General features: G+C 37.4%; 1 protein-coding gene and 1 pseudogene across 2 annotated transcripts; one reads left to right on the top strand and one right to left on the bottom strand.

The window, feature by feature from the left end:
• The first annotated feature begins 15,007 nt into the window (after window positions 1-15,007).
• On the top strand, window positions 15,008-17,177 carry LOC122905433 (annotated as a pseudogene).
• A 56,175-nt stretch (window positions 17,178-73,352) lies between these two features.
• CFTR (CF transmembrane conductance regulator) lies at window positions 73,353-243,981 on the bottom strand. 2 transcript variants are annotated; one of them, XM_044246438.1, is made up of 27 exons: window positions 243,817-243,981; window positions 212,460-212,570; window positions 208,029-208,137; window positions 194,850-195,065; window positions 192,256-192,345; window positions 191,231-191,394; window positions 190,319-190,444; window positions 186,517-186,763; window positions 184,522-184,614; window positions 177,448-177,630; window positions 170,093-170,284; window positions 148,897-148,991; window positions 146,459-146,545; window positions 144,021-144,750; window positions 141,916-142,044; window positions 134,175-134,212; window positions 133,459-133,709; window positions 131,900-131,979; window positions 125,913-126,063; window positions 124,792-125,019; window positions 121,471-121,571; window positions 108,379-108,633; window positions 93,844-93,999; window positions 84,815-84,904; window positions 76,391-76,563; window positions 75,457-75,562; window positions 73,353-74,037 (listed from the first exon to the last, which is right to left on the bottom strand). In XM_044246438.1, the coding sequence occupies exons 1-27, from the start codon at window positions 243,867-243,869 to the stop codon at window positions 73,837-73,839; spliced, it is 4,455 nt and encodes a 1,484-aa protein (XP_044102373.1). In that variant the 5' UTR covers window positions 243,870-243,981; the 3' UTR covers window positions 73,353-73,836. The 2 variants fall into 2 exon arrangements, with proteins under 2 accessions (XP_044102373.1, XP_044102374.1); XM_044246439.1 differs by lacking the exon at window positions 243,817-243,981 and adding an exon at window positions 218,016-218,029.
• Between the last annotated feature and the right edge of the window lie 28,575 nt (window positions 243,982-272,556).

The raw sequence follows: 272,556 nt of genomic DNA, 5'->3' as shown, positions 1-272,556 counted from the left end.
GACTAAAGGCAGCCCCAGCTGTACTGCTCCCATGGCCACCATCCTTTCATTAATTGCTCGTAAGTCATGTAACAATCGCCATTTCCCCGACTTCTTCTTAATCACAAAAATAGGCATATTCCATGGTGATGTGGAGGGCCGAATATGCCTGGCGGCAAGTTGCTCTTTTACCAACGTGTGGGCAGCTTCACATTTTTCTTTAGGCAGGGGCCACTGAGAAACCCACATGGGTTTACTGTTTTTCCATTGAATTTTTAGGGGTTCAGTGGCCCCTAAGAAAAACCCAGCCCCGGCCCACCTATTCTTTGAGAGAAGTAATTAGTCAAGGGAATAGGTTCAGGGGTGCCCTGCAGCTGTTTCCTTAGGCCTCCCGTTCCAGGATAACCAGACTTAGTCACTAAGTCTTGAGCTTCCTCACTATAGAATAATTCTGTAGTCAACTTCAGGTTCATTTGGGCCAAGACATCCTGTCCCCACAATGAAATGGGAATCTTAAGGACATATGGCTGCACAAGTCCATGGTGGCCTTCATCATCCTTCCATGGCAGTGTAGCTGCACTGCACATGGGGCTATGAGCAATCCCTAATCCTCGAAGTGTTTGATCGGCCTTTTGCACAGGCCAATCCTTAGGCCAATCAGCTTCATTGATGATACTGCAATCCGCTCCAGTGTCCAATAAGCCCATGAATTTCTTGCCTCTTATCCAAAGAGAGTAAAGGGGTCTATTTTCCATGCCTAGCATGACGCATGCTAGAGGAGCTCCAGATGAACCGAACCCCTTTTGTTCCCATGTAACCTCATGGCTTCCAAAAAGCTTGTGACAACTAGGCAATACCAGGATTTGAGCTATCTTATCACCTGGACTAATAGCTGTAATTCCACGTGGGGAAGATACCAGGATTTTCACCGTTCCTTTATAATCAGCATCTATAACTCCGGGGTGAACAATGAGTCCTGATAACGCCGTGGAGCTCCGTCCTAGCAAGAGGCCCACGGTGTCCTCAGGTAATGGACCCTTAAAATCTGATTCGACTACCTGGGTCCCCATCTCTGGAGTCAATATGAGTCTGGTGGTGGCATGGATGTCCAATCCTGCACTCCCTGTTGTGGCTCGCCTTGGCTCGTCGGCGGATAATGCAAGCGAGCCAGCTGTTGGAGCACCCCATACATTTGAGGGCCCTGGGGTGTGGGGCCCCCCTTCCCGTTTTTTGACCCTCTTGGAAGCAGAGAGTTTCCTCGTATATCCCTTATTGAGTGACATTCATTTGCCCAGTGGGCACCTCTCCCACATCTTGGGCAGATACCTGGTTTTTTAGGCTCTTGATAAGACACCTTTATCTCTGGGCACTCATGCTTAAGGTATCCTGGCTCCTTGCAGTAATAACAAACTCCAGGAGTACCCCTATGTTTATATTGTTGAGCTCCCTGTAATCCTTGTAAACCTTGAGTGATAGCTGCAGCCATAACCTGCCCTTGAATAACACTGTCATTGATACCCCTGCAAACTTTAATATATGTACTCAAGTCTTTGCTTTTCCAAGGTCTGATGGCTTCTTTACACCACTTATTAGCTTGCTCATAAGCCAGCTGTTTTATCAATGGCATGGCTGCCTCTACCTCCCCAAATATTCGACCAGCTGTTTGCATCAGCCTCGCTACAAAATCAGCATATGCTTCATTTGGTCTTTGTATTACCTTAGACAGCTGACCCTGTAAATCCCCACTGCCTTGAATTGTTTTCCATGCTTTAGTGGCTGCCGCGGCTATTTGCAGATACACCGCAGGGCTGTATTGTATTTGGGCCTGCTTTCCCATGTATGGTCCCATTCCCATTAACATTTCTAGGTCCCACTGAGGATTTCCAGCTGCTGCGTTATGGTGGGCAGTGTCCTGTGAGTATTCTTGCCAGGCTGTTTTCCATACTAGATATTGCCCTCCCGACAAGGTTGCGCAGGCTAGATTACCCCAGTCTTCAGGGACTAAGTTCATTCCCGCTATGGCCTCCAACAAAGATACCGTAAAGGCTGCCTGAGGGCCATACTGCATGACTGCTTCCTTTAATTGCTTAACTAGTTTAAAATCAAGAGGCTGATGATACCGCTGGTTGTTTTGGTCCTCTAAAACCGGAAAGGCAGAGGCCAGGTCATGATCTCTCCAGCTCGAAACCCTGCCACTACCACATGTGGTGCAGCAGCTGCAAGCTCCTTGGCACGCCATAGGAATATGGTGGAGGGGCACTAGGCGTCGCTGGAGTCGACAGTTTCAACTGTTCAAACTTGGAGTGCATTTTACGGTCTAACTTCTCCCCTGACATTTCTTCTTCCTCTTCACTAGAACTACCCACCTCTGAGGCACGAGAAGACCGCTCCTCTTTCACTTCCTCCAATGCCTCTGCTCCCTCTTGTAGAGCTGATTCACATTTGGGTTTAGACCCCACCAGGCATCCCCGGACTAAGGTCCATATTGCCAGGGTCCCGGGTGGCAAATCCTCCCCTAAGTGGTCCCATTGAGGTATGTTTAGCAAGCTTCATCTAGGAACCATGGAGCCACCTTTTCCACTGTATTCAAAAAGGCCCGAGCAGTTTTTGCTTTTAGTGGAGTTCCATTGGCTTTCAGCAGGTCTTTTAAAGACCCTTCCAACCGCACTTTAGATACTTCAGATCCCATTATGAACACACAGACAACAGACACGGAGGTTAAAGACACTAACTAACACATTAACTTTTTACGCGCATATACTTCAGTCGACCTTTACTCCCCGCTTTACCGCGGAAGAAAATCCCGGCTCTATGGCCGCCCCGCTTCTTGTTGCGGTCTTGTACAAGATTGCCACCACTTTGATCGTGGTCCCTTCCCCCCTTACCTGCGGTTTTTCTCCTTGCAAGGTTTACTTACTCGTTAACGATTCCCGGGTCTCCACACCATTTGTCGCCCTCGGCCCGCAAGAACGACAACCAGCCTGGTATGGTGTTAATGCTTCATCTCTTTATTTCAACAACTTCCTTAGCTTATATGTGGCAGGGTGACCAATAAGGGGCCAAACAATGGGGAGAGCCAGTGAGAGTCCTGTTACTATGCTGATTAAATCTGAAACAGCCAATGACTATGTCCTCCTTTAGGCGGGCTTCACCAGAACGTTCATTGTTCACTTGCAGCGTATTTTGCTGGCAGTGAGCCAAACACCATCTTATAATGGCGAGGACTTTCCCGGCTGGAGGTGGTCCCTGACAGGATCTTACATCTCCTTGTGACATTCCAACATCTTTTCAAAGTATAATCAGTTCACAAATACTGAGGGTTTAAAATCTGATGCTCATAATAGAACTGCAAATGTATGAAATAAGTGAGAGATATGTAATTGGAAATTATTAACTATAAAATACACTGGCAATTTCCATTTTCCTTTTATGTGAACTTGAAGGTGTCTCCAAAATAGACTACCTTATTTTGCAGTTGCTTACACAAAAGAAAACAAGGAGAGACTTCACAAAAGCTGATTAAGTAGCCGATTTTGAGAGACACAAGGTTGAATTTTTAAAAATGCAAACTTTTTTTCTTTGTAGTTAATACCTAATAACTGAAAATCAAGTTCAGTTGGCTAGCCCTTGCCTTCACCTGACTTAGTCACCGGTTATGAACAATTATGACCCATTATAGCAAAGTCAGTCTCTGAAGCTATGGGATACTTTCTGAATTCTATGCTGCCCCTTTTACAAGATCCATTTTTCTCAGGGAACATCCCACAAATATTAAAAGAGTAAATAAAAAAAAGTGAGTAAATAAAAACAAAGTGAACTTTGTTTGGTTTGGACTATAAACAAATATGTTTAGTTTCAGAATAAGATGTCTGTTGAATGTTAATTAAAGGGGACTATGGAAATACATTGAGAACAGATATGCAGTTAATGGTGAAGGTAACACTGGAATATCAGGAGCCATGTCCTCAAATTCTGGCCACAAAGCTAAGATGACACTTTCTGTCTCTAGGTTTCAGTATCCTCAGTGGGAAAAAAAAAAATTAGAGCTTTTTCTTATTCCCCAGAAGAAAAGCACAACAGAAAATCAGAAACCCTGTTAGTTGTTCCCATACATTTTGATACCTTAAAAGAGTATTAGCTATCTATACTCTGAACTTCGTTTAGGTTATATTTTAAGGAAATCAAGAATATATTTCTCCTTAGCTAATTCAAAAGTAAGTTTGTTCAGAGTGGCTTCAGATCTTCATTCATTAGAGTAATACTAAGTGCTTGGGACCTGGGATAAAGTGTTAGGATGTGCTAACCCTAACCCTAACCCTAACCCAAGGCACAGCATGGAGAGCAGAGTGAAACATACCAAGCCTTTCTGAGAAGTCTACTTGCTAGTCCTAGAGCTTTGGCCTTAAGGGAAGGTTTCAAGATTGGCACACACCTGGAGACTACACAGGTACTCTCCAGGTGTGTAGATCAGGGGAGAAAGCTACTGGGAACTATTAAAAATTAAATAGGCTGGTTGTACAACCACAAAGTTCTGAGAGTCAACCAAGAGCTAGGGCAGACAGTTGAACAATAAGGTTTATCTTCTACATAAGGCCAACTCTTCCAGACTGGGAGATGTGACTGTTTCATCTAACACATAGAAACCAATACAGGTAATAAGGCAAAATAAAGAAACAGAAACGTGTTTCAAAAAAAAGAATAAGATGGTGAAGGAGTCCAGCACCATTACACCAGGCTTACAAGAAATGTTAAAGGTTGTCTTTAAACTGAAGCAAAAGGATGTTAATTAACAACAGGAAAACACAGAATAAATCTCACTGGCAAAGGAAAATATATGTTAGAGGCAATACATTAATCACTCATAAAACTAGTTTGAGGTTTAAAGATATAAAGTAATCAAAAGAACTGTAAATATAATAATTAGTTTGGGATACACAAGACACAAAGGTATAAAATGTAACATCAAAAACAAAATCTGAGTGAAAAAGTAAAAAGTAAAAATATAGAGCATTAGAATGTGTTCAAACTTAAGCTTTATCAACTTAAAATAGACTGTCATAGAAATAAGTTATATAAGTTTCATGGTAATAACCAAGCAAAAACCTGTGGCATATGTGCAAAAGTTAATAAGAAATGAATCTAAGCCTATCACCAAAGATAGTCATTAAGTCGCAGAGGAAAATAACAGAAGAAGAAAATAGAAACGGGGATCTATAGAATAGCTAGAAAACAAAATGGCAACAGGTACATACCTAACAATAATTACTTTAAATATAAATGGACTAAATTCACCACTCAAAAGACACAGAATGAATGGATTTTTTTTTAAAAAGACCCAATTATATTCTGCCACAAGAAATTCAATTTAGACATAAGGCCACACATAGACTGAAAGGGAAGGAATGGAAAATGATATTCTATGAAAATGGAAGCCAAAAGAAAGCTGAGATAGCTATATTTATATCAGGCAAAATATTTTAAAACAAACACCAACAATAAAGAAGGGCATCACATTGATAAATGGGTCAACCCAACAAGGGCATACAACATTTGTAGGTATTTATGCACCCAACATAGGAACGCCTAAATATATAAAGCAAATATTAACAGACCTAAAGAGAGAAATTGAAGAGCAATGCAATGATAATAGGGGACTTTAATGTACTACTCACATTCCTAGATAGATCATCCAGATAGAAAATAAGGAAACACTGGCTTTAAACAAACTTTAAACCAGACGAACTTAACAAATACATGAAGAACATTCTACCCCAAAACACCAGAACACATATTCTTTTTTTAAAAGATTATTTATTTAATTTATTTCTTTGAGAGAGAAAATGAGAGAAAAAGCATGAGAAAGGAGAGGTCAGAAGGAGAAGCAGACTCCCCACTGAGCAGGGAGCCCAGTGCAGGACTCAAACATGGCATGCCAGGATCATGACCTGAGCCAAAGGCAGTCGCTTGACCAACTGAGCCACCAACTGGCACGCCAAGAACACCTATTCTTCTAAAATGCACATGGACAGTCTCAAGGGTAGATCATGTATTAGGTCACAAAATAAGTCATAACATATTTAAGAAGACGGAAATCATATCAAGCATCTTTTCTGACCATAAGGATATGAAACTAGAAATCAATTACTAGGAGAAAACTGAAAAAACTCACTAATATGTGGAGAGTGAACAACATGGGTTGTTCAGACTAAACATGGGTCAATGAAGAAATCAAAAGCAACAACAAAAGGTATAGTGGTGAGCATAGCTGCCTTCCAAAAGCAACAACAACAAAAAATACCTTGAGGGGAGGAGTCAAGATGGCAGAGAAGTAGCAGGCTGAGATGACATCAGGTAGCAGGAGATCAGCTAGATAGCTTATCAAACCATTCCAGATACCTACAAATCCAACAGGAGATTGAAGAGAAGAAGAGCAGCAATTATAGAAACAGAAAACTGACCACTTTCTGAAAGGTAGGACCAGCAAAGAAGTGACTCCAAAGTGATAAGAAGATAGACCGTGGGGGGAGGGGCTGGCTCCCTGCAAGTGGCAGAGCAACGGAGCACAAAATCAGAACTTTTAAAAGCCTGCTCCACTGAGGAGCATTGCTCCAGAGGCTAAGCTGGGGTGAAGCCCACGTGGGGACAGCATGGTCTCAGGTTCCACAGGGCCACAGAAGGATCAGGGGTGTCTGAGTGTTGCAGAGCTCACAGGTATTAGAGCAGGGAAGCTGGCTAAAGAGATGGAGCCAAGGAGTGAGCTCTCAACTCAGGGTTACCTTGAATTGTGATCCGTGGCACAGGTCACTGCTCTGTGAGCAGGGACACCACATGATCTGGGGAGAACCCCCCCACCCCGAAGACTGCAGGATCTGTGGGGTTCGGAGACTCCAGGCAGAGCTGTGTGCCAGAGACAGAGACGCTTGGTCACAGGCTGGGTGAGGTCGGAGCGCAGGCAGAGGCCAGGGAGATGGGAGTGATTGAGACCTTTTCTCTGAGCATGCACTGAGGACTGAAACCCCAAGCTCTCAGCTCCTCTGGGCCAGAGATGGGGAGTCTGCCATTTTCATTCCTGTCCTCTGAAACTCTACAGAAAGTGTTCAGGGAACAAAAGCTCCCAAAAGCGAACACAAGCAGGTTATTTAGCCTGGTCCCTGTTAAGGATAGAGCAATTCCACCTTGAGCAAAGACACTTGAGAATCACTACAGCAGGGCCCTCCCCCAGAAGATCAACAAGAAATCCAGTCAAGACCAAGTTCACTTACCCAGGAGAACAGCTGAATTCCAGAGGAGGAGAAAGCAAAGCATGGAATTCATGGCTTTCTCCCCATGATTCTTTAGTCTTGAAAAGTTAATTTATTTTATCTTATTTTTTTCTTATGCTAAATATTTTTTTGACTTTTACTCTTTCCTCTTCTAACATTTTTTAACTAGTTTATCGTAATAATATCTTTCATTAAAAAAATCTTTTCTGGGGCACCTGGGTGGCTCAGTGGGTTAAAGCCTCTGCTTTCGGCTCAGGTCATGATCCCAGAGTCTTGGGATCGAGCCCCATATCGGGCTCTCTGCTCAGCAGGGAGCCTGCTTCCCCCTCTCTCTCTGCCTGCCTCTCTGCCTACTTGTGATCTCTCTCTCTGTTAAATAAATAAATAAAATCTTTAAAAAATAAAAAAATAAAAAACCTAGTCACCCTTAAGTGATAATAAAAGGTGATAGCTTAAAAAAAATCTTTTTTGAACTTTCATTAGTATAGTCATATTTTATCCTTCATTATATCGAACTTTATTTTTTGTATACACATGGGTTTTTTTCTTCTAAAAAAATTTGGGATAAAACTTCTTCTAAGAGATCAAAATGTACCCAAATCTAGCACAGGGCTTTATTCTAGTCTCCAGCCTGAGCAAATACTCTCCACTTTCTGTTGAGGGCGGATGCTCCAGGGGCCGGAGATCCGTCAACCGCAGAGCTTTGTAAAATGGCGCCAGGCGATTTGCCAGAAGGTGTGTCTAGAGTGACTGATTGTAAACAGGAAGTACTATCTATTGGCTATTGAACTATTGTTATGCTGTGGGTACTTGGTAACAAGCTTAAGATTGGTGGATGCGTATCGCTGTCTATGCTGATTGGCTTAGCTTCCCCTATATAAGCGATGGCCATAGGAAATAAAGGGCTGTTTGTTGAAACCCAACCCGGCGGAGGGTCGTTATTATCGCTGCTGGACGGCGATAACTTTCTTTTTCTTTATTCTCCCACCCAACTTATCTAATCGACTCCTGTTTTAGAAATTAAAAAAAATTTTTTTTTCATCTTTATAGTCATATTCCATCCCTTCATCGTGTTTGCCCTTATATATATTTTTCATTCTTTAAAATTTTGGGAGGTAGTTTCTTCTAAGAGACCAAAATATTCCCAAAATTAAGTGGGTGACCCTGTTCTAGTCACCAATCTAATATATATATATATATTTTTTTTTTTTTCTCTTTTATATTTTTTCTCTTTTTAATTTTTTTCCTCCTAAACTACTTTTTGCCCCCTTTCTCCCCACCACGATTTGGGGTCTATTCTGATTTGGTTAAAGCACATTTTCCTGGGGTCTTTGACACTCTTTTAGTATTTTATTCTCTCCTTCATATATTCTTATCTGGATAAAATGACAAGGCGGAAATACTCATCACAAAAAAAAAAAAAAAGAACAAGAGGCAGTACCAAAGGCTAGGAACCTAATCAATACAGACATTGGTAATATGTCCAATCTAGAGTTCAGAATGATGAGTCTCAAGGTGCTGGTCGGGCTCGAAAAAGGTGTGGAAGATATTAGAGAAACCCTGTCCAGAGAAATAAAAGCCCTTTCTAAAGAAATAAAAGAACTAAAATCTAACCAAGTTGAAATAAAAAAAAGCTATTAATGAGGTGCAATCAAAAATGGAGGCTTTTACTGCTAGGATAAATGAGGCAGAAGAGAGAATGATATAGAACACCAAATGACAGAGAATAAAGAAGCTGAGCAAAAGAGAGATGAACAACTACTGGACCACGAGGGGAGAATTCAAGTGATAAGTGATACCATAAGACGAAACAACATCAGAATAATTGGGATTCCAGAAGAAGAAAGAGAGAGGGGAGCAGAAGTTATATTTAAGAGAATTATTGTAGAGAATTTCCCTAATATGGCAAAGGGAACCAGCATCAAAATCCAGGGGGTGCAGAGAACCCCCCTCAAAATCAATAAGAATAGGTCCACATCTAATAGTAAAATTTACAAGTCTTAGAGACAAAGAGAAAATCCTGAAAGCAGCCCAGAACAAGAAGTCTGTAACATACAATGGTAAAAATATTATATTGGCAGCAGACTTATCCACAGAGACCTGGCAGGCCAGAAAGAACTGGCATGATATATTCAGAGCACTAATGAGAAAAACATGCAGCCAAGAATACTATATCCAGCTAGGCAAGCATTGAAAATAGAAGGAGAGAGAAAAGCTTCCAGGACAAATAAAAACTGAAAGAATTTGCAAACACCAGATGAGCTCTACAAGAAATATTGAAAGGGGTCCTCTGAACAAAGAGAAAGCGTAAAAGTAGTAGATCAGAAAGGAACAGAGACAATATGCAGTAATAGTCACCTTACAGGCAATAAAATGGCACTAAACTCATAACTTTCAATAGTTACCCTTAATGTAAATGGGCTAAATGCCCCAATCAAAAGACACAGGGTATCAGAATGGAAAAAAAAAAAATCTATATGCTATCTATAGGAAACTCATTTAAGACCCAAAGACACCTCCAGATTTAAAGTGAGGGGTGGAATACAATTTACCATGCTAATGGACATCAAAAGAAACCTGGGGTGGCAATCCTTATATCAGATCAATTAAATTTTAAGACAAAGACTATAAAAAGAGATGAGGAAGGACACTATATCATACTCAAAGGGTCTGTCCGACAAGAAGATCTAACAATTTAAAATATCTATGCCCCTAAATGGGATCAACCAACTATATAAACCAATTAATAACTAAATCAAAGAAACACATTGACAATAATACAATAACGGTAGGGGACCTTAACACTCCCCTCACTGAAATGGACAGATCATCCAAGCAAAAGATCGACAAGGAAATAAAGGCTTTAAATGACACACTGGACCAGATGGACATCAAAGATATATTCGGAACATTTCATCCCAAAGCAATAGAATACACATTCTTCTCTAGTGCACATGGAACATTCTCCAGAATAGATCACATCCTGGGTCATAAATCAGGTCTCAACTGATATCAAAGAGTGGGATCATTCCCTGTATATTTTCAGACCACAATACTCTGAAGCTAGAACTCAATCACAAGAGAAAATTTGGAAAGAACCCAAATACACGGAGACTAAAGAGTATCCTTCCAAAGAATGGATAAGTCAAACGAGAAATTAAAGAAGAACTGAAAAAATTCATGGAAACAAATGATAATGAAAATACAATCGTTCAAAATCTATGGGACACAGCAAAGGCAGTCCTGAGAGGAAAATATATAGCGATACAAGCCTTTTTCAAGAAATAAGAAAGGTCTCAAATACACAACGTAACCCTACACTTAAAGGAGCTGGAGAAAGAACAACAAAGAAAGCCTAAACCCAACAGGAGAAGAGAAACCATAAAGATCAGAGCAGAAATCAATGAAATAGAAACAAAACAACAACAACAAAAAATAGAACAAATCAACAAAACTAGGAGCTGGTTCTTTGAAAGAATTAATAAGATTGATAAACCTCTGGCCAGACTTATCAAAAAGAAAAGAGAAAGGGCCCAAGTTAATAAAATCATGAATGAAAGAGGGGAGATCACAACCAACACCAAAGAAATACAAATAATTATAAGAACATATTAGGAGCGACTATATACCAGCAAATTTGACAACCTGGAAGAAATGGATGCATTCCTAGGGAAATATAAACTACCACAACTGAACCAGGAAGAAATAGAAAACCTGAACAGACCCGTAACTAGTAAGGAGATTGAAGCAATCATCAAAAATCTCCCTACAAACAAAAGCCCAGGGCCAGATGGCTTCCTAGGGGAATTCTACCAAACATATAAAGAAGAATCAATAACCATTCTCCTGAAACTGTTCAAAAAAAAAAAAATAGAAATGGAAGGAAAACTTCCAAACTCATTTTACAAGGCCAGTATTACCTTGATCCCCAAACCAGACTAGGATCCCATCAAAAAAGAGAATGACAGGGATGCCTGGATGGCTCAGTTGGTTAAGCAGCTGCCTTCGGCTCAGGTCATGATCCCAGCGTCCTGGGATGGAGTCCCACATCGGGCTCCTTGCTCGGCAGGGAGCCTGCTTCTCCCTCTGCCTCTGTCTGCCTGTGCTCTCTCTCTCTCTGACAAATAAATAAAATCTTTAAAAAAAAAAAAAAAGAGAATGACAGACCAATATCCTTGATGAACACAGATGTGAAAATTCTCACCAAAATACTAGCCAATAGGACCCAACAATACATTAAAATGATTATTCACCACGACTAAGTGGGATTTATCCCAGGGCTGCAAGATTGTTTCAACATCTGCAAATCAATCAATGTAATAAATAAAAGAAAGGACAAGAACCATATGATACTCTCAGTAGATGCTGAAAAAGCATTTGACAGAGTACAGCATCCTTTCCTGATCAAAAGTCTTCAAAGTGTAGGGATAGAGGGTATATACCTCAGTATCATCAAAGCTGTCTATGAAAAGCCCACCACGAATATCGTTCTCAATGGAGAAAAACAGAGCTTTTCCGCTAAGGTCAGGAACATGGCAGGGATGTCCAATATCACTACTGCTACTCAACATAGTACTAGAAGTCCTACCCTCAGCAATCAGACAACAAAAAGAAATTAAAGGCATCCGAATTGGCAAAGAAGTCAAACTATCACTCTCTGCGGGTGATATGATACTATACATGGAAAACCCAAAAGACTCGACTCCAAATCTGCTAGAACTTGTATAGGAATTCAGTAAAGTGTCAGGATATAAAATCAATGCACAGAAATCAGTTGCATTTCTTTACACCAACAACAAAACAGAAAAAAGAGAAATTAAGGAGTCGATCCCATTTACAATTGCACCAAAAACCATAAGATACTGAGGAATAAACCTAACCAAAGAGGCAAAGAATCTATACTCAGAAAACTATAAAGTACTCATGAAAGAAATTGAGGAAGACACAAAGAAATGGAAAAATGCCCCATGCTCATGGATTGGAAGAACAAATATTGTGAAAATGTCTATGCTACCTAAAGCAATCTACACATTTAATGCAATCCCTATCAAAATCCCATCCATTTTTTTCAAAGAAATGGAACAAATAATCCTAAAATTTATATGGAGCCAGAAAAGACCTCGAATAGCGAGGAATATTGAAAAAGAAAGTCAAAGTTGGTGGCATCACAATTCTGGACTTCAAACTCTATTACAAAGCTGTCATCATCAAGACAGTATTGTACTGGCACAGAAACAGACACATAGATCAATGGAACAGAATAGAGAGCCCAGAAATAGATCCTGAACTCTATGGTCAACTAATCTTCGACAAAGCAGGAAAGAATGTCCAAAGGAAAAAAGACAGTCTCTTCAACAAATTGTGTTGGAAAAATTGGACAGTCACATGCAGAAAAATGAAACTGAACTATTCCCTTACACCACACATGAAAATAGACTCAAAATGGATGAAGGACCTCATCCTTGAGAGGAATCCATCAAAATCCTTGAGAAGAACATGGGCAACAATCTCTTCAACCTCAGCTGCAGCAACTTCTTCCTACGAACATCACCAAAGGCAAGGAAAGTAAGGGCAAAAATGAACATTGTGACTTCATCAAGATCAAAAGCTTTTGCACAGCAAAGGAAACAGTTAACAAAACCAAAAGACAACTGACAAAATGGGAGATGATATTTGCAAACAACATATCAGATAAAGGGCTAGTATCCAAAATCTCTAAAGAACTTTTCAAACTCAACACCCAAAGAACAAATAATCCAATCAAGAAATGGGCAGAGGACATGAACAGACATTTCTGCAAGGACATCCAGATGGCCAACAGACACATGAAAAAGTGCTCCACGTCACTCGGCATCAGGTAAATACAAATCAAAACCACAATGAGATACCACCTCATACCAGTCAGAATGGCTAAAATTAACAGGTCAGGAAATGACAGATGCTGGCGAGGATGTGAAGAAAGGGGAACCTTCCTACACTGTTGATGGGAATGCAAGCTGGTGCAGACACTCTAGAAAACAGCATGAAGGTTCCTCAAAAAGTTGAAAATAGAGTTACCCTATGACCCAGCAATTGCATTTTTTAAAGATACAAATGTAGTGATCCAAAGGGGCACGTGTACCTGAATGTTTATAGCAGCAGTGTCCACAATAGCCAAACTATGGAAGGAACCTAGATGTCCATCAAGATGAATGGATAAAGAAGAGGTGATAAATATATATATATATATGCAATGGAATACTATGTAGCCATCAAAAGAAATGAAATCTTGCCATTTGCGATGACATGGATGGAACTAGAGGGTATCATGCTTAGCAAAATAAGTCAATTGGAGAAAGACAATTATCATATGATTTCCCTGCTATGAGGAAGTGGAGATGCAACGTGGAGGGTTTGGGAGATAGGAAAAGAATAAATGAGACAAGATGGGATTGGGAGGGAGACAAACCATAAGAGACTCTTAATCTCACAAAACAAACTGAGGGTTTCTGGGGGGAGAGGGGTAGGGAGAGGGTGGTGGGGATATGGACATTGGGGAGGGTGCTATGTTGAGTGCTGTGAAGTGTGTAAACCTGGCGATTCACAGACCTGTACCCTGGGGCTAATAATACATTATATGTTAATTAAAAAATTAAAAAAAAATACCTTGAGGCAAATGAGAAGAGAAATACAGCACACCAAAATGTATAGGATGCAGCAAAAGCAGTTCTAAGAGGGAAGTTCAAAGAAATAAATGCCTACCTCAAGAAACTAGAAAAAGAAGAACAAAGCCCAAAATTTGTTGGAGGAAGGAAATAACAAAGACAAGAGCAGAAGAAAATGCAAAAAAGAATAAAAATACAATAAAAAAATAACAAGAGCTGCTTCATTGAGAAGATAAAATTGACAAAACTTCAGCTAGATTCAGACTAAGGGAAAAAATGGGGGAAGTCTCAAATAAAATTAAAAATGAAACAGCAGACATTATAGCTGATACCACAGAAATAAAAGGATCATAAGAAATGACTATGAACAATTATAAGCCAACAAATTGAACAAAAAAGATATGATTAAATTCCTAGAATCATACCTTTTAAGACTGAATCATAAAGAAAATAGAAAATCTAAACAGATCGGTTACTGCTAAAGAGATTGAATCAACTATTTTAAAACTCCCTACTTAGCAAAGTCTAGAACCAGACAGCCTCACTGGTAAATTCTACCAAACATTCAAAAAAGAATACCAATCCTTCTCAAATTTTTCCAACAAACAGAAAAACAGCAAACACTTCCAAACTCATTTTGCATAGTCAGCATTACCCCGATACCACAACCAGACAAGGATACCACAAGGAAAGAAAGTACAGGCCGCTATCTCTGATGGACATGATGCAAAAATCCTCAACAAAATATCAGCAAGCCAAATTGAACAATACACTAAAAATATCACATACCATGATCATGCAAAATTTATTCCAGAGATGCAAGGAGGGTTCAACATCTGCAAATCAATAAATGTGATAGACCACACTGACAAAATCCAGGACAAAAATACTATAATCATCTCAGTAGGTACAGAAAAGCATTTGACAAAATTCAACATCCATGTATGATTAAAATCTCTCGCTAATCTGGGTATAGAGGGAACATACTTCAACATAATAAAGGCCATCAATGACAAATCCAGAGGCAATGTCATCCTCAATGGTAAAAAAAAAAAAAAAAAAAAATTTCCTCTAAGATCAGAAACAAAACAAAGATGCCCACTTTCTCCATTTTTAGTCAACATGCTGTCAGAAATCATAGCCAGAGCAATCAGGCAAGAAAAAGAAATATAAAAAGTATCCAAACTGGAAAACAAATAAAATTGTCACTGCTTAGATGATGATACTATATAAAAGACCCTGAAGACTCTACCAAAAACCTGTTAGAACTAATCAGCAAATTCTGTAAAATTGAAGAATACAAAATAAATATATAAGTATCCATTGTGTTTCTACATACAGATAGCAAACTATCTGAAAGAGCAATTATGAAACCAATCTAATTTATAATTGCATCAGAAAGACTAAAATCCCTAGGAATAAATTTAATCAAGGAGGTGAAAAACATGTACATGGAGTTATAGTTATATATAGCTGCATGTAGTTATCAGACAGTGATGAAAGAAGTGACACAGATGAATGGAAAGACATTCTATGCTCATGAATTAGAGGAACTGATATTGTTAAAATGCCCATACTATCCAAAGGAATCCAGATTCAAAGTAATTCCTTTCAAAATTTCTGTGGCTTTTTTTTTTTTTTTTAATAGAAATAGAACTAACAACCCTAAAGTTTGTATGGAGCCACAGAAGGTATTGAATAGCCAAAGCAATCTTGAGAAAGAAGAACAAAGCTGGAGGCATCATGTTCACTGATTTCAAACTGTCTTATAAAGCTACAGTAATCTAAATAGTACAGTATTATCATAGAAACAGACACATAAAACAATGGAACAGAATGGAGCCCAGAAATAATCAAAGGAGCCGAGACTCCACAATGGGGAAAGGATAGACTTCAGTAAATGGTGTGGAAAAACTGGACAACCACATGCAAAGAATGAAACCAGGCCACTATCTTATACCTTATAAAAAACAATTAACTCAAATGGATGAAGCACTTAAATGTAAGACATGAAACCATAAAACTCCTAGAAGAAAACAGTTGGTAAGCTCTTTGGCATTGGTCTTGATGATTTTTAGGATTTGACACCAAAAGCGAAAAAGGCAAAAAATGAACAGTAGGGGACATGTGGGTGACTCAAATGTTGGGTATCCAACTCTTGACTTCGGCTGAAGTCATGACCTCAGGTTGTGGGTCAAGACCTACATCAGTCTCTGTTCTCAGTGGGGAGTCTGCTCCTCTCTCTCCCTCTCCTTTCCCCCCTGTTTGTGCATGAATGTATAGCCTCTTTCTAAAATAAATAAATCTTTATATAAACAGGTGGAACTGCATCAAACTAAAAAGCTTCTGCACAGCAAAGGTAACCATCAATGAAATGAAAAGACAATATGTTGAATGGGAAAATATATTTACAAAATATATGATAAAGGGATTAAGATTTTAAGAAAAGGATTCATAGGACTTATTAAAACAAACAATTTGATTAAAAGATAGGTGGAAAATCTGAATAAGCATTTCTCTAAAGAAGACATAAAGATGGTCAAAAGGTACATGAAAAGTAACTCAACATCATTAACCAGCAAGGAAATGCAAATTAAAACCAAAGTGATATATCATCTTAGACCAGTTAGAATGGCTATTATCATAAAGACAAGAAATAACAAGCATTGGCAAAGATGTAGAGAAAAGAGAACCCTTGTGTACTATTGTTGAGAATGTAAACTGGTCCAGACACTAGAGAAAACAGTATGGAGGTTCCTTGAAAAATATTCAAAATAGAATAACCATAGAACCCCGCAATCCCACTTCTGGTGATTTATATAAAGAAAATAAAATACTAACTCAAAAAGATATCTGTACCTCCATAAGGGAGGGAGCAGCAATATTTACAATAGCTAGGATATGGATCCACTGCCTCCACCGTCTGCTCCATACTAGCTGTGGGCACCAGGGTCCCAAGATCCATTCTTCGGAGGCCCCTGTGGTGCGGGAGGCTGTGACATCAGGCACCAGTGGGGACTTGTGCATGCCCGTGGAGGCAGACAAAGAAAGGGAGAACGTCGGCTGCAGGGAAGCAGAATAGACTGCCATCATCTCCATATTAAACCAGATCAGCTCCTGTCTAGACAACCTGGAGGAGAATGATCACATCCACAACCACCTGCAGGACCTGCTTGAGTACAACAAATAGACATATCTCATGTTCTAACAGCAGCTCAGGGAGGCCCCTGGTCATGCCAATCCCTGGACTCTGGAAGCCCCCAACCCACCCAATCCTGCCTCCCTGGGCTAGGCTCTGACCTGAGTACTCACCACCTGGCTTAGCTCCCTTCACAAGGGCTGGCCTACAGGTCACCTTGTGGGTCTTCCTGCCTGGGCCACCTTTCTGCTACTCCCCTTGGCTTGCCTGGGTCAGCTCCAACCACCTGGTCTCCCCTCCTGGGGTCAGGGTGGGCCTGTGACCCACCTACCTTGCCCACCTGTCCAGTCGTGGAGCACTTCCCATTCTACCCAGGATGCTTCAGGCATCCACATTAAATGAGGCTCCAACAATAAAACAACAACAACAAAACAAATAATAACTAAGATATGGAGACAAGTTGTGTTCATCAGTGGATGAATGGATAAAGAAAATGTGGTATATATGTACAATGGATTTACCAAGTTACAAAAAAGAAGGAAATACTGCTATCTGGGTTAAGATGGATTAAACTTAAGGGCATTATGCTAAGTGAGTAAGTCAGACAGGGAAAGAAAGACTATGTGATCTCATGTATATGTGGAATCTAAAAAACAAATGAACAAACAAACAAACAAAACAAAACTCATGCACAGAGCAGATTTTTGGTTGCCAGAAGCAGGAGTTGGGGTCTGGGGGAAATGGGTGAAGATGGTTAAAAGATACAAACTTCCAGTAAGATACATAAGTTCTGGGCATGTAATGCATAGCATGGGGACTACAGTTAAGAATACTAACTTTGTATACTTCAAAGTTTCTGAGAGTATATATTAAAAGTTCTTATTGCAAACACAAATTGTAATGATATGAGGTGATGGATGTGTTATTTAAACTCACTGTTGTGATCACTTTGTGATGCATGTATACTAAATCATGATGTTATATGCCTTAAACTTATACAATATTATATGTCAATTACATATCAATAAAGCTAGGGAAAAAACAATCAATACAATTCAGCATATTTACCACATATAGAAGGAAATCATAGGATCATCTCAACATATGCAGAAAAGTTAGTGATAAAATGCAATACTCATTTGTGACAAATACTCCCAGCAAATGAGGAATAGAGGAGAACTACCTCAACCTGATAAAGGACATCTAGGAAAAACCTGTAAGCAACATGATATTTAATGCGGAAAGACTTATGCATTCCCCTATGATCAGGAGAAGTCAAGGACACATGCTCTCACCATTTTTTTTTTAATGTCTATACACTGGGATAGAAAAAGTTAAACTGTTATTATTTGCAGGTGACAGATCATATACACAGAAAATCCTAAGGAATCTACAAATGAGTTACTACAACTAATAAGTGAATTTAGTAAGGTCCAGGATTTGAGATCAGTTTACAAAAATCAATTGCATTTTTCACCCAGAGATTTGGGATTTTTTTTTTCCCTTTAGGAGGAGAAAACAGACTAATTCAATTCACTTGATTTCTGGGTCCCTGTGTCTTCAAGGTGCCTAAATAATTCATGTTCTACTTCCTTCCTGACAAATCCTTCAAAGGGTATTTAAGTCCAAATATAATAATATTTCCACTAAAATATTTTCTTAAAGCAAAAGCAGCACAGGTTGGTTTGGTCAAGCCAGTTTGTTGTTCACACATTTCTGACAATTTACCCTGGAATTTTCAAGACTGCCCTTGTTAGTTATGAAATAGGAACTAGTGAAATATGTTGCACCTGGGTGGGGTAATTTGAGAGGGGAGAAAGGATGTTCCTGCTCCTTTCTTCCTTGTTTCTGAACTGTCTTACTAAACGTGCTATATTGTGGTATTTTGTGCTACGGTAAATAGAGCACAGAAACTGAAATCAAACTCCCTGTTCTGCCCTTGAGGGACCTGTGTCATTGGCCTTATGAAACATAACTTTTCTAGGCCTAGATTTTTTATTTGAAATTAAAGCACCTCTTCAGAAATCTTTGCTTCTGTAATTATCAGGTAACTCAAATTATCTCAGAATAGTTTTTAAAGATTTTTATTTATTTATTTGACAGATAGAGATCACAAGTAGGCAGAGAGGCAGGCAGAGAGAGAGGAGGAAGCAGGCTCCCTGCTGAGCAGAGAGCCGGATGTGGGGCTCGATCCCAGGACCCTGGGATCATGACCTGAGCCGAAGGCAGAGGCTTTAACCCACTAGGCCATCCAGGCACCCCTCAGAATAGTTTTTTATATTATTATCTCCAGCTAAACACTGAGGGATGAATCAGAATTCCCTGCTCAGCCAGCAGCCTGTTTCTCCCTCTGCCTGCCGTTCCCCTGCTTGTGCACATGCATTCTTGTTCTCTGTCTCATTCTGACAAATAAATAAAATCTTTAAAAAGAAAAAAACAAAAACCCAACTACTACAATGCCCTTGTAGTAGCTGTTAAAGTCAAGGAAAGACAGAGACCAGTGTTAAAGTTTCCTTGAGAAGACAAAACTAGTTTAGTCATGTAGGCAAAGCTTAATTTAGCTTATTTTGCAAGACAACTGACAGAATGGGAGATGATATTTGAAAATGACCTATCAGGGGCGCCTGGGTGGCTCAGTGGGTTAAGCCGCTGCCTTCGGCTCAGGTCATGATCTCAGGGTCCTGGGATCGAGGCCCGCATCGGGCTCTCTGCTCAGCAGGGAGCCTGCTTCCTCCTCTCTCTCTGCCTGCCTCTCTGCCTGCTTGTGATCTCTCTCTGTCAAATAAATAAATAAAATCTTTAAAAAAAAAAAAAAGAAAATGACCTATCAGATAAAGGGATAGTATCCAAAATCTCTAAAGAACTTTTCAAACTCAACACCCAAAGAACAAATAATTCAATCAGGAAATAGGCAGAGGACATGAACAGACAGTTCTGCAGAGAAGATGTCTGAATGGCCAACAGACACATGAAGAACTGCTCCACATCCCTCGGCATCAGGGAAATACAAATCAAAACCACAATGAGATACCACCTCACTGCAGTTAGAATGGCTAAAATTAACAAGTCAGGAAAGGACAGATCTTGGCAAGGATGTGGACAAAGGGGAACCCTCCTACACTGTTGGTGGGAATGCAAGCTGGTGTAGCCACTCTGGAAAATAGTATGGAGGTTCCTCAAAAGTTGAAAATACCTTATGACCCAGCACTCGCACTACTGGGTATTTACCCCAAAGATACAAATGTAGTGACCTGAACGGGTATGTGCACCTGATGTTCATAGCAGCAATGCCCACAATAGTCAAACCATGGAAAGAATCTATATGTCCATCAACAGATGAATGGATAAGGAAGATATGGATACACACACACACACACACACAATGCAATACTATGGAGCCATCAAAAGAAATGAAATCTTGCCATTTGCAATGATATGGATGTAACTAGAGGGTAGTACGCTAAGTGAAATAAGCCAGAGAGAGAGAATTATCATATGATCTCTCTGATATAAGGAATTTAAAAGGCAGCATGGAGAGTCATGGGGGATAGGAAGGGAAAAAATGACGCAAGATGAGATTGGGAGGAAAACAAACAGTAAGAGACTCCTAATCTCAGGAAACAAACTGAGTGTTGCTAGGGGGTGGGGTGGGGAGGGATAGAGTAGCTGAGTTATAGACATTTGGGAGGTTATGTGCAATGGTGAGTGCTGTGAACTGTGTAAGGCTGATGATTCACAGACTTGTACCCCTGAAGCAAATAATACATTATGTGTTAATAAAAACAAACAAATTAAAAAACTATATTAACAAGTACTGATGACGATGTGGAGAAATTGAAACTCTTACACACTGCTGCTAAGAATGCAAAATGGTACTGCTGCTTTGGGAAATATTATGGCAGTTCTTTAACATGTTAAACATAGAGTTTGTTAACATAACATATATTAATTAACTTAGTTAACTTAATTAACTAATTATGTTAATTAACATATGTTAATATAACAGTTATTTGATCTGTCAATTCTACTCCCAGATCCATATCTAAGAGAAATGAAAACATATATGTTTAACAAAAACTGGTATACGAATATTCTTAACAGCATTGTTCATAGTAGCCAAAAAGTGGATTCAACTCAAATGTCTATCAACTGAATGGGTAGATAAAATGTGGTTTATCCATACAATGAAGTACTACTTTGCAATAAAAAGTGATGAACAGTTGTTATGCTACATGGATGATTCTTGAAATCAGTTAGAAAAGCCAGACAGAAAAGTCTGCATATTATGCAGTTTTATTTATATAAAATGTCTAGAACACGCAAATCTATAGAAGGAAAGTAAATTAGTTGGGTAGACCTGGGATAAGAGTGGAGAGACAAGGAAGGATAGCTAATGGATATGGAGTTTTTTGGGGGGTGATGTTCCTAAATTGGATTGTAGTGATAATTACACAATCCTGTGCATATTATAAAAACCACTGAACTAGCACAGTTAACATGCATGAGTTTTAAGGTATGTAAATTTTATCTCAGTACAGCTGTTTTTAAAGATTTTATTTATTTATTTATTTGTCAGAGAGAGAGAGAATGAGAGTGAGAGAGAGCAGGCACACACCAGCAGGCAGAGAGGCAGGCAGAGGCAGTGACAGAAGCAGGCTCCCTGCCGAGCAAGGAGCCCAATGCAGGACTCGATCCCAGGACCCTGGGATTATGACCTGAGCTGAAGGCAGAGGCTTAACCAGCTGAGTCACCCAGGCGTCCCTCAATATAGCTGTTTAAAAACAAAAAACATACCAACTGTTTTACAGAGACGCTGTGCAGTTTTACATTCCTACTAGCTATGTATGCATCCATTCCACTGAGTGTTGTCAGTATTTTTTATGTAAGCCAAAATTACAGACTACATAGTGTAATAGTGTAATAGTGGAGTGAAACCTCTCCGTGGCTGTAATTAGCTCATAATGCTGGGGAGTGCTTGGGTGGCTCAGTCTGTTAAGTGTCTGCCTTCGGCTCAGTTCTTGATGTCAGGGACCTGGGATGGCCTCTGCACTCAGCAGGGAGCTTGCTTCTCCTTCACCCTCTGCGCCTCCCCTCCGCTTGTGCTCTTGGTCTCTCTCTCAAATAAATAAATAAAATCTTAAAAAAAAAAAAGATAGAAGGAGAATAGCAAAGATCAGAGAGGAAAGTCCTGAAATATACAGAAAGACTAAAAAAAGAATAGAAAAGATCAACAGAACTGAGATGGTTTTTTGAAAAGATAAACAAAAGACACACTTAGCTAGACTCACCAAAAAGAGTAGAGGACTCTAATAAATACAGTCAGAAATGGAAAAGGAGACATTACAACTGATACCACAAAAATACAAGAAATCATGATACTACTATGAACAATTATGCACTAATGAGTAAGAAAATTTAGAAGAAATAAATTTTAGAAACATAAACTGAGACTGATTCATTCAAGAGAAGAAGATCTAAGCAGATTGATTACTAGTAAGGAAACTGAATCAGTAACTAAAAACCTCTCAACACAAAGTCTATCACCAGACAGCTTCATTGGGGGAATTCTATCACATTTTTATGGAATACCAATCATTCTCAAATGCTTCCAAAAAATAGAAAAGAAAGGAATACCTCCAAACTCATTTTATAAGGCCAGCATGACTCTAATAGCAAAAATAGACAAAGACACTAGAAGAAAAATAGGCCAATATTCCTCATAAACACAGATGCAAAATCCTCAACCAAATATTAGCAAATCAAATTCAACAATGCATTAAAGGATCACGTACCATGATAAAGTGGGATTAATTCCAGTGATTCCAGGATGACCCAAAATGTGCTAAATTGATGTAATATACTACATTAACAAAGTAAAGGAAAAAGGTATAATCTTCTAGTTATGAGATAAATAAGTAGTAAGGATGTAATGTAGAACATGTTGAGTACAGCAGGACTTGCTGTATGACATATAAGAAAGGTTTCAAGAGAATAAGTCTGGGGGCACCTAGGTCACTCATTTGGTTAAACAATGGCCTTCAGCTCAGGTCATGATCCTGGAGTCCCAGGATCGAGTCCCATGTTGGGCTACCTGCTCAGTGGGAAGTGTGCATCTCACTTCTGTCTCACGCTCTCTCTCTCTCATTCTCTCCTTTTCAAATAAACAAATAAATAAAATCTTAAAGAGAGAGGGATCTTAAAGAGAAAGTCTGGAGAGTTCTCATCACAAAAATTTTTTTTTCACTTTTTTCTATCTTTTCTATTTCTTGTATCTATATGAGAAAAGAGAGGAGCTGAACCTATTGTTGCAGTCATTTCACAATACACATAAAGCAAACCCAGGTTGTGTGCTTCAGGGGGAGGAGTCAAGATGGTAGAGAAGTAGCAGACTGAGATGACATCAGGTAGCAGGAGATCAACTAGATAGCTTATCAAACCATTGCAGACACCTACAAATCCAACAGGAGATCGAACAGAAGAGCAATAATTTTAGAAACAGAAAATCGACCACTTTCTGAAAAGTAGGACCGGTGAAGAAATGAATCCAAAGTGATGGGAAGATAGACCGTGGTGGGAGGGGCCAGCTCCCGGCAAGCGACGGAGCAATGGAGCACAAAATCAGAACTTTTCAGTCTACTCCACTGAGGGACATCACTCCAGAGGCTAAACCAGGGTGAAGCCCAGGCGGGGACAGTGTGGCCTCAGGTCCCACAGGGTCACAGAAGGATCGGGGGTTTCTGAATGTCACAGAGCTCGCAGCTATTAGAGCAGGGAAGCCAGCTAGAGACGGAGCCAAGGAGTGAGCTCTCAACTTGAGGTTACCTTGAACCATAATCCATGGCACAGGCCACTGCTCTGTAAGTGGGTACCCCACAAGATCCAGGGAGACACCTCTGGAAGAGCTCAGGGATCTGTAGGGTTCGGAGACTCCAGGGAGAGCTGTGTGCCAGAGACAGAGATGCTTGGGCACAGGCTGGGTGAGCTCCGAGTGCAGGCAGAGGCCAGGGAGACAGGAGTGATTGAGCGCTTTTCTCCGAGTGCATCTGGAGGCCATGGAGACGGGAGCGATTGGGCGCTTTTCTCTGAGGGAGCACTGAGGGGTGAAGCTCCAATCTCTAGGCTCCTCCAGGCTGGAGATTGAGAGGCCGCCATTTTCATTCCTGTCCTCCGGAACCCTACGGAAAGTGTTCAGGGAACAAAAGCTCCCAAAAGCGAACACAAGCGGATTATTTGGCCTGGTCCCTGTTAAGGATGGGGCAATTCCACCTTGGGCAAAGACACTTGAGAATCACTACAACAGGGCCCTGCCCCAGAAGATCAACAAGAAATCCAGTCAAGACCAAGTTCACTTACCAAGGAGAACAGCTGAATTCCAGAGGAGGAGAAAGCAAAGCATTCAATTCATGGCTTTCTCCCCATGATTCTTTAGTCTTGCAAAGTTAATTTATTTTATTTTATTTTTTTCTTATGCTAAAATATTTTAACTTTTACTCTTTCCTCTTCTAACATTTTTTAACTAGTTTATCTTAATAATATCTTTCATTAAAAAAAATCTTTTTTGAACTTTCATTAGTATAGTCGTATTTTATCCTTCATTATATCTAAATTTATTTTTTGTATACACATAGGTTTTTTCTTCTAAAAAAATTTGGGTACAACTTTTTCTAAGAGATCAAAATATACCCAAATCTAGCACAGGGCTTTGTTCTAGTCTCCAGCCTGAGCAAATACTCTCCACTTTCTTTTTCTTTATTCTCCCATCCAACTTATCTTATCGACTCTTGTTTTAGAAATTTAAAAAAAAATTTTCTTTCATCTTTATAGTCATATTCCATCTCTTCATCATGTTTACCCTTATATATTTTTTTCATTCTTTAAAATTTTGGGAGGTACTTTCTTCTAAGAGACCAAAATACTCCCCAAATTAAGTGGGTGACCCTGTTCTAGTCACCAGTCTAATATATATATGTTTTCTCTTTTTAAATTTTTTCCCCCTAAACTACTTTTTGCCCCCTTTCTCCCCCCCGACCCCATGATTTGGGTTCTCTTCTGATTTGGTTAAGGCACACTTTCCTGGGGCCTTTGCCACTCTTTCAGTATTTTATTTGCTCCTTCATATATTCTTATCTGGATAAAATGACAAGGCGGAAAAACTCATCACAAGAAAAAAGAACAAGAGGCAGTACCAAAGGCTAGGAACCTAATCAATACAAACATTGGTAATATGTCAGATCTAGAGTTCAGAATGACGAGTCTCAAGGTGCTAGCTGGGCTCGAAAAAGGCATGGAAGATATTAGAGAAACCCTGTCTGGAGAAATAAAAGCACTTCTAGAGAAATAAAAGAACTAAAATCTAACTAGGTTGAAATAAAAAATGTTATTAATGAGGTGCAATCAAAAATGGAATCTCTTACTGCTAGGATAAATGAGGCAGAAGAGAGAATTAGTGATATAGAACACCAAATGACAGAGAATAAAGAAGCTGAGCAAAAGAGAGACGAACAGCTACTGGACCACAAGGGGAGAATTCAAGAGATAAGTGATACCATAAGACGAAACAACATCAGAATAATTGGGATTCCAGAAGAAGAGAGAGGGGAGCAGAAGTTATATTGAAGAGAATTCTTGTAGAGAATTCTCCCTAATATGGCAAAGGGAACCAGCATCAAAATCCAGGAGGTGCAGAGAACCCCCCTCAAAATCAATAAGAATAGGTCATCTAATAGTAAAATTTATAAGTCTTAGAGACAAAGAGAAAATCCTGAAAGCAGCCCAGAACAAGAAGTATGTAACATACAATGGTAAAAATATTAGATTGGCAGCAGACTTATCCACAGAGACCTGGCAGTCCAGAAAGAACTGGCATGATATATTCAGAGTACTAATGAGAAAAACATGCAGCCAAGAATACTATATCCAGCTAGGCTAGCATTGAAAATAGAAGGAGAGAAAAAGCTTCCAGGACAAACAAAAACTGAAAGAATTTGCAAACACCAGATGAGCTCTACAAGAAATATTGAAAGGGGTCCTCTAAGCAAAGAGAGACCCTAAAAGTAGTAGATCAGAAAGGAACAGAGATAATATACAGTCACCTTACAGGCAATACAATGGCACTAAATTCATATCTCTCAATAGTTACCCTGTATGTAAATGGGCTAAATGCCCCAATCAAAAGACACAGGGTATCAGAATGGTTAAAAAAAAAACCAAAACCCATCAATATGCTGTCTACAAGAAACTCATTTTAGACCCAAAGACACCACCAGATTTAAAGTGATGGGGTGGAAAACAATTTACCATACTAATGGATATCAAAAGAAACCTGGGGTGGCAGTCCTTATATCAGATCAATTAGATTTTAAGCCAAAGACTATAATAAGAGATGAGGAAGCATATTGTATCATACTCAAAGTGTGTGTCCAGCACACTCTTGTGCTTCAAACATGTACAGTGATGTACAATTATTTCTCAGTAAAACTGGAAAAATCCTATGATGATCTCAGTACACCAGAAAAAGCATTTGATAAAACTTAACATTCCTTCATGCAAAAAAACCTCACAACAATCAGCATATAGAGGGAACATACCTCAATATTAATAAAAGCCGTAAGTGACAAGTCCACAACCAACTGAAAGCTTTTCATCTAAGATAAAATATAAGGCAAAGAAGTCCACTTTCTCCACTTTTATTCAACATAGTATCAGACATCCCAGCCAGGGCAATTAGGCAAGAAAAAGAAATAAAAAGCATCCAAATTGTAAAGGAAGAAGTAAAATTGTCACTAGTTACATGACATGATACTATATGAAAAACCCACTAGGACTCCACCAAAAAACTGTTAAAACAGCAAATTCAGTAAAGCTGAAGGATGCAAAATAAATATAAAAAAATCAGGTGTTTCTATACACAAATAACAAACTATCAGAAGGAGCAACTAAAAAACCAATCTCATTTATATTTGCATCAAAAAGAATAAAATACCTAGGAATAAATTTACCAAGGAGGTCAAAGACTTGGTATACTTGGCACACTGAAAACTGTAAGACACCGGGGCATCTGGGTGGCTCAGTGGGTTAAAGCCTCTGCCTTCGGCTCAGGTCATGATCCCAGGGTCCTGGGATCGAGCCCTGCATCGGGCTCTCTGCTCAGCAGGGAGCCTGCTTCCTCCTCTCTCTGACTGCCTCTCTGCCTACTTGTAATCTCTGTCTGTCAAATAAATAAGTAAAATTTTTTTTAAAAATTTTAAAAACTGTAAGACACTGATGAAAGAAATTAAAGATGGCAAAAATAAATGGAAAGATATTCTGTGCTCATTGTGTTCATGGATTGGAAGAACTTACATTGTCAAAAATGTCCCTATTACTCAAAGCAATACAGATTCAATGCAATCCTTATCAAATTTCTAGTGGAATTTTTTTTCTTTTACAGAAATACAATGAACAACACTCCTGTTTGTATGAAGCCACAAAAGACCCCAAATAGCCGGCAATCCTGAGGACAAAAAAAAACAAATGAACAAACAAAACCACACAAAGCCAGAGACATAATTTTCCCTGACTTCAAACTATATTATAAAGCCATACTAATAAAAAAGCATGGTACTGACATAGAAACAGACCCATGTATCAATAGAACAGAACAGTGTCCAGAAATAAACCTGTACATAGATGGTCAATTAATTTATGACAAACAGTCAAGAAGGTTCAATGGGAAAGGATGGTCACTTCAATAGACGATGCTGGGAAAACTGAACAGCCACATGCAAAAGAATGAAACTGGACCACTATCCATACCACTCACAAAAATCAACTCCAATGTATTAAAGACCTAAAGGTAAGACCTGAAACCACAAAACTCCTAGAAGAAAATATAGGGGGTAAGCTTCTTGATATAGAATTTGGCAGTGACTTTTTTGGATTTGACACTAAAGGCAACAAAAGTAAGGAAAAAAAAGTGGGACTATATCAGGCTAAAAAGCTTTTGTGCAGCAAACGTAACCAACAGCAAAATGAAAAGACAACCTAGGGAATGGAGAAAATATTTGCAAATCATCTTTTTAATAAGGGGTTAATATCTAAAATATATGAAGAACTCGTGCAGAAAACAATCTCATTTTAAAAATGAGCAGAGAATGTGAATAGAGCTTTTCCCAAAGACCTATAGGAACATGAAAAGTATGCTCAACATCACTACACATCAGGGAAATGCAAATAAATAACCAACAGAATGGCTATTATAAAAAAATAAGAAATAATGAGTTTTGAGAAGGATGTGGAGAAACAAAATCCTCAAGTACTGTTGGTAGGAATATGAACTGATGGCAGCACTATGGAAAAAATTACGGAGTTTCCTAAAAAAAATTCAAGATAGAATTTTATGATCCAGCAATCCCACTTCTGGGTATTTATCCAAAGGAAAAGGAATCACAATCTCAAAAAGATATAAAGAGATCTGTATCCCTATGTTCACTGCAGCATTATTTACAATAACCAAGACATTGAAATAACTTAAGAGTTCATTAATGGGTAAATGGATGAAGGAAATGTGGTATATACAAATAAGGGAATATAAGAATTAGTCTTCTTCTCCTCAAAATAACCCATAGATTCAGAGCAAGATCAGCAAAATTTCTGCAGTTTTTTTTTTTAAGAAGTTGACAAACTGAAATCTAAACTTGTATGGAAATATAAAGGACATGAAACAGCCAAGCTAATTTTGAAAAGAATAGTAAAGTTGTAGGATTTGCACTAACAGAATTCAAGACTTACTACAAAGTTACAGTAATTGAGAATAAGTAGTACTGGTATAAGGTTGGATATACAGATCCTGGAAATAGCGAGTCTGGAATAGACCTACCCACAATGAGGAAATGGGGAAGGGAATCTTTACAACAAATGGCATGAAACAATCATACTCTCAGATGTAAGAGGATAAAGAAAAACTTCAACTTTTACATTATATGTAAAAATCAACCCAAATTAATTAAAGACCTAAATGTAAGAGCTATAAGTATATAACTACTAAAAGAAATCATGGATTAGGGGGAATTTACCTTAGATTAGGCAAAGTTTTCTTAGGATATAAAAAGTACTAATTATTAAAATTGACTACTGGCAGCTTTTGACCCGCATAACTTCCTTTTCCCCTTATTTACATCTGGACAAGCTATTAAGAAACCTTGGATGCTCTCTCTTTTCTCATGGCTGAGAAGTTTCAGTCACACAAGTCCCACATACACAAAGGAACCCTCACCCCAGCCCTACTATCTAACCACCATGAAATCCCAAATCCTCCATACTTCCAATCCACCTTTGGACTCGCTTTGGCACCTGGCTTGCTTTCCCCAGAAAACCTTATTATAGGAGTAATAAACTTTTTCATACCCTCTTGGGTGTGTGTGTGTCCACACAAAATATTCAGTTTTGATATCTGAACCAAATTTCAGGTGAAGGGTTATAGTTTCTTCTATGGAATAATGACATCATCATCTTCTTTTTCTTCTTTTGAAGTGTTAAATACTAACTTATACTTCACTTAATTTTGTGAACATTACACATTAAGTACCTTTACCTTTAAACCTAATATTTACCCCAATGTACTTTATTTTTTTTGAAGATTTTATTTATTTATTTGACAGAGAGAGAGAGATCACAAGTAGGCAGAGAGGCAGGCAGAAGCAGGCTCCCTGCTGAGCAGAGAGCCCGATTCGGGGCTCGATCCCAGTACCCTGAGATCATGATCTGAGCCAAAGACAGAGGCTTTAACCCACTGAACCACCCAGGTGCCCCATACCCCAGTGTACTTTAAAGAAGACAACCATACCAATTAACATTTTAAAGAGTGTCCACTACTGTGCAGTTATGTCAGTCATGGAAATCTTGTTTATATGTATTCTAATTCAAGCCTATACCCTGTTAAGCTCCCATCTCTCTTATTCATTAGAGCATTTGCATTACCAAGATGGATTATTATTTTGTTCTTTCTCATGCCTTCCTTGACAAATCTATTTCATAACCACTTCAGACTTTTCAAAGATGAGGTCCAGATTCATGGAAGCATATGGTACTTTGGGGTAGACCTGAGACAGAATGCCTGTTTTTTTTTTTTTTTTTTTTTTATTTCAAATCAAGACTCGTTCCCCATTGTGAAGGCAACCTCTATATTATAGAGTCTAACCAGTACCTGTCTTTAAAGAGATAGAGACTTGTGCTTCAGAAGACATTGTTTATACTGAATTTCATGTGAATGGTACCTTTGGATTCTTAAAAATGTCCACCTACCATAGTACCTGTCATTCTTGTCCAAGCAGATAAAGAACCTACAGTAAATTAAAAAGGTATTGCTTTGAAACTCCAGATGAGTGATTCATCTATACCAACGTCAGAAGCCAATATGTACATTGCCAGTATCACAGACCAATGAGGCATACAAGTTTTGATGGAACTTCTAAAACACTAAAAACCTATCTTTTCAGTCTTGATTTTTAATTTAAGTCTCAATCATCTGTGGGCCTCTCACATATTTGCATTTAGATAAAAAAAACTTGTAAGAATAAAAGGCTTTTAACATCCCAAGCAAGAATCTCTAGCTGAGATAATTCCTGTGCCATACTCAAACATTAGGAGTTTTTCCCTTCCTCACTGAGGTCTTTCCCAGCGTCTCTTAATCATGGCATGAGCTAGGCCAGCTGTCTGCACTGAGTGCTAGTCATGGCACCAATCAAATATCTAAGACTTTTCTTTTGGATTTACTCTTTTCTCCAGCTCAATTCTGTAGTTCCTACCTTATAATGATAACCATTTCCCCCTTTATTAAGTAGTATATTATAAGGGTTGATTATGCTCACAACCTGATTCTATCTCATTTTTTTTTCTAATTGATCCCTGCTACTTCAAGACTTCATTGGTGCTCTAAGTAAACCCCAAGAGTATATATAAAAATAAAGAAGGTATAAAAGATAGAAAAATAATATCCAGCATGACTGCTTCTAAAAGATAAGGGTTTGACCTTCTCTAGTCAGACTGGAGAGTTAAAAAATGAGTTAGAAACCTTGCACACTACAGTCAGCACACATTTTCAAAGACAGCACACGACATCACAACTCTAGACAGAACTACATTCACTATAAGGTATATGACTATACAACATCACACCAGTCAGAATGGCTAAAATACCAAGTCAGAAAATAACAAGTGTTGTTGTGGATACAGAGAAAGGCGAACCCTCTTACACTATTGGTGGGAACCCAGGCTGGTGCACCCACTCTGGAAAACAGTATGGAGGTTCCTCAAAAAGTTGAAAATAGAGTTACTCTATGACTCAGCAACCGCACTACTAGGTATTTATGCCAAAGATACAAATGTAATGGGCAGAAGGGGCACCTGCACCCCAATGTTTACAGCAGCAATGTCTACAATAGCCAAACTGTGGATAAAGACGAGATGTCCATCAACAGATGGATGGATAAGGAAGATGTGGTTCATATATACAATGGAACACTACTCAGCCATCAGAAAGGATGAATGCTTACTGTTTACACTGACCTGGATGGATCTGGAGGGTATTATGCTGAACAAAATAACTCAATCAGAGAAAGGCAATTATCATAAGGTTTTACTCATATGTGGAGTATAAGAAACAATGCAGAGGATCATATGGGAAGGGCAGAAAAACTAAATGGGAAGAAATCAGAGAGGGATACAAAACATGAGAGATTCTCATACATAGGAAATAAACTGAGGGTTGCTGGAGAGATGGAGTAATTGTAGGATAGGTATTAAGAAGGGCACATGAGGTGATGTGTACTGGGTGTCATAGGCAACTGATGAATTATTGAACTGTACATCTGAAACGAATGATGTACTATATGTTGGCTAATGGGATTTAAAATTTAAAATATAAATATTTATTGGTATCCCATGAAAGTCATTGTATTGATTTTATGAAAGAAAATCAGGTTAGTCATGTTTTTAATACCAAAATATCTAGCAAATTCATCAATGAGTTAGAACTTTACATGAACAGAGAACTGTGGGGACTTTTTTATGTAAGTCTGTGATTTTACAGAACTGGGAACTTAGACCTACAGAGTTAATGACTGTTCAAGGTAATAAAAGTACTTAGTAGCCAATCAGACTATAGTCTGGATTTTATGACTCATGCTGCAGCATTCTTTAATCAAGATCCTTTATTTTTACCTTCTCCAAATCCATCATCATAATCCCTTCTTCTGGTAATGCACCCTGATTTTTCTTGGGAAACAAGTCTTTTTCTTTTCAGACACTGGACCAGGCAGAGCTGACTCCCTCCCCAGTTTCAAGAGCTGGCCTATGATTTAGTTTGGGCAATCAGGGCCAGACATTCTCGATTCTAGGACTATGTTTCAGGTTCCAGTAGTCATTCATTCCACTACCAACGCTGTTGAGAGAATAGACTGTAAGCCTGGAGTTGCTGCAGCTAGCTTACCATGTTAAGGAGCAAGCCACGCTGAGCTCACATGAGTAAATCAATTCCCCTTTTGGCTTAAACCAGAGTAAGTCAAATTTCTGTCTCTCATGATTGGAAATCCCCACTAATACACTTTCTATTATACAGTGCCATGAATGATCAAATTTTGTGAAAAGGAAAGAAAGCCCATCTAAAACCTGCAAAGACATTCTCTAATATAATGCAGTTATCTTTTCCTTTTCCACTGTATGCTTTGATATATTGATATAAAGTATTAAAAAATTGTACTTTGTTCTGCCTTAATTTTGAAGGAATCGGTGTGATTAGTTATAGGTACTAGGCCAATTCGAGTGCAGAGAACAGGACCCCAGTGTCTGTTTATCCTCACCAAGGAACTGAAACAGGAGGAAAACTGAGCCAGAAAATAGTTTAAGAAACCTTCACAAATCTCTTCAGAGAACATTCTAGATTATAAGAAAGCTAACAAAAAGCTGCAATCCAAGGATTGTACTATCTTCACAGACTGCACACAATTATTTTCCTTTTTATAGGACAATGATATTATGAAATTTTTACAGAAAAAATAGACAATTCAGTTTTGAATCTATCAAAGCCACTCAAAACTCACTCCAATTATTGACAGTATGGACAAGAATTTTTTTTTTTTTTTTTAGCTCTATTGGTAATGCTATGGTGCTATTTCTGGCTGTGGGCAAGATGGACCAGATAGCTATGTAGGCTAAGTCATAACGGTCTGGATTGGAGAGAAAAGCAGTGACTCATTCAGGTTCTTCTCCCTGGGGCAAAAGAGAGGATTTGATGCTGACTGAGGTCTACCAGGATCAAATTCTAGAGTCAAAGAGGTAGGACTGGTCCAGGACCATCAAGGTTTCAAGTGAAGTGCCCTGTATTTCTAATATGCTTCACTACTATCTTATCCTGCAACCTCTGAGAATGTATGGAGGTTTGGAAAGGGTTGATACATGATACAGTCCATGAACTGAAGCTTCATTAGCTTTATGTGATTTCCTTTGACAGATTCCTAAGCCTAGGCTTGAGAACTGGCCATTTATCTAAATTGTGAGTCTCTGAGTAAGTCAGAAAGGAAGGGGAGAGGAAGAAGATTATAAGGAAGGTAAGGGCTGAATATGGACATGAGGCAGCCAATATATTTCAGTGGTCTACACACAAGTCATTTTGAGACACTGAACAAGTAATTCTATCACATTTTATAGGTGAGGACAAGAAAGCCTAAAGGTAGGCTGTCAGCTCAATGTCACAGGTGACCTAGCAGTCAAAAAAGCAAACTTGAGAGGTGGCTGAATATTACGCAAACTTACAACCGTGGGTCAATGAATTCTTCATGTCTTAGAGGTTTTCTTGCCAAGGCAGCATGAAAAGTGTTTGGCCAGGTTTATCCACCTGGCACTTACCTAATGAAAATGATGGTTGTAAGCACCATGTAAAAAACAGATCTTGAGAAGGATTGCCAAATTCTGGTTCTAGAGGATTATTGGATCAGAGATGCTATCATTTCTTGAAATGGAGCTCTGAATGGCCTCTGTGTGCAGACCAGACAGTGAGTTATACATGCAAAATGTGAGAACCTTAAATCAAAGGAGAGGTAGCTTACCTCCCCAACTCTCAGAGAATAAAATAAAGTGCAAAGGAAAAACTTCAAGTTAGATACATGGAGAATTGAAAAAAAGATTTTCAGGGCACCTGGGTGGCTCAGTGGGTTAAGCCACTGCCTTCTGCTTAGGTCATGATCTCAGGGTCCTGGGATCAAGTCCCACATCGGGCTCTCTGCTCGGTGGGGAGTCTGCTTCCCCATCTCTCTCTGCCTGCCTCTCTGACTACTTGTGATCTCTGTCATATAAATAAAGAAAATCTTTAAAATAAATAAAGATTTTCATATGGGTTAGAGAATGATCTCACATGGAAGTTTCTACCACACCTGAGAGAGAATAAACCTCCCTCATTCACTGGGGAGCCAATTCTTTATCTGCCCTGAGGTACTAACCACTTACATTTTCCTTTCCTTTATGATATTAAGTTTTCAGCCTCTTCTCTGACGCTAACACAACACCAAACCACAACACCACCCCCCCCCCCGCTTTGTTTCCCAAGGGGCAACAACCCAACTTGCTGTCTGGAGGAAAAATATAACTCAATAATCCTAAAAGTAAATACTGTTGATACAAAAGGATTATTAAATAAAATCCACTCTGTGTTCTGTTGACCTTGACAAAGTTTCCTAAAAGAGGTCTTTTCCTCTGAAGAAAAGAAACTTTGACAGACCAATGGTAGCAATATAATAGGCAGAAATTGGAGCTGAAGTCTTTGTTTTCAGTGTTTACCTTTAAATGGAGAATAAAATGTCAACCTTTAGAAAGTATGTAAAATCATTAATTATGAAACATCAAAGCATTGGTTATGTGAGTAAACATCTGAAAAGTCTCTTGGGGGGGCTTACCATGTTGGATTTCTGTGATTTTTATTCATTCATGACTATTTATTGATACCTCTGAGTGAGTGCAGGGTCTTAAAGGAGATCTCTTGACTGGAGTCTACTGTTCAACATTAACAATGAAGATAATGAGTCTAGGTATGGCTACTTGAAGTACTGTATTAAGCTTCATCTGAATAACTTAGCAATAGTACTGAATAACCTCCAGACTGTACAGTAAGTACATTTCCCAGAAAGAGTGGCCATTTTTACATCATTAGATGGAGACCCTAGCCGACAATGTTACTCTTACTATATTTCTAGTAGTTCTTACTCCAAGTTGTTTAAAAGGCAAAAGAGAAACTCATTATAGTTTTATCACAGAGAGGTGGAAACTTTATTCAGATAATTCCATATATTATGAACAGTGGGAATCTCTACCTATTGGAAACCATTAAAACGATCCAAGTGAAGAAATGCCATAGAATGAATGTTAGTGTCTCCCTAAAATTCACTTTTTTTTAAGTATATGTGCTGCCAAAGTGAGCACCTCCCTAAAATTCATATGTTGAAACATAATTCCCACTACAGTGATATTAAGGAGGGAGATGATTAGGTCAGGTGGATAGAGCCCTCATAAATGGGCTTAGTGCCCTTATAAGAGACCTCAGAGTACTCCTTTGCCCCTTCTGCCATGGGAAGACACAGGAAAACATAGTTGTCAATGACCCAGGAAGCAGGCACCACCAGACACTGATCTTGCTGGTGCCTTGATCTTCTTGAACTTCCCAGCTTCCAGAACTGTAAGAAATACTTTTCTGTTGTTTATAAACCACCCAGACTATAGTATTTCGGTATAGCATCCTGAACTAACTAAGCTAAAAATCAACATTGAGAATAAGCTTGTTTACTGGATAAGGTAAATTAGATAACATAGCGGGACTACCTCCCTTCCTAACCAAAGCCAGACCTTGACTATGATTTACAGACTCAATGGCAGGTGAGAAAGCTAAGACCTTATACCAACAATACTAGGTACCAAACATGTGTCATTTCCTGCCCACAGATTACCACAGTCTTGTAGAAGGACACACTCTAGTGCAGTAAGACATTGTGCAAATGTGCAAAACTTGCAAATGTACAAAAAAGTGCAAAATGCAGTAGCATCCATTATACCTGAGAAATAGGAGAGAGGTCTCCAAAAACTTCTGGAGTATATGAACAACATAACTTATCCAGTTGTGTTTGAAACCGAGCATATGAGACAGTAGATTTAAAGAGGGACTCTGCGGCTGATTAGCAACCTAAGCATGAGGTGGTCACTATCCAGCCCAATTCAAGGCCCTAAGTAGGAAGACTAAGAACAGGGGAGAAAAAGGGTTGGTGCCCAATACTGTCTTAGCACTGAAAATGACAAACTTGTCACAGTGATACTCACTCCACAAGTCCCAACCTAAAGCCACTTATACAAAGCCACCTCCAACCTCCTATCCCTTCATCCACTCAGGTGCTCTTCTGAAGTCCCACAGGCTTTACTTGTGCCTCTCTTATACCTCTTATTATCATCTGCCTTGTGTCTGCGTTATTGCTGTTACTAAGTTACACACTCCTTGAGGGCAGAAACCCATATTTATATCTCCCTCTGTACTTTATACATAGTAAGTGCTCAATAAATCCATATGTATTTTGCATTTAATTAAATGAGGATTAACTTAAGAATTACAAAACTGAGGCAGCCCTGGAAGCAGGGGTGCCTTAAGAGGAAAGGGAACAGTTGTACAATCTATTTTATTTATTCTCACTATATCCCTTGCCTTGGTAGTGCCACTCCCATCCATCACAGTCCAGTCCAGTCAGTGTCTAGGCTCAAAGAGATCTTGAGGGGTACAAAATCTTTTTATTTCATTTTCTGTTCTTCAAAAACTTCATCATGCAAGTACCTTCCCCAATACTGTTACCTCCTTTTCTCTCTTTCTAGCCAGACTAAAGCATTATGCTTCCTATTCCAAAGATAAATGAGGCCACTGTGGGAACGCAAGCTGGTACAGCTACTCTGGAAAAGAGTATGGAGGTTCCTCAAAAAGTTGAAAATAGAGCTACCATACGACCCAGCAATTGCACTACTTTTATTTACTCCAAAAATACAAATGTTGTGATCCAAAGGGGCACCTGCACCTCATTGTTTATAGCAGCAATGTATACAATAGCCAAACTATGGAAAGAGTCTAGATGTCCACCGACAGATGAATGGATAAAGAAGATGTGGTATATATATATATATACATATATATATATATATATATATATATATATACACACACACACACACACACAGGAATATTATGTAGCCATCAAAAAATGAAATCTTGTCATTTGCAATGACATGGATGCTAGAGGGTATTATGCTAAGTGAAATAAGTCACTCAGAGAAAGACAATTATCATATGATCTCACTGGTATGTGGAATTTGAGAAACAAGGCAGAGGATCATAGGGGAAGAAAGGAAGAAATGAAACAAGATGAAACCAGAGAGGGAGATAAATCATAAGAGACTCAATCTCAGGAAACAAACTTGGGGTTGCTGGAGTGGAAGAGGTGGGAGGGATAGGTGGCTGGGTGATGGACTTTGGGGAGAGTATGTTACTGTGAGCACTATGAATTGTGTAAGACTGATGAGTCACAGACCTGTACCCCTGAAACAAATAATACATTATCTGTTAATAAAAAATAGATAAGTAAATAAATAAATAAATAACAAATGAAGCTACCAGCTAGGAATTCCCTTATCCTCCTATTCTTATTTCTTGACATACAAATAGCCAAAGCATTACAACAAAGCTTTCCCATGAAAAGGCACCATCCAGATTTCCTGATGTGCAGGTGTAAATGTTGATGACTCTAGCTGCTGACCCTCGGGGTCTCCTGCTGCATTTGTTTTGAGGCCAGGCTTTCCCTCATGATACCCCCAGCATGAATGAACATGGAAGGGATACTGACAGGCCCAGCCCCTGAGACATGGGACTTTTTCAGTTGTAGACCTTGGCATTCCATGGGCCTAGCCAGAACTTCCTTGGGACGGAGTTATACCTGAGACGCTTCCCGCCTAACCTCCTGGTGTCCCTTTCCTTCATAGTTGTAGACCTCCATGGTTAGAAGGATCTCCCCAATTTCTCTTGCTCCCTCTTCTTGATCTTTCCCCAATAAATGTCTTACACACCTAAACACATCTTGGTGTCTTCCCAGAGAACCGTAACTAAGATACTTCTATCACGAATGAAGTTTTCTCTCTCACCTGTATGATTATCCCAGGACCTAGCTCATTCAGACCTATTGGGTACCTTTTATTTTCCCTCACTGTAGTGCTTTCCCTGAAGCCTGCATGTGAGCTCAAAAAGCCCCCATTAAAAAAATAAAAAGGATCACCTTCTAGCGAATGACATCTCTTTCCATGTCTTCTCATCCAGCCCTTTCCATTGCTCCTTTATTCTTTAATCAACTAAAATGTGCTCAGATAGTGAAACTGCTATTCCTTAAATCACCAATGACTTTCTAATTCCCAGAACCAATAGACAGTTTTTAGGCTTGAAATTAATATATTTCTGTGTTGCATGTGTCACCATTGACCATGCTTCCCTCGCCATGAATACTTTCTCCTCCCATGGTCCCCAGGTCATCAAGCTTAGTCTTCTTTCTACTCCCCAGTGGCAGCCTCTCAGCCTCCTTCACTGACTCCTCGAGCTGTTCACCTCCAAAGTCCCCACACCACAGCTTTTGCACTTGTTCTTCTGCTCAGTGCATTTTTCCTCAGAGAATCTCAGTTACTTCGATGATTTTAACAACATATATGCTGAGGTTTACCAAAAGACGTGTCTGTATGGCGGGTTGGACATACCTAGACCTAGATGACTGTGAAATAGACGTCAGATAATTGCCTCTGATTTGACATGTCCACATCACAACCTATCCCTTTACCTTTCTCTTCAGGAGCTCATATCCTTAGTTTCTTATCTTGGTTGTCAGAAGCATAAAGACAAAACCTGCCCATCACCCTTATTTCTTCTCTCCAGGTGGAAACTTCATGGATGGTGGTTTCAACCATAAAACACAGAGCTTAGGTCTCTACAGCTTAATTTTGCATGATAGCTTGGAGTGTCTCTGATAGACAAGAAAACCAGAAAGAAGAGGACAAAAGGCAAACAGAAAAATAAAGTAGGGCATAATAAGATTTAAAAATAAAAAGAACGGTTTAGTTATCTGCCTTTAGACATAAATGGAAATAGTGTTCTTATCCCCAATATACAGATGCATAGTTTCAACCCAGATTGATTAACTCAAGGCCAGTTAGCAAGTCTGCTGCAAAAGGGAAACCAAGACCCAGGATTCTGGTTTATTAGTGCAGAGCACCTCATGCTACATGACGATGACTCAATGGTGGCAAAGTAAATATAAGGGAGGCCAGGTGTTTTAGCAAGCGCTGTCCCACCATAATGGGACACAGAGACATCTTTCAGAGAAAGCCCCCTCCCCTCACTCCATGCATCTCTGACCATTGGGCTTAATCTCAAATACCATCTGTGCAGACAGTGCAACATCTATAAAGAGAGCAGAAGGCAACTTACTCTCCTCTGCTTGTCACCTGAAAGGAATAAATCCTTCCTGGATGACAGCCCACCCTGCTACCACCAAGTCTGAGAAGCCATCTGGGGCAGTCATTCTCCTAAAATCCATGAACATCAGTGGACATCACTTCATCAGAGCAATATCACTGGTTGCAAGGAAATTCTTGTGCTGGGAGGGAGCTCTGGGTACCCTAAACCTGACACCACATATCTCAGAGAATTATATTCTATCTGGCCAAACATGATAATGATTTCACTGAGGTATTGGAGAGCATGCTGAAGTTATTACAAACTCAGTTTTTATAAGTCTGTCAGATCACATTGTAGAGTGGGCTCTTAGCAGAATCTAGAATTAGGACTTTTTAAAGAATAACATTTTGGTCAGCCATAAAGAAAAACAGACTAAGTTTACTGATCCTTAGCAAAAGAACTTTCCAAACTTTTCTTTTCTTTTTTAAGATTTCATTTTGAGAGAGAATGAGAGAATAAGGGAGTATAAGCAGGGTCCTCAATCCCAGGACCCAGGAATCATGTCCTGAGCCAAAGGCCAATGCTTAACTGACTGAGCCACTGAGGTGTCTTCTAACCTATTCTTTACACAGTAGATAATATCATGTTCTGACTTTCTACAACATCAAAGGCCCTGTGACCATTTCATCTGACTTAATAAACACCATAATCCTAGTGGGTACTACATTTTTGCATTTGAGGAAAATGAAGATCATGTAGATTAAATTAGTTGCCAAACCCACAGAGAGCTTAATATACCAGGAAGAGGCAAGGCTGGAATTACAATCCAGGTATTACTAATCTCAAAGTTCTGCTCTTTCACCATGTTCCAAAATAGGCTGTGAAAGGTGTCTGGCTGGCTTTTTCAGTAAAGCATATGACTCTTGATTTCAGGGTCATTCACTGAAGCCCCACATTGGGTGTGGAGCCTACTTTAAAAAAAAAAAATTATGAATTCTAACACTTTGAGGAGGGCCAACCTTGAATGAAAGAAAATTATCTTAGAAAGTGGTCACTCCCTCTTAATTGAAGAATACTATACCTTACAATGCAGTGGGAGCCCACATACCACAAATAGTGACTCTGTGGGCATGGGTAGAGTTTTTGGCTCCTTGTAGGCAGCCATAGAGCTTCTGTTCCTTCTGGTGTTCTGAGGAAGTGCAGAAAGACCAAGACCAGGGCCCACAGAGGCTCACCTGAAGCTGCCCTGCCTGCCTCTTTTCCCTCGTTCCCTGTGGCTATCTTCTGACTTTCTAAGCTGAAATCTTCTAGGTTCCAGCTCTCCTTTCTTTCCTCCGACATATCAAATTTAGGGCTTTCCAATTTCTCTTCCCTCCACCTTCCCCCGGATCTTACAAGGCTGACCACTTCTGTTCATTTGTGTTTGAGCTAAAGTGACACCTTCTCGGGGATGCCTTCTCTAGCTCCTGGCTATCCAAATAATTACCTTCCTTCCCATGCCTCCTCTCCATTATGCTCTGTTTGCCTCACAGCACTTTTACTATCTGACTGTGCTACAGTCAGATAACCACTGGCTGTGCTACAAAATCGCATCCTACCCTACTTGGAAATAAGGTTTTTGCAGACGTAATCACATTACATTGAAGATGAAAGTGGGCCCTAAGCCAGTGACTGGTGTCTTTCTAAGAGGAAATAACACAGAGAGACACAAAAGAGAATGCCACGTGATGACAGAGGCAAAGATTGGAGTGATGCATATACAAGCCAGGGAATGCCATGGATTGTTGGCACCTACCAAAACTAGGAAGAAGTCAGGAGGATCCTCCCCTAGAGCCTTCAGAGAGAGCACAGCCTTATCAACAGCATGCTTTTAGATTTCTAGAACTTTTAGTACTGTGAGAGAGGAACTTTCTGCTGTTTTAACATACTCATTTTGTGATATGTTGTTACAGTGTCCTGAGTAAACATAACATACCACTTCTCTCTTTTAAAAAAAAATTAATCAAAATCGACATGATGGTGTCAAAATTAAAAATATGATGAAAAGAATTCAAAAGTGATCTCTGAAATTTTGTCTATTTTAAATACTGGAAATTCTATAAGCAAAAAGATTGTTTAAGGAGAGAAACTAACCATGATCTGGTCTGGCCTGTTAGACATTTGCTTGAAGAAATTAGAAGTCCTATTCCCATGCCAGAGAATAAGTGCTCAGTTTACAGCAGGTGAAGTGAACAAGCATACATACTATTACCTTTACTGACAGAAAGCCAAGAACATAGAATTAGTTGATTCATATGAATATATCCTGAGACAGCCTCTAGGAAAGCCAAAATTTACATATGCATAACATGTAACACACCTAGACAGGTAAAATACTCTTTAAACCACAGCATTAGGTAAGGAATGGTATTTATTTGGCCTATACTTTTTGGATAACACAATCCTAACTGAAATGATCAGTTGAGGTTGTGTGTGTATATATATACACAAACAAACACATTATATATATATATATATATATATCCAAATAGTACATATACATATAAGTATATGTATAAACATACATATATATGTATATACATACATACATATATATATTTTATACATATATGTATAAAATCTCACTAACAATACCTAAAGGAATTCCTTAACCCAAGAAATTCGGAAATAAAAAGAATTGAGAATAACTAAACCTACCCTATGGGAAAACAATTTTATACACGAAGAGAAAAACACTCCCTCCCCTACCCACATCTTCCCTCTGCCCCAGTAAACATGTGAGGCTTAATTACTTGGGATGGAGAAGGCTGGGTCTCAGGAAAGAACAGGCATAATGTTGAGGTTTCATGGGACACTCCAAGATATTTTGTGATACTGCAGAAGGATGAGAGAAAAGGAAACAATTTCTTGTGCATTCTAGAGGCAGAACAAGTGGCCTTACTGGGGATTTCTACTCAAGCATGGGAAGGAGAAAAAAATGAAATAGGCCACACACAATCTACTTTATGGAAGGAGCTGCTGATCCTAATGCTTCATGAGTGAAAGTACTTATTTTGTTAGGCAAAAATGGTCAATATCAGCAATTTTAGAAGGTTCAACTTCATGCATTCTGCCTGGACTTTTTAGGCAGAGGACTATCTTCTTTGCTCCTTTTGGTGAGAGGAATAACATTCACATTGAGTCTAAAGGGAAGATTTTTCCACTGTCTATAACATTATTAAATAAATTCCCTGATGCAGAGTGGGTGGGGTTTAACCTTTTACCATTCCATGACAAATTAGCAAAGCTCAATGATCCTTAATTTTATAAATGAAAATGTTTAAATCAAATCTAACTTACAATTGCACCAAAAAGAATAAAATATATAGGAATAAACTTAGCCAAGGAAGTGAAAGACCTGTACTCTGAAAACTGTAAAATACTGATGAAAGAAACTAAACTGTGAAACACTGATGAAAGAAACTGAAGATGGCACAAATAAATGGAAAGGTATTCTATGCACCTGGATTGGAATAATTAATACTGCTGAAATTTCTATACAATCAACACATTCCAAAATAATCAACACATTCAATGCAATCCAATCTCTATCAAAATACCAATAGCATTTTTCACAGAACTGGAACAAATATACTAAAATGTCCATGGAACCACAAAAGACCCTGAATAGCCAAGGTATCTTGAGAAAAAAGAACAAAGCTCAAGGTAACAGAATCCCAGATTTCAAGATATACTGTAAAGCTGTAGTAATCAAAATAGTATGGTCCTGCCACAAAAACAGACACATTGATCAATGGAAGTGAGAGCCCAGAAACGAACCCATGCTTGTTTGGTGAGTTAGATTAATTTGGTCAAAGGGAGCAAGAATATACATGAGGAAAAGACAGTCTCTTCATAAATAGTGCTGGAAAAACTGGACAGCTACATGTAAAAGAATGAAACTGGACCACTTCCTTACAACATACACAAAAATAAACTCAAGATGGATTAAGTACCTAAATAGGAGACCTGAAACCATAAAAGTCTTAGAAGAAAAGAAAGGCAGTAATTTCTTTGATATTAGCCTTGGCAACATATTTCTGGGTATGTCTCCTCAGGCAAGGGAAACAAAAGCAAAATTAAACTACTGGGACTACACCAAAATGAAAAACTTTTGTTCAGCGAATGAAACCATCATCAAAACAAAAAGGGAATCCACTAAATGGGAAAAGATATTTGCAAATGATATATCTGATAAGGGGTTAATATCCAAAGTATCTAAAAAACTCATACAACATGACACCAACAAAAGAATCCCATTTAAAATGGGCAGACCACCCAAATAGACATTTCTCTAAGATACAGAGATGACCAGGGGACATTGGAAATGACACTCAGCATCACTAATAATCACAGAAATGCAAATCAAAACTATAATGAAATTATCACCTCACAGCTGTCTGATTGGCTAGACTCTGAATGACAAAAAATAAAAGTGTTGGTAAAGATGTGGATAAAAAGGAATCTTTGTGCACTGTTGGTGTGAATATAAACTGGTAAAGCCAGTATGGAAAACAGTATGGAGATTCCACAAAAAATTAAAAATACAAATACCATATGATCTAGTAATCCCATCACCGGGTATTTATCCAAAGAAACCAAAAACACTAATTTCAAAAGATAATTGCCCCTCTGTATTTATTGTACCATTGTTTACAGTAGTCAAGACATAGAGTAAAGAGGCAACTAAGTGTCTATTGATAGATGAATGAATAAAAATATGTGGGGTGTGTGTGTATTATGTGTGTGCATGTGTGTTTATGAATATGTGTGTGTATATATATGTATATATATACACAATATGTATGTACATATATATGTATGAATAACCACTTAAATACAAATATATATACATTATAAAGGTATATAGGTTAGGTTTCTGCAAAACCTGACTCTGGCATATGTCCATAACTCAACCCTACAGAGAGGTCTCCACTGTGCTAGCAGATAAGACCCACCAAGTTCCTGGGCCCTAATACTAACCCCAGATTTGTTTCTGGCACTACTGAAGCTCTAAGCACTGGTCTGACAATGAAGGGATTTTGGACACCTGACCAACAACAAAAGACTCAGGCAGCAACACAGGAAATCTTGCCATTTGGAAGACCAAAATGGGGCTAGTGCAGGAAGAATCTGAATGAAAACCTACACCAACATACATATTCACGCCCCCTGGACACAAACCTTCAAGCCTGACCTTCACCCTAACCCTAGTCTTCAAATCAGGCCCCCATGGAGGTCTCCATATTGTCAGCAGATAGGACCCTCCAAGCTCCTGCCCTAACCTTAGAATTGGTTCTGGCAGGGCGCCTGGGTGGCTCAGTGGGTTAAGCCGCTGCCTTCAGCTCAGGTCATGATCTCAGGGTCCTGGGATCGAGTCCCGCATCAGGCTCTCTGCTCAGCAGGGAGCCTGCTTCCTCCTCTCTCTCTCTGCCTGCCTCTCTGCCTACTTGTGATCTCTCTCTGTCAAATAAATAAATAAAATCTTAAAAAAAAAAAAAAAGAATTGGTTCTGGCACTACCATGGCCCAAAACGTCTGTTTGAAAACCAAGGGACTTCAGACACTTGAACGACATCAGAAGACGCAGCCAGCAACACTGCAGGAAATGAAGCCATTTTGAAGACCAGAAAGGAGCTAGCACAGGAGAAATCTGAATGAAAAAAATAAGTCTATTTATACATTGAGGGCCTACCTGAACACAAAACCCTAAGCCTGACCCTCACCCTCAAATCAGTCCAAAGGGGAAGACTGCAGGCAGATAACACCCTCCAAGCTCCTAAGCCTTACTTCTAACCCTAGACTTGGTTCTGCCACCATCAAGGCCAAATACTTGATCTAGAAACCAAGGGATCTGGGACACTGACCAACTCCAAAAGACTCACCCAGTAACACAGAAGGAAATCATGCCACTTAGAAGACCTGAATCAGGCTAGTACAGGAGAAATCTGAAAGAAAATCTAAGCCAACTCACATATTCAGAGTCCCCTGAACACAATTCCTAAGCTGAACCATAGCATATCCCTCACCCTGCACTCAGGCCTCTGGGGAGGTCTCCAAACTTCGGGCAGATAGGACCCTTCAAGATCCAGGATTGTAGTCTTAAGCCTAGTCACGGCTCTAGCCACCCAGGCCTAAAGCCTACTTCTGAAAAACAAGGGATTTGGCACACCTGACCAACATCAGAAAATTCAACCAGCAGCATAGAAGGAAATCTTGTCATTTGGAAGATCAGAATTGGGTTATATCAGAAGTAATCTGAATGAAAACCTAAACCAATTTGCACATTTAGTGCCTCCCTGAATACAAGCCCTAAACTGAACCTCACCCTAACCCTAACCCTTGTCCTCAACTCAGCCCTGAATGGAAGTCTCACACTGGGGGCAGATAAGACCCTCCAGTCCCTGGGCCCTAACACTAACCCTAATCTTGGCTCTGGCACTACCCCACCCTAAAGGCTGTATTCAAAAAACAGCGAATTTGGGACACCTGAATAGGACTGTTTTTCAACCATAAAAAAGAATGTCATCTTGTCATTTGAGACAACATGGATGTGCCTATAGGTAATTAAGCTAAGTGAAATATGTCAGAGAAAAACAAATACCATATGATTTCACTAATATGTGGAATTTAAGAAACAAAACCAATGAACAAACTGAAAGAAGAAATAGACCCGTAAACACAGAGAACTAGGATTGTTAGAGGAAAGGGAACCGGCACAATGGGTGGAGGGAGTGGCAGATACAGGCTTTCAATTGTGGAATGAATAAGTCATGGGTAGAAAACGTACCACTTAGAGAATATAGCCAATGGTATTGTACCACCTTAAGCAAAGCATGGTGTATGGAGTTGTTGAAATACTATGTTGTACCTCTGAATCTAATGTAACAATGTAATAATTATGTTACCTTATAGTGGGTCAACTATACTTCAACAAAAAAATAAATCACTCAAACCTAGATGATATTTCTTTATATTTTTAAAATCTAACTTGCATATCACTTTGTTTTAAATATAAATTGTCTGCTTACTGTATTGATTAAAATCACCCTTTGGTTTTAAAAGCACAAGGAAATAGATTATTTTCTTTCAACTCTTTTCCAACCTAAGGCAAGCCTGAAGAAGTCTCACAGCCCACAGAGGCTGCATTCCAAAGATAGCATCTTGCCTAGGGAGAGTGGATCGTTTCAGACGTGCTGTCAACTATGCTAACCTAAGGCAGTCCCATGGGCCATAACTGCTCATGAGGGGAGAGAAAACTGGTCACCAAAGTAAGATACGGTTGGCGTAGATGTTTATATTGTTTTTGTCTTCATAGCAAAAATCCTGAAATCAGTAACTCATTTGTTTTTGAGGGAGAAAGGAGGCAACTTTTTGGACTCTGGGAGAATGTACGCAACAGCACTAGATGGAAATCAACCAAGAAATACCTACAAGAGAGTTGTTTATTTCACATAGTAGTAGTAACACACGCCCAACCCCTCACCTTGGTATCAGTCAGTGCCTGAGTCTCCACTGCTTTCCATGGCTAATCTCAACAAAAATCCCTTCCATTAGGAGAGATTTTATGCAGGCCGACCTACCTTCTCTCCCCTACTGTTCCGGAGTCAAAGATCTCACAGGATCTGCAGCAATAATGTTTCCAGAAGATCCAACACACATTCCTTTGGGGCCTCTTGTGTTTGCCATGGGTTTTTATAACCTAGACAGCAAGAGCTATGAAAAGAAAGTTTGGTGGGAGCTGACGAGATAATTTAATGGAACTTCTTCCAACAAACAGGATGTCTGTTCAAATGAAATGAAAAGAACTAAGCCCTCTGAAAACCAAATGAACCACAGTGTAAAAGGCAAGGTTAGAAGATAGCCAAAAACATTTTTAAAAAAATGCTGAGAGGATAAACATAACGCCAGCCAGTTGTGTTAATCTGTCTTCTTTCATAAGGGTATTGTCTCTACTTGTTCCAATTTAAATGTTGTTCCAGCCCCTTCCAATTCTAAAGAGCAAAGTAAAATGTAACCAGCATGCTTTATATGCCTTTCCTGGAGACTATTACATATTTATATGGGAACAGTATTCAAGATTTGTATAGAGCATGTTAATGAAATACTGGCCTTTTTTCACCCTAAAGGATAGAATATTGTAAAGACTTGATATTTATAAATAATCCTCCAAAAACAAATGTGGAAAATACAAATGAAAGCCCTAAATGCTCTTTTGATTGAAATGAGTTCGCATCCCCCCCCCTTTTTTTTTTAAGATTTTATTTATTTGAGAGACAATGAGAGAGAGCATGAGAGGGGAGAAGGTCAGAGGGAGAAGCAGACTCCCCATGGAGCTGGGAGCCCCATGTGAAACTTAATCCTGAGACTCCAGGATCATGACCTAAACCGAAGGCAGTAGCTTAACCAACTGAGCCACCCAGGCGCCCCCTCATTCCCTTTTTTAAAAAGAGTTTAGCTTTTCCAAAGGATAAATGTATTTCTTATAAATTACATTGATCTTCACCATGAGAAAGCTTCTACAAAAATTAGAAATAACCCTTGATGCCAATGGAGTTTAATAGAATAGTTACCATGTCTGTTTTCAACAGAGTTGTCTTTAAAAATTATAAGATGTTTGTCATATATTCACATTATCATATTTCTAAACCATTTCACTGTCAGTAAACTGAAAACTCTGTTGAGATAAATTTTACTTCCTAGCATTGATTAATGCTACTAGCTAAGTCACTTACAGAGTTAATGATATCAGGTTGAATTTCAACCATATGTTGCATTGCTCCAAAGCCCAAGAGTATTCAAGGTCCTTCCCATTTTCTCTAACTCTTCAGTCTAAAGCCGGGGCAGACCTACAATCATGAAAGGGGTGAATTATATTAAGAGGGAAGTGAATTTGACTTAGAATGACTAAAAAAAACCAACACAAATTCATGTCACCCATTCCACCTTTGTGATTGAAGAACACCATTTAGACTTTCTTCTGAGACTTGCTGTTTGTTTTTTGTTTATTTTAATTGCTGTTATTGATCAGGTCTGAGTCAACCCTCCTAATACTGAAAACCCTGTTGGAGTTAGTTAAAAATTTACCTCTGCACAAAGGCATGAACCAAAAGAACCTTTGGGGTTGCCTGGAATTCTTTTATATATGCAGTTGTAGAATCTTTGCTACTGGAGTGTGGGAGATGTTTAAACTGATGTTTAAACCATCTATATTCTAATAAGTGAAAATCCTGGAATACCTTTCACTTACTCAACTTCAATCACTTAGGAGATAAACAGAACCAGGCAGAACTCTGGCACCTGGCATTAAGGTCATAAAGCAGAGTCTACTTGAACAGCTTGAATGGGATTGATTTAACCTTAGAACCACATAGGAAAAACTACCTGCATTCTGTCTCTAGGTCAGGGGGCTGTATAAGAACACTTGCAGACAGATGGGGAAATCTCTGTGACTCATGGAAGGACCAGAAGGAGGTATATGAAATCAATTTGAGGAATTGAGAAAACTGCCTCATATAATACATTACTATGTGACCAGCTATAGAGGAGCCTCTGAAGCCTCCAGTTCCTGCCAGAACAGGAATCCCCTTTGAGGGTAGTGATTTGGACAAACTCATGCCAGCCTACTCTGTCATGGGCCATGATTAACATGCAAATCTGGTATATTAGTCCCAGTCAACTGAAGGATTAAGGCCTCTTTGGAAATGGGACTGAATCCTCTTCCAAGAAAATGACATATGGACAGACCCACATTCAGTCATATAATTCTAGGGGTTGGGGAGGTTCATGGATACACAATGCCACAGATTAAAAATCTCTGATGCTGGAGAAGCTGACCACCAACAAGGTGAATTATTGGGACCCAATTATAGTTGGGTAGCCCCACAGTCAGCAGCCAAAAGCTGATTCAATCACTCCGTTGTGTGAAGCGAACAAACAGAAAACACATTACTTCCCTCCCCTTTGATTATAGGTTAGAAATATGTTATGCATCATCATCATCATCATCATCTCAGCTCTGAAACCTTGAGACCAAGAGGAATTGTAAAGCTGTTGAGAAATTTCCCATCCTATCCCATGTTCTCACATAGATGGACAATAAAATCCCATCACTAAGGTGATGTGTACAGAACTTCTTGTGACCTTCAAGAGCCAAACTAATACAACTGCCAAGATATGAGCTGGGATGTCCCTTTGGGTTACTCAACTGCCTCCTGGAAAGCTGGTTTCTCTCCTCCCCTCTTCCCTGTAAGATCACAACAAAGATGGGACCACCCCACATGCCAGCCCTTATCCTAGCTACTGATTGACTTTATTGCAAACATCTGTTGTTTGTCTCTTATTGTGGGCATGGAAGTGGGAAGTTTCTGGGTACTTGAACTCTGAAATGAGTAATCTGGTAACTTGGAAAACAACTGCTCATAAAGGTTGCCTAATAAAAGGTTGTGAGGGTAGGGGATTGAATCTCAATTAGAACTTGGACAGATTCCTAGGATTTTCTAACTGTCCTTCAGTACACAGTGTTTTTGAAGAGAGCCCTAGCCAAAATGAGTCACAACAAAAGTTCCACAGGCTACAGGAAATAGAAGCACCACAGAGATTCATAAAGATCTGGTCTAAAGAGCATTCAGGACACCACCACTTCCACTCCAACAACCACACACATGTACTCATATATACCCTCACTTCTGCAGCAAAGGCTCATATCCGGATATGTAAGATTAAGATGGAACCAGGGTTAAGATTTAGATCAATGCTCAAATCAAAGGGGACTCAAAGAGTCCTTAAAGAGAAAATCTTGAAGAAAATGGATAATCACTTTTCTAGAATGAATTATTTGAAGGCAGAGGATTGGACAAGATTCTCTTGCTCATTTTTCATTTCTGGACTTGATAATCTTAAGGAAAATTTCAAGAAAGTGTTAAGGAAAGGCAAAGCAGTTTTCTCAGCTAGATTATGAAAAAGATTTTCTGTTTTTTGGTTTTTTTTTTTAAAGTTTCTCTGAAAAGTGATGTTACTGTATAGATGCACAGGTAGAAAAATGAACTACCTGGAATTATTGTTCACCCGTAACCATAAAAGCAGCAGTAACAGTAGCAAGAAACCCCCCACCTCATCACCTGAGTTCTCATCCCCTGGACTCCACATACCAACCCCCCATTCGATCCCATTTCTCTGATCTCCCAAACTGCCTCAAATTCTCCCATTGTTACCCTTTGGAATCACAGCCCTCACATCTGGCCAACTATTTCTTTCATCACATTGTTTTAATGAAAACCTGGCTCCTTCCGAGCACACTATTTTTTTCTGGGGCCCATGCAAGTGGAATGTTCTCTTTTTCACACATCTTGTACCACCAAATCTGGAGGTAGAGGATTTCCTCTTTGACCCTCACTGTCCCATCCACACATTGTACCTCCCTCATCCGCAAATGCCTTCCCTGAAGTTCTGACAACCAACTCTACCACCACATTACACCAGTTCTTTCTATAGTAGCTATGTCTTTAGGGTTACTCTCCCTCATTTGTTGAAGGTTTTTATCGCCAGGTTTACTGTTACCCTTATCTGGTATCATTTTTGGTGATTTTAATATTAAGGTAAATTATTCCTGATACCCTGGCATCTCTCTTTGGCAACCTCTTCCTCTACCCTACTTCAACTACATACTCCCGTACAGTACCTTGGCTTTATCATTACCAGTCTCTACATCTCACCATATTTCAAGCATTCTATTCTCCAACCAACTCCTTCTCTATGGTATCCCAACTACAAAAACATTGAGACCCCACAAAATTCACAGTCCTTTGAACCACCTACCTTTTCAATATACCACACTCATTCTGTGTCCTAATTTCTCTCCTCACTTAGTTTCCATTACCGGATTCCAAAATGTCGTTTTCCCTTTGTATTCTTCTCAACTCCCTCACCCTTTTCCTCTTCCCAATGTACTGCTTGACATAAGCCCAAACCTAGTTAAATCTAGGTCTTTACCTATTGCACAACTACATACGTATAGCTGAAAATGGTTAAAAAAACTCAGTCATCTTTACCAGTATCCCTTAAGATTCATGAAATCCACTGTAAATGGATCCTTTTGTGATACCTGGCTATCTTTTTTCTATCTTTTTTCTTTTCTCTAGTCCATTCACTCCCACAGCTTACTCCAAAGCCATGTACCAAACAGAACCAGGATATTAGAAGGTAATACCTTCTTTAGCCATCTGGGCATCTAGGCAGGACCTGTGGCCGCCAGAACCTCTGAGCTAGGGTGTCCCCCACCCCAATGAACTTGCCCAGGGCTCCAAATGTCCTGATTATCCAAATGTGATACCCTCCCTCCATATTATCTCAGTCTCCATCTCTTTTCCATGGCCTCCAAAGTTAGTCTCAGGCTCTCATCTTCTTTTCTATATTAATTCAGACCTTAGGTCATCTAATCTGAAAGCATCCTTAAACTTTAAAGTGCCTACAGAGCACCTGGGGATCATGATGAAGTGCCAACTGTTCTATAGTCCTGGGACAGGGTCTGAGAATCTGCATTTCTAACAGGCTCTTAGATGATGTTAGTGCTACAAGTAGCAACAATCTAGTTCACTCTCAAGGTGTGAAACACAACTGATATGGTAGAGATTTCTATTTCTGTCTCTACTCTGGACCACTCTCCTGAACTTCAGACGCATATATTCGACTGCTCATTTGACATTCCACTGGAATGTCTCAAACTTAACATCTTTAAAATATGTCCTTGGCCTGTCCCATCCCTCAACCAGCTTCTCCTTCAGATTTCTTTTTTTTTTTTTTAAGATTTTATTTATTTATTTGACAGAGATCACAAGTAGGCAGAGAGGCAGGCAGAGAGAGAGAGAGAGAGAGGAGGAAGCAGGCTCCCTGCTGAGCAGAGAGCTCGATGTGGGACTCGATCCCAGGACCCTGAGATCATGACCCAAGCCGAAGGCAGCGGCTTAACCTACTGAGCCACCCAGGCGCCCCTCCTTCAGATTTCTTAATCTCAGTAAATACCAATTTCATCCTTAAAGCTTCTCAGACCAAAAACCTTAGCACCATCCTTGAGTCTTCTCATCCTGTATCTAGTTTATCATCCAAATTTGTTGCTTCTGTCTCAAGATACACATGTGCAAAATCCAACCGCCTCTCAGCTACACCACAGTTTCCACCTTGGTCTGAGTGGCTGGTCTCTCACTAAGATTATTGCAAGATATTCCTAACTGGTCTCTGCATTTACCCTCTATGTCTTTCAGCCTAGTCTCAACATAGTTGCAGAGTGACCCTGTAAAATATAACTCCAATCACCTTATTTCTCACTCAAAACATTCCAATTTTTTCCCTTATCACTTGGAGCAAAAACCAGTGTTCCTGTAGAAGCCCATATCATCTGCCCCCAACCCTCCACCTTTCTTCATTCTTGATTCTATTTTCCCTTATAATCTGGACACAGTGCCTCTCACAGTGCCTGTACCTCCAAAGTATGGACGGTGATTTTTCCTTGGTTTTGTTCTTCCATCTGTAGCAGATACTTTTCTCCACCATACCAACATAGATTACTTCTTCACTTCTTTCAGGTCTCTGCTTAACTGTCATCTTACTGGGCCCCCTAGGTGGCTCAGTCATTAAGTGCTGACTTTGGCTCAGGTCATGATTCCAGGATCCTGGAATCCAGCCCTTCACTGGTCTCCCTACTCTGCGGGGAACCTGCTTCTCCCTCTGCCACACTCCCTGCTTGTGCACATGCTCTGTCAAATAAATAAATAATCTTTAAAATATTGCCACTTTACTAATGAGGGCTTTTCTGACTATGGAATATAAAATTATCCCTCTAAATTTCTTATTTTTCTCCTTACCATCTGCTATATTACAAAGTTTAACCACGTATTTTCTGTGTCTGCTCACTGGAATATAAATTCCACAAGACTGAAAACTGCCTTTTTGTTTGCTGCTGTATCGCTAGCACCTAGAACACATGAAATAGCCTTCAATCTGTTGAGTATCTGATTAAGAATTTTTACTGGATGTCACCACCAAATTTTTTAATAAATGCCTCTGACGTACCCTCAGGTGGGGTACATGTGTGGTTCAGTCAGTTAAGCATCTGACTCTTGATTTTGGCTCAGGTCATGATCTCAGGGTCATGAGATCAAGCCCCACATTGGGCTCCATGCTGGACATGGAGCCTGCTTAAGAAGGAATCTACCTCTGCCCTTCCCACCCAGGCCTTTCTCTTAGGAAAAAAAAAAAAAAAGAAAGAAAGAAGGAAAAGAGAGAAAAAAATTTTTTTCAATTTATTTATTTTCAGAAAGACAGTATTCATTATTTTTTCACCACACCCAGTGCTCCATGCAATCCGTGCCCTCTATAATACCCACCACCTGGTACCCCAACCTCCCTCCCCCCCGCCACTTCAAACCTCTCAGATTGTTTTTCAGAGTCCATAGTCTCTCGTGGTTCACCTCCCCTTCCAATTTCCCCCAACTCCCTTCTCCTAACACCACTTGTCCTCCATGCTATTTGTTATGCTCCACAAATAAGTGAAACCATATGATAATTGACTCTCTCTGCTTGACTTATTTCACTCAGCATAATCTCTTCCAGTCCCGTCCATGTTGCTACAAAAGTTGGGTATTCATCCTTTCTGATGGAGGCATAATACTCCATAGTGTATATGGACCACATCTTCCTTATCCATTCATCCGTTGAAGGACATCTTGGTTCTTTCCATAGTTTGGCGACCGTGGCCATTGCTGCTATAAACATTGGGGTACAGATGGCCCTTCTTTTCACGGCATCTGTATCTTTGGGGTAAATACCCAGGAGTGCAATTGCAGGGTCATAGGGAAGCTCTATTTTTAATTTCTTGAGGAATCTCCACACTGTTCTCCAAAGAGGCTGCACCAACTTGCATTCCCACCAACAGTGTAAGAGGGTTCCCCTTTCTCCACATCCTCTCCAACTCATGTTGTTTCCTGTTTTGTTAATTTTGGCCATTCTAACTGGTATAAGGTGATATCTCAATGTGGTTTTAATTTGAATCTCCCTGAGCGCTAATGATGATGAACATTTTTCATGTGTCTGATAGCCATTTGTATGTCTTGATTGGAGAAGTGTCTGTTCATATCTTCTGCCCATTTTTTGATATGTTTGCCTGTTTCGTGTGTGTTGAGTTTGAGGAGTTCATTATAGATCCTGGATATCAACCTTTTGTCTGTACTGTCATTTGCAAATATCTTCTCCCATTCCGTGGGTTGCCTCTTTGTTTTCTTGACTGTTTGCTGTGCAGGAGCTTTTGATTTTGATGAAGTCCCAAAAGTTTATTTTCGCTTTTGTTTCCTTTGCCTTTGGAGACGTACCTTGAAAGAAGTTGCTGTGGCTGATATCGAAGAGATTACTGCCTATGTTCTCCTCTAGGATTCTGATGGATTCCTGTTTCACGTTGAGGTCTTTTATCCATTTTGAGTTTATCTTTGTGTATGGTGTAAGAGAATGGTCGAGCTTCATTCTTCTACATATAGCTGTCCAGTTTTCCTAGCACCATTTATTGAAGAGACTGTCTTTTTTCCACTGTATATTTTTTCCTGTTTTGTCGAAGATTAATTGACCATAGAGTTGAGGGTCCATATCTGGGCTCTCTACTCTGTTCCACTGGTCTATGTGTCTGTTTTTATGCCGGTACCATGCTGTCTTGGTGATCACAGCTTTGTAATAAAGCTTGAAATCAGGTAACGTGATGCTGCCAGCTTTATTTTTGTTTTTCAACATTTCCTTAGCAATTCGGGGTCTCTTCTGATTCCATACAATTTTTAGGATTATTTGCTCCAGCTCTTTGAAGAATGCCGGTGGAATTTTGATCGGAATGGCATTAAAAGTATGGATTGCTCTAGGCAGTACAGACATTTTAACAATGTTTATTCTTCCGATCCAAGAGCATGGAATGGTCTTCCATCTTTTTGTGTCTTCTTCAATTTCTTTCGTGAGTGTTCTGTAGTTCCTCGAGTACAGATCCTTTACCTCTTTGGTTAGGTTTATTCCCAGGTATCTTATGGTTCTTGGTGCTATAGTAAATGGAATCGATTCTCTAATTTCCCTTTCTGTATTTTCACTGTTAGTGTATAAGAAAGCCACTGATTTCTGGACATTGACTTTAGGTATCCTGCCTTGTTGCTGAATTGCTGTATGAGTTCTAGTAGTTTGGGGGTGGAGTCTTTTGGGTTTTCCATATAAAGAATCATGTCATCTGTGAAGAGAGAGAGTTTGACTTCTTCATTACCAATTTGGATACCTTTTATTTCTCTTTGTTGTCTGATTGCTGTTGCTAGGACTTCTAATACTATGTTGAACAAGAGTGGTGAAAGTGAGCATCCTTGTCTTATTCCTGATCTCAACAGGAAGGCTGCAAGCTTTTTCCCATTGAGGATGATATTTGCTGTGGGTCTTTCATAGATAGATTTTATGAGGTTCAGGAATGTTCCCTCTATCCCTATACTTTGAAGCGTTTTAATCAGGAACGGATGCTGGATTTTGTCAAATGCTTTTTCTGCATCAATTGAGAGAACCATGTGGCATATAAAAAAAAAAAAAAAAAAAAAAAAGGTACCAGGGCACCTGGGTGGCTCAGTGGGTTAAGCCGCTGCCTTCGGCTCAGGTCATGATCTCAGGGTCCTGGGATCGAGTCCCGCATCGGGCTGTCTGCTCAGCAGGGAGCCTGCTTCCTCCTCTCTCTCTCTCTGCCTGCCTCTCTGCCTATTTGTGATCTCTCTCTGTCAAATAAATAATAAAATCTTTAAAAAAAAAAAAAGGTACCAAGTACCAGTCTACTGTACTTATCCCTGGTTGACAAGCCTCAGTCTCTCTGGTCAAACTGCTGCTGGGGTCCACTGGTTTCCTGAGCATCAGGACTCCATAAACCCACTTTGAAAGCCCACTCTACATGGTCAAAGATTCTTAGCTGGATGCACATTAGAATTACCTGGAGAGCATTTTAAACATCAATAACCTAACCTTATGCTCCTAAGATTTACCTTTAATTGGTTTGACCTGGCGCCCTGTCTCCTGTCTTCTCAAGTTCTGGAGGTTTTCACAAGGACTGCTCTAATGATTATCTCAATCTTAGCTCAGTCTGCATAACAAAATACCACTGACTGGGGGGCCTAAACAACAGAATTATTTCTCACATTTCTGGAGGTTGGAAGTCTGAGGTCAAGGTGCGGGCAAATCTGGTGTCTGGCGAGAGAGAGCTGGCTTCCTGCTTCCCACCAACCTTCATCTTGGTGCATCCTCGAGGAAAAAGGGCCAGAGAGCATTCTGGGATCTCTCATAAGGGCATGAATTTCATTGTGAAGGCTCCACCTTCATCACCTAATTTCCTCTTAAAGGCTCCACCTCCTGATAGCATTGGCTTGGTATTAGGGCTTTAACATATGAATTTGGGGTGGGAAAACAAATGTTCAGTCCACAGGAAGCACTTTGACTTCAAAAGGGTAGTCTAGATCAATGGCTTTTTAAAACTTGAATGTGAATAATAATCACCTGCAGGGTTTGTTGAAACAGTTTCCTGGGCAAATCCCAGTGACTCTAATTCAATAGGTTGGGGGAGGGTTTCTATGAGTTTCTAAGCTCATAGGGAATGTTAAGATGCTACAGGCCCCAGAATCACTCTCTCAGAACCACTAGTCTAGTTCTTTCAGGTTGATTAATATTTCTGTGGAGTAACTTCAGTATCTTCCCAGGGACTGAGTTTAGGAATTCTTAGAGGGACAGCATTTCCTGCACCTGCTCCTAGAGATCCCACAGCTGAGGCTCTTTCACTCACCCTTTCCTCAAAATAAGTCTCCTCCCAAGTAGTGAGGACACAGCTAATTTTCCTTTTTTAGAAAGCTTGACTCTGAATTATGTTGATTTAGTATTTATATGAATATTTATTTATACATTCATTTATTTATTTATCTTTTAAAGATTTTATTTATTTATTTGACAGAGAGAGATCACAAGTAGGCAGAGAGGCAGGCAGAGAGAGAGAGAGGAGGAAGCAGGCTCCCTGCTGAGCAGAGAGCCCCACGCGGGACTCGATCCCAGGACCCCGAGACCATGACCTGAGCTGAAGGCAGCGGCTTAACCCACTGAGCCACCCAGGTGCCCCTATATGAATATTTATTAAACTCCTATGATTCACAAGGCACCAGGCTGGGCACTGGAGAATACAAGTGTGTTGCCATAGCAAGATTAACCACCTGTTCCAATGTGTTTTTCTGAATTCCTTCCAAAAACTGGCATTTAGTCTATGGGATTATTCCAGAGTTCTCCAGGTGGGAATGCAGATTAGGCTTCTGTGGGAAACTGGGTGTGCCCTCACAACCCTAGCAGCTACTAGCAGTTTGTCCAAGAACTCTACCTTTAAGAAACAAAAATCAGGTACTATCTTCCCTAAACCCACCCTAAAGGATAACAGATGGAAACACTGTTGATAAGCAATTATTTTACAGCCAGTGGTAAGGATTTCCCATGTCCTTTCCTTGCCGAATAAATGTTATAGGCCAACCTTCCCCAAAACACAGGTCAAGTAGAACATGGAAAAAGGGTTGCATGCTCAAATATACTAGGAAACATTGCATATGATATTATACTCTTATAAAAGTCAAAAATGAACCTCTGCATATTATAGGCTCTGAGGTTACTATAACTGGTAACCTAAAACATCCCACTAAACAGACTGAGAAACTACTGATACAGGTTAATTCAAACCCTTTGTTTTTACAACTTTATAGACTTTGGAATATGTTAAAAAGAAGCACTCAGACATTAGCAAAGACTATTAAAAATAGATGACAGAGCCATAATGCCGAATCTTGGTAATGCTTGAAAACATGAGCTTGATCCTGCTGTGAGCCTTCTGTTTTTCTGAGATTTTCTGTAGTTTAAGACTGTGGGAGGGTAGAAAAGGGCAAATAGGCTCTCTAAAGATGAAAGCATAACTAGGAAATGATTCTCTGACTCTCCGTGTGGCAAACTCAGACGACTTTCCTCTGATTAGAAATGAGTCTAAATTTTCCAGTGGCTCAAAATTCAGGAGTGAGATGTGATTTCTGGAAAGACCTGCAACCTCTCTGAGCCTCAGAATGAAAGAACCTCCTTAGATTATGTAAGAAACAAAATGAGAATTTTTTTTCACCCCAATTTATTTATTTTCAGAAAAACGAGAATTATATATAAAATGCAACAGGCACATAGTTGGTTTTGTGTGTGTGTGTGTGTTTGTTTGTTTGTTTGTTTAAAGAGCTGGTTCAAGGGGTTACCCAGGAGGTGAAAGATCAGAAAAAATTGAAAACCACAGGAATTAGTATTAAGCTGGAGGACAACTTCCCAAACATCAAAATGAGGAGCTCTGTAGACATGCTCCCCAGTGAAAAAAGAAACCATTACTGGTAGAAATTCACAAAAAACTATTTAAACTCTCTGGAAATTGTCCTAATGGCACATAGCAAATGAAGAAGCACTTATGCAAGAAAATATGTAACTGTTAGCAGAAGTCTTTTGCACTTTAGCCACAATTTATTCCCTCTTGCCTCCCCTAACTGCGACAGAAGCTCTACTCTACCTGCCATGGCCAAGACAGCTGCGGGCTTCCCTCTCCCCAAAGGTTATAGTCGGACCATAGTGTCTCCCTAGGGATGCAGGTCAACAACAGTTCTCATTACTCTATCCCACAGCTCTGTGTTGCAAAGGCTAACTCCAGATGAGTGCAACGGGGAGGTCATGGGCTTCCTTCCTCCACCAAGTCCCCTTTGTAGGATAGAGGATCATCTCAGATATGGCAGGCCAAAAATACTACCATCACTCCAGCTCATTAATAACTGAAAGTTCTATACCAGGAGATACAAGCTTGGAAGACCAGAATCTACCACCCCCTACCCAAAACTTTGCTATAAAGAGAAACAGAAATTATATTTGCCTCCAGCTCTGAAGCAGAAAATCTGACTCCCAGATTTTGTCTAGGTGGAAAGCCATACCATGAGGACCGAGAACTCTCGCCCCCAAAACTGACTTTATTTGGGAGTAAGGGAAGCTCAAGCCTGAAAACACTCTCGGAAACAATGGAGATTAGGTGGTAAGTAATTGAGAGTTGGCTGGTAACAACATCAGAAGAACAAGCACAACAAGCTAAACCACTGGGTCAGTTAATTTATCAGAGAGCATCGGGGGGAAGAGCTAAAAAATAATAATAATAAATCTAACTATGTCTCCAGTTGTAGTTTAATCACATAGAGGGATTCTGCCAAGTGATTTTAAATCATAGTAATATTCCTGCATCTCTCTGGTGGAATATACCCTAAAGATGAAAACAACTTGAGGGAAAATAAGAAAAAGGAAACTAAATATTCTTCAGTAATCACATTGTTGATGTTGTGTTGTACTGTTATTTTGAAACTGGAATGGGATTTGACAAGTGGAAAATTATATAGTATCCTAATTCTTATCATTGTGGGTGTTGTTGAGACCCAAGACTCTTGGCATGGAAGAAAGAAAATACATATAGATGATAGAAGAGGGTAAGCAAAAACCCTGAAGTACAGAATTTGAATTGGAAGTAATAGCATAAACTTATGATGTATTTTCAGGATAGTAAATATAAAAATAGGTAAAGATATAAAAATAAAAATAGAAATATATGGAGATATATTTCTTGGCTCACTTCAAGTCTGTTATATTTTTTGTTTATTTCTTAGGTCAATCCATTGGAAAGACTAATTCAAGGACCAATCCAATTTAGCAACTCTAGTGACCAAATTTTGGTCTTCAAACACCCTTTCCCACTGAAAGGAACAACAGCTCCTTGAAGGAATGATTAATTCCATGTTTGCAAGTAAGCTGAGTCAGCTTAGAATATCTTCATATGCCAAAATGCAAGGAGACTATCAAAACCTATTAGGGTATATCAAAAAAGATTTAGAAGCCAAGAAAAGCTTCTGGATCTAACTTCCAATTTATAGGAAGGAGGATAGTAACTTGTTAAACAAGACTATGGAGATAAAAATAGCAAACCCCAGACTGGAAAACTGCAAAGGATAAACAATCCCGTTTTTCAACCAGTAAGTTGCATGGGGGAAAAAAAAGAGAGAGAGAGAGAAGAAAATGTAGGGACACTCTATAAAGGGCTTAAGAGATATATGAATCAATCACAACAGGTAAACCTTAACTGGATCTTGATTCAAACAAACTATAGGCAGTCTATGTTTTGTACTGTTGGTTCAAATTTCAGTTACCACAGTATTATCAACAGTGAATTACCACATAAAGTGTAAACGTCACTACTAGCTTTTCAGTCCACAAATCACTACCTAAATAACAGATCTGCACCATGCTCAGTGACCAATCATATCATTTTTTTTCATAGTCTGTGGGTGATCGGTCACTGTGCAATTGTTACTCAGCACACTAACAAACAACAAGGTGTGTGGAGTGTGTGGTTATGTGGCCTCCTTGTCTCACAGTGATAAACCTAAATGATACTTTACAAAAATGGAGAATCAAAAGAGACAACTGGCCAAAAAAGATGAAAATGCAGCAGAGGTAAAAAGCAATAATGACAGAAATGAGATTCAATCGAGTTACAGAAGAAAGAGCAGACCGAGGACATGCTGATACTGCGGCCATTCAAGAGATGGTAGATACACAGCCAGAAGAACTTAGTGAAGGCAAATGTAGGGACATAAATGAGGGACGTGTTTGTGACAAAAAGACAAAGATGTCCCAGAGAAAGTGACATCTTGGAGATATTTCATAACTTTGGAGGCCCAAAGGATAAAATGTTGGAAGGCAATCCAAACTTAGGAAGCAGTTGCCAAGACATAGAAAAGATTCTGTCTTCATACTGTAAATCTCTCGACCACAAGACAAGTACTGCTCAAACTCTTCTTGGTAAGTATTTTACCAAGAAATAAAACACTTTAATTCTCAATGTTCATAATGTTTTAAATTACAGTGTAGTAAATAAATATTAGTAACACTAGATTTTTCATTTTCTTCCATCTGTATAAGCAACAGTAAGGGAGTTTTAAATGTTTAATTGTTTAATATTTTTAAAGGTCATGGAACAATTATAATTTTTCTCTTCAATTATTTGTTTTATCTTTGCATGGTCACTTTTATAGTTCTATACTACTATGCAAAACAAAGACCATCTATATTTGAAAAAATGAGACAAAGACACTTGTATATTGAGTGGATATTAAGGACTTTTTTTGGTTGTGGCAATGGCACTGTGGAAATGTTACAAAAAGGGGGGACAGAATAAGAGAAAAAGTCCTTGTGTTTTAAAGATGTATGCAGCTGAAGTTATAAAATTTCTGGGATTATATTTGAGCCCTTGGTAACCACTATTCTGCCTTGTGTATTAATCTTTCTTTTTTAAAGAAAACAGGAAAACTTATTTTTATATTAAAATTTTTGTTAAATTATAACTTTCATTTCATAGGAGTTAAATGCAAGGTACCTTTCTGTATTTTTTAAGCATTTGTGCCAATACTTGCCAATCAGAATACAATTCAGTTTTAGTTCCATTTATCAGCATATCTGTCACTCCTGATAATTAAAGATCATTGCTATTATTCCATCAAAGTCCAGGTGAGCTAAAGAGTTGTTTATACAGCAAAACTTTTTTTTTTTTAAAGATTTTATTTATTTATTTGACAGAGAGAAATCACAAGCAGACGGAGAGGCAGGCAGAGAGAGAGAGAGAGAGAGAAGCAGGCTCCCTGCTGAGCAGAGAGCCCTATGCGGGACTCAATCCCAGGACCCTGAGATCATGACCTGAGCCGAAGGCAGCGGCTTAACCCACTGAGCCACCCAGGCTCCCTATACAGCAAAACTTTTACCTTAATTTCTAATATTCACAATGGTTTAAGGAGAAAATGTCTTGGTGGTTTATTTAAGTTGGTGTGTGACTCTCTGTGCTCAATTTAGTAGTTGGCAGATGTGTTTTTTTGGAAAACCAATTATACTAAAAATAGAACCAAATATCCACAAGGGGGCAGTTCTTAAAGGTCATTCTGTAATTTGATTTTTGGCTGTTCTGAAGATTCCAAATTTTTGGAAGATTCCATACTTTGAAGAATGGAAGATATAAATTGTGTCTTTTTATCCAAGTTACTATTCAGCATTATTGTTGCATTAATTCATTTTGCTATTTGAAATTAAAGCCAGCATTAGCATATTCACTTAAACAAAAATTTTTGACCACCTTTTCCAATACACTGTATCATTCTACAACTAGAGAAAACTGAGTTATTAAAAAATAAGTGAGCATTCTTACCATAATGAATTAAGGCTAAACCTTAAAATTCTGCCAAGAATTCTCACTTCTCTGAGAAAGTACATAGAGACTAATTCCCCCAATTCCCTTTCAAATGACAAATAATGACTTGGGTCTCTTTTGGTCTACACATTGGAGACAGCTTATAATTCCCAACCTAGTGTTTTGGACTTCTCATGCCCTAATGTATTTGTCTTGAATTTATAAAGATTTAAAGGGGTTTTTTAATACGGAATTGATAGTCCACACCTGTTTTAACAGGCCAAGCAGGTTTTTATATTAAGCTCTTTAAACCTCATTCTAAATTGTCTTCCACATAGTATTTGAGGTTCTTTATTTAGCAAGCTACTAAAATATTTACATTGGGGGTTTTACTAACCTTTCACTCTAATATGTAACAATTTCCCAGCTCCAGAAGATCCCTGGTTACTGGAAGGAAATGTATTTGTTTTAACTTCGTTTTTGTTTTTGTTTTTGTTTTCTCATAAAGAGGATGAACAAAGTAAAAGGGCTAAGAAATAAATGAAACAGTGTGTGTCAGATGGAATTAGGCATAGACTGAGAAATGGGAAACCCAACTCACAACTTGAATATAGAAACAATTATTTAAAAGTAGGAAGCTGTCACCAAAATACGTTATTTTTTTTAAACATTAAAGGGAAGGGGAAAAATTTCTGCTATAAAGAAGGGCCAACTGATAGTTCGAGCAATGGAGCTTGGGTGACCAATATTGACTTTCCATCTTGTTTCAATACTTTTCTTCTTAAAGTAGCGATTCTTTTGTCACATATTGTTTGCATTTGACTCCTTCTACCTGGAAAGCTCTATTTTTTTTTTTAACTCAAAATGAACTACAAAGACTCCTGCTTTTAGTCATGACTCCAATCAACCTGACAACAAGTAAAAAGTTGAGCAAACTGAAAAAAACAGTAACTCTTCTTAGATATGTCAGAGAAGTAAGGTCACAGGGCAAACAGTTGACCCCACAGGTGGAGAAACAAGAGAGTTGGATACAGACACTTACCTGAGTAGAAACCACCAAGCAGAAAGCTATGGAACCAGTACTGGGTTAGGAAAACTTAAACTATAACCACTGACTTGTTAGAGGCTCAGTGTGGACAAGCCTGAGAGATGAAAATTCTAAGGAGACCCAGCCTTCAGAGGAGAAGGACATACACATCCATGTTTTACCTCCAGGATCTCAAACAAACAAACTCACACCCTCACATCTGTTGCTTCTAGCAGAGTGAGGTTAAAACTAACTATTGTAACACACACATACACACACACACACACACACACACACAAACTATTGGAACTCACACACACACACACACACACACACACACAGCATTCTGTTTTTCTTACCAAGATCTACCCTCAGGAGAAACTATTTTCTCAGAGTCTAACCTACCTAGGTAAAAGAAATATCCAATTCCAGTCTATTCTAACCATCCTACTCCACTTAAAAGAGGAGAAAAAGCTAAGAAACACTAGTGAAATTCACAGTCTAAAGACAGGCTTACCAAAAGACTAGGACCTAATTAGAGGACTGCAGAATGGTTGCCTTCTCCCAGACATTATTACTATACAATTAAAGATCTTTTTACCAAAGCTCCTTTCCCCTATAATATCATGTATGACTTCGAAGAAATATTACAAGGCATACTCAAAGGCAAAAAACACAGTTTAAAGAGATCAAATAAGCATCAAGACTAGAGGAAGACATTACAGAAATGTTGAAATTATCAGATGAGAAATGCATAAAAACTACGATTAATATCGTAAGGGCTCTAATAAAAAAGTAGACAAGATAGGAGAACAGATAGATAATGCAAGCAGAGAGATGGAAATTTTGATGGAATCAAAAAGAAATGCTGAAGATCAAAAACACTGTAACAGAAATGAAGAATGTCTTTGATGGAGACTCATGTGTAGGTGGAACATGGTGGAATCTCTGAGTTTGAAGACATAAAAATAGAAATCTCCAAACTGAAAAGCACAGAAAAAAACAGACTGGAAAAATATAACCCAGAATATCCAAGAACTGTGAATAACTAGAAAAAGTATCATACACCTGTAACTGTAATACAGAAGAAAAAAGAGAGAAAGAAACAAAATAAATATCTGAGACAATAATGACTGAGAGCTTCCCAAATTAATGTTTATAGCAGCAATGGCCATGGTCGCCAGACTGTGGAAAGAACCAAGATGCCCTTCAACGGATGAATGGATAAGGAATATGTTGTCCATATACACTATGGAGTATTATGCCTCCATCAGAAAGGACGAGTACCCAACTTTTGTAGCAACATGGACGGGACTGGAAGAGATTATGCTGAGTGAAATAAGTCAAGCAGAGAGAGTCAATTATCATATGGTTTCACTTATTTGTGGAGCATAACAAATAGCAGGGAGGACACGGGGAGAAAATCAATTAAAAAAAAAAAAACAACTTGAAAGAAGCCAGAGAAAAAAAATACTTATATACTTTATCTATGAGGAGAAAAAATAAAAATTACATATGATTATTCCTCAAAAACCATGCAGGCAAGAAGAGTGGAGTGGAATATTTAAAGCACTGGGGGGGGGGAAGCCCCACCAACCTAGAATTCTGTACTCTGCAAAAATTATCCTACACAAGTAAAGGAGAAATAAAGACAGTCACAAACAAACAAAAATTGGGAGAATTTGTAGCCAGTAAATGTAACTTAAATGTTAAAAGAAGTTCTTTAGAGAGAAGGAAAATTATTTAGGTCAGAAACTCAGATCTATATTCAAAAAGGAAGAATATTAGAGAATGAAAAAGTGAAGGTAAAAAAAAACTTTTTTCTTTTCTCATTTTTTTTTTCCTAAATGAAAGGTCTCACATATTTATTACTGAACCAACCTAACTGGTACAGAAACAAAGTAACAGAAAAATCATTTTCCCTGATAAAACACATCTATTGTTCAAGTATAGTGATATCTACAGAGTGATATGATACAAACAAGTGACCTTCATGCAGTATAAATACTTATACCATCTCATGTGTGATTTCTTATAGACCCAGGTTCTTGGTTCTTCTCTAATGTCTCTTGTTGGAGTCGTACTTGATTTTAGTACCAGTTTTCATCCAAATCCACTGGGGAATGGGACAATTCTGCTCTTGTTTCTTGCCCAGGAATCGCTTGATCTTGAAAATCCTGGGAGAAGACATGGTGAGGAATAGTCAACTGTAAAAGCTGCAATGGTAGAGAAAAGGAGAGCTTTTTTTTCTTGTTCTTAATTGATCAAAAAATTACAGTCTGGGGGCAACTGGGTGGCTCAGTCAGTTACATCTGATTTGATTTCAGCTTGGGTCATGATCTCATGGTCCTGAGATTGAGCCTTATGTCAGGCTCCAGGCTGGTCATGGAGCCTGCTTGGGATTCTCTGGGATTCTCTTTCTTCCTCTCTCTCTGCCCCTCCACCTGCTCACACTCTTGCTCTCTCTCTCAAAAAAAAAAAAAAAAGAAAAGAAAAGAAAAAAAAATCATAGGCTGTTCAGTAAGTAGTAACAACAATGTATTTGATCACATACACTATATATATAAATATGATTATGTTTAAATAAAATGTAATTAATGATAGCAATGATACAGGGAACAAGAGAGAGGAATTAGGAATATTTTGTGATTCTGAGCTGCCTATACTACCAATGCAGTGGTATAGTGTTACTAAAAGAGACCTAGATAATTGTAAACAAATATTGCAAATTTTAGGGTGACCACTAAAAGAACCCAGAAAAAGTACAACTGCTATGCTAAAAAAGGAGAGAAAAAGGAATCCTATAAAATCCTCAAAGCCATAAAGGGGAGAAAAAGTGAGAATGTCAAAAATACCCAATAGAAAATAGTAAAAAATACAGTAGCTATTAATTGAACTGTATCAATAATCATTATACATTTCAATAGTCTAGAAACACTGATTAAAAGATAGAAGTTGTCAGAGGGAATCAAAAAATAAGACCCAGTTATATGTTATCTACAAGAAACCTATTTTTAATACTAAGAAGCATAGATTAAAAATAAAAGCATGAAGAAAGTTATAGCAGGGTAACATGATACTCATTAATGCACATGTCCCTAATAGCAGCAGCACATAAAAATACATGAAGCAAAAACTGATGGAACTTAAGGAGAAACTGAAATAGATTACAGTTGGAGACATTACTACCACTCCAAAGTAAATAACAGATTCAGCAGACAGAAAATCAGTATGGACATAGTAGAACTTAATAGTACCATTAATCAACTGGATGCAATTGACATCCATAGACTACTTCATCCAACAATAACAAAATACAAACTCTTCTCAACCTCACATGGAACATTCACTAAGCTAGATCACATTCTGGGCCATAAAATACCTTAACAACTTTAAAAGAAAAGAAATTAATTGTTGTCAGACTACAATGGAATTAAACTAGAAATCAACCCAAAAAACTGGAAAATTCCAGAATGCTTGGAGATAAAGCATTACATTTCTAAATAACATGTGAGTCAAAGAAGAAATCTCAACATAGATGAAAAATATCTTGAACTCCATAAACATAAAAAATAACTTCTCAAAACTTGTGGCATGAAGCAAAAGTAGTGCTTAGGTGAAAATTTACTACATTGAATGAATATATTAGAGAAGAAGAAAGATCTAAACTTATTTATCTAAGCTCTCACTTAGAAAATTAAAAAAGGAAAGCATATTAAATGTAAATTAGGTAGAAGAAAAAAATTAAAATTAAAACTGATTAATGAAATTGAAAATAGGAGAAAAATAAAGTAAACCAATAAAACAAAAAAAATGGTTCTTTGTAAAGATCAATTAAATAGATGAGCCACTAACCTGGCTAACTAAGAAAATAACAGAGAGGACATAAATCAATAATATCAGAAATGGAAGAGAGGAAATCATTACTGAACATTAAAAGGATAAGAAAATAATATTATGGAAAACTCTATGCCCATACATTTGATAACCTAGATGAAATGGAGCAATTCCTTGAAAGATATAATCTGCTAAAACACAAGAAGAAGAGTCAATCTGAATAAGTAAATTAAAGAAATTAAAACAATAGCAACTTTTCTTTTATTAAGATTTATGTATTTATTTATTTTAGAGAGTAAGAGAGGGTGTTGGAATGGGGAGAGAGGTGGAGGGACAGAGAAATAATCCTCAAGCAGACTGCACTGCGTGACACAGAGCTTGATCCCAGGACCCTGAGACCATGACCTGAGCTGAAATCAAGAGTCAGATGCTCAGCCAACGGAGACACCCGGTGCCCCAGTAATTACTTACTTTCTCAAACAAAAAGCACCAGACCTAGATGAGTTCACTGATGAATTTCACCAAACATTTAAGGATGAAATTCTATCAATTCTCTACAATTTCTTTCAGGAGATAGAAGCAGAGGTGATACTTTCTAAGTAATTCCTTGAAACCAGCATTACCCTAATACTTCAAAGAACAAAGAAAAGAGATCATTATCTCTCATAAACATAGATGCAAAAGGCTCAATAAAATATCAGTAAGTCTAATCCAATAATGTATAAAAAGAATTATACACCATGATCAAATGGGATTTATCCTAGGTATGCAAGGCTGGTTCAGCATTTGACAATCAATTAATGTAATCAGGTACCTGGGTGGCTTAGTTAACTAGGCATCCAACTCTTGCTTTCAGCTCAGGTTGTGATCTTGGGGTCATGAGACTGAGCTCCTTTTTGGGCTCCATGCTCAGTGAGGAGTCTGCTTGTGACTGCCTCTCCCTTTCCTTCTGCCCCTCCCCACTCCCTGTACTCTTTCTCTAAAATAAATAAATATATACTTTTTGTTCTAAAGAAAATAAATGTAATCTACCATAGTTACAGACTAAATAAGAAAAAATCATGATTATATCCAGAGATACAAAAAACACATTGACAAAATCCAATACCAATTACAGATAAAAATCCTCAGGAATGTAAGAATAGAGGGGAATGTCTCAACTTGATAACGAACATCTACAAAAACCCTACAACCAACATACTTAATGGTGAGAAACTTAGCTCTTTTGCTGCAAGATAAAAACAAGTCAAAGATGTCCCCTCTCACCATTGCTTTCAGCATCCTACTGGAAGTCCTAGCTATGGAAGAAGACCAAAAAAAAGGAAATAAAAAGTATACAGATTGGGATGCCTGAGTGGCTCAGTTGGTTAAGTGTCCAACTCTTGATTTTAGCTCAGGTCATGATCTCAGAGTTGTGAGATTGAGCTCCACATCAGGCTCTATACTTGGTGGGGAGTCTGCCTGAGATTCTCTCTCTCCTTCTGCCCCTCCCCAATCCAAGCTGGCTCACATTCTCTCTCAAATACGAAATCTAAAAAAAAAAAAAAAAAGGTTAAAAAATTAAAGAAGATACGCTGATTGGAAAGAAAGAAATTAAACTGTCCTTCCTCACAGATAACATGATCATGTATGTAGAAAATTCAAAAGAATTGAAAAAAAAAACCCTCTTGAAACTAATAAGTGATTATAGCAAGGATGCAGGATACAAGGTTAATATCAAAATTCAATCACTTTCCTATTTCTAGCAATAAGCAAGTGGAATTAGAAATTAAAAACACATCACCAGTTACATTAGTATTTCAAAAATGAAATAATTACAAATCTACCAAAATATATAGAAAATCAATATATGAAGAAGATTATAATAAACTTTGATAAAAACTTTAATGAACAAAATCTAAAAAGAATTAATTAGGGAGAGATCGATGTTCATGGGTAGGAAGAGTCCATATTGTCAAGATGTTCTTCTTCCCAACTTGATTTATAGTTTCAACATAATCCCAGTCAAAATCCCAGCAAGTTATTTTGTGGATATGAGCACACTGATTCTAAAGTTTATACAGAAAAAATAAAGACAGAGAATACCTAACTCAATAATGAAGAAGAATAAAGTCCAAGAACTGATACTACCCAATTTCAAGATACTCTATAAAGCTACAGTATGAAGAGTATAGTATTGGCAAAAGAATAAACAAGTAGTTCTGTGGAACAGAGGAGAGAGCCCGAAACTAGATCCACATAAATATAATCAACTTACCTGTGACTATGAGGAAAGGCAATACAATAGAGAAAAGATAAGATTTTTTTCAACAAATGGTGCTGGAACACCTGGACATCTTAATGCTAAAAAAAATAAATCTAGACACAGACATTATATTCTTTACAAAAATTAACTCAAAATGGATCACAGATTTAAATGTAAAACACAGAACTGTAAATTGTAGAAGATAACATAGTAAAAAACCTAGATGGCCTCCGGTATGATGTCTGATGTTGACTTTTTAGATAACACCACCAAAGGTACAATCAGTGAAAGAAAAACTGATAAAGTGGACTGCATTTAAATTTAAAACTTCTGCTCTGCAAAAGAAAATGTCAAGAGAATAAAAAGACAAGTCACAAACTAGGAGAAAATATTTGCAAAACAAGACATATCTGAAAAAGGACTAGTATCCAAAATACACAAAGAACTCTTCAAAGTCACAAGAACCCATAAGAAAACAAACAGCCTAATTAGAAGATGCACAGAAGACCTGAACAGACACCCCACCAAAGAAAATAGACAAATGGAAAATTAGTATATGGAAAGACATTTAATAGCATGTATCGTCAGGGAAATGCATATTAAAGCAATAATGAGACACCACTAAACATCTATACTAGAATGGTCAAATTCCCAAACACTGACAATGCAAAGTGCCTGGAAGCTTGCAGAGAAACAGGAACTCTCCTTCACTATGGTGGAAATGCAAAAAAGACAGCTACTCTGTAAGACAGCTTGATGGTTTCTTGTAAAACTAAACATACTCGCATAAGATCTCTTGTATTTACCAAAAAAAACTGCACAAGGATGTTTATAGCAGCCTCATTCATAATTGCCAAAGCGTGGAGACAGTCAAGTCCAGTAGGTATATCCAGATAATGGAATATTATTCAGCCCTAAAATGAAATGAAATATCAAGCCATGAAAATACATGGCTCCATGTCTTTAAAAGAAAATTTAAATGCATATTACTAAGTAAGAACAGCCAATCTGAAAAGATTACATACTCTATGATTCTAACAATGTGGCATTTAGAAAAGGCAAAACTACGGAAACAGTAAAAAGGTCAGTTGTTGCCTGGGAGTAGGAAGAAGGAGCAGATGACTAAGGGTTCGCCAAAGGTGAAACTTCATGTAAATCATGGAGTTTGGGTGATAATGATATGCTGATTATAAAAAAGGTACTACTCTGGTGTGGAAAGTTGACAGTGGGGGGAGGCTATGTGTATGGGAGTGCAAGGAGTTTATTGGGACTGTACCTTCTGCTCAATTTTATTGTGAGCTAAAAACTGCCCTAAAATATAAGGTACATTAGTTTAAAAAAAAAAATTAGAGTAGCACATGCTCTGAGACTGACCTTTTGGGGTCATGTGTGAAAACAAACCTCTCAAATAAGGAAAGACGTGGTTGGAGGACTTAGTAGGGGTCTACTTTCTATCTACCACACCATGGCCCTGCAAGTTACTGTAGAAACTCTGCAAGGAAGAAAGGGAGACCGAAGAACCCTCACCTATTAAACATAAGGATTTAAACAAAGAAAAACCACTCAGCTTCTAGAAATACTATTTCCCTTGATGAGATTTGCTCATCGAGACCTATCAGATAGCTACCACTATTTGAAAAGGCTTTCAAATAAATAAATGGACACTCACAGAATATACAACTTTTTTTTTTCGATTAGCCTCACCTTTAAAACACAAATACCCTCAAAAGCATCCTAAGTCATGAAGTGGGGAACACAACAAGATATTTGTACAACCCTGTTCATAAAAGCGTTATTCAACATAGTCAAAGGTGGAAGCAACCAAAGTGGACAAATGAATAAATGCAATGTGATATGTCCATATAATGCAATACTGAGCTTTAGAAAGTAAGGAAACTCTGACATATACTGCAAGATGATGAACTATGAAGACACAGTAAGTGAAATAAGCCAGTTGCAAAAGAACAAATACTCTATGATTTCACTCACAAGGTACTTAGAGTTGTCACATTCATAGAAACAAAGGTTGCTTGGGACTGGGAGGAGGGAAGAATAGAAGTTTTTGTTGAATGGCTTCATAGTTTCAGTTTTGCAAGATGGAAAATGTCCTGTGGAGGGATGGTGATGATGACCGCGTCATAATGGGATGTATAAGGCCACTGAATGGTAAACTCAAAAATGGTAAATGTTAAGTTATGTGTATTTTACCACAATTTTAAAAAATAAATCATTTTTAAGAGCATCTTAAATTTATGTGGGATTCTCAAGAAGCTGTATTTAAAGAAATGATTCATGTTTTGTGTTCCATGATCCTTAGAGACTGAAGTAAGAGATCAATGAGACATGAGTAATGAACACATCTGAAGACAGCTAAGTTTCACACAAATATAGGGATTTTATTGGCACATGATATTTTCTTACAGTAATAAATAGAATGTAATATTAACAGTTAGTTTGGAGTTGGAAAGGCGTGTGTCCTTGATAGGAGAGGTCAGATTTCATGGTACCATTTGCTGTGTGCTGGCAGGGAATCGTACAGAGGTGCAAATCTTTGTGAGCCCCCATGCTTCTCTCGACACCATCAAGGTAATTTGTAACTTCTGGTCAATAGCCTCCCCTCCCCCCGTTTTTTTTTCCTTCAGTTTTACCATATCATAAAAAGAGCTAGTGCCATAAAAAACCAACATTTCACATATAAAATTCTTTTAATACAAATATAAGTCATAATAGAATCATCATAAAATACAGCCATTTATAAGTTTGAATTATTAAAATAAATATTTCCTAGAGAAAATTTTACTTGCATGACAAACTTATAAAACAGAAGCATATAAAACGAATTGATTGACTCTTCCCTGTGTCTCCCATCATCTGTCCCACTCAGTCTACACTAGGAGGAAAGGCCTACAGTTAGCCTGAAACTGTATTGACATTACCGTATACATACCCTACATCTTTGGATTTCATGTACATCTACCTGCAGTGCCCACAGCCTATATGCTTATATATTCTTCCCAGAGTTTCTAGGGGCAAGAAGGATTTCCTGTGCCAATTTTCATTAAAGCATTTTTTCCTAGCTATCCTTCTGTTCAAAGGTCTTAGGAGCCTGTTACTTTCTGGAAACTGGGGAAAGTCATGTCAACTTCTGCATCAAGGCAATTATCCTGTCCCCCACATGGGACTGTAACAGCCCTCTTCCTGGGTAAGGGATGTATACTAATTGCCTGAATTATCTGGATTTTTGGTAAAGCAGTGAGTGGTATTAACATGGATTTTCCAGATCAGGATGTTCTCTCTCCTGATACTTAGATGTTACACGGTGTATATTGTGATGAGCTGACTTGTGACTTTTGCAGTACTCTAATACTTGCTTTGAAATAGAACAGTCCAAATATGTAAGGGACAACAAAGTTGTATTTTTAAGTATCTGGGGAGAGTAGAGGCAAAGTGATATAAACGTACATAAACCACTAAAGTTCCCAATCATCTTTACTTAATCATATCTTGAAGTAGTATGATTACAGTTCTCCTCCAATAATACAAATTAGCAAGTCTCACTAAACAGTACGTTGAACAATTACACTGGCTGACATGGATAGCTACCCTTCCAATTACTACCAAGAGGAAAAAGTTTTCAGGAAGATCTGACTTGCAAACACAAGTGGTAAATCTTCAAGGCTTTGAAGTACCTTTCACACAATTTGACCACTGCCAGGAAGCCACTTATCCAGACCCATCTGAGCGTCCTTAATTCCTCTTCTCAAAATTTTTCCTTTTAAAAATAAACATTACTCATCCTTGTGGCAGAAAGAAGGGGCAGAAACTGGGTTCTCCTCCAATTTCATGAGCGGCCAGCCCATGCCAGTATCCGGAGTGTTCTCTAAAGCCTTGTTTCTTGCACCTCTTCTTCCGTCTCCTCCTTCAGAGCAGCAATTTGAGAGCGAGACTTGTGCTTGCTCGAGTTCCGGTGCGGGAAGAACCTCAGCCGGTCCGAGGGGCTGATGGCCTGCCGGAAGAGGCTCTTCTCGCTCAGCAGCTTCTGGAGGGAATCATACTGCCGCACCTTGTTTTCCTCTATGACCTAGGGAAGTGGCCATTAGTGAGGTCTTGGGCAGAAGGCGGGGTGGACCCGAGGAAGGACAGAAAGTGGAAGAGGCTCAAAGGAAGATAAAAGCCAAAAAGCAAACAAGGTGTCCACAGGCTGGCAGGCTGGATAGTCAGAGATCTCATTTCCCTGGGGAGTCCTCTTGCTTCTGGAGCTTCTCCATTTGTGAAATTAGCTATAATTGTCTACTTAGCAGCTGGAGGAGTTTTGTTTGGTTGCTTTTTAACTGGTATAGGACTGAGCAATGTGCTTCTTCAGAGAACTTTAAAGGAACTAACATTGCTTGGTAAGCCAGAACAATCTCTGACAGATCCTCATTTATGACCTTAAAAATGAATGTAAATCCGCAGCATGAGAAAGAGTTGAGCCTCTCCAACAGGGGGCTTGAAGCTTAGCAATCCCAAATGGGTCATGATGTGCCTGAGTTTAACAGGCCTCCCTGACACGTTCAAGTTGGGGAAACCCAAGGCCAGATGATGGAGGGGCTTCACCCAATCTCTTGAACCTGGCAACAGCCAGGCAAGAGGCTATGGGCTGGCCCCCTGATTTGTCACTTGATGCTTATTGGTAATAACAATCCTTCAGTAGGAAAAGCATTTACCTCCAGGAGCCTCAGAAGCCTTAATAGAAAGGACGAGCTATAACATCCCCAGAACTTCCTTGTGACTAAACCTGAGGGAATATGTAAACATCACATTGAAGAGTCTGTGACAGTTTTGAAAGCGTGGTAAGAAGGTGGATGGGAGAGGCATAACCTGAGCTCCAAACAATGAGCAGAAGAATGAAATGAGTCTTTCAAACTATTGCATTAAAACCACACATCGGATTGCAAGACAATGCAGGCCTGTGCTGGACCCCATCCAAGGGAGACTTAGTTATTAAAAAGCATCAGGACTTAGACTTCATCATGACTTGATCCCCAAATAAAGGATTCAAATGTATAGATGTTTCAATTTATTAATGTAACTTAATAATGTGCTGCTATTTTAGATTTACTGGATTCCAACCTCACCTCAGAGCTCAAACTTGTGCAGCTCTTTTGAGCAAAGCTGGGTGGCTGTGTGATACTTATTATTTTTTTTTAAGATTTTATTTATTTATTTGACAGAGAGAGATCACAAGTAGGCAGAGAGGCAGGCAGAGAGAGAGAAAGGAGGAAGCAGGCTCCCTGCCGAGCAGAGAGCCCGATGCGGGACTCGATCCCAGGACCCTGAGATCATGACCTGAGCCGAAGGCAGCGGCTTAACCCACTGAGCCACCCAAGCGCCCTGTGTGATACTTATTTTAAGGAACAACCCATACATTGTTGTGTTGTGATTTGCAGGAACTCCTATGTAAGATATGGTTAACAAGAATTAAAGGAGAAATGAGATCTTAAGCAAATTATAAACTCACCAAAAATCGCTGACATTCCAACATAGCTTCTATCCTGTGTTCAGAGAGGATTACTGTGCAATCTGCAAATGCTTGTTTTAGGGTTCTTCGAATGATTTGATATGTTCTAGAAAAGAAAGAAAATACCACAGTAACATCATAGATTCTCAATAATCTGCCCTTACCTTTGATGACATACTTATTTTCCTATTGATTTGGTTCTTTAAATTACTTCTCTTTCTTAAATAATTCTATTAACATAGTCCTGATATAGAGTCTGCCACAATCAGCTTTTCAACAATGGGGTAGATCCTAAGTTTCCATAAACAAACAGGACAGATACTTTGAAGAAAATTTCACAAGTCAATACATTTTATTATCATGTGGAATCATGAGTGGTTCTTTTTGTGCTATAAAAATTCCTTATTGTATAAATAGCACAGAAAGGAAAATCCTAAGAATCAGACTTGCCTATGTAACTAAATATTTCCTCATGCGTTGACAAGGGGGTAAATTTGTATGAAATTCCAAAAATTACACACAGAAGAGAACACAGGGTTCTTATACCAGGAAATAAGCACTTGTGCTCATGTCAAATAGTGACTTTTCTACTGGGCAATCATTTCATATCCTGGGGGGGAAGGGTGGCCTCCCCTTGCAGACATGACCGCCTAATGAGAATTTGTATCAATATGAGGTAAGCATCAAAGATTCTGCTCCCAGGGGCAACTGGGTGGCTCAGTTGGTTAAGCAACTGCCTTTGGCTCAGGTCATGATCCTGGAGTACCAGGAACAAGTCCCGCATCTGGCTCCCAGCTCCATGGGGAGTCTGCTTCTCCTCTCTCATGCTCTCTCTTTCACTCTCTCTCAAATAAACAAATAAAATCTTAAAAAAAAAAAAAAAAAAGATTCTGCTCCCATCCTGGTATTCAATAGCAGGAATTCTGAAACTCACATTGGATCCAAATGAGCACTGGGTTCATCAAGCAGCAAGATCTTTGCCTTACTGAGAACAGATCTGGCCAAGCACATCAACTGCTTGTGGCCATGGCTTAGGACGCAACCTCCATCCACCAGGACAAAATCAAGCTTCCCAGGAAACTGCTCTATCACAGATCTGAGTCCAACCTGCAGAAAAGAAAGAGGGAAAACACTGTGCTTAGAAGGACAACTTAGATACTAGAAGGTTAAAGACACTTGAGAGGTCAAAAGTTTCGATTTCACATCAACGACCCACCACTCTTGCTCTTTGGGTTTGACTGAACCAAAATCTACATATAATCATGGCAGCTCTAAAGGATAAACCTATGACTGGGTTCAGATCCATATTTCATTCAGGAATTTTTAAGTGAGTGCTTATTCTGTGCCAGGTGCTCCAAGTAGGGATCAAAAAAATGATAAATGGCACATGGCCCCTGCAAGGCTCAGGATTTATAAAGACATACACAAATAATTATAATTGAATATGCTAGAAAAGATAATCTGTATATAATGCAGTTATTTGTATATTACAACAGATTCTTTTGTTCTACCTTCCATTCCCTACTCTGTCATAACAGAGCATTAAAGGTATGAGAAAAGAATTGGGGAGCTTCCTCAATTCATAAAAACTTTTTTTTTTTTTAAAGAAACTGATGAAACTATGAAGTAAAAAAAAAAAGAAGTTAACATAGTGGTATATAACTAGGAGATTTAAAGGTACTTAGATCTTGAGGTGGAATATGCGAGTTGTGTTAGGGTCAACAGCTTATTTTTTCAAGCTAGATGGGAAATAATAAGGTGAAAATGTGAACAAGATATAGAAATAAATTCTTTCAAGATAAGACAACAATGATTAAATCTTTGTCTTTTATCACTTATTCAGATAAGTATGCATTAATACTTTTTTTTCATCAAATATTCTTGAGTGTTTGAGGGCCAAAGAGATATATGGATGATTGTTCCTACCCTTGGGGAATCTGGGATTTAGTATTGGGAAGGAAGATATAATACTAATTGTAATACAGGCAGAATGGGATTATGGTTTTAGGACAGAGCCCCAGGTTCAGTGATGAATTCACTGATGGCCCATATCATCATGTCTGATCAGCAAACACTGTGTGTCCATGACAGGTATTGCAGGTGATACTTCTTTCCTTGACTGGGCTCTCATTAATGCAATCTCACTTTGTGAGAATTCAATAATTTTGAAAAGAGTTTCTGAGATGGTAGGGAAGGTAAACATATTAATTAGACAAGGTAGATTAGGCTGATGTATCTTAGAAGACTCAAATGTAAAACTGCTTTCAGATCCAAGGATCTGAGAATGTGAATAGAGACACTGGGGAGGAGTCAGAGGACCTGTGTTCTTTTTTCTCATCTTCATCTTTTTGCTTTTTCTTGGATTCAGTCTGTGAACTTGCTATGGTCTCTCCCATCATGTACCTCCAGGTTGTACTTTAACTACTATTCCATATCTACCCTCTTTGTAGGAATCTCAAAAAAAAAAAAAAAAATTAGGATGCGCCTGTTGTCACCACTGCCTCACAACAGAGAACATTTTTCCTTCTTTGAACATATATTCCTTGGCTTATGATAAGCCACATACTCTATGACCACTTAGTATCATGTGTGGGAACGTCTCCCTCTTCCTGTCTCTTGAATATCAGTCTTCCTCATCCCTAACAGTCCAAATTCTCCTTCTGAGAACTCATTCATTTTTAGGGTATCAATAACCACTGATAAGCTAATGATTTTCCAAATCTTTATCTTTAGTCCCGGCCATATTCCGAATACTTCTTAAATCCTTCACCTGGCTAGCCCCATTTTGGTGCCATCATTATCCCTAAGCTTCACACGGTAAATCCCAAGGGGTCAATCTGTCAATTGACCACACAAACACCCCAGGGATCCTTCTAAAATACACAGTTGACCACCTCATTTCTCTGTTTGAAACCTCTTCCTGACAGAATAAAAACCAAGCTCTCTCACGTGACATAAATGGCATCCAGAATCAAGTCCCCTCCACCCTTGCTTCCAGCAGCAGCAAACAGCTTGTAGTTCCCTATACACTGTGACATACCCTTCTAAATATCCCTGATCATCCTCTAGGGCAGTCAGGCACGAAGCCATGGCAGTATCTGTGTAAGTTTTCCCTGTTAGACTGCTTCCCGAGGGTAAAAACTTATGTTCTTTAGCTCTATGTCCCTCATGCCAATACTGGGTGTACTGCCAACCTCAATATTTGTTTACTTGTTCAACAATTATGTACTGAGACCCTAGACTGATGGCCCAAAAAAAGGTCGAAACATGGTTTTGATGATCATAAAAATGAATCCAAACTTAGGAATGATACCTGCTAAGTGAACAAGGCCTGATTTTGTTCTGCCAATATAGAATGCAGTCTAAGACAAGCCACTCCTCCTGTGTGCTCTCTTTTTCTCATTTTTTTAAAAAAGATTTTATTTATTTATTTGACAGATGGAGGTCACAAGGAGGCAGAGAAGCAGGCAGAGAGAGGAGGAAGCAGGCTCCCTGCTGAGCAGAGAGCCCGACGTGGGGCTCCATCCAAAAACCCCAAGACCATGACCTGAGCTGAAGGCAGAAGCCTTAACCCACTGAGCCACCCAGGCACCCCTCTTTATCTCATCTTTGAAACTCTATAAAATCTCTTGAAAATAGAAGTATAAAATTAGAAGTTCCTTAACACTAGTAAGAATTTTTTATATAATTTTTAAGTCAAATTAACTATCAGGAAAAGTACAGATTAGATGGATGTTAACAAGAGTTATCATGGTGGTATTTTCACGCTATACAATTATCAAATGATTATATTGTACACTTGAAACTAATACAGTGTTATACATCAATTATTCTTCAGTTAGAAAATAAGAGTACTGGTTAAAGACTGCAGTTCCGAAGTCTAACAGAAGTGGCTTTGCATCTGCACTTCACTCATTTGCTGATGGTATCAGGTGTGTTACTGTAAGTCTCATTTACCTCCCTTGGAAAAAATGGGGAAAATACTAGTATGGACTTCAAAGGACTATAGCATAGATTAAGTGAGATAATTTCTGGAAAGAGATTGCCACACAGTGCTGAACATGGTAAGTACCTAATCCATCCTAACTACTAGTACAACTTGGGAAATCCCAAGGGCAGGGGCCTGGTCCTGAAACACTACCCCGGTAAGACAAGATTTGCAAGATTTTGCCTTCATAAGTTGCCTTGGGAGGTGCGCTAGCAGGAAGTACTGCAACATTATTAATTTATATTATACCTCTAGTAACGACGTTGAGGTATTGGTGAAAATGTGGTTGCATATACAGTATTCTCCCACAAGATCCATACCAATCTTAGAGTCTTTTCCCAAGCCCTCTTACTATCTTATATTTTGTGTGTGTATTTTCCCAAATGAAACTATTTCTTAGGCAAATAATTAAATACTTAAATATTTATCACTGTCAATATTTGGAGAACAAAATTATAAAAATAAATGAGAGAGAGACATAACAATCTAGGGTCAATTCTGCAACATTCCTATCTCACTGTTTTACTATCAAGTAGAGTAAAAAAAATTTTTTGAATCACATTCACTAGAGAAAGATCAACATGAGTTAGTAAAACTTTAAGTTTTGAAGAAAGTGCACATTTGACAAATTTATCAATTACCTATTTTACACCAGATATTGTGGTAGGTTTTAGAGAGAAAATTGGGAGGAAGACAGACTAATAATTGTTTTTGAAAAGATACAAAGTTATACTCTAGGTGTAACCAACTTTATGTGCTGGTAAGAATGGCTTAAATTAGCCTAAAGATTATTTGAATGTAAATGACTATTGAGTCATGCATTCTTTAATAGGCTCTTAATGAGGGTTTATTAAATTCTAGGTACAATGGCAGACCCGGGGATTCAAAGATGAATAACACTAGGTCCTTCCTTGAAGAAATTCACGGTCCAGATAGGGAGAAAATTAATATGTGAGAAATTACTGTAAAAATGCTGTGAGGGAAAAAAAAAAAAGTATTGAAAAGGTAATTGCCATAGAGATAATCTAATTTAGTAGCAGAATTCTTTATATGTTAACATGTACATAATATATCCATCATATTCCTGATATAATGTCATTGATATATATCACAAATTATTTTTCAGTAGGTTTAAAATAAATATAAATTTTCACTTACCTCTGTCTAAGCAAAGGTAAATTAAAATTTACTAGAATCTAAACATTTCTAATTAATTTTATCCTAACTTGGCCTGGAAAGTAAATAAAAGCATCAACAGTTTTTGGAAATAAAAACTTTATAAGAAAAGAATTTGCCAGCTTAACCCAGTTGAGCTGATAAATCCTGTATTTACAAGGAAAAAATTTTGTTTTGTGACATATCAAACTAAAAAAAAATGTACTACGGTCTATAAAGGACCAGATATTTTCTTCAAAATGTTGACTCTGCTATTGCCACACTCTGGAATGTTATTATGGAGCAAGAGTTTGCTCTTGTGACAAGAAAACATGGGGAAAGAAAACAAAAAGGTGAATTGTGGTTGGACTGAACAGTCCATTAACAGGCAGCTATAAAAATAGACACTCTCAACACCTTTAGGCACTCCTTTTGTTGCTCTGCAGGTTTCCCAAGGCAGATTTTCAAGTTAAAAGGCCACTGTGTCTCCTACTTAGCTTGCTCCTTAAAATAACTTACCTGACTATCCATGTGTTAGGAAGAGAACTACGTTAAAGGTATTGAGAAAGCAAACAATTACCAAAAAAAGCTTTCATTCTAAAACTAACAGATGTGCTGCTCCAACCATGGACTAAGAAAGCTCACTTCAGTAAGAGCCTGTGAACCTGAAGTCCAAGCAGGCAGAGAGAGCTGTTCCTGCATCCACCAAGCCCCTCAAACTTCTCAAGGCTCAGAAGGCTCATTACTAATGGCAACATCTGCCGTATACCAGTCGTAAGGTTGTCTTTGTGACTGATCACAAGTGAATCAGTTGTGAATAAACAAATGAATCAAATCATTCATTTAAAAAATGAATTAAGCCATTTATGTATTTGTTCAATCACCCAATATTTACTGACCTCCATCCACAGTCCAACACTACTGTAGGTACTGGAAATACTGCAGTGAATGGGACAGAAATCCCTGTCCTCAAGGGACTTACAATCCAACGGGGAACATGGACAAGTTAAAAGGTGAGTCTATCCCACGCAAGGAATGTTATGAAAGAGCTGAGGGTACAGGGCACAGTGAGGAGGGGCTCCTCCTCAGGACTGCAGAGTGTTGGAAGAAGGAATATGTAAAAAGAGACCTGAGTGATGAGGAGAAGCAGGTGTGAAGGGCTGGCAGGGTTTCCCAGGTGCAGAGAACAGCATGAGAAAAAGCGTCCGGAGGTGAGAGAGCACATGGTACTTTAGAGAAACTGGATCATGGTAAGCAGGGGGAGGCTGGGGCATGAGTTTAGAGAGGCAAGCAAAGATCAAATCATGAAGGACCTTGGAAGCCACCTCACGCAGGGTGGACTTCATTTAAAGGACGATAAAGAACCCTAGGAAGGGGAGAAACAAGCAATCAGATAGGGTTAAGAAAGATCACCAGAGCTACAAAGAGCAGACTGAATTGTAGGAAGCCAATGAGAGGGAAACCAGTTAGGAGGCCATTTCAAACATCCATTTGAGAGTTAGTAGTGTTATCACATGGGAATGGAAACATTCTAGATATTTGCAGGAGATGGCATTAATAGGACTTGATAGGTGGAGAGAGGTGAAGAAATTGGGAGTTAAGAATAAGTCCCAGGTCTTGGCTTTGGGCACCTGGGAGGTGCTGATGCTATTTGCTAGAATTAGTAAGACAGGATGGCTGTGTGCACTGGGGCTGAAAAAGTTACTATGGAAACAAGGTGCTTGACCACTCTGAGATGTCAGGTAGGGAGCTGATAGGCAGATTTGGGAGTCACAGCATCGTGGTATTAGAGCCAAGAGCTGTATGAAATGTTCCAGGAAGAAGGAGTAAAATAGGACTTACTATATGGGCAAACACCAACCTTTAAGGGATGGCTAGGTGAAAATAGGATCAGATAGCTAACAGTCAGCTAACACCTATTATTCACCAGGCACTGTTCTTGCCCATTATATGTGTAAGTCAGAAAAGTTACAGCAACATTATCAATTATGTTAGGGGTCTATTTTTTTTTTTTTTTTCCTCTTAGGATTCAGTCTCTTGAAATTCTCTTTGGTCTACACAGCTGATAAAGTCAGTGCCCCTGGGGAGAAGCTATCTGGCTCGGAGGCATTCGGGGATGGGAAAATTAGACCATCTCAGTGTGAGGTCTCAGACAGAAACCCTTTTGCCCTCCTTTGCACTTGCTTTAAATTCATCCAAGAACGATGAGTCTCAGTGTGCCAGGACGAAGGTGTGGGCCTAGGGCACAAAGAGTAAGGAAGCTATTTATGCCAGCTTTGCTTCTAAGCCTTAGAACTAGTAACTAGGCATGATCCTCATGGCTTCACAAAATCTCATCCAGATCAGCAAGAATAAAGTTTCACACTGGAGTATGTGGCCAAATGCAAGGTAGGAATAAAGTGTTTCTTGGCCTGGTGTTGTCATCATGTGCACTTGTGATTTTCATTTGGTGGAAAACTGAATCATGAAGGAGGTGCTGTTGAGATAAGATTCAGGTGTTTGGCTAACCTGTTAACTCAGTTCATTTTCCTGTATTGAAACAAGTCACAACAAGGTCACAGCGAGGACTAGATGAGATGCCATGTGTCCTGGTTTGCCCCAGACAGTACTGGTTTATGCTTTTTGTCCCAGTATCCTGTCCAGTTTAGAAACTGACACACCCCAAAATGTTCCTGTTTGGATAAATTATATGATCAACCACGTGGACAAAAGCCCAGGACTTGTAACTTTTAAACCAATGATTTTCTGCTTCTCAGTTCCTCTGAACCCTTGCTTATTTGTATGCTATGTTTGGGCCTCCTCAATAGAAAGTAATCATTAGTATTCAAAGCACATGACATGAATGTAAGGACAGCATCATCTTGGTTTATGAGTAGCAAAGTATTTTTTTTTTTTAAATCAGTAAAAAAGACTTAAATAAGGGTTGATCAAATGTAAATACAGACAGGTAAAATTTACACACTACAGCGATGTTAAAATTTTAACTATGTTTTCTAAAATTTTAGATTATTTTTATGATCCTGATTCCTGTAAGTTTTATTCTGACTTGGCAACAGTTGCAGATTTTATAAAGCCTAATGTCTTCTTCCGCAGTTTCTGTCCCACCACACCGTGTTCCTATAGCTCATTCTCTCAAGTCACATCAAAAGATCTTCAAATGAGCCACTTGCAATTTAGTTAATGTTTTCTTTAAAATCCCTGTTTGTTGGGTAATAAGGAAACTTTGATAATAAAAATAGTTAATCTAACTGTATTTTATGAGGGTCACATTAAGGTTGGGCACTCAGTGGGTAAGTGTTTAACACTCACAAGGATGTCAAAGCTCCTGGCAAGACCCAGTCCAAAGGGAAGCACGAAAGGGAAGAACAATTGGGATAAACAGAATTGGGCTATAATAAAGACCAAAACTATGGGAAATAGTGAAATAAAGTTGTTCTCTAAGAAGACCTTTGAATCTCAGTGTTCTTGAGGCTTATAATTACAGTCTGTTACCAACCAGGGCTTTGGATATAAGCCTCAAGCTTAATAGAACAGTTTATTATGTTTATAACCGCCTATTGGGTAAATACAGGGGATTTATTATTTAGGAATTTCAATTCCATTTTAATCTATATATTCCTAATATGGCCCTACTGACCTTAAGGGATGATGTACGCCACAACTAGGTCATGTGACTTTTTGCCTAGAAAGACTCATAGCCACATCCCCTTAAAGCAACTGACTCCTGGTGACTTCCAGAAAAAGCTGCGGCCATTTGCAGGTGCTCTAGAAGGATCATCATTTCTGAACTCATGCTTCCTAGAGAAGTACATCATGTTAGGCTAAGGCCTCTTCTCGTGCTAGGAAAGCTTCAGAACCAGAAGAGGGTGGATGAGAAGATGTGGAGAGATGATACTTAGAATCCCAAATAATTCTGGTGCCCCGTAGGGTGCCTGGGTCTCTCCCAGTCTATCGTTTCACTGACGTACACTGGTAGGGAAGCAGGCCAATACAGTGCTACCTCTGGGGTCTGAGAGTGGGGGACTCACCACAGAGGAAGAGAGAGGCCTAGTGCAAAGTACTGGGGGCTCCAGGTATATTCGTGTTCTCCACTCGAAAGTTATACACATACCTACAAGCCTAAAGGTTAGCATGTAAAACTATCTTAGCTATGACAACCACTCCTGCGTGTGTACGAGCTACCTCTTTCAAAATTATTTTAGTAGGCATCCTTACCTCATCTGCAACCTTCCATATTTCTTGATCATTCCACTGTCCATAGGGATCCAAGTTTTTTCTAAATGTTCCAGAGAATATAAATACTTTCTAGAGCAATAAAGAAACAAAAGAGAAAAGTATAAATAACATAAACATCTTTGTATGTTTCCACTATTTTATTGCAAAATACTTGAAGCAGAAAAAAATACTTTAAAATCAAGTGTTCATATACTTACCATCTAGTTTTCTTAAATTTTATTTTTAAGATTTACGTATTTACTTGAAAGAGAGAGAGAGCATGCAGAGAGGAGGGGCAGAGGGAGAGAGTCCAAAGCAGACTCCATGCTGAGCACAGAGCCCAACATGGGGTTCGATTTCAGGACCCTGAGATCATGACCTGAGCCAAACCAGGAGTCAGACGCTTAAGTGACTATACCACCTAGGCACTCCTGGTTTTCTTAAATTTTAAAATTTTATCATAGTTGCTTTGTGTCTTCTTTAAAGAAATAAAACATTATAGCTACATTAGAAGCCCCTAACGAACACTTATCTCATCCCAATGTCCTTAGGGTAAGGAAACAGATAGTTGTAAGCTGTGGGAAATTAAAATTTTATTTTATTCCTAGCACTTTTCCCTATTAAGAGCAAATATAATAGAAAATTGAGCAGTCAAAAAATTATGTTTATGAGTTATAATTAATATGTTAGAACAATTTACTATCTTGTTCACATATGTTCCTTGGATTCCTTTGATAAATCTAGCTTCCTAAGGGATTTTGAGATTGTTTGAATGTACAGACAGTTTCTTTAAGCACACATGTTCATCTGGTCTGTAAACCAAGGCACACCTTGACTTGTACAGCCAAGAGAAAGCCACAACTTAGGAATCAGTGCAAAAATGGAAGTCGAGTCTTCACGAGCCAGATGTGGTGGAACCCGCTGAGTGGACAAAATGACCATCTAATGTCCTGCCAGGAGAAATGCACAATTACCCCCCTGAGTCACTCTCCTTGACATATCACTGTCTACTCAGGGCTGCCTGGGGGCTAAAGAAAATGTTTTAAAAGAAAATCACTGTCTCACTGAGAAGTGCTGATGTCACAATACTAATATTTAGTCCTCTTTTTGTGCATACGGGTGAACTGAAAAATACTTTTGATGTTAACACTCAGAATAATATTTTCTTTGCTTTTTTTCTTTTGCCTTTGATTAATATCCAGTAGAGAATTAAGAACTACACTTTTTAAGTCTTGTTTTCACAAGCTGCCATATACTGAGAGAGAAAGCTCAGCGTCCATTTCATCTAAAAGGAACTGCACAAGACAGGTGGGTATCTGCACCTCTTGGATAGAACAAGAGTATCCTCACCATGGCAGTCAAGTTCAAAGAGGGTCACATTAAAGACCTCATTCTCCAGTGCACAGTTTAAGGCTTAAAGAACAACATTGTACCAAATATCTCAGGAACCATCTGGAGAAGGAAGAAGAAGATTGTTGCTGGTATTTCTTAACCTGCATCAAAATCATCTTCCTGGGGCACCTGGGTGGCTCAGTTGGTTAAGTGTCTGACTCTTGGTTTTGGCTCAGGTCATGAACTCAGGGTCATGAGCAGGGAGCCTCTTAAGATTCTCTCTCCTTCTCCCTACCCCCCCACCCCCATTCCACTACCCACTTGTGCTCCTGCATTTGCTCTCTCTTAAAAAAAAAAAAATCTTCCTTTGGGGGCACTTATACTGCTTTACAGAAGTGGATATAAGTGGATATAACTCATAAGACAATGGATCTATTCATGTGTCTTCCTCCTAGCTTCCCAGGAAGTGAAAGTAATGTCCAAATAAGCTAAGGAGAGCAGACAGACAAAGAGCATTATCAGGGAATTCTGATAAATGAAGAATAAAATAAGAAGTGGCTCTGAAAACTCGAGTCAATTCATTATTTAAGCAATGGGGTTTATTTAGTACCTAAAGTTCAAAGGCTTACCAAGGGAATTTTGCTTTTTATTGTTTTTTACATTTTCTTAAATATTATAGTTCTTTATATAAAAGGTTTCTTGCATTACTGAGAAAGACAGGAAATAGCCATTGTGAGGTTTACCAAATATCAGACAATGCATGACACGCTTTGGAGAAGCCATCTCCATTGGGAACCAAGCAGACAGAATACAGAGCTTCTGTATTCTTTTTTTTATGATAGATTTTTTTTTTTTTTATGATAGATTTGCCATAGGCTAGGTAAGGTTCTTAACATGCATTATCTCTTCTCATCTTCCAATCGGCCTAACAAAATAAACCCTTTATGGCCCACAAAGAAATTGAAGCTGGGAGACTTAATAAGAGACTTTTCCGACATCACTTAGCTAGTAGATCATAGAGTTAGAATTCAAACCCAAGGGTATTTGTTTCCAAATATGTGCTCCTTATTACCACAATGAAATGTCTCAAGTCCTACGCAGATCAGTTTTTATTCCTGATCTGGGACTCGGGAATGATTAAAGGTTGGGCAGAAGCAGCCCAATGGGTCCATAAAGAGCCGATCATTGCTCAGCAGCATAGCCTTGTGTCAGTATCACTAGCCATTCCCTGGCAACAGGCTTAGTTCCTGCAACTTGAAGGAAGAGGCTTGCTTCCTCTACCTAGGCAGAACCAGAGATGAAGGGTTTTTATACAGGTTACAATGTCTTTGTAACCTTCAAGGATATTTACACATCCAGTGGAACAGAACACTAGGAGATTTTAATTTGGCCAAATGGAATAATGTCATTATTCTGGAGGGCCGTGGGTGGAGGCCAAAGGTATCACAACAACAAAGCCGCCACAGAAGTGATTAAAGGTAATGTGACTTGCAAAGATGCTGTAACAATGCAACTCTACAAACAGGAGCCCACGCTCTTTGAGCCTCTGTGTTCTCACTGTCAAATGGGAGAAATGGCACCTTTCTTCTCAAACCTACTCTACCTATAGGCTTTCCCATTTTGTTAAGTGTATGGCAACTTCACTTCCTCAATCCAGAAACTTTGGGGTCATCCGTGACTTCTTTCTCCCTGGTCCTCCCAAATGGAATCAGTCATCAGTACTGTGCATTTTCCCCTCAAATATATCTCAAATCCAGTTATTTCTCCATCCCTACTGCCACTAAAGAGTTCAAAACACTGATATTGTGCTCTGGAACACTGCAAGAACCTTCTAATTGAATTCTTCCTTTTCTCTCTTGCTTCCCTTCCAGTCTATTTTTATTTAGCAACCAAAGCAATTGCTACATATCTAAACTGGATTATCATTAACCTTTGGTTTTCCATTACACTCGAGGCAAAATATAAAATCCTTCAGATGGCCTGCAGACACTACATGATTTAGCCCCTTCTACTACTTCTGGCTCATTCAGCATCCTGCTCTGTCCTCTCCCCTTTTCACCCCAGCCACATGGCTTTCTTTCACTTCTTCAGTTTCTTTATGCATTCCTTCATCCCGCTTACGAATCTCAGCCTGTACATTCTTCCCATGGCCAGTCTTTAAAAGAATAATAGTAACTACCCATTAAAACTTTGATTTTTCTGTCATTGTTGGAAATGGTATACCTAACTTTATCTCGTGACAGCTTAATCATTTATACAAAAGACTTACCAAGTGGTTGTCAGTATGTTATACACTCATTTTATTTAAAATAGATACACATTCAAAATTGTGAAGGAAGACAGATGTGGAAACTGGACATCCAAAAGTTTTAGATGTAGTGGATTTGAGACTACCCAGAAATTCTGTAGGTCTTTTGTTTATAGTTTATTGTCTAGCATTAAAGTAATGCTTTCATTTTATTTTTTTAAAAATGAACTGAATGGACTGGTTCAGTTAGAATTAAATTTCATACAATTAACTACACATTTCATTCCTGTCTTATAAATAGCATCTCTTCCTTTTGGAGGTGCCAGCCAATGTCTTGGTTCTGTTTTCTAAACTGTATGAGGTTTCCACAAAGGCATCTCTAAAGCCAAGAGGTCCTTGCAGGTGACCTACGGCCTTTCCCCAGGTTTATAAATGAAACAGCCAAGGCCCTGAGAAGTTATGTGGCTTGGCCAAGGTGACACAGTCAGATGGATTAGACAGCAAAAAAATACAGCTGAAATGAAAAATCACAATGATCCTCTCTTTTAAGAAGCTACTCACCAATAGGAAAATGAGGATGTGCAAATATTTGATATTTATTTAATGTCATGGATGTATAGCACAAAGAGCAATTCTTGGGACTCCAGGAAGAATGAAGAGAGCACCATTGTTCACTGGCTGACTAATCTCTTTCCTGGAGCTGATTCCTCCACTCCTCAACTCCGTGGAGCCCGCCGGGCCTACCTGGGGTGCTCACATACCTCAAAGGGGCTCATATTCCACCACAGCAGGCAGTAGGCTTTAGCCTTGGATGTCAAATGAAACAAAAAGCAATTTGGCTAAATTGGAAGGGGAGGTGAACCATGAGAGACTATGGACTCTGAAAAACAATCTGAGGGGTTTGAAGTGGCGGGGGGGGTGGGAGGTAGGGGTACCAGGTGGTGGGTATTATAGAGGGCACGGCTTGCATGGAGCACTGGGTGTGGTGAAAAAATAATGAATAATGTTTTTCTGAAAATAAATAAATTGGAAAAAAAAAAGCAATTTGGCTTCCATGGTGATTGAATACAGCATCAATTAAATTAGTGGAAGAAATATTTTGCTTTGGCGAGAAGGGAAATATATATATGCATATATCATGTAAAGCTCTATTAAAATGTGGCCCCAATGCTTATAAGCAGCAGAGTGGCTATGGGCTTACCTTCTTGCAATGTCTGCAAAATTTTATTGTAAGTTGAATCTATACAACAAAAATCTATTCAATTTGAACAAATCAAGATTCTAAGATTGCATTATAGAATGTCTAAAAATAAGTTGTTTGGCTTTTAAGAATACCTATTAATGAGAACAAGGTGAATAATATTAGAAATGTTTCAGATTTGGGTAGAGACTAATTTTATAATGTTAAGGTATTATTTACTTATATGTAAATGACTGCATGTTGGATGTTCAAATATTTGGTTCCTGTAAAGTCATTTAATGTGTCACAACCTTTTATTCTACAACTTTCCAGTATACACTTATTAGAGATAGCATTTTAAAAAATGATTTCCAGATCTGACCAAATTGCTAAAATTTTCAAGTTTTTCAGCTCAGAAATAAAGTTGTGTCATACTACTATCTATACTAGTTATTTTTCTCTTCTCCCTTTTTTCCTAAGCAAACTCCACCTGCAATATGGGGCTCAAAGTCACCACTCTGAGATAAAGAACCCCCACTGCACTACCCATTGAGCCAACCAAACACTACTTCTCTTTTCATTTGAATTTGGCACCCCCCTCCCCACCATGGTCTTTCCTATAGTCCAAGATCTCACCACATCACAGCTGGAGAGTTTCTCAGCCCATCACCTGCCTCTCAAGCTCCTTCTCAGGAGCCGGTCCTCTACACAATGCTGTCAGCAGCAGGCACTTCCGCCACCCCTTCACCCTGCTCTTCCTGGCTCAGGAAGAGTCCATTCCTTTCTCACAGGCCCATGTCAGTACTTACCAAGTCTTTCCCTCTCCCCTAACACTCCCTAACAAGTGGCCTCCCCTGCCTTTTGTATCCCAACTCTTTCTAATCCCCTTCTCTGTACTTGTTCATAATATCCCTGTCTGTCTGGGATCCTGGAATATCCTTTCCACCACACCCTGCCCCCAACTTTCTAAAACCTGCAAACGTTATTGCCCATTATGACCCACCTTAACTACCACCTTCTCTGTGAAACTGCCTGTATCTAATTTGTTCCTAGCAGTGGGAGGAGAAAATAAGGAAGGATACAGTGAAAGTGAGCTGGGGGAAGCAGCAACAATAGGGCTTCCGGCTGTCCTCAGCCTCAGAAGTACCCACAGCACCCCTTGAACAGGTGCCCTCTTTGACTCATAACTATATCTAATTAACTATCTTTGGTTTATCACTTTGGTTTCTTCTTTCCGTCTCTGACTTCAATTTTGAACTTCTCATTGGAGACTCATAGGTAGGATTCGGACCTCAATATCTTTCACATAACTATAGAATCTATAGCATATAGAATTATAGTATGCTATAATTTTAAGCTTATAGGAGTTTTACAACTAATTATTTAATTATTAATTGTTATTATGCTGAATGGGTACTGCTGCACTCCCAATTCCATTTCTCAAATCTAGAGATACAGGTTTTGGCCCTATTTGATACCCTTCACAGTAAAAGACGTTCTAACTCTGGCAGACAGTCGTATGTGGGAATGGATTATTTTCAGGTCATAAGGTCTCATTGCAGGTATAACTGATCATTTACTTGAAACAGCTTGCAGCCTTTCAAAGTCCTAATTGAAGTTTTACAAGTACGTTTAAAAATCATTTTCTTGTCTTTCAAGAATAAAGTACTCTACAAAGTTCAAGGCTAATAAACAATTTCAAGTCTTGATATTCAAATTGCCTAAGGCAATGGGGCTCTGACTGGAGAGCACACTGTCTCCCCTTCATGCCATCAGACAGAGCTCACAAGTGAAGTGAGCCAAATTAAAGAAGGCCCCACCTTGAAACATATACAGTTCCCTTTTCTCTAGGTTGGTGAGTTCTCCAACATTGCTTTTTAGCTCTAGTGCGCACACACACACACACACACACACACACAAAGCAAGAATTTGCCAAAACTAATAACATCTTGTGATTCCACAGCTGATTTCTCAGAATCACTATGATGGAGAGAAAAAGTTTTTTGTCTAACGTTTGTTCCTGTTTAATATGTCTCAAAACAAGTGACTATTTGACCCAGAGGTATCTGATGTTTCCAAGTCAGAGATGCCCTTGCAAGGTCAGCAAGATGGAAGGAAGCAAGATAGAAAAGCAAACAATAACAGTTCTTCTTGGATTTTTTTTTTTTACCCTTTCTTCCTTTTCTTCTTCTTCTTCTTCTTTTTTTTTTTTTTTTAAAGATCAAACTCCAGGCAAAGAAGAAAAAAAAATCACTTAATTTGAACTTCTAAAGGTAAGTTAGGAAAATAAAAGCATCTCCTAGTCAGGATATTAAAAAGACATGAGGAGTTTGCCCTCTATCTTTCTCAGTCATTCACTTAATGTTCTCAAGCCCACTGTAGAAAAAGTAGGACATTCTGTCTTCAGATATCCCTGTGATACTAGAAGACAGTCCCAGAGGCCTGGGTCATAAAAATGTAGAATGAGATGCACCAGTTTTAGCTTGATCACACATTTTTGAAGGCGTATCGCAAAGTATTTCTTGTTTAGTTTGTATAATTTTATAAAGCTTGAAGCCACAGAGAGGGAAAATGAAATAAAAGCAAGTTTGGAAGATTCACTTCAGCAGAAAGAGAAGATAAAGAATTTTCATAACTGGTTCATTCAGTTTTCCTTTAGGTCTTGTATACTTAGATTTCTTAAATAAAACACATAATTTTAAAAAAATCTATCACACGGCAGATAAACTAAAGGATCCCCAGTAAAATTTAATATTTTTTAGAGTAGTATTTATACTAATACATAGATCTCTGTGAATAACAAGAACAACAAAATAACAACAACAAAACTGAAAGCTTCACTACTGCTGTTAAAAATGGGACCGGGAGACTTAGAGTCAAATGAATAGCAACGCGTCTTGTACAACGGGACAGCCAGATTCTATTCTGTGTTCTTCAACATTGTTATCTTGCCTAAGGCTATCTCCTCGGGATACTTGTATTCCCAGTGTTTCTTTATCTTTAGACCCTCTTACAATCCTTTTTTTCTTTCTGAAAAACAATACTGTTTTTCAAAAGTTCGACCAGGATTAAGCTTCTGGCAATATGGCAAAGTCTAGACAAAAAAATTAAAAGCATCAATCTAGCAGCTACAAATATTTAGTGCCTCATTAGGTGAAAAAAAGCAAATGCTCCACTAAGGTAATCTGTCAAGAAATACAAGCTTTTTTCTCAGGCTAGATTTATAGTCCATCTATCTGGAGATGTTCCTGGCATTTGAATTTTGTGTTAAATGTAGAGAATTGTTAGAAAGTGCTGGTGGAATGAACTTGGCCCATCAGTACAAAGGGAGCAATGTAGTTACTAAAGCAGTGTCTATGCCCACAGAGAAGCAAGCAAATGTCAGTAGGAATCCAACACGTGCCTTTCAGATTTGGCTCTAGGAACGACATTCCTTGGTTTCCACTGAGATCATTTTAAACTGAAACTGCTATTTCTCTCATATATAAGAAATCCTCCTCTGCAATGACACAGAGAGAATGCTACTAAGCCAGGGAAGCTAGTGATCCTTTGTGACCGGAATCAAAGAGTGACATTAAAAAAAAAAAAAAAAAAAAAAAAGCTACAGATTAATCTGACATGCTTCATTTTATCCAAAGAACAAAAAACAATCATTATACTTTCTATTTCCAATTCCACTACTTCGTGCTTCCAAGTGTTTCTTATTTCAGCAGCATCATTTACATCTTGCAAAGCATTTCTCAACCTGCTGGGATTGCTAAGTTGGAGCTCAGACCACTGAAGGAGGGGAGAAAACACTGATTAAAAACAAAAGTGCCAGGGTGCCTGGGTGGCTCAGTGGGTTAAAGCCACTGCCTTCGGCTCAGGTCATGATCTCAGGGTCCTGGGATCTAGCCCGATGGCTCTCTGCTCAGCAGGGAGCCTGCTTTCCTTCCTCTCGCTGGCTCTGCCTGCCTCTCTGCCTACTTGTGATCTCTGTCTGTCAAATAAATTAAAAAAGAAAAACAAAACAAAACAAAAAAAATGTGCCATGCTTCCATGTGGATTGTGTCTTCTGGGAAAGGCTGTCAAAACTATTAATAGTTCAATCACTGTATGGCAGAGAGTTCCAAACTTTTAGAGATAGTTTCCTTTTTCCCTACAAAAACACTGCATTGCAGAATAAAAGCAATAAATAACAAAGATTTTTTTTTCTTAAATGTCAAATAATGGTAAAAAATATACAGTCTTCTTCTTCTTCTTCTTTTTAACTAAGTCTTTCTGATTTACCTGTGGGATCACTCCAAAGGCTTTCCTCCACTCTTGCAAAGTTATCGAATCCCAAGACACACCATCTATTTGGATTTCTCCCTCAGTGTTCAGCAGTCTCAAAAAAGCAGATAACAAAGTACTTTTCCCTGATCCAGTTCTTCCCAAGAGGCCCACCTAGAAAATAAGAGTGACAGAATTACTCCTGTGACATACAGATACCATGCAAGAAATGTAATCTGATATTATAATTCACTAAAAAAACATTGGAACTGTGTTTTTGTTTTTAATGTCACCAGGAGAAGATTTCAACTTATTCATTCAAACCTTTCTGTAACACTCCCAATTCTGTCCAGTAGTGACCTGGGACAAAGCAACCCTGGAGAGGAATACAGAAAGTGGCCATGAGGAACTGGACTCATAACCCTGGAGCCTTCATTTATCACTGACCTTTACTAATGGCATATAGGTTAAAAATACCCATTCTGCATCAAGGAAAACAAAGATACAGTGTCTCAATAGATATCATTTCTAAGGACAGCCTTAAACCAAAAGCAGAAACCTATATAGCTTGATCTTGTTCCTAACATGAATATGAGCTTGAAAATTAATGAATATGAAAGAGTTCTAACATTCAGATACTGTCCATAATAAATTAAGTACCAGTTTAGGCCTGACAATAAACAAGAAAATCTTCAGTAAGCTCTGTGTTCCCATAGAAGGCAGGCCAAGCCTTGCCATTTTGTGGATAAGTACTTGGACAGTTGTCAAATCAAATTCTTACATCTACCCTGCCTGGAAGGAAGAGAACTTGGAGAAACAAAAGAGATATTAAGGAAAAGAAGAAGAAAAAAAATCTGTTCTTGTTTCCAAAAGACTGTTAAGAACACAGAATGGATGGGACATGCCATGTGTTGCAAGGAGAGAGCAGGTGCTACAGGGAGCCCACAGGGGCCCCACCTCTGTATTCCATGTGGGTTCACATCCAGCACTTGGACAAAGATGCTTTGAGTGGGCAGAACATTTTAGCAGTCATTAACTGAACACTGAAATATGGCCCAACATTTAGTAGCACTGCATAAATGTTTACTTCCTTCCCCTTACATGACTTCTGTTTCTCTTTTATCATTTAGATTTTTTTTACAGAACAGCTGAGCCAGTGGTCTTTTAGAGTAATGCTTTTTACACTATCTGTGGCAAAGGACATTTTCATTTTGATTTGGTTATTTTTAGTTTCTGATCCACTGCATATCAGTACTTTAAAATAAAAGATAATAAAAATGAATTTCAACATGCTTACTCTCAGTTCTTATAATTATCAGAGACCACTAACAGGTTATAAACCAGAACAAGTTCACGGACCACAGTGAAAGCTTTAGAGCTTCCAACAACCCATGATAATAATAGCTTATTGAATACTTGTTAGGAATCTGGTAATAAACTAGGCCTTTGGAATAAGTTGGCAAATAATAATGGTACCATGTCTTGTTCATAAGAGCTCTGTAATGAGACTTTTACAAATGCTTATTCTCTGAGACAACTGAGAAAATCAGATAAGCCAAAAGTTATACACAACACCCTTTTGATGTTCCTCACACAACTACTCAGAAGCAGTGATTACTGTATTTACTTTTTCTTGATTATTACTCGTGTTAGCCCTAAGGATTTAAGCTCAATAAGGAGAGGGTAGTCTACATGTTTCCCACTGAATTCTCAGCATCTGCCATTGTGGGTGCACATGAAGTACTCAATAAATGGTTGTTTGGATTGACTGAGGGTCAGGTAGACGGAAGGATGAATGAATGGACAAATAGGATATGGATTAGATGGATGGGTGGGTGGGAGAAGGAATGGGTGGAAAGAAGGAAGAAAGAGAGGAAAAGGGAGAGAGAGAAGGCAGATGAATGAATAAACCTATTTAGTTGATCTAACAAACAAATGAATTTAGTTAATTTTGGTCAAATACCAAATCAAGTTTTATTTAAAAATCTTGTGAAATTTAATATGCATCCCTCCATTTTTGAATCAGTCCATGCTATACAAATATATTCATCATATGCCATGATTTTTCAATCACGACAGTAAAGCTTCTATAAGTAATCTGAATATGCCTTGTGTAGGTGAGGTATGGGAGATGGAAAGTTCAATAAGAGGAAGTGATTTTGCTTTAAAGTCATATCACAAATTTAATCAGACAACAAAAAGAAGTAAAAGGCATCCAGATTAGTAAGGAAGCAGTAAAACTTCCAATATTTGCAGATGACATAATACTCTAAATAGAAAACCTGCAAGACTATTTGCTAAATTTCTAGAACTGAAACACGAATTCAGTTCAGCTACAGGATATAAAACAAATGTACAAAAATCTGCTGCATTTCTATATACCAAAAATGAAACAGCAGGAAGAGAAATTAAAGATTCAATACCATTTACAACTATACCAAAAATAATAAGATACCTGGGAATAAATCTAACCAAAGCAGTGAAAAACCTCTACTCTAAAAACTACATAATACTGAAGAAAGAAAGAGAAGATGACACAAAGAAAGTGAAAGACATCCCATGCTCATGGATTGGAAGAAAAAAATACCATTAAAATGTCTATACTACCTAGAGAATACTACACTTTTAACACAATCCTTATCAAAATACCAATAGCATTTTTTATAGAGTTAGAATAAACAATCCTAAAACTTGTATGGAACCACAAAAACCCTTAATAGCTAAAGCAACCTTGAAAAAGAAAAGCAAAGCTAGAGGCACCACAATTCCAGACTTCAAGCTCTATTACAAAGTTGTAATCATCAAGACAGTACAGTACTGGCACAGAAACGGACACATAGATCAATGGAACAGAATAGAAAACTCAGAAATGGACCCACAACTATGTGGTTAGTTAATCTTCAACAAAGTAGGAAAGAATAGCCAATGGTAAAAACAAAACAAAACAAAACAAAACAAAAACCTAAAAACCAGACTGTTCAACAAATGGTGCTGGGAAAGGTAGAAAGCAACATGCAGAAGAACGAAACAGAATCACTTTCTTACACCATACACAAAAGTAAATTCAAAATGGATTAAAGACCTTAATGTGAGATCTGAAACCATAAAAATCCTAGAAGAGAACATAGGCAGTAAATTCTTTGACATCAGCTGTAGCAACTTATTTCTAGATATGACTCCTGAGACAAGGGAAACAAAAGCAAAAATAAACTATTTGGACTCCATCAAAATAAAAATCAATAAAATTAAAAAGGCAACTGACAGAATGGGAGAAGATATTTGTAAAGGATGTATCTGATAAAGAGTTAGTATCTAAAATCTATAAAGAACTTACAAAACTCAATACCCCCAAATGAATAATCAATTAAAAAATGGGCAGAAAACAAGAATAGACATTTCTCCAAAGAAGACATCCAGATGGCCAACAGACACATGAAAAGATGCTCAATATCATTGATCAGCAGGAAAACACAAATCAAAGCTACAATGTCACCTCACACCTGTCAGAGTGGCTAAAATCAACAACACAAAAAACAAAACGTATTGGCAAGGATGTGGAGAAAAAAGAAACCACCTGCACTGTTGGTGGTTGTGTAAACTGGGTGCTCGCTTTTGCAGCACATATACTAAAACTAGGGATGCAAACTGGTGCACCCTGGAAAACAGTATGGTGGTTTCCCAAAAAGTTAAAAATAGAACTACCCTATAATCTAGCAATTGCACTACTAGGTATTTACCAAGAATACAAAAATACTAATTCAAAGGGATACATGCACCCCAATGTTATAGCAGCATTATCTACAGTAGCCAAATTATGGAAACAGCCTAAGTGTCCATCGACTGATGAATGGATAAAGATGTGGTATGTACATACAGTGGACTACTACACAGCCATAAAAAGAAACCTTGCTGTTTTCATCAACATGAATGGAGCTAGAGAGTATTTAATTTTTTTTCTCTCTCTCTCTCTCTTTTTTTTTTTTTAGAGAGAGAGAAAGAGAGAGCACGAGCAGGGGAGGAGCAGAGGGAAAGGGTAAGAGAGAGAATCTCACTGAGTGTGGAGCCCAATACAGGGCTTGATCTGACAATCCTGAGATCATGACCTGAGCCAAAACCAGTGTCAGAGTCTTAACTGCCTGAGCCATTCAGGTGCCCCTGGAGCTAGACTGTAATATGCTAAGTGAAATAAGTTAGTCGGACAAGCATAAATAGCACATGCTTTCATTCATATGTGGAGTTTAAGAAACAAAACAAATGAGCAAAGGAGGAAAAAAAGAGAGGGGCAAACCAAGAAACAGACTCTTAACTATAAAGAACAAACTGATGGTTACCAGAGAAGAGGTGGATGGGAAATGGGTAAAATTAAGGTGATGGGATTAAGGAGGGCACTTGTGATGAGCACTGGGTATTGTGCGGAAGTACAGAATCACTGTATGTGCACCTGAAACTAATACCACACTGTATGCGAACTAACTGGAATTTAAACAAAAACTTTTAAAAATAGATAAAAAAATAATAAAGTCATGTCACAAATTTTTTACAAAAAGTACCCTGAGGTCCAGACCTCCATATCATTAGCCAGGGTTCTAATAACTAGGATAAATGACCAGGTTCCCTTTCAAGAAGCAAATATAGAATGTTTTAGAGAACTCAGTTTTTATGTTGGTATAAGACTAAATTGAAAAAAAAAAAAAGACTAAATTGAGAGGCAATTTGTAAATCTTTTGTTTAGCTTTAAAGTTTTGTAGCTATTCTCTGGTTCTTCTATATTATTAAACTGCTGATATTGCATTGTGTCTGACAATTTTTAACAGCAAGGAATCTTACTTGTTCATACCTAACAAAGTCTTCTTGTTTATATAATTGGCACATGATTCTCTTCCGGGATTTGTTTTTCCAGGCTTCTCAGTGATCTGTTGAATAAGGCCAGAGTACTTCCCACAAATGAGCTTTTAAGGTATATCCTAATTCCAAGTCAGTGATTTCTAGTAACTTCAGTGAACTTCCTTTCTGAGAATTTTGGATCAAGATAAATCAAAATATTATGTGGACAGCTAAACAGTGTTGAATTTGGTGCTGGCTGTAATTGCATTGTACCATGAATAGAACAGTCTCAGTATAGGGGCGCCTGGGTGGCTCAGTGGGTTAAAGCCTTTGCCTTCAGTTTGAGTCGTGATCCCTGGGTCCTGAGATCAAGCCCTGCATTGGGCTCTCTGCTCAGCGGGAAGCCTGCCTCCCCTCCTCTCTCTCTGCCTGCCTCTCTGCCTGCTTGTGATCTCTGCCTGTCAAATAAGTAAATAAAATCTTTAAAAAAAAAAAAAAAAGAACAGTCTCAGTACATTCTTTTCAGAGCACTTGATTCATGATTTTAGTATTGCAACAGACTAAAACCTACTACATTTTTCATCTTCTATGGTCTCCAGAAATCAAGATACCTAATAAAATGAAATTTAGATCTCCAGTGATAATAGCTTTACCTTTATATATTTATTATTAATGAATCATAATTTTTAAAAGATTTTATTCATTTGATAGAGATCACAAGTAGGCATAGAAGCGGGGAGAGAGAGAGAGAAAGAGAGAGATAAAGGAGGAAACAGGCTCCCTGCAGAGCAGAGATCCCAATGTGGGGCTCGATCCCAGAACCCAGGGATCACAACCTGAGCCAAAGGCAGAGGCTTTAACCCACTGAGCCACCCAGGTGCCCCAATGAATCATAATTCTAACAAGTTCTTGAGAATATGCTCCTCATAACTCCAAGATAAATTACTGAATAAGATCTAGCTACTAAATAATGATTTTTATCAAGATAGGATGCTATGTGTATTTAACAAATCAAACAGACATGTAAGTGTATATGCTGCTATGATCTGAACCCTTGATTTTGAAGAGACTACAAATAAAGAAGGCAGGTAAACTCACCCAAAAAAATAAACCTTGAAGTACTATTAAATATCTATTTAATCAGAGGACTGTCCAGGACTGTGACAGACACAACTTATCACCTAAGGCATTTTGATAAGTTCACATTTATCATGAAAGACATGGCTCCAAATTAGAATTCCAGTCTGCGCTTTGAGAGGAAAAAAAAATGAAGAGATATTCTGTTGGGGAAAGGTAATGTGGATATTAAACTTCAGACAAAAAAAATCAAAAAGCTTTTGATCAAATCAAAGCTTTTAAGAAAACAGCTATTTGAAGTTACAAAGAAAAAAAACAGGTTTTTTAAAAAGTAAAAGTTGTGAAAATCTTGCTCTATTTCTCATGCACTGAAAATAAAATTTAAAATACAGATTCTAGGAAGTAAAGGCCTAAATTAAGAGCAAAGAAGATAATGAGACACCACTTCCCTAAAATAATTGTTATGGACAAACTGTTTTCATATAAAGACTGAATAACCATTCTGCATAAAATATAGATTTTTAAAATCTTTCACTATGTTATGAGTTGAATATTTGTGTCTCCCCCAAATTCATATGTTGGCCTTTGGGAGGTGAAGAGGTCATAAGGATGGAACCCTCATGAATGACATTAAGGCCCTTATAAAGAAACTCCAGAAAGCTCCCTCACCTCTTTCACTATGTGAAGATACAATGACAAGACAAACATCTATGAGGAAGTGGGTTCTTACCAGACAATGAATCTGCTGGCACCATGATCTCAGACTTAGACTCCAGAATTGTGAGAAATAAATTTCTGTTGTTTATAAGCCTACCCCTGGTCTATGATATCTTATTACAGCAGCCCAGATGGACTCAGGCATACCATCTAGCCTAGAATGCTGAAATCCATTAAAAAATCAAACAAGAAATATCCCCTTGCATCCTTTTTAATTTTTTTTTTTCAAATGAATTAGACCACAGCTGATCTTGCAGGATTTTGGATAATCAAAATAATGAAATTATTAAAAAAAATAAAAACACCGAAATTGAGTCTTCTTCTTAATTTAGCATACAAGAAGTATGTTTGGGGCATTTTGTTATAGATGCTGTTATAGGTTCCAAGGGCGAGGCAGTAGAAATAACAATCTTAAGAAAGCTGCTCAGAATAATATTTTGACAATCAATTCCTACACTAAACAACCCTATGACCTAGAAGTAGGTCTAAGTTATTCACTCATTCTTATTTAACATATAGTAAGCTAGGCAATGTGCTATGAAAAGAGATGAAAAGATGAAAAACAGGATTTCTGGTTTCTAGTCCAAAATATGAGGAACTTGAATATTATTACTCTGTCCTAACAAGTAAAAAGTTGAGCAAACTGAAAATCAAAAGTCTTCTAACATTGTTAGAAAGTGAAGATCCAGAACCACAACCACTATAAATGAAGAGACAGATAGACAGATATAGAGAATCACAAATTACTAGAGAAGAAACCATGACCAGAAACCCCTGCAGAAAACAGAATCAGGGTAAAAAAAATCCTAAACTGTAACTGACAAATTTTGGAGGCTCAGTGTGGACAAGTCTGAGAGGAAAACAGTCCGGGGGAGGCCATTTGCAGAGGGATCCCCAGACTTTTGTAAGTATTACCTCCAGTAGCCCCAAAGTGAAAAACAGAAAAATCCCTTGGTGCATCCAGCAGGAGGAGGGAGAAGGCAACAATTTTGCAATACTCCAGAGCATTAAAGAATTCTGCTCTTCACAAGGCTTCCCTCAAGAAAAATTATTTTATAAGACCATAACCTACTGGGGTTTTTATTAGAACCCCAACTGATATAGGGAATGAAAATACCCAACTCCTGCTCACTCTAACCATCCTGTGGTATGCAGAGAAAGTGGTACAGGGGGAAATTTATAGTATTAAATGCATGTATTAGAAAAGAAAACATATCTAAAATTAATAGTCTAAGTTTCTACCATAGGAAACTAGAAAAAGAGTAAACTAAATTGAAAGGACGCAGAAGAGAAATAATAAAAATTAGAGCATAATTGAAAACAGGAACTCAGTGGAGAAAATCATTGAAGGCTGATTCTTAGAAAAGATCCATAAAATAAAAAGCTTCTAGCCAGGCTAAGAAAATAAGAGGTGACACAAATAACTAATATTAGAATTGCAAGAAGGGACATCACTACATATCTCATTGTAAGAGAATAATAAAGGAAGACCATAAATAACTATATGCCCACCAATTTGATAATCTAGATGAAATGAACCAATTCCTCAAAAGATACAATCTTTCAAAGATCATCCAAGAAGAAATGAATGATCTAAAGCAGACATATATCCTTTAAAGAAACTGTGTCAATAATTAACAACCTTCCAATTCAGAATTTTCCTGGTCCAGACAGATTTGCTGGTGAATTCTACCAAATATTTAAAGTAGAAATTCTACCAATCCTCTACTTCTTCCAGGAGATAGAAGCAGAGGGAATACTTCCTAACTATTCTTTGAGGACAACATTAATAGAGTACCAAAACCAGGCAAAGTCATTAGAGACCAAGTTTCTCATGAACATAGAATCAAAAATCTTCAACAAAATATTGGCAAATCAAGTCCAACAATGTATAAAGAGATTATATATACCATAACCAAGTCGGATTATTTCCAGATACACAAAGTTCGTTCAAAATTTATAAGTGAGCTGGGACGCCTGGGTGGCTCAGTTGGTTAAGCAGCGGCCTTCGGCTCAGGTCATGATCCCAGCGTCCTGGGATCGAGTCCCACATCGGGCTCCTTGCTCAGCAGGGAGCCTGCTTCTCCCTCTGCCTCTGCCTGCCATTCTGTCTGCCTGTGCTCGCTCTCTCCCCCTCTCTCTCTCTGATAAATAAATAAAAATCTTTAAAAAAAAATTTATAAGAGATTTAATATAATCCATTCTATCAGTGGGCTAAACTAAGAAAAAAGCACATGATTGTAACAACAGATACAGAATTCATTTGACAAGATCCAGTGCAGATTCCTGAAAAAAACTCTCGGCAAACTAGGAACAGAGGGAAATTTCCTTACCTTGTTAAAGACATCTATAATAACCCTATAGTAAACGTTGTTTGTTGAGAAACTCAAAGACTTCCTGCTAAGGTCAGGAACAAGACAAGTATGTCCTTTCCCATAATTCATTTTCCATATTATATTGGAAATTTGTTAATGCATTAAAACCAGAAAAGGAATAAAAAGCCTCCAGATTGGGAAGAAAGAACTAAAACTGTCTTTGTTCACAGATGATATTATTAGATATGTAGAAAATCTAGAAGAATCCAGAACAAAACTCCTGTAACTAATAAGTGATTATTTATAGCAAGGTTATAGGATACACAGTTAATATAGAAAAGCCAATTGCTTTCCTAAATATCAGTAATGAACAAGTGGATTTTGAAATTAAAAACACATTATCAGGCACCTGGTGGCTCAGTGGGTTAAAGCCTCTGCCTTCGGCTCAGGTCATGATCCCAGGATCCTGGGATGAATGGAGCCCCACATCAGGCTCTCTGCTCAGCAGGGAGCCTGCTTCCTCATCTCTCTCTGCCTGCCTTTCTGCCTACCTGTGCTCTCTGTCTGTCAAATAAATAAATAAAATCTTTTAAAAAAATAATAAAATAAAAAAATAAAGATACATTATCATTTACATTAGCATTCCCAAAACAAAATACTTGGATATAAATATAAAAAAATATATACAAGGTCTAGATGAGGAAAACCACAAAACTCTGATGAATGAAATCAGAGAAAAATTAAGTAAATGGAGAGATGGTCCATGTGCATGAAAAGGAAGATTCAATATTATCAAGATATAAGTTCCTCCCTCCTTGATCAATAGATTCAATGCAATCCCAGTCAAAATCTCAGCAAGTTATTTTGTGGGTGTGACAAACTGATTCCAAAGTTTATATGGGATGCAAAAGACCCTGAATACAACCAACACATTACAACACATTACTGAAGGAGAACAAAGTTACAGGACTGACACTATTCGATGCCCATGACTTTAACTTATAATTGACTTAAAAAATCAAGGCTGTATAATATGAACTCCTTCAGCTTCCCAACTCTTTACTCATCCTTATCTTTAACTCCAGTTATCTGCTTTCCTTCTGTCTCAAAAAAATAAATAAAATAAAAATAAAAAATAAAAAAATAAAACAACAACAACAAAGTACAAAGGCAAAATCCCTCCATGTAGCCATCCTCTTAGGCAGGAGTTCTTGCTATTTCTTTCCCACCACCAACGTTGGTGTTCTATATAACTCCTCATTTCTTACCTAACCCTTTGCAGTTGGACTTGTACTCTCATTTCTCTACACCTAATGATGATCTCATTCTTGGAAGAGCATGTATCAGTGATACAGATCACTGGCCTTACACCTAGAGTTTTTGTGCAATAGGGTTGAGTGGGACTCAAGAATTTACATTTCTCACACGTTCTCCAGTGATGTAGATGATCCTGTCCAGAGAACAACATTCTGAGAACCACTGCTCTCTTGAAAATGACCAAAAACCACTTAGTAGCTAAACTGGGTAGAATTTTTAGAGTCTTCAACTTCCTTTATTACTTCAACTCTCAAGACTCATAATTTCCATCGTCTTGCTTCAATCTTGTCTTCTATTTTATCCTTTATGAATCTCCCAATGTGCTCAAACCAGTCACTGTTTTCTGCATGTGCCCCATGGCCTGTATTATTCCTTCTGCCTATAGCACCCTTTTCCACTCACCTTTGCCTGTTCAAATACACAGTTCAAGTCTCAAAGTCTCCCTCTAAATGCCACTTCCTATAGAAAACTTTCCATGAATAGTCCAACTCCATGAATATTCAACTCCATGAATAGCCAACTGATACTAATTACTTCCTCCTTACCTTAGAATTTTACCTATATATTTTTATTCAAGGAGATATCAAAGCTTTTGGAATCTGAAGCTTATACAATATGGAAGAGGAATTCTTTCCAAGAATAAAGATTTTCAAAATTATAAATAAAAAATTAAGTACAGGGCCTTGAAGGGGCTCAGGCAAATAAACTTCTCTGAAATTTAAGCTTTGCTAAATTGCTAACTTCACAGTGGCCTGCCTCAGTTCTTACTGGATCTTGCATTTCCCCTCTTAGATGGCCATCCTCTGGGACAGATACTTCTTTTCTCTCTCTTTCTCCCTCTCTCCTTTGGCTCCTTCTTTTTCTACTTTTAAGGGAAGCGGTGAAAAAGAACTTTAAAGTCAGACAGATTGGGTTTAAGATCCCTGCTAACTCACTCACTCAAGTGAAATTCAGTTTCTTACACTGTACAAAAGGGGTAATAATGCCTACCTTTGGAATTAAAGTAAGATCAAATTTGATAGCAAATGAATGTCTTTAAACAGTGCCTAGGACATGATAAGCACTTGATAAACTTTAGTTTCCCTCTTTGGATGGCAAGATCTGTAGCCTTATGTAAGTAATCTTCAATTCCTCCAAAAGAACCTACCATTCCTTGCAAAGAATAGTTACTGAACACACATGGCCTATTTTCTATATAAAGGTTCAGAGAACGTGAAGTGCCTAAGCATACTGCTTCTTCCTCATTTTACAGTAGCTCTCATTATTACTTTTACATCAAGAAAACTACCTATAGAAATGAGGACTCTGCAAATTCTGTCACTCCATTAGGACCTGGTTGAATTTAATTTAGTGGGCAACTAAGCATCACCAGCACAAAGGGTTGGGAGGGTGTCAGGAGGAGGGAAAGGAAATAATTTACCAGGGCTTTTCACTCTGGTTTATATCAACCTATTTGCTGCTATTGTTTGTAACTTGACATCACTTTTGGAATCTATCATGGTGGTCTCAAGGACATTCTCAGCTTCCTGTGGCATTCACTTATGTGCAAAGCAAAAGAGAATACTTAATTCATTGTTTTCTCAATGCAAGGGAGGAACAAAGGCAAATAATTAATTTTACATAGTTCTAAAGCATGATTTGAACAATGCAAACAACCTCATTCTAGTATAAGGGATAAATTTAATCTAAATCCAATCTTGCCATTTATCCTGATTTAAAACTGTTTTCTCTCTAAAATCACAAATGAGAGAAGAGAAAAAACAACCAACACCACAGAAATACAGATAATGCACTGTTTCTCACTGTTGGTGGGAATGTCAACTGATAGAGCCGCTGTGGAAAACAGTACGGAGATTCCTCAAAAAGTTAAAAAATAGAACTACTCTACAACCTGGCAATCACATTACCAGGTATTTACCCAAAGAACACAAAAGCACTAATTCAAAGGGATACATGTATGCTTATATTTATGGCAGCAGTATCTATAATAGCCAAGATATGGAAGCAGACCAAGTGTCCACTGATTGACGAATGGGTAAAGAAGATGTAATCTATCTATCCATGTAATGGAATATTTTTTATTTTTTATTAACATAGAATGTATTATTTGTTTCAGGGGTACAGGTTTGTGACTAATCAAGTCTTACACAATTAAAAGCACTCACCATAGCACATACCCTCCCCAATATCCATCACCCAGCCACCTCATCCCTCCCACCCTCTCCCCTCCAACAACCCTCAGTTTGTTTCCTGAGATTAAGAGTCTCTTACGGTTTGTCTCCCTCTCTGGTTTCATCTTCTTTCATTTTTCCCTCCCTTTCCATATGATCCTCTGTCTTATTTCTCCAGTTCCTCATATCATTGAGATCATATAATTGTTTTTCCCTGATTGACTTATTTCGCTTAGCATAATACCCTCTAGTTCCATCCACATCATTACAAACGGCAAGATTTCAGGTTTTTTGATGGCTGCATAATATTCCATTGTGTGTGTGTGTGTGTGTGTGTGTGTGTGTGTGTGTGTGTATACATACCACATCTTCTTTATCCACTCATCTGTTGATAGACACCTAGTCTCTTTCCATAGTTTGGCTGCTGTGGACATTGGTTCTATAACCATTGGGGTGCGCCCCTTTGGAACACTACATTTGTATCTTTAGGGTAAATACCCAGTAGCACAATGGAATGGAATATTTTTTTAACCATGAAAAAGAATGAAATCTTATTATTTTCAATGACATAGATGGAGCTAGAGAGTATTACACTAAACAAAGTAAGTCATAGAAAGACAAATACCATATTATTTCACGCATACATGGAATTTAAGAAACAAAAGACATGAGCAAAGAGTAAAAAAGAGAGAGAGAGAGAGAGAAATTAAGAAACATTTCTTAATTATAGAGAACAAAGTGATGGTTACCAAAGAGGTGGGCTGGGGGATGGGTTAAACAGGTGATGGAGATTAAGGAGGGCACTTGTGATGAACACCAGGTGTTGTGTGGAACTCTTGCATCACTATATTACACATCTGAAACTAATATAACACTGTATGTTAAACAACTGGCATAAAAATAAAACCTTAAAAAAACCCTATTTTCTCTCAAAAAAAGGAAAAAAAATCCCATTCTTGATGAGCAAAAATATAATAAAGAGGTAATTTTAGTAGTATGTGAATTTATTTACCCTAACAATATTAAAAAGAAGAGCCAGAATTTCTGCTGTACCATTTCAAGCCATTTAGCATGGTATACAGAAACATTCTTCCTCACCCTGTATTTTCTTTAATAGAATTTTTTCCAGTGCATCAAATTATGAAATATCCCTAAACCAATGGATCAAAGTAAGTGATAATAATCTGTGTTGGTGACAGTGATGGTGGCCTAATGAAGCTTACTGACCATTATTTCAATGGTAAAAAAATCTCTATTTGAAATTAAACCACCAAGAGAGAAAGTTTTAAAATTCAGTTTTCATAAAAAGTGGCTCTATTGTATTCTATCTCAATTTTTAAAAATAATCAAATTAGATTTATGGAGCAGCCCAAAATAAGAGATTTGAAATATAAACTATAATTTGAAATAATTTAAAATATAAAATACAACACCACATTTCTAGAACATGAAATATGAGAATAACTGCCCCTTTCTCCAAGAATCAGTTCCAGAATTGGTATATCTGAATACCATCCATGTACTCAGACCAGGGCTGAGATCTATGAGGACTTCTTCAAAATAATACATGGTTATTTTTGCTTATTAAACAATAAAATTGTTGCTTTGTAAATAGCTCTTGCTTGGTAAATTACTGGGAAAAAAAATCTAAATAATCCCTACCTTGATTAGAATTCCAAATAAACAAACTGAACAAAACTAAGAAGAAAAGTACCACTTTTTTGAGAGTGTCAATTAGGTAAAATTCATGAAGAAATTAGATAGCATCAACAACAAAATATTTCTCTTACCTGAAATGGAAAACAGTTTCAAGATGCAAAATTTAGAACATGTGATAATTTTGACTTCTTCAACAGCTTCTTTTAGTTAATAAGCTAGCAATCGATTAGATATTCTACAAGTAGAACCACATTTAAAATGAACCAACTATATCATTTCTGGCCTTGGCAAACTAAATAGCATATGAAAAAATAATGGCTTCATAATTAATAACCTGAAATATGTATATTCAGTATTGGCCTTAGTCTACAATAATAAGGTTACCCATGGATTTTAGCAACACATAGCTTGAGGCTCCTGACATTTACTTACTAAGCACAGGTCAAACAAAGCAAGGAATATTTAAATCTCACCCTCTGGCCAGGACTTATTGAGAAGGAAATGTTCTCTAATATGGCATTCCCACCATCTATATACTTTGCTGTGAGGTCTTTGACAGTCATTTGGCCCCCTGAGGGCCAGATGTCATCTTCTCTCACATGATGATTCTCAGTAATCAAAACTTTTGAGAGCTGGACATCCTTGGATGGTTTGAATGACTTGGTGGGTGGTTTACTTTCTTCTGCTGGCATGTCAATAAACTTGAAGACTCTGCTTACAGATCGCATCTGAAATGAAATAACAGCATTTTATGTTTGTCTGTTTAATAACTGTAGGCAATGTCATAATTACTGTGATGATTCCTTAAAAAATAACATGTAAGACGTGACGCTGCTCATCGTCACCTGGTTATTTATCAGGAGGTTTTTCAATGAACTAACAGGAAATAGTTGGATATAATTAAAAGCTTAACCAAAGAGAATTAACAAAGATTTATATAAATGGGCTCTGTATAGACCTGTTTATTTTTGTGATCATTTAATTCAGTTATGCAAGCCACACATAAATGGCCAAATTATACTCAAAGGGATAGATGATGTCAGGGGGAAATTTTTTCTTCAACTATGAGCAACACTGCACACTGTTGTACAAGTGGTATATTATAATAAAATGTCCCATGCCTCAAAACCACTACTGAAGATTCTCACCTTTCTCTCAAACTGCCTGAGAAACGGTCTATAATTCTGTATGTCAGCTGGGTGGCAAGTGATGCTTAGTAAATTTTGAATGACTTCACGATAATCATTAAACAAATTTAAGTCATTGTCCTATATCTGTGGTTAAATAATTACATTTTTTATATAAACTACTTACAGATCAATTTCCATTGCTGACACTGTAAAATGTCACTGCATATAAAAGTCGTATTTGAAATTAAATACATGGTTGCTCTATAAATCTATTCATGTAACATTAACAAAGTATATCTTGAATGTCTACAGAAATAAAAGAGCTCAACTATTTCTCAAAGGTGCTTAAATTCTTTAACAAGAACATGTTCCTTTGGCTAGTTATAATTTATTGGAATTTTGAATATAATTTTTAAAATAGACTTACAAATAATAGGTACCTTAATAAATATTTGAAAAATCCATAAAAGAATAAACAAATGAATATGTAAATGATTACATATATATGAATCAGTAAATGAACAATAAGAAAGAGTTGAAGACTTTGAATTCACTCAATTCCTATTTTTAATAGCTATAATCCTTGATGGCTCAGCCCTGCCCAGGAATTACTAACTTACTGGAAGGAAATTCACTGCTTTTTTTTTTTTTTTTTTTTTTTTTGGTCTTTAAAGTAATTACTGATTCTGGCTTTCCTTGGTCAAGAATTCAACCCTCTTGGGTTGAACCCTGGGTGGCTCAGTCAATTAAAGCGTCTGCCTTCAGCTCTGGTCATGACCCCAGGGATTAAGCCCATTAAGCCCTCATTGGGCTCCTTGCCCAGTGGGGAGCCTGTTTCTCCCTGTCCCTCTGCCTGCCACTCCTCCCTGCCAGTGCTCTCTCTCCTTCTCTCTGTCAAATAAATAAATATAATCTAAAAAAATGCATTTAAAATATTTTATTGTATTTATCCTGCATAAGAATAATATTACACTCTTGAAATGATTGAGAGAAATGCAAAAATGAAGCTTAATTTTATGAAATAAAGTAAGTCTGTTGACATTTCTGCATGTCAATGTTGTGAAGAATTCTAAACTAGTCTTTGTTAAATGCTTTAGCACATCAGAAAAGAAACCATATTTTAAAAACTTTATATTTTAATACTTCCAAACAGTAAGCAAAACACTTAAATATTGCTATCTAAACTACTCAAAATTTTATGTAGTACTATTAGAAAATGACATTTAAAACCATTATTTTGGCAGCACTGAAATGTATACAATTTTTTTTTTTTGCATAAGGAGTTGTAAAGAGTATAGCAAATTATGTACTCCATTAGTGAGGCTTATCACTGAGAGTGAACCTAGAACTTAAAATGTCAAATTAATAAATGGAATGTACCTATCAAATTTAGAAAATGGGGCACTTGGGTGGCTCAGTTGGTTAAGTGATTGCCTTTGGCTCAGGTTGTGATCCTGGAGTCCCGGGATCAAATCCCACATCAGGCTCCCTGCTTGGCGGGGAGTCTGCTTCTCCCTCTGACCCTCCCTCTTCTCAAGTTCTCTATCTCTCTCTCTCTATCTCTCAAAAAAAAAAAAAAAAATCTTTTTAAAAAAATTTACAAAATGAAATTTTCAACTCATCATCTTCCATATAGTCTAGTTGCTTAAAGTGACCCCAAGACAGACTGTTCTAGTTACCCACAGCATAGTCAAATATCCCTGACCAAGAACAAGTTCGTCTTAACAGTGGGCACTGATCCATAGCATGTAAGCAGACACCCGTTCAGTTCAGCGGGTTAGGACATTTTCTGATGAGACAGAAAGGTGGCTAGTGCAGACACCTGCATTATGGCAAGTTTTGCAACCACTGAAATGCTGTTACTGAATAGATGATGTGGCCAGATAATATTATAAGTTACTAATTCCTTGTCCCTCACAGGTTCTCTAACTGGCACATTCTACTTCCACTGCTTTTTAAAGGAGAAGCCACAACAGAACCAGAGTGGAAAAAATGAATTTTGGTCCTTCAAGTTTCAAAAATTGGCTTTTGGAACCAGTGATGGATAGTTTGAAAAATTTGAGCCACCTGAATATTGGCTATTAAGTTTCAAAAATCAAAGCATGAAAGACTCAAAGCAGTGTTTATGCAAAAACAGTAGCCATAGATGAATTTATGATGGATGAGAAACAGCTCCTCTCTTCACCCCACAATCTGACTCATGAATGGGGCAACAAGAGGACTTAGGTACCAATTCCTTTAAAAAGGAGTCCTGACTTGCAACCAAACTCTAGTTCTATCCTTGAGTAGATTTGGGGAATTTTTGGACACAAGAGGCCTATGCCTTAATATCAAGGTGAAGCCCAGGAATGAGGCATGCCTTAGAGAAACTTCCAGTATGTGGAATAGCATGGAAGCAGTAGAGTGGACATGGGTGCTTGGCATGTCTAGATCCAGACAGCTTTAGACTTCCCTTTATTTCCAGAGTGGTGCTAGATGAAAACCAAATTCCCATCCTTTGGCCCCTCAGGGTCTTCCATGCCTTGGTCATGGGAGAAGTTGAGAGAGAACTCATCAAAGTAAGGCTCATAATCAGGATCAGAAAAACAAAGATGCAGTCTCCATGGACTATACACCTCTAGGTCAAAGAGCAAAGTCAGTGCCTCAGAGACAGCACAGACAAGGGAAACCTAGGGCCAGATGCTCCCTCCCCCAGTGCATTGGCATTCTGTAAACTCCATTCAGAATTTAGATTTACTTCCAGCAGAATTTCTGAACATGCTGAGATTGCTTCTTGTACTCCGCAGCACATGTATTCAAGCAGAAAATAAATTCAACTACAGCAAAAGGAGAGTCATACATCTTACACACTTGATTTCATAGCCAAAGTTTCATGGCTGACCAGGGATGGACCCCAGTTTGGTGGAAACTAAAGCTTAAATAATTCTTCTTATGTGAAAGCAGCAAAATTATGCATTTATAATTAAGTATGAGGCCTCAGAAGGTGTCCATGCAAGAGAGAGGATCTGAAGCTGATCCTCCACAGGCTTCTGGTTGAGGCCACACTGCCTATTACAGTCACCTTATTCAAAGCATTCCTTGTTGTATCCTCCCCATCTAGGGCTTAGCATCAAGCTGTCCCTTAATAAATCTTTGTTAAGGATGAGTGACCCCATTGTTCTACCTCATCTGCAGAAAGCAATATCTGGGCTGGGTGAATGACAGTGCTGAGTCCCTCAGTAGGCAATGGAGGCAGCCATTGTACCTTTCAGCTTCTCAGTCTGAAAATAGACATTGCTATTTGGATTTGAAGGAAATGGCAGCATACCAAACTATTTTTAGTCTCATCTAGTTGTTTTTAGTTGAGCTTTTTATTTTAACTTAATCCTTTTTCTTTTTTTTTATTTCTTTTTTTTCCAATTTATTTATTTTCAGAAAAACATTGTTCATTATTTTTTCACCACACCCAGTGCTCCATGCAAGCCATGCCCTCTATAATACCCACCACCTGGTACCCCAACCTCCCACCCCCCCGTCACTTCAAACCCCTCAGATTGTTTTTCAGGGTCCATAGTCTCTCATGGTTCACCTCCCCTTCCAATTTACCCTAATTTAGAATCTATTAACACTGTCAGGTGATATGTAAAAACCACTGTGCCACTGGACGGAAATTCAGATTTGGTAATTCTCAGAGTGCCTGTAGACTATGGACGAGCTGCCTCTTCCTGGGCAGTGAAGGGTGTTCCTGAGGAGGAATGAGGAACAGTTCTGCCTGGCCCTCTGATAGGAAAAGTCTCAAAGTAGCCATTACCAGCTTAGGTGAGAGCATTTGTCTTAGATTTTCAGAAACTAAAGATGAAGACAAAATGAGACTCAGACGCTGAGATGTTCAACCTGTTCTTCATGTGAAGAGGAAAACCTGAGATCATCTGTACAGACTTCTATAAAATTAAAGTTTAGCCAAAATGAGGTGGGATTTTTACTTGAGAAATGGCTGCTTTAAATTTCTGGTTTTGCTAAAAATAATAATAAACTAGTTAATTAATCTCTGGCTTTGTTATTTAAATTTATTATGCTCCAAAACTTCTCCCAAATCAATCTTTAACACCGAATCTCATTATCTTTATAATAACGTCTCAAGTTTCTAATCTAAGCATCAGAAGAACAAAGTCTTTAGGCAATGTGATGGTTAATGAAAAGAAAGCCCCACAGCCTTATGACAACCTTATTTTATAAGTGATGTGTACAGTGTGTGTGGGGGGAGTGATTCTTGACTTTCCTTTTCCCTCTCTGTTGATGGTGAGTGAAGAAAATTCTTAAAAACCTTTTTTAGAATAATTTAGAAAGCCAGACTCCCCTCCTCCACAAAAATATTTGCTCTATTTTCTTTTATCCTTTGGTTTGTGTAAAAAACAGCGCATTAAAATTATGCATGGACATCAAAACTATATGCTTAACACCAGAAGAGTCATGATAATAAAAAATATATTTCCTAAGCCCGACGTCTAGTGGGCAACACTTACAGAGATTTCACAACTGGTTTTTATAGGAGAATCACAAGAAATAAATGTGAGAAGAATCATTGGGAAAACTGATACAAGGTGAAGAACTTCACACATTGTATTTTCGAACAATGAAGTATACAAAAGGGAGGTTTTACATCGTAGATCTTTCCTGCTAGGTCCAAACGAAATGTTTTTCAGGACTCACTAATACAACCTGTGACCCAAAGCCACATTACAGTCATTAGCATAATCTTTAGGTCATGCACACAGACTTATGAGATAATGGTTATCATGTAAATATTTTCTCTGCCTAAAACATATTCCTGAAACTTTAGTCTATCCTTCTGTGTCTATCACTTATGCTCCTAGAGCATTCAAAAAGTCAGTCAAGGACTGCATTGTTATAAATTATTAACAGCATAAGTGAGCTACTTATAGTGTACTATACACTCTAAGTCTTTGTAAATTATTATAGCCTGCTAGCTACACAAACTGTTTACTGCAAACCTGTGGTAAATCACATAGCAAATAGATATTACCTTTTCTGACCGCAAGAAGTAATAGAAATGGTGTTCTTTAAATAAGAGAAGGAAAGTCCATCACAGCTAATGACAAAAGGAATAACCTAAGAAACACAGAGGTATCAAATATTTTGGTGTCTATTTTCGGTAATTAACAATGTCAGTAATCATGGTTATACAAAGTGTGCCAAAAGGCAGGAAAAACTCTTAAATTTTAATTTGAAAAATATCATATCACTTACTGAATCTACTACTCACACTTGAACTTTACACTCTGTCTGGTATTACTATTTTTTAAAAGCAATGACAAGCCATCAGCAAGTACTTAATGAATAAAATTGAGTCCATGTGGTATCCATTACAAGTATTTCAAAGAAAATCTCAGGAAGAGGGGTCTAAAGTATCATATCAAAATATTTTTTCAAGGACAGAAAAACAAAGAAAGATATGATATTATACAATTTTAATGAGATTTTCTCTAAACATCTTAATTTTGAAATATTTTGGCTTCCCCAAAGTATTATTACTAAGCATCATCCTTTTATATCCTATTACAGATATATTAGTTAATATATAAGGCAAAAATGATTTGCTGGTGGTCCATCAATTCCAAACTAAATTCTATTCCATAGACCAGAGCTCTATGGACCAATGGTCAAATCCAGCTACATCCAACTGTTTATATTAGTTTTGCCCTACAAAGGTTATAGCTCAGAAAGCTGAAAATAGTAACTATCCAACCCTTTATAGAAATTGTTTGCTGACCTCCTCCTATGACACACACAAAAAGTCAGAGCTAAAATGAATGTTAGAGAGTATCTACTCCAGTGATTCACAAGTCTAGATACACATTGGAATCACCTGGAACACTTTAAAAAATATAGACATCATCTCCAGTCACCCTGCCCCTGACCAGGAGAAATGATTTAATTGATCTTACAGGACCCCCGGTAATCTATATTGTTGTAAACTTTCCTCATGTGTTGTTGAGGTTGAGAACTTCTGATCTAATCCTTTCATTCTTGGTACAAATGAAAAAACCTAAACTCAGGAAGCTAAAGTGACAGTCGCAAAACTCAACAAATTTTCTCAACTTTCCAACACTCCAGCAGTCCTTTATGGCTCTCATAAGCCTCCCCTACAAATTCAAGACTCTAGAGCATCTCAATGGCACTTTCTCTGTTGGCTCTAATAACACACTGGTTCAGTTCTTTGTTCTGCTCCAACAACTGCAGTGGTAAATTACTTAATCAGTGGAGTTTAGGGGTGAAGGACAGTGGCAGGTAAGTCTGATTCCTGTGGACATCTACATCTATGCCAATCAAGACTTGAAATCTTTCATGTGAAAGATTAGATTCAGAACAGAATGTCAGAGCTAACATGGACCTTAAAAAATTTTTGTAACCAAACTGTTTCCTTTTACAGAGAGAAATGTGAAGCCCTCAGTGGGGGTGATGACTTGCCTAAGACAACACATCTTGGTGATAAAACAAGAGTGGAATGCAGAGTAGAAGACCCACTCTGTAGGACAGAAAGGACATGTTTGGAGGAAAAGAAGTCTTGGGACAGATGTCATGAATGGAAAACATGCTACAAAGCCTCATGAGGACAGAAAAACAAAGAAAGATATGATCAACGGACCACTGAAGAAAGGGGGAAAGAGGAGAACTGAATTCTCCCCTCAAATTCTCAAATTCTTGGAGCAAAACTGGATTCAATACTAGAGAACTGGGCATCAGATGCAACAAAGAGAAGCCAGGTTCCCCTTTTTTGTTCTCTTGTTGGTTACTGTACCATCAGTCACTTGATCTTTACTGGAATCCAAAACAAAAACAAAAAACAAAAAACAACAGAGGTAATAAAAGGATAAAGGAGAAACAGAGGGAGTCTCTATTGACACAAAACTCTTCTCAGATTGCATCACTCTTGCAAGAACTTTCTGGAGCCTCATTAACTGGAATCTAAATGTTAGCCCTGCAGATACACTGTTTTCCCTCTCATCCTGGTGGTTTCCTTCCCCTTGTCTTGTTAGGAACACATAGTACAATAGGCATGTCTTATCTGCTGCTGTAGTTAGAGAATTAAGGAAGCAGGATACTATTCACATGCTCAGATCTTTTAGTTGTGCTCACTAAGTGGTAGACATTCCTGAAAAATACATGAACTGTCAACTGCCTCATTCAAACCGACTTTGAGTGTGGGTAATCCACCAGTCACCAGATAGCTTGATATTGCTATGTCTGAAACATCACCTCTGCACCCATTCTAACTCTTATTTATTTAATTATCATTCATTCATGGATTCAGAAATATAGGTATACGCATTGCCTGTTTAAGATATGTAATTGCTTACATAGCTAAAAATAGGACAAAAAGACACCTAAGGGTACTAAAAATGGCAGGTATCTTGTGAGTCCAAAGAAAATAAATTAGTACACAGATTCGTTAAGAATATAAAAAACTGGGTCTCGGAGTGGCTCAGTCAGTTAAGTGTCTGCCTTTAGATCAGGTCATGATCTCGGAGTCCTCGGATGGAGCCCCACATTGGGCTCCCTGCCCTGAGGGGAGTCTGCTTCTTCCTCTAACTCCACCCCTCCCCTGGCTTGTTCTCTTTCTCTGTCTCTTATTCACTCTCTCTCAAATGAATAAATAAAATCTGCTTTAAAAAAATACAAAAATTTAAAACAGTGGCTTTAGCAATAACAAATGTAATTCATTTAGTACTTGAGGTATGGAGTTAAAAGGAATTAATACTTCTTTTTCACCCCATCTACAGAATGGTATAAAATACACAAATCAAATAAATAAACAGACATATACACATATACACATTTATATACATAAATGAAGAGTGAATTTGAAATAACAGTATTTAAAATATCATGATATCAACTGAAATAACTGGAAATTCCCTATAACGGGGGTTTTCAGTGGGAATTATTAAATTTGACTTTCTGGCAATTTTACTATTTTTTTTTAATTTCTGGGTGACTCACAGCCTACTAATCTGTATCATTCATAAGGTGACAATGTTCAGATGATTTTTCTTTCCAAACTAATATATAAAGCCAGACAAATTAGTAGGTAGAACATAAGTTTTATTCCCTTTTAATGGTCTCATGATACCACATGTTGTATTTTGAGGAGATTCTAGATAAGAACTTAGGCCCCAAAATGTCAAGTTTACTGAAAGACATTCTTATCACTGTGCTTTCTAAACACAGAGAGGCATCAAGTTGTAGTGTATCTTCAGAGAGTCTGGTTTAGACTAGAGATATGAATGAGTGATTGAGAGATGGTTTCTATAGCACAGCGTTAGATGGCAGCAGCTAGAGAGAAGACAGAAGAGGGCTGGAATATAGCTAATGGTCAGAGTCCTGTAAGAAGAGGAGGGGCCAGCAAAGAGAAGTAAGGAGGAGGAACCCAAGAGGTAGCAGAGACTGGCAGGAGGATCATCATGGTGTGAGAGAAGAAAGTATCCAGAAGAAGGATTCGTCTATGGCATAAGTACTGCTGAGAGGGTAAGGGAGACAAGGACATTGGATCTGGCAAAATATTTGCCATGAGTCATGGGGCTGATGCAAACAAAGAGAAGTAGGCTCTGGCAAGAATGGGAAGGAGGAAATGGAGACAGGCCCTCTTTCAAGAAGTTGGGCTATAAATAGATCAAAGAAAAGAGGTGCAAGTTATACATCAAGGGAAGGGAGTTTTATGATGGGGACAGAGGTCCCACAAAGAGCAGTTAATTGCGTGTTACTCGCCTTTAAATAGGAATAAAGACATAGAGGGAAGGTAGGGCATATGAGTAGAGGTGAACAGGCTGGTGCAACTGGTAGAGAGAAATAAGGAAATTCTTGTTGGTTGCATCTGGTTTTTTCTATGATGTAGCAAGGTCATTGGCTGAGAGTGCAGGAGGTAGAATCACCAGAGCTCCCAAGAAAAGATAAGAAGTAAGGAGGGGAAAGAACTATCTTAGGGAATATAATGAAGAATTTATTAGGAATATGTAATCAAAGGGTTTTTGGTCAGCTTTGAGTGCTGATAACTGAGATGTGCAGTCAGTTACAAAGTGACATGAAGTAACAATGAGGAGGTGTTATCATCCAAATATTACCCTTACTGGCTGAAAGCTAATAAAATCCAGGCACCTGGGTGTAAGCAAATGATGCGCAGTAAAAGAAAAGTCATTCTGCCGTTTTATAACTTCATAGTTCTGTTTATGTTTGATTCTGTGCCCGTATCTAAACTAGGCTAAAGAGGTAAATGAAATACTCTTTCTAAGTCTAGTTTTGTTTTTTGTTTTTTTTTTTCAGAGTAGCCCTGCACTGGAAAACTGGAAGTCCATATCATACAAAACACCCTCTTCACTGCATTTAAACTCAGATCTAAATTCAGTTAAGACATTCAGTAATGTAACATGAGAACACAGTGAATTTCTCCTTCAGAGGTCACAAGGACCTTCTGTGTTAATACCACATAGATGTAGAATTTGAGGGCACAGCTATCTCCCCTCCTACCCACAACATATGCCAGGTGAGAACAACAAGATTACTGTACAACTTTAGTAGGGGTAGAGGTAAAAAAGGGAATTAATATTAATAACTAGATGAATGTCCACAGGGGCCCAGGAAAGACCGCTTGTATATTTGGCAGGGAAATGAAAACTAACATGATCACTTTGATATTTAAACAAAAGAACATGACTTTTTAAAATGAGATCAAATGCAAATATTGATACTTTTCATAGGCTGTATTAAAATATAATAGTTCTTTGCAAAATTCTTTCATGCCATAAGATCAAAGACACAATGTCAAAGCACAGGGTTACAAAGCTCAGGAATGCCCATGAGAAAAACTTAGAGAAGTCAACATACCTTAAACAAACTATTTTTTTTTTACACTAAACTTTAATGGAGATTGGACAAACAGAATAGAAATGTACCAGACAAAGGTTTCAGCATCAAATATATACAGGTTGTTTCATAAACCAAGAAAATTAATATAGCAAAGGAACTGTGCATATACTAGGTGAAGAGATATTTTTAGATAAAGAAGTAAAGTACACGAGGATTTTAATTGTAAAGTCAAAGTTGTAGAAAATTTGAACAAAAAAATAAATGCAAGCACAATACTGATTTATTCCTCTCCTGTTATTTTCCAACAGAAATATTTCTTTTTTTTTTAAATTTTATTTACTCTCACTTTTATTTATACTCACTCTCTCAGAGAGAATGAACACAAGTGGTGAGAATGGCAGGCAAAGGGAGAGGGGAGAAACAGACTCCCTGCTGTGCAGGGAACCCAATGTTCCCTGCTCCATCGCAAGACCCAGGGATCATGACCAGAGCCAAAGGGAGATGCTTAATGACTGAGTCCCTCAAAAGCCCCTCAACAGAAATATTTCTAAGAATATGGGACCCAACTTTAAAAGTGTTAAGAGTTAAGTGAGGAAATAAATGGAGTCACAGAAAAAGCTAGCCAACCCCCCAAAAAATAACATTCAAGGAAAAGAGAGAAACCTTACTATAAATCATCTTAGGGTTAAATTACATTTCAATAAATTAATAAAATGCTTTGCTTAAATAAAATATTAGATACATGGGCAGGCATAAGGCATGAAAAGTTGTTTTTTTCCCCAAAGATATTGTTTTATAATGATATTTGTTCTTTTTTTTTAAAAAAGATTTTTATTTATTTATTTGAGAGAAAGAATGAGAGCATGAGAACAGTAGGAGGGGCAGGGAGAGTGACAAGCAGACTCCTCGCTGAGGGCAGAGCCCAATTCTGGGCTCTATCTCTTGACCCTGAGATCATGACCTGAGTCAAAATCAAGAGTCCGCCACTTAACCGACTGAGCCACTCAGGTATGCCATGATGATATTTCTTCTGATAGGAATTGGTTATAAAATTTTCACAGCTGAATGAACATGTGCATTCTGGGAACATGGGACCTATTAGGAGACTGGAGAAGGAATCTAGGCAAAAAGTGTAATGATGATGTTATATGTATGGTCATTTTCAACTTGGCTGTCTAGCCCCTCTGCAAACGCAGAAATGGATGACTGATTTTTAAGTACACTATTCCCGGCAGACTAATCAAAGTTGACAATGCAGCTATTCTTGAAAATCGTGTATTTTTTTAACTAACAGTGGGAAATCTGTCCTTCCTTTTACCTCTCATTCTTGCTGCCATGGGATCTGTGCCCCTGACACAGTTTTCACTCAGTTATATACTACAGCAGGCTCTGCATTCTGGAGACCCAAGACAAGAAAAACAATGAAACCAAAACATGGTCTTTGTACCCACTAATAAAGTATATAAGTGTGTGGGGATATTGGCCCAAAGAGAGAGAGAAAAAGCAAAAAGAAACACTCTAGGGGTGCCTGGGTGGCTCAGTGGGTTAAGCCTCTGCCTTCGGCTCAAGTCATGATCTCAGGGTCCTGGGATGAAGCCCCAAATCGGGCTCTCCGCTTGGAGGGGGACCTGCCTCCCCCTCTCTCTCTGCTGGCCTCCCTGTCTGCTTGTGATCTCTCTCTCTCTCTCTGTGTCAAATAAATAAATAAATAAATAAAATCTTAAAAGAAAAAAAAAAAAGAAACACTCTAGGAATGAGAAAGGAAATATCACTAACACTGGAAATTTAAAAACTAAGAAATAAAAAAAGAATACTATGAAAAAGATAATGCTGATGAACTGGAAAACCCAAGACAGGGAAGGGTTTCTTAAACAAGATACCAAAAGATAAAGGGTAAGATTAATGAAATTAACTTCGTTAAACTTAGTAGCTTCTTTTCATCAAAAGATACTATAAGCTAAGCCACTGACTAGAGGACCATGTTTAAAATATACAAAATCGACAACCCAGAATTCATAAACTTTCATGAATCAATTAAGAAAAAATTCAGCCTACTACAAAAATGGGCAATTGACAGAAACAAATAATTAACAGAAGAGGAAGCCCATAAGCCAATAAATATGTGTTAAGCAGTCCTATCTCTTTAGTAGTCACTTCACATCCATCCGATTGCCAAAACTAAAAGGTCTGACAACCTGCTGAAACTGTGGACCGATGAGAATTCTTAAACTCTCTTGATGGGAGTATAAATTTATACAAGATATCTGAGAATAATTGGGGACCATCTGGTAAAGCTGAATGTGGGTGAATTCTATAACCCAGTATAGCCATTCCTGTGTATCCATCCCTTGACAAGGGTTTTTCACTGCAGCATAAGATCTTGACTGTGGCTGTCTATGTGGAGAAAGGAAGAGATACAGGTCTAAACTGAGATACATAGTAGTCTTTGATTCTTCTGTGATGTTTTATTCCTTAAGCTGGGTGTTGGATATGTAGTCCTCTCTTATGTCATTATCTATGCTTTTTGGTTTGTCCAAATTTTTTCATAAAAGTTAAAAAATAATAATTACTTACCAAGCTATCCACATCTATGCTGGAGTTTACAGCCCATTGCAATGTACCCATGATATTCATGGCTAACGTTAGAATAATACCAACTGCTCCTACTCCTTCACCTATAGGTGGGGAAAAATTATAAACAGGCTTTATGTTATTCTCTCTGCTGTGAACCTCTTTATGCTTCTCCTAGGGCATGCATCATATCATAGTTACATTCCAATTTTGTGCTAATTTTAACCATCTTTCATCTCAGTTCACCACAGCATCTACCACTAGTAATAATATCTTGCATATAGTTAAGTAATAAACCAATGTTTTAAGTTAAAGAGTGACTGGGACCCCCTGGGTGGCTCAATTGGTTGAGCAACTGCCTTCAGCTCAGGTCATGATCCTGGAGTCCGGGGATTGAGTCCCACATCGGGCTCCCTGCTCGGCACGGAGTCTGCTCTCCCTCTGACCTCTCCCCTCTCACTCTCTCTCTCTCTCAAATAAATAAATATTAAAAAAAAAAATAAATTAAAGAGTGACTATTAGGAAAGAGTTGCCCTTTAAAAAAAATGTGTCAGGTATTGAAGGGGCTGCTGGTGTCAGGTAAATACCACAGTCATCTCTTCTACTACTCCTCTGTTGGTAATAATACCTTCAAAGTCTACAATGGGCAATGACAAAAAACTTCTATGTCTGGATGAGGTCCTCCACAAAGAAGTCAAAAGCACGAGGACACCTGGGTGGCTCAGCTGGTTAAGTGACTGCCTTCAGCTCAGGTCATGATCCTGGAGTCCCAGGATTGAGTCCCGCATTGGGCTCCCTGCTCAGTGGGGAGTCTGCTTCTCCCTCTGACCTTCCCCCCCACCATCTCTCTCTCTCTTTCTCTCTCTCCCAAAAAAATAAAGTCTTTTAAAAAAAGTCAAAATCAGGAGAAAGGTTTGAGCAGCATCCATTTGATGATTAGATATGTCTCCTGCCTTGGTGAGGAGAACTTTCTCTACTAAGCAGACACTTTGGGGTACAAAGTGGACTTAGGGTTTCATGAGGAAGTCAAAACTCATGGGTCTGCCATTGAGAAAGGGAGAAAACTGCCTTTTATATTAAAAAAAAAAACAAACGACCAGTTTGCCCAGGATGAATAATACTTAAGTGTTTAATTAGAATACATAGCTTCTATGTATGGGGCTGGAGAGAACCACTAATTTATGACTATAAAAATTTTCTAACAGAAACGTTTTTAAAACTTTAGGTTATCAAGTCTCCATTGAGAGTCAGACCTGGAAAGTGTACTATAGGATAAGATCATTACTGGGTTCTAAACTTGTAATTTGTAATTTGGCGTTTGTAATTTGTCCTATTATTAATTGAAATTTTTTCTTCCACATTTCCTCTGACAGAAGACAAACCATACACAGTAGGCATGTGCTTTTAATACTAAATCATTTATTCCAAATAGGTAAGATTTATCAGAACCCCAGTATATTACTCATTCTGAAGATTAAGATGAGAGTAAGATAAAATTTTAATATGAACAAGAATAAATAATATAATATTTATGGGTATTTAATAGGAACCAGCACTATACCAAATGTTTTACACAAATTATCTCATTTAATAGTCACCCAAACTATATGATAGATAGGTACTGTTATCCTGTGTATTTACAATATGAGGAAAATGAGGGCCTTAGAGAAGCTAACTAGTATGTACAAGTTATCACAGCTGAAGACTAGAAGAAGCAGGATTGCTATTCATCAGGTGGCTAACATTCACTCTGGCTTAGAATCAGGTTTGACTTACTGGTCCTGAACTAAAGTGATCTGTCAATGTTTTGACTACCGCCCTACTATATCAGGACTTAATCAGATCCTTAACCACGATTTTACAGCACATGACACACTGTTAACAAATCTTCATCCATTCAGCCCTCTTTGATCTTGTTTCAAATAACTTAAAGGAAAAATTTTAAAATTCTGAGCCTAAGAAGAAAATTGACTATAGTATTAAGGATTTTAGTTCATTTGCCTGCTCACTTATATTCATCACAGAGAGTCATTTCCCACTGCGAGTTGAGAAAAAGATGGATGTGGGGAACCCACTCCTCTCACAGCAGTCAAGGTGAGCCTGTTTTCTGTTCTTTCCAGTACTCTGTACCTGGTCAAAGGAACGCTGCTGTTAACTTAAGGGGCCATAGGCAGTCACTGTGGCACAGCTCTGGTTCCCCCAGAAAACCAGTCATCAGAGAGAGAGATAGAATACAGGAAGCAGCCACAGAGGACTACACTCAGGCAGCATCCAGCCACAAGAGATGAGGATGTCTCCTCTGTTACCTCTGGAGACCCAGCATGTTCCTGCCCTGGGCTTCACAGGACCCTCCTGGGATTCCAGCCTGTGCTTCCTTCTGTTAGAGAAGGATTCTATTTCTAACAACTGAACGATCCCTCAGATTTGGAAGGTGCTCTGAATCTGTCCACTGTGGCATGTATAAGCTATTTCAACACTTTTAGCTCAGTTAATTCAGCTTCTTAACTTAGAAGAACTCATTTGTTCATACAGAGTTTCATTGTACTTATGGTGAAAAGTTCTGTGTATTTCACCCAAAGATCTTAAAATTCAAGATCTTAAAATTCAAGACATTATTTTTTTAAGAATATGGTACTTCTGGGCATCTGGGTGGCTCAGTTGTTAAGCATCTGCCTTCAGCAGAGTCATGATCCCACCCTCCTGGGATCAAGCCGTGCATCAGGCTCCCTGCTCGGTGGGGAGCTCACTTCTCCCTCTCCAGCTCCCCCATGCTTTTCTCTCTGTCATAAATAAATAAAAATCTTAACAAAAGCAAACAAAAAAAAAAGAATATAGTACTTCTATCTAAGTTATTCACTCCTGTGGTAGTTTTTCATCATGTAAAATTCACATTAGGATAGTGAATTGCACAACTGGTAGTAAAAAGAAACAAATTTACTAGGGTGGGGGCATTTTGTGTGCACATGTGTATAAACAGGGATGTTTCTTTCCCCCATTCAGAAAGAACTTGAATAAATGAAATCTATAATTTTTGATACCAGGATTCTTTACCAATATGAGAGTCAAAAGATGATTTTTTTTCTTTCAATCACAGATTTGTATCTGACCCTCTCTGTGTCTTTTTCAAACTGTAAAGCTAAAATAATAGAGCTCTCATTCAAAGAAATTATTTGTCCCACAATAAATGAACTTTCAGATTAATAAACTCCCTCCAAAATCTATTTAAAGGTATCTAAAATGTTCAACCAATGAGAATGTAGCATTTTAGGGTTGACAAAGTTTTAAATTAAATGGCCAATTCAATAGTTAACAAGTTCATATTACCTGTTGTTAAAATGGAAATGAAGGTAATAGCAATGAAGAATATGACAAAAATAATTTCCATTCTCATTTGGAACCAGCGTAGTGTGGATAGGTACAAGAACCAGTTGGCAGTATGTAAGTTCAGAGCCTTGTGAAATAGAGTTTCGAAGTAAGGCTGACGTCCAAAGGCCCGAAGTGTCCATAGTCCTTTCAAGCTTGTGACAAGATGAGTGAAAATTGGACTCCTGCCTGCGAAACAGTCCATAGAAAACAATGCAAATGATGTAGCGACATAATGCAAATTCTTACTACCAGGTACCTGAAACAGATTAGCTTAAGGAAGAGTAATCATTCACCAAAATCATTGATTAGATGTTTTTCATACTGGTGCCATACTTTGAATAGTTGTCTTTTTTTTTAATCTTAAATGAATTAGTCTCCTTTGTTACTTGGCCACCATGGATGGGAGCTTATTATAAAATCAATACCATGTTTTATTTATATTTCTTGGCTACCCTAGCTAATCCTAAATTTTAACAATTAATTTATTAATTTATTCTAAATTAATCACTGCTGAGAGAAAATGTCCTTTTTTTTAAAGACAATTTATTTACGTTTATATGAGTTCAATTAGATAATAATCTCAGAAGAAACACACTGGGTATTTAACTCTGAAAATGCACCAGCAGCAATGCTATTACTGAAAAATGTGCTTCCCAAACAGCTCGAACAGTGCTCAGGGGCACACAAAAAGGTAGCCCCCAGGGGAAAAGAAAGGGTATCTGAAAAATTTTATCCAGTGTTGTTTGGGAACCCAGACAAAACTTTAGTAACAGTAGCACTATCATTTTAAAATTTAATTTATACAATTATGTATATTATATATAAACATCTTACACGCCAGCCCTCATAAGACCACACACTTGTTTTAAAACCAAAATGAAGTCCCATGGTCATTAACAAACACAATCTATGTGTGCTTTGTAATTTACTGTGTCCTTTTGCATACATCTTCTTATTGTGACATAATGTAAGAGTTTAAAAGCAGGGGGAGAAGTGAGAAAAGTAGGTGAATGGTCGAGAATCACAAATAGCCTTTGAAGTCATTTTCCATGGCGAGCATCGTACATGCAGCTTCATACCTTCAGATTCCAGTTGCTTGAGTTGCTGTGAGGTGTGGAGGAAGTAGGCCCTCAGCATAATGAAAGCTGCTATGACGGGCACTGTTGCTAGGAAGATGTAGGGTTGCAAAGCCGAAACTACTGTCACAGCTCCAATCACAATTAGTAACAACTGCAGGATCAGAGAAAGCACTTGGGTGAGTAAATGTTTTCATGTTGCAAAGCACACAAGAGTATGCCAGAGATGTCTTTGTAAAGACCCTTTTCACAATCTGTTCCATTCTTTTTTTTTTTTTTTTAAGATTTTATTTATTTATTTGATAGAGAGAGAGAAAGCAAGAGAGGGAACACCAGCAAGTGAAGTGGGAGAGGAAGAAGCAGGCTTCCCAGTGGAGCTGGGAGCCCTGGATGGGGCTCAATCCCAGGGCTCAATCCCAAGACCCTGGGATCATGACCGGAGCCAAAGGCAGCCTCTTAAAGACTGAGCCATCAGGTGCCCCACTCTGTTCCATTCTTAACAAGAGGCAGCTAACTTCTAGTAGGAAAACACCCATGTGAACATAGTGTTTTTCATAAGCTCTATCAAAATCAAAATATTTGTCAGGTTGCTTAGAATAACATTCTGAAGTTTTGAAAACATAGTGTTCTTGGATATCAGGATATTCTCATTTCCCATATGCCTTAAAATGCTGTATGATAAATAATCATAGATGAGTATGATATTTTTTTCCCTAGCCTGGTCTTCTTTCAAAATAATGTTTTTTAATTTTGAAATAGTTTTGGCATAAATATGAAATTTTAGGATTAATTTATTCAGACAATTTCTGAAAATCAGGCATTCAATCAGGCAATCTGGGAGCTCTTTGAGTCAGAAAGATCTGGTTTAAGTGAAGGCTTTGTCATTTAGACAAGCTACTTAGTTTTTCCAAACACAGTTGACTCATGCTTAAGGTTTTTAAAAATTATATTTAATACAGTTTACTCCCCTCCCCAACACTTCTATTCCCACTCCTCAAAATAATTAGAAATGACCTAAAGACTCAAAAAAAGATTTTCGGGATATGGCTGATTTACTTTTATATGCTGTCAAAATGAACTTAGAGCTTTAGTCAGACCCATCAGAGATATCTCTTTACATTATCCACCAAAACACTGGAGCCCATGGCAGTCTCAGAAACACGCTAACCATTTTGGTGTTCTTCCGAATCAAGTGAAAAGTTTATATTCTCGTATTTCTACATGACACTAAGTCCATACACTTTTTTTTTTAAAAATCCATACACTTTAAAAAGAAAAAAAAGTCTGTTAACATTTGCTCCATAATAACCCACGTGAATAAAATACAAATAAAGTAATGTCACAACAAATGTTAAAAAAATAAACTTAGGGGCGCTTGGGTGGCTCAGTGGGTTAAAGCCTCTGCCTTCGGCTCAGGTCATGATCCCAGGGTCCTGGGATCGAGTCCCACATCTGGCTCTCTGCTCAGCAGGGAGCCTGCTTCGTCCTCTCTCTCTGCCTGCTTTTCTGCCTACTTATGATCTCTGTCTGTCAAATAAAGAAATGAAATCTTTAAAAAAATAAAAATAATTTAAAAAATAAACTTATTAGAACATCCATATGATAATCAATGAGCCAATTCTCTACCAATTTCTATGGGTGACACATGCATATTTCTAAATGATGCAGTGAAATGCAGAACATTTTGGAAGACGTCATTGGGGATAAGGGTATAGCTAACAGCTACATAAATCTTCTTTGAGTGGGTTGTTATTTTCATCTAAAACTTCAGATGATGATCTCTCAATGATACCTTTCTAGGGAAAATGCCTCTATGTCTCTAATCAATTCTGCCATACCAGCCCCTCACTCATCAACAAATACTCAGATAAATCTTTACTGTGCGAGTCACTGGCCCAAGTACACATGATGACTCAGTAACCTAAGGACAGTCTTCCCTATTCTATTCTTGCCCTACGAATGCCACCAATACAATAAAAAGGCCCCAAAGACCCTACTTACTTACTTGTCTTACTGACAAGACTTCCTCAGTGACAAACCACAGTTTTTTAACCAAAGACATTTATTTTCCAGAAATAGGATCTTTGCAGGGTGGGGAGAAAAATTAAGTTCGAAGCACAATTAACTAGGGAATATGATTTAATTAAAATGGCCCATCACATTAAGTACCAGTATGTCTAAAAGACAAAAGCTCTTGCACTGGCGTAATAGAAACATTCAAGGACTCCATTAGGATCGGGATTCCTTCACTTGCTGTTAACAGTTGTGAACAGCACTGTGTTTGTTTGGCTTGTGCTATTTTTACCATATAATTCCAATTTGGTACTGTTGGATTATAATATTAGTTAGAGAAAGTGATGGTTCTGTTTTCATGATTGTTGATATGCTAGAGATTCTTAGGACTGAAAATGCAACTATGTTACAATAGAATAGGTAGAACTGGGTAGACCCAAGATGTCATAGAGAAAAACGAGAAAGGTGGGTACAAGTGGAAATTATGAAACACTCACAATATAAGTTTCCAACAATTAGAATCATCCTGAACATAGCTCAAACTGAGACATAAGAGAAAAAGAAGTCTAAACATTGAGAAAAACAATTCTATTCCCTCTCTAAGAGGCCATCCTTAGGAACTGAGGTCAGAAGCTAATAATTTAGCACTGGGGCTTAACTAAAGGCACTGGTGTAATATATTTGATATTCTCATTACAAAAGATACCTTAAATTCTGTTCTAGTTTTTAATTCACAGTGGATAAGAACCCAATCATTTTAGACCAGGTGTATTCATGAGACAACAACAAAATAAATAGAAGGAATTCAAGACAAGATGAAAATATGAACAAAGAATTCTAATTCCTAATCACCCTTACCCAAATCCTAAACTTCTTCAGGAAAAACATTTTTTTCAATAGACAGTAAAGCCTGCAAGGCACCATCCATTCACGGTCCCAGGAATTAGGAAGCACATTCTCACCCCCTGAAGCCAGCTCAGAAGCATTCCTGTCACTGAAGAGCACCTACCACTGCCTGGGAAACTAGAGTGGACAAGAGTGAAGGATCACTCTGAAATCTACAGTAAGTTAATGAATGAATAGAGATAGATATATAAATAAATACCTATTTAAAACAAGGAGATGAATACCAGGTTTGAAATTTAATCCATAAATGAATAAGGTATTAATGGGATTAATAGAATGAGTGATGGGGGGAAGATGTGAAAGACACAGAAGAAATCAATGTAGCAGGACTCTGTGGAATCATATATTGGGATAAGAGAGAAGAAATCTAAAGACCTAAATGTTTTAAGGCTGAAAAGAGAAGATTTTGGTATTTTATAATACATCAGCTTCAATTTAATAAAAAAAAAAATCATTCACCCAAACATGGAGATAAGTAGGATGTTAAGACATGGCTTTTCTCTGTCTCACAAATATACCTGGTCTAAAATGAATTGTTTCTTACCCACTCTGAATTCAAAACTAGGACAAGATTTAAGGTTTCTTTGTGTAACAAGAATATCAACTATATTAAACCAGTGCCTTTAGTTTTGCACACACTGCTAAAATTATTAGCTTCTGACCTCAGCACCTAAGGATGGCCTGGCACATGCGTCAGTATGGGCCATTTCCAGTATGCTAACATGAGGCGAAGAAGTTGAGTACTGAAAGTGACCATCATCAGATTTATCTACCTTATTTTATGGGTTAGAAATAGAATCCAGACCTTCCATTTCCACTATACAATGTTCCAATCCAGAAAGCAAATTTACTAGAACTTATTAAATGTTGGAAAATAGAGTAAACAGAAACTAATTTTTTAAAGGTATGCCTTATTCTGGGCAAAAATCTCTTCCTGGAATGTTCTGAATTGAATAAATTTCTTTAATATGAACATTATTAATATAACCAGAGAAGCTCACAATCTAGACAAGTTTTTTATAATAAAACTGTGATGAATGACTGATTTTTTTTTTAAGATTTTATTTACTTATTTGACAGAGAGTGAGCAAGCACACAGGGAGTAGCAGAGGGAGGGGGAGAAGCTGCCTCCCCACTAAGCAAGGAACTTGATGTAGCGACTTGATCCAAGGACTCCAGGATCATGACCTGAGCTGAAGGCAGACACTTAACCGATTGAGCCACCCAGGTACCCCGAATGACTGATTTTTTTAAAAAAAGATTTTATTTATTTATTGGACAGAGAGAGATCACAAGTAGGCAGAGAAGCAGGCAGAGAGAGAGAAAGGGAAGTAGGCTCCCTGCTGAGCAGAGAGCCCGATGCGGGACACGATCCTAGGACCCTGAGATCATAACCTGAGCCGAAGGCAGTGGCTTAACCCACTGAGCCACCCAGGCGCCCCCGAATGACTGATTTTTAAATAAAATCAAAACTAAGCAGATTTTCCTGCCATTTGGTTATTATATGTTATGTTTCATGTAAAGCCCTCTTCTAAATAAAATAGGGAAATTAAATAAATAAAAGAGCCCTTCCAAAATTACTTGTGAAACCACAACAGATGAATCGAAAAAACATTAGAAGTTGAAGAAAAACTATTCACATTGCTTTAAACAGAAAGGGTTTCAGGCCCATTGCCAGGTTTCTAAAAAGTGTTAATTTATAAAATAGAGACTAAAAAATTTTTTTGTCCCACAGGATTTCTGAAGCAAGCTTCACACTGATTCAGAAAATAGTAAACTAACTAGAATAATAAAAAAAAATTATCAAGGGCCAATTTCTGAATCCTTTTGCAATCATGTCAAGATGTCCATGCTCCAGTTTGTACCTAATTTAATAATACTATATTTGGGACCAGTCCATTACGCTCCTAGAATGAGGAACAGATCAACTGCATTTAAAGACATGGGACATGCTCCTTCAAATGTATGGCACCAAAGCATCAATAAAAGAATTCCAGCAGCAATTACTGAGTTATATCTTTAAACAGAGAAACTGAAGGAAATCCAAAATGCTCATGTGGAACAGTTAATATGTTTAATTGTGCCAATCATTGCAGATGAGGCAAACTGACAATCTCGTTTTTCTGCACCTGCCAATGTCAGTTGTGTATACACACAAATGTGGTAGCCCTTATTTTGTTTTACAGGTCTTCTCTATAAAGTATTATTATGGGGGAGGGGGAAGAGAGAATGACTCATCATAAGATGGGCTGCAATGTTCCAGCTGTCTCTCCAAGAATATCATGGAGACTGTATTTGCTTGACCTAAGCTACAAAGGAAGCTGTTTTCAAACCTGGTCCAATAGCCAAGGTCATTAACTCACACATTCCTTAAGTCCTGCCACTCATAGAGTCCTAATACACATCCCCTAGGTCATCTTCATCTCCATGTTTTCCTTTTTTTCTCATTCTCACTTTCAGTCAATCATCACACCCCAGGGATACACGCTCAGAGCCAGCGGCCTCTTCAAATCTGTTGCCCAGGGACAGTCCTCACTAGGGCTCTTTCCCCTCTCATCTGCTTTGAAATGTATCCGTTCTTCTGTCCTGTATTATGGTCCTTACTGTGAGGATGCTGGCTAGCCAGTCTGGGCTATTATCCATTATTATTGGATAAGATTGGTTGAAACTGTAGCCCATCAAGGAATAGCTTTTTATTTTTAACATGGGCCCCTTGGAGACAGGTGACTTCCATGAAACAGTAATGCCGATTCAAGAATGTCATACTTTGTAGACAGTGATTTGGGGAAAGATGGTCTATTATATCTTTCAAATCATTCCCAAGCACATGGCTATTATATCTAAATGTGGAATTGCCTTAGGTTTGGGTCCGGTAAACAATTCCGACTTATCACTGAATTTACTAAATTTATGCCTATTTTGAAGACTTTTGATATTGACAGAATTAACACAATAGATAGGATTTCAACTCTCAAAAGAAAAATAAGCAAAACTTAATTTACCTCTTTTTCTAATTGTTTTTAAAAGTATGACAAATGTAAAGACACTTAGTAATTCTTATTTTTACAAACCTGGATGAAGTCAAATATGGTAAGGGGCAGAAGATCATCCAAAATTGCTATGTCTTTGGAGAATCTATTAAGAATCCCACCTATAATATAAAGGAAGATAAATTCCACAAAAAAAACCAGTAATCTTGAAAAGACAAATCAAAAGTAATCTTGAAAAGATCAATCTGGATCACAGCAGAAGCATTCAGAACTCAAATAAGGATTAGCATGTAATAAGATAAATAAGAAATCAGAAAAGTTTAGTGTTGTACAAAGCAACTGTGCTCCACTTATGGTCTCCTACTTTTTAAAACTTCATAAAATGCAGACTGAGGTAAGATTCATCCTACTACTACCATCTCACACTTGCAAGCCTGAATTTAATGATAATTTACTAGATATGCTAACACGATTCCCGTACATCTCTATCCCATAATGTGTGGCTCTCCCTCTCCTCTGACTTCTACACCTTTCTGACATACCTAAGCAGAACCCATGGTTACTCTTAATTTCTGCCTGCCTCTTATGTGGACCTTCTTTGTCATGTTCTCTCTTTCCACCCTCTTTACTGGCAATCTAAGCTTTAGCCTGTCTTCTGAATTCCAGACTCATGTTTATAAATCTGATAATTTTTCCTTTCAATGAACAAAAAATATATATGTAGTGTATACTATGTGCCAGGCATAATTCTAGGCACTGAGATAACAGGTGAATAAGCCATGCTCCTTGCCCTTAAGGAATTCATTGTCCAGGTGCAGTTGAAGACACAATTAGATAAAACATCATACAGTACAAAGAAAGTGATATTGAATCTTATCATCCAACCCCCTCATTAACTGCATGATAAAGTCCAAAATTCTTAGTTTAATATTTAATGCCACCCAAAGTAAGTTCCCCATAATCTCTCATATTTACCTTTTTTTTACTCTCTTAGTAAATTTCAGTGATATTACATAGTGTTTTCAATTATCGTCAACATATTATAGATTAGCTTCTCAGACCTTATTTATCTTACAGGGCAAGTTTTTGCCCTTTTACCAACCTCTATAATGGTGTCAAAAAGTACTTTAAAAATATGTTCTGGATTTATTCTTCCACTTCCACCAAAAGAAAGAAAGAAATAAAAAAAAAAAAAGAAAAGAAAACCTTAGAGCAAATTTATTTGATCATCTTTTAACAGTTACATGAAACTAGATTATTCTATCTCATCAAAAGACTTCATTAGTAAAAGAATTTTATATTTTCCTTGGTCACTTCAATTCTTTTCTTTTAAATAATACTATACATTGACAATAAGATACCTGAAAATGGGGTTAGAACAATTATCTGAATTGAGAAGGACACTAATGCAGAAGGCCTGTTTCTGTTGCTACACTCCCATCAGCAACATGTTTGCTAGCTAAGACAGAAAAACAAGGAGCAGCAGTGTCTGATAGACTACATCATCTAAGAAGTATGCGTGCCAGTCACAAGGAAGATGCTTCCATCAAAAGTCAACGTTGCTGCTAAAAAAACCAATGAAATCATAGGACCTTTTGATTGTGGATCAGCAGTATCATTTTGTATACCTAGTCAAATACCTGCTTTCAACGCGTTGAGGGTTGACATAGGTGCTTGAAGAACAGCATGTAACATTTTGTGGTGTAAAATTTTCGACACTGTGATTAGAGTATGCACCAGTGGTAAACCTCTGAAGAATCCCAGGGCAAGCAAAGTGTCTGCTACTCCCACATAAATGTAAAAAACATAGTATGTGCTGGTACTGGTGAAGATCACTGTGTAACTGCTATTTATGCTCTGAGTACTATTCCCTTTGTCTTGAGAAGCTGTTCTGCAAAGCAAAAAGAAATCATTACTTGGCATCCAAACTCACCCACTGAATTTCCAATACATGTAGATAAAACTGAACTTGAGTCTGAAGAAACACACATATTTCATTAGCATGCGTTATGCCTTTGATCGCAAGGACTTACTATTGCAATGAAGTAGAGTACATTTTTTCACCACTGAAACATAAAATTGACCGTTACTAATCAGTCTGAGAAAATACTAAATGTAAAATGCCCCTTTCAAAATCTGTATTGCATTTTATGAAAGCTAAACATAGCTAAATCCTTTGGGAACTGGCAAACAGCTGCCGAAACTGCATTTGCTTACAATTTAAACAAAAGAACTTAATTTTCCATTTTTATAATACTATGGGGAAATGAAGTACCATGGATATTACAATATTTAATAAGACCCATATAATCAATAGAACCAAAATATAATCTGCAATGGGACATGGAATACTCACTTTTTAAGTAGCCACAACACAACCAAAGAAATAGCCACCTGGAATAAAACAATACACATTTGATTTTCTTTCAACATCTCTATCTATTCCTCCCGTAATCACCTCTAATGCTACCACCACCAAAAGCAAAATACACACAATCTCATTTTCCTTTGCTTTGCTTTCCTGGATCTAGCAGCTGCAATAATTGTTCTAGAAATTATTATCTGTGGTGATAACATGTTAAGTTAATAGAATTCAAATTTTACTGTTTTAAATACTTTGCCTTTTTTCTCCACCATTCAATAGGCACTATTCATGGAATCTCACAGAGGAGCTAAGATTATAGTTAAATTATTTAAATAATAAACTTTGTTCCTTATAAAGAGACTAATAACATACTGGCAGATCACTTATTTAGTTAGTTGTCATAAATAATTTCATTTATTGCAATGGATGAGAGACTAATTCTTATGAAACCAATTAATTATTGGAAAATATATAAATATTTATGAAAAGTAATTAAAAGTCTCAAGAGTGCATCCAAAATATTTGAAGAACTTATAAAACTCAACATCCCCAGAACAAAAAATCCCATTTAAAAATCGTCAGAAGATATGAATGGACATCCAGGTGGCCAACAGACACATGAAAAGATGTTCATCATCACTTATCATCAGGGAAATGTAAATCAAAACCACAATGAGATATTACCTCACACCCATCAGAATGGCTAAAATCAATAACACAAGAAATAATAGGTGTTGGAGAGGATGTGGAGAAAAAGGAAGCCTCGTGAACTGTTGGTGGGAATGTAAACTGGGAATGCAAACAGCCACTGTGGGAAACAGTATAGAGGTTCCTGAAAAAGTTAAAAATAGAACTACCTTACGATCCATCGATTGCCCTACTGGATATTTATCCGAAGAATACAAAAAACCCTGATTCAAAGGGATACATGCACCCATATGATTATAGCAGTGTTATAGATAATGGCCAAGACATGGAAGCCGCTCAAGTGTCCACTGACTGATGAATGGATAAAGAGGATGTGGTGTACACACACACACACACTCATATACACACTCAGAAGGAATATTATTTAGTCATAAAAAAGAATGAAATCTTGCCATTTGCAATGACATGGAAGGAATCAGAGAGTATAATGCTAAGTGAAGTTAGTCAGAGAAAGACATACCATAGGATTTCACTCATTTGTGGAATTTAAGAAACAAAACAAATGAGCAAAGGGGAAAAAAGGAGAGAAACAAACCAAGAAATAGACTCTTAACTACAGAGAACAAACCAACAGTTATCAGAGGGGAGGTGGACGGGGGGATGGATGAAATAGGTGATGAGGATTAAGGAATGCACTTGTGATGAACACTGGATGATTACGATAAAAACTTAAAAACAAAGAAATTAAAATTAGAAAAAGATTATTCACCCAAAAAAAAAAGGTCTCAACGGTATGAAAATTCAGTTTATTATAAATTCAGTTTGTTATAAAGACAAAACATCCACTTTAGGTGAAAATATACACTAACTAGTACTACTCAGACTTTCCCAAGGTGGAAGTTTTTGTCTAAGGAATAAATATTCTACACCATAACTGAAAAATAAAATTTTTTAAACAACTGTGATGTTTTTAGTTCCTTCAATATTTAAGAGATCTTCACTCAGTTCTATTTCAATTTGCTATTCTATTCTCCCAAAACCTCTGGACAATCTTCTGCTAATGCCATCACAATTGTGATACTACAAATGACTATGATTATACAATTCTCCTAAAACTAACTTTACCAAAGACCTAATAGCAAAAAACCAAGAAACTGTGAGTAAAATTATCTGAAAATTAATCCTACATAAAAATTAAGAGAGAAGAAACAAATATACTTGGTATAAGAAGTCTCAAGTGTTCTTTCATACTCAAAGTATCTAACAGTACTATATAAAAATGTATAGAGAACATTTGGGATTAACTAAGAAATTATGCTATAAAGTTCTGTATTTTAAAGAGGTGTACAGGGTGCCTGGGTGGCACAGTCAGTTAAGTATCTGCCTTTGGCTCGGATCATGACCCCAGGGTCCTGGGATCCAGCCCCCACATCGGGCTCCCTCTCTCTCTCCTCCCAACTCATGCTCTCTCTCTCATTATCTCTGTCACTACCTCTATCTCCCCCTCAAATAAATAAATAAAATAAAAAAAAAAAAGAGGTGTGTAAGTTGTAGTTTAATTCACATTATCAGGAGTATAATAATGAAAAATCTAATGTTACCATTCTTACTTTCTTACTTTTTTCATTGTACACATAGCCTCCATGCACTGCATTAGTAAAGAAGAGAAAAAATAATTTGTTTCCTTGAAATTTAAGAAAATTCAAATTGACAAGAAAAAAGGCAATAATCTGGCTATTTCAAAAGTCTGTGTTCCAGTACAAATGCTTTCCTATTTTCTAAGACTAATAAAATCACTCAAGAACCTAGGTAAGGGTATACTTCTGAGTCACTCTTTGGTTATTATAGCCCCTCTTTGTTCCAATTAAAGAAATATTGACACTCCAATTAAAGGAGTGTCAATATTTCTGGCATTGCCAACATTCTTGGGATAAGAATAATTCCCAGAAACAAATATTTTATAATATTTAGTGATGAACAATAAACAAAGCAGTTTTCCAAAGAACTGGTCTAGTCAACATAATATAAAGTTATTTCCTGGCTGTTGTAAATAGAGACCACTAGTAGATAGAGACACAGAACTTCCACCGCAAACTACTTTTGTTGACTGAAACAAAAACCCTTCCAAGGACTTGACATAATGATATAAGTACAAATATTTGGGGGCATAATAGAAACAATTGATTAAGCAAGTTCTATCATTTCATTTCAAAATGTTTCAAAGTTCATACAGCTTATTATAGAGAGACAGTCCTGGGTCAATAAAAAGCAAAATGCCTTTATTATTTTTTTTTAGGGATTTAAACTTCAATCCGTATCACCTAGGAAACAGTATAGTCTAAATCAGCAATGCCCAAAAGAAATTTCTACAATGATTTCTACTATATCTGCATTGTTCAATTTTGTTGCCACTTATCACATGGGACACTTGATCACTGGAAATGTGGCTAGTATATGTGACCGAGAAACTGAATTTTAAATTTCATTTTATTTTACTTAATTTCACTTAAAATTTATATATTGCTAGTGGCTACTTCACTTGACAATGCATGTATAGATTATAATAATTATAGGGCTGTAGACAGTATTTATTACATATCCATGTAATAATCCAGTGACGGCATCTCTGCACTCAAAATCTGATGATGGCATCTCTGAGGACCACTCCATGGATTATCAAGATGATGATTCATGAACTGTGCCAATGACCCCAAGATGAAAAAGAAGTAGCCAGTATTGGGGCCCCTGGGTGGCTCAGCTTGTTGAGCATCTAACTAGTCATGATCTCAGGGTTGTGGGACTGAGTCTGCCTCAGGCTCTGTGCTCCGTGGGGAGTCTGCTTGAGATTCCCTCTCTCCTTCTCCCTCTACCCCCAACAATGCTCTTTCTCTCTCTCTCTGAAATAAATAAATGAATCTTTAAAAAAAAAACCACACATTTGAAAAAGCAGATTACATGTCATGTAATGTGGGGTAAAGTTAAAGAATCCAAACCAATTTATTCTACAAGTTTTTAGATACACAGGATTCAGATCTACTCCTAAATCACACAATGAGATCTGTACGTGAACGAATACCTATTAAAGTACAACTGTTATTCTGAGTTGTTACCAAAGGAGCACAGCATTATAAGTGTTCAGCTAACATAATGCACATCAGTACATTAGTGCATTCCACCCATGAGCTCTATTTTGTTCACTATCCACACAGAACACACTATAAACACAGAATTGTTTAACACATTGAAAGAAATATGTGTTGAAGGAGTAAATAGCTGCATGAATGGCAGGCAGTAGTAGCAAAGTGACCCATTTTCAAATCATGCCCCAAAACATAGATCCATGCTAAGGAAAGCTGCATTAAAATGATTATTATTAATCAGTTATAGCAGAAGTACTATGGGAATATATTACATGTCTATTTTACTAGTAATATAAGTCTACTCAGGGCTTCCTTCTTAACAAAGAGATGATAAATCACAAAAGAATAGGATACAGCAGTAATCTGGCACATTTCTTAAAAATTACAGAATGAAGGGGCACCTGGGTGGCTCAGTGCGTTAAAGCCTCTGCCTTCAGCTCAGGTCATGATCCCTGTGTCCTGGGATCGAACCCCGCACTGGGCTCTCTGCTCAGCAGAGAGCCTACTTCCTCCTCCTCTCTCTTTCTGCCTGCCTCTCTGTCTACTTGTGATCTCTGTCAAATAAATAAATAAAATCTTAAAAGAAAAAAAAATTACAGAATGAAAATACTAAGCTTAGGATCTTAAGATACTCCAGTCAACAATACCCTCTGGTTATTATAAAAGGAAACTGTTTCTTACTCTTTGTATTTCTCTACCTAGTCAGTGAGTACTGTCAAGCAGGAGCACTAGAAAGCCCAACATGATAGAAATCTTATAGCCTGGGGTACCTGGGTGGCTCAGTTAGTTAAGCCTACCACCCAGGTCACGATCCCAAGGTCCAGGGATTCAGCCCCATGTCGGGCTCCTTGCTCATCGGGCAGTCTGTTTCTCCCTCTCTCTCTCTCCCACTGCCCTCCCCCCATTCATCCCCCTCTCTGCCTCTTTGTCTCTCAAGTAAATAAATAAAATCTTTAAAAAAGAAAGAAATTTTATAGCCTATGCCCTTGGTGCTAATATCAAAGAATTTATAGAAAATATTGCTTTGCAGTAGAAAAAAATCATATAAAAATATAAAGGTAGACTGACTCCCTTATCAAAATAACACATTAATGATATGTGATAACAAACTGCATAAATCAAACTAATATTTTCAGTTTCATGCTTTGAAGATATAAGAAAGGGAAACATTTGGAACCAACTGATAAAATCATAAAATCTAAATTGAAGTATGGTATCTATGAAAACTAAAAATGGATAAATTACTGTCATCAAGGAAGAAATGTATCTTAACCTTTCTTCAGGTTGATCATGATGAGTATAAGGCTCTAAACAAAGGTTTAAAAGAACTAAGCTATCTTCTGGGGTTAGTACCTGCACCATGATGCATACTCAAGAGATATGTCAATGGTAATGAGAAAGGGGCACACTGGTATTAAGAGAGAAGTTTAATGTAAAAGAAGAACCATGTAAATATGGTGACATAAAGAAAGTGACATAATTGTGAACATCAGTGTTTAGCAATATAGCGTGCACATCATTAAAATAATTGTTGTTTGTCTACTGTCACACCAAGGTTTGTTAATCAAAATTTTGATAACCACTTTATTGGCAATGCCCCCAGGATATTAGCCAAAAAACCTCACCATAGTATATCATTTCTTGCCTAGAAAATGGCATTATCAATGTCTTTTGTCCATTAAAAAGACATTTTTTTCTGGCATAACCGGGAGGGCTCCACTAATCATTTACATTCTCTCTTGTAATTTAGTTTCTAACTTAAAGACAAAGGGTCACTGACTTCATGATTAAATGAGCTAGTAATATTGTATGCAAGAACAGCAGCACAATGCTCAATCACTAATTAGTTAATTAATTATACACCATTTTGAAAGGAGCATAAGTTAAACTCTACAGAGCTGGATAGGACAAAGATCCTGTAAATTAACATAAATCATCACCATATTCAGAGAGGACCATTTTTTCCTATGTAACTCTATAAATTGGAGACAATCAAGAAATGTGACCTTCCAGTGCAGCGATTTAAATCATTAACAGTTACTAAGGGCTGGTTTGAGATTAAATGTAACACAAGACTAGGCTTCATTCACATTAGTGCTGGTCATTTGGCATGACTAGCAGAGATTAATGAGGTAAATTTAAAATACATTTCAAAGCAATTTTTGACTCATGCGAGAGTGTCAAATTACCCAACCCCATATTTTTATTAAAGTATAAAAGGGATTATTGAAACTTTCATTATATCTCAGTTATGGACTTGCCCACCTCAGACTATCTTGAGCTTTATAATAACGTATGACATTAAGGATGTCAATGAGAGCAGCAACCAGCATTGCTCACCATGTGCCAAGCCCTATATTAAGTGCTTTACAGCCATGATGTGTCTTAACTCGCAAACATGACCTAGGAAGTTCGTACTATTACAATCTCCATTTTGTAGATGAGGATATTGAGGCTCAGAGTGATTAACTACCTTACTCCATTTCATAGTGTTAACAAGACAGACTGAGGTTACGGCCAAGTGCATGCAATACCAGAGTCAGCAGAGTACTACACAACTCACAGCAAACCTCCACCTGGTGTCTTAATTTACAAAAGAAGAGATATCACCAGAACTCAAAGAATAAATGGAAACTGATGGTTTATCAGTAAAAAAAAAGTATCTACAACTTTTTGCTATATATATATACCTTTTGATATTTAGTTGATCAGGGAGAAGTGTTGATATTCTATGTGAACCACATTACTGAGGTTAGAAACATCCCAACAATAGGAAAACACCTATAGCTATAAGATTGGTTTTCGGTTACATATACATTTACACTGTCTCAGGAGAGGCAGTTCTTCACCTCGGTCATTTCTTCCCTGAAGGCAGTATGGGACTTCATAGATTTAGCTTGTATATTAGGGCGCATCCAGCAGTGTCACCTGGGAAAAGTATCTAGGGCAACTAGTCATTCACAGGCTGAATCCAACCCACACGTGTGTTTGTTGAACTCACTTAGTGCTCATTTGCTTGTTTTTATTTAATCAGCTATCTACATTTTAAAAATGGGAAGAATTCACAGAAAAAAATCTGGATTTCTATCTTATCTCAATAAACAAAAAGATTTAGCAAAACTGATCCCAACTTCCCTTACAGCAAGTCCTTGGCTAGTGCCACGTTTCCCTTGGCCCCCTCAGACAACTGGAGGGCAAATGCTCTCCATTCAGCCTCCAAGCCACTTCACCCACAGACATTCTCTGCCAGGCTCTTTCTGGCATATTGATGGCTTCTCCTCATCTAGAGAGAAGCCTCAGCCACCATCCAGCTTCAAGAATGTCTTACATGGTTGTGTACTGCACTTGTAGTCCCTACTATGTTCTTGGCACTTCCCTCCCTTGTTGTTTTAATCTGGTGATGCAACAGACAGCAAAGGTGTAACAAAGAGACCAAGATGGTGGCACCAAAGACAGACAAATTCTATAAGCAAGGAGATGATGTGGATCTCTGAAAGGATTACTTAAAATGGTTACCAAACCATAAATACATATTTATTTCAATTTGTGAAGATAGTCATTTAAAGATGGTGATTCATTACCTGCATATTCAATAATGCACTATGTATAGTCAAGTGAACTTAAAACTGAGTAAAGAATAATTTTCACTGTTTAATCTCAATCCATATAAAGGCATTCTACTTAGAGGTTTTGAACCTTTCTACTAAAAGCTCTTCAACTAGATGATTTAAATATATTTTATATGTTATATATGAAACAGCAAAATAGCACAGAACTATATGAAACTATAAATTTCATTATATAATGTAAAACTATAAATATATCCATATATTTATATCTATGTGTAGATAAGTACACATTATATATGCATATATATATATCTCCTTCCAATCTCTTAATATAACTTTAAATCACAATAATATTTTACAACAGAAAATTCTTACCTCAGCCAGAAAAATAACTAAGCACCAAATTAGCACAAAAACTAAGCTCTTGTGGATAGTAACATATCGAAGGTATGTGTTCCATGTCGTCACTGGTGGTATGCTTTCAACATCGTCAATAAAGCACTCCTAACAAAGAGAATCATGGTTATTACAGGGAGAAAACAGAGTTTCACACCATCACTGTGGTTTTATTTGGAATGAATGTGTGGAAATAAAGGAACACTGGTATTTGAAGCTAATGAGTTTCATTAAATATGAACCATCACGAATGACCTGTGTGATGTCACTCTATAGCCACTATAATGTCCACTAGAAGAACACAACTTTTTGAAAAATGAGAAATGCTGGAATTTTTCAAAATTCTGGAAATAAGTCACTGATAATACAACTGTATTGATTTTGGACAATTTTTACCATTTTAATGTTTAACAGCAACATCACACCTTTTATCAAATAAATAGTACCATCAAGCTGAAGTTGCTAGAACTCTCCTTCATTTAACCCATTTCTTCAGGGCTCTGTGGACAAATATAGTTTGGAATTTTGCTGGCTACAGAAGTCTGCCTAGAGAAGTGAAGGCCAGTTGATATCTGTATCAACTGAAGGCCAGTTGATATCCTCAGAAACTGGGATTATCTCTCTTTCCAGATATGACTTAAATTATATAATTCTAATCTTCAGCATATTTCCCTGAAGTTTTTATCTGTCCTTTGGTAGATGCGTTTCCAAAATCTGAAAAAGAGCAAGCCCAGATATTCCCAAGGGAAAAGATACTTTTGTTTTCTTAAGAAGTCAACAAAATTCATAAAAGCAGCCTCAGAAACTCAGAGAGGTTCTGTGAAATTGGAATACAGCACACCGATTCGAAGTAAAAATTTCTAGAAGTGAACAAGCCTGGATTTGAATTTGAACTCCACCACTGACTTCCTAGGAGCTGCCTAAATTTGGGCAGCTGGACTTCTCCAAACTTTAGTTATTTTGTCTGTAAACGAGGATAAGGATGCATACCTCCTGGGATAGGAGTGAGGACTAAATCTGGGACTAAATCAGGACTACACTGCCTGGCTCAGAAGCAATCAGTAAATACTAACTGTTATCAGTTAAAGAGATCATTCTTTACAATGAAATTCATAGTTCTGGTTTGAGAGATCTCATTCGGATTGAAATTAAAACCATACAGATAAATCATCCCTTAGGAACCCTTTGTAAAATTGTAGAAATACTGAAATCATGCATTTTAGAAATCATCTGTTCTGTTCTCTCATTTTACAGAGCAGGAAATTTGGGTCCCAAGATGTTAAATGACTTGTGCCTTGCCAAAGGTCATACTACTCTTAAATGATCTTCACTATGAAAACAGGTCAATTCATTACAATGCTGCCCAATTCATGCAAGGCGCTTGAGGAACTTTTCTAGCAACAACAAAAACAAAACAAACAATCAAAAAAAACAAAAACCACAATAAACAAAAACCCTCCCCTTTTATGTTGCCTCCTATTTGAAGAAAAAAAGCATTTTGTTCTTCAAAACTTAATATAGAAGACTTTCTATCTGAAGGTTGGCACTAACATGCATTGAGTTTCATATAACTTCTTTAAGAAACACCTGTCCAGAGAGCCACCTTATAAAGCAAATTTAAAAGATAAAAAGAAGCCCACACAAATGTATAACTGAGAGACTAGATGCTTATATACCTTACACAGGTTACCTCCATACCAAATACCCCTTGGCCTCTAAATAACTGAAGCTGCTATTTGTTTATATATTTATTTATACTCCACTTTTTTCCACAGAGGTTTTAAGGTGGTAACAAAGAAGATTTATAATAGTTTATAATTTACTAAATTTATAATAATTATCACCCAACACTAGCCCTTTCGATACATTTTACGGGAAGAGATACATTCTTTGCCAAAGGAAATAGTTTATTCTTGTACATTTTGAAGTTGCTTATAGAATTCGTGGACTCCAGACTTTCTGACACTTAAAATAATCCTCATCTTCAGCCCACAATTTGAGTAAGTTTTATATCATATTATATACTGTATTTCACTCAGTTGCACTCAGTGACAAACACAAAACCACTGATCATTTACACATACCTTTAAATCTTCTTCGTTAATTTCCTCACTGATTTCCAAGCCACTATCTTGAGATAGCCGTCTTGAATATATATCTATTTCAGTTAAGTTTGCCTGAGGAGCCAGCGACATTTTACGTGTGGATGAGGCTGTCCTTCCATGAAAGCTTTGACCTTGGTTCCCTGGGGAGCATGTCATCAGATTCAGAACAGACTGCCTTCGTTGTCTCTGCAACGTGGGGCCGGTGTTGATCATGTTGCTTCGAGGCAGGATGGCCTCTCCTTGCTCAGCACCATCAGGAACCAAGGACAGCCTTCTCTCTAAAGGCTCATCGGAATCTTCTTCAATGCCATTCATTTGTAATGGAGTCTTCTGTACAACTGAAAATTTTCTGATAGAATTCATTGGGTTAAGAATAGAGTTCTTCCTTTTTTCACCAAACTCTCCAGTCTGTTTAAAAGATTGCTTTTTTGTTTCATTCCAGGAGACAGGCGCATCTCCTTCTAATGAAAAACGCCGTAAAGTCTCAGTTATGATTGAATTTCTTCTTTCTGCACTAAACTGGTCAAAAGAATCATATCCCATGAGCTTTGAGCTGAAGTCGGGCCGTAGATTTTGTAATTCAGAAAATGTCCCATAAAAATAGCAGCTACCTTCATGTAAAATTAATATTTTGTCAGCTTTCTTTAAATGTTCCATTTTAGAAGTGACCAAAATCCTAGTTTTGTTAGCCATCAATTTACAGACACAGCTTTAAGAATATAAAAAGATATAAATAAGATATCAATTATATAAATATTTTATTACAAGTCTTTGTATTATATTCTAACATTTTATTAATGTATTCTTGTGTAAAACGGCTATCATAACAAAGTCATTATTATACTTAAAATAATTCTAAAAGTAAATGATAGCAATTAATTTGGTACCTCTTCAATTAGTATAGCATGAACTATATTATTACTGAACTATTACAGTATACTATACCCTAAAGTTGAGTGTTTAACAGATCTAGAGTGAAATTAAAATCTGATATAGATAAATGTTGGATTTGAGCAAATTGGTTATCCTCTGGGTCTTGGTTTGTTCATCTAAAAAATGAGAGAACTGTTAGATAACCTTTAAAGATCCCTGGGGGTTTATATTTTTGTGTCCTTTAAGATGTCAGAGCTTTCACATTCTTTACATTTTCTATTAATTTCCTTTTACATTTTAAGTTGGCTACAAATTTAGTTCTCAAGAGATAATATCACAACTAATCTGATTTATTAAAAAAAATAATAAACCTGAGAATTGAATAATAAATTTGACCCTCCTCTACAAAATTTCCTTTTAGTTTAAAAGTAAATCCTGACTAGAACCATCTAGAACCACTAGACCAGTTTCTTTTTGTTTTGACATTAAGACATCATATATTGTATAGAAAGAGGCATCATTCTAGAGGCACCTCAGTCACTCAGTCAGACTTGATCTGCCTTCAGATCAGGTAACGATCCCAGGGTCCTGGGATCTAGCCTTGTTTTGGGCTCCCTGCTCAGTGGGGAATCTGCTACTTCTCCTCTTCCTGTCCCTCTCCCCCATGCTCATCCCAGCTTCTCTAAAATAAAATAATTAACAAAATAAATAAAATCTTGAAAGAAAGAAGTTATACGAGATTGTACTTTAATACTAATATAGCTAACAAAGTTTATATTAGTAAGAAATTACTTATCACACTCATAAGATTGTAAAATCCTAGGTATTAAATTTAAATTCCAGGAAAGGTATTCTAGGGGTAATCAAACCATTTTATACATACACATACCTCTATATCCTTATTGCTTAAAATACTTATTTCAGAAGAGTATTGTAATAATTCTCCTAATAAACTACTTTAGAGTTCATGAAATCATTTTGAAGCTGAAATCAAGTCATATAACAAACTGCTCCTCTTAGGAATTTTATATATGTTGAACCCCAGTGGGAGCTCCCATGAAATTTAAGTCCCTAGTTTCATGTGACTAAGGAAGAAATTCTGTAGGAGGTATCAAGGTAGATGAAGAGTCTGAGCAGTCACCTGCATTAAAACATTCAGCTTGTTTAGTTTCTTAAGAAATATCCTGTTTAAGGAGAAGATAAACTAAAACACTAACACAGAAAAGTAAAAACGTCAAGTATAATAACCAATTAAAATAACAGATGCCATAAGGTGATAATAATGCAAAAACTACATAGATAATGATTGTTGTAACAATAGCAATGGAAGAAATTGGTTTACCATGAGGTGGTCAGAAAAGGTTATTGATCTTGAATTTTGACTATAAAGAGAAGATCGGATTTAAGTAAGTACTATGAGTCTTTCTGCCACAATGAGTCACAATGGTGGCCATGATTCTCAAGAGTGAAATGCAGTCTCTGATGGTATAGTTGTTCTTTCTTGTCTTTTAGCATGAGCATTATAAGTTATTTGAAGAACATACCTTTCAAATATTTCTTTTTCTGTTAAAACATCCAGGTATCCAAAAGGAGAGTCTAATAGGTATAAATCAGCATCTTTATATACTGCTCTAAAAAGAAAATTGATATGAAATTAGATTACTAAAATATTTCCTGTCATTTAGTACAGACAGTTCTAAATCAAAATCAAAAAGGTAATTCACAAATGATTTTTGTGTTTTTTTACAATATTCCAAGAATGACTGAAGTGGCTTTGCTAAATTAAGTGGCATAAACCAGCAGAAGTTAAACTGAATCTCATCATACCACACAATTTAAAACATTACCTTAAAAAAAGAATATTTTTAATAATAGTATCTGTTTAGAGCTAAGCACCATGCTATGTGCTGGGAATATGATGGTAAAAATTACATAGTCCCTGCCCTCAAAGATCCTGCATGGTGGTGGGAAAGCAAAGAAGAAGATACACTATTTTGATGCTATAAAATGTCAGAGACCACAACGAAATAGCAGCACCGAAGTAGAGGTAAATTTGACCCCTACCAAAAAATTCTTGCAGCTATAATATTACTATCATATGTTGTTCCATAGAATTTCAATCTCTGTACCATATTTGTAAGAATTCCAAACAAGTGAAGGATAAATAATACACAACAAAAATGTACACCCATATCAGTTTTACTTTTCAAGTTAAAAAAAAATTACAAGTAAGTATAATCTTCATCAAATTGATCTTAGAACAATAATAAAATGAAGGTATAGTCCCATATTAACAGAAATAAGACTAAATCTTCATAACATTTAACTTTTTCAGGTGTGGGTTGTTAGTGACATTACCCCTATCCCACCCATGGGATTCAGTGTTTACATATAATTCTTGGTACTTTCTATAAAAATTGTATTCGGTCAGCTTGTAACTAAGAGAAGTAAATTTCAACAATCAGAAATGGCAAAAAGGCAGTGAAATCTAAAAGAATTCTTCAGTGTAAATTATTTTTGAAGATAACATGCAAGAGCTAGATAAAAGACCCCTATCAAAATGTACCCTCAAGGTCTTTCCTCTCCACTACTCAGTTTTTCTCTCTCCCCTTCATACTTATGACCACAGTTTCTCAAGAAATGGAAATAATGCATTCACCATCTAAAACTGAACAACATATGACACATTCCAATCAGAATAATAATAAATAATTACTTTCAATAGTACCTCAAATTGTGTGTATCTTACAATAAAACCAAATTTTAAACTTTTATTGATACAAACTCAATTCTGTGTTAAATGCCAAGAAGCCATATAACATATCTTAAATTTGAAATGGAATGCTTAATGTAAGTTTTCCTTTGGCTCCCAGATTAATCAGTTTCTAACTATTTAGAAGCTATTATATTGTCTGTGAATTATCCATATCTAGTGATTTATGACTTCATAAGTAATCCCAAAATCAAGTCATGGTTTAACGTCAAGAGTCAAGAGGATCTGGTTCAAACTGTGACTCTACGATTTCCTGATATAGTTTTTGGCAAGTGAAGCTCTAATTTCCTCAGTTATCTGATGATCTCTTTCACAGAGTGGGGAGAACAATTCTTTCTTTGCAGGGAAATATGAGGGTTAAGTAAAATTACACATACATACATACACACACACAGTCCACCTAGAATAATACCAGGCAATTGCAGGTGCTCAGTGGGTTTACTGTTCCAGCCTTTGAAAGCAGGAGAAAGTAGGAGAAAGGAGCCAACATATCAATAAGTCAATGTGATTTCTTGTTAACAACCTTGCAACACAGTGAGAAGAATTCTATTCAAATAAAACTGGAGGAATATTTGACTTCTCATATTACCAATAATTTTTTAAACTGAAAGTTACAGTTTAACCACAAAGCCTTCTCCTTGACACAAATTAACTTTATGTGCTTTTCTTTGACAGCTCAAAATGCAGAGACTAAGACTGTCTCTACCAAGGGACTTCACTGTCCCCCACAATGTTAGACGTGCTTACCCTATTTATTTTCCCTTAAAGATTACAGACTTGAAGCCAAGTGACATCATTTGCCAAAAAAAATGTATGTTTAAATAAACTAAGAAGTAGAAGCAGAAGCTTAAAACAGGTGAATGCCTTGTGGGGTGGGGGTAAATGAGGAGTCCTGTGACAGACTTAACAAAAGCATACTTTTCCCCTTGTGCTATGCAGAAACTCATACTTGTACTAAATCATGCCATAAGGCAAATAAATGTAGAGATGCCAAAGAGCATGCCATTTGAAAAAGCCATCATCTTTATCAAATATGAATACTAAACCATTATCTGTAGTTCCTAAAGGTGATTCTTCACCTGCTAATCATAAAACCCGAGGCCTTTTTCAGTTTCAGAAACAAAATATAAAAAACAGAGAAATGTCTATAATTTTTACATGCATGATATTTACAACAAATGCTTGCTGAACCAATAATGGGATATTCACCTTGCTAAGGAAATTCTTGCTCGCTGCCCTCCACTCAATGTGATTCCACCTTCTCCAAGGACGATATTGTCCTTCTCTGCAAACTTGGAGATGTCCTATTATCAAAAACAGAAGGTTAGAGAGGAACTGTTCATGTGTTTCCGAACTTGAAAGGTACATTTTCCTTCAAGTGCAGTCATATATCAGACTATCGCTCTAACCATAGCCGAAACTTAAAACACCACTTTAATTGGGCAGAATGTGCCTGAAATTTTAGAAATAAATTTTTCTTCAGTTTTTAGAATGTCCTTCATGACCGTGAAATAAGATTTGGAAAAACCAAAAGGCAAACTAAATGTACATGTATGGGTATGTAAATGTGTGTATATAATCCACAAGTCTATTACACAAATTCAAATACTGCTAACGTGCTAAAATGCTATTACCTTCCAAATTAAACTCACTCTTTTAAAAGGAAATCTCCAAACATGAATAAACCTCCTAACAAGAAAAACTAAAAATACTATTCATATCCCCTATGGTACCTAAGCATACTGAGGGGTGGCCAAGGATACTGGTAATTCCTTTCCATACATCTCTTGCCCACCTACCAGTCTTCTTCCCCACCATCCTTAGCACCTCAATCCAAAGTCTCCTGTCATCAACTCTGCCTCTCTTGTCACCAATGTCCACATGGGTCATAACATCCTTACTCCCAGTTAGTGAACTTCTCCATGCAATATCCATGCCAGGCATTGTAAAAGAAGTTTAGCATTTATAAAAAAAAAATAGTCCTTGATTCCCACTCATTGTTAAGTCTAAACTGGAAGACAAGCCATAGTCCTGGAGAATGCTAAATAACATCTCAATGACTTAATTAATTCTTTTAAGATAAGTTACAAAACAGTACACGACTAATTGGCAAATTAATTGTATCCTGTAACAGAAGTATCCTATAATAGAAAATCCAAGAAGGCTTTCTGGAAGAGATGAGGTTCTCCTGAGACATGAAGAAGGAGGTAGGTAGAACTCTCACTTTAGTTAAAAAAAAAGTTGCTCTCCCTGTGCTCTACTCATCCCCAAACATCTACTCCTCTCTTTTGTTACCACCTTCTTCTCTAAAAAAAAAACAAAAACAAAAACAAACTTTCTCCTTTTTCTTTCACAGTCCAGAAGCAATCCATCATATCTCCTTGACCTACCACCACCATTATCAATATTTAAATTGTCAAAATGGTTACTTCTATAATTCATTGGTTTCTATTGTCTACCTTATGAAAATTAAATAGAACTTACTAAACAAAACTCTAAACTCATAAAGCAGGTAAATGAACAAATATTCATTTATATTAAAAACTATGTGGCAGCTCTGGGAGGCTATAATCATGGTAGCCATTGCCCCTAACGCACTGTTAAAGTCAATACTCCTGACATAGGGGGACCAGAGGCCAGAGATAAAAAAACATGCTGACATATTGGAGGAGACACAGTAGGACTCAGCAGAGCTGATCACACAGGCTTTGAAGAATGATCACAAAAAGACGTCACCGAAAGCCAGCACCCCTGCAGGTGAGGAAGACCTTGGTGGTTGAGATGTATCAAACCAAGTGCCTCATTTCCTTCTACTGAACTGAATGATTTTTTTTTTCAACTCATGAGCCAAAGCACATATGCAGGAATCTATCCAAATACAAGGTCTACATTTGAATTCCACACCCCAGAGTCTAAAATCTGTAACCTCACTGAAGAAGCACCTCCAAGAACACCTCAGTCCTTAGGTTTTTACTGAGCTGTTGGTTGAACCACACCCTCTGTACTTGGTTGAGAGCAAATAACAAGAAAGCTCGCATGTGTATTTTTCTCCTATACCACATTTACTTCCCCAAATCCCATTCTCTTTTTAAAAATAAATCTTTTACAGTGAAAAAGATAAAGAAGAGGTTGCCTTAGGTGACTATATTGAGTGAAGGCTTTTATAAAGGAGGCAAATTTTCTAACACACTGTTAAAAAGCCAGACAGTGCTGGAATTACTGGAGTTTTCATTTCCCAAGATTTGAGTTCAATACTACACTAGTTAAAAGCTTTTAATATTTTTAAAATTTAGAAATACCAGTAGTCATGTTGATAATATGATCATGATATAGTTACACTTAGGGAATAGATTGTGAATTTAGAGGATACAAAATCCTAGCCCAGTACAAACATTTAATAATGATTTGTGGAATGTAAGAAGAGAGAAAGAGAGAATGAAGGAAGGGTGGGTAACTAAACATGAAGCAAAAAAGAAAGGTGTGCATATAAGAAAGGAAATGAAGAAGAGTGTAGAGAGTAAAGAAAGAAAATGGGAAAGGAATAGTGTCAGAAGTAGATGTTCTTAGAAAAAGCAAAAAGATATTGGCAGAATAAAAGAGGCAAGAAATTTGAAGAGGAAAATAAGAAAAAATCGAAGATCATGAATGAACATTTTCACTTTCCTTACTGAATTTAAATGTCCAAAGAGCACAGATGCAATTTTATTACATTAATTTTATTTTATTAAGATAATAAATAGGAAGCTATTCCAGCCAAATTTCTTTCATTTGTCTTTGTGTGTTATAGATCTTAACAATTTTTTCTGCTATTTGTTTTCACTCTGTTTATACCATGTGATCTGCAAAATTTTTCATTTTCATGAAGTCAATATATCTATCTGGAATTCCTATATTGGTTAAAAAGTACTACTCCACTTTCAGATTGTTCATGTAATATCCTAAATTTTCTCTTAAAATGTTTATTATTCTTATAAAATTAAAAAAAGATATTCAAGGTACAATTTTTGTTTGTATACTGGTGTAAGAATCTAAGCTTCTTTCCTTTTAGTTAGATAGGAGACACAGTTCATTAAATAATGTTCCTCTAAATTTATATATCATCTACTATATATAAAATTCTCATATTTTCTAAGATCTATTTTTGGGCTCTCTGTCTTATTTCTCTGATCCATTTCCTATTCCTATACTAATGCTCTGCTGGGTTTTTTTGGTTTTGATCTTTTACAGGCATTAAGTATGATTTAATATCTGACAAAGCACAACGCTTATTCATAAATCTTATGGTTCTTTTTGTTCATTTAATCTTCTATATAATAACAATATCAGCAACAGCAAAAGTAATAGTAATATTAGCTAATGTATACTGAGGGCTTACGGTATGTCACATACCTTTTTTTTTTTTTTTTTAAAGATTTTATTTATTTATTTGACAGACAGAGATTACAAGTAGGCAGAGAGGTAGGCAGAGAGAGAGGAGGAAGCAGGCTCCCTGCCGAGCAGAGAACCTGATGCGGGGCTCGATCCCAGATCCCTGGGATCATGACCTGAGCCGAAGGCAGAGGCTTTAACCCACTGAGCCACCCAGGTGCCCGTGTCACATACCATTTTAAGTACTTTACATGTATTAACTTTTTAAATATTCAATACAGCCTTATCCTTATTTTAAATGTGAAGAAATTGAAAGTTAGAAAAGATTAAGTATCATTCCAAAATAGCACAACTAGTTTGGAGCTAGGATTCAAACCAAGGCAGACCTTGTTTTAGATCTGTCAGTAGAGTTTACAGTTCTTCATATATGTCCTATATACTTCCTGTTAGATTTATGCCCGATTTATTTATTTTTATTATTTTATTTATTTGTTTGCTTTAGAGTGAGAGAGAGCAAGCGTGTACACATGTGTGCACAGTGGGGAGGGGCAGAGGGAGAGAGAATGAGGGAATCTTAATCAGGGTCCATAGCCAGCATAGAGCCGGATGGGGGGGCTCAGTCTCACAACCCTGAGATCATGACCTGAGCCAAATCCTAGAGTTGGACCCTTAACTGAAAGCCACCCAGGCACCCCCATCCCTAATATTTTTAAATTGAGATTAACTGACATATAAAATTGCATTAATTTCAGGTGTACAACGTATTTGTTATATGTATACCTTGTAAAATGAGTCACACAATAAATTTAGTTAACATCTATCACCACACACAGTTACAAATTTATTTTTCTTGTGAAAAGAACTTACAAGATTTGCTCTCTTAGTATTCCTCCAAAATATACTACAGTATTGTTAACTATGGTCACCTTAGTGTACACACTATATCCCCAGGACTTAATTTCCTTAAAACTGGAAGTCTGTGCTTTTTGATCACCTTCATCTATTTCATCCTCTCTCACACCCCAACCCCACTCCTGTTTCTGGAAACCACCTATCTGTATGCTGTATCTATGAGTTCCAGTATTTTACGATTTCATGTGTAAGTGAGATCATACAGTGTTTATCTTTTTCTGTCTGATTTATTTTACTTAGCATAATATTTTCTAGGTCTATTCATGTTGTCACAAACAGAAAGATTTCATTTTTTTAATGTTGGATAATATTCCATTATATGTAGAAGAAAATATCTTCTTTATCTACTCATCTGTCAATGGATACTTATGTTGTTTCCATGTGTTGGCTATTCTACATAATGCTGGAATAGATATGGGAGTACAGATATTTTTTCAAGATAGTGATTTTGCTTCTTTTGGTTAAATACCCAGAAGTGCAATTGCTAGGTCATATGGTAGTAAAAATTTTAATTATTTTAATTAAAGTTTCCCAAAGTGGCTACACCAATTTACATTCCTACCAGTACTCCTCGGTATTTTATTTTTTTCTACTATTGTGAATTGAATAGCTTTACATTTTTATTTCTTTTTTTTATTATTTTTTTAAGATTTTTATTTATTTGACGGACAGAGATCACAAGTAGGCAGAGAGGCAGGCAGAGAGAGAGAGGAAGGGAAGCAGGCTCCCTGGTGAGCAGAGAGCCCAATGTGGTACTCCATCCCAGGACCCCGGGATCATGACCTGAGCCGAAGGCAGAGGCTTTAACCCACTGAGCCACTCAGGCCCCACATTTTTATTTCTTGTTGACCACTGCTAGCTTAACAGAAAGTTAGTTATTATTGCATGCTTATCTACTATCAAGCCATGTTATTGTACTCCCTTAATAATTCTTACAGATTTTTAAAAATTTATTTATTTATTTGAAAGAGACAGAGGGAGATCACAAGTAAGCAGAGAGGCAGGCAGAGAGAGAGGGGAAAGCAGGCTCCCTGCTGAGCAGAGAGCCTGATGTGGGGCTCGATCCCAGAACCCTGAGATCATGACCTGAGCCAAAGGCAAAGGCTTAACGCAATGACCACCCAGGTGCCCCCTTAATAATTCTAACGGACTTATGTTCTCTGTTTGTTTGTTCTTTGCTAGAACTTCTTTGGGTTTTTGTTTGTTTGTTTGTTTGTATAAACAATCTCTTTGCAAACATTTAATATTGTCCCTATTTTAAGACAAATGACATTAATTTTTCAACATTTAAAATCATGTCTACTTGGGGATGGTGGGTTAAAAAAAGTTACTGCATTTAAAGTTTCCTTCTACTTCTATTTTTACTTTAAAATTTTTATTATAAATATAAATGACTGCTGAATTTTTTGTACACTTTTAGCATCTACTGACCCTGCTATATGGTTTTCCTCCTTATCAATATAACAAATTATACTGTATTTACAGATTTCATTCTATTGCAATACAAGCACCCTTGCATTCCTATTATAAATCTTTCTTGAAAAAATAAATAAATAAATAAATAAATCTTTCTTGGTCATATTTTATCACTTCTTATACCATGCTGGAATCTATTTGTTAATATTTTATCTGATAACATTTTATTTGAATATATCATTATTATGGTTAGTTATAGTTTTGTTTTTATATTAATTTACAGATTTTTGTACTAAGACTATCCTGGCTCTAGGAAAATAGGAGAAAAGGGAATCCTTTGCACTGTTGGCAGGAGTACAAAAAAATGAAATAAGTCAGACAGAGAAAGGCAAGCACATGATGATCTCATTTATATGTATAATCAAATAAATAAATAAATAAAGCCAAATGAACGAACAAAACAAACAGATTCATAAAGAACAAATGGGTGGTTGCTAGAGGGGAGAGGGATGGAAAATGGGCAAAATAGAAGAAGGGGAATGAAAGGTATAAACTGTAAGACACAAGGATATAATGTGCAGCATAGGGAATAAAGTATGCGACAAGTATGTGACAACTTTGTATGGGGACAGATGGTAGCTAGATTTATCATGGTGATCTCTTCATAATATGTATAAGTGTTGAATCAATATATTGTATACCAGAAACTAATATACTATTATATGTATACTTCAATTAAAAAAAAAAAGAAAACTAGTTGAAGAGTTTCCCATCTTTTTCTCTGGTTTGGTATAGTTTAAATAATATAGGAAATATATGTTACTTAAGGGTAAAATACAATTCAATTTTAAAATCATCTAATGACAGTGCTGTTTGAACTAGCAGACTCTAAACCAGCTTTACAATGGTAATATATCTATTCAAATCCTTTTGTGCTTTGAAATAAATTCTGATCACTTGTTAGTAAATTATCCAGTTTCTCTGGGTGAAGAAATTTTTTTTTAGGTATTTATTTATTTATTTATTTACTCTTAATAGATACATATATTTTTAGGTTTTTAATTTGGGGTAGCAGCTGTGATAACCCCTGGTTATATGTACTATACTTTTAAAAAAATGACATTTTACACACCATTAAAAGGCTGTTGAGGAAAGCATTGCTGGAAGATAAAATATTTTGTCTAACACTTAAGACACATTCAATTTCCTATTAGTTTAGATCCCCTCCAAGTAATTTTGAAGATCACTTCTCTTTAGCTAAGACAGAATTAAACATGTAATGATCTTGTAAGGGGAAATATTGAAGTATAAGTTAATGGGGAAGAGAGCAGGGAAGGCTGGGAGATATGTCAGCCCTAGATGCAAGTCTAACCCCCAAGTAAAGGAAAGAAGGGCGGAGGTTGGATGGAAGAACCCAAGACCACTGTCTAAATCTAACCAACTCTTGGAAAGCCATCTGGGAGTCTCTGAGCCAAAATCAGTTAATAACGAGGTCCCACATCCTCCAAACACAAATCTGCTTTAGTATCCTGCAATATTCCTGATTCACAGGAAGCTGCCTGTGGAAGAAGTCTCAACACAAACTCTATGTGTGAAGAATTTCTTGTATAGCAATTGGGGCCGTTGTTCAATTTCACTGTAGTAGTCTGTAAGGCATATTTCATAACTCCCACAAACCTGACCCTCCTCAATTGGCAAAGAATATGAAATCAGAATGGCAAACAAATAGGAAAATATGTATAATCTCACCAGTAATCAAGGAACTACAAATCAAGGGAAAAGAGAGAGAGAGAGAGAGAGAGAGGACACCCCTCTGGGTGGCTCAGTCAGTTAAGCATCTGTCTTTGGCTCAGGTCATGATCCCAGGGTCCTGGGATTGAGCCCTGCATCAGGCTCACTGCTCAGCAGGGATTTTGCTTCTCCCTCTCCCTCTGCCTGCCACTCTGCCTACTTGTGCTCTCTCTTTCTGTGAGTCAAATAAAGAAATAAAATCTTCAGAAAAAAATAAAGTATTGGGTTGCCTGGGTGGCTCAGTGAGTTAAGCCTCTGCCTTCAGCTCAGGTCATCATCTCAGGGTCCTGGGATCAAGCCCCACAACGAGCTCCCTGCTCATCGGGGAGCCTGCTTCCCCCCTCTCTCTGCCTGCCTCTCTGCCTGCTGTGATCTCTCTCTCTCTCTCTGCCAAATAAATAAATAAAAATATTTTAAAAAAATAAAGTATCAATCAATAATGAGAGCTTTCAAAGATGTGAATCAATGGGAATACTCAAAAATGACTGATAGTAGTATAAATTGGTATAACTACTTTAAAGTACAACTTAGCAGTATCTAGTAAAATTCAGAATGTGCCTATGTACACAAAAACACCTAAATTCAACTGCTAGATACCTACTCCAGAGAAATTCTTGCAAATGTGCAAAAAGAAATATTCAAAGATTTTTACTGCAGTATTGTGTAAAATCTTGGAAAAATCTAAATGTTCACCAGTAGCAGAATGAGTAAATAAAATGTGGCATAGGAGTAGAAGAATGAAAAAAATTTCCACATATAAGCAGCATGGCTAGACCTCAAAAAGGTAATAGGGACAAAGAGAGCAAGTTGAGAATGATGTGTGGGAAGTCCACCACTTACATAAATTCTTAAGCTACCCAAACAGAACTTAAATATTGCTTATTGATAAGTACATGTACACATAGGTGTAAATTCCATTAAATGGACTGGAAAAGTATATATCACATTCCTCAGAGTGACTGCCTGAAGCTTGGGGTTTTATGGGAAAATGGTGGAAAGATTTGTTAGGAAGTTCTACTTAGAGTTTGTCCAGGCCCCTAAGGCACTTAAAAAACAGGGATGTTGTCATATGGTTATTTCCTACCCAGAATGGATTCTAGTGATATAGGCTATCTTTCAAAAAGCAGGAAAACAAAAGATTCCCACATCTGAAAAGATGTGAGGTTCTGAGCCAGCATATTTGGCCTCTTTTCTCTAGACAGAAGCCATTTATGAAGAGAAATGTATAAGTGTGGATAATTAGGTAAGTTTTTCAAAGAACGTAAATCCTAGGAAAGAGTTGAGATTGAAAGGAAACAAAATAGTAAGGATACATTGAATAGAATTGTGAATAAGCTCATTATTTTAAGATCAAATAAATTAGTAATACCAATATCCTGTTGCTAATATGAGTACTTGCCCTGATTGTCTAGTTTATTGTTCATTTGTAGATTTATTAGTGTTTGGCTTTTTCTATTTGGTTAAAAGTAAAACACTTTGTTTTGTATACATTGTTAAACATTTATCTTTGCTGATTACTAAGGCACTCAAATATGATAATATATTTATCTTAAGGGTGGTAGTTTTCAATCTCCACAACATATTTTCTTCTACGTGAAAATTATAAACTAAAAAAAAAAAAAAAAAAAAAAAATTGTGGGGCGCCTGGGTGGCTCAGTGAGTTAAAACCTCTGCCTTCGGCTCAGGTCATGCATTGGGCTCTCTGCTCAGCGGGAAACCTGCCTCCCCTCCTCTCTCTCTGCCTGTCTCTCTGCCTACTTGAAATCTCTGTCTGTCAAATAAATAAATAAAATATAAAAAAAAAAAAATTGTACTGCCTGGTATAGTCATGAGTTTGACAAGCACCGTAAGGACATGGGTTGGTTATAGAAGACTCCTTGCACAGAAACAAATGGTTTTTCTCTTCACCGGCACACAACTTGAGTTCCTCAGGAGCTATCCATAAAAAAGGTTGGAGGAACTCATTCAGTGCCATTAAGATGCTGGGCACGATGTGACTTCTTATGTAAAAACTGACTACTGAGATTTTTAAATAAAAAACCTAAACCATAACATAAATCAAATATAAAATTTTAAACATAGTGCTAAACTTTCTTATTGAAGGAGACACTGAAAACCCTTTTTCTGAAGCTCTGCTATACCACCATTTCATTTCTTAATAATTTTCTCAGCACAGCTTATCTACAGATAAAATTAAATATGTGGATCATTGTTTCTCAAAGTGAAGTATGTTGAGCCAATTATTTCAGAATCACCTGGGGAGCTTGTTCAAAATGTTATACATATTCTCACTCAGATGAATTAGAGAAAAGCCCAGGAATTTGCATCATGTAGTTATTCTACCTGCTCAAACAGATCCTTACTCTTTTGGCTAACTTCCTTTACAATATGCTGGTCAGAAAGGCAAATGCCAACTTCAAAGGATTCTATGCATATATTAGGTCTGTTTGAGATTGTAAAAACACTTGAAAATACCTAGATAAAGAGCATGAGAGAAGGTCAAAGTAATAGTATAATAAGTATGCAATAAATATTAAGAAATATATAGTATACTCAACATGATACATGCACTTTTCACAAAAATGTTTATCATTTTACTTTTAAAAATGCACCTAAACACCACCCTAATATTATTTAACTGAGCCAGACAAACCAGAAATTGTTAAAGAGGAATTGGTAATATAAAGCTCACTAACTGACTTGAACATTCGACAAAGGAATGATATAAGGTGTCATTACATTAAAGAGAGGGAGAGCTTTAAGAAAAGGGTGGAGTATTACATTTAATTGTTCTTTGTAATTTTGCAATATTTGCTGAGTACATTTGAGCTTCCTGTGACTTTGTAGATAGGAAAATATCATAAAACTTGTTTTATGGCTACCTTATCACTCTCTAGAACAACCTTGACAACATAGCTGCTTGTGGTAAGGGAGGGGGTGAGAAACTTGGGTTGAGGGAACATGAACTTTAGAGGTAATAACGTGCAATAAAACACGTTTTAAAGAATAAATCACCAGACAGTGCCAATTTTATTAATGTTTAATAATTACTAAGCTCTTAAGCTTTATACATAAGGAAAATGAGAAAAGAGAAAGATGAAAAAAAGTGTTGGAGAACGGATGAAGGGGTAGGAGAACAGAGGGACGGAAGGAGAGAATGGAGAAAGCTGAAGTGTTCTAGAAAGAGAGTGAAAGAATGAATTTTAACCATTTTTGCTCAGAGCTTTTGTAAACATGGATGTTATCTTGAGAGTGCTGGGAAGTTCTTATGATTTATCAACAGAACTTAACTCCTCCAGCAGTAAATACACATGAATGAATTCATAAATTAAAACTTGGAGTTCAGGGATGCCTGGGTGACTCAGGCAGTTAAGCATCTGCCTTCAGCTCAGGCATGATCCCTGGGTCCAAGGATCAAGCCCTGCATTGGGCTCCCTGCTCAGCCAGAAGCCTGCTTCTACTCCTCCCCACCTGTGCTCTGTTGCTATCTCTCTCTCTCTCTGTCTCAGGTGAATAAATAAAATCTTTAAAACAAAACAAAACAAAACAAACCTGGAGTTCTGCTTATTAGGAAAGGTAATTTGTTGACCTAAGTCAAACTTGATTACAAGTAGCTGTACACAGAAACACTGGCTAAAGATTAATCCTTGCTAGAAAGCATAAGAAGTGAGAACTTTTTATCAACTTGAAAAATAAAAGCTCTTCTTTCATTGAGATTTGATATGGACCAAATTTATAGCAGAAAACTCAAATTCCAATATAATTTTTACTGCTGGCAACAAAAATACAAAAAGCTAGTTCTTTTATATAATGGATATTACAGTCTTGTCACAAATATTAAACTATTGCTTAACATTCAGGGATATACATACATATATATGGTTTTATGTATGAACTTATGAGTATATACATAATTCTGTTGATATCTCTATGCCTCTTTAGTGTTTATTTCTGTATGTATGTAGGTCTGTATTTGTATTTGAAGATAACATAAGCATTTTTAAAGGAAGAATGCAATGAATGCAATGATTTAAAGTGTCCTTGAGTAAATGCTCCCAAGGAAGTAAAGTTAGAAAAGATACTTAAAGTATCTTATTTCTCCTATTCTGGCTCTACATTAGATTCATTTAATTTCTGGACTCCAGATCTCAGATTCTTTGAAATGACATTTAAAAATCCAGTTTTTAAAAGTTTCCTAGATGATTTTGATTCAGTTGGTCTAAAAATTGGCACTTAGGGAGCTGTTAATTCCTTCACTATCTTTTCTAGGTCTACCCACCCAAGATTCTGGGACAAATCCAATGCCTGATAAAGCACTTCTCTCCCAGTACTCTGCCGTCACATTATTATGCTATCCTGCAGTTGCTCCTGCTCTGGACTTCCTAACTCAGCTCCCAGCTCCCCAGTGCCTAAATCAGCTTTGGAATTCATTTCCTTAGCTGCCAGGCTTCAAAATGCACTCACTCATGCCCTCTGAAGTAATTCCACCATGATCCTTGTTCCCTCAGGACCTGACATTGGAGCCTAGCTGCCCAAGTGGCTCCAAGCAGGCTTTCTGCCCTCTACAGACTGCCCTCCTCCTTGGACCTGTCTTTATTTATTTATTTTTTAAGATTTTATTCATTTATTTGACAGAGACACAGTGAGAGAGGGAACACAAGCAGGGGGAGTGGGAGAAACAGGCTTCCTGCCAAGCAGGGAGCCTGATGAGGGGTTTGATCCCAGGAGCCTGGAATCATGACCTGAGCCAAAGGCAGACGTTTAACGACTGAGCCACCCACGCGCCCCTGGACTTCCATATTTTAAATTTGAGGTTATGAAGCTTGAAGAAGAGATTCTGCCTCAAGGGCAAAGGAAAAGGAGAAAATAATTTGGAAGAGGATCTGGGAAGAAATGTCCTGACTTATTTAAATTTCAAGTGTGTGGTATAGGTGGTTTTTCCAAGATATGCTTATTTAGGAGCTGCAAATAGTTTTCACAACTATGTCATGGAATTCTCAATGCCATTAGGTCACAAGGCTTTTCTATCATAACTTCCCCTTTACAATTAGCAGGTTTATAGTCTTAATGGTTTAATGATACTGTTAACATCACAGTGAGATTAACTAGCCTAAAGTTCTAACTTAAAGCCAGCAATAGTCAATGGGTAAGTCATTAGAATCTAATCTAGAATTTCTTTTCTAATAAGAAATAACCCTAATAGAGTATAGAAAAAAAACGAGTCAGAAGACTTGGATTCTCTTGCTAGTCCCATCAATTATGGATCTTCAACAAGTCCCTTAAAAATTTTACTTCTTTTCTTTAAAATTGGAATGCCAATATTTCATTAACTTCTAACCACAACATTTCCATTATCCCCCTCCAATTTGCATATTATATTAGATGACTCTTCCTAAAATACTGTTTTTATTATGGCACTTTCTCCAATAAAGAAAGTTATTTCATTAACTTCTAACTACAACATTTCCATTATCCCCCTCCAATTTGCATATTATATTAGATGACTCTTCCTAAAATACTGTTTTTATTATGGCACTTCCTCCAATAAAGAAATGCCACGGTGGAGGATGCTAGAGACCCATTTGCTCTTCTCCCAGGGTACTTCCCTGTGGTCCCACCAATTACCACATTTCTCTCACTCCTCTGCAGCTAGAAGGCTGTTTGAGAAGTGGATTTCACCAACTGAATTTATATTAAACACAAAGTGAAAGGGGTGACTTTGTCTTTCTGCCTCTTTTTTTTTTTAATTGCTGGTAAATGGAAGGATAGAAACCATGATCTGATTGGCCTCTCCTAGTTCAGCTATCGCGATATACCCCTGTCTTTCCAGATCCCAGTCTTGCTGCCCTACCTAGAGCTCCTGCAAAAGTGCAGTGCTCTCTCCTGGCTCCGGGCCCATTTCATTATACACTCTGGCCACACAGAACTGACTATAGCTCCTCAAATATAGAGTGCTCCCTCTGGGTTCTCGGCCTTGTACATTCTGTTCTTTTTCTGGAATGTTCTCATTGTTCTTCTTCACTCAAATGACTTCTGCTCATCCATCATCTCTCACCTGAGATGTCACTTCCTCCAGGGAAGCCTTGCCTGAACTTCTAAGATCAGATTAAATGTTACTTCCTTGTACTCATTAAAGGACCCTATATTAATCAATATCATAGAATTTATCAAACTTCTCTGGTTTTTACTGGTCATCTCCACTAGAATAAAACCCCTTAAGGACAGGGATTGTGTCTTGTTCATTAATAATTTCCAGAGTTTGGCAGAGTCCTTAGTTCAATGTTTGCACTTACAAATATTTACTAAATGAATATATATATATAATCTTTCCCCCAAAATATCTATAAGTCAAAAATTAATTGCAGACAGGGACCCTTGTTATAATTGAAGGCAGCATCCAGAGTGCCTAAAATGTTACACGTCCATGAGAGGAACTCAAATATTTGCTGAAGTCAACTTTTTAATTTAGAAAATTTGAATCAAGCCTAGCTAAACCTTCTGAATAAAAATTAGGTATTACAGATTTTGTTCTGAAGGACACTAATGGTAATACAATTGCCATTTCGAGGGTTGTTTTGTCAAGGGAACACTTAGAATTTTTAGAAAAAACAAGTTTCCTTTCTTACAAAGACCTTTATGAACATCACTGTGTTCTAAGGTATGAAATATAAGTGTAAAATCTTCCCTTGATCTTGTTTTGTTAGCCACTGCTACAAAGAAGATAATTCTTAGAGTGCAGGGCTCAGAATACCAGTTCTTCAGGAGGGATGAAATCTTGAGCATAGACATGATGATACATCATGGTTTTTACCTTTGGAAAATGTCATGATTTTTTTTTTTTGTCTTTTAATACAAAACCTTACCTTGAATATCTTCATTTCATTATTTATTCCTGAGAAAGCCTGGTCCCAGACCATTATAATTAAATTTTCATGTTACTGTTCTGTTGACTTGTTCAAATCTTACTGAGACCAGCACTCTTATGGCTATTTTGGTTTTAGAGATGTAAAACTCTCATTTGTTAAGCTAATAATTAATTCCAGAATTTGCAATTTCAATTCCTAAAATCAGGTTCACACTTTAAGAATTCAGCACAGTTTCTCTCTGACAGCAAACTCTAAGCAAAGCTGTCACGAGATAACAAGAAAGTGAGAATTCAATGGACCAATGTGTGCAAAGTGCTTAGCACAGCAAAGCCAACATGTACTCTCTTGATAGATGTTAGCTAGAGTTTATTTTTTTAAGTTTCAGGGCTCAAATGAAGTGAAATAACCGTTCAATTCAGGAAGTGCTATGGCATTTCTGTTAGGTTCTGGCTCAGTGATTCTATAAAATAAATGTACTTGCTTCATATTACAGTAAATAAATGGCTGTGCTTTCCAACTTAATTACCTATTAGGAGAAAATTACAGGTGGTTCAAGGTGCAGTCATTAAGTATGGTTTATTCTGGTTTAGGGGACATAGTTCAATGTGTTTCAAATATCTGTTTTATGTCTCCATTATGTCTTGGCTGTTACTGAATGTAGATGTTAATTCCTATGGCCCCTTTTTATTTATAGATCTCTCAAATGAACATTCCTGAATTCTCCTGTAGTGATGGACTGACCATCCAAAGGTTAAGCCTCTGTTCACACAGGTTAGTTTTGGCCAGATCTGGATATCCAGAAGTCAAATTCAAATTTAATTAGACTTGCGGTATCTGCATGATGGAATTTATTTTCCAGAACAGTCATTAACTCATTTCTTTGCTTACTTCCCTCCCAAGTTTTTCATATTTCTTGCCAATTTCCCTCCCAAGTTTTTTTTTTTTCTTTAGCAACTTCTTGCCAATTTTCCTCCTAATTTGCTTTCTTCTAGTGACTTAAAGATGAAAACTGCCAAGCAGTGGTGGTAAAGAAAACACAAACAGATTTTAATTCTGCAACAAACATAGTAAATATTTTTATTACAATGCATATGTAATGGTTGCCAAGACGAGTACATAATGAAGACCATTTTGCGGTTGTAAAAGGATCTCAACATCTCTGTGAAAACCGATTATATATCCTAAGTCCCTAGCTTCTTCTCATATCCCACACCCCACAACACACTATCATAAAAGCCAAACCCAGGTACTTTTACAAGAGAGTCACTGAATATAGTCAGTCCAACTACCCATTACCCAAACACCAGTCTGCCTAGAATTCTCTTGCTGTCGGCTGTGGGTTCTATGGTAGGGTAAGGTACTGGTGAAGTGTGAAAAAAACCAATACCCTGAAAATAAAGCAAGGCAAGAGAACAGTGAAGTCTGTTCCTCTTTTAATAACTAAATAGGGTTACAATCTCCTTAAGAGATAAGTAAGTTAACAAGGGCCCAGTTCAACAGTCATCTTTTTTAAGCTAGCAAAAGTCTCCAGGGCTGGTTACAAAAGCGTACAAAATTGAGGAGGACCCTCAGGGGTAGTCTGGTTCCATGGAAAGAAGAGAATAAGCTGATTGGCACTGGGATATAAAATGGTATCTTTAAAAAAAAAAACAAAAAAACAAAAAACCTAAGAAAACAAATACCTCTACATTTGTCTAGGAATCCGTAGTACCATCATCTAGATCCAAAAGTAGGCAACATAAAGCAAGACATGGAGACATTCGTAAAGGAGAAGGGCGGAAGGCAAAGGATCCACACCTGACTTGCTCCCTCGGGTCTGCACACCACAAGTCATTCTATAGCACAGAGCTGTCTCCGGGCCCTTCCCCATGATAAAGTCTTTAAGCTACCCCTCTGAGGGAAGAGTTTTCAGCAGACTGAAATCAGAAAACTATGTGAAGTATGTTGTGCATGCTGTTTCCTATCCACGCCAACTTACCCTACCTGCCTGCTCCTATGACGGCAGGCATCACTACATACGCAAGTGCTCTGTAGATATTAGAGCTGAACAAAAACACAAAAATGAGGAAGAAACTATCCCGTTCTCATCTCCAGTTCCAAGTCTGGCTGGAGCACATTCAGAAACAGATCAACGCTGGCAGTCAAAATGAAAACAGATGGACTCACGACTCTTGGTACTGGGGACCAGGGGCCCTGCGGGGGACTCAGACAGGGTGACTGTCGCAGACACCAGCTGCTCCCCCTTGGGGACACTGTGGGTGTTTCATGGTCCTCAGATCCAAACTCCTCCACATAAAAAAAGAAAATCCTCCCTTGGGAAGGCCCCCACTGGCCTCTTCTTGAAAGGTGAGGAATATTTATTTCATGACAACAAGAAAAATACCAAAAGTAGAAACTCTCAGGGACTGAAAAGAGAGGACACCTTTGGTTTTGACTAAGATAGTCTAGCACCTGTAATTCCTTTCCTTACTCCCTACTCAGTAACATACTCCTGCCATGGAACCATCATCGTCCAACCCTGAGACTGTGAGACTCAGAGGGGAACAGCTGCTGAGCATAATTCCCATAACTGGCATGCCTACTCCAAGATATTGCTGAAATAGTCACCTGAAAGAATTTACAAAACTGCCTCTCCACGTCCTGGGCAGAATAAACCAAAAGAAATGTTTAAGAGTCACAGCTCTCAAGCAATTTGTCATGTGGTTGGATAAATAACAATGTACAGGGAATATTCAGCAACAAGAAAAGAAGCAGACACGCTCTATATTCAGTGTACTCACTACATTTGCCAGTATCAAGTACAGAGAATTTAGGGTGCTGGGTATATTTTTGCCTGTTATAAGATGACTAGAAAGGCCTTGTTGCAACAGTCAGCGGGACAGGAGGGAGCAGGGACTCAGAGATCATTAGAAATGAAAAGCTCAGTGTTTTGACAACTTAAGGCAAAGAGGAAGAAGAGTGAAGTGTACATTACAGAAGCAAAATGTATGTCATCATCGTTATAAAGTTATTTATTCAAGTCCACCTAGTGGTGTCCTCCACTGGAAACCTTATTAGTAAGTCCTATGATCTTTCTGTCTTGGTCAGATGTCTCAGTTGTATGTAATTCACCTTCACGTGCTTCTGTCCTAAACCCATGGCAATCCTACCTATCCCCCTTTTCAGCTCCTGTCGTGCAAGGAATCCTTAATCCTAAACCAATTTCTCTCTTCTTCTAATTTCTTCAGGAAAAAAAACTCTCAGTCTTCCCTGAAGGCCCATTTTCCCTGACACCCTTTCCTTTGGATGGAAATAGTATATAAATATGGCATTCTTGATCTCTGCACAATGCCTCTGCTTAATTTCTGTTTCTTCTTGTCCCTTAAAACCATTATCTGGATTACTGAAACAGTTCCTGTTAGTCTCCCTTCTAGTCAGAACAGCAAATACTACTACTATGATGACGAGTACAACTACTACTACTGGCTATTTTATTAAGCAATTTTGGTGAGCCAGAAAAATATCAAAATAAATAATATAATCTCCATATTGAGAGGACAAAACTCAGTGTATAATAGGATTAAGTAACTTTCTTTAGTAACCCAACTCTGTCAGATTTCAAAATATATATTCTTTCTGCCATCCCAGTTTCAAAATGCACCCACCTTAATTCTGTTTCTCATATTACAGCCAAGTGATATATCAAAAATACAAAACTGCCTGCATCCTTCTTCCCCTGATTAAAGCTCTCCAAGACCAAATTCCTGAGATTGGTGTACAAGGCCCCCAGGCCGTGGTCCAATGGGTTCATTCCTCTTTCCACACTCAGTGCCCCCAAGTTATATTCTGGTTCTATCAAGACACGGTTCCCTGCACTAACCAACTGGTTTCATATCCTGTGTTTCTGCTCAGTTCCTTTTGTCCAGAATACCCTTCCCACTTTTACTCATCCCTCAGGTTGTCCACTTCTAGAGAAAGCCTTTCCTGAACTGCTGAGGCAAACCGAAAGCCCTCAACTGGGCTTCTGCAGTGCCCTAAGAAAACCTTTATTCCAATACTTGCTATCTCTTCCTTTATGTTTTCCCCCAACCAGCCCATAAGTTATTTGAGGAGGGAAAATAATGTTTTCATTTTGTACCTGCCCTAACCCCACCACAGTGAACAGTGTCTGGTACAGAGTCATGTTTTGGGGTGTGAAAGGCACATAGAAACTAGAATCACCGCCCAACACCATTGCCATTTCTGGAGCATGGAAACAATGTACCTGAACTCTAAACTGTCCAATGCCATCTGGTTTCTTTGACAGGATACTCCAACTTCTGTTTGGGTCAGGAAGAACAACTACCATATTTACAGATAACCACTTTTATCATTTTTCTTATATCCACTTTTGTCATCATTAAAGTTCACATTGATGACTTTTTATAGCCATCTTAATTATACCAAGTTCCATCTTATTTCCATAGAAGTCACTCTCTAATAAGAACTGACTCTAAGAACACATTTATCTTACATCACGTTCTCTAGCAGTATTCACCACCTCAAAAGAAAGTAGAAAGGAGCTAATATTTATAGAATAGATAATTTACACCAGACACTATATTATATACCCTATATTCATCCCATTTAATTTTCTCAATAATCCAGTTACCATTTATTCATCAATCTCCCACTTCTTCAGACCAACCTAAACTTCTACTTTATTGGAAGCTCTAATGTTCTTAATCAAAAAAATTCCTCCAAAGCCGTCAATTTCACTCTTGTTACATTGGAATTCCACAGTGAATCATTCTATTAGAGGAATTATCCTTGTACCACCTTTAGAGGTTATTCTTTACATCAGGCAGATGGAGATCTATTGTTATGCTCCCTCTTTTGACTCTTACAGAAATCACTCTTTCATTTTCTATTAGAGCACCAACTACATTCCTTGTTAATATGTTTCTTTCCCCTACTGGTCCATGAACCTCTCAAGTATAAGGATCTTATTCTATTTATATTTTTACGAAATGCAGCAAGCCCCAAATGTTTTCAAAATGAAGACTTCTTAACTTTTTCTAGTTTAAAAGTTTATTTGGGCCATCTGTACCCCAATGTTTATAGCAGCAATGGCCACGGTCGCCAAACTATGGAAAGAACCAAGATGCCCTTCAACGGATGAATGGATAAGGAAGATGTGGTCCATATACACTATGGAGTATTATGCCTCCATCAGAAAGGTTGAATACCCAACTTTTGTAGCAACATGGACGGGACTGGAAGAGATTATGCTGAGTGAAATAAGTCAAGCAGAGAGAGTCAATTATCATATGTTTTCACTTATTTGTGGAGCATAACAAATAGCATGGAGGACAAGGGGCGTTAGAGAGGAGTAGGGAATTTGGGTAAATTGGAAGGGGAGTTGAACCATGAGAGACTATGGACTCTGAAAAACAATCTGAGGGGTTTGAAGTGGCGGGGGGGGTGGGAGGTTGGGGTACCAGGTGGTGGGTATTATAGAGGGCACGGCTTGCATGGAGCACTGGGTGTGGTGAAAAAATAATGAATAATGTTTTTCTGAAAATAAATAAATTGAAAAAAAAAGTTTATTTGGGCACAAAAGGCCATATACTGAATGTTTGCATTTGTGTTAATTGTCCACAACAGGAAAATTTTAGAGATACAAGGTAGATTAGTGGTTGCTTAGAGCCAGGTATGTGTGCTGGGGGGCAAGGTAGGTAAGAAGAAATGGAAACTGAGTGTTACTGAAACTACTTTTATTTTTTTTTTTTAAAGATGTTATTTATTTATTTGACATAGAGAGATCACAAGTAGGCAGAGAGGCAGGCAGAGAGAGAGGGGGAAGCAGGCTCCCTGCCGAGCAGAGACCCTGATGTGGGGCTCGATCCCAGGACCCGAGATCATGACCCGAGCCGAAGGCAGAGGCTTTAACCCACTGAGCCACCCAGGTGCCCCTGAAACTACTTTTAGAGGAAATAAAGATGTGATGGCCTTTCCTTTGGATGGAAATAGTCCATAAATATGAGTATATGAAAAAAAACTAACTTATAAACATTAAAAATAATTTTGAGGTTGGTCATAGAATGAGAAAAGAATATGCTCTTCTTCCTCTTATTCTCTTTACTTTCATTATTTTTAACAGCTTTATTATGATATAATTCACATACCATACAATAGTTCATTGAAACACAGATCACTATAACATGAACCTTTAGAAAATGGACTGTGTATTTTTTAGTTTGGTTTTCCCACACTTAGCACAATGTTCATGTTAGTAAATGCTCATTTCATGAATGAGGGACCCACAGCTCTGAATTTATTATTAGTAATATAGCTATGGTCTATTTGGGTTAAATAAATATACTTTTATTATTGGAATCAAATCACCATTTATAAAATTATTTCTTGAGGAAAGGTATATTCAAAGCAAAAAATAATAACAGTTATAATAAAGCTCACCAGAAACCTTCCAATACCTTTCAACTAACAAATAAAGCTTGTGATTTATCTTGCAAGACACTACCACTCCTATAACCCAGTCCCCACCTAGACAAATATCTGTGTTCTCTAAAAACACCCAATATGTTTTGGATAAAATATAATCACAATTTTATCTCTGATTCTCTACTGGACGATCATTGCTCATTCAGCTAGGCTATGATTGTTATTTAAAATTACTAAAATCCTCTCAAGTAATTTTGAAGTATCTTTTTAAAAATGTATGCATATAAGTGTCCACTGAGGACACATGACTCACAAATGAGTCAATAAAATTCTCTCCATTTCATAAAGAGGTTTTATTGTAACCAAATCAGCCCATCATTTTAAAAATAAATTGTACCTTCTCTATGTTTTTGTAAGTCTCCTAGAGAAGGGATCATATATTTTATTAGTGGTCATATATTTATTAGACATATATGTTTTATTAGTGGATTTACTTAGAGTACTTTGCCCATGTTGGAAACTTGGTTAATATATGTAGACTGACTTATTGAATAGGGGACTAATTATATATCTTAAGTAGTTTAAAGATTTCATATGCATAGTCAGAATTATGTCACATAGTGACTTACCTCCTCTAGCTGGCATGCTTTGATGACACTTCTGTATCTATACTCATCATAAGAAACACCAAAGATGATGTTTTCTTTGATGGTGCCAGGCATGATCCAGGAAAACTGAGAGCAGAATGAAATTCTTCCACTGTGCTTAATTTTGCCCTCTGAAGGCTCCAACTCTCCCATAATCATCATCAGAAGTGAAGTCTAGAAACAAAAACCATGGTTATTAAATTAAATCACTTGATCAAATCATTCTCAGAATATACCTGCGTCCAGCTATTATCCTAGGCAGATATATCTGTTCTGATTTTAAAGGATTCCAGATTAATTCATTTGATTCAAAACTTATTAAGCACTTCCTATTCAGGATATGCTGCTATGCACAAAAGATACAAAGAGGAATAAAAGAGACAATTACAGAGCAGTGTGGTTAAGTGTTGTAGTAGAGGTTCACAGGGATGGAGCCACTGATTCAGATCATTGGGATGGGTTTGGAGAACATCAGGGAAAGATAAATACCAGCTAATATTTGTTGATACTCGGCCTATGCTGGGTGCTGTTCTTTGTGATTTAACTGCATTCATTTATTTAATCATAGTTAATAGAATTTAAATAAATTCTGTTCATTTATTTAAACCAACAATGTAGATTCATTTTGATCTTCATCTAACAAAGAAGAGATGAGTTAAAAAAAAAAAAAGATAATATTGTTTCCACGAGCCCTTCTTGAAGAAACAAGGATAAAATCATCCAAGAAATGAATGAAGAAGCCTCACTAAAAGGACTATCAGTGAGCAAAGACTTTATATAAGAGACTGTGAACTAAAATTTAAACTAATGTGGGAATTAGAGTTGAAGAAGATAATTTAAATACGTTATATGCCCGGGGCACCTGGGTGGCTCAGTGGGTTGGGCCGCTGCCTTCAGCTCAGGTCATGATCTCAGGGTCCTAGGATCGAGTCCCGCATTGGGCTCTGTGCTCAGCGGGGAGCCTGCTTCCTCCTCTCTCTCTCTCTGCCTGCCTCTCTGCCTACCCGTGATCTCTCTCTGTCGAATAAATAAATATAATCTTAAAAATAAATAAATAAATACGTTATATGCCCTGACAATAGGAAAAGTTTTAAGTAAAATACAAACAAAACAAAGGAAAGAGAGTATAAAGGAAATTTGCTGATTGCCTTCTCAAGAAAAGCTGGAAGTCAAAGGATACCATGTAAACATAACACAGTGGGTAACAGAAGCATAAGCATATTTAACAATACAAAGATAAAGCGTTAAGAAAGATAACACAAGGATGCCTGATTGGTTCAGTGGGTTAAGCCTCTGCCTTCTGCTCAGATCATGATCTCAGGGTCCTGGGATCTGGCTCTCTGCTCAGGAGAGAGCCTGCTTCCCTCCACCTCTGTCTGCTTCTCTGCCTACCTGTGATCTCTGTCAAACAAATAAATAAAATCTTAAAAAAAGAAAAAAGAAAGAAAGAAAGATAATATGACTGACTAAAATGGTATAGAAGAAAAGGAGGCAGCAGAGAAAGAAAAAACATTAATTTTATGAGAGCTCACATTAGGGAATCAAAGAAAGAAAACCCCGAAGATTTAACATAAAGTTATTATAAATATAATCTCTATGACAAAACACCTCCTGCACCTCTAAAAGTTGGAAGGTCCTTGGGCTCACATGTGGACCCCTTTCCCTTTTTATCCATACTCTGTCCTTTGGAATCTCATTTGACCTCAAGTTGTTACACTGACAGACCCCATTCCCTTGAAACCAGACCTGTATATCCAACTAACATCTCAACTTGGATGTTGAATATGCATTATAAACTAAATGCATAAGTTTCTTCCATAATCTTCTCAGGTAATTGTACCTTCAAGCTTCCAGTTACCCTTGGACTCATCCTTGATCTCTGTTTTTTTCATATGCCACCTTCAATCTAATTCTGTGGTATCTTTCTTAGAAACATGTCCTGAGTGGTGCCTGGGTGGCTCAGTGGGTTAAAGCCTCTGCCTGTGGCTCGGCTCAGGTCACGACACCAGGGTCCTGGGATCTAGACCCACATCAGGCTCTCTGCTCAGCAGGGAGCCTGCTTACTCCTCTCTCTCTGCCTGCCTCTCTGCCTACTTGTGATCTCTGTCAGATAAATAAATAAAATCTTAAAAAGGAAGGAAGGAAGGAAGGAAAAAATAAAGAAAGAAAGAAAGATGTCCTGAATTTGACTACTACTTCCATCACTACCTGGATTAAGCCAATATCATCTCCTGCCCAATTAGCCCCAAAACTCCCAACTGCTTCAAAGCTCCCCTTGCTTCTGCCCTTGTCTCTCTAAAAAAGCGCCCCCATCAAAACCTAAGCCCAATCATATTACTTTCCTCTTAAAACCTTCCAATGGACTCTCATTTCCTCAGAAAGAAAAGCCTTACTCTTTACAAGTCCCTTTGTAAGGCCTTTCAGGCTCTCTTAGAAAAGCCCAAGGACTGGTCTAGCCCACCTTACTCCTCTGATGGCTCTACCCTCTGTGGCTGACTGTGCCAACCCCACTGACCTCCTTGCTGTTCTGTGAACCATACAGGCTAAGTTCTATTTCAAGGCTTTCTCCACCCTCTCTCTGCAAGACTCTTCTGCAGTTAATCCACATGACCTTGTCCCTCACCTCCCTCAAGTCTCTGCTCAAATGTTACCTTTTGAGGATTTCTCTCTCTCCTCTATTTAAAATTGCATCCCATCACCAATCTTCTTTTCTCTGCTTTATCTTTATAGCAGTTTCCATCAGGTGTTATTACATATACTCATTTTTTGTTTGTTTGTCTCCCATAAAATGTGAGTTCCTTAGATGGGGATGAGAATATGTTGTAGGTTTTGTTCACTACTATATCTTAAGGGCCTAGATTAATACTTGGCACAAAGTAGAGACTCAGTAAATTTGTTAAATGATATAAGTAAAGAGTATGATACATTATATTAAATTATAAGGGCTCAATAACTTGAAAAATGAATTACTATTATATAAGAAACAAACCAATGGAACAGAAATAAAACTACAAACCAGATCCAAATGCACAAAAGAATTAGTATTCAATAAAGGTGGCATCTAAAATCAGTGGGGAAAGATGGATTATTCAATAAACGGTGTTGGACACTGGACTGTGTCCAGAGGGCTAACAAAAAAATTGTGTTTGTACCTCATACTATATTCGTGGTGAATTCCAAATAGGTCAAAGAAAAAGTACAAAAATAAGTCCTTAAAGAAAACACTGGGGGATGCCTAAAGGGGAAAAAAAAACCACTATGGAGTAAGAAAGCCTTCCTATAACTCAAAATCCAGAAGTCACGGAATAAAAGATAAATTAAACCTCTTTTTAAAAAAAACTTATGCATGGAAAGCTAAAGGAAAAGAGTGTAAAATTGAAGTAAAACTTTACAACTTAGAACACACAAAAGAATAATTTCTCTCTAAAGAAATGATTCTAAAATCAAAAGGAAAAAGAAAGCAAATCCATTAAAAAATGTACCAAGTATGTGACTAGTTATTTCACCAAAAATGAAAATAGAGGAGACCTTTGAATGTATGAAAAGATATTGTGCTTTATTCATAATAAGAGAAACCCAAATTTTAAAAAAAAGAGAGAGAAACTCCAATTAAAAATACATGGATATGCCACCCGTCCCTATAGTAAGACTGGAAAAGAATTAAAAATTAGATAACATCATCTGCTGGTGATGCTACGATGAAATCCACACTTTTATATAGATCATATGGTACACACATAGATCAGTGCAATCTTCAGGGATAGAAGCACAATGAATACACAAATGCTTTACCATTTCCAGGAAGCTATCCTACTGATACACTTGCAGATGTGCTAAATGACATGTGTGCAAGGATATTCAGTGTCATTTTGGGTTAGCAAAACTCTGGAAACAACCCCAAAATCAATCAATTGATGATTCATTACATCATATAACATCCACCTGTACAGTAGAATACTATGCAGTTATTTATATATATATATTCAAAAAATTAAAATTGGCTACGTGGGTTGGGGGAGAGATTGGTGAAAAGTGGAAAACTGAGCAGAAACAGACTGAAAGGGAAATTTTTCAACTTTTTATATCTTTTAATTTTCTAAAGTTTTTTTTTTTTTCTTAAAGATTCTGTTTATTTATTTGACAGACAGAGATCACAAGTAGGCAGAGAGGCAGGCAGAGAGAGCGAGAGAAGGAAGCAGGCTTCCTGCTGAGCAGATAGCCCCATGTGGGGCTGGATCACAGGACCCTGAGATCACGACCCGAGCCGGAGGCAGAGGCTTTAACCTACTGAGCCACCCAGGTGCCCCTAATTTTCTGAAGTTTTTAATTGTCAATTAAGTTTTAATAAATAATAATATCACCTAAAATACATTAGGAAGAAGGCAGGATTAAGTAACAATTTTTGTATAAAAATTAAATCTAGAAAGAATAGTTATTTTTAAATATTTTTAGAAACAATATCTTATATAGATAAGCTTTATAAATCTAAACAATGGAAAAGATCTTACTATCTATGTTAAATGCATATAATATTTACATTATATATTTATATTATATTATATATTAATGTTAATATTTATTGATATAATACAAATACTAAAATAACTATATTATATATGAAATATATAAAAATTATTTACCAAGCCTTCAGTCAAGAGTACCCAGTACTGCAGACTCTTATACCAATTTTGCTTAATTACAACAATTCACAGAGGTTTCATAGATGAAAGACACTTTTAAAGAACAAAAAATCTGTTTTCCCAAAGATTGTTCAATTAAATAAATTTGTATCAAGTACTAAGATACTCCTTGGAATACAGAGTAAAGAAGACATGGTTCCCTTAGAGTCTAGATAATTGTAACAGGAAAGAGGGATAAAATTAAACCTGACCTTAGTGTTTAAAGAAAATAATATATGTTAATATAGATATAAATTATTGTAACTTTGGAAAATCTAGCGATACAAAACATACCCAAAATTGTCTACAGCCATACCACCCTGAACATGCCCAAATCTCATCAAAATATACCCAAAATCTCAGAGATAGCCACTTGATCCATAAATGTCCTTCCAGACACACATATATATATATACATGCTTTTAAAAACACAAATTATGTATATAATATTTTATAACTTGTTCTTCCTTAACGATATATAAATACATGTCCTTCACAACAATTTTAAACATCCTTTTTACTGACTGAATAACACGTCATTCTATCACTACACTAAAATTTGTCTCATCGATTCCTTAATAGCAGATATTTAGGGGTCCCTCCGATTTTTTTTTTAATTCAAACAATGTTGTGATAAATACCTTTGTGCTATAAAATCTCAGCAAACATACTAGGTTAAGTCACACAAGTAGAAGAATTATTCAGTTACCTTGAGGGCTTTTGATATATCAAACTGGGTGGGATGGGATTTGACTTCAAATGCTAATATTTGCAATTATTCAATCTTATCTCTTAGCTAGATCTTCTGTCTGGTAGATTATAAAATACTCCATTCCTAATACTATGACAAGCCTCCCTCCTTGACTGAGCTGCCAAACCCTCAAACTTATCCCGAAGGAACCACTGCTTTCCTTGGACTCGGTCTTCAGAGCTACTTCTCAGAAGATGCAAATACAACTCCAGCCAGCAATTATCTGCTCATCAGTTTTTAATAGAATTGCCTGAAATTTAATTGTTGGTAAGTCTTGTAATTTGTGAGTCCAAATCCATTTTTGTATACCTTTCAAAGAAGTAACTCTAAGCATATAAACAGGATTTTAAAAATTACATGAAATACAATTACCTCTCAGCAGCAAACATTCTTGTTTAGATCATCGATACTTTGCTGATGAACAGCTCCTCCTATGGTTATCTTTTTATTTTAATAGTGAAAATTACTACTAATACTATATAAGAAGTAGAAGGAAAATAATACTTAAAAGGAAGAACAAGTTCTCCTAAGAAGAAAATATACAACTACAACTACTATATTTAAAAGGCCTATTTCTAAAAAAATAAGTAAATAAATAAAATAAAAAACCTGTCTCACATGTAAAAAACATAACTGGACAGAGAAACAACCAAATTGCATTAGTAGCATTGTGGACACCAAATTTAACAACTATTTTCTGCAGCATTTTGTTTCCCAAGTTTCAAATTAAATTCTCCAAATATATCATTCTTCCCATATTAGATATTAATGAATGTCTTTCAAAAATGTTTCTTAATTTCTACTTTTACATACATTTTTATCTTAAAGCTTCAGTGCTCCTTCCTTCCTTCCCCTTTCTTCCTTGAGTTTAACCTTTTAGCTATTTTTGCTTTATAACCTATTAATTTTTGTCAGACATATCTCTAAATATTCTTGACTTACATAAGTTGGGATAGGGGTAGGGACTGGGAAGCTGACCAGCAATGAATAGATCAACATTCCTATGTATTTCTTTCAATAAGCTATCCTAGTCAGTAATTTTTCCTCATAATAAATTCTAAGCAAGTCTGAGTTCATTCCCTAAAATCCTAAAACAACCAAATAAGGACCTTCTGTCTATGTGGTTCCAAGGTAAAATCTATGCCATGATTTTCCTGGACCAGCCCTGAAAAAATGTCTATGCCAAAGATGGGTAAAAATGAATGGTTCATTTATTCAATAAAGTTACTGAATATCCACCATGTGTAAGACACTGTGTTCACTTATGTGAACTCTAAAAAACAAAAGAAAGAATAAACAAACAAAAATTTTAAATGCCCATAAATACAGAAAACAAACTGATGTTTGCCAGGGGAAGAGGTATGGGAAGATGGGCAAAATGAGTAAAGAGGAGTGGGAGATACAGGCTTCCAGTTATGGGATGAAGAAGCCACATGGATGTGTGATACAGCGTAGGGAATAGATCCAATGATATTAGCATAGCTTTGTGTGGTGACAGACGGTAGCTACATTTGTGAGAATAATGTAATGTACAGAGGTGTTCAATCGTTATATTGTACCTCTGAAATTAAGGTAACACTGGGTGTCAACTATGTTCCAATTTAAAAAAGAAAAACATTTTAAATAAATATAAAGATCAACATGTGAACAAAAAAGAACACTGTGTTGTGTGCCATGTGCCACATAAAGATGCAGAAGAAAAAGTCACTGGAAATAATACGAAGAAAAAAAAAGACTAAAGAATATTATCAGTAGAATAATTTACATTATAAGGGACACTCTATCCAAGAATTCTCCTATTACCGATGTTAGAATTTCTCCAATACATCCTCTTACACTACAAACTAGAAAAAGAAAGAAATGCGTACCAAATTAAGTTCTCAATGATGAAAAATAAAAGACATTACCTTGCCTGCTCCAGTAGATCCAGCAACTGCCAACAACTGTCCTCTTTCTATCTTGAAACTGATGTCTTTCAGGACAGGAGCACCGAGAAGTGAGAAATTGCTGAAGAAAAGGCTGTTATCAGCATTGGAAAATTTTCTGTCGTTACTGTTTTGTTTTGCTTTCTCAAGTAATTCCCCAAATCCCTGAAAAAAAATACAAAGGTAAGTTTTTCAGGTATTATCCATAGGTATTTGTGAAACAATAGGTATTTGGTTCATGTATTAGCACATAAAGCATATGGCATCTGATCCACACTTTATAGCATGTAATTATATACATGAGTTCTAGAGTACATGATGGGAAACACTGAAAATTTTAATAAAGCATTTAATAGAAACATAACCTCAATATCCTAGATTCTCACTCACCCCTAAATTAAACTTTATTTAATACTGAAGAAAACATGTACCTTCTTCTATAGGCTGAGCAAATAAATGTATCTAATCCTCAGCACAGTAATAATATCGGAGGTAGATTTTCCAATCCACCTCTTTCAAAGCAATAGACCTTGTGACTCAGAGATGAAATGACTAAATTGGCCAGAGTGATTTACAACCCAATCTGACCTCTATTCTAACATGCCACTGGCACCTTCTTCTAAGAAGCCTAAAGCATTTAAGTAGTAATTAAGTATAAATATGATGAGATTGCCAGATAATTCAGATGAGTTCCCTTATAGGAGAATAGTGGGAGGAAGGAATTCCTTTTTAAAAGTGCCCTGCTTCTCTATTGCCCCATGGGGAGCTTTAGGGGAGCAGTCTTCAGTCCAGAGTAACCAGCCCCAAAGACTGATCAGGAGGAACCTCATGCACACAGTCTTAAGGAAATCGATTCCACATCCTCAGGCTCCAAATATACTCCTTCCTAAAATCAATCTGCCTGAGATCCGCTTGCTGTTTATCATTTCTTCTTTCCCACTTTCCGGCTCACAATCATACTTGTCTCACTTGACACAGAAAAGGAGTTTGTCCTCAGTCCTAAGTCTTATTGTGCTGTCCTTCCTGGAGTCTAAAATCTTCTAGGACCACAGAAAGGGATCACAGAAGAATAATTTTTTCATGAAAGAGGGTCCCATAGAAACAAAGCCAGGAATACTGAAGGAGGAAACATCTCATTTCACCTGACAGCAACCTGTGGGTCTTACCAAGATTAGAATAAGATTGTAGAAATGAGTGGCAGGATAAGGCATTTTAATTAACTAATTCTTTGATAACTTAATTTTTAATAATTTAGTAAATTTAGTTGGTACATATGAATTATTTGCATTGTAAGGTTGTGATAATTTTTCTGACATAAAGAAAGCGGAAGTCTTGACAATGAGAACTGACTTCATAAATTGATTTATTTTCCATAAACTAAATGCACTCAAACTATAATGCCAAAGTTTTGAAAAAATCCATTTAACATGATTAGACAATATGTAATAAACAGGAATTACATGTCTTGCCACCAAATAAAACTATATAAGAATTTATGTCAACTTCACAATGTGTCAGAGATTATGTGTCATAGAATTCCAAAATTCCTTTAGGTCATATATAAGCCATGAAGTTTGGAGACCACTGCTTTGAGTTCTCATGATATGGACAGCTAATGTCCCCCTTAGTAATCAAACAACTAAAAGCAAAGCTTTTAAGAAGCAGACAATAAAAATTCTTTTTAAAATAAGACAAATGCATTTGTTATTTTGTTATTAATTTTTTAAATATTTATTTATTTATTTTAGAAACAGAGAGTGTGAGCAGAGGAAGGGGCAGAGGGAGAAGGAGAGAGAATCTCAAGCAGACTCCCCATTGAGCATAGAGCCTGACCCGGGGCTCAATCTCAGGACCCTGTGATCATGACCTGAGCCAAAACCAAGAGTCAGATGATCAACCAAAGGAGCCAACCAGGGAGCCCTCCCTTATTTATTTATTTACCTCACAGATATTTATTGACCATCACCTCTGTATTAAAGACCAGTTCAGGGGTGCCTGGGTGGCTCAATGGGTTAAACCTCTACCTTTGGCTTAGGTCATGATCTTGGGGTCCTGGGATCAAGACCCACATTGGGTTCTCTGTTCAGCAGGGAGCCTGCTTCCCCCTTTCTCTTTCTGCCTGCCTCTCTGCCTACGGTGATCTCTGTCAGATAAATAAATAAAATCTTCTTTCTTTTCTTTTCTTTTTCTTTTTTTTTTTTTAATTTGACAGAGATCACCAGTAGGCAGAGAGGCAGGCAGAGAGAGAGGCAGGGAGGGTGGAAGAGTGGGAAGTAGGCTCTTTGTTGAGCAGAGAGCCTGATGCGGGGCTTGATCCCAGGACCCCGAGATCATGACCTGAGCCGAAGGCAGAGGCTTAACCCACTGAGCCACCCAGGCACCCCGAAATAAATAAAATCTTAAGAAAAAAAAATAAAGACCACTTCAAAAATCCCACATGGGAGAGTAACTATGAGTAGATATTAATACTGAAACAGGCTTCATGCTAGAACTGAAAATCACACCAAATTTTATAGGAGTACATTACAGAGGGAAAGCAACTCAGCCTGGAACTTGACCAAGTAAATGACATGCAGGCTGAGTGAGGAGGGATAGAAGTGGGATCTCACAAGACCAACAAATGGTATAGGTGCTCCAGGAAGACAAATCTGCATATACAATGGTTCAGGCTTAAAAAACAGAATATGTCTCAGAAATGGTGAGTGGCCAGGTCAGATTTATGTGACAAAATGACAAAAGATGTCCTTGGTAAGAAGGATAATGCAGTCTGTTGAAGGCAATGCAGTCTGTTCAAAGTGGGACTTTTCACCAATAAGCACTTGGACCAACGGGAGCTAATAATCTTTGCTTCTGTTTACAGAAGTAAAATGCTTATTTCAAGACAATTGGAAAATACAGAAAAGCAGAACAAATAGAAATCACTTGTAGTACTACCACTGTGAAGAAACAATACTTAACCTTTCAACTGAAATCCCTCCCCTTTCTCAGGACGCCTGGGTGTCTCAGTTGGTTAGGCGTCTGCCTTCAGCTCAAGTCATAATCCCAGGGTCTTGGGATCAAGCCCCGCATCAGCCTCCCTGCTCAGCAGGGAGTTTGCTTTTCTTCTCCCTCTGCCCCTCCCCCTTCTTGTGTTCTTGCTAATTCTGTCTCTCTCAAATGAATAAATAAAAAATATTAAAAGAGGGTGCCTGGGTGGCTCAGTGGGTTAAGATGCTGCCTTCGGCTCAGGTCTTGATCTCGGGGTCCTGGGATAGAGTCCCGCATCAGGCTCTCTGCTCAGCAGGGGGCCTGCTTCCCTTCCTCTCTCTCTGCCTGCCTCTCTGCCTACTTGTGATCTCTGTCTATCAAATAAATAAATAAAATCTTTAAAAAAAAATTAAAAGAAAAAAATCCCTCCACTTTCTTACCTATATCTATAAATATATATGATTTTATATATAAATATATACATATAACCAGGAATAAAGGGTACAGGAAAGCAAATACAGTCAATATTATTGTAATAACTTTGTATGGTGACAGATGGCTATTAAACTTAGCATGGTGAGCATTTTGTAATGTACATAATTTTTGAATCACTATGTATACACCTAAAACTAATATGTCAACTATATTTCAATAAAATATATATAGTTTTTCTACAAAATTGAGAAAAAATAAGGTGATGATCCCCTTTTTCTGACTTACAATAAATCATCAATATTTTCATATACCACTAAATATTATGTTTAATTTAGTTTTTAGTGGTAAGATAGTATCCAAGAGTATGAATAAACTATTTGCATGTACTTTGCCATAAATTGGAGAGCACATTTTTTTTTGGTATAAATTCCCACAAGTGGAGTTTTCAGAGCAAAAGGTATGTGAAAGTCCAAGTCTTTTGAATTGTAGTTCTAAATTTTTCTTTCATCAATAATTATATGGGAGTGCTTATTTTCAAGAACCCTTATCAATACTGATTTTTGGTTTTAGACTTGTTTTAACTTTTTTGTGTGGTTTTGAAAATGGAATCTCACTATTGATCTCACTTTTATTCATTTGCTCCCTAATGAGACTGAAGAGTTTCCATGCTTACATGTCCCCTTAGTTGTGCATGAAATGCTTATGATATTCTTTGTTTTTACCCCGTTCTTGTGACATCTTTTCATGTATCTGGCTAATAGTTAACAAGTCATTGTAACATACTGAACTTCAGTCTCTGGTGTTGTTGAGGGTATCAAATGAGATCATATACATGTGAAAGCAATATATGGTAAGGCAGCAGTCACTCTTTTTTGTTTTGTTTAAATATGGAGCAGTATGGTGAGTGGCAAAGGGTTTTGGAGTCAGAGAAACAGGCTGACCCTTTAGGTCTTCCCTAATTAGTTATCTTTGTTCCAGTTGTTTAAACTAAGTTTCAGCTTCCTAATAAGTAAGTAGTAATTCTACCCATTGCCAGGTTTGGACTGAGTATGGAATCATATATAATTCACCAAGGACTTGCCCCTTGGGTAACTGGGTGAATGATGACGCCAGCAAAGGTAATAGCAAATACACTGGAAGAGGCAGGTGTGTCAAGTTTGGTGAGTGGTGAATGTAAAGTGCTTGAGGAGCATGCAGGAAATTTAGAAAATATATTTAAGAAGTAATGAAAGAAGCTGGGGCCATAAATTTGCCTTTAAGACCATCAGCACATTGATGTCAGTTGGCCCTGAGCTTGAAGTCACCCAGAGAGGGCATGAAATGCTAAAAGAAAACCTAAGTGGGACCCAGTGCCCATCACCATGGAAGCAGCAGGGAAGAGGTAGAAGTTGTGATCTGTGGATAAAATAATATGGAGAGAGTGGTTACACTAAAGCTAAGTCATCAATTCAAGAAGAAAGGAACTGTTTTCTTGGGTTGACAAGTGCAGAATCCAGACTGCAGTAGGGAGAAACCCATGAAAGATGAGGAAATGACAACAGTTGTGGCAACACAGGGACAGAGAAAGGAATCAGGTTTGGAGGATGAAGCTGGGTGGGCAAAAACAAGAGAAGACTTTTTTTTTAAAACTGGAAAATATTTGAATGGGAAAAGGAGTCAGTTGAAAGAAGTTATTGAAGCTTCTAGAGAGAGGACTGCTGGCCTCTTCTAAGAAGATGAAGCAAGGTCGTAATAGTTCAGTCAAGGGCAGGGGGAAACATCTGTCTTTCTCGTAGACATGAAGGAAAGAGGAACACATAATTCTGAAGGTGAACAGGAAGCTAGAAGCATTCATACATGATAATGGCTTTTCCTTTCTTTCTGTTTTGTAGGAGGAAAGGCCATGCAGATGAGAGAAGTAGGGATTCAGGAAAGTGGTAAAAATCTGGAATAGCTTCTGGGGAAATGGTAAAGAAAATTAACTAAAGACAAATGAAAAGATTTCCCAAGAAGGTTTACAGGCTCCACTGAGGTTGAAACAAGAGCAGTGTAAAGCTTACAAATGACGGAGGTGTGTTATTTTTCCCAACACCTACTTCACTAAGGTCCATAAAGTAATGTTTTGCAGCAAAGGATTCAGTGGAAGGAAAGTGGAATTGAGAGAGCTGTAGAAGAACTGAAATGACTGGTCTTGGAATAAGTAGATGTTCAAACAGGCAGGGTCCAAAGGGAGCACTGAAGAAACTAAAAACCTTGAACCTGAAAGACTACAGTACAGGTAGGATTTAGAGACAGAGCTGAACGGTTAGGCAATTCTGGGCTGGGAACAAGATTTCAGAGTGTAACATTTGCAAACAAGCACCACTATCCTGAGCAAATATGATCAAAAAGTATCCGGAGTTTGGCAGGTGATAAAGACTGAAGGACAAGGATATAGCCAGATGGGAAGCAACAGTCGGGTGAATGGCTTGTAGACTATGACTTCTGGGTCCAAATTCTGGCTTCAGTTTCTGACAGGTGTGTGAGCTGAAGCAGGACACTTAACCTTTCTTAGCTTCCATTTTGTTATCAGTAAATTACTTAGATCACAGGAATGTTAAGTGAATTAAATGAGACAACACGTTTAAAGCACTTATCCTAGGTCCTGGCACAGAGTAAGGTTCTGAACATGCCACCTATTTTATAAGATGGAAGAGAGGGAAATGGAAGATTTTCACAGCAAGCAGGGAAATAATTTTGTCTGAAATTGGTGGTGGGGGGAAATGTTAAACTTCTTATTTTCCCCTCATGCCTAGAATGGCCTTTGAAACTCCTAAAAACAAAGAAGTAAAATCAATCTGATCCCTTTCTGACATGACACTTTCCCACAAACAATTTTGCTAGGCAGATAAAGAATTATTCTCTAATCTGTATCTTCAGAAATGAAGTAAAGTGTAGTCCTGGCTATTAAGCAGCTTATATAAATAAAACCAGTTTCAGATATTTTGGAAAATGTAGAAATAGGATAGTGGTTTCATAAACTCCTATCTTTACTCAACAGATATAAATGATAATAGGAACTCAATAGGTGTTCTCAATCATCAAATATTCCTTCTTGAGAGGCTGAATATCCTTGATAATATTTTTCTGACTTGGAGATATATAGGAGAATTTTTAAGAGGGAATGGAAATAAGTAAAAATAGAAAACAACACAGGCATGTGTCTTTCCAACATCTTTATGTAGACTACTATGTTGCAAACACACAGGACAGGAAAATGACAAAACAGAAAGGAGCATTTCTTAAGGAACTATTATGTGCATGGTACTCTGCTGAGCACTTCATGCTTCATGCTTCACAACAAACTTGCAAGAAACCAGGCACTGGTTGCAAGGGAAATATTAATATTTCATTTTATGGCTGGAGAACCAAGTTCTCCACAAGTAATTTGATATTGATTACACACAGAAGAAATGGCAGAGCTAGAATTCACGCCCTGCTCTTCCTGAGCTCCCAAACCTATGAGGCTGGCATCACTTCTCAATCGTAATTGATCGAGGAAAAGTAGCAGCTCCCCTCCCAGAGCTACCAGTTCAATTATCATTCTAACTTTCTTGTCTATTAGGATGAAACCAGATTCACAAAGGAGAAAATGTTGAAGTATTTAGAGCAAACAATTAAAGAAAGAATTCTGACCTCCTCCCAGAAGGCTGTTACGTTCTCCATCACTACTTCTGTAGTTGTTAAGTTATATTCCAACGTCTTATACTCTTGCTTTTGTAAGAAATCCTGTTTACAAAAGAAGGCAAAAACATATTGTAGAACTAGAATAGCATTACTGCATTATTACACCTATTTTACACTCTGATGGTTCTGTATCCTGTATTTGGATTTTATGAAGATTACTGAATATATTAGAAATTACTTCTTAATAAAATAATTGTTCACAATGTTCTAAAGTTAATTTGCCAAGCACTTGGATTTATTACATTTGAACGGCACTTTTAAAACGTGTGCTATTTTATAAAACTGGTTTTATACATTAGATTGTAACACACAACTGATTCTTTTTTCTATTCTTACATATGAACCTGGGTGATAAATTTATAAGGCCTCCCTGAGTTACCCACCAATGTACCTCAATTCAACATTAGGACAGACAGAAAGCTAACATCTTCACATCTGCAGCACCCTCCTTATTAGAAGTATCGACAGCATCACTTCTCTGGGTTACGTAAACGTATGAAGATTTGCTATAACTGATTTGAAAGCATCAGAACCTTGACTCTAAAAGAAGGGCTTTATTAGACATTGGTAGGGTTCTATGAGGAAAGGTGGGAGTGTCAGGAAGAATTAAGTGCCTGCATCCTGAAGTTCTCACTGCAGCAGGTAGAGGACAGCCTGCTCCTTGCCTCACTTTTGCTTTTTCTCCTCTAGTGTTCTCTCACTCACTATCTCTGTTTTGGTTTCTCTCTTCTTCTCTGTTTTGTTTCTCTGCCGGTGTTCCTGTTCACTGACTCTCCTGGTCTTTGTGGTGTTCTCTCTTTGAGTCTGTATGTATGTTCATGTTCTCTCTCTCTCTCTCCTCTCTCTCTCTCTCTCTAGTTGAGAAGGGTTAACAGGCGAAATAAGATTAGTCCAAGGGCTGCTATAGTTTTGAACTAATTCTCCAATTAGTCTAACATGGAGATCTCAAACTCACATATTTTCAAGAAGATAAACTTGAGGGTGCCTGAGTAGAGACTGTGTAGAACTGGAGAGGGCAGTCCCCTTTGAGGGAGGAGTTGCCACAGTTTATAAGGAAAGAGGACCCAGTTCCTACATATTCCAATTCTTCAAAAGAGGCTGAAGATACAATTTATTGTATATATAACATCCTCCAACTTTTAAATGCTAGCAATTAATGCAAATAGGTTGTTTGTTTTTAATTTAAAGATCAAGTAGAAACAGTTTCAAGGCCAAAATTAGGTCCATGGGCAACCACTGGCAAAGTCTGGCCAAGATTACATAATGGCAGAATGACCTAAAAGTGGCTCATGCTGCACCCTCATTTTTCCTTCTATCACAGTGATTTTTTTTCCTGGTTAAATATTTAAATGAATATCAAAAAAGTATAATAATACATTATTAATCTACACATTAATTATAAAAATTATAACCACACAGAAATTCATGCTAGTGATTCAATTAGCTTTTCATATACTGAGTATAATCACCTGAGGGCTTTAGAACTTCTCTTCCAAGCTACCAGCTACATCAGCATTGCCAGCGTGTGACATAAAATGCCATTCTCATCTAACATTCTGGAAAGTTTTTTGAAAAATTTTTCAAAAGTTTAAGGTGAATATTCTCAGTTTTAGCTAGAATATTTTATAACTTCCTGGTCAATTTTTTGCACATTCACCAAGTTCATTAGAACTGATCTATTGGCTGATTACTTAAATAAAATTCTCCAGAATACAGAAATAATATTTTCTTCAACTTCTTTGATTTAAGAGAATCTCACAGACCTTCATTTATTTCATTGGGCTTCCTCACAAGGGCTCATTAGACCACACATAGATACCAAGATAGGAAATCCTGTGCATCGAACCAGCCCAAGACCAAGACTTCATTTCCAGAGTGTGCTTGCTATAAAAGTTCAAAACTGTTCTAAAATCATTGCATACGATGCAATGTTAAGTACATTACCTGTATTTTGTTTATTGCTCCAAGAGAGTCATACCATGTTTGTACAGCCCAGGGGAATTGCCGAGTGACTGCCATGCGCAAAACGATGCAGAAGGAGATGGTTGTGAATATTTTTCGGAGGACGATTGTTTTGATCAGTGCATAGGGAAGCACGGATAAAAACACCACAAAGAACCCTGAGAAGAAGAAGGCTGAGCTATTGAAGTATCTCACATAGGCTGCCTTCCGGGTCAGTTTCAGTTCTGTTCTATAAAAAAAAAAATACATAAAATTTGGGATTCTTATTAACTTTTCAAATACCAGGCATCTTGGAATGTAAAAACCGGACCAGATGCTCTCAGGGCTTTCTGTCTGTGTTCTGATCCTAGCACCACCCTATATGAGCTGTGTGATTTTGGGCAAGTTATTTAATCTCCCTGGGCCTCAGTTACCTTCTCTGAGAGTGGGATGGTAATGAATGCACCAATGTCTTGGACATCATATCTGTAAACATTATTTTTATATTATAATTCATAATCTCAATTATTATTTCTATTGTTAGGATAACAATATGTTAATATCTTTAATCACTTCATTATTAGTTTGTAAGATTAGTAAGACTTTGATTCCAATTTTTTATTTGTTGGTTGGTGTTTCAAGCAGTTAAGTGTGGAAATGAGGACAACACTGTAAGAGTTATAAAGGAAAATGTGATTTTTCCTTTGTGATTTCCTAATGGATTCTTAACATTTTAGAAATTCTAGCTTGGCTTTGGGGAACACTGAAAACAACATCTAAGCAACAAAGGTGTGGTTTCTCAAACCTTAGCATGGGTGAAAATCACCTGAGAAACTTGTTAAAATACAGCCTCAGGCCCACCACTGAGAGATACTGACAGAGTCTTCAATAGGCTTCCAGAATCCATGTTTTAAACTAAAACCCAAGCAATTCTGTTGCAGGTAGCTTTTGAAAAGTTAGAAAAGAATAGCTACTCTATCCTCTCTCTCACTTTAGTATAATTACTTGCAAAAATCGTCTTTTTAAAGATTTGATTTCTAAGTAATCTCTACACCCATCCTGGGGCTCAAACCCAGAACCCCACCATCAAGAATTACACACTCCACCGACTGAGCCAGCCAGGTGCCCCCGCAACAATCATTTTTTACTTCTGATCTTCTAGTCTGAACTGCAAATGTGAACTTTTTTTTTTTTCCTAACACATATCAAAGAGGATTCAGTACTCTAGCAGACAGAAAACAGGGAGTGCCGATGCTGGTAATAAGAGAACAAAGCTGTCTTCAACCTCCACACCCCACTCTGCCAGGACCAGAAAAATTAAAGTCAGTTATGATCCTCCTCTTCGGCTCTTGCTGGAAAAAAGGCAGCCAGGAACAGAGAACAGAGGGTTCTGTGGCGAAGAGCAACACAAGAGCTGTGCCTGGCATCTGGGGACTAGTTTCACACATTTGTAAAATTCAGAGAAGTTCTCATTCTCAAGTGGTAGAATTCAGGGGGAAAAAATTTTTTTTTTTTTTTTTTAGTCTGAAAAAAAGTCTAATCCTGAGCACTCTGATAAAGAAAATTAAGTTCCATGTGCCCAACCTAGACAGTATTCACATTCTAATGTGATCTAAGGCTTCTTATTTCAATCATTTAGCACTGAAGGCAGACTGGGATTTTGGAATCTCATTGGGGTTTGACTCCTGGTTCTGTCAGTGATAGCTATGCCATCTTATATACATCCACATGTGTAGAAGAGAAACACACAATCTCCCAGGCAGAGACGTTGCCATGATAAATGAGAACACAGCAGAGGGCCTGGCACTAAGAATCTGCCTAGGATCCTTAATCTTCAACAGAAAAGAAAAAAGCATAATATTGGCTAGGCTGATGTTAATAAAATGCTAGAAAACCCTGCTCACCAAAATGTTCACAAATTTATGAGAATTGTTGTTGAAATGTGTTAGAAACCATTGAGGAAAATGGAAGAAGTGGTATGGCAAGAAAAGAATAATGGACTCAAGAACATTTATAGGGATCACTTATAGAAAGCAGTATTCTCCATAATAAAATCACTTGTACTTTATGAGTCATAAAAATATTTTATCAGTTTCTTATTTAAAAAAAAAAAAAAAAAAGAACTTGAAAGTGGCTTTATTACAGAAGAGCAGCAAAGGAGCAGATTACATAGTCTCTGCCCAGTTCAATAGGGGCCCAGGCTGAGGTAATCACCCCTTCGAAGCATATCCTGGCAATTTCTTTCAGAATATCACATTTTATTTTTTTGAGTACAAGCAACTCTTGTTTTTCCATATTTATGTCAGCCCTTCCCAGCCTTTTTGGGTAACAATTTCATGCCAGATTACGGAACCAGATTATACACGTTCCAACCAACCATTTGGTATTAGAATTGGTCAGACAGAAACACAAAATAGAAAGGATGAATTTCATCTTTTGAGGAAGAAAAATAAAAACCAAAGTCAAGAAAAGTCAACACCTAGAATGACCAGGAGTTTAAGTTCAGGTCTGAGACAACCAGATCTTCTGATCAACTCCTCATCCCCTTCTTGGTATGCCTGTGCTTACAGGCACAGAAGTGACCAAGGGGATAAATCTGATGGAGAACTCACTGCTAATAAGAAAAACAACTTCAGCTGACTAAACAATTCCCTAAGATCTTTAAGGATGTTTCTGGAAAGAAAATACAATTCCTTTCCTGGATTTGTCTTGAAAGGCATAATAAAAACAGGTGACCAATGACGTTTGGGAAATATTTACTCTTTCACTCTTTCTATTTACATGGCAAAGGACTTAATATTTCAGCATTTCTTTTGTTGTTCCAATCACACACCTGCAGCTCAGTTAGCACTGTCTACCAGTATCAGCAGCCCCAATTCCTCATAACCATATTCACACCATCCAAAAGGTACTCTGCTTGTACATTTTTTCCCTGTGAAACTCTCATGTGCTATAGGACCTGAAATTATCTATCTGGTCTTCAACAGTAGTACGTCTATCATTGAGTCTCCTAGAATCCTTTTCGACTGCAGTTTGTAGAACATGGACATTGACTGAAGAAAAAAATGGTCTCACGGCTGCAGAAATGTCCTAATTTATATTGTGCCCCAAACTGTCACAGGAATCATATCTCAATCTGGGCTATACTTATTGCTGGATATAATCTTTACTGATCAGTGAAAGAGAGGATATCTGAGGTGAAACAAGACTAGAGACAGGTGCCAAGTACTGATTCTATCGCAGGTGATGGCTTTGTTGCTTCAGCTGACCTCTCAATTACGAGGTTTTTAGAAACACAATTTATGGATATTACCTGCATTATTACTCTTAGGTTAAGAAAGAACAATGATATGATCTTTTAACCGAAGAGAAGGGTTTCTTTCATTTTTCATGAGCCGTAACAAAAGTTAAATGAAATGGAGTAACAGAAAACCACTTATTTGGTTCAGAATTATACAGTTATGACTCTGGTAGTTTCATTTAAGGTTTCAATCACCCTTCAGCATCGTGATCATTATTTTAGTCAAGCAAGTATAATAAGTAGCTAGAAACACATATAGGAAATTCTTCTATAAGGCATAAATATCCTTGTAATGAAAAATAACACACTTTACCAACTACATAAAAGTACAGCCCATGAAAATGACTTTATGCCACTTAATATTGATGCATGAATATTGATATAACTTAAAACAATTGATAGAAACTTCAAATATGAACTGGAAGTAAGTCCACTGTGACATACTCATTTTTAAAATATTAAACATTATTGGCTAATGATATTAAAATTATCAGAAGGACTTACTGTCTTATGCTTTCAATCATTTTTTCCATTGCTTCCTCCCAGCAATATGCCTTAACAGATTGGATATTTTCAATCATTTCTGAGGTGATCACGAGTCTTTCGTTGATCTTTCCAGCTCTCTGATCTCTGTAAATCAATCAAATACTTAGTAAAACCAAGTCAAATTGTCACTAAGAACTATAAAAGTTTTTTTTTTAAGGCCATACTTCTTATTAAACAGGTGGACATTTATTTTACTATTTGATAGATGATAACAAAAATAATAGCTATCTTTTAGTAAATGCCCTCTGTGTACCAGACACTATTGGACACATTCCATACACTGTCCCAGTGTAGGACACTTCATGGTGCTCCACGAAAAGTGGTTATCTCCATTTTAAAGATGAAAAACCAGAGACTCAGTGAGGCAGAGTGACTTGGGATTCAAGCCAAGAGCTAACAGACTCCAAAATTTGTATACATTCTATCGCCTTCTAGCTGATAAACTCTAGAAGTCCTCTATCATACACTGGCACTGGTATCACTGATTCATTCTGTAATAAAAAGTAACTAAGGTTCTGGTGTGATGATCCATGAACCAGAGTAGGAAAAACTTCTGAAACTCAATCCAAAAATCCAAAAACATGCATTCCCGCCCATATACACATTATCCCTTCTACCTAAACCTTATGATCTATACAAATGAACTGAATCTTCACATATTCAAAAAGAAATTCTACAGGCTGATAAACCAAAAAAAATGCCCTGTTGATATAGGGAATATTATTTACACCATTAAAATAATTCCTTTTCAGTGACACCCAGTAAGTAGATCCCGGTTCAGTAAATAGAGTGGTCCTGGATTTACTACAGTAGACTTTGTGAAAATCTAATTTAAAACTGTTCCGAGCTATGTAACTAGAATGCTACTACCTGTACTTCATCATCATTCTCCCCAACCCGGCTTGAAAAAGGGCGAGGACTATGAGGAAAGCAAGACCACAGAAGGCAGAGGCTTGTAACAAATCCCAGAGCAGCCCCATCAAGAGCGTTACTTGTAAAGGAGCAATCCACACAAAATGTGCCAGTGCAAGTCCCTGGAAAATAAAATCACAGTGAAAACCAGTGATGGACAGACAAACAAGCCTAGATGAGAGAGAGTGAGCACAGAGAACTTAGATAATCAAACACATCATGGTTCCCAAAATGCTAACATCAAGGCGTTCATTCCGTGGAGCACAGAGCAACGTGCTTAAACATTCTACAAATAGACTAGGATTTCCCAAGGAACAAATTTCTAGTCATTGCATCTTTCAGTGTATTTTTATTCAATGGGCTTAAGATGAACTATCTTAAGTATCATGTCAGGGATTTATTTTTCATAACTTACTTCTATTTGACTAACGCAAGAGCCATGGTGTAAACACACAAGAGCAAAGGGGTTTCCAAAGGCTCTCAGTATATCAACTCTATCACCTGACAAAATATTAAGAATAAATGCATGCTTAATTTAATAGTAACTTATTTAGCACCTGCTGTGGGTTTAACAATCTGTAAATACTGAGAATGCTAAGATAAATAAAACACACTACACGGTCTACCCTCAAAGACCTTGCATTTATTTGTGTAATAAGAGAGCACTGAACAAGAATTGTTCAGAGTATCATATTCAGCCAAAGTAAATAGCTGATTTAAAGTATTAAAAGGAAACAAGATCTGATAAAACTTGAATTTTGAAAAACTTTATTAAATACACAGTGAGCTAAGATGTCTTTGCATTGGGTGGTACTATGAAACTCCAGAATGGTGCTCTGCTAACAACCATCAATGGCAGAAATGGGCAAGGTAGGGATGTGTATAACTTAACCCCCTATCACTGTTAACTGACCCAGGAAAACCCTTGGGTTTGTATGAGTTATAACAATAATGCAGAAAAGATTAAATCAGTAGGTACGTACTTCATCAAATTTGTTCAGGTTGTTGGAAAGGAGACTAACAAGTTGTCCAATACTTATTTTATCCAGAACACGGCTTGACAGCTTTAAAGTCTAAAGTGAAAATGGGAAGTTAGGTGATCATGACAAAGAGAAGAAAAAGATATCAATAGGTTGCTTCAAGGTAGCCTAGTACACACACATGATACATTGAATGAGTTAATTTATATTTATATACATAAACCTATATAAATGAGTATATATTAAAAGGGTGGTTAAGAGAAGGTCCACATACCTGGTTATGAAAATCTGGATTTTATTGAGGAGGTAGAATTTAAGATGGGTGTGGAATAATGACTAGCATTTAGGTAAGCACAGATGAAGAAGGAATCAAAGCAGTTAATTTCAAAACACTATTAGAACAGATGACAGGGAAAATTCTATAGAGCTGTAATACACATGATTCAGTAATAGACTGTCTGTCTCAGGTGATTCTGAGTTCTCCAGAAGGCTTACCAGGGAGCTATGTGCAGAGTAAGCACCTCAGTAAATATCTGTTCATTTAATTATCTCTATCTTCTAGTCACAGGTAAATTCACATGTAAAGATAATTTAGTTTGTATTTAGATTCATTATTTTCTTGTATTTCTTAATTTTTAATTGAGGTGCAGTTGACATACAATCTGGTCTTAGTTTCAGGTGTAAAACATAGTGATTTGACATTTATATAATATATTTAGGTTCATTATTTAAAATATAATTTGAATGTATCATAGCTGCAGACTTTAGAACAAAGCAAAATAGCATTGTGGGACAAAATCTGGGAAACTATTAGAGCTAGTAGCTGCCTGCCATGTGGATGGAGCTGGTCAGATATGGAACCAGTTAACTTTAGGCTCACTTTAGGGACCCAACCACAGCCACAGGAAGATACAACTGCATTTTCTGGTGATGATGCCAAGGCAGGCCAATAAGTGTGCCCAGCGGGGTAAATAAACCAGGTAATAACACAGAAAGAAGGACAGATAAAATAGCTTCAAACCTTTCGTGAATGTGTTCTGGGTCTGAAAGCACATATATTGCTGTATTTGTGCTCAATGTTATATATGGACTTATTTACAAACTAACCTGTTCCTTCTCTGATCTCTCCTCCCCCTTAGCCCGGAGTACTTTATACCTCTCTCCTCCTATATAACACAATTTGCCTTGCTATATTATTTCAGTGCTTTTCTGCTCTAATATTTGGAAAATCCTCCACATCGAGGACTATGATTTACCCATTTCAGAAATTTTGAAGTTTTTGCACAATTCTCTATACTTTTTAGGTCTTAGTTTCTTAAAATATTTTATGCATAAAACAGGGATAATAGTTCCTACCATAGAGAGTTTTGGAGGAGATAAATGAAATAATACACCTAGTTCACTTAGAAGCTTGTCATGTACATCGTTAGCTATCACTTATTATGATGATAAAAAGCAGTTTTTAAAAATGTTTTTTAGACTGAATTGAACTTCTTTTAATATTCATGTGTGCAATTCTACCTCCCAAATAATACCTAATAATTTATTCGCTTACCTAAAATTTCTGGATCAAAATAAAATTTTTGTTGATTTTTTACATATGTTTTCCTGGTACTTGTGAACTGAGGAGATTGTAGCTGAGGTGATCTGATTAAACTGTGGACTCCATTTTTTTCTTCTGCCTCCATAAAAGGCTATTTTGATCAATAAAGTATGACTATCAAGGTTTTATAGTACACCTGACCTTGCATTTGTATTATGGAAGTGTTCTGGGTTCTTTGCCAGGTAATTTCAGATTCATGTCCCTTATAAGCTAAGTATATAAAGTTTTTACATTGGGGGGAAGAAAAAGAAAAGAAGGATAAAGCAATATCCAAATGATTCAACCAAAAGAGCTTTCTATAATGACTTGGTAGAGCCAAGCAGTCACACATAGTCTAGAAAACACATGTCACTGAAATGACCTTAAATTGTTTTTGTAAGATGGGTAGGTCTAATCTGCATTCACCTAAATCAAGTTTCAGCAAGTTGGCCTTCTGACTGGAAAATGCATACAGAAAACCAGAAAAGGATCTTAGGTTTGCCATGCATGTGTTGTTGCAAAAATTTTTAAATTTGCAGGACTCATAGGATGACAAAAATCTAACTCAAAATAAAATAGTGGATGAGTATCACAATTAATTAAGGTAGATACTGTTAGTGCTTGGATTATCACTAACAATTGCATACTATACTCATTATCGAACGTAATGATACATGGCATTTTACCACAAGATAATATTTTGTCAATGACTTTTTAATGCAGACAGTAAGTATTATTTTAATGGGGAGCCAAAGATTCCAAAAAATGATGACATGACTAGTTTTAAAAAATGAAATCCAGGGAGATCATATGAAATCCATAATACAGGCAGTTTATAGAAGATGATCAATAATTACTAGCTGAAATGAACTGAATTAATTACCAAGTAGAAACATTAAGCATTGCTGCCATTTACTTCACAAGCATACAAAATTGACTTGTGTTTATCCCACATGTATATCAACATGATGTTTAAGACATTTTAAAACACCGAGACTGTGCAAGAAAGCATTACCTTCTTATAAATCAAGCTAAACATAGCTATCCTCATCTGCATTCCAATACGATGAAGGCCAAAAATGGCTGGATGCAGGAGCAGTGTCCTCATGACAAAGAGAAGGCATAAGCCTATGGCTAGGTAAATCGCGATAGAGCGTTCCTCCTTGTTATCTGGATCGTAGGAAGCTATGATTCTTCCCAGTAAGAGAGGCTGGACCGATTTGGTGACTTCCTGAAAAGAGGAAAAACAAAGAAATTAGATTTCAGTTCCCTTTCATCAAATGGCCCCACAATTTCAACACAAGCATTCTCATTTTTAGAGGAGGATTTAAAACAGGCCTACACAGAGGGCCACACCATATGTAAAACACTTGACATTACTTTCAATATCTTAGAGCTTTGACATAAGATTATATTTTTGACTCTAGCAAAAGTCATTTGGAGATGAGTTTATGTATAGGGTATTTTGACTGAAAAGTGAATAGTGACCATAGAGCAAAGCTGTGGTTTCTGGAATGGTGTGTTCATTACTAATGACCTACATAATAACAATCTACATAGCACTACTATAGCTACATAGCAGGGTTTATGAAATATTTTCAGTTGATTATCATGACATACATGAAATATTTTGGCAGTTGAGCTATATATGAGTTTTTGGAATTAGAAATGTACAGCTGTACCTAAGTGTTCTTCCTCTTGAGTAATTTGAACTACATCCCTGCCACTGTCTAGCCAGTGTATTTTTCCCATAAGCTGCCATTTCTTTCACAACAGATCTACTTGGTGAATGGTTATTCAGCTGCAGTTTTTAACAAAATAAGTAAAATGTGTCTTAATCTGATTCAGGCATCTATTTTACATATGTCAGTCCTGAATTAGTTAGTTTCATCTTGCTTCAACCAAAAGATGACATACTCTCTTTGAACAGTAATGGCTATTCCACAAAGACATCAGTAGTACTACTTTGGGAGGGTTCATATTCATAGAAAAAAATGTAGTTTATTTTTGGTAGAGAAAAATGTCAATACAATAGGATCATCTGCAAATAGCAAGCCAATATAAATCTCACCACAACATGGAACTGTCAACATTCAAGGACAAAGTCAGCACTCCAACCCTCCCCTCAATAGTATTTTCCCTAATCTGTTTGAAGCTGCATATTCTCTAATATTTACGATGGAACTACTTACAGATAACATCTGATTTTTTTTTTTTTTTAAGAAGGAAAATGATAGTAACAAGCTTGGTCTCTGAAACAGAGTCCTTTTAAAAAAAAATCATCCCTTGGGGCGCCTGGGTGGCTCAGTGGGTTAAGCCACTGCCTTCGGCTCAGGTCATGATCTTGGGGTTCTGGGATCGAGTCCTGCATCGGGCTCTCTGCTCAGCAGGGAGCCTGCTTCTCTCTCTCTCTCTCTCTCTCTACCTGTCTACTTGTGATCTCTCTCTGTCAAATAAATAAATAAATAAATCTTTTTTTAAAAAGTCATCCCTATAAATGACTAGGAATAACAAAATCCTCTATTCTTGATATGTGAAAGCTTTGTATACTTCATGGTTTGGACTATTCTGGGACTAAAGAAATTTCCCAATTTGCCACAAAAAGGATAGTGAAAACCAACTGAGCTTCGAATGTCATAAGGACCAACATAAATTTATTTGAAAATTTGATTATGTTTCATTATATTGTTTATCACATGTTTATTGTTTTTATTATTACATGTTTATTACATATTTTATGACACAAACCAAGATGCAATTCACTTAATGTTTCACTTAGATAAAAGAAGCCTGACTATCTACCTTTTTTTTTTTAATTTTTTCCAATTTATTTATTTTCAGAAAAACAGTATTCATTATTTTTTCACCACACCCAGTGCTCCATGCAAGCTGTGCCCTCTATAATACCCACCACCTGGTACCCCAACCTCCCACCCCCCCGCCACTTCAAACCCCTCAGATTGTTTTTCAGAGTCCATAGTCTCTCATGGTTCATCTCCCCTTCCAATTTACCCAAAAGCACATACCCTCCCCAATGTCCATAACCCTACCCCCCTTCTCCCAACCCCCCTCCCCCCAGCAACCCACAGTTTGTTTCGTGAGATTAAGAGTCACTTATGGTTTGTCTCCCTCCCTATCCCATCTTGTTTCATGGATTCTTCTCCTACCCACTGAATATCTACTTTTAAGCTAGCACAACAATGAAATTCAGAGTCATGAAACCCAAGTTCCTATCTACATTACCTACACTATCTGTGTCACCTTAGTCTCTTCCTTTCTCTGGACATTTTCCCCACTGACAAACCAAGTGGGGGGCAGAGTGATCTTGAAGGTCCCCTCCAGTGCTAACATCTCTGTTTATATGATTTGAGTCTGAGGAGTCACCTGACAGAGGCTAGAGACTCCTTCAGCAATTTTCCTGGTCCATATCCTGCCACCGCCATAGGCAGCATCTGCTCAGGGGGATGCAGATCAGAACAGTGTGAGTTCAGACTATTTAGGCAGAGAGGGTCAAGTTAGATACCCAAGTGATTGCATTCCTGGTGGGAATAATCATGAGTCTCAATTCAGATCAGCCTTCCAGGGAAAATTTAAGAAGAATGAGAAGACCTGCTGGGAGCCATATCTGGTCTTCCATAAGGATCCTCCATACCAAAGCTCAAATCACTGTAGAAGAGTCTAAATTCTTTCATCATTTCTGTTCTACCTGCATACCTTGGACAGGGCCAGATGCTTCTAGAAAAAGGGAAATCTGCCTGATATTCAGATCATGAAAGAAAATTCAGGTGAAAAGAGAAACTTTGTTCAGGCTTGAAATTACAAGACTACTTTAAAATTTTTTTTTTTTTTTTAAGATTTTATTTTATTTATTTGAGAGAGAGAGACAGTGAGAGAGAGCATGAGCGAGGAGAAGGTCAGAGAGTGAAGCAGACTCCCCATGGAGCTGGGAGCCTGATGTGGGACTCGATCCCGGGACTCCAGGATCACGCCCTGAGCCGGAGGCAGTCGTTTAACCAACTGCGCCACCCAGGCGTCCCCAAGACTACTTTAAAAACTACATTTCTAAGTCCAAAGCACCGTTGTTTCTTCTGATAAACGTACACAATTAGTTGAATAACTTCTAAAGTTACATGAATTTCTATGGTGTGTGGTCAGCAAAATCATCACCATCATAATCATCACCTCAATCATAATCATAACCATCATCATCTTGTTTTAAGTATACTTTACGTCTTTATCTCAGGAATACTAGACATTATTTGAGAAATATTAAGAAGTTAAGATTTCTCAATATTGAGAAATTAATAGAGTACCAATAGACTGTAGAAGAATCTATGATTATCTCAAGAAACAACTGTAAAGAAATCTGATAAAACTTCAATCAAAACTGGCATTGATACATTCTAAATATTCTTGAACATAAGTGTTACATTAACATAAGAAAGAAATTCTCCCTCAAGACAACAATCAGCACCTAATTAATTAATACTAATAAAGTAAGTAATAAAACTATAGAAGCATTACCTTTAGGTTCAGGCAAACACAAAAAATAGGAATACTGGTTATTAGAACAATTCAACATTTTTGCAGAACTTTTAGCTGATACAACTCAAGAGAAATGATCGATGTATGATTATCATAAAGAAGTGAAAATTAGAGCGCCTGTGTGGCTCAGTTGGTTGAGCAACTGCCTTCAGCTCAAGTCATGATCCCTGAGTACCAGGTTCAAGTCCCGCATCAGGCTCCCAGCTCCATGGGGAGTCTGTTCGCCCTCTGACCTTCTCCCCTCTCATGCTCTCCCTCACTCTCTCCTTCTCAAATAAATAAAATCTTTTTATTTTTTATTTTTTTTTATTTGTTTATTTGACAGACAGAGATCACAAGCAGACAGAGAAGCAGGCAGAGAGAGAGAGAGGGAAGCAGGCTCCCTGCTGAGCAGAGAGCCCGACGCGGGACTCGATCCCAGGACCCTGAGATCATGACCTGAGCCGAAGGCAGCAGCCCAACCCACTGAGCCACCCAGGCGCCCCATCAAATAAATAAAATCTTTTTAAAAAGTGAAAATTATTATTATCAGCATAGAATATGACTATCTATACAACAAATTATGTGAATCAAGAGTATAATGGGTAGAAGTTTAAAAACATAATTATACTAAGAAAATAAATTCCTGTATACGAAGCATAATATTCAATAAGGATATCATTAATATAACAATTGACATGAGACATTATAAATATCAAATTTATATATATGCATATATATATATATATACCTTAAATGTATTTTCCAAACATTCCTAAGACATAAAGTCTTAAATAAAAATCTGAAGGACTTAAAAATCATCTATAAAGAAAAACTGAACACTATGAAAATTCCATTCTCATCCAAATTATTTTGTAAGACTAACACAATCTTCACCAGAATTTCAAGTAGATTCTTTGGAACTGAAATTTCAGCACCAAACTAGCAGGGACTGTTTGTTTTAGTTTCTACAACAATCCCAACATGATGCACAACACCTACAACAAAATATCCACTCAGTGAGTATTTGTTGAATCAATGGAAAAAGGATTCTAAATTCCATTTGAAAAAATGAGAAACTAATCAAAAACATTAGAAAGAAAATAAGAAAAATGTGAGAGGGTTTACACTACTGCATATGAAGTCATATTATACAGCTGTTATAATATGTGGCATGACAAAGAAATAGATTTATCTGTGAACAGGTCCAAGTACATGTAATAATTTTATGTAGGATATGGCATTTTAATTCAGTGGAGAAGGTATAGATTATGCAATAAATGATGAAGAAACTGGACACTCATTTTTAAAATTAGATTTCTATCTCAAATGTACACCAAAATAAATCCCAAATGGATTAGATATTTACATGTAGAAACATAAATATTTGGGTAGGAAGGACTTTTAAAAACATCTGATGACAAAAGCAGAGAACAAAGGAAAAAGTTTATAGATTTGGGAGCAAATTTTTAAAAATCAAAACTTCTAATTGTTAAGATAAAAGGTAAAAACTCACTAGAAACAAATGGTAGGCTGGGAAAATTATTTTCTCATATGTCAAAAAGAAAAAGACAAGTACTAAAATAGACAAAAAACACAACAAGTCAGTTGCATGTACAAAAAGAAATACAAATGTTTGATATATAAAACTGTTTAAACTCACTGGAAACCAAAAATATAAAAACAGTTAGAATGGCCAAAATTAATAAGACAGTAAACAACATGTGTTGGAGGGGATATGGAGAAAGGGGAACCCTCTTCCACTGTTGGTGGGAATGCAAGTTGGTGCAGCCTCTTTGGAAAACAGTGTGGAGATTACTCAAGAAATTAAAAATAGAACTTCCCTATGACCCTGCAATTGCACTCCTGGGTATTTACCCCCAAGATACAGATGTCGTGAAAAGAAGGGCCATCTGTACCCCAATGTTTATAGCAGCAATGGCCACGGTCACCAAACTGTGGAAAGAACCAAAATGCCCTTCAGCGGACGAATGGATAAGGAAGATGTGGTCCATATACACTATGGAGTATTATACACTATGGAGTATTATGCCTCCATCAGAAAGGATGAATACCCAGCTTTTGTAGCAACATGGATGGGACTGGAAGAGATTATGCTGAGTGAAATAAGTCAAGCAGAGAGAGTCAATTATCATATGGCTTCACTTATTTGTGGAGCATAACAAATAGCATGGAGGACATGGGGAGTTAGAGAGGAGTAGGGAATTTGGGTAAATTGGAAGGGGAGGTGAACCATGAGAGACTATGGACTCTAAAAAACAATCTGAGGGGTTTGAATTGGCAGGGGGGTGGGAGGTTGGGGTACCAGGTGGTGGGTATTATAGAGGGCATGGATTACATGGAGCACTGGGTGTGGTGAAAAAATAATGAAAATAAATAAAAAATAAATTTAAAAAAATCCAAGTAAAAATAATAACATGCTCTTTCTCACTGAGCAATTTAGAAATATTTTTAAATGATAATACCTATTATTGGTGAGGACTGAATTTGCACACTTTAGTAGCAAGAAAGTAATACCTTTCCTTTACAGAAAAAAGTAACTTTACAGAAGAAAGTAATATCTTTACTTTAATATAAGAAAGTATACCTTTTGATTTGCAATTTGAAAATCTGCAAATCTGCTAAAATTAGGTTTTAAATGGAGGTGCATTGAAGGACTGTTTTGTTTTGTTTTTTAAAGATTTTATTTTATTTATTTATTTGACAGAGAGAGAGATCACAAGTAGGCAGAGAGGCAGGCAGAGAGAGAGAGAGGAGAAAGCAGACTCCCTGCTGAGCAGAGAGCCCGATGTGGGGCTTGATCCCAGGACCATGAGATCATGACCTGAGCCGAAGGCAGAGGCTTAACCCACTGAGCCACCCAAGTGGCCTCTGAAGGACTATTTTTAATTATGAAAAATTAGAGGCAATATAAATATTTAACAATGGGGAACTGATAAATTATGGCACAGCCACATGAGTCATTAAACATTAAGGTGACTAGGTAGAAAAGCAGCTAATGACAGGAAACACATTAAGAAGAGAAACAGATTTATAACATATTATATAAAGCAATGATCACCCTCCCTTTATTAAGTATACATTCCCATGGGAAATAGACATAATTTGATATTGTCATAATCTGATAGACATAAATCTATCAGTAATTATCTAATTGCTTTCATAATCATAAAAATACTTAAAAGAATAATAAAATTTTGAAAAGAAAATTGCCTCCATCAGAAAGGATGAATACCCAACTCTTGTAGCAACATGGACGGGACTGGAAGAGATTATGCTGAGTGAAATAAGTCAAGCAGAGAGAGTCAATTATCATATGGTTTCACTTATTTGTGGAGCATAACATATAGCATGGAGGACAAGGGGCGTTAGAGAGGAGTAGGGAATTTGGGTAAATTGGAAGGGGAGGTGAACCATGAGAGACTATGGACTCTGAAAAACAGTCTGAGGGGTTTGAAGTGGCGGGGGGGTGGGAGGTTGGGGTACCAGGTGGTGGGTATTATAGAGGGCACGGCTTGCATGGAGCACTGGGTGTGGTGAAAAAATAATGAATACTGTTTTTCTGAAAATAAATTGGAAAAAAAAAAGAAAATTGCATATAACTTACTGATAATTAATAAATGGTAAAAAGAAAACATGCACACAAAAGCATTTCTAAAAGAAAGTAAACATACATCAGATATACACCTAGAACTTTTCATTAGATACAAAGAGTACTGGCTTATATACCAAAGCAAAGGCTTCAGATTCTGCTTTTGACATGATAAACAAGAGTGTCAAGTTTTTGTTTATCTCAAGATACACTAGAGTCTGACGGTAATTTTTGGCTTTATACTAAGCACTAAAGGAAGAATTTGCCCATATTTGGCATAGAAAATAACACCTATTCCCTGCCTCAACTGTTTGTAGTTTTTATAAAATTGTTTGTATACCATACTAAGACTAGAATCTCAAAAAATATTGAGATTCTGTCTACCTCTGAATCGTGTTTTTAGCTTCAATGCTTAACACAAAATGTTTTGCTTCTGCTATTTTCCTTTTAGGGTTTATTGATTTGTTAACTTTTTAGCAATAACCTCACTGGAAATCTAAGCCATAGTCTTCATATTTTATAGGGAAAAAGTTTTTGGATTTGTTGAATAGCAGGAATAATAGGTTTAATCCAGAAAATGCAATAATGGAAGATGCAATAAAATATTAATTTTAGGGCACCTGGGTGGCTCAGTGGGTTAAGCCGCTGCCTTCGGCTCAGGTCATGATCTCAGGGTCCTGGGATCGAGTCCCGCATCGGGCTCTCTGCTCTGCAGGGAGCCTGCTTCCTCCTCTCCCTCTCTCTGCCTGCCTCTCTGTCTGCTTGTGATCTGTCTGTCAAATAAATAAATAAAATCTTTAAAAAAATATATTAATTTTAATTTCTGAAATAAAGCTTAGAAAATAGCTATCATTTTTAAACATTAGCAAAACATATTTCTGTGCCTTATAAAAATCATATGGGTGCTTTAAGATTGCTTGCAGCATTTAGAGGGAAATGCAAATGACATGAGTATTCATGCAGGTAGGTAGATATTCTACTTAAAGAATATAGTAATAGCTATCATTTACAAAGCACTTGCTATGTACTGCAATCTATTCAAGCTTGAAAAACTCGCCCAGTGTCACATAGCTACCAAGTGGTAAAGCTAGGCTTCGAACCAACCATTTGACTCCAAAGCCTTCCTCTCATTCATAACCATAAATTGAAATGGAAAAGTTATAACATGAACGATTTCTCCCTCAAGTGACCATTAGTGCAAGGATTATGATTAGTTCAACATCCACTCAGCAAATCATTTTATAAGTTTAGATCACTGTGATTTAAGAAAAATGCCACTTCTCTAGAACCCATAGCATGGACACATAATTTAAAAGGTTGAAGAGATTACAGAAGTTATACACTTTACTACAGCCCTTTTTACCATATAGTCAAGGAAACTGAGATCTAGGCAAGTTCTTCAATTTGTCCCAAGATTGTAAAACAAACTTGTGGCAACAAGGCACGAGCACACCCAAGAGGAGTTAAGAAAAAGAAAAAAAAAATCCCTCTTTTGAAAAAAAATACATACTTGAGTGCATCCCATATATTTTATTTTATTTCAACATATCTTATTAGTCACTATTGGATAGTGGTTAACTATAAGAGCTAAAAAAATGCAGCATACTCCCACCAGGAAAGGGAGGCCTAGATGCCCTCATAATCAGTGTAAGTTTCAAAAAATATGATCACAAACAATTCCTAATTTATAATTCAATTTTGTTCCAAAATTCTACATGAGTGAACAGGAGACGCCCTTTGTCTTAGATACGGTATTCTACTGGACATGGTATTGGATTCCCAGTTTAGCCTTCAAGGTGGGGTGCTGTGGTGCCACAGTTGGTTAAGACCCCGACTCTTGGTTTCAGCTCAGGTCCTGATCTCAATGTCATGAGATTGAGCCCCATGTCAGGCTCCATGCTCAGTACTGAGTCTGCCTGAGATTCTCTCTCCCTCTCCCTCCGGCCCTCACTCCTGTTCTCTCTCTCTCCCTCCCTCTCAAATAAATAAATAAATCTTTAATATGTATATTAAAGTTTGAGAAACATTGCTCTTTTGTCATTAAGAGTTAATATTCGTTTTTATGTGTTTTTAAATTTTTCCATATTACCATTAAGAAAAAAAATCAAACTAACCCTAAAAGGTTCTCTCAAAGTGGGCCACCCAATGCCTCCCTTAGATTCTAGCAAAAGTCAGATGCATTCAGTGATAATGGTGCTTGTCTACCTGAATCAGAATCACCAGGGGACCTTGACAAGGATACTAGTATCCCGAGGCCCAAATGAACTAAATCACATTATCTGGGGTGGCACTGCTGAATACTTTAAAGAGTGATATAAAAATTCCTTATATTTCAAAGAAATCCAAACCCCAAGAACTCTTCTTATCACAGGAACTGAGGGAAGGTATAGATTGTCTTCATTCAGGTAGAGAGCACAAGGAAGTGTGTTTTAGAGATGGAGTTCTAGTAGTGAGTAGAAATGGGATATAGGGCCAGTTTAAGGAATACAGCAGGCAAGTCACTGCTGGGATTAGAGAAGGAGCTACAGATGGGGAGAGGCAGGCATGGGAAGGAAGGTGAGAAAGGGGTCCTACCTAGTAGGCATCTGCAAGAAGGAGATTTGCTAGAGATAGCTGTCCTTAGGTAGACAATCATGTGAAAGGGACATAAGTGAAAGCCTAAACCAGGGTCTGTGTGCAGAATTTCCCAAACACTCCTTTCCTTATCAGTAGGCTTGTATTCAAATCCCCATTCAATGTCTTTGTCAAACCATAACGGACAAAGATCTTCTGCAATACAGACCGCGGGACTTGAGAACTCTAGTCACATTAGTACTAGGGCTTCTCCTTTACGTCCTTAACCTTCTTGGGGTTTAATGAGTAAAAGGAGTTTGACCCAAGCTGCCCTGACATGCATCTCACCTTGATAATGGAAATATGCCCAGAGCTGCCTAGGACCCGAGAAAGGATAACCATCTCTTAATAATCTGCTTACAGAACTCTCTGCACTTGGCTTGCCTCTCAAGATCCTTAATTGACTCTCACGCTCAGCTTTCAACAGTCAGTCTCCTAGTTTCTCTTCTATGCTATGAGTCTTAAATGCGAAAGATAATGTTTTATCTGGCTGCTGAGTCAGATGGAGGAAAAAAACAAGCACAGAGCTAACTAATGAAGAGAGGCCATAGCTAATATGATTTAAAATTATATCAGCTCTTACAGAGAGACAAGCTCCTTTATGATGGCATTTCCTTTTTGTTTTTTAACCTTTCACAGTCGAGAGCAGATTTCATAGTACTTTTTCTATCCGTCCCGAAACCAACCAAATGCTCCTTATATCACAACTGCCCTTATTCAGAGGGACTAAGGATGTATAGGACATTTTGAAAGCATGTCCACCTTTTACCAAGAGTGGTGTTACAGCAATTTCAGTCATTTCATCGACTTTAAACAATTACCAAGCTGATGAACACAGAGCAAAAAAAAGGAATGGTCAAAGAGAATACCATCAATACTAAAGCATTGGTGTAAGTTGTTTAAAAAGACAGAGGTCTTATAAGAACAGTTATATTTTCTCCCCTTCTTTTCTTCTGGAAGCAATCTATGGCCTTTCAAACATGCAGATGGTTCCAGAACCTAGGTCTGGAACCTACAACTCAGGGTTCAGGGTAGCTGGAGAGTGCATCATCCCTCAACACCACTCATGGGAAAAGCTTTCAGATTCCTTTTGCTGGGATATGTTGAAGACTTGAGAAGTTTAAGAATGAGTCCTTCTCCATACCCACTCCATTCTCTCTTAATTTTGTTTATAGGTTTGACCCTATCACTACTGGTCCTTGGGTGGATTTCACACAGTTCCTTCTGGAGCATAAGCAAGGGAGAAGATTCTCTTTAGTTCCCATCCTGCTTCCTACTGTGAACTTTCTGCAGATTTGCCCCCGAGATGACCCTGGAAGAATCCTCAATCTTTCAGCTTCTGTTAACCTGGGTCTCCTGAGAAGACGCAAAAAAAAAACCTCAGCAGACCAAAGGCTGTTTACCAGAGACACTATTCTGTTGAGTAACTAAATATAATCATTACAAATATAATGATATCACAATTATAATCTGCTATTGCAGAAGGTTCATAGACTTTGGAGCTAAAGAGACCTATCACTCAAATTTACCATATGTGTGACTCTGGGAAGTTTCATAATTTCTCTGAGTTTCAATTTTCTTTTCTGTATATTAGGGATAATAATATCTGTTCCATGGAGTTAGAATTAAATAAAACAATCTGCATAAAGGACTTAATGCTGAACTTGGAATAGATTAGGTAAAATAAACATTAAACTCAATAAATATTAAACTGTATTCATCATGGTTTTGTACACAAGACAAAAAAATTGATAAATATGCTCATGTATTATCTTAACTTTCATATTTAGTGAGTGTTTCTTTTTTTTGCTTGAATCTTTGATGCTGCTGGATAAATTATTTCAGAAGACAGGGCATAAAAGGTGCTTGATCATGAGGCCTCTTTTCCTGCTTCTACTTGGTAGTGCTTATATTAATCAGTGGAAGCAGCTCGTGATGGAGACCATGACTGAGGAGAACTATCAGTCTCACCACCGTCTCAGTCATGACATAACAATTGTTGGAAGGTTAGTCACGTCAATCCAACAATAACTTATTGCATATTACATTCTTATGTGTGACCAGAGTGAATTGTATTGCTATACACTGACTCAAATGTATATAGTATAATCATTAAAACAATAAAAGATTTTTTAAATTAAGTCAAATAGAGCCAGATGCTATGGATAAAACTATTTCCCAAAGTTCTAGTGCTCTCACAGAGAAAAATCACCTCAAAGACATCTTAAAAGGTAATTAGTTCTTGAGATACCTTACTCATATTTAAAAAATTATTAAATTTAAAAATTAATTTAAAAAATTAAAAATTAGAAAAATATTTTTACCACCAAACTGTTGCAGGTTTCTATAGGAATAGAGTGGAAGAAAGATAGACAGATAGGTATCTAGGTAGGTAGGTACATAGATGTGGGTGGGTGGGTGGGTGGATGGATGGATGGATGACAGATAATTTCAAAAGCCAGAAGAATGTTTCCAGGTGATTGTCAGGAGCTTTACAGAATATTCTGGATCTAAATGTGATCATCTTTGCTGAGATAAATTTTTAAATGCATTTTTTCTTGTTATGTACAAAACTACAAATTCTTAAAAACATACAACTTGAATGACATCTTTTTGGGAGACTTGATGGCACTTCTAATTCTCCAATGCATGAAGACCAATATGAATATATGTGAATCCAGATGGTACTTTTACCAAAGCAAATATTATACACAGCCTTTACTTAAAGACTAAACAAATTTCAACCCATCATTGCCTTTTATAGGTTATAACCAAGGATATGAAATGATGCTCTGGTGATATAAAAAATAATAGATCCAAGTCAAATTTAACAGCAGCTAGGAAATATCTCAGACTGCATATAAAGCCCCAGGCTTTCAGGCACAGAACTCTCTTCTCACTGATGGAGACATAGAAGACTGAGAAAATATATTGCAACCACACCTCACTGCCAAATTTTAAATTTTGCTATTTTTCCTTGAAACTCAGTATGCAAATATGATTTCAAAATATTACAGATATTCATATCGATAATTGACTAAACTTGACTTCATTCTTCTCTTGATGTTATATCTTGAAATTCTACTGTCAAATACAGAAGAATAAAGCACCAGCAATTTGATATTCTAGTAAGATAACGTGATTTGGGATCATAACAGAAAATAAACCTCTTCAAAAAAATTTATTTTACTGAAACCATTATTTGTTTATTTATTTATTTACCCACTTTAAAGTAGATTGCCTGCATTCCAGGGCTCCATAGGGCATTTTAATTTGTCTCTACTAGAGTTTTAGTAGTTTCTTTGTATTTGGAGTTGAATCAGTCCTTTTAGCTGAACACGAATTACCCTTGTCATAAAAATGAATGTAAGTCCGTTAGATTAATAAAATCATAATAATGAATACACTTATTATCCATAATAAATTTACAAATGAGATCCTTACCCCTAAATATAATATGATTCCATAGAACATAAATCTCCAGAAAAAGCATCGCCGAAGGGCATTAATGAGTTTGGGGTTTTTCTTTGATGCCAGTTCTCTGTCCCATTCTCTGCAAAAGAATGAAAAACAGGACCAATAAGTTGCATGTACAAATATTTGAGTTGTTCTATTTCCCTTAACATAGTTTTAGTCTCAGAAGGACATCCAAGGAGATTAACCCAAGTGACTGGAGAGACAAAAACACCTTGTGGAGACCTTCCAACACCAACAGTCAGTCAGGTATCTTGCAGAATTTGATGCTTCTCCATATATCAATTTTCAGGGAGTTGACTCCATGACAAGGTCAGATTTTATGTATTAAAGAAAGATTCTTGCTTAAGAGCAATGCAATAGGTGGACAAAGTACAACTCTTAAAAATATACATTACTGTACTTGGGACAAAGTGAAAAATAAACAAAAATTTAAATTTTTCCCCCTTCACCTTTTGATCTTTACTTGCTTAGAACTTTAGTAGATTTTACAAAATTTAAAAGTAAAACAAACAAACAAACAAACAAAAAACACCCCAAAACCTCAACATAAAAAGCCAGGTAGATTTTTCTGTTACTTAACATTAGAAAAACTTGTCTAAATGGCTGTTATTAAATGTAAGGGTATAAAAAAAAATACTGTCAAACTTCACTTTCAACTATTTTTAAAGTCATTTATTAGAGTAAAAGTCTCTAGAAAATTAGAACAGAATCACATTCTATATTTTCTGGTAGGAAAAGACACCATATAGTCTGAAAGAATTGTAGTATCAAATACGTTTTCTTTTAGGGACGCCTGGGTGGCTCCGTGGATTAAAGCCTTTGTCTTCGGCTCAGGTCATGATCCCAGGGTCCTGGGATCGAGCCCCACATCGGGCTCTCTGCTCGGCAGCGAGCCTGCTTTCTCCTCTCTCTGCCTGCCTCTCTGCCTACTTGTAATCTCTGTCTGTCAAATAAATAAATAAAATCTTTTTAAAAAAAAAATACGTTTTCTTTTAAAAACTGAAAGTTTGGGGCACCTGGGTGGCTCAGTGGGTTAAAGCCTCTGCCTTCTGCTCAGGTCATGACCCCAGGGTCCTGGGATCGAGCCCCATGTTGGACTCCCTGCTCGGCGGGGAGCCTGCTTCCCTCTCTATCTCTCTGCCTGCCTCTCTACTTACTTGTGATCTCTATCTGTCAAATAAATAAATAAAATCTTTAAAAAAATAATAAAATAAAATAAATAAAACCCAGAAGTTCATCAATGGATTATATTTACATTATAGCCACTTCTATCTGTTAATGAAGGCTCTTTCTCTTCCCAAATGGTTAAAATATATCTCTAAATGTTACCCTGGCCTTCATTACTAAACTGTACAGAGATGGAAATTTCACAGGCAATAAGAAGTAAAGGTTTTGCATTTCACTAAGAACTATTTCCATTACTATTCCTCTATGATTATCAGAAGTGGTTTTAACACGGGAACAAGTGGGATGTGACAGCAACATGGCAGTCTCTGTGCACGGATTCTGGCTGCCCCAAGAAACTTACTGTCTACAATGCCTAATCACCCTCTCCCATCTATCTACCTCTTCACTCTTTCACTAATACACAGGACTTGTTCCCATCCATATCATTCAACGACTCACAACAGGGTAAGTAGCTAAGTATGGAGGCAGATTCAACCTCTCTTTTAAAGGAAGAATGAGTGAGATGAGAAAGTCTGGAAAGAGAGGTGGTACATACACCAAAGAAATGGTTTCAAGGGGAAGAAGTAGTCAACATGAAGTCACGTAGGAAAGAATCCATTTTATTTGACATTAAGGGACTTCTGGTGACCCTGGTCAATATCATTTTAGCAACACAGCAGACATGGAAACCATATTTCAAGGAACTGAGGTATAAAGGTAAGGTGAAGAAATAGAGAGATCAGGAGAGCAGAGAAATAACAGATATTAAACAAGGGGGCGGGGGGGGGGGTAGCAACCTGAGGGAAAGGCCAGGTGGGAGAATTTATTTTAATGGGAGGGAGTTGAACAATGGATAGCCTGAGAGAGGGAATGAGCAGGGAAGAGGAATTGATGTGGCTTCCTCAGCACCATGAGAGACACAGTAAGAATCCCAAACACTGAGAGTTAAATTACAAAGGAAGAAATTCTAGGGACGCCTGGGTGGCTCAGTTGGTTGGACGACTGCCTTCGGCTCAGGGCGTGATCCTGGAGTCCCGGGATCGAGTCCCACATCAGGCTCCCAGCTCCATGGGGAGTCTGCTTCGCTCTCTGACCTTCTCCCCTCTCATGCTCTCTCTCACTGTCTCTCTCTCTCAAATAAATAAATAAAATCTTAAAAAAAAAAAAAAACAAAGGAAGAAATTCTATACTTATCAGTTTTGTAGCTTTTCATGGAACAGATGAGCAGGTTACACAAAGGGGTGATGTAAAGGGTTCAGTACCACAAACAGAGACCAATGGCCCAGTGGGCCTCAACAAAGTGGTGACCACCAAGGACCTTTGTCACAAGGCAGTTATGATATGGAAGGCCAGGGTCACTTCTGAGGATGCAGAGGCACAAAGTACTAGAAATGGTATGTCAGTCTTCCAAAATGTTTCCATAAATTCTAAATAATAATTTTACTTTTAAAATTTTTTATTATAATAAAAAAATTTTTTAAGAAAAGAAGTGCATAGGGTTAAAACAGATACAAAATAAAGACAAAAGTAAGAAAGACAGAACTTAAGGACTTACGCTGGCATAGAGTTGTTGAATTAAAAGAATAGGTATATTTTTAATTGAATTGATATGGGAGATATAATAAAAACAGGAGAAAAAAGTCTTAGGCCAGACAATCCTACAAATTCTGGTATCCTCTATTTGGCCATAAATAAAAGTTTATCTGGAGTACACAATCTTTTATTAACCTACCCCTGCTCTGATTAATCTCTCCTTCAGCATCCATTCAGAACTTAGGTATTCAATATCTACTGTTTTATTGTGAACTTGCTGATATACCTACAATGTATTATATTTATATATCTTGTCTCTGTAACAATATTACAGGTTTTACATAACGCTAGTCATTTCACATTCAATTATCATTCATTCAACAAATATTTATTGAGCATCTACTATATGCCAGACACTATTCTAAACCAAACCAAACCAAACCAATCAAAATATCCTTGCTTTCATGGCATTTCCACACACTAAGTCCTCGATAATAGAAATAGGGCCTTGATCTTGGAAATATGATTCTATTATTCCCACTAGCCCAATTCTTTGAATAAAATTAAGAAAAAATAAGACTGAATGTCTTACTTTGCCTTGAAAATATTTTTTTAAGGAAAATGAGTTGATTGTAAATAAGGTAAACAAATTACAAGTCTCAACACTTTTTTTTTTTTTAATTTTGGGTCCTGTAGTAGCTTTTTCTTTTTGTTTCTTTTTTTTTCCCCCTTTGGTCTAAGGAGTGAGTGTGTGACCCTAGAGTCTCTGGGATTTTTCACATTTGGCCAAGGAGAAAGGTCTCTTTTCTCTGTGGTTTGTAGAGAAATAAGCAGAGTTCTAAGGCCCTGCTGCACAGAGAAATCCGAAATAATAAACCACACAAGCAAATGCCACCAAGTAGCATCAGATTCTATGGTCCACTGAGTCCCTAAGGCCAGTTCTCTGCCTACGCCCCTCACACAAGTAGGTACAGGAGCCAACAAATTCCTTCTATTTACTTAAGCTAGTTATTGGATTCTGTCACTGGCAATCAAAAGGGTTCTAACCAATACCTAGAAAAGGGAACTCTGAGAACTTGCCTATGATGGGAAGCACTGAACATGAGGAGGCGATAAGTGTAGATCTGTGTTAGAATCATGGTACTGTGAGGGGTTAGATGGAAAATTCCATCACCTCTCTGAGTCTCAGTTTGCTCTCTGCAAGATGGAGGTAGCAATGCTTTCTTCCAAGAGCTGAGAGGAAATACTATACCTATCATTTAATATGTACTCAAAAATATGAAATATTTACATTTTTTTATATCCAATAGCCATTAACTTAGGATTTGCAAGTATATGTATTCATATTCACAAATTAAGATTTTGGAGGCAAACATACCAATTTGCTTCATAAAGATGTTACTTCAGTCTTTACAATATCCATTTCATGTTCTTTAAAGACAAGTAACTTCTCAGAATTAATTCAGAAAAAATTCTTTTACCAGGAAAATGGTTAATCCTTCAAACTTTCATTGTTTAATTTTTAATTGATCAACACTTCAGCAAGAAATTAAGATGCTCCTATTTTAAAGACACCATTTTGAGATTTAAGCCATCTAATAAGTTAGTTCTCCATCATCTAAATAGAGTATTAATAATATAAATGATTAACAGTGTTAATTCCTCCCTTCAACTAATGAACATTGTGCATGAACATACCTTTCCAATTTTTCAGAGAGATTGTCAGCAGAATCAGCAGAAGGGATTTGGTATATGTCTGATAATTCCAGGCGCTGTCTATACCCTTTCGTCAAAATTGGTCTGGTCCAGCTAAAACAGAGAGATGGGACAGATGTAACTATTCACTTGATTTGGTCTCCAATATAGACTTGGAATCTGACACTGTTTTAAATCCTCTGGCAGATGGGAAATGGTGTATGCATAAATATGAGAATAAACAATCCAACGTATAAAAATACCAGTGTATCATCTCTTATAGAACACATCTGTATAAAACACCAATACCTCTCAACTAATGGGACTGAGAGAAAGTATCAGGAATGATAGTAGACTCCTTCCCAGAGGAAAAAAACAAGCCACTACACATTCTATATTAAAAGTAGTCTTACAAACAAACAAACAAACAAAAACTGCCTGGGTGGCTCAGTTGGTTAAGTGTCTGACTCTTAGTTTTGGCTCAGGTCTGTTCTCATGGTCCTGAGATCAAGCCCTGCATCAGTTGCTGCACTCAGCATGGAATCTGTTTAAGTTTCCCTCTCCCTCTCCCTGCACCTCTCCCCACTGAACACTTTCTCAAATAAATAATCTTTTTTTTAAAGTTGCCCCAAATAATAAGATACTAGGAGTTTGTAAGGGCTGAAGTCCAGTCTCTATCATTTTAAGGGTAAAATGATCGATGAATGATGACAGAATGGACTCTCAATCAATATCCCTACACAACGTTGTTCTTGTAGTACATGGTCCTCAGCAGCAAGTTATTTATTAAATTTATTTATTTATTAAATGAATTGACTATGGCTGAAGGATTAATGAATAGTTTATACTGGTTTGTTAACCTAATTAACAAACCTAATTAACAAACCTAATTCTCCTGAATCATTACATCCCACAGCAGCTACAACACACTTGCCCTCTATACCTCTAATAAAGAACAATTTATGATGGAAACTAGTGAAGCTAGTATGGTCAGTAATGAGACAGGATACCCTGGTTCTTTTCTTTCCATTATTTTTAAGTATATTGTTTCTAACTAGTATGGATAAGACAAAACAATCCCCAAAGAGATAAAGAGCCTAGACACAGGAAGACTAAAAGCTGGCAGACTGCAGGGAGTGGGGTGGTACTCAGGCAAATCTTCAACCAGCCCTTCTCCAGGAGAAAAAAAAAGAAACTTAAGTCATTTGCCAAATTCTGTGGTGTAAATACTCCCACTCTGACCAGTTTCAAACTACCAAATGTGAAGTCATTGAACATAGAGTTTGGAAGAGATACACAGTTGCATATTATTATATAGTACGTTCACCTTTCAGCTACAATGTAAGGTAAATAACCTCAATGGTACAGATAGTAGTAAAATATCAAATTAGGCAGTAACAATTTTTTAGTTTTTATTACATTTGTTTTAATATAATTTAAGTGTAAGTTTATACCACCCAATTTTTAATACTTGTTGTACTTAACTTAGCTCACAGACTTCCTAAAAATTTAACAATCTGCTCAGCCAGAAAAGGCCAATGGCAGAAGATTATGACTACCAGATAGTTGAAAGACTTGAGACAAGGGTAATGGCATTGAAGACAGAAAGGAAGGGATCTATAGAAGATCAGCAAAAAGAAAAATATACTCTATCTATTAACAAATATTGCATGTTCAGTATGTTTGAGATTATTGAAATATACCAAATTTACAAGTAAACAGAATTTTACTATCTATGAATTCCAAATACCATAAGACATTAGCAGGAAATTAAAAAATAAATCTTTTCATCTCTTTAGAAAATATATAAACATACATCTTTTGGTCCATATCTAAGATGTGATGATCACTCCCATAAATCAGTTTCAAGCTCATTTTAAAGTAATACACTTTGTTGGCTGCCTCAATCAAAAGCTTCCTGTGTAATTTGTGCCCATTTTAATATGTATATTACACCTTGATATCTAGGTTTGATTATCAGAGTTCCATAGCCCAGCATCATCAAACCAAACATATTCAGTAGTATTAAAACTCAAGTTAGCCATTTACAATTATTAATAAAATTTAGTGTTTCCTGATAGGTTTACCACAGTAAACCTGTATTTGTATTCTGAAATAGAAACTTGGCTTAAAGTGAATTATGAGAACTAAAATCAATTGACTTTAGGCAGCCTAGCAATCCCAGACTTACCCTAGAGAAAACAAAAATGTATCCTGTTAGGTTAAACTGGTACCACTGAATGAAATTTCTGTTCCAATGAGTTCTCCATGCCTGCCTCAAGCCAATCTTAGAAATATAAAAACAAAGACAAAACAAAAACTTCCCCAGATATCTACACCTTTAGACACTTTATGAAACATTAGGCACTGTAAAACTCCAGCCACCACTCCTTTTGAATAATCCCAAGTAGATTAAACATACTTGGATAGAATTTAGGAATGCCAGGTCAGGATTGCTACTTCCATATTTCTTTCTTTGGGAATCAATGAACGTCAGGTGGTTCATGAAGCAAAGCAGATACGCCTGGAATAATCAAAAGCAATACACCCTGTCCTTCTCTTCTCCAAATCTGCTCCCACCATCTTTTCCTCCCATCTCTAATTAATTTTATCCTTCTTCATTCATAACCAGTCAGTATATAGTGACAATGGGCTTAAAAAATGGTCTTAGAAATTGTGTCAGCAGGGGAACCAGGTGGTAGGTATTAGGGAGGGCACGTATTACATGGAGCACTGGGTGTGGTGCAAAAACAATGAATACTGTTACACTGAAAAGAAATAAAAAAAAAAAAAAAAGAAAAGAAATAAAGAAATTGTGTCAGTTTCCAAAATTCTGGCTATTTCTAACAAAACTAGCTAATATTTACATATGGGGTAACAGACATCCCTAAGGTATACAGTTCTTTATAACTTAAAAGTGCTAAAGTAATTTTGAAAAAAAAAAAGGGGGCGGTCTAGTACCCAGGATATGCTGTTCTATTCACTTAACTCTATTAGGCTTCAGGTTCTATTGAGGAAAGATATTATCACTTCATTTTTAAAAAACACACACATAGAAGAAATTTTTAAAAATTTCATTTCTTAGGATAATATTTCCAATTTTTGCACAGAGTGACTTATAATTTCTTTTTTTTTTAAGATTTTATTTATTTATTTGACAGAGAGAGAGAGACAGTGAGAGAGGGAACACAAGCAGGAGGAGTGGGAGAAGGAGAGGCAGGCTTCCCGCTAGGTGGGGAGCCGGATGTGGCGCTCGCTCCCAGGACCCAGAATCGTGACCTGAACCAAGGCACACGCTTAACAACTGAGCTATCCAGGTGCCCCTAGAGTGACTTGTAATTTCTTATAATGAAAATAATTTTTCAATCATAGCCACTGTTAAAGCCTTGATTTTCACAAAACCTATCTCCCTAAAACCACATGTTTAGAGCTCATAATCATTTTTCCACTTGACATTTGGCTTTATTAATCCAACAGAGACATCTGACATTTTCATGTGCTAGAATTTAAGATTAAGGTCAGGTGTTAGAACTTTCAGCTCAAAATGATTTTGTCTCTATAAAACCATCATGTTTCCACAGTATTTCACTTTACATCTTAACTGGCCAAATGAAATAAAAGAGCAAATCCAACAAACACTGGTTCCATGACACTTCTTGCAAATACTGACAAATTGATATACTCAAAGACTAATAGCCTTTTTCCTTTTTGTATGATAAAATTAATGCTTGAGGAATTAAGTAGAAATTACTCTAAACTATTTTGTGTAGACAAATTTAAATATACCAGAGATTTTCTCATCATCCGACTTACTTACCATGAGTTTGAACTAGCCCAAATAATCTGGATAATCCTAATTGAAGGGAATGCTAAATTCAATGCAGATGAAAGATGGGGATTCACTTAAACACATTGTAATAATAAATCTCAAATTTCTGCAGCAAAGCACTATCATTTTGCTTTGGTTTTTTGGTGGGGAGGGATAGTTGCTTCTTTTGTTTGTTTTTTTGTTTTGTTTTGTTTTTTGATAAATGGCTATGATGGGAAGGATTGATTTGAGACCAGAAGTCATTCTCATCTTTATAAGGATTTAAAGAAAAAAAGTCATAGAAATAATACTTCAGAGGCGCCTGAGTGGCTCAGGTGTTAGTGTCTGCCTTTGGCTCAGGTCGTGGTCCTGGGGTCCTAGGATCCACCCCACGCTGGGCTCCCTGCTAAGCCGGAGTCTGCTTCTCCCTCTCCTTCTGCCCCTGCTTGTGTTCCCTCTCTTGCGGTCTCTCTCTCTGTCAAATAAATAAGTAAAATCTTTAAAAGAAAGAAAGAAAGAAAGAAAGAATACTTCAAATGTCACAGTTGTTTTATCAACTTAGATTCAACATTATCTCATAGTCAGATGTATTATTCTCATTGAATTTTAGTGAAAATAACACTTGAGATAATAGTGATATTTGGCTCTCAAAAATCCTGTGTAAATCTTACAGGCTTCAAGGACGCACCTCAAAGTAATAGCTCTGGGGTGCAGGTCAGGTCAGGGAGTCATTCTCTGATTATGGACATGTTTAAGCAGTGTTTGCTGCTTATCCATAAAATGGTGAATTTATAAGTAACAGCAACTTGAGTCAGTTCAAAAACCTTTAGGAAGAACATGCTTTGCTAAAGATCAGCCATTTTTGCATTTGAGAGTTAATTACTTATGAGGATCTAATTTTACCGGGAAAACGGTATTAAGTTCTTTTTCTTTCTCTAGATGAGTGAAAAGTACAGTAAATGTAGTCATTGAATTTTAGGTAGTCTGGAAAGATAATTGCTGCTTAAAAAAAAAAACAATGAACCAAATCTGAAAATCTTCTGGAAGTCCAGAATTTATAGCCATACAGGTATCCTAATATAAATTAACTTAACTTCATGCCTAAAGAATCCAAACATTAAATAGAAAAATATATCTGCCCATTTTATAAGATGCTTCTAAATATAAGTATATTAGGAATGTATGCATATAAGGAAATATCTGAAAGGATATTTTCTTTTTTGGTTATCTATATTCTCCAGTGTTTTACTATGAGCATGTGTAACTTTGGAAATAAGGAAGTTCTTTTAAATTAAAGAAGAAATATATAGTTATAATCCATTATTTGTAATGGCTATCCAACATAAACTTTCTAGTCAAATGTGTTTGTTTGCTTTTAATTTTTATTTATTTGAGAGAGAGAGAGAAAGCAAGCATAGGCAGGGGGAGTCAGAGAGAGAAGCAGGTAGTCTGATAGCAGGGCTCAATCCCAGGACCCCGGGATCACAGCCTGAGCCGAAGGCAGACTCTTAACTGACTGAGCCACCCAGGCGCCCCTCTAGTCAAATGTGTTCTAACTCCATGATTCTTACATAATGTTCACTATCCGTGCTAATTTCTCACAAAATAACTTTTTTCCCTGATATGATTTCTGAGGTACTACCTCAACATGAAGACTACAAAAAACCAGTCACTTGACTCCTACCATAAATCATTTACTGAAGAAACGGAATTTGTGATTTTAAGGGAAAAAGACCACTCCAGGTTCTCACCCTGTCTCTAGCATTTTTCAGTCACATGATCTTGGAAAATGTTCTGGATCTCTCAGCTGCAGCTCCTGATGGAAAGAACAACTACTATGACTACTTTACCTGGTTTTCATGGAGGCCAAATGCAATGTTGTCTATAAAGAAGTACAAATGTACCTTCTTAAGCACTTCTTCATGTAAGAAAATGCTTGGCTTCAGTTTAATTCTCAGAGCACTAGAGTTTATTATTACTGGGAATATAACAGTAACAGCTAACATTAATAGAGTTTTACCACAACCCTGCAAAATGCTAGGGATTTCATATATATTATTTCATTTGACCCTCCACAACAATTCATAAGTCATACCAGTATCTCCCTCTTTCAGATAAATGAGCCTGAGGGAGCTTAAATAATTTGTCCACAGAAGAGTTAGAATTAAAAAATTAGACTGTGATACTTGTATCAAATATTCCATATTAGGACCAATTAAAAAAAAGCATATACTTAGATATAACACCAAAAGCACAAGAAATAGTAGAAAAAATTAGATAAACGAAATCATAAAAATTAAACATTTTTATGCTTTAAAGGACACTGTCAAGAAAATAGAAAAATAACCCGAAGAATGGGAGAAAATGTTTGCATATAATACATGTGATAAAGAGTTTTATCTCTAGTATTTAGGGACTCTCATAATAGTAAGACAACTCAATTTAGTCAGGGGCAAAGGATCTGAACAGATATTTCTCCCAAAAATCAAATGAAAGGATATTCAAACTCATTAGCCATTGGGGAAATGTAAATCAAAACCACAATGAGATACCACCTTATACCTGCTAGCATGGTTATCACAAAAAAGAGGTAATAATAAGTGTCCAAAAAGACATGGAAAATTAGAAACTTCATCTCCTGTGGTGGGAATGTAAAATGATGTAGGCACTTTGCAAAAATAACCTTAAAATGGTCTTTGAGGCATGTCCTCAAAATATGAAACATAAAGTTTCCCTATGATCCAGCAATTCTAGTTGCTGGTACATACCCAAGAGAGATGAAAACAGACGTCTGTGCCAAAACTTGAACACGAATGTTCACAGCAGCATTTTTTGTAATAAGCAAAAAAGTAGAAATAATCCAGATATCAACTGTTGAATGGATAAATTGGTATTCCTACAAATAGAATATTACTCAGTGATTAAAAAAAAAATAATGATGTACTGACACATAGTACAGCATGGGCGAATCTTGAGAACATCACACTAAGTCAAAGAAGTCAGTCATAAAAAGTGCATGATTCCATGCATATGAAATTCCCAGAATCATCAGTCTATAGAGATAGAAAGCAAATCAGCAGCTGTTTAGGATGGGGTAGAGGATAGGGAATGCTTGCTTACAGGTATGGAGTCATGAAAGTATTCTAAAAAAAAATTTTTTTAAGACTTTATTACTTATTTAAGAAAGAGGGAGGGCATGGACAGAGGATGAGAGGAAGAAGCTGACTCCCCACTGAACTGAGAGCCCGATGAGGGACTCAGTCCCAGGATCCTGAGACTGTGACCCAAGCAGAGGGCAGATGCTTGAACAACTGAGCCACCCAGGCCCTGAAAGCATTCTAAAACTGATAAGAGATTGTTTCACTATCTGCCAAAACCATGGAATTGAGTATTTTTAAATGGGTAAATGGTTTGGCATGTGAATTATATCTCAATAAAGCTGGTATTAAGACAAATAGCACACAGAAATTGACTGTCAGTGTTGATTTTGGAAAGTTTTACCACATTTTATTTTTCATCCCTAGAACTTGCAAAAGGCAAATTCTTATTATGGTGACTTTGACACTCTAAGCCCACTCAAACAGGTTAGTGCGTGGGCAGGTACTGCAACTGATTAACACCCTTTCTGTAAACGGATCTAAGGACTGTGACATGCATTGCAAGTTGTACAAATAGCTTATTTCCTGCCCGCCCCCAGAAGCAAGGTGCTTCATAGCTTAAACTACTATAAATACAGAAAAAGTGATCATAGTGATAATAGAGTAAAGAAACCGAGGAATAGGTACCATTGACGAAAAACTGTTTGTACCAGCTCGACCTCATTCACTGGATTTCAGGAACTCAAGCAAGTGAGACAATAAGCAATGGTACAAAAATTCCCATCCATCTTGAAAGAAAACAGAGAAGAAACAAAGCATTGTGATTTATAGCCTATGCCCATGTACTTTTGAAAAGCAGCCTCCAAGTGGTATTCCATGATTTTTGTTTGCTTTTTATTCTATCTGGGCAGGAAGCCACCAATAAAAGCCACACAATTTTTCATAGCTGGAATAATTGCCAGAAAGATAGGATGATGAACTGCCCGCTAAAATTGCTATGTCCTATATAAGTTCACTTTTAGGAGCTCTTTACCAACTAAGAAAGACAAGTAACACCATTGCTCTCTAATTTCTGGGTTTTATTTCCATTGGCAATAAAAAATATATTTGAAACCAAGAAAATAAGGAAGCGGGGAAATGGAATGGCCTTAAGATTTTACGGTAGAAATGCCACTGGGTTACTGGCTGGCATTTGTGAAAGTTTACAGAGCGAAACCTGTGTTACTGTTAGAACCTCACCACTCTTACTGTTATTTTAGACAACTGCATTCTGGAGAACAGAGTGGGGCAATGGTTCCAAGCATGCTCAGTGCGAGCTGAGAGACAAAGAAGGAAAACAAGTCCTGTCTCTTCTTCTCTCTGGGGTAGGAACAAAACCTACTTCACAGGAATGATATATTAAGGATATCAACCACATGATATATTGATTTAACTTTGCTGGTATTTATTTTATAACTATCCCATTTACCTGGTATCCCCTCCCTTCTTGTAAAACCCTGAATCCTTTATGGAAGCTCTTCGTTTGGTTGGACCCCATGACTACAACCCAAAGTAAACAGTCCCTGATGGACTTCTGCATTCATTCTTCAGCAATAAAATATCCACATTCTCTCTAAGGCCTGGTTTTCATTCTAGAGTTAACTCAACATCTGGAATCAAAGGTACTTAATTTTTCTGTTAAAATGTTTCTCACAGTGTGGAGATGATAAGCCTCTCCTGGGGACAGTAATCCTCTGAGAAGCTCTGAGGTGTATTTGGTATAAGCCACCACAGGCAAAGCAGAAGTTAACACTCATGACCTTTAACATCCAAATCATTTAATGATACCTCTCTGTACAACAAGTATCACTACTTACTAAATCTTCTCTGAGATAGACTTTCTCATTGCCTTGACAAAACCTTTCCCAAAAATAAAATAAAAAATAAAATAAAAATACAGTGTGATTCCAACCCAACACAGTTTATTCTGATGTTCACTCATTTATTTTGCTTGAAAGATGAAATGATAAAATGGAGGTTAGAGGCTACCTTGGAAATAATACTCCCGTGGTAACACTGATATATGCTGCGTCAGGAAAACAAAGTTGATGATTTTTTAAATTCAGTCATGATAAAGTTAGTCTTAAGGGTTCTGCTTGAAATCATCTAGCCAGATAAATGGTCAGTCACATTTTAGATTTTTTTCTCATTTATCTTAACCTTTTCTTCACCTTTATTTATTTATGCTGTCTGCTCTCTGTTACTCATGATTACTTCTCAGAATGACTCAAAGAGGACCATGACAATGGATTCAGACTTCCCAGCTTCAGATGATTTCCCATCTTCAAACTATATGTGGAATTTGGTTATCAGTGACATTTTAACCCATTTTATGCTTCTATTGCTATTTCAAATATTATTACAAATTATAGCACTGAAAGTCAATTTAGCATCCTCACCATTCTCTCTTTGGTGACACATTGGATAACTCAAGAGTTAAATTTTAGATCCCGTTCCTAAGGTTGTGGAGCAATGCTAGTGCTATTTCTCATTTTCTTAGAGCCTTGATATTCCTGCAGGGAGGCAGGCAGAAGACACTGACAATCAAACTCCTCAGAGGTTCAGGGAGGAGGAGAGATGGCTATAACCTCACCCTTGCTTCACTGTGAATCCCAGAAAAAAAGGAGCCTGACACAGGCAAGTTATGGAGACAGCCAGTGGTTCAAGGATGACCAAGGAAATAAAACTCTACTGTAATAGTCTTAATTTAAATCCCCCTCACTTAATATTTACATCTTTTATCATATAAGAAACATACAGGTAAATAAAGGTCGACACCCTGCGTAGCTTTTCTCTCCCCAATAGTAAAACACACAATAATAGATGCCTGAATTATTAACTGATCCTAATAAGCAAGTTAAGAGTTCAACATGGTCACCTTTCCAATCAGGTCACTGAAAACACAAATCATAAAACAAATCATGATAGTTTAGAGAAACTCATTTTATAGGCATTTAGGAATTACTGTGATCTTAAAATGTCATGATCTCTTGCTTCCACATGCACTTTAGGAAAATGAACTTTCAAGGAAATACCGAGCCAGATTCTCTTCCTTTTGAACTCTGCAGGGGTTCCCAATGGATGAAACCATTGGTAATAAGGGGGCTCTGAATTTTTGAAAGGATTCTCCTACTCTCATCACCTAACAGGGCATTTTCTGGTTTTATACTAATACCAACCTAGGTGCCAGCTTACCCTGAAGAAAAATTAATAAATTCCTTGAAATAAAATCTGACCTCTATTTCCAAGAAAATTCAAATGCACGGAAATAGTTTCACATATATTATGTATGCATGAGCCTTTCTGCTATCCAGGTTTACTTTTCTTCCTGCGTGCTCTATTCTTGCCTGTACTTCCTCCACCTGAGCCGTAACCACAAATTGTCTGTTTACTTGTCTAAAATCCCCAGTCTCCAAACACACTGCACAGTCAGCTCCATGAGGGCAAAGACCTTATAGATTTTCTCTTTTTCTGCTGTATCCCCTCCACCTATCATACAGTGCATAACTTTCAATAATTATTTTCAAAATTGTTAAATTAATGTTACATTATACTGTGTTTGCTAGTTTATTCTCCTTATAAGACAGACTTCTTGAACAATGCAAGTCTCATATAAATCTTTTTATCTCCGTTTTCCTCTTCAGTATTTAGGACAACAACAAATAGAATAAGTTAATGTATTAACTAATTACTCAAAGATGGGATGTTTATAGCCCATCTGAGGACACTGATATGACTGCAAATAAGTGCTGTTCAGCCAATACATCTGTTCAAATGTATTAAAAGGGGGTGCCTGGGGCTTTTATGTATTAAATGTATTAAAAGGGGCTCAGTGGTTTAAGCCTCTGCCTTTGGCTTAGGTAATGATTTCAGAGTCCTGGGATCAAGCCCCACATCGGGCTTTCCATTCGGTGGAAAGCCTGCTTCCCCATCCCTCTCTGCCTGACTCTCTACCTACTTATGATCTTTTTGTCAAATAAATAAATAAAATCTTAAAACAAGAAACAAACAAACAAAACAAGAAACAAACAAATTAAACAACAAATGAATTAAAAGCCAAAAACAAGGTCAACACATTTTTAAAGTGTATGGTAAATGCAATGCAAATGTCAAGGCGTCTATATCCTCATATGATATACACTCAAATGTTAGGGCTGGCTTAGTGACCATTCTTGAAAAAGATTTCTGAGTCATAACCTAAGCTAATAATCTTAAAAATTCTAGCCCAAATTATTTAATTCTCCTCAATAAAATATTTTCATATGTAACACCTTTCATTACCAAACATTCCTCCAAATATCTGGCCTTCATTCTGTTTATTCTTAATGGAGATGTACCAAAGTTTCATAAATGGAAAGTAATTCTTCACTCTACTAGGAGCAAATGGTCCTTTTTAGTCTACCCTCCTTGATAATCATGTCATCTTCTCCATTTTCTCCATTATCTCCATGTCATTTCTGTACATGAAAGATGAAATACATATAACTTTTTAAAAGATTCATAAACAAGTGTAACTCCTTATGTGTATTATATTTTACAGTTTCAAATTGCTTCTCTATTTCATTCTGTTCTGACCACTGTTACTATTGGGAATTGAATTGTATTCCCCCAAAAAAGATATGTTGGAATCCTACCTCTCAATATCTCAAAATGTGGCCTTATTTGGTGATAGAATCTTTACAGAGGTGATCATGTTAACATGAGTTCATGCAGAGTGGGCCCTGACCCAATACAAATGGTGCCCTTATTTTATTTTATTTTATTTTTATTTTCAGAAAAACTTTATTCATTATTTTTTCACCACACCCAGTGCTCCATGCAAGCCGTGCCCTCTATAATACCCACCACCTGGTACCCCAACCTCCCTTCAAACCCCTCAGATTGTTTTTCAGAGTCCATAGTCTCTCATGGTTCACCTCCCCTTCCAATTTACCCAAATTCCCTTCTCCTCTCTAACGCCCCTTGTCCTCCATGCTATTTGTTATGCTCCACAAATAAGTGAAACCATATGATAATTGACTCTCTCTGCTTGACTTATTTCACTCAGCATAATCTCTTCCAGTCCCGTCCACGTTGCTACAAAAGTTGGGTATTCATCCTTTCTGATGGAGGCATAATACTCCATAGTGTATATGGACCACATCTTCCTTATCCATTCGTCCATTGAAGGGCATCTTGGTTCTTTCCACAGTTAGGCGACCGTGGCCATTGCTGCTATAAACATTGGGGTACAGATGGCCCTTCTTTTCACGACATCTGTATCTTTGGGATAAATACCCAAGAGTGCAATGGCAGGGTCATAGGGAAGTTATATTTTTAATTTCTAGAGGAATCTCCACACTGTTTTCCAAAGAGGCTGCACCAACTTGCATTCCCACCAACAGTGCAAGATGGTTCCCCTTTCTCCACATCCCCTCCAACACATATTGTTTCCTGTCTTGCTAATTTTGGCCATTCTAACTGATGTAAGATGATATCTCAATGTGGTTTTAATTTGAATCTCCCTGAGGGCTAATGATGATGAACATTTTTTCATGTGTCTGATAGCCATTTGTATGTCTTGATTGGAGAAGTGTCTGTTCATATCTTCTGCCCATTTTTTTTCTCCAATTTATTTATTTTCAGAAAAACAGTATTCATTATTTTTTCACCACACCCAGTGCTCCATGCAAGCCGTGCCCTCTATAATACCCACCACCTGGTACCCCAACCTCCCACCCCCCCGCCACTTCAAACCCCTCAGATTGTTTTTCAGAGTCCATAGTCTCTCATGGTTCACCTCCCCTTCCAATTTACCCAAAAGTACATACCCTCCCCAAGGTCCATAACCCTACCCCCCTTCTCCCAACCCCCCTCCCCCCAGAAACCCACAGTTTGTTTCGTGAGATTAAGAGTCACTTATGGTTTGTCTCCCTCCCTATCCCATCTTGTTTCATGGATTCTTCTCCTACCCACTTAAGCCCCCATGTTGCATCACCACTTCCTCATATCAGGGAGATGACATCCAGATGGCCAACAGACACATGAAAAAGTGCTCCATATCACTCGGCATCAGGGAAATACAAATCAAAACCACAATGAGATATCACCTCACACCAGTCAGAATGGCTAAAATCAACAAGTCAGGAAATGACAGATGCTGGCGAGGATGCGGAGAAAGGGGAACCCTCCTACACTGTTGGTGGGAATGCAAGCTGGTGCAACCACTCTGGAAAACAGCATGGAGGATCCTCAAAATGTTGAAAATAGAACTGCCCTATGACCCAGCAATTGCACTACTGGGAATTTACCCTAAAGATACAAACGTAGTGATCCAAAGGGGCACATGCACCCGAATGTTTATAGCAGCAATGTCCACAATAGCCAAACTATGGAAAGAATCTAGATGTCCATCAACAGACAACTATCATGGTGCCCTTATTTTAAAAAGTGAGATTTGAACACAGAGACACTGATAGAATGCCACATGAAGATGAGGGCACAGGTCAAAGTGAGGCCTCTTCAAGTTCGAGAATGCCAAGAGTGCCAGCCAATCACTAGAAGCTCGGGGAGAAGCACAGCACAGATTCCCCTTCAGAGCCTCAGAAGAAACCAAACTTGCTGACAACTTGATCTTGGACTTTTCAAATTTAGAATTATAAGACAAATGTCTGTGGCTTAAACTGCCCAGTTTTTGGTGCCTTGTTGTAGCAGCTCTAGCAAACTAATACCCTGGCCCCCAGGAACAGAAAAACTCAATGTTAGGACAGTGCATGCAAAGAGACAAATGAACAAAGGGGATAGATACTCTGAGGTTTTAAGATAAGGTTAAAAGTTGGAGATAAAAGCCAATGGCAAAGCACAGGGTGCAGATGTGGAATCAGGCAGGAGCATTTGGGAGAATGCAACCTCTATAATTTAGAGAATTCACTGGGCCTCATTCACAAAAGAGAAGGGTTAAACTTAGAGAAGAAAGGTATTTTCTTAAAGCCTGGCAGTGAAGATGAATAAGGATTAATTATAATAATCATGCTGATGGCAGTCTTTACCATTTATCAAAGATGCACACCCTGTCTGGCATTACTCGCTGTCATTTAATATAGGGACAGTACTTAATTTCATGTGTTAACTTAGAGGGTGTTTTGAATGAGATTTATGTTTAAATTGTGAACTGTGGGTAAAGCAGATTGCCCTCTAGAATGTTGGTGGGTCTCATACAGTCAGTTGAAGGCCTGAACAGAACAAAAGGCTGGCCACCCAAAGCAAAAGAGAATTGCCTTCTTATTCTGCCTTCAGAATAACCTGGGAACATCAGCTCTCCTAGATCTCCAGTTTAACAGCCCACCCTGCAGATTTTGCACAAGCCAGTCTTCATAATCACCTAAGCCAATTCTTAGAATAAATCATATGTATATATGTATGTATATCCTATTGATCTGTTTCTCTGAGATCTCTGACCCTGACTAATACACACAGTAAACATTCAATGAATGTTAGGTATCATATGAATGCTGAGCTGTGTTAAATGAGGACAAGTGATTGTACTGACGAGCATAATAGCATCATCGGAAGATAAGTAAATTGCCCAAGATCACACTGTTAATAAGTTACAAAGTAAGGATTCCAGCCAGGTTTGTCTGACTCCAAAGTACATCTTCTTCCACTAAATATTGCCACCTAGGAGTTGACAATAAGGATTAGACACAAAGTAGAATGTGAGATTATTTTATCAAAGTATGGAGTAGGTGAACTAAGAAACTCAAGAGAAGGTCAAAAACAACAATCACAGGAGGGAACACTAGCTCTGTGATCTTCAAACTGTGGGCCCCACCATCTTGTAGTCCCCAGAAATACTTCAAGGAGCTCATGAACTGTTGATTTGAGGTGTCAATGTTTTTAAGCATGTTTAACTATTTTAAAGATAGGAATTAAAAATTTCACACTAAAACATATATGAAAATTTTAGCCTACTGGATTCATCCAAATGTGTTCCTGGACAATCAGGCCAACTCATTCAGTGTCCACTCTGGAGGAAGGGTTCCCCTGACATCTTTTTGCACATATTTTAAATATTATCATCTGTCATTGGTTATTTTCACACTTCAGAAGTGAGCGTGTCACTATGGATGCACATGGGCCAAGCTCAGGTGGGCCAAACCCACCATATCTCTGTATTCCTGCTCACACAAGCACTAACAGAACTGTGCAATCTCCAGGGAATACTAACAAGCCACATCAGGTATCATCATGGTTTTACAATACTTTATGATGTTTATACCACAATACAGTGAAACTGATTATAAAACTCACCATCAATTTAGTACTAGCCTTTCCAAAAAGAATTACTACATTAAAAATCCTTTTTTAAAGAAATTTTCAATATTATACACTTACTCAGGCAATTACCTATCCCTTCCTATTTATTTTTTTTATTTTTTTTAAACTTTTTTTTTTAAGATTTTATTTATTTATTTGCCAGAGACAGAGGGAGAGAGAGTGAGCAAGCACAGGCAGACAGAGAGGCAGGCAGAGGCAGAGGGAGAAGCAGGCTCCCTGCCGAGCAAGGAGCCCGATGTGGGACTCGATCCCAGGACCCTGGGATCATGACCTGAGCTGAAGGCAGCTGCTTAACCAACTGAGCCACCCAGGCATCCTATCCCTTCCTATTTATTATCATAATCTAAGTTTTATTCTAAGGCTTCTTCACATTCAGATCAAAAATATTCTTTTGACTCACTCTTGGCTACTCACAGCTATGAAGAGGGTTACAGTGACAAGCTGCATCCGTAACAGAGCCTCCTGTAGGACAGGCAAAATAATTTTGAGGCACAGTGAAGTGCTGAGGTTGGGCAACTTCAACTTTAATTATAGAGTCTGGGCTGACAAACTTCATAATAATATTAACTGTTCCTTTCAAAACTAAACCACAGAGTAATTTTTCTCAAGAAACTGCAAGCAAGAAACTAAATTTAAGTTAAAAGTCAACTTTGTGAGGTGCAACCAGTACAAATACTTCAACTGAGACCACAGGAATATATACCTTCAATATATTGCTAAGTTTCCATATTTTAATTCCTTCCTGGGCCTGATGGCTGACAAGTTTCCTTTGACATCAGTTGTAAGAGGCATCTCAATTTCAGAAACATTGTGCATAAGGCAAACATATGGGACCAAGAAAATAATGCATAAATGTTATAGAATCATTTCAACCTTTATTTGGGAGCAAAAAATTAACTGTATCTATGTGTTAATGGAAGAGTTGTTGTCTTACATTGTCACTTTTATTTGCATATATTGCAGTTTCATGGGAGATTCCATTTGCAAGTTGGGATTCATTTATGAACCTATTGTGTTTTTTTTTTGTTTTTTTGTTTTTTTGAACCTATTGTTTTTTTTAAAAATTGTGAAAACCACCACAAGTAGGAAAATCTGACACTTACTTAAAACAAAGTGTCAAACATCATGCTGAAGAACCATCTGACAGGTCTCTCTGCCTCTTCCTTCAATCCAAAGAAACAGAATAAGAGTACACAGAGAGAAACAGAAGACAAAAATGATGAACATCTCAGACTAGGTGATCACAGCTGGACCCCAAGGAGGGGAACACTGAACTGACTGAACTGGGGATGCAGGTGAGGGCTGGAGTTGGTAATGTGAAGAGTGGAAGCAAAACACGCCAGGAAGCCTGGTGTAGCAGGTGTGATGAAGTGGAAAATGACAGGCAGGTGGATGTGGAAAACAAAAACAATGTAGGGTGATAGCTAGTCCCTGGATGGAACAAACCAGCATAAGAAGTGCGGTCTGGTTTTGCACAACTGAGGTGTTCCCATGTGATAATGGTTGGCTAGCGGCATGCTTTTTGGCTGATCAGATCTTTCTTTCTCAAATGGGACCTTTAGAATTTTGAAGACACCATTAACCCAAGATAAGACAATGCCCTTTCACTCCTCCCCATCCTCTCATCTTCATCCCCCAAACCCCAAACTCCAAGCAGCTTGTCACATGGACCTAGTGGGAAGACATGTTTCTAGAACTTCCAAGAAGAATAGAGTCAAATACCTTATTTAAATGACATTATTTATAATGCTTATATCAAAAATAATAAATTTCAGAGGCAAGAAAATTAAGAAAATCTATATAAGTATGAAGTGAAATTATTAAATTCACCAACTCCATTCTAGGCTTTTGGATAGTGTGTTGTAGTAGTTAAGAGCAGTAAATCCAGAGCTCTGGATTTAGACCAATATAAATACTCATCTTGATTTCACAGTAAATAGCTGGTGACCTTGTATAAATTATTCATAATCTTTCTAAACCACATATTTCTTAGATGTAGAATCTGTTTGGAATTGAAGAATTCCCCGAGGTAATATAGACAATCCCTGGTACATTGAAAGTGCTTAGAAATATGTTAGGAGGTAGTGGGAGACCAGAGTACAGATCTTGCAGTAACTATGCGAGAGGAAATTTTGAATTCTGTGGCACATTAAACTGTATCTATGTTTCCGTTGTTAATTTGCTGAAAAAATGTCAATAAATTCGAAATCCTCTTCCCTTGGACACTAACGTTAAAAAAGAGGAATGTTGGGAGAGAGAAGTTTCTTGGAGATGGGAGAAGATAGAATCACCTCCATATCATTTTTTATGATATGTGGTAGAATCCCGTTGTTTGTCCTCAAATCTCTAGTTTTCCAATCTTTTTCTAGGGTTGAGAAGCAGTAGTGAGGCCATTTAAACAGTTTCTTAAGACTGACCTAAGGGTTCCAGATTTTAGTAGACAAGAAGAATCACCTAGAATGTTGAGAAAAATGTGATTGCCCTTTCCCAGAGATTGTGACTTAGTAAGGACAGAGTGAGATCTAGGAATCTGCGTATTTGATGTGGTATTTCTATCCTAATTTAAGTTTACTTAATTGGTAATTAATTAAATTAATAATCCATTTAATAATATGTCAATATTTTTTAAAGCAGGTATTTGGCAGGGCAGTTTGATAAGCACTTCCTTAAACCTATACAAATATTGCTAATTATGAAGAGGCTCCTAATTTTCAGAGACATGTATTCAGCTTAAGAATTTCTTTATCTTGTTTCTAGTTAAATTTCCCTTTCAACAGAATAACTAAACTTCGATCAAATTTCCGGAAGCAGCAGATTTGATGCTCATTGTTTTTTTTTCATAATAACTTATATATATCTCCTAATCCCAGAATTTGACTCTGTCCTGCAGTAATTGTGGCTAGAGTGACAGAGTGTGACTTGAGAAAGCCATGAGTTGTGTTGCTACCCTTAACAGCATCAAAAACAATTGAATCAGGGGCACTTGGATGGCTCAGTCAGTTAAGCATCCTCTGACTCTTGGTTTTGCTCTGTGATTTCAGCGTTCTGAAAGAGCCCCACATTGGGTTATGTGCTCAGTGTAGAGTCTGCTTGGTATTCTTTCCTTTTCCCTCTCTCTTCCCCTCTGCTACACCCCACCCCCTCTCCCACCCCCAAACCTGCATGCATGTGCCCATCTGTGCACGCACACATTCTCTCTCTTTCTCCCTCTAATAAATAAATGAAATCTTTAAAAAACAAAACAACTGAATCAGCAAAAGTTTACCTGAGTTCAAAAAGGCTGCCAAATTACCAAGTTAATACCTCAAGGGATCCAAACCCTCTGTTCAAGGATTAAATCTGACATACAGGGGCACCTGGGGTGGTTCAGTCAGTTAAGCATCTACCTTTGGCTCAGGTCCTGATCCCAGGGTCCTGTAAGCCATGAGCCCTGAGTCCTGCATCAAGCACCAGCTTCTCTCTCTCCCTCTGCTATTCCCCTTGCTTGTGCTCTCTCACTCTATCAAATACAATCTTTTTTTTTTTTAAGATTTTATTTATTTGACAGACAGAGATCACAAGTAAGCAGAGACAAGGGCAGAGAGGAGGCAGAGAGGAGGAAGCAGGCCCCTCGCCGAGCAGAGAGCCTGATGTGGGGCTCGATCCCAGGACCCTGAGATCATGACCTGAGCCGAAGGCAGAGGATTAACCCACTGAGCCACCCAGGCGCCCCTCAAATAAAATCTTAAAAAAAAAAAATTCCAATATACATTTCTAAAGGTAATCACCTTAAGTTTCTATTTCATAGGAATTTTTTTTTTAATTTTAAAAAATGCATCAATTTTTGTTGTCAAGGAATTCTACTGTTGACTTCAAGTTAATTTTATTATGTGAGATGATCTTTATTCAGTCGATTTTATAAATCAATAAAATATTTAAGTTTCCTTCATTAAATGGGGCAAGGGAAAGATGTATAGATGATGACATCTGTGCTCCAAAGGGAAAATAATTGCATCATTAAAATTATAAACATAGGGGCGCCTGGGTGGCTCGGTGTGTTAAGCCTCTGCCTTCGTCTCAGGTCATGATCCCAGGGTCCTGGGATCAAGCCCCACATCGGGCTCTCTGCTCGGTGGAGAGCCTGCTTCCTCCTCTCTCTCTGCCTGCCTCTCTGCCTACTTGTGATCTGTCTCTCAGGTAAATAAATAAAATCTTTAAGAAAATTAAAAAGAAAAAAAAATAAAAATATAAACACAAAAATTCTTATGTTTTATATATAGAATTTTATATAAAAATTCTATATTTTTATATAAAAAATACAAACATAAAAGAAGAATAATTAGAACGTATAATAAGTTTTGATGTGTTCTAATTCAAAGTACTATATTCCTGGAACATACCAGACACTCAATATTTATGTTAAATAAATGCATGTATGTGTTCAAGGATGAATGACTTGACAATCACATAGGCATTTCAAAGTTATTACTTTTACATTAATTAGTTCATTTTATAGTAATTGCCTTTCTTTCTTTTTTTTAATATATATATTTTTTAAATTTATTTGACAGATAGAGATCACAAGTAGGCAGAAAGGCAGGCAGAGAGAGGAAGGAAAGCAGGCTCCCTGCTGAGGAGAAAGCCCGATACAGGGCTCGATCCCAGGACCCTGGGATCATGACCTGAGCTGAAAGCAGAGACTTTAACCCACTGAGCCACCCAGGCGCCTGGTGATTGTCTTTCTAATAAAATTCCACTACATAAAACTTAGTTCTGATTAAAGCTACTTCTGAGTTTTAATTTCATCAGTTTATAAATTCTTCCATATGTGAATACAATTTTGGATCTCATTATAGGCATATACAAACTTTTCAAAGTTTTTATTTAAAGTCCAGGTGGTTAACATACTGTGTAAATATTCATTTCAGATGTACAATACAGTGATTCATCACTTACATACAACACCCAGTGTTCATCACAAGTGTCCTCCTCAATCTCCATCACCTTTCTAACCCATCCCTCCACCCACCTCCCCTTGGGTAACCATCAGTTTATCTTCAATAGTGAACAGTCTGTTTCTTGGTTTGCCTCTCTCTCTCTTTTCATATTTTATGCTCTCAATTAACTGATTTATGTAAATACCTAATGTCTAATTGTTTTAATGACGTCGGTCCCAGTTGACTCCAGAATCAAATTAACCCATGGGGGATTTATTTGTGTTGTGTACTTTCATTCACAGAGCATATATACCAGCTATACATTGACTTTTCTGGATAAAATAGAGTAACCCTATTAATCATCAGATGAAAGGGGTAGAAAAAAAGCTAATATGAGTTTTTAGAAGTCAACCCTATCTTTGAGTTGAAAGAAATGCTTTTGGTAACAAATATTCATTAGCCTGTTTATTATTCTGTTGAAAAATGTATTCAGAGGTCCAAGACTACAATGAATTAAAGGTCCTCTTTTTAAAAGAGTAAATTGTGGTACATACTTTTAGGAAGACATTTTGGAAATAAGCATTTTAATAACCTGATTTAAAACTAAACTCTCAGACACACTGAAGACTAACATGAGATCTGAAGAATAAAATACTTCAGGGGAAAAGTCTATCTATAGCAAAGCTGGTCATCATCGATCTCCTGAAGAAAAATTATAGTTTACTAAACTGGAATTTTCCTATAAAGTGCCATACATTACACAAGAAAATAAAGGAAACTGATTTTCCTATTTCAGGTAATACTTCAGAACACATGGATTTGGTAAAAACAATGAATATTTTTATTCAAAATTAGACATTTTATCTTCAGAATATCAAAGTTTAATGTCCATGTGTACAAGCAAATTTTTACATTTTCATCAAAAATTAAATTTTAAAAGTATATCCATAAACTGAATTGGTCAAGTTTTATTCACTTCAACAAGTATATCTTAAGGGCCTATTAGCTCAAGGAGTCACACAGATGCCTAGTACCAAAAAAATGGATAAGAGCTTCTGCCCTGAAGGACCCATTAAAAGGTGCTTAGGCAAACAGGAAGTCAAGAAGAAATAGTCTACAGGTTCCCAAGAGAAAAAACTATTCTGAGAAATTAACAGCTGTTAAGCTACTATTTTCCTCTTCAGGAAAGCCCATTTTGCTTCACTTTTAAAATTGTGTGTTTCACTTCCTTTTTAAAATTACTCAATTACTGAATAACAATAATGTGAATTATATACAAGCCTTAGAAACTTTTTCTAGATCTTTAAGTAATTTTAAAGCTGTACATTTTGAAGCTTCTTGCAATAGACTTTTTTTAAAAAGAATATATTGTGACTGATTATGTAAATACCTAACGTCTAACTGTTGAAAATTATAGGTGAAAACTATGAGGGACACCTAGGTGGCTCAGTTGGTTAAATCGCTGCCTTCGGCTCAGGTCATGATCAGGGTCCTGGAATCGAGTTCCACATCGGGCTCCTTGCTTGACAGGAGCCTGCTTCTCACTCCGCCTCTGCCTGCCTCTCTACCTGCTTGTGCACGCCCACTCTCTCTCACGCTCTCTCTCTCTCTGACAAATAAATAAAATCTTAAAAAAAAAAAAAAAAAAAAGGAAGGAAGAAAACTACTACATGAAATTCAAATTTCAGTGCCCATAAATGAAGTTTTATTGGAACAGAGCCATGCCCACTCATTTGCATATTGTCTCTGGCTGCTTTTCCACAATGGCAGAAATCACATGTCCCACAGCATTGAAAATATTTACTATCTGGACCTTTACAGGAAAAGTTTGCCAAACTCTAATCTAAAGAATAGCAATGAACTTGGGGCTCCTGGGTGGCTTAGTCGGTTAAGTATCTAACTCTTGATTTTGGCCCAGGTCTCCATCTCAGGGTTGTGAGTTCAAGGCCCACATTGGGTCCTGCGTTGGTCTCCGCATTAGGCATAGAACGTACTTTAAATAAATAAATAAATAATAAAGTATAGCAATGAACCTGGGTTGAGAACATGAAGCTTTGTTAGCTCTATTTTACAGAGTTTACAAGAATGTTTAAAATAAACAAGATGTGTAGAGAGCTTCCTATATAGTTTCTCCAAGATGCTTCCTCTAGAAGTAGGACTGGTAAACCCCACCAGTAGGAGATTATTCTTTTGTTGCTCTCACAACCAACACTGGCCTCCAAACTCTGGCCTTGAACTTCTTCTAAACACAGCTGTCAGACATCTGGGATTCTGCCTTTTCAGCTTCATTTTCACATACTGACCTGAGTGGTACAAGATGAAATTTGTGGGTCTCGCTTTCAAATTAAGAACTTCGAGAAAATCATTAGGCATTTGGGGGAGAGGGGGGAGAGAGGGGAGGACATTGGGTAGAAGCTCAGTAGGCAGTGTTAAGAAAGCTCTGTGTATTTTAACAGGCTCAAAGTTTGAACACGAAACAATGATACCTGATCTTTTCCAGAGTAATGAGAATCTTTTGTTAACACAAACACAAAATATTTCATGCTAGTAGGTGTGCTTTTATTTACTCAGTCACTGCAGACAGGACCTGCAGCCCCAGCCGATTTTCATACCTCCCTGAATGTCTATGCTCTTAGAAATCAAATGTGTAAAAACCACTGAAAGAAGTGAACTTTCGGGTGCCTGGGTGGCTCAGTGGGTTAAGCCGCTGCCTTCGGCTCAGGTCATGATCTCAGGGTCCTGGGATCGAGTCCCGCATCGGGCTCTCTGATCAGCAGGGAACCTGCTTCCCTCTACCTCTCTCTCTGCCTGCCTCTCTGCCTACTTGTGATCTCTCTCTGTCAAATAAATAAATAAAATCTTTAAAAAAAAAAAAAAGTGAACTTTCAGTGAGATGGAGGCACTTCAGACCCCACCTGAATCAGTAGGTGTATGTGGGGGGGAGGTAGAATATCTAAGTAAATCTTACCTCCTGCCATCCCTAAAACACAGCTGTTGACTCCTGACACTCTCAAGGTGACTCCATAGCACAATAAAGCCAAACAAGGAGCCACTCTAAATCCTTCCCTGGACACTGTCCTGGACTTTTTACTGAACAGCACGAGGACAGTATTTATAATCCTGTCACTTCAGACTTTTTAATTTCTCTTACCTCAAGCTGGAAATCACTATTTTCAGATAGCCTTATTACCAGGCCTGGAGCCATATACATCATTTTCTTTCTTTCTTATTACCAGGCCTGGAGCCATATACATCATTTTCTTTCTTTCTTTTTTTTTTTTTTTTTAAGATTTTATTTATTTATTTGACAGAGAGAGATTACAAGTAGGCAGAGAGGCAGGCAGAGAGAGAGAGGAGGAAGCAGGCTCCCTGCTGAGCAGAGAGCCCGACGCGGGACTCGATCCCAGGACCCTGAGATCATGACCTGAGCCGAAGGCAGCGACTTAACCCACTGAGCACCCAGGCGCCCCATTTTCTTTTTTAAGTTTAAAGGGAGCAGAGGGTCCCCCACCCCCAAGCCTTCTCCCAATCTCCTCACCCAGCACATTTCATCCCCCCTTTACCCAAGACAGAACATCTAGACATTATCCTTGACGCTTCTCTATCCTTCACCTTCCACTTCTAATCTATCGTTAAGCCTACTCCTGCTCCCAAATGTCTTTCTTTTTCTCTTTTTTATTCCTAAGATTTTTTACTTTTAAGTAATCTCTACACCCAATATGGGGCTAGAAATCATGACCCTAAAATCAAGAGTCACACGCTCTAATTAACTGAGCCAGCCATGTGCACACACACCCACCCCCACCCCCCGCAATCTTTCAAATTCATCTTTCTATCCCTACAGCCCCCTATTTCCTTGGCAAAACTGCAACAGCTTTGAACTGGTCATGTCACTCTTCTTGAAATCCATGGCTTTTCATTTCTAATATGATAAAGCCCAAACGAAGCTTACCAAGTCCCTTTTAATCAGGCCCTGACTAGAATTTCAGATGCATCTCCCACAAATCTGTCACATATCTTATGTTCCAGTCACAGGGAAAGTCTCTGAATTCTTTGAAGGTGTCATGCTCCCTCTTGCTGACAGTCCTATACAAAGTCTGCTGCTTCCATGTTTACATTTTTCCTAACGCATCCCCGCCCTCTCTGGACAATCTCCTTTAGGTGTCAACTCAGGAGTCACTTCTCCAGCAAGCCTTCCTTAACCAGCCTTAGACAGGATTGGATGCGCCAGAGTGTTTTTACAAGCCTCTGTGACTGTAGGTTGCAGAGAATTCATTCCACTAAGGCAACACCAATTTCTTTCTTGTCCATCTCAACTCTATGAACGCCCTGCATAGCATACAGAAGGTGGTAAATGAATGAACCTACAAAGGAAGTACTGCTCTGATTCAGCTCCTTGTAGCAACCTCTGGGAGATTTCTATGATTATACCAGAGTAAAGCCCAGTTTCAGGGCTGAGAATGCTAACAATAAGGACTTAGCAGAAACCTTTAAATCATTTCCTTATCCCATAAGCAAGGAACAACCAAGCAGTCTTCCCCAGAAAGGCTAAGACCTGGCCATAAAGGGACACAAAAAACATTTGACAGAATAATTGTTCTGGGCAATAAAAAAATCTGTCCATGGCCCTGCTTGCATTGACCCCTTTTTATCAGAACAGTGGTGCATTACAAAACTGTTGAGTGTACAGTACCTATAAGCCTCTCAGGTTGATCACCATGGAATCACCATCATCACAAAGAAATATTTATTAAACCATTACATGCTGTGGTCTCAATACTATATTAAACGAGTCGTAGAAGGTCCTGACATCCAGGGCTTTATAGTTAGAAAATCATCATTGATGTTAAAAGGCAGTAATAAGCTAACAGAGCTGCAAAGAGAATAGCAACCTTGACAAGCCTTGCCACTTGGAAACAGCTGCGAGAGCCAGGATCTTTCAGAGCTCTGTAAGAAATATATTCATTCTCTACACAGAACAATCTAATTGAATTTTTACAGGTTCCTTGCTAAAAGAAGCCTAAGCTCCGGGCTGACACAAAACTCAATAGTTAAGCCACTTTGTAATGCTAATTTCCCTCTCAAACAACTACCAGGTAAATTCTTCCAGAGCTGGTGAGAAGCCTCTGAAATGGTAATATTTTGCTCTGGCGATAAAGTACTTAACGTTTTGGATACAATACACCTTCACGCAGGTCCACAACCAGACCTCCGTTGTAATCTGTTTTCCCCTCTTGACCTCATTACAGCTCCAGGATCTGGTTCCTGGGACGTGCTTTTACACAGATGCGTCAGGAATCCGTGGAATCAAAATTGCCAAAATTGCTGCTGAGTCAGAGGTGTTTTTAAAAATTTAACAAACAACATATAGCTGCATACTAAATGGTTAACACCCTTTCCTGATGGTTTCGCAATCCTATACTTATATTGTAACTGTATCACACTGAAATTACAGGTTCCTGTGAAACAACACTAACAATAATAATACATCTTATAGTGGTGCTCCTTTAAGGGCCTTTTAAACAAGTTTGAACATTTATGCTTTGAATATTATCATACTAAGTCCGACTTCCTCCCACAAAACACAAACGGAAAATTGGAAAGCCGTGATTTCCCTAGTGTATCAGTTGGCTCCAAGGGATATTTTGTTTGTCACATCAAACATAAAATATTGATGGGGCGCCTGGGTGGCTCAGTGGGTTAAGCCTCTGCCTTGGGCTCAGGTCATGATCTCAGGGTCCAGGAATCAAGCCCAGGGCTCTCTGCTCCGCGGGGAGCCTGCTTCCCCCTCTCTCTGCCTACTTGTGATCTCTATCAAATAAATAAATAAAATCTTTAAAAATAAAGTAAAATAAAATATTGACAAAGGAGTTTAAGAAAAATAGATTCCACTTCTCTGTTTAAGAAAGAACTGAACATTAAAGCTAAAGCATCAGCTATGCATTTTCTTGCTGTTGTTGTTTTATTTTTTTAAAGATTTTATTTGTTTATTTGACAGAGAGGGAGATCACAAGTAGACAGAGAGGCAGGCAGAGAGAGGGGGGAAGCAGGCTCCCCACTGAACAGAGAGCTGTATGTGGGGATGGATCTCAGGACCCTGAGATCATGACCTGAGCTGAAGGTAGAGGCTTACCCACTAAGCCACCCAGGTGCCCCTTCTATGCGTTTTTAAGTATATAAGAATACTCCTGGACTGTCAAGTAAATAATAATTTGAACCACTGAAATACACTTCAAAATCAAGGAGGAGAGGCACCTGGGTGGCTCAGTGTGTTGAGCCTCTGGGGGTCATGATCTCCAGATCCTGGGATCGAGTTCCCCCAGAGGGCTCTCTGCTCGGCGGGAAGCCTGCTTCCCCCTCTCTCTGCCTACTTGTGATCTCTGTCAAATAAATAAACAAAATCTTTAAAAAAAAGGGGGGGGAGAATTTTTTAAACAAGCAAAATTAACTAAAAGGAATTTAATTATATATATGTATATTTTACATATTAATATATATACATAACTTCAGTTTCGGTCATATTACACAAAAGAGATAATTTTAGAATTCAGAGAGCTAAATCAGTCAAGATTGACACATCCCAGGTTGGAAAATCTGAACTGTATTTTACATGATCGGCAAAAGGTGGATGGATAAAAAGGGATAGTCAGGGACTGATGTAGGGAGCCAACATTTGACAGTGTTCAGACAACACCGTCCAAGAGAAAGAGGTGTCTGTTCTAAAAGTGGTCTCCTTCAATTACTCTGGAAGACAAAGCCAAGAGAGCATAAGGAAACCCTGGGTCATCCTTAGTGGAAGACATCTATGCACAGACTGACTAGATGGACTCATGGTATCCAGGCCTCCTTGGCAGCTGAACATCTCAAGATGAATTGTGTGTCTCATGTTAGCCTTTTGTTTCATGCATCTATGTCTTTTGATCTGCAGAGGCTCAACTTTGTCTGAGAGACAAACCTGAGATAATGCATGTGTATTGATCAGGATAAGACTAGACCCTTGTTTGAATGGCCAACTGGTCTTTCTCTGCAGTGGTTCTACAAATGCCTGCCAACAAACTGCAAAAGTGTTTATGATTCTGCCGTAATTTTAAGATTTCCTCATGCCTTACCAACAAGTAGTGAAATGTAAATACAAAATCACTATATTTTTTTACAATATGCCATAATTTATATAATCAAACAAGTATGGTCCCCTTCAGAACTGTGATCTTCATGGTTCTTCCATTATAAACTGATTGCAAGTATGCTTCTGTTGCTCAAAGCACTTATAGTTAAAAAAAAAAAAAAAGCACTTATGTTTTTCTTCACTAGGAAATGTCTAAACTTTGCAATACATTTTTTTCAATGAAAATTCCTAAACTTAAGTAGCACTTGGCTTTAACAAAGCAAATTCTGATGAAGAATCTTTATACTATCAGCATGGATTTGATTTCAAGATACAGCCATAAGTCATTTAAGAGCAAGTTCCAGGATTAATAATCTAACGCAAGCTACAACTAAAAATAATGCTAAACAGTAGTGGGTCCACTATATACTCATGAGAAGAAACTTATATACTATTTTTAAAGGTAATTTCATAAAAAGAATCTGAACTATTTTGATCAAAAGCAGAATGTTTAGAATGAGAGTTTAGTTTTCATTGATAGCTATTTTGATTCACCATACCCATTCTAATACATAAATTCTAGTTTGTTTAAAAACCTCTCATTACTTTGTATTTAGTAGTTATAAAAGTATCTTAGGGACATCTGGGTGCCTCAGTCATTTAAGCAGCTGCCTTTGGCTCAGGTCATGATCCCAGAGTCCTCGGATCAAGTCCGGGGTTGGGCTCCTTACTCAGTGGGGAGCCTGCTTCTCCCACCACCTGCCCTTCTGATTCCCCCTATTTGTGCGCGCACGTGCTCTCTCTCTCTCTCTCTCTCTCTGATAAATAAATAAATAAAAACTTTTTTTTAAGTGTCTTAAATTATTTAGTACTTATTAAAGTATCTTAAATGATTCTCTTATTAAACTGAGACTTATATAATTCTTGGCCTTAGATCCTAATATTACTGTATTTACTCTTTGATCTTATTTGACATTTCTCTGTGGAGTTTATCAGGAACCCCGTCCAGTTTTTGTTTTTGTTTTTTAAAGATTTTATTTATTTATTTGAGAGAGAGAGACAGTGAGAGAGAGCATGAGAGAGGAGAAGGTCAGAGGGAGAAGCAGTCTCCCTGTGAAGCAGGGAGCCCAATGTGGGACTCGATCCCAGGACTCCGAGATCATGACCTGAGCTGAAGGCAGTCGCCTAACCAACTGAGCCACCCAGGCGCCCACCCCATCCAGTTTTACAAGACTCTGTGGCACTTGGATTCTGTGGGGCTCTGACAATTCTTCAAGCATTGATCTAGACTCCTGGTATGGATGCCATGACTACAATTCAAGGTATTCAAGACTTCAGATGTCTTTCAAATTCTGTACTTGATGTGAAGCCTATGCAAAATTAAGAAAGTACTACTTAAAATTATCCCAAACTTTACTAGCTTTTCTAATAAAAAAACCTAAACAATGAAGGATTTAATATAATCTATAACCCAGACCATAATAGCTTTACCCTTTGATGACTCTGAAACTGAATGGATCATATTCAGAAAGTTAAATTCTAAAGTAGTTAACCTGCCATTCTAATTGAGATATTACCTAAATTAAGTTCTCATCCAGGCCCATTCTTACAGACTGATAGTCACAAAGTTATATTCAACAAAGATGAATTGAGGATCTGATATAAACAAAGTGCTTGGTATTATAATGAATGTAAATATATGATAATAAAACTAGCTAACATTTACTGGGCTAACCACTTTACATGCACTTTTCTCAACAGATAAACCCCTAGTCCTATTAGTCTCAAGTTTTAAAGATCAAGTCACACAAATACAGAGATGTTAAGGGACTTGCCTCAGGTCACACAGCTCAATCTAAACAACCGGAATCAAAACAGTCTGAATGCAAAGGCAAAACCCCTGACCCCAAAGCAATAGTGGTCAATGCAGAAAGTAAATTTCTGACCCTATGCAGAAAATAAATTTTTTTACCCTTTTAGAATTAAAACCAAGAAGAAAGTTTATAATCACTGCTATTTTAGGTGACTGTCAGTTCCCATAAATAGTAGAAACTTAACTTTTAAAAAATACACCACTTCTTTTTTTAAATTTTTTTATTTTTTAAAGATTTTATTTATTCATTTGACAGACAGAGATCACAAGTAGGCAGAGAGGCAGGCAGAGAGAGAGAGAGAGGAGGAAGCAGGCTCCCTGGCGAGCAGAGAGCCCAATGCGGGGCTCGATCCCAGGACCCTGGGATCATGACCTGAGCTGAAGGCAGAGGTTTTAACCCACTGAGCCACCCAGGCACCCCAAAATACACCTCTTCTTAGACCAATTTATTATGAAATAGTTTGGAGAACGAGAATGAGTATGCTCTTAACAAACTCAGTGGTGATTATAATACATTTTTTTAATAAGTCAACCTCAAGGCATTTTTTAAAACTATCCTAAAATATATGAGGTGATCTGCTAAAAAATATTTTGATAGATTAACAGTGATCTAATTTAAATCAACAATGTATTAATTAAAAGTTCCTTAACACTTAGAAGTAGGTCTAGGATATTCATTTTTCTGAAAACTGCATTTTAGACTGATTGGCATTTATGTTCCTCAAAGTGCTCTGCTAAAAAGTCTATAATTTATGACAATTAGCATTCTGATTTTGTAAATAGTAGGAAAATAAATGGACAAATAATCCAATTTTTATAGATGGGGTAACAAAAGGTGCTGAAAACATAAATACTAAAGGTAATTCTAAAGAGTAAAGTCCTACTCTCTTATCCACAGGAATGATCAATGGTCAGGAGTCATTCCTTCACACCTGACTTCCACACTTACTGCACATGCAGAGAATAAAACATAGATAAGAGAGTCCCTTCCCCCCATACACATATGGGCATATTTATATTTGGCTTTTCTGATACAAAGTATGCTGATTCACTGGATACTCATGAGTCAAGTAATATTCCATGACAGATCTATACCTATTCATTCATTCACATAATGTAACAGGAACAAAGTAGATACAGTATTCAAAGAACACCTCAAATTTAAAATGCTACATCTAATTACACTTTGCCTAAGACTCTGAATTTAGACTGCATTTTTAAAAACATCATTAGATGAAGTTCCAAGCTTTTATGACTCATCACATGCAAAGGAGGATAAGAGTAAAATTTATTACATGTCATTTGTGCATAACTTCAGTATCCTGTCCTATATCTTCACATTTCCATGATCATTCTGATCTCCCACCCACTCCCCCCTGCCCCGCCACACCCCGCGCTTAAATGTGTAACTTGCAGGGGTGTCTGGGTGGCTCATTTGGTTGAGCACTGGACTCTTGATTCCAGCTCAGGTCATGATCTCAGGGTCTGGGATGGAGCCCAGTGTTGCCCTGCTTGGGATTTTCTCTGCTCCTTCCCCTCTCTTTAAAAAAAAAAAAAAAAAAAAAAAAATTTAACTTGTAGAATTTGTTTTTCTTTAAAAAGATATTTCAAAGGATTTGCTTTCATCCTTAAAAAAATAATGGAATGGTGGCAAATACTTCTTAGATTTACTCAGTATCGTAACAATAAGAACTTTAAGGTCCTCTTACCCACTTCACACATCTCCCTCCAAAAAAGTGTTTTCTGAGCACCTATTATATGCAAACATTGGCACTTGGAATAGGATGCCAAAGACATCTAAGTTTCCACGGCACTGAATGGCGACAGTAAGAGACCAGATTAAAGTACTTGTTATCAACAAGGTTCTCATTCACTAATTAGAAAAGTTAAAGAAAACCCTTGCACAGTAGCACATTTGGGTCTCCAAAGTGCAACTTTAAGTTCCAAGTAGTTCAGACTTCAAAGTTAAGCTAAAGCTCTCTATTCAAATAATTGGCTTCCCTTTATTCTTTAATCTCTTTTTCATGTTTCCTATTTTGTTCACAAAACCCACATTCTCTCCCATAACAATGAATGATAGGGCATCTTTAAAACAACCAAACAAACAAAAAAGCTATTCCTCTTTCCCCAAAACCCAGCCCATACACACGCCCTCTTCTTTCGTGGGCACGTGTCCTTCCAAAACTCGGCAGGACACCCCCTCACCTGAAAAAAACTTTGGAGAGGACGCTGGCCTTCTCCAGAGGCGACCTCTGCATGGTCTCTGCGGGCGTCGGGATCCCTGCCGGGGCAGGAGGGACTCGAGCTCCTAATGCCAAACGCCTTACTCCTCTGGCACAGGCTGCTCGCCCCTTTTTCTCTGACCTGCTGTGATGTCATTTGCTTCCAACCCCCCCACCCCACCTCACACACCTCCCCTTCCCTTTAGCTCCTTCCCCCGCCCCCACTGCCCAGGTTAAAAGCTGGGCGCTGCCTGGTCCAGCCCCCAATTTGCCCTAGCGGCTTTCTCCACCCTCTGCGCACCCTGACCGCTCCTTCTTTCCTTCGCTCCTGGCTGCTCCACGTTTCCCTTTTCCCATTCTGACTCCCAGCCTTCCTCCCTCATGCGCGTTCCTTCCAAGCCCGCGTCCCTACCGTCAAGCCCCCACCCAGCCTGCAGGTGGGGGACAGTCGCTGCCGCTCTCTGGGTCCTGTCTCCGACGCTCAGCGGGAGCAAAACCAGCTCAGGGGCAGTCTCCTGGACCCTCCTCCGCGCCAGGTTCGGGGGAACGCAGGGCACGCGGCAGCCAGCTTCTGAGCCTTTTTCCTCTCGCTTCTTCCGAGAACCTAGCTAGGCTCGCGTTCCGTTTTTGCAAGGTGCATTCTTCAGGGAGAACGAAAATATGTCTCTGCTGTAACAAAATGCAACCTTAGAGACCAGAAAAGTTCTGAGGCAACGAATGCTGTGTTCACCTTAGCGCTTCCGTTGAGTGTCAGAGGGAAGAACCAAGCCTTGATAGTTTCAGGCTTAGGTGAGCTGAGTGCCGCTCAAACCCTTGGGAGACGCACTCGTAGGGGGAAATCCTATAAAATGGTAATCGCTTTGTCCTGTACGCTCTCAGGATTTGTTCATTGTCTTAAATTTTCAGCCCGGCTTAAGTTCTGAAGGAAGGTTTTTGTGTGTGTTAGAGACTAAGATGACAAATCGACAGTGTGTAAACTAACCCGCCCTCCTATAGATTTCCTAGTCTCGGTCAGCAAAACACCTTGACTAATACACCGGAAGGAATCCAGTCTTTGAAGAGAAGGTAGTGTGTTAACCCCGACCCTGAATCCTGTTGTGTAAAGACAAGGGTACATTGAATTTATATTGAAAAATTCAAATGAAAGTAACAATTTTAGTCTGATAACTGCCTACAACTAAGGAAACTACAAGAAAGGAAAGGGTATTTACTTGTAAATTACCATATTGTTGATTGTGGTCACCCAAATACAGTACAAATAAAACGTGCATTTCACAGTAATAGGAATACACATTTAAATTAATAAACATATTCAGCAAGTTTTTATAGCTTCACTTTCAATTTCAATGATATCTTTTTTCCATCTTAATCTAGGTTGTATAAACATTTAAATTCCATTATGCTAAACTTTAACAGTAGAGAAAATAGAGCAAAGATATAAACCAAAATGCATGGAGTGAGATACCAAGAAGGAACTTCAGCATTTCTAATTCATGATCCTTGCTTCAAATCCTATACCCATGTTTTCCTCTCTCCAGTTTGACATACAAATCAAGGTTCTTTCACTCAGTCTTTATTATTGACTTTTCCCAGGTATGTGATTGAACTCACTCCATCCACTTCCCCACCTCCACTCTATTGTTTGCTTTATAACTGCTAGTGTGACCCATCAAATATAGTACACACATTTTGAAATGAATTAGCAATCAGTTCCTCTTTGTTACCAAAGAGCAAGTGATAATAAAGGGATTAACAATTATATCCAAAGAACACAGAAGCTGACCAAGTGGTATGATTTGAAAAGACCCCAAGTATGTTAATCCATCACCTTCCTCTGGAAAGAATAAATAAAATAGTGACTACTTCTTGAGTTCTTACTATTTGCCAGGCATCATCCCATGTAAACCTTTTAACCACCATGTAAACAGGTGTTATTTTCCCCAATTTTTGGTTAACGAAACAGACAAGAGCACTTAGGTAAATGTCTGTAATGGTAGAGCTAAGATTCAAACTTGGTCTAATTCCAAACCAGGACTCCTACCAGTGTATAACATTGGTTCTAATCAAATCATCCCTCCTATACTGATAATATTCTATAACTTAGACATGAACCCAGTTTTTCTCCTCATATTGGTTTCATGAAATCATAACTGCTAGACCTATTCAGGACTGAGATAAGAAAGCAAAAGTCTACAAACCAAGTAGCTATTGAAGCTTTATATTTTTAATAAAAGACATTTAATTATGATATTCTATTTTAAGCATGTACATGCATGCATATAGGAAGACCCCAGATTTTTATCATAAAAGATTACACCCCAAATTTGTTCTGGGCATAAGTAGGATGTCACTATTATTCAGAACATTAACACTGTTAGCAGATATGAACAAATGAACTGAGACATGATACTCTAAATTTGCATCTAGGTACATACCTACTGAGGGAATGCAGACTTGTGCTCCAGGAAAGTGCTCAAACATGGCTGAAGGTCATAACTAAAATCCTAAATGTAGCTTTGAGATGTCAGGAATAGAAAAGAAATCAATGGCCAGGATGAGAATGGAAAGAGGTAGTAAGAAACCATGATGCTCTTCCCTCCAAGCTGCCTAAATAACAACTCATAAAATTTTATTATAATAGCTCGTATTTGTTGAGCACTTACTGTTTATATGCCAACTGCTGTGTCAAATACATGACATGCTTTGCCTTTTTTAATCTTTATAACACTCCCAAGGGATAGGTATCTTCTTCATTATCCACACATTAAAGGTGAATAAACTAAGGTACAAAAAAGGCTAGCAATTTTCCCAAGCAAGTTCCACAGTATATAACAGAAAAAACAGACTTGAACCTAAACATTCTGTTGCCAGAGTCAAGCTTTTACCACTATACATACTTCCCTGACAGAATTTCCTACTGTTGTTTTTTTTTTTAAAGATTTTATTTATTTATTTGAGAGAGAGAGAGACAGTGAGAGAGAGCATGAGCGAGGAGAAGGCCAGAGAGCGAAGCAGACTCCCCATGGAGCTGGGAGCCTGACGTGGGACTCGATCCCGGGACTCCAGGATCACGCCCTGAGCCGGAGGCAGTCGTCCAACCAACTGCGCCACCCAGGCGTCCCAGAATTTCCTACTGTTCTAAGCAGAACTGATATTCAGTTTAGATTAGGGGACTAGGGGTACCTGCCTGGTTGGCCAGTTGGTTACATGGTGGCATGTAACTCTTGATCTTCAGGGTTCTAAGTTCAAGGCCCATATTGGGTACAGAGATTACTTAAAAAATCTTAAAAAGATTAGGTGGCCATTTGTATATTATTGTATATTTGTATATTGATGTTATGTATATGCATTTTTACCACAATTTTTTATTGTGGTATACATAACATCAATTTACCATCTAAAACAATTTTTTAAATGTACAGTTCAGTGGTAATACCCTCACATTTTTGTGCAACCATCACTACCATCCATCCCTACAACCCTTTTTATCTTGAAAAACTGAAACACTATACCCGTTACACAGTAACTCACCATTCTCCCCTCCCCCTAACCCCTGGCAACCACATTATACTTTCTTATCTTTATGATTTTGACTTCTCTAAGTACCCTCATAGAAGTAGAATCAGATAGTATTTGTCTTTCTGTGACTGGCTTATTTCACTTAGCATAATATCCTCAAGATTTATTCATGTTATAGCATATTGTGGAATTTCTTTCCTTGTTTAGGCTAAACAATATTCCATTGTATGTATATATCACATTTTGTTTATCAATTCATCCACTGGTGGACACTTGGGTTTTAGCTCTCCTGACTAACACTGCTATTAACTGTGGTATATAAATTATGTGGCATCATTTTAAAAGTATGCTAAAAGGAAGCAAGAAGAAGGGTACCTGGCTGGTTCAGTAGAAGGAGCATGTCACTCTTAATCTCAGGATTGTGAGTTTGAGTCCCAGGCTGGGTATGGAAATTACTTTAAAAAAATGAGTTAATAAGGGATGCCTAGGTGGCTCAGTTGGTTAAGCATCTATCTGCCTTCTGCTCAGACTCAGGTTATGATCCCTGGAACTGGTGATCAAGCCCTCTTGTTGTACTCCTGACTCAGCCAGGAGTCTGCTTTTCCCTCTCCTTCTGCCCCTCTCCCTCCCCCAGCGCCACCCCCACTTGTGCTCGCTCCCTCTCTCTCTAATAAATAAATATTTGTAAATTAATTAATTAAAAAAGATGAAAAAAAGGAAGCCAACATTTATTTAGTACCTACTATGTGTTCAGCAATGTGTCATATGTTTCCTACAAATGATCTGGATATATGAAAGCTTATGAGATAACCTTCCTGTCATAAGTTACTCTGCCAGATGATGCCTCAAGTCCCATCATTAGATATCACCAGAGCAAAACTTCACTATACTTTACTTACCCATTAGGTTCCATTTCATTTGAGAAGTATTCCTCAGATTCTTTCCTGAGAATGGGCTTTAATTGTGATAAGTAAGTAGTGGCCATGAGTGCACTGAAAACAGGCCAAGTAAAACGAGGAAGGGAAAAGTCGCCCCCATCAGGAAGCTCATAAAAAAGGAGAAAGGCAAGGCCTTGTTAGATTCACGTTCATAGGCTGGTTCTGCTTATAAACTCATCTGAGAGGAAAGGGCAAGGGCAGCCAAGGCTCTTCAGTGTGCTGCAGCGATGACCAAGCATATGTAAAGACACATTATATAGACCTACAAAGACATTTCAGACCCAGATAGAGGTTCCTGGCACATGAGGAGGCCAGATGATCATTTACTTTTACTGCTTTCACCAAGTTTGATCTGACAATTCTATATGTTTATAGATACACGTAACACATACTTTTATTTATATATACACACTTACCCTTTTTGCCCCACAACCTCCTTGGAGACAGGAAGTGTGTCTTCTGTTTTCCTTTTACTCATCTTTTGTTTAGTAATACAGTCTATGCAATCAAATAACAATTTTCTCTAAAACTTACTGACCTAAGAGTTGAAATATTATCCTCAAGGGGAAACCTGAAGATGCTCAAGAGATGGATGATTACCATCAATCTTCTGGCAGGCAAGAGCTTGCCTTAGCACTTAGCACTGCTAAGGCATGTACACAGAATATGGCAGAATCTCTACTCTTCAAAGCCCAGACTCTACCAGGGATCATCAAAATTCTCTGAAGATGGTAGCACAGCATAATTGAAAGGGCTTGGGATTTGAGAAAATAGCTAAATTTTCAATCCTGGCACCACTACTTACTTGGCTGTATGGTCACATTTCCCAGGTCAGTTCTCTTCCCTGAAAACGAAGTTAATCATACCTACCTCATGCACAGCACAGTGAATCCAGACAACAATATTGTGCTATAATCATCAACCTCGCTAAGAGACTAGAATGTAACTATTCCAACTACTAGAAAGAATAATTAGGTAAGGTGACAGAGGCGCTAATTATCACGACAGTGGCACTCATCTTACAATATGAGTGTGTCATTAATATTTCGTACTCCTTACATGTCAAATATATTTTAATAACAAAAATGTCAAATATATTTTAATATATTTGACAAAAATGTCAAATATATTTAATATAATGACAACATGTCAAATATATTTTAATAACAAAAATAATAAAAATACCCACCTCACCAAGTTGTTAAATGGATTAAGTCAGGTTCTTTCTCCCTTGGCACTATTGACATTTGGGGCTAGGTAATTCACTGATGTGGTGGACTGTCCTGTGCAGTATAGAATGTTTAGCAGCAGCTCTAACTTCTACCCACTGAATGCCAGTGGAACTAGCCTCCCACTACCACCCAAGTTGTGAAAAAACTGTCTCCAGAGATTGCCAAATCCCCTGGAAGGTGGCAAGGGCAAAATTGCTCTTGGTTGAGAATCACTGGATGAAATTACTTAAATATGATGCATGTAACAGACATAAAGTGTTTCAAACTGAATAAGCACTCAATGAATTTTAGAAATTGTTGTTATATATCACTGGTGATAAATCAGAAATCAGTATAGCATTGCAAAAGAAAATGCTACAGAAAACTGAACTCCCTAAGGCTATTGGAATTCTCAGGAACATTGAATTCTCTCATTCCCTCTGAAGTTATTTGCTTGTATTTAGGAAAGATGAAAAGGGGGAAATTTAGGTACTTTCCCAACTATATGGTAATTTATATTTAGAGGCAGAACTAGACTTTTGTATGGTGCAAGTCCTCACTCCTTTGCATTGAAATGACATTTGAAACCTTTGTTTTTCAGTTCCTTAAATTTTCAGCTCATCACCAGTGTTATATTGTTAACTACTGTATCCAGAGAGAATTTGGCACCCTGATGGGTCTTCTATAAATTAAAGCCACTTCCTCATAAAGGAAATCTTAAAGAGCCTCAATCTGTACAAAATGAGAACTTATTAGTGCTATTAATAAACTGGAACAATTATGAACAATATTTTCAGTGATACAGCTTTGTCATGAGTATAAAAGCTAATAATTCTGGGGTTTTCTAAAACTGCTGTTGATGAAATGTTTCATATTTATGCTGGTTTTCTTTTCACTTTCCTGCTGAAGTTTTTTGAGAACAAGAGAATTTATAACACCAGATTAAATTTTCACTAGTGGTATCAGGCTGAAAGCCAGGTGCAATCTACAGCATTGAAACTGTGGTCTTATATATATAGACTCTAGGAAGAAAAGTGCTAGTTTATTCACTTCAGGTAAATTCTATACTAACTTATATGCCACATAAGAGTTTGGAAAGGCATTGGAGTATAGCAGGTAGTTAGTTATAACTATTTTCCCCCAAGTAGATAATTTATAATAACAACATGTAAATAAAGAAATATGTGAAATAAAGAATAAGAGAGACTCAGTGGGAGACTGTTAATGCACCTAGGAACTAAAAGTAATTATGAATGTCTTGACCCTCAAACCCCAACATGTTGTATTATTCCTGTTGTCTAATATTTGGTAGAAGTTATTGCTCAGTTCACCTGGAAATAAAAGCCATCCTCCCTTCAACCCAGTTTGGAAGAGTTGCCCCTGAAAGCTTGTAGAATTGTCACTGACTGATATCACAGATGGCATTTTTACCTATAATTTTTTTTCATAATCATTTGTTTCATGGTCACTTCTTATACCGATGAACGTCAAGGATACAACAGGAAGTCTATTATTCAAGGGAGTTCTTGTTCAGTTGGGAAACTATAACTTGAAAACCCCTAGGTTCTGCTTTGCTTTAACTTACCCTACATTGACAGAGTCTGTGAGATCTTATTGTTTTAGGACACTATGCTGGTCATTTATTGATCTTCAAGTTCAATACAATGGGTGAAACTATGGTGATGAATCCATATGATCAGAAGGACAACCAATTCCTGGTTCTCTGACTACAGCTCATTGGCCTCTACTGCCCACATCTCCACATATCCCAAAGTGACTGGAATGTCTTCATTTCAAAGGCTGTTAAGAGGCAGCACTGATGGAACTATGGCAAAAGACTCTGGAACTCTTATTTACATGTGCAAAAAATTATATGTAAAGATAGGTATGAAAACTATCTAAATCATTTTTGGAACAAAGCATAACATGCTAACTAAGAAAATCAAATTGATGAATACGTGTCATAGCTTTCCTCTGAACAAATGTGACTGTCACAAGGTTTTACAAAAAAATTAAAATGGTAATATTTTATGATAGCAGTTAAGCTTAAGCTTAGCATGATCTTGTTTTTGCTAGAAAACAATACAGGTTTTATAACCAGCTTGTTGTGTAAATTGTATTGCGTACCTCAGAAAAAGTTGGCATATTTGATTATCTCTCATTCCCTTTCACAGAAGAAGAAATTGAGATATAGAAGCTTAAATGCCAAGCATCAGTTCAAGAAATAGAGCCAGAATTTGAATGAAGCTGCAAAGCTGGGCACTTAATCACCACGCTGGGTGTATAACTGGACCATATAGGATTGTTTTAAGAGGAGCTGCCTTTTACAGTTTGCCCATTTGCTTCTCTGTTTAGCTGAAAACAGGTATTTATCACAAAGGAGTTTCTGATTTGTTTTTTCCTTTTTTTTTTTTTTCTTCTTTTCTTCGGAATCCACTAAGACGACTCTTCATTATAGGAATGTAAAGTAGGTAGGGATCCACAGGGCGGTAAGGACTGAAGAAAAACTTTTCTTCTTCTTTTCTTTTCAGATTCAACATAGTTAGAATTATTTCATGAGTGGAGATGATCCTGAATGAATTGTTCAAATATGCATGCCAAGGGTGCCCAAAGAAGACATGATATACCATGAGAGAAGAAGTTTAATGCCAACGCCTACTGCTTGGTGGGAGATGGGCCACTTAGCCGAGGAAACTGGAAGTTTACCTTTACGTACCCAGCATGGGATGCTGGGTAGGCTTTCAAAACTACTGAAGAGGTTGGGAGAAGGGGGGTGGGGTTATGGACATTGGGGAGGGTATGTGCTTTGGTGAGTGCTGTGAAGTGTGTAAACCTGGTGATTCACAGACCTGTACCCCTGGGGATAAAAAAATATGTTTATAAAAAATTAAAAATAAAAAAAAAAAACTACTGAAGAAACTTCGGAAGTCCAACTTATGAAAAAATTTCCAGGCTTCTTGCTAACTTCAACATTTAAAAGTTAAAAAGCCATGTGACCTTACTTGTATCCCAAAAAGTAGGTGAAAAGAGACATACAAGTTGCATATATATGTTGGCATGAGCATTGAATAAAAGCTTGGAGGGACAGATGTAATAATAATTTCATTCCATAAATTTCTAAACATTTCAAGTATTTCTACAGAACAAGCGAAAAGGAATGCATCCTGAGAAATAAAGTGGCTTTCTGACTCCATTCCACAAATGTTTTTGGAAAGCCTATAGTGTTCCAGCTTTTTGCAGGAAAGGGGAAAAATGAACAAGACAGAATTCTGTTACAACTTTCAAAGGGCTTCTTGGATCTTAAATTGCTACTCAAACTGACAAAGCAAAGCATTAGTTGCCTAAGCCCAGAGGAAATGACCAGCATCAGTGTTTCTTTCATTTACTCTGGATTCTTGTTGGCCCTGCAAAATCTACAGTAACTCCCTAAATCTCTTTCACCTCCCTTTCTTCTACCCCCAACGGCAGGCCTGCATTCTTTTCCCATTCCTGGTTTGGGGACTGAAAACAAAATCATCTCAGAGATCATTATATCTAGTCACAAAGATGCCCTGTGAGGAGTAGAAGAAAAATCCTTGCTTCAAGTAACTTTAAACATTTGACCCATAATCTGCTCCCACCACCGGTAGTTCACTAGAAGATAATATTCTGATAAATCCTAGGAGTTTTATGTATCTCTTTACATATCTGTGTAAGCACACAGTACACCACATTTTATTTTTTGCGTGTTAGGATCATTAATTTTTAAAACACAAACATATAAAATAAAACACAATTTTAAAAATTCTATCTTGGCAATTTCTTCCTTAAAACAAACAAACACTAAAAACCTCCAAAATGGGAGGTGCCTGGGTGGCTCAGTGGGTTAAGCCGCTGCCTTCGGCTCAGGTCATGATCTCAGGGTCCTAGGATTGAGCCCCACATCAGGCTCTCTGCTCAGCGGGGAGCCTGCTTCCCCCTCTCTCTCTGCCTGCCTCTGCCTACTTGTGATCTCTCTCTGTCAAATAAATAAATAAAACCTTAAAAAAAAAAAAAAAGCCTCCAAAATGGGAATGTCCCAGTCCTCTGTTTCTCCAGAAGACTGTGAAAACTCCTCACTCCTCTCAGAAGCCTGTGAGGAGCAGTAGTGGGTTCTCACACACCTGTCAATGCCAACATCAATCCCCCAAAGTAAAGCAGGAACTCCACTCCTCGTGCCCCTCAGGGCCCACAGGGTACTTGTCTTGTTAACTGTCAGACAACCTGCATGCCCTCAACACTACTAGGGAACAGAAACCTTGAACGTTTCTGCACCTGCTAGTGCTTGGCACTGTGGGAACCCAGCAACTGACAGCTCCCTGGAGGACAGCCAGGCTGGGTGGAACACACAGTCCCACGCTGCAGGCTTCTTGCCAGGCTCCAAGCCAGCCCCCAGCTGCAAATGTGCTGTTGTCGCTTTGAAGACCCACTTTGGTTATGATTCTACTTGTATTTAGGAATTCTTTTTGTTAATACCTATTAAATAATAAAGTAAATGAGTCTTGGAAATGATCAGGTAGGGAAGACCAGCCTATTTGATGATTAACGTTATATCTTGTTTGCTTTCAAGAAAGTGAGGATTAAAAAAAAATTGCAAAGTAAATTTAGATTTAAAGATCTGAGAAAAAGTGTAGACTTCTATTCAATCTTCTGAGTGGATGGATGCTCACACAAACCTGAACCAATCTGAGGCTTGTAACAATCGGAGTAATTCAGGAAAAATGGACTATTTTCTGAAATCTGTTTCTATGTTCACTCAGACTTAATTTTAAAATATACTTTCATTTGACTGTGTGATTATCTCATTTTAAAATTTATTTTCTATCAGATAGCATGGCACAGGGAATCAGAGCTCTTCCACTGGAAGCTGAGATTTCTTCATTTGTAATATGGGGGAAACAAGAGTTTCCATTACATAGGGTTGTTATGAGAATTAAATGAGTTCCTATAAGGAAAAAAATTGAAAGCATTGCCTGACACAGAATAAGTGCTCAATAATACTGTGTGTGTCTGTGTGTCTGTGTGTGTGTGTTTCAAACATCACACCCTCACATTAGTGATTTACTGAAAGCTAAACTTGTCCTTCCATGATTTTTTATTACAAGAAAGAAGGAAACATGTATGGGATAATTCTTTATGACTTTTTAAATGCACATCTCCTCAACCAGTTTTAGTTTTTGTTTATTTAGTCGTTCAAAAAAAAAAAAGGAAAATAAAACTCAACATTAAGGAAATAACCCAATTCAAAAAATAAGCCAAACATCTGAACAGATATTACACCAAAGAAGATATACAGATAGTCAATAATCCTATGAGAAGATGCTCATCTTCATTTGTCATCAGGGAATCGTAATTGAAAACAACCGTAATACACCACTGCTCACCCTTTCGAATGGCTAAAATCCAAAAAACTGACAAGGATTGCTGGTGGGAATGCAAAATGGTATAGCTACTTTGGAATTCAGTTTGGCAGTGTCTTACGAAGTTAAATATAGTCTTACTATATAATCTAGTAATCACACTTTGAGATATTTACTCAACTGAATAGAGAACTTCAGTCTACACAAAAATCTCCATGCAAATGTTTATAGTTATATACTCAATTGCCAAAACCTGTAAGTAAACAAGGTATACTTCTGTCAGTGAATAGATAAACTGTGGTACATCTACAAAATGGAATACTACTCAGTGATGAAAAGGAACAAACATTTTTTTTAAAAAAAGATTTATTTATTTATTTATTTTAGAGAGAGAGAGAGAGCACGCAGAAGCAGGGAGAGGAGCAGAGGGAAGGAGAGAGAGCGAGTCTCCAGCAGACTCCCCGTTGAGTACAAAGCCTCACAATGTCCAATCTCAGTGAGTTCATGACCTGAGCCAGAATTAAGAGTCTGATGCTCAACAGACTGAGTCACCCAGGCACTCCAAAAAGGAATGAATTATTAAGCTATGAAAAGACATGAATGAATATAAATGCATATTGTTAATGAAAAGCCTACATACTGTATGATTTCAATTACACATATCTTGAAAAAAGCACAGCTATATAGAGATGGTAACAAATCAATGGTTGCCAGGAGTTTTGGGATGAGGAAGGGAAGGGTTAAATAGTGTGAAAATTAATAAAATGAAACTTCACTTAAAATGGAGCTGGTGATCAGGGGAACTCTCATGCCCTAATACTCCTCCTTAACTGCAGATATAAACAGGAAGACACCTAACCTGCATTCCTCACAGAAAGAAGTCTCTACCCCAACAGGAAGAAGAAATATTTTCTCCTTGTCCAGCAACAGACCAGCCAATGAGAAACTATCAAAACACAGCCAATGAAAAGCCACTAAACTTAGAACTCCCAGTTTACTCCAATGGGCTTTTTGTTTACAACAGCCCCTCCCAACCAACCCCTGTACCTCCCCAACCCCCAGCCTTTCCTCTGTAAAAGAGGGTTCCAGACTTGCTTATTGTTTTTCCATAGCCTACATGTCCAGAGTTGCAATTCTTTATTATTCCTGGATGAACCCTTTTTACTGGTAAAACAACTGACAGTTTATTTTTTAAGGTTAACAATAGGTAAAGCACAAGGAATATTTTTAGGACAGTGAAACTATTCAGCATATGAATTTTTAAAAAATCATTTAGGAGATGGGGGAGGGGAGGAATTCCAGGATGGAATGCAGAATGTGACAAGAGAAATCTAAATGTATTATGAATATATGAAACAATGTCACTGGAAGGAGTGGGAGGAAAAGGCTATGTACTAAGTAACTTTGAAAATGCTAACAGTATAAGGGCCAACATGAAGCACACCTCTAGCTGATGAAATTGTATCCCATGGGATACCAATGAACAATTCTGAAAACACCATGCACGTATAATGGAAATGAAAAATTAAATAAACAGATAGTGGATGATGGAAGTCAGGTTTCCCACTGTTTGAGTGGGAAGGTTACAGATAAGCAAGGTTAGAATGATCCGTGTGGTAATGAATTAGAATTAGAGACAGCAGTACAAACTCACATTTAGCTTAATAAAGATACAGATGTTTACATACAGAAATATTTATAGATGTGTGTATGCACAAAGAGAGTATACATGCTCTGTCAGCTCAGTAGCAACCAACACACCCTAACACCCAGATCTTGATTTGTAATACTATTCCTTAATAAGAGAAACCAGAATTCCTTTTAGGACCAAGGCAAGAAATGCACAAGATGAGTGTGGAACAACCTGTAGTGCTAGGAAATGCTTTAATAAAACCAGCAAACAAACAGTAACAACAAAAATCACAATGACGTGTATTTTAAAGGGACACAAGAGTCAGGTGTAAAAGCCTCCCCCACAATGGTAAAAGCTAGAACAATCTGCCAATGAAGTAATTATAAACCAATTGAATTATAACCCAAGGATAAAATAAATGTCCACAAGTCCATGCTGACATAAATAAATAATTGAATAAATTAACAGGGGAGAATGGACAAATTTCCTATACAGAAGAATTCCAGATAATTTATGAAGATACAATACTCACAAGGAAGTGGAGCTCAACTCTTTACTCCTTTTAAGTGTGGACGGTACATGTTGACTTCTTTCCAAAGAAGTATTTGAGGGGAGAGAGAGTAACTTTACTATGAAGGAAACTGACAAACACTATCTCAGATGATCAAGATCAACATCAACAGTGATAGGTCATGTTGATAGTACATACCCTTGATATTTTGGAATGAAAATGGTACTTTACCTTTGTTGTCCTCCTCCCAAAAAAATCCATAACCCTGGTTTAATCATAGGAAACAAAACAAAACAAATCCCAAACTTTGAAAGTTATCAAAAATAAGGAAAATTAAGAAGCTGTAACAGCCAAGAGGAGCCTAAAGAGACAACAGAAGTAAATCTAGTGTGTCATCCTGGATGGGAACTCAGGGCAGAAAAAGATCATTAGGTAAAAACTGGGAAAATCTGAATAAAGTATGGACTTCAGTTAATAATAATGTATCTATATTTGTTCATTAATTTTGACAAATGTACCATACTTACGTGGGATGTTAATAATATTAAAAGCTGAGTATGGGGTATACAGGACTTCTCTGTAGTACCCTCATAATTTTTCCATAAATCTAAAACTGGTTTTTTTTTTAAGAGTTTATTTATTTATTTGACAGAGAGAGAGAGTGAATACAAGCAGGGAGAGTGGGAGAGGGAAAAGCAGGTTTCCCACTGAGCAGGGAGCCCGATGTGGAGTTCAATCCCAGGACCCTGGGATCATGATCTGAGCCAAAGGCAACCGCTTAATGACTGAGCCACCCAGGTGCCCCTAAAACTGTTTTGATATAAAAATTAAAATTTGTATTCAAAAGCTAAGGAAAATGTTTTTTATGTGGCACATTTTCCATGTAACAACAAATTATTAACAATTTGAACATTAGTAATATTTAATAGGGACGCCTGGGTGGCTCAGTCAGTTAAGTGCCCAAGTTTTGGTTTTGGCTCAATCATAATCTCACAGGTCCTGAGATCGAGCCCCACTTCAGGCTTCGTGCTCAATGGGGAGTCTGCTTGAATGTTCTCTCCCTCTGCCCCTCCCTGCACTTGCACTCACTTGCTCTTTCTCTCTTTAAAATAAATAAATGAATCTTTAAGAAAATAACATTTAATAATAACATCTCAAGCCCAGTCAGATCCTCTTATCTCATATTTAGCATTTTCAAAGTTAATACTCTTCACATTTATAATTCTCAATTAATTATTTCTTTTAAAGGAGTGACAATAGGATCTGGGTCTTAGAACATAAAACCTCATAGGTCTGGAAAACTGGCTTCAAATTTAGTTCTTCTTTGACGTTAAAAAAATTTCCCATCCCCAGTGGGAAACAATTCATGTAAAAAACAAGAATCAATGAACACTTCTTTAAAATAAATCAAAACTAAACAAAACCCTATTAAATTTCATGATCCCACGAAAGTTCACAAGAAAAATAAAATCCTCATGTTCCCTTGTCAACTTGGGACCATCAAACTGGTCTGCAATTATTCAACAATCTATAGCTACTATTAAGAAGATGGAATTCATCAAACATGCCAAAGTTTCAAGGTAATATTAGTCACTATATTATGTAATATATGTATTATATATATAATATATATTAAGTAATATAAAATATTACTCACTATAAAAGTTGTATGACTTAAAAGTGAATTTGGCCACAGGGTGATAACACCTTTTTACTCCGAGGTATTGCATAAAAAATATTTGGATTCTTTTAAAAAAAATGAATTAAAACATGTACCTTCAAGGGTCTAGTCTTTAATTTCTCCAAATATTTTTTGACTATTTTACTTAAATAATTGATTCAATCTGTGTAATTCCCTTCCCACCTTTCCACTCACTCTGTTCTCTCATTCCTATACTATAGTTACAGTTACTGATTTTTAGCTTTATTTTTATTTTTTTTAAAGAGTTTACTTATTTATTTGTCAGAGAGAGAAAGCACAAGCAGGGAGAGCAGAGTCAGAGGGGGAAGCAGGCTTCCTGCTGAGCAAGGAGCCTGATGTGGGACTCATTCCTAGGACCCTAAGATCATGACCTGAGCCGAATGCAGATGCTTAACCAACTGAGCCATCCAGGTGTCCCTGATTTTCATCTTTAAACGTTTACATGGATCATTATGAATTGACAAAGAGCTGTCACATTTACCTCAAAAAAAGTATTCTGGAAATAGTTGTTCTGCCATAGGTTTGACATCTCCTTTGAAAAATGTGTAGTAACTAATAACACCTGTTTTAAAAACACAGTTTTATTTTTCTTTGTGGAACCACTAAGTGGAACCACTATTAGAAGACATTGAGGCACATGCATCTTTGCTCCTCCCTTGACTGTACCTGGCTTGTTTTCTAATCTGCATCAAACCCACTTGTATACCCAGAATTAACTAAATGCAAGAAATTAATTAGTATGGAGTCTTTAAAGTGCTATACCTTTTATGTGTTTTTCTCATTTAACTCTCTCAGTATTATTATAAGATAATTATTATTATACCATTTTACTCTTGAAGAAAAGAAGTTTCAAAAGAATCTTTAACATACTTATCATCGAGTACAGGTTGTCCTAGATTAGATCTAGCCAATCCCAAGACCATTCTCCTTCACTACATTGTTGTGGGGTTAAAAATGTCATTCAGTGAAGCAAAATCATTGAGAATAGGAAGTTGTATTAATTTCCATTATATTTTTAACAAGAGATCATAACTGAGAAAAGAATTTTTAAGTTTTTACTGTGTAATACCAGTGAAATAATTTAAACTAGAAAATTCATCTGGCCCAACACCACACAGATTTTTGGTATTTAGCAAAAAACAATTCTGTGTGGTTATTTCCTCAAGTCCCAAGAAGTCCATGTTACAGAACAAAGGGGAAGTAAAGAGAATTAAGGAAAATACTCTCTCCTTACACTTCCTGGTTGATGGGGCATCTCCTATACAGAAATTTGGGCCAGAGCTCAAACCAGTATTGTAGGATATGTGAATGACAGAAAGTGTAAAGCCTGAATTATATGTATGGAGAATAATGGCAGTTTTTTGCACTTTAGCATGGAATTCCGTGCTATCTGTACATAAGGACATGGACAGGGTTTTGTTTTGTAACACTGCACAGAAATATTTAAGTTTACAGTTTTTTAAAATAAGAAATTTAAAATTCTTTTTATAATCTTTGGAATGGTTGAGATTGCCTTGCATATTTCACAGCTATATAATTAAGAGTTTTGCACACATACAGATACATAATTTCAAATACTTATTAGCATATATATGTACTGTCTACTTAACTAGAAAGTGTCATTAAGTCATTATAAGAACCACTCAGGCATATTTCTGCATATGCAAACTGTTGTTTGTCCTCGGGTTTTATAAAACTATCTTCATTTTTTTCTGTAAAATTCTACATTGATAACATTTGCATATTAATAGTTTTCTTACATTATACTGCATTTTATTTTAAACATTTTCATGTGCTACACTTAAAAACAAATTGTAGGTTAACAAAATGCCTTTTAAAAAAAAGATTTTATTTCTTTGATAGAGGGGAGAGAGAGAGAGAGCACACAAGCAAGGGAGTGGCCGGAAGAGGGAGAATCAGCCTCCCCACTGAGCAGGGAGCCCAATGCAGGATATGATCCCAGAACCCTGGAATCATGACCTGAGCCAAACACAGCTACTTAGTGAACTGAGCCACCCAAGCGCCCTTAACAAAATGTATTTGACTCTTGATAAATTTAAAAATTTATAGGTTAAAAAAAATGAGAATATGAAAGACATAAGGGTATGTGTTATTCACATAGCATTTTCCTTCTAGTCACTGAAAAACCTTTAGTGATATTACAGATTTCTTAAATGTTTGTAATGTATAATAAAATTTAAATAAGAGTCAATAAATTAATGTGTTTCAGATAATGAGTAAACTTGACAAATAATCTTATCTTTCAAGTTTTCATGCATTTTATTATCACTTAGGAATGATTCTTATGGAGGACACTTCAGAATCACTTATATTGTATTAATTAATTAATTCTAACTTCACTACTCCTTGGTTCCTGATCTATCTCTACCCTGTTCCTTGAACCACTAATATTATAGGAATATGTCAAATCCCTCAGGTGTATGGGTATAGGAGAAAAGGTTAATACCTGATGTTTAAATAACCAAATTTTCTTTCTTACTGTTGAATTATCACAAGTAACTGGGTCTTCTTTATTTCTTCTTCTCCTTTTCATTATAAAATAATTTTATAGAAAAGATTGGGTTTATATTAATATAGCAAAGAAGGGCCTAAAACACATCATTCTACTAACTAGTCTAAGAAAATGGGATCAGAAATGAATACCCAAGTAAGTAGATACATTTCAAAAAGTAAACAACGTTAATACTAATAATGAGTCCATGCTTTTAGGAATGCCTAATTTCTATGCACTATATTAAGAGGAGGATCACAGAGATACCAATTCATATATTTATGTACCCCAATGGGAATACCTCTAAACCAGGCAAATTTAAGCTCTACTAATAGCAGAGAATTATTTAGTATTGATATCAACTTTGATCCCTGCGGCAATGAATTCCAAGTATTTTTGGAATTTCATTATTTTTCATCCCTAGCCTAGTTTCCAGAAACAAATTATGCTGATTCTCATCAAGTCCTCGTTAGTCAGTCAGAAGAGTCACAGAGAACACAATTCTCATTATGTGTCTCATACATAGTACAGGGAAACACGCAGTCAGTCAGTCAGTAAGAATGAGTACATTTTCTCCTCCCTGGTGTCTAGTGCTTTGATCTGACAAGTGTAAAACAAGTAAAAGTTAAATTATAGACATTAAATTAGCGGTTAACATTAACTTTCAATCTTATTTTTGAATAATATTCTGACCAAATTAAAAAATAGGAATTAATGCATTATATTTATATAGAGCACCTTTTGGTCATATAATTAGGTTTAACTCACTTCAGTAAATATGTATTAGGGGTCCACCATGTGTAAGGGCCTCTCACACAGAAAGAGGATCCTTAGGCCCAGGCCTCAAGTGATACACAGTTCCACACATATGCTGACAAGACAGAAAGAAGACAGTCACCAGTCAACGTTGAACTTGTGTCCTGTTACCAGACGACATCAACTTAAGTATACCATGAGTTCAGTTTTTTAGAAATCTTACTAACACCACAATTCCTTTGGGGATTGTTGTTTGAATATATGTGTTTTAATTGCATCCACTTGTCTAATACAACATTTAAAATAGACCACAATTTTTTTTTTAAAGATTTTATTTATTTATTTGACAGAGAGAGATCACAAGTAGGCAGAGAGGCAGGCAGAGAGAGAGAGAGGAGGAAGCAGGCTCCCTGCTGAGCAGAGAGCCCGATGCGGGACTCGATCCCAGGACCCTGAGATCATGACCTGAGCCGAAGGCAGCGGCTTAACCCACTGAGCCACCCAGGCGCCCTAGACCACAATTTTGTCACCCTGCCATTTTCTTCAGTTTTTAATATATTGAGGACCTCAAAAAAAAGCCTCCACAAATGCCCCTGACTTTTCTGAGTATCTGACTGGCTCTGCAGGAAATCGTGTGAATTGTGAGGACAAAACACAGTCTCTACTTTCAAAGAGCTTATTGTCAGCAGGAAAAAAAAAAGAAATAAAAATGAAAATACCTCATATAGATGATAGGATAAGATAAGAGTCATTCTACAAATGTAAATAGACTCAACGGCACCAAAGGTCATTCCCAAGTAAGAATTAGAGTGTCTTCAAGAGAACATGTCATTGAAGATGGATCTTGAAAGACAAGGAGCCACTGACAGCAAGAAATGGGTGAGAAAGACACCAGTAGAGAGACATATTTAGAACAACACTGTTGGGTTGATGTATGAAAAGTAGAGAAAAACATGAACACAAGAAATCAGATTGGAACCAGGCAGTTCAGAATCACAAATGACAAGGTCCCCCTCCTACTATCATTGGCAAAAAGAAGGCAGTATGGGTTGTGAGCAAGGAAGTAACATCAGTGAGTGCACTGTACTTCAGGAAGATTAAACAGGAATACATATACACAATGGCCTGATCGAGCAGGAAGAGATGACAGGGGAACCAGTGAGGAGGAGGCCATAGCAGCTCTAAGCTTAAGGGCTCTTCACTCTGCCAACTGGAAGACTTTCCTTTTTCCTCAGTCCTAAAGCCTCCTGCCTTGTATTCTCCTGCCACCTGCTTCCCAAGCTTTAAGCTTACCTTGGAGGGATAACCAAAAGCAACCCTTTTTAATTCATTGTTTTGAAATACTCCTTATTAAGACCAGGGGGGACTCCTCCTCAAAAATGTAGCTTTTCTTCCTCATCCAGCTTGGTTCTTTTAAAACAACCAGATCTTATCCCATAACATATTCATCACACATAGTCAGGAAATTCAAAACCAATTCACAATACCAGGAAGCAGTCAGGCTAAGATAACTAAATGACAAACATTATTGCTTCCACTTGCTCAATAGAGTTAGGTGTTCAGAGTCACTCAAGTCAAGGTTTTTCCCCACTGAATAAATGAAGAATAGAATTAGGACTTCTGAGAATGAGATTATTTTTCAGGTTTTTCTCTTTACAGAAGGATCCATTTTTTTCAACTTTTTTCAATTTTTCACATGATCCCGCAGGCTAATAACTAGATTAAAGTTAAGATAAGTAGGTGCCTGTGTAATAATAGCTAATGCTTATAAAGCACTCACTATGTACCAGCAGTGTTCTGAGCACTGCATATAATTTTGACAGGTCAAAAAAAGATTCTTACAGATGAGGTTCATAATAAGGAGAGGTAAGAAGGAATTCCTGTAGGGCGCCTGGGTGGCTCAGTGGTTTAAGCCGCTGCCTTCGGCTCAGGTCATGATCTCAGGATCCTGGGATCGAGTCCCGCATCGGGCTCTCTGCTCAGCAGGGAGCCTGCTTCCTCCTCTCTCTCTCTGCCTGCCTCTCTGCCTGCTTGTGATCTCTCTCTGTCAAATAAATCAATAAAAATCTTAAAAAAAAAAAAAAAACCTTTAAAAAAAAAAAAAAGAAGGAATTCCTGTACATGGAATAAGCAGTATGAAGATGTATCCTCCCCATGAGAGAAACTATTGAATTTCTCTCTGCTCCTATACAATAAGAACAAAGGAATTATTCAAGCAAGTGGAGAAGTAAAAAATCCAAGCCAATGCTTGACTTCTAATTCAACAAAGGTTACATGCAAATTGTCTTCAGCTGCTGAATTACATAGTTTATCATACCACCTAGTGTTTTGAAAAGCATGTTTTATTATTGATCAAACAAATTTAAAGTTGCAAGAGAAAACATCTTAATATACCTAATAAAACTATATTTAAACATTCCTGTGGGGTACAGTACTGCACCTGGGTCTCCTTCAATTATATAGACTCATTATTTGATCAATAAAACTGTAAACTGTAAAACTTTATACTATAAATAATAAAACTGTAAAAATCCTTAACAACTCTGCATACTGAAGTAATGACCAAATGGCTATATTGATACATAGCAAAATAAGCACACAAACATATTCATAACTGAATTAGAAAAACAATGCAAAAGGAGTCTAGTTAATCAGCATCACCCAAACTAAGAGATGACCCTTTGGACCTATGACCTCAAAATATGAAGAATATTCATACTTTCAATATAATCACTGATTCATAAACAACTAAAAATTCAAAGAACTAATTTCATCTGAAATTCACTAGGCCAGAAGTATCTGTTAAAAACTATAATTTCTACTTAAATTGTTTCAAAATAGAATAATTAAAGAGAGAACAAAATAACCTGCTTTGTAAATATTTCAGAGGCATGTTTATCTGGAATCCAGATAGAGATGCTTTTATTTTCTTCTCTCTTCCTCACCCGCCCTCTGCTGGCAAAAGAGAGAAAAGTGAAAAGTAAGGAAGCTTCATCCAAGTGAAAAAGCACATTTTATAACAAGAAATGAATAGTGTTCTAATATTTTTCATAACGCCAGATTAATTTGTCATCATAATATCTCACCACCCACATGTGAGTTAATATTGAACTATTAAAAAATAAGGTTTGTAACTTGGACATATTTTTCACTATTTAACATAGCTCAGATAAACAACTGTGTTATAGTAAGAATACAATTATCTGAAAATGTCAGAATGGGAGAGTACTTGTGTCATTTTTATCTTCACATCCTTGCTGACCAAGTTAACATGGACTGACTGCGAGTCCCACCAGTGGTATTTGTAAAGGACTGAATGACCATATCCAAAAGGGTCTGATCGCTGGTCACTATGGGCCACAATGATGGTTGATAAGGATGGTCTGCAGGGCTTTATCTTTAGTTCTTCCTGAGGACCAATGCTGAGAAATGAAGCTCAGTGAGTTCCAAACCGTAAAGATCTCAATAGTCTGGACATTGAAAATTCTACCAGGACAAAATAAAACAGGAACTCCTATGGATAATCTGAAATTTTGCACGAGCTTCCTGTTCCTAGTACTTCCACTTGTGGAGACTTTGACGTTTCTGTGATTAGGAAACTCAAGATAAGTTTATAGTGTGAAGCAGTGCCAAACAAAGTTAACAATAAGTGCCTTCACTGAACACTTTGTGTGGGCTAGATCTACACTGAACACTTCACATATATTAGAAAACCTCAGAATAATGCAAATTTGCAGTTGTAATTGGCTCATTTATTGCCCAGCTCTCATTCTCTAAAAGGGATGAACTATAAAATTCCTGGGGAAGGAGGATTTAAAAATGATCTCTCAGAAACTTTACACAAACTTTAATTTTTTGGGTGCAGCTTAAGTTTCAGTATCTTTACTGTTGTGCTTACTATGAAAATATGGACTCTTTAATCACACAGTTAGCCCTGCATTTTAGGGAACTGACATTTTTAGACCCATTTCTTTTTTTTTTAATTTAATATACACATAGAAAAGTACTCAATCCATATATGACAACTTAGTGACTTTTTACAAAGTGAATACAAGTAACGAACACCAGATCAAGAAATAGAGTGACCCAGAAACAAAAGCCTCCCTCCTACCTCCTCTCAATTTTACCTCCTCTCCAAAGAAACTGCTACTCTGATTCCTATCACAATAGGTTTGGCCTGAACATCACATAAATGGAACTCTACAGTATGATCTCCTTAGTATGTGGCTTCGTTCATGCAAATTATGTTTGTGGGATTCATCCATACCATTGTATGTAAAAGTAGTCTGTCCATTTTCATTGCTACATAGTGTCTCGTTGTATATATATATTAACAAATATATCCATTCTATTCCTAATGAACATTTGGATTGTTTGCAGTTTTTGCATTTCTTTTTGAAATATCTAGGAGGAGTAGAAAATCAGGTTCATAGGTTTTGCCTATGCTCAGTTTTAGGAAAAACTGGAATCATTTTCTGAAGTGTTAGTCCCCATTCTTTTTTTTTTTTTTTTAAGATTTTATTTATTTGTCAGAGAAAGAGAGGGAGAGCAAGCACAGGTAGACAGAATGGCAGGCTGAGGCAGAGGGAGAAGCAGGCTCCCTGCCGAGCAAGGAACCCGATGTGGGACTCGATCCCAGGACACTGGGATCATGACCTGAGCCGAAGGCAGCTGCTTAACCAACTGAACCACCCAGGCATCCCATTAGTCCCCCTTCTTAATTTACAGCATGTGGCAGCACTAGTCACTCCACATCCAACACAATACTGAGCATTACCAGGGTTTGGTTTTTTTCCTCTTTTTTAACTTGAGTCATTTTGGTAAGTAAGCAGTAGTATTTAACTTTGGTTTTAAGTTTCATTTTCTGATAACTGATGATTTTGAGCACATTTTTAGGACAATTCAATGTGTCCATTCATGAATACTTATTCAGCTTACCTGATCATATTCCCAGTAGATTGTGTGTACCATATCTCGCACTGATTTTTAGGAGTTCTCCATTTATTCTGGTAGAAGTCCTTCAGCAGATATAATATATCACAATTATTCTCTTCCCCTGAGTGGGGTTGACTTTTCACTCTCTTACTGGTATCATTTTGTGAAAGAAGTACTTAATTTTGATGAAGTCCAATTTCTTAATCTTTTATTTAATAGTTAAGAATTTTGGTAACCTGTTAGATATGTACAAGGATCTTCACAGCAAAAATCCAGGCTTATTTCTTTGCCATCTTGGCTTCTCAAGTCCTGGCTGCTAATCCATCATTTGAGCTGGGGAAGACAGGGCTAGAAAGAGACCTGCTGTTGTCTTCAAATAGTGGAAAGGCTATCACAGGGATGAAAACATTAGGCTGGTTCTGCGAAGACTCATGAAAAATAAATAAATAAATAAATAAATAAGACCCCCAGGCTGGAAGGCCAAAGAAGGGAAAGCTACATTTATACAAATTTTATGTCTGACTGGCCTAGTAATGAAATGAGATTGTACATTCATTCTCCTTGTTACTTAAACTACAGACTGAGGAATGGTTTGCTGAAAGTGGATGTTGTAACACATAACCCTTAAGCCAATACACCTGGCTTTAAGAGTGCCTACAGCACATGATGCCCTCTGTGCCACCACTTTAAGGAAGTGAGGGTAGAACTCCCATAACATCTTTATTTTTCTCTTAATAGAATACATAAATCTATGTAAATTTGTATTTGCAGCTATTTATACATACAGTCTCTGTGACCTCCACTTTTTAAAATAGTATGGTAATTCTCTTCATCTTAACTTTTCACTTTGAAAATTTTTAAGGGAAAATCTCTATTTCTAATATTCCAGAATCTGTCAAATAAGATTCTATTTGTCCTAAGGAGAGCCTTCAGATTTTAACTCCAGTCCTTTCCCTTTCTACCTTCATCTACTCAGAAGAAAAGTCTTCTATTTGTTAATTGTTTGGAATGGGGGAGAGCAAATATCCTCCAATTCTTTATTCTAAAATGTCATTTTCTTTTTTTTTTTTTTTTAAAGATTTTTTATTTTATTTATTTGAGAGAGAGAGACAGTGAGAGAGAGAATGAGCGAGGAGAAGGTCAGAGAGCGAAGCAGACTCCCCATGGAGCTGGGAGCCTGATGTGGGACTCGATCCCGGGACTCCAGGATCACGCCCTGAGCCAGAGGCAGTCGTCCAACCAACCGCGCCACCCAGGCGTCCCTAAAATGTCATTTTCTATACATTTTCCTCAAGCTCTATGTATTTCCTGAAATTCACTGATCAAAACTATATGAATATGTCAAGAGAGGACATAATAGTAAAATAGTTGTATATTGTACTGCTTAATTGATTGGACCCTAAAGACAGATCTAGTTCAAATTCCATCTCTACCACTAACTAGAACATGTCATTTAAACTTAGTAGGCCCTAGTGTTCTCATCTATAACTGGAGATAATAGTATTAGCTGTCCTTTTGTTTTGGTTGTGAGGATTAAATAAGATATTGTACATAAAATATTTAACATAGTACATAGCTGATAGCACACACTTTCTTAAAAAAAAAGTATATACAATGGAATATTACCCAGCCATCAAAAAGAATGAAATTCTGACACATGCTGTATCATGGGTGAACTCTGAAAACATGCTAAGTGAAAGAAGCCAGTCACAAAAGGACAACTATTATATGATTCCACTTACAGGAGGTTATCTAAAATGGGCAAATTCATAGACACAGGAAGTAGAATAGAAGTTACCAGCAGCCAAGGGTAAAGGGAAATAGGGAATTATTATTTAATAGATACAGAGTTTCTATTTTGGAATGATAAAATTAGGGATATGGAAAAAATAATGTGATTGTTGCACAACATGGTGAAGTACTTAATGCTACTTAATTACACCATTAAAATGGTTAAAATGGTAAACATTATGTTATATATATTTTACCACAATAAAATTACTAAATAAACAAAATTTTTAAAATGTTTAAATTTTTAAAATGTTTAAACTAACATTATTACCTTCCCAAAATCTCTAGGAAAGGTCTACACTGACTCTCATAAGATCATGTCCCCCCAATGATAATTCGAGTTATTTCTTAGACATACATATTATCTTATACTTAGCCATACAAAAGTTTAACTATCTTTTTTCTGTCTTCTACCATTTCAGGTTTTTAAAAACCACTTTGTTAATTTTTAATCACTTCCCTATAAAGCATTTGTTATGTGATTATGAACTTGGTGATTTAATGTAACTACCTGATTTATAAATTATTAACACTAACATCAACACTTCTTATAAGAAAGCCAGCTACCAAATTTTTCTTTTTTATTTAAGTAATCTCTATGACCAATGTGGGCTCAAACTCATAACCCCAAGATCAAGAGTCACGTGCTCCACCAAATGGGCCAGCCAGGTGCTCCCAAATTTTCTTTTTAAATAAGTTACTGTACCAACTCTTGTACTGGTTTCTAAGTCATTTCCTAATTAAACAAAGTTTTTCCTCCAACCCCACAGTCTATATTAAGAAATAGGTTCTGCTGTGGATGGGTATGTGTGTATGTGTTTTGGGATGTGTGTGAGGAATCAGTGAGACACAGCGGGAAAAGGAAGACTTCGTCAAAGGCATTTTTTTCTAATGTTAATAAGTTACATCTACTTGTTCCTCTTTTTTCAGATAGCTATTTATCACTTCACTGAACTCACCCTGATTGGGTGGCATGATTTTCCCTTACGTAAATCATTGTGTTCATCCCCCAATAGATTGTGTTTGCTTAAATGTTCAACAATTATACCATTCATTACAAATTCTACCAGCTTCCCTGACCTTGAAGTAAAAGCAAGCAATCTGTAATCAAAAAGGGCCTCCAAAGGAATGCTTTGCGTGGATCGATTACACAGAATTTATTTGTAATGATAAGATACACATTTTAGTCACCAATGGTAGTTACATTAATGCGTGCTTGAAAATACAAAGTCCTTCATGAACACCACCTGGCCAAATTATTTTTTTCTTAATCTTTAGTATTTCCAATTCCTAATCTGACATGTTTTAATATATACTTATTATTACATATACATTTTAAAATCCTACTTGTTTCTCAAAAACTATATATTCCATCCAATACTTAATAGGTACCTGAAAATCTAGAGGCAAAAACCCCACAATGCTCTGAATAGAGAAAATACATTCTCTTCCACAGAACCTAGTTTTCTGTTATCAGAAAGTATTCCAATTTTGTTTTTAACAGATATAATTTTCATTAACCAAAAAAAAAATTGCAAAATATTAAACCTAATTCTACTCAGAGGAATATATTCTGAAATTTCCACTGGATATCCTTGGGCCAGCAGCTCACACGCCTGATTACAGAAATGAATCTATGTGTGGCTCTAAACTACCCTCAATATAAAGGACAGAATATAAGAGCAACTGAGCTTGAACATGATGTATTCACCACAGGCATTCACTCTATTGCCTTATCCATTTACATAAGTGCTCTAGGAAACTTCTGAGAGAGAATTTATCCTAAGGAAAGAGAGAAATGAGTAAAACTCTCTTGGTCCAACAGGGGGAAAAAAAAGGCAGTGTATTATGGTGGTTAGAAAATGGGATTAAGAGGGGTGCCTGGATGGTGTAGGTGTAGTCAGTTAAGCATCTGGCTCTTGGTTTCTGCTTAGGTCCCGATCTCAGGGTCCTGCTCTCAGGGTCCTGAGATCAAGCCCTGTGTAAGGCTCTTTTTTCTGCTTGTCCCTCTACTTTTCCCGTGCCCCCATCCCCCACTTGCTCTTCTTTCTTTCTCTCTCAAATATTAAATCTTTTAAAAGAGAAAGAAAGAAAATGGATTATGAGTCTGTCCTAGGTTAGGTTCCTCAGAAGACCCTAAGATGGATTTCACTGGGTGTCCTCTCAAAAGTGAAAGAAACAGAATAGGTTGAGGAAGCAAGAATGTCTGAGATAGAGACTAATTTCAGTTTGATCCCACAGGAAGCTCTGGACCATAAATTACACCACAGGATTCGGCTCACCTGATGAAGTGTTTAGCCCTTTGTAACCCCTCTTTGTAATTCAGCCATTGGTCAACATCTACTGGTAGGAGCAGGAAGAATCATAGCCTCCTGGGAGAGAGCAATCCACTGAGTCATATCTACTGGAGGATGGGAAGGTCAGCAGGGTAAAGTGGATCAGGTTGCAGGATCAGCATCTACTGCAGGATGGTGAATCCCACCACATAGCTGCTAGCCATTCAACAATCGTTCTCTGACCTTGGCTTCTTTATCTATAAAACTGGAAAATAACATTTGTCTCTCAAGATTGTTTTGAGAATTTAAAAAAAAAATGCAATCCTAGCATTTGGGCTAGTGGTAATCAGATACTTTAAAAATGTTAAGGAGTTAGAAAGCAGAAATGATTGAAAGAACAGTATGATTTCTCTCAATAGGACATGCTGCTTAGCTACGTTCTACAAGTAAGGAAATATTTTGGGGTTGCCCTCCTGCAAAGCATTACACAATAAAGATATCTTGCCTGTTTTCACAGACATCTGCATAATTACTAAGTCCCCAGCAATCCAGTGGTAACACTCAATGGAGCCAGGATGGCAGGGGAAGTGCTATGATTTACATGAGAGCAACAGCCTTGCCCAGAAGATATGGAATAACCAGCAGAAGTCATAACACCCAGCAAAAGAGAACTAGTACAGGAAGAAAAGAGAAAATGTTTGAACCCACGTCATAGCTGACCAAACGTATTTGTTAAAACATATGACACAACTGTTGGGGGAGGAGTTTGCACCCAACACAAGACTCAGGTGGTACACCAGCAATGGGATGGTGATGGAGTCAGATAAAGAAGAACAGTAATGGATCCCTAGGGACTAGAACTGTCATTTTTATTAATGTTGGGGATGTTTGCCTTACTTATAGATACAGGCTGACAGGTGACATTTGTGATTGACATCAAGTTCAGTTGGCTCACCTGGAGCACTATTCTAGGGTAGAAAGATACATCAGAAATAAAACACAGATGCTTGCTATAGCATATAACCTAGCAGGGGTAAATATAATAAACAAACAAACAAATATCCTGCAGTATGTTAGAAGGTGGTAAATACTATGGAATTAAAAATAGAGTAAAATAAGACATGAAGGAGTTGAAGTATTAAAGTGGTCAGGTAATGTACAGCATAGTGACTATCATTCAAAATCCTATATTATATAATTGAAAGTTGCTAAAAGAGTAGATCTTCAAAGTTCTCATCATAGGAAAATTTTATAACTATGTGTTATGATGCATGTTAACCAAACTTACTGTGGTCATCATTTCTTAATATATACATATGTCAAATCATTACCTAAAATGAATAAATACAATGTTAATGTCACTTCTCCCCATCATGTATATATATACATGTATATATATACAGGCTGGTGATGATTGGCCTTCAGAAGAGGGTAAGATTTGAGCAAAAACATAAAGGAGATGATAGGTTTAGTTGAGTTGTTTAATAGATGTCTTGGGGGAGCATTTAAGATAGAAGGAACATACAGCAAAGAAAAGTCAGCAGAGAATCTGGTGTGTTCA

Source organism: Neovison vison, chromosome 4 (assembly GCF_020171115.1).
Source record: "Neovison vison isolate M4711 chromosome 4, ASM_NN_V1, whole genome shotgun sequence".
NCBI lineage: Eukaryota > Metazoa > Chordata > Mammalia > Carnivora > Mustelidae > Neogale > Neogale vison.
Note: the sequence above shows the minus strand (reverse complement) of the source record. Positions and strands in the feature narration are given on the sequence as shown.

Coding starts and splice junctions, on each gene's coding strand:
- CFTR (XM_044246438.1), bottom strand. CDS start 243,869: ATGCAGAGGTCGCCTCTGGAGAAGGCCAGCGTCCTCTCCAAAGTTTTT. Junction 177,631..184,521: donor TAACAGCCTTCTGGGAGGAG/GTCAGAATTCTT, acceptor ATTTTTTTTCAG/GGATTTGGGGAATTACTTGA. Junction 170,285..177,447: donor GATCTACTGGAGCAGGCAAG/GTAATGTCTTTT, acceptor TTTTGTTTCTAG/ACTTCACTTCTGATGATGAT.